At 40.3% G+C, this 279,285-nt stretch overlaps 6 protein-coding genes across 13 annotated transcripts; 4 read left to right on the top strand and 2 right to left on the bottom strand.

Moving 5' to 3' along the window:
- Positions 1 to 68,721: 68,721 nt before the first annotated feature.
- Positions 68,722 to 85,207, top strand: ATF3 (activating transcription factor 3). Its single transcript, XM_081319381.1, has 4 exons — positions 68,722 to 68,934; positions 79,990 to 80,233; positions 82,252 to 82,359; positions 83,951 to 85,207. Exons 2-4 carry the CDS (start codon positions 79,994 to 79,996, stop codon positions 84,146 to 84,148), a joined length of 546 nt encoding a protein of 181 aa, XP_081175507.1. The 5' UTR covers positions 68,722 to 68,934; positions 79,990 to 79,993; the 3' UTR covers positions 84,149 to 85,207.
- Positions 85,208 to 124,833: 39,626 nt separating this feature from the next.
- Positions 124,834 to 143,597, bottom strand: BATF3 (basic leucine zipper ATF-like transcription factor 3). The gene is made up of 3 exons (XM_081320545.1): positions 143,431 to 143,597; positions 137,259 to 137,363; positions 124,834 to 125,251 (listed from the first exon to the last, which is right to left on the bottom strand). Exons 1-3 carry the CDS (start codon positions 143,497 to 143,499, stop codon positions 125,066 to 125,068), a joined length of 360 nt encoding a protein of 119 aa, XP_081176671.1. The 5' UTR covers positions 143,500 to 143,597; the 3' UTR covers positions 124,834 to 125,065.
- Positions 143,598 to 154,660: 11,063 nt separating this feature from the next.
- On the bottom strand, positions 154,661 to 167,600 carry NSL1 (NSL1 component of MIS12 kinetochore complex; the record flags this gene model as incomplete). Its single annotated transcript, XM_081312847.1, has 6 exons — positions 154,661 to 154,936; positions 155,623 to 155,690; positions 160,112 to 160,163; positions 162,217 to 162,347; positions 164,585 to 164,660; positions 167,331 to 167,600. Coding segments are annotated over 6 exons (873 nt in total), but the record flags the coding sequence as incomplete, so codon positions are not given.
- Positions 167,601 to 167,660: 60 nt separating this feature from the next.
- Positions 167,661 to 179,086, top strand: TATDN3 (TatD DNase domain containing 3). Of its 7 annotated transcripts, none has more exons than XM_081315368.1 (11): positions 167,661 to 167,740; positions 168,593 to 168,625; positions 169,786 to 169,859; positions 171,036 to 171,120; positions 172,825 to 172,941; positions 173,411 to 173,473; positions 174,244 to 174,353; positions 175,481 to 175,536; positions 176,487 to 176,599; positions 177,218 to 177,298; positions 178,856 to 179,086. In XM_081315368.1, the coding sequence occupies exons 1-11, from the start codon at positions 167,690 to 167,692 to the stop codon at positions 178,997 to 178,999; spliced, it is 927 nt and encodes a 308-aa protein (XP_081171494.1). In that variant the 5' UTR covers positions 167,661 to 167,689; the 3' UTR covers positions 179,000 to 179,086. The 7 variants fall into 7 exon arrangements, with proteins under 7 accessions (XP_081171494.1, XP_081171498.1, XP_081171497.1 ...); XM_081315367.1 differs by lacking the exon at positions 167,661 to 167,740 and adding an exon at positions 168,055 to 168,309 and having other exon boundaries at positions 177,221 to 177,298; XM_081315366.1 differs by lacking the exon at positions 167,661 to 167,740 and adding an exon at positions 168,055 to 168,309.
- Positions 179,087 to 196,297: 17,211 nt separating this feature from the next.
- FLVCR1 (FLVCR choline and heme transporter 1) lies at positions 196,298 to 210,964 on the top strand. The gene is made up of 10 exons (XM_081314578.1): positions 196,298 to 197,514; positions 198,965 to 199,109; positions 201,254 to 201,394; positions 202,588 to 202,655; positions 203,633 to 203,736; positions 205,090 to 205,200; positions 205,475 to 205,580; positions 206,204 to 206,315; positions 208,320 to 208,387; positions 209,769 to 210,964. Exons 1-10 carry the CDS (start codon positions 196,813 to 196,815, stop codon positions 209,838 to 209,840), a joined length of 1,629 nt encoding a protein of 542 aa, XP_081170704.1. The 5' UTR covers positions 196,298 to 196,812; the 3' UTR covers positions 209,841 to 210,964.
- Positions 210,965 to 227,268: 16,304 nt separating this feature from the next.
- On the top strand, positions 227,269 to 274,280 carry VASH2 (vasohibin 2). Of its 2 annotated transcripts, XM_081314621.1 has the most exons (9): positions 227,269 to 227,355; positions 228,637 to 229,089; positions 237,067 to 237,155; positions 239,815 to 239,871; positions 247,325 to 247,399; positions 257,254 to 257,635; positions 261,659 to 261,774; positions 264,093 to 264,131; positions 271,549 to 274,280. In XM_081314621.1, exons 2-9 carry the CDS (start codon positions 228,814 to 228,816, stop codon positions 271,619 to 271,621), a joined length of 1,107 nt encoding a protein of 368 aa, XP_081170747.1. In that variant the 5' UTR covers positions 227,269 to 227,355; positions 228,637 to 228,813; the 3' UTR covers positions 271,622 to 274,280. The 2 variants fall into 2 exon arrangements, with proteins under 2 accessions (XP_081170747.1, XP_081170748.1); XM_081314622.1 differs by lacking the exon at positions 227,269 to 227,355 and having other exon boundaries at positions 228,438 to 229,089.
- Positions 274,281 to 279,285: the final 5,005 nt, after the last annotated feature.

Here is a 279,285-nt window from a genome sequence, read left to right as displayed (position 1 = left end):
GATCCACATACTGCTGGAGTCTAGCTTGTAGGATTTTAAGCATAACTTTACTAGCATGTGAAATGAGTGCAATGGTGCGATAGTTTGAACATTCTTTGGCACTGCCTTTCTTTGGAATTGGAATGTAAACTGAAGGAACAGGGTCAGGCTGAACCCCTCCAAGACCTGTGGATACCGGCATCTCGCATTGTCCAACATGTTCCATCTCTTTTGATGGGGAGAGAGCTCTTGCCCCACTCAGAAAGGGCCCACAACTTGGGTGTCTAACTGGATTCACGGCTTAACCTGGAAGATCATCTAACTGCCGTGACCAGAGGGGCCTTTGCACAGGTTCGCCTGGTGCGCCAGTTGTGCCCCTTTTTGGACTGAGATGCCCTATGCATGGTCACATACACTCTTGTCACTTCTTGCCTGGATTACTGCAATGCTCTCTACATGGGGCTGCCCTTGAAGTGCACCCGGAGGCTTCAGCTGGTGCAAAATGCAGCCGCGCGGGTGCTTATGGGTGTATCTCGATACTCCCATGTTACACCTCTCCTGCACGAGCTGCATTGGCTTCCGGTTGCCCTCTGGGTGCGATTCAAGGTGCTGGTAATTACCTTTAAAGCCCTACATGGCTTAGGCCCCGGGGTATTTGTGAGACCACCTGCTGCCAGTGTCAACCTCCCATCGCCCAGTTCGCTTCCACAGAGTTGGCCTCCTCAGGGTTTCTTCGGCCAGGCAATGCCAGCTGGCGACCCCCAGGGGGAGAGCCTTCTCTGTGGGCGTGCTGACCCTCTGGAATGAACTGCCTCCGGAGCTGCGGAGGGCCCCTGACCTTCGATCCTTCCGCCATGACCTGAAGACATGGTTGTTCCAACAAGCAGGCCTGGACTGACCATGGTTTTTAATTTGGTTTTTATTGTGTAAATTGTCCCGTATTTCTTATATTCATTGTTTAATTCTTTTTTAATTTTTGTATTTTATGTCTCTTAATTTTTACTGTTGTGAGCCGCCCTGAGTCCTTAGGGAGAAGGGCGGCATATAAATTTAATAAATCCTTAATCCTTTTCCAATCCTGTGGCCACTGTTGAGTTTTTCAAATTTGCTGGCAAATTGAGTGTAGCACTTTTACTGCATCGTCTTTTAAGATTTTGAATAGCTCAGCTGGAATACTCTCACCTCCACTAGCTTTACTGTTGCTCAGCTTTTCTAAGGCCCACTTCACTTCACATTCTAGGATGTCTGGCTCGAGGTCAGTGACCACCTCATTGTGATTATCAGGGACGTTAAGCTCATTCTTGTATAGTTCTTCTGTGTAATTTTGCCACCTCTTCTTAATCTCTTCTGCCTCTGTTAGGTCCCTGCCATTTTGGTCCTTTATCATGCCCATTTTTGCATGAAACTTTCCCTTCATCTCTGTTGTTAAGTGAATCTGGCCTCCTCATTGACTTTGCTTGTCAGAAGGTCACAAAAGGTGATCACATGACCCCCTGAGACACAGCAGTTGTCATAAATATGAGCCAGTTGCCAAGCATCTGAATTTTGACCTCATGATCATGGAGATGCCGCAATAGTTGTAAGTGTAAAAAATGGTCAAAAGTCACTTTTTTCAGTGCCAGTTACTAAATGAACTATTATATGTTGACGACTACCTGTATTCTTCCAGAATAATTGGTAATATGAGGGGCCTGCAATGCAAAACATATTCCAAACTGCCTTACAAAATACATATGTTACAATATTGCATATGGAAACTGCAAGGGGGTGGTGGAATCATCTTTTCAATGATATAAGTACCGTATATACTTGAGTATAAGCCGAATTTTTCAGCCCACTTTTTGGGCTGAAAAACTCCACTTCGGCTTATACTCCAGTCAACAAAAAAATTTTACCGAGGACTTGCGCGCGGCCGAGGCTTCGGTGCTTCCCTCCAGAGGAAGAAGGCGCTGGATGCGGCCGGCTCTGCGGGGAAGGGGGAGCGGCGGCGGGGGCGACGGAAAAGCCGCAAAAACGGTAGGAGAGATGCTGACTGGCGGCGGCCTCGGAGGAGGCGGAGGGGGAGGAGGGAGGGAAGGGTGACCGGGCGGGGGAGGGGGGGGTGAGCCAGAAGGAAAAGGGAAAGTCATCCCGCAGAGCGGTTGCGAAAAGAGGGAGGAGATAAGCCAGCCCGGTACCTGGATCCGCTTCCTGTGTCTCCTCTGCTCTGCCATGATGTCCCCGTTTTGGTCTCCTGGTGACGTGGGGCTGAGCCGGAAAAGGGGGAGGGGGAGACCGAGGGAGGGAGGAAAGAAGAGAGAGAGAGAGACGAGCTAGCGTCAGCCAGCGGTGTCACGCGGGGCAGCAAGCCATTAGGAGCCCTTGGGGAGGCAGCGCAGTCTGGCCGCTGGGCTTGTGTGTGTGTGTGTGTGTCCCATCTGCAAAGCTTCCGAGGAAGGAGAAGCGGGATACTGGTTGGGGGGGGGGAGCGGCAAAAGCGGGGGGGGGAGAGAGAAACGGCTCCGCCTTGATTCCCCCTCCTAAAGCACAGGGGCGCTAGAGAAAGTTTGGAGTTGGGTAAGGAAGCGCAAAATTCAGGAAGAAAAGCGGGGCGGCAGGCAAACGGGAGACCTGTACAAGGGGGAAGGGGAACTCTCTGCTGTGTGTGTGTGTGTGTGTGTGTGTCCCATCTGCAAAGCTGCCGAGGAAGGAGAAGCAGGATACTGGTTGGGGGGGGAGCGGCAAAAGCGGGGGGGGGGAGAGAGAAACGGCTCCGCCTTTGGTTCCCCCTCCTAAAGCACAGGGGCGCTAGAGAAAGTTTGGAGTTGGGTAAGGAAGCGCAAAATTCAGGAAGAAAAGCGGGGCGGCGGGCGAACGGGAGACCTGTACAAGGGGGAAGGGGAACTCTCTGCTGTGTGTGTGTGTGTGTGTGTGTGTGTGTGTGTGTGTGGCCCATCTGCAAAGCTGCCGAGGAAGGAGAAGCAGGATACTGGTTGGGGGGGGAGCGGCAAAAGCGGGGGGGGGAGAGAGAGAAACGGCTCCGCCTTGATTCCCCCTCCTAAAGCACAGGGGCGCTAGAGAAAGTTTGGAGTTGGGTAAGGAAGCGCAAAATTCAGGAAGAAAAGCGGGGCGGCAGGCAAACGGGAGACCTGTACAAGGGGGAAGGGGAACTCTCTGCTTTGTGTGTGTGTGTGTGTGTGTGTGTGTGTGTGTGTGTGTGTGGCCCATCTGCAAAGCTGCCGAGGAAGGAGAAGTGGAGGAGGCAGTGGCGGCGGAGGCGGCCGCAGCACCGGCAGCCTTCCGCTTTTGCCGCTTTTGTGTGTGCGTGTGTGTGTGTCCCATCTGCAAAGCTGCCGGGGAAGGAGACACACAAAGACACACAAAAGCGGCAAAAGCGGAAGGCTGCCGGTGCTGCGGCCGCCTCCGCCGCCGCCACTGCCTCCTCCATTTCTCCTTCCTCGGCAGCTTTGCAGATGGGACACACACACACACACGCACACACAAAAGCGGCAAAAGCGGAAGACTGCCGGTGCTGCGGCCGCCTCCGCCGCCGCCACTGCCTCCTCCACCCAACCAGTATCCCGCTTCTCCTTCCTCGGCAGCTTTGCAGATGGGACACACACACACACACACACACACACACACAGACACACACACAAAGCAGAGAGTTCCCCTTCCCCCTTGTACAGGTCTCCCGTTCGCCCGCCGCCCCGCTTTTCTTCCTGAATTTTGCCCTTCCTTACCCAACTCCAAACTTTCTCTAGCGCCCCTGTGCTTTAGGAGGGGGAACCAAAGGCGGAGCCGTTTCTCTCTCCCCCCCCCCCGCTTTTGCCGCTCCCCCCCAACCAGTATCCTGCTTCTCCTTCCTCGGCAGCTTTGCAGATGGGACACACACACACACACACACGCACACACAAAAGCGGCAAAAGCGGGGGGGGGGGGAGAAAGAAACACCTTGTTCTCTCGTCTCAGCGGAGACTTGTTTCGGGGGATCCAGCCTCTGTCACCCCCTTCTCTCAGCTGGGCAGCTGACAGAAAGGGGCGGCAGAAGCTGCATCCCCCGAAAGAAGTCTTCGCCGAGAAAATGGGCGCTGAGATTTTCTCGGCGAAGACTCACCTTCTCCCGTTCATCACATTCTTCGGTAAAGAGATTCACTCGATCCATGGTTTCAAGGTTGGGGTAGAGAAATCCCGGTTTGTTTCAAGAAACCGGGGTGGTTTATGAGCCTATAGATTTTAGACTTTGCATCTTGTTTTGCTTCCTCGGTTCCCACGAAGCCCGAAATTCTTTTTTCCCCCCTCTGGTTTCTGCCCAACTGTCAACTCGTGGTAAAACAAACAAACAGAAAGCCCCCCCCCCTCTCTCTCTCTCTAACGAATTGAACAGGCACCCAAGCTATCAGGTGATGGCGTTCACGCTTGGGTGTTTGCGCGGATCAGAAACGGAAGGAGAAATTCATTTCTGCTTGCAATTCACTATCTCGGTCATCCCTGAGAGAAGAGAGCTTTTAAAGAAGCAGCTGCAAAATTCGTTCATCCTCATCCTCATCCTCATCCTCTCTCTCTCTCTCTCTCTCTCTCTCTCTCTCTCTCTGTGTGTGTGTGTGTGTGTGTGTGTGGTGTGTTATCTCGAACCAGATGGGATGGCAAAGTCAAATGCAAATGGGGATCTTGCAGATCTTGCCCTGCCTTTCACCCCACGGTTACCTTCTGTTCTTGATGAGCTCATGAGTGCTCAAGGACAAAATAGGGCAGGGCAGAGCCGGCAGTTAAAAATAGGATGCAGATAAAAGGAAAGGTAAGGAGGGGTTCAGGTTGAGAGGAGAGGCTGCATAGCCTTAGTGTAACTCCTGTTTGGGCTGACTGGGTTGCCTCCGATGGGCTCTGACAGTGGAACAGAATGGAATAGAAAATATGGAATGGAATGGAACAGAACGTAGAACAGAACAGAACAGAACAGAACAGAATAGAATAGAATAGAATAGAATAGAATAGAAATATAGAAAGTGAATGGAATAGAATAGAATAGAATAGAATAGAAATATAGAAAGTGAATAGAATAGAATAGAATAGAATAGAATAGAATAGAATAGAATAGAATAGAATAGAAATATAGAAAGTGAATAGAATAGAATAGAATAGAATAGAATAGAATAGAATAGAATAGAATAGAATAGAATAGAAATATAGAAAGTGAATGGAATAGAATAGAATAGAATAGAATAGAAATATAGAAAGTGAATAGAATAGAATAGAATAGAATAGAATAGAAATATAGAAAGTGAATAGAATAGAATAGAATAGAATAGAATAGAATAGAATTATAGAAAGTGAATAGAATAGAATAGAATAGAATAGAAATATAGAAAGTGAATAGAATAGAATAGAATAGAATAGAATAGAATAGAATAGAATAGAATAGAAGAGAAGAGAATAGAATAGAATAGAATAGAATAGAATAGAATAGAATAGAATAGAATAGAATAGAATAGAATAGAATAGAGCTGGAAGGGACCTTGGAGGTCTTCTAGTCTAGCCCCTTGCTCAAGCAGGAGGACCTATACCAGTGGTGGTGAACCTATGGCACGCCTGCCAGAGGTGGCACTCAGAGCCCTCTCTGTTGGCACGTGCGCCACCACCGCTGCCAGCAGCAGGTCCTTGTCGGTTGGTGGACTGGAAGAAAAGGGAGGGGGAAGCATTTTACATGCGTGCATGCGCGCACGGGGCCACGAGCAGGCACATGCTGCAAAGGGGGCGGGGCTAGTGCCTGCGTGATACTCACTAGCCCAGCCCCGTTCTCACGTGGTGCGGTGCCTTGTATCTGCACCCTGCGGCGCGGCGGTTGGCATTTTTGTGCCTTGCGGTACGGTGGCCCATTTTTTGCTCCCCCTTTTTTTCGTGCCAGAGGCGGCACTCAGAGGCGCCTCCCTGTCCCCTCCCCCGAGGGCACCAGAATGCCGATGCTGCCTTGGCACTTTGTGATAAACAAGTGGGTTTTGGCTTGCGGTTTGGGCACTCGGCCTCTAAAAGTTTCGCCACCACTGACCGATACCATCTCAGACAGGTGAATGTCCAGTCTCTTCTTAAAAACCTCCAGTGATGGAGCACTCTTGATTTCTGGTGGCAAGCTGTTCCACTGGGCAGCTGAGAGAAAGGGGCGGCAGAAGCTGCATCCCCCGAAAGAAGTCTTCGCCGAGAAAATGGGCGCTGAGACGCCTCATTCTCTCGCTCAGCGGAGACTTCTTTCGCGAGATCCAGCCTCTGCCGTGCTGCACCGAGAGAACAGCAAGCCGCCCCATTCTCTCGGCAGAGCACTCCACCGCCCCATTCTCTCGGCGGCTTGCCACCCCGTTCTCTCATCTCAGCAGAGACGTCTTTCGGGGGATCCAGCCTCCAGCTGCTGCATTTCCCAGCCTCGGCTTATACTCGAGTCAATAACTTTTACCAGTTTTTTGGGGTAAAATTGGGGGTCTCGGCTTATACTCGAGTCGGCTTATACTCAAGTATATACGGTAAATGGAACCTCTTTTAAGAGAATCAGATTTATTTTTTTCTGCTTACCTTCACAAAAATTGATATTAAAATATGGCACTCCGTCTTCATTATACCTATTAATGAATAGTTGCAGATGACTTTGAACAAGAATCACTTGTTATACTATGCTATGCATACTTAAAAATGCATTGGATTCTGGGCACGTTTCTACCCCAAGTAAAGGCAGGGCTTAGTTGGACCCGAAGTGTTTGAAGCAACAATGAAGCCTCCTTTTTCTCCTTTTTAGAGCATAATTTCTAAAGAGCCATGTTGACAGTTTGGACATGCAGTGTGGTTAAAAACGACATTCATCTGTGCCTTAAATAACTGTCACATGGATCCTCCTTCCTTATTTTAAACACGTTTATGAGCATTAATAGAGTTTGCAATAATTACTTCATTCACAGTGGCTTTTTCCTAACATATTTATAGATTTACCACAGTGCTGTTTTCCCCCCCACTTCTCCAATGGGTTCATTATAACATCTATTATAATCTCCTGCTAAATTACAGGATTTAACGAATGACCCATGGCAAGCATATCCTAAAGCTTAGCCATTGAGACTATCAAAACAAAAGCCATCAGCTCTTCCTGCCTGCCCAAATAACATCTTGCAAGGAAAAGACACTTCTCTTCTGTGGCCCATGCTAACATGTTGGGAGCAAGGATATTTTTCAATATGTTTTCCTATGCTAGTAGTCAGAGTTTTTCCAAAGATGCTAGGATTTTCACCCAATGCTTGTTTCTTGAACTCCAACAGAACTCTTTGTTGATACCCTTGTCTGAAGTGCCTTTGAAATGAATCCTATTTTTATCTACTAGATGGCATCATGCAGTAAGCAGCTGATTTCATTTCTCACAATGTAATCTTCCTGCACGGCATTAAGGGAGTGCTGTTTAGAAGACTACTGATGGCCACTACTTTGATCAGATAGTCCTGAAAATGGATCTGCTCCTGAAGATCCACAGCTATTAGTTTGAAGATCAGTAATGGAGCGGGGAGAGAGGGGAGGGAAGAGCAGCTTCTTCACCTATTAAATTGTTTTATTTGAAATGGAAAGTGTCTAGAACAACGTTGCTCAACCTTGGCAATTTTACTGTGTGTGGCTTTCACCTCCCAGAATCAGATTTGGCTGGAGTAATTCTGGGAGTTGGCTGGAATGTTTTACACATCTTAAAGTTGCTAAGGTTGTGAAATACTGATCTAGAATATGTCCGTGTCCCAGAATGCTTTGCAGTACACAGAGATTTCTACCCAGACATGTTGGGTCACCTCAGCAAATTTCCCAGGCAGAGGCATTTGTAAACCATGTTGGCTTGCTAAGAATCCCTAAATGTTTGAATTCTGTTTTTTAATATGGTATTGAAGTCCCTACTTTGGGGCTCATGTAAAAGTAAAACCAGCCTAGCATTCCTACTTGAGAGAACAGGTCCTTCGTGCAGAAATGTTCTGGACCACAGAACTCACAGTCATACTGAGAAGGCAAAAAAGAAGATCTGCAGCTGAAACATACAAGTGAAATATTGGAGAGAGCCAGGGTTATGTACAGGCATTCCTTCTTGGGGCTGAGTACTGCGTATAGTAGAAAAGACAAAAAGGATAGAAATATGCCAAGCAGTTTCACTACTGCTGATAAAGACTTCGGCCATGTTTATAAAAGTAAGACATGCACTGTTTTTAAATAGAGATCCAATGGATTCAAATAGGAAAGAACAGCTAATAAATGACATTAAAATAAAACAACTCACGTTTGGTGTTGTTTTACTTATGTTTACAGAAAGGTCTTAAAAGATATTAAGAAAGTATCCCAGATTATGTTAGTGGAGGTTTGAGAAGGCAACCTGGAAATCAGACATGTTGGGCACTGCAGCTGCCACAAGCTCCCATTGGCCATACTGACTGGGCTTTGACTGGGCCAAACATCTGGGATGTATGAAGTTGCCTACATTTAGGATAGCCATTTCATGTTGGAATTATAAGTTAAATGGGTATCAAATTCTCAGCTTCTGTTAACCCAGGATAGCGTACAGCATGTCTGAATATAACTTATAATACTGTAGTAATTTTTTAAAAGTTAGTATGTGCAGTACAAGCAAACTAATACAAATTATCCTGTATAAATCAATGTCAACAATATAACAATACTGTATAACCTGAAGTCCAAGGCAACTGCAACACCTTAATCTATGGATCTTCAAGAATGTAGTTCTGGATGTTCTTGTGTTTATGGATGATAAAGAGCATATATAACATAGCAAAAGCAACCCCTTTCTTTCTTGCTCTTCTAACAACACAAAAAACAAACAACAGAGTGCAGAAACGATAAGCATATCTTGCAATACCAATAAGGAATCTCCAGTGTATAATAGTATTGAAATGAAAATCACAGTGAAGTTACGCTGCAAAAAATAAATTAAAATTCAGACACTAAATGCCTATCTGAAAAGTGATGTCCAATAATTTAAACTAAAAGCAACTTAGCTGGAAGTCTCATAATTACATTTGTATAGTTGCCACCCAAGTGTCACTTTAGAGATTTCCATACCTTAGAGAAACAGGCTGCTTTAAGATAGACAGCTCCTACCACTAGTAATTAAAATATTTTCCTCACCAATCGATTAACTATGGAAATGAAAGGGCAGGGCCATTTCCCAATCGAAATCTCATCTTGGTTTTTAGGACTTCCTGCGCAAGGTGAACGACTTATTTAAAGGCCATCTTAAAGATATGTCATTAATCAGAAGATTAAGAAGCCATAATGTGCATTGTTTTCCTGGCCAATGTTCAGTTAGTAAACCCTTGAACTGTACAGAAAGATATACTATCTGTGGGAATCATCTGGTTTGGCCATATTTGTACACAACCTCTTTTCTTTAAGATTTGTCTTCTGACTCTTGAGTGTCTTACCACTTCCTTCATCCAAAGCTGCTCAGTGAGTCGACCAAATTAAGTGAAACAACTTTAACTGAACTAGTCTCTTGATATTCAGTAGACAAGTTTTTGCTTTCAGTCTTTGCAAACTGCTGTGTTTTTAAGTGCCACAAAAAGTAGCTGCATACTGAGGTAACTGGTCAAATTGTCTCCTAATCTTTTATTCCAAACATTCAGAACCATGCCTTGAATGCTGCTCCCAAAAGAAATGAAGAAATGAATCATTTAATATGATGGAAAATATTATTAAGTACACAGGCAATATCATATTAATAGTTGAGTCTTTCCTGGCTTGAAAAAGTCGCACTTCTTTAATAGCACAGATGTTTTTACGAAGACTTCCAGAGGGAAATGCCATAAGATGGTTCATACAGAATCAGCCCAACTCATTTCCGCTTGTTAAGCAGTTGCTTCTCATGGTCCAAAAGTGGCATTCCAAGATCCTGTGCAGATGATGTGGGAGTCTTAATATGCAAGGGAGACCAGGTTGAAGAAAGGTGCCTTAGGAACCTTTAAAAATCAAAGGACACTATGACAAACAAGCTGGACAGCTATATGCATTATAAATTCAGGGTAATAGTATTTACCCACTCCTGTAATGTTATAGTTCTGCAAGATCACTGTTACCTTTGGGCCTTTGAAAATATCTTAAAAGTAACTTTTGCCCTCCAGTCATTTTTTTTTAATGAAGCAAAAGACAAGAGGAACAAGAGGCAAGTGTGAGTAAGCAGAGGCTAAAGGAAGGACAAAGATTGCAGAAGGAAAGGTTGACATCTACTCTTTTATGACACATCTTGTAAGTTCCTTAGTTTTATGCAAGTTTCACAGTACAATCTAAAGGGACAAGGAAAGGCCATGGGTAGACATACATCATGTTAATATACAAAGCTGTCTTACACTGAGCCTGAGATATATGATAGTACTGAGCCCATCTAGTTCTGAATAACACAGTATTTATTTTTTATTTATTTATTTTTGGGACTTATATGCCGCCCTATCTCCCGAAGGACTCAGGGCGGCTAACAACAATAAAAATACAATAATACAAAAGTTAAAAAAAAAGAATTAAACTAGCAGCCCCAATAATAAGTTAAAAACATTTTAAAAATTCCTGTCAGTCCAGGTCAGCCTGATGGAAAAGAAATGTTTTAAGGCCACGGCGAAAGGACCAGAGGTCTGGGGCCATCCGGAGCACAAGGGGGAGTTGGTTCCACAGGGCTGGCGCTCCCAAAGAGAAGGCCCTCCTCCTGGGGGTCGCCAGCCGACATTGTCTAGCCGACGGCACCCTGAGGGGGCCCTCCCTGTGTGAGCACACTGGGTGATGGGAAGTCATTCCTGGCAGCAGACGGTCCTGCAAATATCCTGGGCCTAGGCCATGTAGGGCTTTAAAGGTAAGTAAGGTAAAGGTAAAGGTTCCCCCACACATGTGTGCTAGTCGTTTCCGACTCTAGGGGCCGGTGCTCATCTCCGTTTCAAAGCCGAAGAGCCAGCGCTTGTCCGAGGACATCTCCGTGGTCATGTGGCCGGCATGACTAGACGCCAAAGGCGCACGGAACGCTGTTACCTTCCCACCTGAGTGGTCCCTATTTTTCTACTTGCATTTTTACGTGCTTTCGAACTGCTAAGTTGGCAGAAGCTGGGACGAGTAACAGGTGCTCACTCTGTTACGCGGCACTCGCCTGGAGGGCAACCGGTAACCAATGCAGCTCACGCAGGAGGGGTGGGAGTATTGGGATGCTCACTACCCGCGCGGCCGCATTCTGCACCAGCTGGAGCCTCTGGGTGGTCTTCAAGGGCAGCCCCATGTAGTTGCTCTGCATTTCTATGCTACTTTCCCACACATACTGTCATCTCTGGAAATGTTATTCATTTGTTTCGTTATTGATCCTGATCCCCTCTTGTAGATTGATCTTTAGATTAAAGATAATTTAAATTCTTGACTGCTACTCTAATTTTACCTATTCTGTTCTTTGTTTTTAATTATCATAATTGTATGCTTTTAATATTCAAAACCACTCTGGGGCCTCTGTTGAAATCTAAAAGATGAAGTAACATAATATATATACTAAATCATCTGTTGAACCACAAGAAACCTAAAACCAAAGAACTGTAGCATCCTATTTTCTCCATTGGTCAACTAGATGCCTACATTAACTCTCCTATATGGATAGAATGGCTTCTTGCTAGAGAAAAAGATAAAACATCTGTAACGTTTGAAGATGCTCATTTTTTCCAATAGATGCCAATGTCGGAAAAGCAAATGCCCGTATGCAAGTTCAATCCATGGTCTGGCTAGTAATGGGCAACACTTCAAGGCCTCCTCAGCTGTCACTTTTTTACTCTCAGTGATACACAGTCCTTAAAAACAGAAGGCATTTTCCAATGAAGTAAGGGATAAAGCTAACCTACCCATTTAGGTTTCCCAACAACAGGAATGCAGAGGCATGATGCTTTTGATCCAGAAGTAAAATAGAAGAACACCTTCATGGCTATTAGCCATTGTTGGTTTTCTCAATTTTTGCATATTCCCTTTGAAATCTCTCTTAGCAGCTGTGTCACTGCATCCCTATGGCATTAAATACCTTGGACTGTGTGGAAATAGACATTGTTAATACCAGCATTTCCCACCCACTGACCATGGTGATTGGGAGTTCCAGGAGTTATAATCAAATATATCTTAATGGCACCAAGTGGGGGAATGTTGTTCAAGCCAGGATACTTGTCCTACTGTTGTTTATTTTAATAATCCACCTTTTTTTCAAATGGAGACTCAGGGGATTGGGAGTGGGAGGCACAGTTCTTCAGTGGTTCTCCTCCTATCTCCTGGGACGTTCGCAGTCGGTGTTGGCAGGGGGGCAGAGGTCGACCTCGAGGTCTCTCGTTGGTGGAGTTCCTCAGGGGTCGGTCCTCTCGCCTCTCCTGTTCAACATCTACATGAAACCGCTGGGTGAGATCATTTGTGGTTTTGGAGTTGGGTATCATCAGTATGCTGATGATACCCAGCTTTTCATTTTGACCCCAAACCATCCCAGTGATGCCCTCGACGTGATGTCCCGTTGCCTGGAAGCAGTTCGGGTCTGGATGGGGAGGAACAGACTTCAGCTCAACCCCGACAAGACTGAGTGGCTGTGCATACCGGCATCCCGGGATATTCAGGATATTCCACCTCTTTCCATGGGGGGTGAGCTTTTACCCCCCATAGATAGGGCTCGCAACTTGGGAGTCCTCCTAGATTCGCGGCTTACTTTGGAAGACCATATAGTGGCTGTGACTAGGGGGGCCTTCGCCCAGGTTCACCTGGTGCGCCAGTTGCGGCCCTATCTAGTCCGGGATGCCCTGTGTACGGTCACTCATGCGCTCGTGACCTCTCGTCTGGACTACTGCAACGCTCTCTACATGGGGCTTCCCTTGAAGACCACTCGGAGGCTCCAACTGGTACAGAATGCAGCTGCGAGAGTTGTCTTGGGAGTTTCCCGATACTCCCATGTTACACCTCTGCTCCGCGAGCTGCATTGGCTACCAGTTGTCTTCCGAGTGAGATTCAAGGTTTTGGTAATGGTTTTCAAGGCCCTACTTGGCATGGGTCCGGAGTACCTCGGGGATCACCTGCTGCCGGCGTCAAGTTCCCTCTGCCCTGTGCGTTCCCACAGAGGGCCTCCTCAGGGTGCCACCGGTCAGAGAATGTCTGGTGGCCCCCAGGGGGAGGGCCTTCTCTGTGGGCGCCCCGGACTTATGGAATCAGTTGCCAGTTGAGCTCCGGACGGCGCCTGACCTTCGCTCCTTCCGACGCGATCTGAAGACCTATTTATTTGAACAAGCCGGCCTGGCCTGATGGGGGATGTGTTGGGGTTTTTATTCCGGGTTTTTATACTATTATTTATTGTTTTAGCTCGGGCCTCTATTTAATTCTCTTTTAACTTTTGTACTTTGTATTTTATATGTGCCCTGTTCACCGCCCTGAGTCCTTCGGGAGAAGGGCGGTATACAAATATAATAAACTTAAACTTAAACTTACAACGCCTAATGCCTCTTCAGTGTGCTCTCCTCCCCAGAATATAGGCAAGGGAAGCTCTACTACTAGGAGGCATCCTGGCCTTTAGGGAGATGGCTCAGAACAATCTGTCCAAAGTGTCTTCTGATAAATGGGTATTTTGTGCTTAGACCTGCCCACAATAACATCTATTCTACCCAATCCAGATGTGCTACTACCCCAAAAAGACTGCTGATCCCTGATTTCAGTCATGTTGACCGCGAACGATAATGACACCACCACAACTATACGTACACACATATTATCATTAAGCAATTGATATTGACGTGCACCTCCCACAATCTAGGGCAGAAGCAATTCAGGGAACCGGCAGCGACGGTGTCGGTGTCGGCAGGGCCTCTCCAAGCCCGCCCCTGGACCACGACAACCATCGCAGCCATCCAGGCGGGGCCGGAGGCTCTGCTCTGCCCCGGCCCCCTGACCGGCTCCCGGGCGACGGCGGCAACATCTCTGCCCTGCCCCAGCCCCCCCACCTGTTCGACTCCGGCGGCGTCCCCAAGCGACCAACGGAGGCGCTGCGGACCAGCTGGGTAGCGGAGGCGGCGGCATCGTCAACAGCGGCGACGACGAGTACCCCGCGGGGCCCTAGCCAGTCATCTCCCCACGGGCCCGAACACCGGCGGGGGCAGTGGCGATGGGGCGCCTCTAACCCGCCCCCGAACCGCGGCAACTGCTGCAGCCATCCGGAGTGGGGCCGGTGCCTCCACCCTCGGCTCCCTATTATGCCTCCCTGGGCAACAGCGGCGCCAGGGATGATCAGGAAAGACCTCGCGGATCAAATGGATCAGCTAGGCGGCGGAAGAGACAGCCGCAGCAACCGCCCTGAGCAGGACCGGAGTCGTTGCCCTGCTTCGACCTCCTGGACTGCTCCTGAACAACGGCGGCATCTCCCTGGGATCAAGGAGATGCCGCAGACCGGCTATGCGGACCCGATCGACCACCACCGAGGGGCCTTGACAGCGGCGCTAAACTTCTCCAGGCCCCGGTCAACCAACTCACCGAAAACCCCTCGACGGCAGCACCACGAGATGCGACGTGGCGTTCCCGGCCCGCACCCTAGGTGCCGACGGTATCTCCGTGCCGATCAACACCCCTAAAGGCGCCAGGATGCAGCTGACCGTTGGAGATGACGGCGACTAGACCACCGAGGCCATCAACATCTGGCCTCCACCAGCTCCGAACCCCCCTGCCCTCCCTCGCCCCACAGGACATGATGGGCCTGGGTGCAAGCCACGGTGGCAGAGTGGCCTGTCCTACACCTGCAGCCCCATAGAGGTGAGAGCTCTATGGGGTATGCTTCACCCAGAGTGGGTCCTGGACCACCCCCAGAAGCAGAATCACAAGCCCATCGTGAGAGGATGGGGAGTGGCCTGCTTCTGGGGTTCACCCAACCAAGTGGCAGTGGCTGGGTGACGGTCCAGATACCCACCTACCCGACTAGACCCTCCTTCTAATGCTCCACCCAGGGGACGCCTTCACAATGCTCCCCAATGCACCCTATGCGTCTTCAATACTCTTGCATAGATCTACTCACCCTCAGGAGCTCCCCCCTCTCCTGGGTTCGTCCTGCCTTCAATACATCAAACCTCGATGACGGGCCCGACCATTGAGCCTCTGAGAGATGGCCAGGCAGGGTCAGGGGCCTCCATCACAAGACCAACAAGAGGCCCCTGGTTAAGTTTCTTGTTAAGTTTTTTGTCGGGTTAGGGAGGGGGGCGGGAAAAGAGTATGGCTGCTCGGGGAAGGCAGGCCTTCCGGGTACCATTACGCAGGCCAGGCCTACGACCATTCGCGATGGTGAGAAACGAGGACCAGTCGCCGACAATAACCAATGGCGTACTGACGAACATCCTATTCCCAGGATGGTGGGGAACGGCAGAAGGTGCACAAACAGAGGGCCGTATCGTCACCGGGAGTGTCATCTCCGCTCTGTACAAGCGGTGAGACGCTCCGACCCTCTGTACTTCCCCGGAGGACCCGGGAGCGAAGGTGTGCAGCCTCCTATGCTAAGGCTGGTCTACCTGAATGCCAGGTCCGTAGCTAACAAGGCACACCTTGTTCGTGACCTAGTGGAGAGCGAGCACGTGGACCTGGCTTGCATCACGGAAACCTGGCTGGGCCAAGAGGGTGGTGTCCCTCTGGTTGACCTCTGCCCGCCAGGTTTCCAGGTGCTGCACCAGCCTCGGACCCATGGGAGGGGCGGGGGAGTGGCAGTTATCATCAGGGAATCCCTTAGCCCGCGAGAGATCACCGTCCCTCAGATGGTCGGGTGTGAGTCTCTCCTACTGAGATACGGCCCGGGGGCGCAGTTGGGCCTGCTGCTGGCATACCTACCACCTAATCGTGCAGCGGCAGCCCTGCCCGAGCTACTCGATGCCCTCTCAGGGTTGGTGGTTGAATTCCCAAGACTCATGGTCTTGGGCGACTTTAACCTACCGTCCCTGGGAGGATCGTCCGATCTGGCTCGGGAGTTCATGGCTTCCATGGCAGCCATGGACCTGTCGCAAATAATTTCTGGACCGACTCATGAGAGAGGCCACACCCCAGACTTGGTGTTCTCGTCTGGACGGTGGCGCGATGATATCGGTGGGGGTGCCACGACTGTTATGCCCCTGTCATGGACCGATCATCACCTCGTGCGGCTAGACTTCCCCTTTACCACCCCCCGCCGTGGGTGCGCGGTGCCAACCAGATGGTACCGCCCTAGGCGCCTAATGGACCCTGATAGGTTCCAGGCAGCGCTTGGGGACGCACATGCACTCCCTGCTCACAGCTCGGCGGATGCCTTAGTGGAAGCCTGGGAAAAGGCAGCCACGGAGGCTCTGGACCGAGTTGTACCCTTGCAGCCTCTGACCCGGCGCAGATCCCAGCGAGCCCCATGGTTCACCGCGGAGCTCCGGGAGATGAAGCGTCGGAGACGGGGCCTAGAGAGCCGTTGGAGATCCAGTCGATCCGAATCCGACCGATTGCGATTAAGAATCCTCACCAGGTCTTATCTCGCTGCAATAAGGGTGGCAAAATCCAGCTACTTTTCCACCCTCATCGTGTCCGCAGATAATCGCCCGGCTGCCTTGTTCAGGGTGACTGAACCAAGAGGTGAGGGAGGAACCCTTGCAGGGTCGAGCCGAGGAATTCGGTCAATATCTGCTGGATAAAATTGCTCGGATCCGAACCGGCCTGGACTCCAACTGGGCTGAGCTGGAAGAACAAGGCATGGACAGTCTTGTCGACGTCATCTGGGAGGAATTTGATCCTGTGACTCCTAAGGAAGTGGACAGGATTATGAGGAAGTTGAGCTCCTCCACATGCTTACTGGACCCGTGCCCTTCCTGGCTGGCATATGCAGCTCGAGAGGGGACACGAGGCTGGTTCCTGGCGGTCATCTCCGCTTCTTTGAGTGAGGGTCACTTCCCCACCGCCTTGAAGGAGGCGGTGGTGAGACCTCTCCTCAAGAAGCCCACCTTGGACCCATCCTCACTGAATAACTTTCGTCCAGTCTCCAATCTTCGCTTCCTTGCGAAGGTTGTTGAGAGCGTGGTGGCGCACCAACTCCCTCAGATCCTGGATGAAGCGGTTTATCTAGACCCGTACCAATCGGGCTTCAGGCCGGGCTACAGCACGGAGACGGCATTGGTCGCTCTGATAAATGATCTCTGGAGAGCCCGGGACAGGGGCCATTCCTCTGTCCTAGTCTTATTAGACCTCTCGGCGGCTTTCGATACCATCGACCATGGTATCTTGCTGCGACGCCTCAGGGGACTGGGAGTGGGAGGCACGGTTCTGCGCTGGTTCTCCTCCTTTCTCCAGGGTCGCTCGCAGTCGGTGTTGGCAGGGGGACAGAGGTCGACCCCGAGGCCTCTCGCTTGCGGAGTCCCTCAGGGGTCGGTCCTCTCGCCTCTCCTGTTCAACATCTACATGAAACCGCTGGGCGAGATCATTCGCAGCTTTGGAGTAGGGTACCATCAGTATGCTGATGACACCCAGCTTTTCATCTCAACTCCAAACAACATCAGTGATGCCCTCGACGTGATGTCCAGCTGCCTGAAAGCGGTCCGGGAATGGATGGGGAGGAACAGGCTTCAACTGAACCCGGACAAGACTGAATGGCTGTACGTACCGGCAAGCCAGGATACTCAGAACATCCCATCCCTTAACATCGGGGACAAGTTACTACCCCCTGTTGATAGGGCCCGCAACCTGGGTGTCCTCCTTGACTCGCAGCTCTCCCTGGAAGATCACATAGGAGCTGTGACCAAGGGGGCCTTCTCCCGGGTTCGACTAGTTCGCCAATTACGGCCTTATCTGGACCTGGATGCCTTACGTACAGTCACCCATGCTCTTGTGACCTCTCGCCTAGACTATTGTAACGCTCTCTACATGGGGCTGCCCTTGAGATCCACTCGGAAGCTTCAACTGGTGCAAAGTGCAGCGGCACGGACACTCTTGGGAGCCTCCCGATACTCCCATATCACACCTCTCCTCCGTGCGCTGCACTGGCTTCCGGTTGCCTTCCGTGTGAAGTTCAAGGTGCTAACAATGACATACAAAGCCCTACATGGCATGGGTCCGGACTACCTACGGGAGCACCTTCTGCCAATGTCAGCACCCCACCGTCCTGTGCGCTCCCACAGAGAGGGCCTCCTCAGGGTGCCACCGCTCAAGGAATGTCGGCTGGTGGCCCCCAGGGGGAGGGCATTCTCAGTGGGTGCGCCAGCCCTCTGGAACAGCTTACCAACCGAAATCCGGATGGCCCCCGACCTCCGCACCTTCCGACGCGAATTAAAAACTTACCTGTTCCACCAGTCCGGCCTGGCCTGATAGCTCTAATTGGGGTCCCAGTTTGTATTTTACTATTGTTTTTTTCACTATTGTTCATTCTGTATGCCCACCTTATTCTGTACACCGCCCCGAGTCCCTCGGGAGAAGGGCGGTTTATAAAAACAAATAAATAAATAAATAAATAATAAATAAATAAATAAATAAATAAATAAATAAATAAATAATCTAGGGCAGAAGCTCATTCATGAATAGACATTAAGTGTCAGGGTCTCCGGAGCAGAGTTTTTCCACAGCATTTGGAGTCTGTAACTAGAAATGTTGGGGGCTGAAGCCACACTGTCAGTAGATTACTGTAAAAGACAATTGCATCAGGGATTATTAAACATTAGCTTTCTAAGAAGTATGTCAATGGGAGAAAAGTGCACTTGTGCATTGCTAGCAGCACTGGTGGAACTCTCTGAAAACAAACAAAGACAGAACCATGGCTTAGACCAGGGGTAGGCAACCTCGGCTCTTTTATGACTCATGGACTTCAATTCTGGGAATTGAAGTCCATGAGTCATAAAAGAGCCGAGGTTGCCTACCCCTGGCTTAGACACCGAGCCCTACAAGGACTTCCCCTGTCAATGGCCTAACTCAGGAGATTCTAAGAAAAGGTGTCTTGCTTGACCATCACCTGACAGGACTTTGTCCAAGAGAGAAACTTTGCGTTGCATCACTCTGCTACTAATCCTGTTTCTCCTTCCTCTCTGCTGTAGCATTTTCCAGCACCTTAAAGTGAGTGAGTTCAGCAGCCACCAATTCTGTACAAATGTGAGCCCCTCTTTCTCCAGAAATTGAAGATTTTGTAATCAAAAGAGGTTCCTCTCTCCAGTAGAAATGGTATGATCTCAGAGGGAACTTCAGTCACTCTGTCACATGTACAGCTAAGGCAACTTTATTAGTTGTAAAGCTTTACAAGAAATTGTAAGCAAAAATGAGACTGATGAGCAGGGAGAGTGATGAACAAGCTCTGTGTCATTGCTTAGGCAATTACAAGCTCCTATTACCAGAAGTAAAAATTCTGTTTTCAAACTCTATGCAACAATGAGAGTGTCTCCTACTTATTAATGCCTGCATTCATGTTACAAATAGCAAATGTAAAATAACAAGGCTAACCAACATGCTCTGCATTTTATCAGGGCTATTTATATATAAACTTCATTTCCCCAGAAATCAAAAACACAGTGATTACCTTCAGGCTTTCTCAGATTGCTGAAGACAAAACTCTTTTAATTTAATGAAGTTTCACTGCCAGACCAGAGAAACAGAAGCAAACAGTGGCTGCAGCAACAAAGGTCCCCAGATAGAAGTAAGAAGGGATTCACCCTTTCCCTCCTGTTTTCCAGTAAAAGCTGTTATTGCTCAGTATCAGGGAACAAGTTTTGCCATGTGGGGTATTTGTGTGTGCGTGTGTGTATGTACCCTTGAGTTCATTTTTGACTCCTGGTAAATGTCTTGACCAATCCATGCAGTTTTCTTGGCAAGGTTTTTTGGAAATGGTTTGCCCTTGTCTCCTTTCTAGGGCTGAGAGAGAATGACTGGCTAAAGGTCACCCAGCTGGCTTGGTGCCTTTGAAGAAGTGGAATGGCTGCAAAAATAAATGCAGAGAAGATCATCCCTCTCTTCTTTAAAGAAAGGCAATCAAGATACCCTGTTGGTAGTGAATCTAAGGAACAATTGTTACAGGAACAGCATTCTGGCTCCATTGTCTACTAGACTGCATGTCATTCAGACCTTTTAATCTATCCTGCCTAGCAAAGATTCATGTGTAGAATGCCCTATGACCAATCCATGCCAAAGCTTTATAAACTCAACAATCCTCTAGCCGCGTGTAGCCAAGAATGGAAGCAACTTGATCCAATGAGATCTCAGTGTTCTTTGCTTTTAAAAGACATTTTGAGAATCCTCCCTTTTCAGGATTCACAGGATCAACAATTGTTTTGTATGTCAGACAAATCACAACTTATGCAAAAGCTGTGATTTGTCTGTCAAATATCCCATGAATCCTGGAAAAGGAGGATTCTCAGCATGTCTTCTAAAAGCATATAAACATCACATATCATTGGATGATCCCATTTCATTTCTGCTACAAATTGACATCATTTTCATGTCATCTATTTCCTATGCTATAAACTGAATGCCTTCAGACTGAACTAGTCATAAACAATATATTTTGGACTATAAGAAGACCAGGGAATGTTTTGAGTTAATATCATCTGAATAGTGAGATTCCAGGTCTTTATTTTCATGAAGTCAGAATAAATAGGATCATTTTCTGGGTCAGGAAGATTGTTTATGAATGATCAGATGACTGGATGTAATGGGCAGCTTCAAGGATTCTGGGCCTCCTTGTGCTAGTGATTTTTTATTTGAACTTGGATTTAATATCTTTTCCAACAAAGAAAGTTATTCAACCAAAAATTGCTGTGCATATGCCTCTGCATGGGAATCATATGGTACCTGGTGGGAATATTTTATTTTTATTTATTTTTTATTTTAATTCCATTTATATCCCGCCCTTCTCCGAAGACTCAGGGCGGCTTACAAGCTTAGCAGTATATATACATCTTCTTTGCTTCCTCTGTGTCCTATTAGCATATATGTGTATAAATCAAATCCTGGGGGGAAAAATCACGTCCTCAAAATTTCTAAAGGAAGCAAACTCCATATACCACTGACTCTAGAATTTTCTACCAGATGGATGAAAGAGGATATATAACAATATGATCATGGAATGGTGCTTGGTCATGGGTTCATTTGGCCTAAAGTTTATCCATTTAGCATTTCTAATCTCACAAATTCTTGGAAGGGTGTTTTAGGTTTACACAGTGATTGTTGCTTAGTCTTGCCCATCTTATAGGGCTGACAGTATGGTTCTGCTGATGAATTGTAAAATGCAGATTGGCAACAATATATCTCAGCACTTTATAGACAGGGATGATTTTCCTTGCATCAGGCTCTTAATCTGCTACATACTAATTGAGAAATAAATCCCACAAGACCTCCTGGGATCAGATGCAGGCTACTTCTAATATTCCTATACAGTTATGCTCCAAATAGCACAATTTCTTGAAAGCTGAGGCTGGAAGAATGCTCGATTCTGTATCTGAGATGTTAAAACATTTTATCTCTTATCAACACACTCTATTAGTTTCTTCCAGGAGGATGAATTGTATCGATTAGTTCACATCACACTTGTGACTTGGCAGCAGTATTAGATACCAGCCCATAAAACATCATCTCCTCATGAATCTTTCATTACCAGTGTGGTCTGACAAGCCAGCAGTAATCATTCCATCCTTACTCTTGTGGATGATGCCACTGCAGAGGCTTGTCCTATTGGACTAGAGTGCTCCATCTGCTTACAATATAGATCTTGAGAGCCTTATCAAATTTCCCCCAGGTACAAGAGGCTTACAAAAGAGTCATGTGCTACTTGTTTGGTGAGGACATTGCAGAAATAAACTGAAATCATTTCCAATTAAACAGATGACTTGCAGTACCAAGATGAAATACTGACATCCTTGCTTAGAGCATATTAACTCTTTTACGGAAAGGCTGGGCTTGCATAAATAAGGTGGTTCTTAAAATTACACTTTCCAGTTAATTATTCTGCATAATGAAGTAAAGAAACCTGGATAGCTGTATTGTAATTCAGCTGTATTGCTTTCTGATACATGCTTTTCAAGCAGAATCATTTTATAGACAGATGGATGGGCCTGCAGCTATTACTGAATTTTGAGCATTATTGCTCAGTGTTGATGATGTGGCTCCTGGGAATTGTAGTTCACAATGTTGGGAGATTACTGGTTCTCCATCCTTGATTGAAGTGCAAGAGCTTTCCACTGCTTGGCCTTGATGAGTATATTGAGAAGGAAAGGGAAAGATAATCATAATTTTCTGAGCTCAGGGTTTCAAAGAACTGTCAAACAACTAGTCAGATGCATTAATATCTCTTCAGCAGCATCAACTTGATGATAGAAAATAGCTGATGAAGATTGTACCTGCATGGTATTATTTTTCCAACGTGTGTGAACCAAGATGTGTAGGACCAAGTTAGGTAAGAATAAGGAAATTTGTCTTATATTGCAGTAAAATTATTTCCTTATCCCTTTTTTATCATTTCTCCACTAAAACTTATGGCATCTTCTGGAATCACCCAACCATTGCGTTAAAATAACAATAACAAAGACAGGCCTTATATCACCAGAATAATGGCTGGGTAAAGCTATGAAGACACTATAATTCTCTAAGGTGAAAAAAGGCTTTGTTTGGCAGTTGCTGCCTAGAATTTCTGGCAGTATTGCTTCCTATCCCTCGCTAATAGATCTTTTAACTTGAGATTCAAGAAAATGAAACTGGAACTTTCAGAATGCAAAGCATCCCCCTTTTAGAAAGGAGAAGCCCAACATGATGTGCAAGCACTTTGAATTCCAACCTTTGGCATTATTAGTGCTACATTCTGAAGAACAAGTTGGTCAGAAACCCAATTTTATTATACTTTTTTGTTTACATATTTATTACACAATCTTAGTGATTAGAGCAGGGGTGTCAAACTCAATTTCATTGAGGGCCGCATCAGCATTGCGGTTGCCCTCAAGGGGCCGGGTGGGTGTGGCCTGGGTGGGTGTGGCCTACTGGGTGGGTGTGGCTAGAGTGCGTATGGCCTACTGGGTGGGCGTGGCCAGCTCTACATCATTCGCATCAAGGGTGCCTATGGGGGCCTGGGCAGGAGTGGGACAGATCTGAGGGTCTCTGGCAGAAGGAGGGTCTCTGGGCCAGGGCCAAGGCAGTGGGGGCCGTTCCCTCACTGTTTCCAGGATGGCTTCGTGGGCCACATGAAACCACTTTGCGGGCCGGATCCGGCCCCCGGGCCTTGTGTTTGACATGTCTGGATTAGAGGGACAAGTTCCTGCAGTTACTGGCAAGATTTTCAGAGGTGGCTTGCCATTGTTGTCTTCTTAGGGCTGAGAAAGAATGAGTGGCCCAAAGCCATCCAGTTGGCTACATGTACAAACAGAACTACAACTCAAGGCCTGCCAGTTTTTAGTCTGGTGCATTAAACCACTACACCAAATTGGGTTGAGCCAACATTAAAAACCATAAATTACAATGTGAATTAAAAATAAAACAAGCATATGAAGCAAAACTGACAGGAAAAAAACAGAAAAAACTTGCAAGGGTCAATAAGTACTAAAAATCCTGAAATGCTGGAAAAATAAAAAGTCTTCCATTGACAGCAACAACAACAATGAAAAAAAATACTTAGATATCAATGGAACTTCCTTCTGGGGAAGGAAGAATAAATTCAGCGGAGCCAATAACAGCAGTGGAATGAACAGCTGGTAAATAAATTGCCTCTTTGATAAACCCAGACCAGGAGAAGACTTGAGATTGCCCAGCACTGCACCATGCAGTTATTTCTCATAAGGAATAAAACAAGACAACATTTTGATTGGGAGCCACCAGTTTGTTATAAGATGGTCAGCTATATAAAATGATGAATGAACCTTTATTGTCAAAGTACAACATGTATACATTGAGATTGGCTGAGCCTCCCTTCGTGCCCCCCCAACTCACGGTGAAAACAAACCCACCATCTTGTTACACCATGTGAGCTAATTGCACAACACACCGGCCTCACAAATCAATCATCCATAAAGTTATTTCCCATTCAGCAGCCTGACAGCCCATGGATAGAAACTGTTCTTCAGCCTGTTGGTATGGCTGGCTATACTCCTGTATCTCCTACCGGATGGTAGGAGAATAAAGAGGTACCGACAAGGGTGTGAGTCATCCCTGAGAATTTTCCTCACTCTTCCAAGGCAGCGAGCCCTGGCGATGTCATCCAGTGGTGTCAGGGGACAGCCCACGATGTTTTGTGCTGTGCTCACCACCCTCTGTAATATCTGCCTATCCGCGGCTGTCAGGCCAGCATACCAAACCACAATACGAGAGGATGCTCTCTATAGTAGACCGGCAAAAGAAGGTCATTAGCCTTTGTTCTACCCTGTTCTTCCGCAAGACCCTGAGGAAGTGGAGTCTGTTGGGCCTTTCTGGCCACCTGGCTTGTATTGACTTTCCAGGTAAGATCTTCACAGAGGTAGACTCCCAGGAATTTAAAGGAGGAAACTCTCCCCACACAGCCCCCCCCATGTAAATTGGGGCAGGTTCTTCTCTTTTCCTCCCGAAGTCTAGCACCATCTCCTTTGTCTTGCTGACGTTCAGGTGCAAGTTGTTCTCTAAACACCATAGGGATAGTTTTTGTACCTCCCCCCTTCTACGTTGTTTCATTACTTTTAAATAGAATAATATAATATAATATGAACATGAATATGAAAATAAAATTAAATTAAAAAGACAGCACTTTCTGGTTGGTTTAGAGCTTTAGGATATGAGGTAATCACCATCTTGGTCAAACTTTGGTCAGCACATTTGAAAGGACACTGGATTTGCATACTTCTTTTCTAATGTCTTTTGGAAATTGCTTATTAATTCCTTTTTGGCTATTAGGAACCTCTGGATCAATAGCTTTTACAGCAGCAAGTTACTTTCTTATAATCCTTATCAAAAAGTAAGGTAAGATTAAGGGCTTAATTTTTTTTAATAAACAGCGAAAAGGTGATTAAAACTTTAAGTTTTGAAAATTACAAATGCATTAAGGACCCAGATAAATTTGAAAGAAGATTTTAGAAATAATTATAAAAATCCTTTCAATGGGAAAATGGGTTTTTTAATTCTTAAAAAATGTAATAAGATAAGAATTTAAAAATTGGACAGTAGAGGGAGTTAGAAGAAATTAAAGATTACAATAAAGGAGAAAACTCAAATTCAATTTACAAATGCAAAAAGAAGCCAAATGTTTCACTGCTGGACATATTAAAGGATATTTTGAACACTTGCCCTAGAAGTTAATTTTAAGAGTGTCTGCCTCTATAGATGGGCTATATTTAAAAGAAGTTATGGAAGATGAAATAGTTTAACCTCATAAGATTGAGACCTTAAAAGTGGATTTTAAAATGTCAAGCTAAAAGAATGACATTGGAAAAAACGTCACAGTGGACATACCCTCCCCCCCCAAAAAAAACCTACTGATGTGTTAATAATTAAAAAGGATATACAAATAACAAACCAAGAGAATGACCTGAATAATTTTTCTATATCAGATTTAGAAAAGAGGCTTGTTAAAGCTTTGAAGAATTTTGGGAGAAAGGACAAGGAAAAAATGAAAAGAAATTAAGTTCTAGGATATTATTTGGAAGGACTAAAGATTAAGATTGTTAAAAATAAAAGGAAGGAATATAAAGTTGATTTATTTGAGCAAGATTAAAATAGAGATGCTATTAACTCTGTTAACTCTTAATGGATTTTGCTGGCACCATGATTGAAATAATGAGGTTTTATCAATTTGTTTAGAAATAAGAGATGGGATATGGGAAGAAAAGTCCATTGTATTTTAAAAGGAGGTGATAATTTACTAAAATTGTTTATATTTGTGGTGGAAGGGGAAGCCATTTCTTTATATATTTCTTGTTTGCATTATATTCTTATTTTTTCCTATTCCATTGTTTCTTTTTTGCAGTTTCTATTTTTATCTGTTTATTTTTTAAAGGTTGCATTAGTTTCTATTGTTTTACTTTTTATGTGTGTGCATGTGTGTGTGTGTGTGTGTGTGTGTGTGTGTGTGTATGAATATATAAAAGAAATGTTTTTGTAAATGTGATACCACCACTGAAAAATGTTATTTGTTTTTAGGTGGTTCACAGAAAAGTACTTTGGAAGATGATCTTAGGATCTGCATTGGAATGATAATAATGATAATAATGATAATACATAAATTATAGCATTAATTAAAATAAACATAACATCTAAAACAGTTTATTAAGTTAAATGAAATTATTATTTATAAGCCACCCGACTACCAGCTGCTCTGGGTAGTTATTAAGACACCTTTTTAAATTATCTAACCCAAACCATTTGGAGTTTGGAAATGAAAAAACTACAGGCAGTGCTTTTTACCTATCCATGGCAAAAAACAAAATTTCTGCCTCCTACAGAAGCCAAGTTCATGAAATTATTTTTTTATGCTTTTCAGCATTCATTGTCATCATTTCATACTTGATGTCATGTGGCTAAATTTTTCCTTGTAGATCTACAACAGAAAGACTATCACTGAAACTTATGATTTCATTTTCATCATTTATTAATACACCAGTAACTGCATGCAAGTAGTGTGAGATAGAAGAACTGGTTCTGTTAGGAGGACACAATAATGTGAAGCAAATTTTCACTTTCCACATCTCTATCTCCCAGACTAAACGAGCAAGGTTTCACTTGTAGCAATAAGCACATTAAAATGCAGCATGTTATGCCTGATGTGCCTTCTCTTCTTTCTATAGCAAGTTCTTGGAGAGTGTTAAATCCTGTTTCTGGCTGCTAGTGTATAAATGAGTCCTGAAGACAGGATCACATTACCAATCTACATTTCTGAAATATTTCTGTCTTGTCTGAAGCATCAGATATTTTGACACTAGGTAGGAACAGCACCACAAGGTCATTAGGAAATAGAGGTGTTTCATAAGTAATCAGGCATCCCTTGTGCTTATTAGTGAAATAAAGGTAAAGGTAAAGGTTCCCCCGCACATGCGTGCTAGTTGTTTCCGACTCTAGGGGCCGGTGCTCATCTCCGTTTCAAAGCCGAAGAGCCAGCGCTTGTCCGAGGACGTATCCGTGGTCATGTGGCCAGCATGACTAGACGCCAAAGGCGCATGGAACGCTGTTACCTTCCCACCGTAGTGGTCCCTATTTTCTACTTGCATTTTTACGTGCTTTCGAACTGCTAGGTTGGCAGAAGCTGGGACGAGTAACAGGCGCTCACTCTGTTACGCGGCACTCGGGATTCGACCCGCCAAACTGCCGACCTTCTGATTGACAAGCTCAGCGTCCTAACCCACTGAGCCACCGCGTCCCTATTAGTGAAATATCCTTGGTCTAAATTTTACTTTTCATGTGATGAAAGCACTGCACAGCATTCCAAGGAGAATGAGGTCAGCAACTTTTGCAGACATCACATCTTTTATCTTTGGGCGTGGGATTGATGTATGCAATGCCCTCTAAGAAAATGTATGTGTACGCATAATTTTGTGGCTAAACTGCTTGTGCGAGAATTTCCTCCAATGGTACTGTAAAAAAAAAGACCCCAAAACAAAATGCAACAGCAGAATAACTTTGGAGTTATTGGTTTTGGAGTTGGGTATCATCAATATGCCGATGATATGCCGATGATACCCAACTTTTTATTTCGACCCCAAACCACCCCAGTGATGCCCTCGATGTGATGTCCCGTTGCCTGGAGGCGGTTCGGGCCTGGATGGGGAGGAACAGACTTCAACTCAACCCTGACAGGACTGAGTGGCTGTGCATTCCGGCATCCCGGGACATTCAAAATATTCCATCTCTTCTTATGGGGGGTGAGTCCTTACCCCCCGTGGATAGGGCTCGCAACTTGGGAGTCCTCCTAGATTCACGACTTACTCTGGAAGATCATATAGTGGCCGTGACTAGGGGGGCTTTCGCCCAGGTTCGCCTGGTGCGCCAGTTGCGGCCCTATCTGGACCGGGATGCCCTGTGTACGGTCACTCATGCGCTCGTGACCTCTCGCCTGGACTACTGCAATGCTCTCTACATGGGGCTTCCCTTGAAGACCACTCGGAGGCTCCAACTGGTACAGAATGCGGCCGCGCGAGTTGTGTTGGGGGTCTCCCGATACTCCCATATTACACCTCTGCTCCGTGAGCTGCATTGGCTTCCGGTTGCCTTCCGGGTGAGATTCAAGGTACTGGTAATGACCTACAAAGCCCTACATGGCATGGGTCCGGAATACCTTAGGGAGCACCTGCGGCCGGCATCAACTCCCCTCCGCCCTGTGCGTGCCCACAGAGAGGGCCTCCTCAGGGTGCCTCCGGTCAGGGAATGTCGACTGGTGGCCCCCAGGGGGAGGGCCTTCTCTGTGGGTGCTCCGGCATTATGGAACCAACTGCCGGTTGAGCTCCGGATGGCATCAGACCATCGCTCTTTCCGCCGCGGGCTGAAAACCCACTTATTTGAACTAGCTGGTCTGGCCTGATGGGGGAATATAGGTTTTTAATGGGTTTTTTACTATTTTATTGTTGTTGTATTTTAATTGGGCATTGATTTAATTTCTTTTTAATTTTTGTACTGCTATGTATATATGCCCTGTGAACCGCCCTGAGTCCCTTGGGAGAAGGGCGGTATAGAAATCAAATAAACTTAAACTTAAACTTAAACTTCAGCTTTTGAATCCAGTTCTCTGCAGCAGACTGATACCACTTAAAAGATAGACTTCCCTAATACCCAGTGATTTCTAGTTAGAAACACAATCCCCAGTTGAGGTTACTGGAATTTGGTCTCTTTGCACCTAATGCACAAATCAGAACATCAGAATCAGGAAATCTTTTTCTAAAACTTCAGTGGACAACTTGCAGTTGGCCTAGGGTAAGGCAACCTTGGCTCTTTTATGACTCATGGACTTCAACTCCCAGAATTTCTGAGTATGACTCAGAAATTCTGGGAGTTGAAGTCCATGAGTCATAAAAGAGCCGAGGTTACCTACCCCTGGCCTAGGGTTTGATACAGCCCCAAAACAACCAGAGTCAGAACTGAATAAGCTTTTTGGATGAAAAGCAAAATGTCTTCCAGGAGAAACAAAATCCAGTTGCCTTTTAAAAAAAGCACCTTTGGGACAATCATGACCTGGATGATTGACAATCTCTACAGACACAGTCCCCAAAAAACCACTTTCTGCATTTCCTCCATTCCTTGCACTCCAAACTTACTGGTCTCTCTGCCTTGTTACTCCTCTTCTTGGCTTCTACCCATTCATCTCATTTCTCTTTCCCAATGCTGCCTTGCACAGAAGAGCATTGGTTTTCCTTTCTCTTTGCTGTTTGCCTGCTTTTTAAATCTTTATGTTAGTATTTGTACTGCCACCATACTAAAGGGTTCGCCTTTCATTTTATTTACTTTTTGTTTGTTTACTGTCTTTTTAAAATGTTTTTATCTTGCCTTTATTATATTTATAAATAGCACAAGTCAGCCCATACATGCAATACTTTCACTTCTTATTTTCCGCACAACACCCCTGTGAAGTGAGTTGGGCTGAAAGTGACTGACTGACACAGTCACCCAGTCAACCTTTTTGGCTAAGGCAGGACTAGAACTCATGGTTCCTGGTTTCTAGGCTAGTGCCTTTATTCGTTGGACAAAACTGGCCCTCAACTGACTCTTATTTTCTTAGTGCTGAGAAACAGCCCATAAACAGCCTAGCTTTCTGAACCATTTCATTCCCATTACAACCATTCTTGTCCCATCAAACAAGATGGTGTTTGAGTGAAAGACCGCCCTTTCAATCAGGAAAGAACCATAACTAGAACATAAAACATTTTCTTTGCAGATAGTTGGCTATGAACCACATCCTCTATGGTCCCTTCCATCTCTATGATTTCATTATTCATTTCCCTAAAATAGCCATGATCAACTTTGAACCAATTATCCCTATTTGCAAGAGGGAGAGAACAATGATTATGATGGTGGAGTTGATCCTAACTGTGTTTTCTTCAGTACTATAATGGGGACATTTATAATTAGAATAATTAGCCCAGCTAGTAGCAGCAGTTACCCAACCTTGGCTAGTCTTGGAAATTAAGCAAGGTAAGTATTTGGAATTAGGATTAGCTAGGAAGGTCAAGCGTATAGTGTAAATTAAGAGGTGAAAATGCTGGGATAATTTACTTTCATACATGTGGATATAGCCATGTAAGTCACCAAAAGTCATGTTCACTTGGAAAAAATAGAAAAAAAAACACTTATTCAAACCAACCTACTTTTATTGATAGAGAATTTCTGACCTGTTATTTGTAAACTGTCTACTACTCTTGCATTTTTAACCAACGGATCTTGGTGCTTGGGCCTGGTAGGAGTTGAAATCTAACAAATCCTGTTACCCTAACTGTGTGGCTCTTATGACTCTTGGCTGGAGATGATGGCAGTGGTAAATCAACATAACTGAAGGATGCAAAGTTAGGGAAGAGTGTATTAAGAAAGACAGAACATTTATGACTGGGAGTAGTAATTACTACTAGTACTATTTTTATTTGGGATAAGTTTCTGTCTAAGCATAATACAAGTAAACAATAAAACTATTACACAGGATAGACCTAAATCAACAATATAACAAAATAACATTTGAAATCCAATGTACTTGCATGACCCATGCACAAATTGGGGGAATTAGGTTAAGCAATAGCAAACCTGATTGGAAGAGAATTTGCTTACAATAGAAATTACAAAAGTGGTCATAACTTTGGAGATTGATTAGTCCAAGTGGGACTGGCACCCTTCATCAATATCTTAACTAAAAATGGTACATTGAAATTAGCCAAAAGCTATCTAAGGTGCCTGGGTCAAAAATGATTTTTTAAAAGAGGGTATACAAATGATTTATAAAGTCTTTAGCTACCATTGCGTGAAACATAGCATCTAGTTTAAGATTGGGAATGAGCAATTTTGTTCTCAAACTGCTTAGCAAACTGCTCACAAGAGTATGGTCTCCCAAAATGCAACAGCCCAAAAGACCAACTCACTCTTTAATACAGTTTACTGAACAACTGGCTTTCCAAGGAGGCAATAATATGAAGAAATGATTAGAAAGAAGTACACTATCAGGGTAGAGATGTGAATTTCAACTTCACCTGTGTTGGTTCATCTCCGATCATCTTCACTCCTTGTTTCCCTCCAGCATTTATCCAGGTTTACTTGTAGGCACTTCATCTCCCAGAGCTTCGCAGTAAAGCAAGTGACCATCATGGACAAATACATTTGGAAAGATTGCTTGAGAGCAACCTATTGTGCATCCCAGCTACTCAGGGTTCAACCAGGCTTCCAACAGAGATTAAAATACTGAGATCACACATAATCCTGGGATATGGTATGGTATGGTATGGTACGGTATGATTTAATATATTGTGAAAACTCGGCTCTGAGTTTGTAAGCTCAGGTAAATATGACAAATTTAACAGCCACTGTTAAGCATAATGGTTTATAATAATGAGTGAACCAGGCCATAATAAAATTTATTTACCAGAGCCTTTTTTAATACTGGTTAACAAAAGGAACTGTTGAAGAGGCAAGTTAGTGATCAACTTAAGAAGTATCTTCTTAGATTCTAGCTTCTCTAGAACAATACACGTGGCTCAGGTAATCTTCCCCATCTTCTTTAATTAATCTGCAGATAAAATTATTCTAGGGAAAAATTTGGGGAAAACACCTTCTGCAGCAATTACTAATAACTCCTCAGCTTCTTCCTAGTTTGCAAATCACAGTTCGAAGGAATTTGTTTCATATTTACTTAGCTTGCGTATTTACAAAGAGACAAAGCAGAGAAAAAGGCAAAAACACTCACATGTGTCTTTTTACCATAAATAAAATGCTTTTGTAGCTAACTATTTTTAGTAAGTCCTTATAAATAATCCAATCTGGATGTTCATAAGTTCTTTATTATAGCTTTGATTGCTGATCACAGTATTAAAAGGAAACAACACAGAAATAATTGAGTGCCACTTTTGGACAAATGCTGAGTCATTGCTCTTTTTCACTATGTCACATAGAGTTCTTTGTGTTTCTCTAACTACAAAAAGCAGGAACTTGAGTAGTCAACAGTCATGCTCAACAGGCAGGCAATTAGATGATCTAAGCATCTCTCTTATCATATGGGTCACATGGATTTGTGGTCATGATTTGAGGGAAACTTCTAAGTGTAGAAAACATTGTTTCTACCATCATTATGAAGTGGGTACAAACATTAAAGATTTTTTGAGTGTTGTTTTTTTTAAAGTTGGTTGGAAATAAGAGTAATGATGGCAAAAATGAGTAATTGTGTTTTTTGTCAGTTTAGCTGAAGCAACACAATTAATACAATATTAAATTCACTTCAGTTTTAAGACATAATCTTTGTAATAGTTGTATAACTACTACAAGAGGGAAATTCACAAAAATCAAGCTTGCTGCTCTGCTCCCTTCCTGCTGCCATCAGTACCCCCTAAAAGTCTCTACAGAGGATTACTCATCTAATCCAAAGTGTTTTCTCCCATCTCAGCTGCATCTTCTCCAAAGAAACCATGTATTTATTTATTAAATTTATTTGCCTATTTTGTATTCAATGAGTCTGAGCAACTTATAGCATGTAATACCCAAAGACACTGAGCACTGACTAGTGGCTCTATATAGTTGGAAGCCAATGTAAAATACAATAATTTAAAGTGTTATATTATCTCAGCCTGTTCGATATAAACATGTAATGTCTTCTGCATTAGGCTGCCTTTGAAGAGCATCCAGAATTTTCACTGGATGTTCAGCAGACAATGCACCTCTGCTCCATAGGCTACATCAGTTGCTAGTCTGCTTCCAGATTCAATCCCAGGTTCTATAAGGGGGCAGGGTTATTTGAAGGACTCTCTCTTGCCAGGTAACATCTACCTGGCAAGAGGGTAGGCATAAAGATCTGGCAGAAAGGACCTGTTATAGATCTCGTTGATTAAGAAATGTCATCTGATAGGTAAGTGGAAGGTCTTTTCTGCCACAGTGCCCACCTGAACATCATCCTCCCAAATCTTAGATTGGACCTTTTGAAAGACTCTAAAGACACAGATGTGTCAATGGGTATGGGGATCTGATTATGGTTTGGAGTCTGCTAGTTTTACTGATTGAACCATGACTTGTACTTGCTTGTTTTTTATGTTTTTTGAGTTTAATTAGGTTTTTCATTTTTAGGAGTTATTGCATTTTACTGGTTTCCTATATCTTATTTATTTGGTTGTGTTATTTAGATATTTTTAAATATGTGAGCTGCCCTGGTCTTATAACAGAATAACAGAATGACAGAGTTGGAAGAGACGTGGAAGTCTTCTAGTCCAACCTCCTGCTCAGGCAGAAAGCCTATACCATTTCAGACAAATGGCTGTCCAGTCTCTTCTTAAAAATTTCCAGTGTTGGAGCATCAGGGCTTTTTTTCTCATAGAACGCTCAGAACTGAGTTCTGGCACCTTTTTTGGATGGAACCTTGTAGGGTAGGCAAGGTGGGTTGTATGACATGTGTGAGTTCCGGCACCTTTTTCTTTTACAAAAAAAGCACTGTGGAGTATTCACAGCTTCTGGAGGCAGGTTGTTCCACTGGTTGTTCTAACTGTCAGGAAGTTTCTCCTTAGTTCTAGGTTGCTTCTCTCCTTGACTAGTTTCCATCCGTTGCTTCTTGTCCTGCCTTCAGGCACTTTGGAGAATAGCTTGGCTCCCTCTTCTTTGTGGCAGCCCCTGAGAAATTGGAACACTGCTATCATGTCCCCCCTCGTCCTTCTCTTCATTAAACTAGACATACCCAATTCCAGCAGCCGTTCCTTATATGTTTTAGCCTCTATTTCCCTAATCATCTTTGTTGCTCTTCTCTGCACTCTTTCTAGAGTCTCAACATCTTTTTTACATTGTGGTGAACAAAACTAGATGCAGTATTCCAAGTGTGGCCTTACCAAGGCATTGTTAAGTGGTATTAACACTTCATATATTTGAGATGGTCAGATATGCAAATCAAATGAATAAATAAATGATTCAACAAATGATGATTTGATATATTGTGTGACCAGAAGGTATAGAATGTCAATGGTTCACTACAAAATTAAAAAGCTCAATTAAATCTTAGGTTCCCAATCAAGATGATAACTACCTTAAGTCTGGCCTTCAGGTGAAGTTCTCATGAATGAAAAAGTCCATATATCAGTCAATATATTTCTACTACTTTATTATTAGGTAATATTACCTTGCTTTAATTGTCACCTTTCCCTGTATAATTACTCTTTCAGCTAGTCCAAACTCCATTCTGTATTCTCAAAATGATAGGGTTCCTTACTATTATCCTTTTCTTACTGACAGGTTTGAGAATGAAGGAAACAGATCTTTCCAATCTAAGCTCTAGCAAAGGAAAAAAATCTTGTCAGTCCTGTAAGTGTATATGCCCATCACTCTTGACATTTCTACCGGTAATAGCATTAAGAAGTCTATTGACTCTCTGTGCATATACCTATAATTCTGAAAAAAGACAAGGAAAAGGTTTTTCTTCATTCAGAGTAAACATAGCTACAATTTTTCGTATCTAAACAAGCCTATCCACTCACAAAAAATATAGGAAACTGGAATGTATTTATCACATCAGCTTTCTTTATTACCATTACTATAAAAAACTACAACAGAGAAGTTTTAAAAGCAGCCAATTTTCTCCTGTAATACATGGGAACAAGTAGTAAGTAAAATTTGTGACAGATGTAGTATGAAACCACTGGCCAATTTCTAGTGCTTTTAGCTTCCTTCGCTAAGGAATTCTAGAGAAAATGGCTCACTCATAGACTGGTGTCAAATTCTGATTGTGATACTACATTCTTCTCCATAAGGTCTACAGGGTGTTCCTGCTTTGAGGTTCATCTCCAGCAGGCTGAGAGATTTTGCAACCTTGATGAAAATAATTTTACCTTAAACTTACTACAGGATTCTGAAAAATTGTTAAGCCATCTATTCCATAATTCATTTAATGTTACAATTGGCTATGTTCTCTCTCTTGCCCACATATATGATATCAATCTGTATTTCATAATAAAATACACGCCTGAAAAATTATGAAGATATTATCCAACCTTTGACACCCCCCCTCTCCAAGTTCCATTTATCTTCCACTGTTATGTCCGATATAACATACTCAGTCCCAAACTCTGATATGATACAGTCGCTGGGAATTGATCATTTGTGGCCCCACAAGACATGCAGACTCTCCTAATGTCCCATATTACTCTTTCTAATATTACACTACCAGCTTCCTTTCAGCAATGATTCTTGGGCTGAAGTGCATCTTTTCCTACCTATGGAGCTAAGGTGGTTTCTGTACACTCACAGATTATCTGGAGTGGAAAAAATCATTTGCAAATTCTAAATTAATATTCAGCTTTAACTTCTGATAGCTGAGCATGTAGAAATCCAGCCTCCAGATTTTGGAAATTAAGAAATGAGTAGGTCACGTGAAAAGACCCAGAGACTGCTTTTGCTCAGTTCTGTTTTTCCTATCAAATTGAGAAATAAAACTAAATTTAGAAAAATCACGGGTACTCCAACTGTTCATTCTATTTATATAACCAGGAACAGGAAGAGGATAATTATATTAAAAAGAAGTTGTCCAGTCTTAGAAATGTGGAAAAAAGCTTATTCCATGGTGATATAAAAAAATAGTGGTTATACTCACACAACATGCTAAGCTATGATATGATTAATGATGACTTATTGATTTAAAGTATTGATTTATTTCAGCAATTTATAGAGCTACCCATGTCAAAGCAGTGACTCTGTAGAATGTACAAAGATTAAAAACACCCCAGCAATAAAAACAATGATTGAATGAATACAAATGGTTATGCTAGCACAATATTCCAAACCATAAACTATGGTGGATATATATAGCATTTTGGTTATTTCAAGAGTGAATTTTGGAAAAAAATGAACAGGAGAGAAAAGGTAAAATAAACTAGAGTGATAATAGGATGGCTGCAGAAGAAGAAAAATCCTGCATGTAGACCAGTTAAAATTTGAGAGGAATAAGTAGTAAATAGGCATAAACATAGTGTAGAAGGTACAACAATTATTAATGGATTGAACTTTTGAAAAGGATGAGAAAGGATGCTTAGTATAATAGCAAAATCAAGAACTATATGAAAAAATGATGAAATAAAGTATAATGGATAGAAAAAGACGGTAGCAATTAGTGTGGTTAGAAAGTTGAAGGAATAGATAACTACAAGTAAAAAAAATGTAGTGATTTTGATGAAAATTAAATAAATGTTTGGAAGTGGGTAAAGAGGTCTACATTAAGAGTTTCCATCACAGTGAATGGAATTAAAAATAAAAGTTTTTTTAAAAAAATTCCATTTATATCCCGCCCTTCTCCGAAGACTCAGGGCGGCTTACAAGCTTAGCAGTATGAAATTAATTGAAGCAATTCTAAAGTAAGAAGGAATATTTTAGAGAGTTTTATCAATACAATGGTATCTTAAGTTGAACTGAGTTGAAGTAGCATTTGAGTTGAAACAAATGCTACAAATTAAAGTTATGTAAGAAATTGCTATGAATGTTAAAAAAACAAGCAGGCTGCAGATGTAGACAATGGTTAGACACTGGATGGGATTGCTTACTGACTGGCTATGTGACTTTTTTAACATGTATGTTGGGACTACATCTATGCTTGATGATTGGAAGCATGCCATAATTATTTCTCTACAAAAAGAAAAACATAGCAAAAGTGAATGTGGTGGGGAACAATTTATAAAAACTACAAAATATTAGGGAAAATTCTAATCAAAAAAATATGAGAAATCACAATAAGCAACATTTGAAATGTTCACTGTAGTTTTTCTCAGGCAAAGGATGTGCTTCAAAAAGATTTTACTCTTCAGAAAGTCACGGAGGTATGTATGATTGCAAGAAAAGAAAGTTTATTGTGTGCTTAATAGTTTAAATCTATGAAAAAGTAAATAGGCTTGAATTCTGGAATGTTTTGTATGAATATGCAGTTGATGGTTGTTTCTACTCTACTTAATTATACTGAAGTGAGAGTTTGATATGTCAGGGAAATATAAAAATATATTCAATGCAGAATTTAAGAAACGCATGTAGTAAAGCAAAAATAGATGAGATCTAGAATGAATGGATGCTGAATAAATATCAATTAAATACAAAAATGAGTGATCAGTATGAAAGACTGACTGGTCATATAGACACAACAAATGAGAATCAACTTGCAAAACACATATGCAAAGGAAGACTGAATACTAATATAATAATAATAATAATAATAATAATAATAATAATGATGATGATGATGATGATGATGATGATGATGTTGAAAGGGACCTTGGAGGTCATCTACTCCAACCCTCTGCTCAGGCAGGAAACCCTATACCATTTCAGACAAATGGCTGTCCAGTCTCTTCTTGAAAACTTCCAGTGTTGGAGCATTCACAGCTTCCGGAGGTAGGTTGTTCCACTGATTAATTATTTTAATTGTCAGGAAAAAAATTCTTAGCTCTAGGCTGCTTCTCTCTTTGGTTAGTTTCCATCCATTGCTTCTTGTCCTGCCTTCAAGTTCTTTGGAGAATAGCTTGACTCCCTCTTCTTTGTGGCAACGCTTGAGGTATTGGAACACTGCTATCTTGTCACCCCTCATCCTTCTCTTCATTAAACTAGACATACCCAATTCCAGCAACCATTCCTTATATGTTTTAGCCTCCAGTCCCCTGATCATCTTCGTTGCTCTTCTCTGTACTCTTTCTAAAGTCTCAACATCTTTTTTACATCGTGGTGACCAAAACTGGATCCAGTATTCCAAGTGTGGCCTTACCAAGGCATTGTAAAGTGGTATTAACATTTCATGTGATCTTGATTCTATCCCTCTGTTAATGCAGCCCAGCACTTTGTTGGCTTCTTTTGGCAACTGCAGCACACTGCTGGCTCATATTTAAGTGGTTGTCCACTAGGACTCTGAGATCCCTCTCACAGTTAGTACTATTGAGCAAGGTACCACCTACTATATCTGTGTATTTGGTTTTTCTTGGCTAAATGTAGAACCTTACTTTTTTCACCATTTTGTTAGATAGTGTGCAATGTTAAAGTCTGTCAAGATCCTTCTGTATCTTAAGCCTATCTTCTGGAGTGTTGGCTATTCCTGCCAGCTTAGTGTCACCTGCAAATTTGATGAGTTCCCCATCTATCCCCTCATCCAAATCATTGATGATGTTGAAGAGCACTGGGCCCACAACAGAGCCCTGGGGCACCCCACTACACACTTGCCTCCATGTAGATGCAGTTCCATTGAGGACCACACGCTGAGTACGGCCGGTCAGCCAGCTATGAATCTATCTGGTGGTGATGCTGTCTAACCCACATTTTTCTCTTATCAAGTAGTAGGTTGTGGTCTTCTTAACAAATGTCTTACTGAAGTCGAAGCAAATTATATCCACAGCATTCCTCTGGTCCACTAATTTTGTCACCTGGTCAAAGAATACAATAAGATTTGTCTGGCATGACCTGTTTTTGACAAACCCATGTTGGCTTTTGGTAATGACTTTGTTTGCCTCTAGGTGTTCGCTGATTCGTTGCTTATCTTTTCCAAGATCTTCCCAGGTATTGAAGTCAGGCTAATAGGTCTGTAGTTTCCCGGATCCATTTTTTTCCTTTTTTGAAGATGGGAACTACATTAGCTCTTTTCCAGTCCTCTGGTAGTTCCCCAGTGCTCCAGGATCTTTGAAAAATATAGTTCAGTGGTTCTGAGATCACATCTGCCAGTTCCTTCAGAATCTTGTGGTGTAGTCCATCTGGTCCTGGTGATTTGAACTCATCTAGGATGGACAGGTGCTCACTTACCATTTTCTTGCCTATCTTAACTTGTGTTTCTAATCTGTTTGTTACAGTACTGTTTTTGATAGGTTGGACTGTTTTTTCTCTTTGTGTGTAAATATGGATGCAAAAAATGAGTTGAGTAGTTCTGCTTTCTCCTGTTGCTTGTCACCTTCTTGCCACTTTCTCCCACTAGTGGACCAATCATTTCCTTAACTTTTTTTCTTGTTTTTTACATGTTGAAAGCAGCCTTTTTTTGTTATTTTTGACTGTTGTTGCAAGCCTTACTTCATTTTGAGCCTTAGCTTTCTTCACTTCACCTTTGCAGGCGGGGGCTATTTGCTGATATTCTGCCTTAGTTATGTGCCCTTCTTTCCACTTTTTGTCTTTCAATTAATCAGAGAATTCTTTATGCAGCCATGCTGGTTTCTTTTGAGAGCTGTTTTTCTTCTTCGTTGCTATTGTGCTAGACTGGGCTTTTATAATCTCACTTTTCAAAATTTCCCAAGCTTCTTGAGTTGTTTTCCCTTTGAAGATTCTCATCCATTGAATCCTTCCCAAGCTCTCTCTAAGTTTGTTGAAATTAGCTCTCTTAAAGTCCAAGACTCTAGTTTGACTGTGTTCTATTGCTTGTGCTTACATAATGTTGAATTCCAATATTGCATGGTCACTCCCCAAGGTTCCTGTGGTTTCAACATCTTCTATCATAAACTGAATAAACTGATACAAAGGTAAGACTAAGACAACTGTGGTTGAATGGAGCTAATGAACATGAACTTTAAAAGACAGAAGGGAAAAGTTTTAAAAACCAAAAGCTAATGTTTTAACAGCTATATGGACATGTGAAAACAAAGACAATTTGAAAAAACTGTATGAAGAAACATTTTGAATGACAACAGCATAAAGTAATTTTCCTTTTATACTTGTGTGGTAGGCTTTTACAGCTGGTGTCAAACAAGCAGCGATGAATTTTCATGCTAAATAACCATGGTCTAGTTTTCTGGTGTCCTGATGTTTCACTGACAATTGTAGCATCTTCAGAGGCAGAGTGAGCTACTTTGTAGTGAACTTCTGGGACCTTCTATTTGAACTTGGCAAACTGCTCTCTGATTGGATAATGTCACAGGAGTCCAAGAAAACTGATTCTAGGTCAGGAAAAAGTTGTAAAACTGGGCACAACTCACCTAACAACTGCATCACTTAGCAACAGAAATTCCAGTCTCAATTGTGTGATCGTAAGACGACCTGTAACTAAGACATACAGTATACTGAAAGTCAACACACATGAGTCACTATCTATATAAAAGTTCCATCATCCTCCCAGAAGTGAAGCATTATGAAAACTCCGAGTGACTGTTCCAGATGCATCTATGACATTACAAGATTATCAGATGACTTCAGACACCTTGATAATGCTCTATAAGCTAATGCTAGTAAGATCAAGTGAGCAATAAATTTAACAGCAATAAACACACTGTACATCCTATTTTCCAAATAGGAAAAGTTTTTCTTTCCTATATTGAGAAAGTTATACATCATATTGGAAAATTATTACAGGAATAAGGCAAATCTAACTTAAAAGCATTCTACAAGCCAACAAAGATTTAACATATCTGATCACTCAAGGATGGCAGATCATCAGGGGTTTACCACATCCCCTGCAGTTATGTAGAGGTATGTACTGGAACCACAAAACTATTAAGCACCAGTACACTGAGATATTATCAAGATCCATAAACATTCCAATAGCTTCAATAGGAAGGAGGAAAGTTTGGAAATCAATTAAACATGGATCCTAGCCTTATGCCACATCAAGACTAAACAGCCCTCAGCTAATCACAATGCAAAGAATTGGTAATAATTTGGCTTAAAAACTGGCTAAGGAGGAACAGGTTCTCTTGGATTGCTCCAAAATAGATCTGTCATAAGTCTGAATTGATTGATTACATGCCACCAAGTTATTGTCAATTTTTAGCACCAGCACAGATAGACTTTCTCCATGTGAATCTGTCCCTCTTTTGGTCCTTCAGCATGTCCAACAGCGCACTTATCGCTATTGTAACTATATCTATTCATCTTCTCAGAGCTTTTCCAGAGAGCTAGGTCTTTGCATAATGGGTCTAAAGTAGGATAAGTAGAGTCTGGTCATTTGTGCCCAGTAAGACTTCTGGGTTGATCTGTTTGGTGATCCATTTGTTTGGGGTTTTTTTTATCAGTCCATGGTATTCTCAGAAGTCTTCTCCAACAGCAAAATTCAAAAGTTATTTATGTAAATACTCCATTTACATAAAGAACCAATCAGCAGCCTCATTCAAGGAAAGGCAAATCAGGAATCAATTTTTTTTGGAAGTTCTTCAGAGTAGAACACATCAGAAATCTATATAGATGAGAAACCAGCTTTCTTGGAATCCCGTTATATGGGCCAACCAGAGCATCTCACCAGATGTAAATACAAGAACCTAGTCAGTTGCCAGTGAAGTACACTGCAAAGCAGCTCACTCTGCCCTCAAGGTGCCACCAGGACATCCAAAACCATGGCTATTCAGCCTGAAAGTTCATTACTGATTAATTTTCCTTTTGTTCTTACTCTATGCTGTTATTATTTTGGGCTGGTATTACTCCTTTTCATAATACCAACAACATACTTTCCCTTTGGGATTGAACAAAAGGGAATCAGTTGATGCCTGTGACTGTACTATCACCAATTAAAAGTAATTCATATCTATTCATAAAATTAAAGGTTACCATTTACAACAACTGCCTTGATAAAAAAAAATTGCAGTAGCCAGATTCATTTTATAACCTTACACTAAGGTAAACAGTAGCTTCATTTCACAAGGCTTCTAGAAATTTAAATAGTTTGTTAAATTGCCAGGTAATTCCATTGCACAATGACCCTTCACAGTAGCTGCGTTACTTCAGAAGTGTTACAAAAATAAAACTGCAGCACTCAAGGATTACTACACCCAGAACTGTAGAAAACCTTTCAATACCTGCTCCTCTCTTAACCACTCCATTTATAATCAGCAGGAGGGCAAAGCTTTTACATGTAGACCTCAACTTACAACCACAGTTGTTCCCAAAATTTCTATTATTAAATGAGACATTTGTTAAGTGAGTTTTGCTCCATTTTACAATCTTTCTTGCCACAATTGTTAAGTGAATCACTGCAGTTAATAAATTAGTAACTTGGTTGTTAAGTGAATCTGGCTTCCCCTTTGACTTTGCTTGTCAAAAGGTTGCAAAAGGTGATCACATGATCTCGGGACACAGCAATGATCGTAACCATTCACTATATGAACCAGTTGCCAAGCATTTGAATCTTGATCACATGATCATGGGGATGCTGGACAGGTCATAACTGTGAAAAACGGTCATAAGTCACTTTTTTCAGTGCCACTGTAGCTTTCAACGGTCACAAAATGAACTGTTGTAAGTTGAGGACTACCTGTATTCAAATATTATAATTTACACCGAAAAGGAAACAACTAAGTCTCTGAATGGATCCTTGGGTATGATATATCATGGGACTCTAGAACACTGTTTCTCAAACTTGGCAACTTTAAGATGTGTGGACTTCAAACTCCCAGAATCCCCCACTCAGCTCTGCTGAGTTGCCAAGTTTGAGAAACATAACCCACAGCTACTCTTAGGTGAGCAGCCTATGCCTGGAAAAACGGCACAGCTGCTGTTAAGTCACCTCCGTCCCAACCTCGTCGTTCAGAGCACCAAAAATCCGGACGACCACTTATACCAGGGATCTTCAAACTCGGCCCTTTTATGACTCCTGGACTTCAACTCCCAGAATTCCTCAGCCAGCTATGCTGGCTGAGGAATTCTGGGAGTTGAAGTCCACGAGTCATAAAAGGGCCGAGTTTGAAGATCCCTGACTTATACGTCTAGACTCCGTCGATTCGGGATCCATTTGCTGCCACCTAACGGTTATCCGGATTCTTGCACCGCACATTTGCTGGCTCCACGCTCAAAAGACATCCCAAGGGGGCCAGCCAGCCAGGCCAACCGTGGGGCGAGGCCGAAACCCGGTCGCCACCCGCCTACCGTTTGCCTGACGTCATTCTTCAGCCTTCTCGGAGGCTATAAATAGTCACAGAGATAATGCGCCTTTGGAGTAGGCTTCCGCGGTCACTGATGAGTCACCCCCTCAAGAAGGAGAAACGGATCGTGGCCCCGCCCCGTATGAATCATCGCTTTGCAGCGATCTGCTCGCTGTGAGCCGAAGATGGAAAAAGCCGATAAGTGAAAGAAGTGTGTTACTTTCCTTGCTGCCTGCATTGAAGCCCGACCGACCTTCTCAAATGTTCTTGTTCCACGTCGTTATTCTTTTGTTTCACGTCGGTACCCTGCTCGCCATCCGGGCTGAAAGGGACGAGATCATCGACTTCCCGGTTTGCCAGTGACGTATCTATGGGGGCCGGAGGAAGCCTGGGACGTTGATTGGAGTAGCCGAAGTCTTAAAGAGGCAGCAGATGAGACCCCCCCCCCCCAGTGGAAAAAGCCATGAACGTTGGAACTTCTTAACAGATGGCGGCTGCAAAGTTTTTAAATTTTTAAATAAATGGTAGCTAAGCAAAAAATCTCGATCCCAAAACGTTTCGCAAACCCTGAGATAGCCTATTTATTTACCCAAATGCTTGTATTCTGTGCGGTCGGGAAAGAAGAAAAACACCTGTAATGGTTTACAAACGATTGTTACTCCCATTGATCAGTTATTGGTGAAAGTACATTCTAAGACAGGGGTGTCAAACTCAATTTCATTGAGGGCCGCATCAGCATTGCGGTTGCCCTCAGGGGGCCGGGTGGGTATGGCCAGGGTGGGCGTGGCCTACTGGGTGGGTGTGGCTAGAGTGCGTATAGCCTACTGCAGGGGTCTTCAAACTTGACCCTTTTATGACTTGTAGACTTCAATTCCCAGAATTCCTCAGCCAGGCATGCTGGCTGAGGAATTCTGGGAGTTGAAGTCCACAAGTCATAAAAGGGCCAAGTTTGAAGACCCCGGGCCTACTGGGTGGGCGTGGTCAGCTCTACATCATTCGCATCAAGGGTGCCTATGGGGGCCTGGGCTGGAGTGGGACAGATCTGAGGGTCTCTGGCAGAAGCAGGGTCTCTGGGCCAGGGCCAAGGCAATGGGGGCTGTTCCCTCACTGTTTCCAGGATGTCTTCGTGGGCCACATGAGACCACTTTGTGGCCCGGATCCGGCCCCCGGGCCTTGTGTTTGACATGTCTGTTCTAAGAGATAAAATGACAGAAGCAGGGCTTCTGTTGTATAGTTAGTCCTATAGTCCTTCACTTAGTCCTTCACTATCTACACTGGCCTTAACACTTCTAGGATAAGTGGTCTGGCCATGAAAAAAGTCTACACCTGTTTACTTATACAAGCAAGTCCTATTCACTTCAGTTAGACTTCTAGATAGCAAGCATAGGATTGTAATCTGAAAGATAAACTAGCTCACTCCAATCTGGGAAAATGTATTGGAAGATATATAAGTGGACTTCAAGTCTAGAATTCCCCCAGCCAAAAATTTTAGCAATTGAAGTCTACATATCTTAAAGTTGCCAAGGTTGAAAAACGCCAATATAGGCAGATTTGCAAATTTTGAGGGTAGTGAAGTAATTTAACATTGCTGCCACCTGGGCTGTTAAGAGTAGGAAAAAATGTTATATCAGTAACTGGAAACTCAAGAAGAAATCTCAGTGGCTCATTGGGTTATATTTGCCAGATTTTGTGTTTATCTTCCTCTGACTTAAAGTCCATAATTGTAATGATACTCCTTTGCTGTTGGGCTAGAATGGTAATATATTTCACTTTATGCAGTCTCAATATGCATACTTTTTTTCTGAAATAATGTAATCAATGATATACCTAACTAGTCCTTGTCTTTTCCAGATGTTAGACAACAAGGAAGTATGTTCAAGTAGATATAGAGATGGCAAACACACCTTTGGAAGAACAAAAAAATTACACTGGTATTTGTCAATCTGAAGAAACGGCTAGCTGGGAAATTCTGGGAACTGAAGTCCACACATGTTGAAGTTGCTGAGAATGAGAAACACCTGAATTACACAATTGGATTTTAAAAATGCCATTGTGAACTGTTAGTGAAGCCTCTTGGACTGCTTTGTGTTTCCAATTTGTTATCTTTGGCAAAAAACCTAAACTTGCTATAGTTTAGTTTTAGAGGTTTATGCATGAAATTAATTATCTAGCCCAGTTTAATCTGGCTTAAGGCAGGTTTTTGGATAAGAACAACTCTAGTTGCTCTCTAGCAGATCATTTACACTACTAATTAGACAAAGAGAATTCATATCTGCTGGTTTTGCTAAACTTCTCAGTTGTATTGCTATCCTTACAGGATTTCTGCTTGATGGAAGGGAACTTTGGAGGAGTTTTGGTGACTTGTATTCACTCCTAGAATTCATTTTTAATGTCTGCATGAAACCAGTAGAAAAAGTTACCAAGAGATTTGGAAATTTGTTACCAATATGAAGATGACAAAAAATAATCATATCACCAAGAAAGCTGCTGTTTTGAAATAGTATTTGAAGGCAATAATGTCCAGAAAGAAGTGTAACAAAGGTAATCTAGGATAAAGGGAGAAGCCCGTAGTCAGAAAACAGATGAACTCAAATACAAATGCAATCTGTTTGGGATGAGAGAATACTTTACTTGAAGAATGAAGTTTCAGGTTGATATCTATATATCTGAGATTATAAGAAACTTTGTCTAGTTTAAATAGATACATCAATTGTGTCTATTCTTGATGAAGTCAGACCTGGCTTTGGTGACACAAAGCTTGTAATTGCATCTGAACTACATTACCTGTGTTATGACACTCGTAAAGTCTTAGAAATTAATGACGCAAAGCCCAGATAAAAATGCAGATAGGCGTTATCCAACCGACAAGAACACACTAGTTACAGATTTGTTTTCAGGCACAATTCACTATAGTATTAATGACTTTCAAATTTCTCAAAGCCTGAAGTCCAAGTTATCTTAGGGTCACCTCTCTCCCAAATCAGCTTCCCAGCTCTACCTATGGTAGAGATCCAGATAATATGAATGAGAAGAAGGATCATCTTGTGATTGCATTATAACTGTGGAATCTTCCCCTGGGAAGCTAAGTTGATACCCTCTTTAACAGTGGTGGAGTGCTGAAGGTTGATTGTTATCTAAATCTTTTTCATGTAATTATGCTATTATCTTACTACAATTAAATTGTACGTTACTGTGTTAATGTGAGCCACCATAAATAGTGTGGAATAAAAGCAAGGTAGAATTTATATTTTTATACTAAATAAAATAGTATCCTATTTGCCTCTCATCTAGCCTCATGAAGAGTTCGGGAGAATGCAAATTTTGATTGGCCTGTCCTAATATCAGTTTTGAGACATTTATTTCATTATTTTAAAGATGTTTTAAATTGTAATGCATTTTGAGGAAGTTGTCAATTGAAGTATTGCTTGTACACACAGTAGAAACAGATGCATTTGAAAAGAAAAAAATGCAGTCCAACATTGATGAAATACATCGCTTATAATAACACCCACATTCCATGTTTTTGTTCCAAATATGTATTTGTTATATTGGGTTGTGCATTGTAAACACTCTAGTGTATAATTCTCCTATGGTTTGAAGTCAGATGTCCTGTTTCTGATAGATGAAACCCTTCAAAAGAACTCCAAGGCATTGTTTTCCTTAAAGAATCTTTTATTCAGGATACAAAGTATTGGCACTACATAGTTGAATCCAAAAACTAAATTCTTCTCCCCTGGATACAAAGTAACAAAGTACAATTCCCATCCCCAATAAACAGTCATAAAGCACATTCCCCAATTAGCTTAAAGGGCAGGCTTTCTCCCCAGGTGTCCAGCCCACCAAAACTTTTATCAGCTCTGGACCCAGTTTGTCCTTGGGTTCCCATGGCAGAGTTATTATTATGACTAACTGAGCTCGCATCCCAATCCCCCCTCCCTGCACCAACTAATTCTAGTTGGTGCAGAAAAAGGGAAAAGAGAAAATGGCTGCATTTTCATCTGTTATCAAAGCAAGAACATCCGATGTTAGCAGCATTGACATCCGCCCCCCCTTACAAAAAGGATAAATCCTGTAATGCAAACAAAATCATAAGTTAGGGGTTGTCTCTCAGTTTATTAGGGTGTTTCTTACAGAATTTACTAATGAGTCTGACAGTTTTTACATCACTAGACCTAACCCAGGTGGCCTTTTTATGGGGAGATTGTAAGGTGGAATCCCAAAAAGGTTTCAGCAGGCTACAATGGAACACAAGGTGAATATTTCTTAAGAGTCTGGGAATTATACTGTGATCAGGTTAATGATCCTTACGATAGGGAAGGGTCCTAAGTATTTTGGTCCTAATTTCTTACTAGGTAACTTAAGCCGTAAATATTTTGTGGACAAATAGATCTTTTCCCCAACTTGGAATGATCTTTGAGGAGCTCTCTTTTTATCTGCTTGCTATTTATATGTCTCTGAAACCTTTTTCAAAGCAATTTCCGTGGTTCTCCAGACCTCTTCCCACCCCTTGACCCACGGGTCAAGCATTTGGGAAGTGGAGGGGCCCTGAGGATATTCAGGTATTGGGCTGAACTCTTTCCCTGTGGCCACTTTAAAAGGTGTGAAACAGGTGCTGCTGTGAACAGAGTTATTGTAAGCCACCTCTGCAAAAGGGAGGAGGTCAGTCCAGTTTGTCTGCTGATAATCCACATAGCATCTGAGATACTGCTCCACCATTGAGTTCGCAGACTCAGTTGCCCCATTGGTAGCCAGAGGAAAGGCCAACAACAGTCCTTGAGATGAGCCAATTAGCTTAAAGAACCCCAAAAATTTGGCTGTAAACTGCTCGTGACCTCTCGTCTTGACTACTGCAACGCTCTCTACATGGGGCTACCCTTGAAGACCACTCGGAGGCTCCAACTGGTACAGAATGCAGCCGCGAGAGTTGTGTTGGGAGTTTCCCGACACTCCCATGTCACACCTCTGCTCCGCGAGCTGCATTGGCTTCCAGTTGTCTTCCGGGTGAGATTCAAGGTGTTAGTAATGACCTACAAAGCCCTACATGGCATGGGTCCGGAATACTTTTTGGGGAGCACCTGCGGCCGGCGTCAACTTCCCTCCGCCCAGTACGCTCCCACAGAGAGGGCCTCCTCAGGGTGCCACCGGTCAAAGAATGCCGACTGGTGGCCCCCAGGGGGAGGGCGTTCTCTGTGGGCGCGCCGGATTTATGGAACCATCTTCCGGTCGAGCTCCGGATGGCGCCTGATCTCCGCTCCTTCCGGCGCGATCTTAAAACCTACTTTTTTGAACAAGCTGGCCTGGCCTGATGGGATGGGGTTGGGTTTTATAAATTGATCTTAACTTTTTAATCTGTATTAATTTATTACGGGCATTGCTGTTTAATTATTTTTTAATTTTTGTATCTTGTTTTTTATTATGTATTGCCCTGTTCACCGCCCTGAGTCCTTCGGGAGAAGGGCGGTATACAAATTAAATTAATAAACAAATAAATAAATAATAAGTAGCACCTGATTTATTAATTGCGTGAAAACAGCTGGAGCCCCCTGTAGCCCGAACGGCATGACTTTGAATTGATAGCTTCCCATGGGATAGTTAAAAGCAGTTTTCAACTTGTCTCCTTCTTTTATCTTTACTCGGTAATATGCCTCTCTCATGTCCATTTAGTGAAGACGCTCCCCTTCACCAGGTGGGTTAATAGGTCCTTCAGGAGGTGAAGGGGGTACTTGTTTTCCATGCTTACAGCATTTAACCCTTTATAATCCACGCAGAGACGAATCAACCCATCTTTTTTTCCTTAAATAACACCGGAGCCCCCACCTGACGGTTGGTCCATTCAATAAACCCTCTTGCTAGGTTCTTGTTTACATACTGCTGTAGTTCCTCAATTTCAGGGGGGGTGGGTCATAGCGTATATCCTCAGCCATGGGAGTTTGGCTCCCGGTAACAGTTCAATGGAGCAGTCATTAGGCCGATGGGGAGGCAGGATGTCACATTCCTTTTCACTAAAGACCTCCGATAGGTTCTGGTATTCTCTGGGGATAAGTGGTTCACCTGGTTGAGACATAGCAACTATTTTCACTAGCTCATTAGATGGGCTAAACTCTCTGGTAACATCAGCCGAGTTAAGGGGGGGCTTGGGTCCTATGGGTAATCTCACAGTTTTCATTCCCTTCTCCCACCAGATAAACGGTTTCCATTTGTCTAACCAGGCTCACCCTAGGATCACAGCTTCAGTCATTCTCAGAGCTACCATGAAACGAACAAACTCCTAGTGCTCACCTATTTCTAAGCGTATGGGTTCAGTTAATTGTGTGACTAAAGTTCCTCCCATTAAAGAGCCATTGGCTTGCTCAAACCTCATGGAGTTAGAGAGCAGCCTTGCTCATATGCCCATTTTCAGGACAAGTGGCAAGCTAATAATGCACCAGGAGCATCCTGAGTCCACTAGTACTTTCAGATTTAACTGTGTCCCTGTCTGAGGGACTATGAGCTTGGATTGTATTTTGGCTTCTCTTCTGAAACTGCTCAGGCAAGCTTGTATTTCCACAGACTTGTTAGATTTTGGATGTATGTTTCATTCCTTGTTATCTACATGGCCTTGAGTAAATTATACTTCTAATCTAATTGTATGTAAAACTACTTGCAGCCAGAGGCTGCTGAAGGTGTGTCTTACTTTGTTCTAGGGCTTGCCAGAAACTTGGGAGCATTTGGGGAAAATTTGGAGCAATTAAAGGGCGGTTTGAATTGCCAGCTGACTGCATTGCCTTTGCGCGGTGCCCTGGGTCATCACAGGTAATGGAGTAGGACTAGGAAGACACAGAGTAGGTTCAAAAAGTGTTGAAAAATACTTAGTGAAGGAAGTCTATCAATGTCTACCAATCGTGAAGAATTCAAGGCAAAAAGTTGTTTTCTTAAGATTTATTCTGAATTATCAAGGACATTTAGCTGGTCTGATGGAAAATAGAACAGGAGAATGTTTTCATCTTCCTACTTACCTCCTTTGAGCTAAATTTAACATTATTTAATAATAGGTGGCTGGTAGATTGCCCCTTTTCATCTAATGAAATTATTAATTTTGTAAAGTTCCCTTTTATATGCTGAATTGTCACCTATTTTCTGTCAGTCACACCACATGACTGACATGAATTATGTAACTCAACTTGCACAATAATGTTATTATGCAAGTGATATCACTCCCCCAGCCCTGTGTACAAATTTACACTGCAATGCTGTATATATTGCTTTTATTATTATATATGAATATTTTCATAACTGTGACATTCCCTATCTTCTATTCCTATCAGTGTATATAATTTTTTTAAAGAATGCATAGTTTATTTATTCCATTTTTATTCATCATATTTTGAAAGAATTGAGACAAACATGTTTTTCTTCTTTTTCCATCTCATATTTATCTCAGTACGGTAGTACTATGAGACAGGTCAGATTTAGCTAAGTATCATGACTGTCAAAAATTTGAACTTAGGTTTATTTTTATAAACCAACATTATTCAGTTTTTCACACACTCTCATACAGCTTACAGGTTGTGTTTGACCACCATTTGAGCCCAAAGTTTCTGTTCTTAAGTGAGATAGTTGTTAAGTGATTTTTGCCCCATTTTACAACTTTTCTTGGTACAGTTGTAAAAGTGAATCACTGCAACTGTTAAATTAGTAACATGGTTGTTAAGTCAATCTGACTCCTCCATTGACTTTGCTCACTCAAAGGTCGCCAAAGGGACATTGAAACCATCATAAACATGAGTCAGTTGCCAAGCAGCTGAATTTTGATCAAATGACCATGGGGATGCTGCAACGGTTGTAAGTGTGAAAAATGGTCATAAGTCACTTTTTTCAATGTCACTGTAACTTCGAAAGATCACTAGACATAAGATTGTAAGTTGAGGACTACCGGTACTTTATAAACAACTCTTTTGAACCAATTTTTTAAATCATTCCATTACAATATAATATTCCACTCTGTATTCCATCATTTTTATTTTTAAAATACAGTAAGATTTTTAAATGCTCTTTCGAAAAGAGCCCATTTTTCAAAAAATAAATTAATGGCAGTAAATACTGAAAAACAAACATGACTTAACAATAGAGCAGTAAAGGATCACAGAGAAATATTTATAACTCTAGTGGGTTTCAAGCTACAGATCTTGCCTTTAATAGACTGGAACAAGGGGCACCATTCTGAAATCTAGCCCCTCACTCACTTTAAGGTCGAGATGATGCTGTTGCTTCATATTTAGATCATGGCTAGTGCAGAATTATAGGGTGCCTATTAGTCACCTATTATGTGACTTAGCATTTCCACTCAGTTTAGTAACAACAGTTGGTTCGTTGGGAGCTACAGAGGGCAAAGGAGATTGAGCTTAACAGAAGTCCCAGATAAAGGAGCAGAAGGAGAACACAGCAAGAGTGATAAAAAGTCAGGATAACAGACATGGAGCTTTTAAAGAGATGGATGATTGCCTCACATTCTGAGTTCAGCTGAATGGCTCACCTTTCCATTCTCTCAGGTAAATATAAATCCTACTTAGGCCTGCAATATTATTTTTGAGGATGCCTGTAAAGAGTAAAGGTAAAGGTAAAGGTTCCCCTGCACATGCGTGCTAGTCGTTTCCGACGCTAGGGGCCGGTGCTCATCTCCGTTTCAAAGCCGAAGAGCCAGCGCTTGTCCGAGCACGTCTCCGTGGTCATGTGGCTGGCATGACTAGACGCCAAAGGCGCACGGAACGCTGTTACCTTCCCACCGCAGTGGTCCCTATTTTTCTACTTGCATTTTTATGTGCTTTCGAACTGCTAGATTGGCAGAAGCTGGGACGAGTAACAGGCTCTCACTCTGCTACACGGCACTCAGGATTCGACCCGCCAAACTGCCGACCTTCTGATCTGTAAAGAGTATCCCCCTTTTTTCAGAACTGTACAAACAAATGTAAACCATTATATTTATGTGACAATGTTATTTTCTTTCCTGAAAGTTTAGACCATTCAGAAATTTTGCCCCAGCTATGTTGACAGCAGCAAATTATTTGTAATAATAGTCACCAAAGAAACCTGTGCAGTTGCACTTTTTTTTCCAAGTGTGGTATTCCTTTGCATCAGCCTACAAAATGTTTTGCTTAAAATTTTGTTTCTGAGGATAAGTTGAATTAATTTGGAGGCTAGCTAGGAGCTTTATATTGTTTTATGTACACGATAAGGGGTGAGAGCATACTGTTCAATATATGGCTAAGTATGTTGTAAAAAGCAAAACTCTTTAACTGTCCCTGATTTTAGTGAAAAAGAGTAAGGGTTTACTTAATTATTTACTTGCAACAAAACAGATTTAGAAATATGGATTTTAGCAGGAATGACACCTTTTGGTAATGTTTTATAGAATGTAATTGCTGTTCTTATTTAAACATAAACATGGTTACACTTCTAAACTTTCCTCGTTCAAGAAATATCCCTCTCATAAAATTTGTATCAAATATTGTGTTCATAGGTACAAAGAAAAGTACAGCTCAGATATGAGACCACAATCCTGGAAGATGTTTTATCAATTGGAGCAGGGGTGTCAAACTGCTGGCCTGCGGGCCAGATGCATCACAGCGAAACTGTGCCTACTCCATTGCCAGCAATGGCAAAAAAAACCTCACGATATGTCACAACACGTCACATGATGTTGCGAGTTTGACACCCCTGAATTGGAGTATTTTGTCTCTTCCCCTCAACAAACCTTTTGTAAAATCCCACTAAATTTGCTAATGCCATTGAGGCCAGTGAACAAATTATGGGGTAGGTATTAACCATGACCTGGCAGCAAGTATTTGCATTTAGAGAAAAATATGTATTTTGTTCATTTGAGCAAATAATTTCTTAACCATATCTTTAGCATGGGTAAACTGTGCTACATACATTGGCTCACATGTTAATATCACTGGCCCTAATGTTTTCATGCACAAAGAAGTAAAAGAACAAGTTACTTACATCAGCATACTTGTTAAAAAGTATAAAATACGTATTACTTGTAGAAATAAATAGCAATCCAATAAACCTAAAGCCTGCAAAGAACACTTGAGTAGCCTGCAAAGCTCCTTAGCACGACAACATTAAGATTGTACAAGATAAACTGGCTCAAAATAAGGTCTATGTAGTAGTCCATCTTACTCAAAGTACAGAGTACTTCAAATAAAAAGGTGCTTTGCTTATCAAACAGGTCACTTTTAAATGAATATATTTCCTTGTGAGAAAAGGGGAAGTTTCTTTAGAGACAGGAATTTCTTTATCCATTGTGCATGCCACGAATTTCATTATAACTTGTAATAACTTACTCCAGTTAAGACATGTATGGAATATATACAATAACTAAACAATAAAACATCCTCAGAAAAAAACACCACAGTGACAGTAATCACACCCCAATCCTGCTATCATAAAATATAACAATCATGTAACAATATACAATCTAGCTTCAGAACATAACACTAAGACAACATTCATATATATGAAAATTAAGGAAGTAGAAAAAAAAAGTTGGATACAGTACGTATGCAGGTAGATATCTTTAGCCATTTTTAAAAAATTGGCTTTAAAACTCTTGCTGCTTTCTCATTTTTGAGCAATAATGAAGAGAGCCTTGCTGTAGTGATTGGTAGGGCTATAGATATTTCCTCATAGCCCATTGTTGTTTGTTACAAAACAGTTTTACAAGTTATAAACCTAGAAAAAGAGAGGAAATAGCATACTTGGCCCTCCACAAGAAAAGTACTTAAACTTGAATGCATTGTGTAAAATTTCTAATCCAGAAGTCCATTGTGCCAAGTAAGGATTTATTCTGAGTCAACTTACAAAGGAGAGCACGGTATATGTGACAATTATTGCTGATATCTAGATAAATAGTTGACTATTATCCAGACCAAGGTTAGAGACATCCTCAGTGATTTCAGTGGAGATAGGGCGGCATATAAGTCCCATAATAAATAAAATAAATAAACATACTTAATCCCCTCCTTCTTACTCCGTCCTTGTGCTTAGATTGCTTTAAAAAAAAGTATCCATACTGTCCCTCCATATAGTTCTAATTTGTTTGCTAGAAATAGCTGCCTGCTGGCTTGCCTGTGAAATAATAAACCAATGAGCCTGAATTGCATTAAAATCAACTTTCCTTCTAACTCAGGCTTGTAATTTAACGACTCTCACTATCCAGTAATTCTGTTGCTTACCTCTGATTGGCCCCATCCTTCTGTGGTGCAGAAGTATACACTGCATTCAGAAACTGACCTAGAACTGAAGTCTGATACACAAGAGCTTTCTGTTTCTCAGTGACTCATTTGACATTAACATAATTATGCTATAGCAGTCAAAGTGATTTTCAAACTATGAGTAATGCAAAAATGAGAGAATGTGTATATAGGAGAGTGGGCATATCAGCTGGCTGAAGTAATCACCAGCTGCTGATAGCAGCTGAGGAATGGAAGTCCTGATGTAAAACTATCCATGTCTGAAACTTATATAAAGAACTGAAACTTAGAGTGCAGGCAGTCCCTAGGAATCAGGGGACATCCAAGGCCATTTTATTTTCTCCTAATGATAATGACAACTTGTGAGTTGAGAATTCATTTGTTTACTGCTGTTTTTGTGCTTTCTTTTTCCAAGATCTCAGAGTTAGTTACCATTTCCAATTCTAACTAAACTGAATTGTAGATTTTCTAAAACTTCAAATTTTCCTGGAAATAATAAAATGAAATAAAAAAAACTTCAGTTACTCGGCACTGCTGAAACAGCCATTTTTCCTTAGAGCTTGTAAAATAAAACTCACTTTGCTCTACCCGATTCCTTAAAATTCCTCCTGATTTTATGTCAAGCATAATATGTACTATACTAATAAAGTTAAAGAAAACACAGTTTCTATAATAGTTCTTTGTTTCAACTCTTAATCTTTACAATATGGCCTGGACCTGCATCCTAGTATTTTATCAATATCTATTCTAATATGATAGTCTACAAATAAAACTGACAATGTCACAATAATTAAATTGTATCTAATGGACCACATTTGAAGAAATGGTATGCTCTTATCTATAATTTCAGATAATATCTTATTTAAAATTTGTGGAAGTTATTTTGAAAAAAGAAACTGCTGTTTTTCAGTTCCTTTCTACTATCTTTATTATGGCTGTTAACATATTAGATCTTAATTTGGCATTTCATTTAGGAAAATTGTCAAAAAAGAATTCTTTTTTAAATTTAAAATCTTACATTAACTTTTATACTTTTATGATCAGTGTGATTTTAATTCTACATTAAAAATTTTTCACTCTTCAGTTATAATCATCATATTCATTTTTATAATGATGTTTCATTGACATAGCATTTGATTTTTGTTTTGCTTCTCTGTTCCATTAGGTTTTCATTATATTTTAATTTAGTATAAGTTGGATCCTTGTTATCAGTTCCCAACTTTAGACTGAATTTTTTACCATTTTTTTTCTTTTCTTCAAAAATAATTCCGCCAAAAAGATCTCCAGGGCAATTAAATTTTAAGTTAAAAAAACATTTTCCACCAAATATATCGATTAAAGTAAGGGTTTCAGAGAATTTAAAAGCTTGCTATATTTTAATGATATTTTAATAGACTTAATAAATAATTCTTCATGACTTAGATATTTTTGCTAACAAAGAAATATTATCTGGCTTTTGATTTGTTTCAAAATGTAACATTTCATATTTTCCTGTAATTGTTAGTGAATCTATGGATACCTGCCAACTGAAGGTGGCACAATATCTTTTCATATAAAATTGGTTCAGGTTCATGTATTATGTGTGTCATGCTATAATAATTTGGCTAGATTTTAAGGTCCATAACCCATTTTATTTTCATTGCTTTGGAATGGATAAACCTATATCTTTAGAAATTGATAGCTGTAATTTATATATAAATAATTGAGCTCTTTTTAATAAGAAGCTCTTGATTCATTTCTCACAAATGTCACAAGACTTGGATAGTATAAATTGCATGTTCACATTTGACTAAAGTCTTTTCTTTTTTTCTTTTTTTACATTTTTTTATCAAACCTACCAGTTTCTACGTAGAGTAGATATATTAAAACAGTGGACCAAATATTGTAGTGCGTACAATTTGATTCCTTTTAGTTTTATCTTCATGCTGAAGCTAAAGAAAAAAAGTGTGGCATCATTTTTCAAATATGTAACAATATTTGATCACCATTCTACTTATTATTATAGGATAAATTTAAATATGCATACAACTTGCTTAACATGGAAAATGTTTGAATACAACTTATCCTTTCTCTTATTTGCACTTAGCTGTTTAAAGGTGGAGTAAACCATAAGATAAAAACTATATGAATGTAATTAAATCAAGCAGTATATAGTTTTATAGTTTATAGTTTTATTTAATTTGTATACCGCCCTTCTCCTTGGTAGGGACTCAGGGCGGTTCACAGGGCATATATAAAAAAGACAATACAAAAATTAAAAAAGATTAAACCAATGCCCAGTTAAAAACAGTAATACAATTCTAAAACGACAATTTAAAACCCATAATCCCCCGTCAGGCCAGACCAGCTAATTCAAATAGGTGGGTCTTCAGGCCACGACGGAAAGTTCGGAGATCTGATGCCGTCCGGAGCTCCACCGGCAGTTGGTTCCATAATGCCGGAGCGCCCACAGAGAAGGCTCTCCCCCTGGGGGCCACCAGTCGGCATTCCCTGACTGGCGGCACCCTGAGGAGGCCCTCTCTGTGGGAACGCACAGGGCGGAGGGGAGTTGATGCCGGCAGCAGGTTGATGCCGGCAGCAGGTATAAGAAGGATTGAAAAGAACTCTAATGATATGTGATATGCCAGATAAACAATTGATCATAGTATCAGCATAACAGTAGCTGTGAAATATATGTATAACAGTAGACAGTAAATATTATGATGATCAACTTTTTTTAAAAAAGAATGTGATTAATGTAGCAATGCCAAATGTTTCTGGGAAGGAATAAAATCTATTAACTGAGAAAGGATTTATTTCCAAGTACTGTAAACTTGGATAGGATTATATTGCTAAAGTGACTTGTTGAAATGGATGATGAATGAATGAAAAAGTCAAAAGGACTGGATATAGCAAGATGAAATTCTAAACTGTTTTTTGGTTAATAAACTCGTAATACCATTTTAGTATGCTTCAGATATGCCATTGATATCTTCCTTCATCTGGCAATTCTGGAAGCATAGTTCTAGCAAATATGGAGGATTCCAGTTTGAGGAACTGCAGGCTTACTGCAGTTTAAATCCCTTCCATTTCAAAAACAAGCTGGATTGTTATTTGACTCTAGAGTCTAGGCTAAACATATTAAAGGAGCGGGGGGGGGGGGAAGAGAATTTCTTTTCAACATTCGCATGTAATTTTTTAAATGAGATTATTTCCATCAAATTCTTGATGTAATGTAAATGTTCTCAGTTTAACATATCCACAATATATTACTTTCATTTTTAGAAGAAAAATAGGAAGACCCTTAATTTCATTCTCCAAACATGGTGTTTAAATTCTATATCTGTCAGGGAATTTGACTAAGTTCTTAAATCATTTTCAGTTCTTTTCTCCTTGAAATGCAAGAAATACTTTGAGCCAATCAGTGCTCGTATCTTTTCTTAACGCAGACAAATTTTTATTTACCTATTTTTTGTGGTTTTGAACCAGTATTAATTTTCAGAAGTGGTTTGCCATTGCCTTTTTCTGAGGGCTGAGGGAGAGTGTTTGGAGAGTGTTTACCCAGCTGGCTTTATGCCTAAGATAGGACTGGTATCTATCCTGGTATCTTAACCACTATACCAAACTGACTCAAAAAAAAAAAAAAAAAGAAAAAAAAGTAAGAAAAGCCTGACTCGTAGAGGAATGGAAAGTATTCTGTCTCACTACAATTACCTTACCCCTTCCACACAAAAAGAAATAGCATTTAATGTTAGATGCCCACGTCCATTGTAATATACATATGCCTAAGCATTTTGTTTGAAAAATCAAATAAGAAATTACAATAGTTGGAAGCTATCTAAAGAAATGTAAACAAAAGTCATGAAAGCCTCCATAGTTTCCTACTTATCTTCCCAACATCCTCTATTGCATTTCAAATCTATGAAAACAAATGACCAGCAATTTTGCAACTAGGTGTTTTCCACAATTGCCATGGCTGAGATTACATGTTGCTTCAGCAATTGGGACTCTTCTTTCTTTTTTGCCTGTCAGTGAGTTTTGGTTGCTTATTTTGGCTCTCTCAATGAAAACAAGGATATTTTTAAATGCATATACAAAATTTATGGAACAGAGTTATTGATTAATATTCATGTAACTGAATTGCTGATTAATACGTTTGCAGAGATTTGCCTGTGTAAATTTGTTCCAAGAGTTGTGGGTCTTTCAGCATACAAGTTTTATAAATTATTATTATTATTGTTATTGTTTTGTTGTTGTTATTATTATTATTATTATTAGTTTGAGCATGAGTGTCCCAAAGGTGCTTTTTCAAGAGGTAACTGGACTTTCTTCTTTTTCTTTGAAGTCATTTCGCTTCTCATCCAGGAAGCTTCTTCAGCTCTGACTAGATGGTGGGGAATGGAAGGATTTATATACTTTGCAGACAGCTGGTCAATTGCATTCTTTTAGAGAGTGGTTGAAGCCATTTGGAAGTTTACCTGTGTCTTCAGGGTCACCTGCGTAGTGCAAATGTGTGCAGACCCTTCTTGGTTGCAGGATGTTTTCTGCCCTGTGTCCCTTCACTGTTGAAGACAGGCACAGGCTGTTGGGGATATCCAGTCAGAGCTGAAGACGTTTCTTGGATGAGAAGCAAACCGTCTTCAAAGAAAAACAAGAAAGTCCAGTTGCCTCCTGAAAAAACACTTTTGGGACAACCCTGACCTGGATGACTGAGAATCTCCATAAGCATTTTGAGTATGAGATTTTATCAGTAGTGGTGAGCAAATAAGGAATAAGAGCCACACTTGCATTGAGGGGAAAGGGCAGATATATTCCAAACAATCCGTACAAAGAAGTGACAAATTCTAGGAATGGCAGACTAAATTTGGTGTAGCATAGGGGATTTGCAACTGTTGCTAATGGGAAAATAGGATACTCACAGGTCTGTAGAGCTGCTGCAATTCTAGGAAAATACCAGCTTTCAATAATTTCAAATAACAGCTCTGAAGATAGGCCATAGTATGAAACCAATGAGTCCTGAATCAAATTTCAAAGTGATGCAAAACATCAGTGAGATACTGCAGCAAAAAGGATGGATCCATTCTTGTTCATTCCACCCTCTCAGTTACTAATTGTAGGGGAGGACTGCCTTGACTTTCTGTTCCGTATTGTTCTTTAAACTCTGCAACAGATAATCTAGTGAGATATTCACTGTTGAGTGGTGGGGGGTGGGGAATCTCACAATTAAAATATGACAAGAGGCAAAGAAAAGAGGTGGATTGAGTTTACCTGATTTGAATTTGTATTTGGCAACTTAGTAGTTGGTTTAAATGATAGTTTGGGTGTTGTCATTGAGAAATAGAAGGCTTTTGGAGTTAGAATACTATGACCTGAGTGCTGGACGGCATGGATATTGGTGGCATGATAAATTCAAAATCAAAGTGGATTTTAAAAACTGTTGTTAGAGAAGAATATGGAATGGATACAAACTCAAGTTGTGCCCCAAAACAACTTTGTGGATCTTGGCACAAGAAGCTTTTTATAGATGAGAAACAGGCAAACACAAATGGTTAATTTACCAAGAGGCACTAGAATTTTAAGGCGAGTGTAAAATAAAATCAAGAGAAGAACTTGTGGCAGTTCTTCTGATATATTATCAACAATTCTCTTATTTATAATTAAATAATAAATTTAATTTAAAATAGACTAAGGACTATGTGGTTGTGAACATTGTAAGACTAAGTTTGAAAAAGAATTGTGTACAAATGATGAATATGTAATTGCTAAAACGTATAAACTTTTATTGAAATTCAAAACAGGAATAAGTGAAAGAATATATGACAGTAGGCTACAATGTTTGGTTATAATATACAGATTGAACAATGGGAAAATATGTGGAAAGGATTGAAATTCACACATTATAGACACAAAAGAAATTGTTTATGAAATGAAGTAACATTAGTATGTACCACCAGATACATTATATTCAGATTTATATTGGGAAAGTGAATAACAAGAAGGGACATTTTATGATGTGTGGTGAACATATAAAAAGATGCGATACAAATCATGGAATTGTATTTTTGTACACAATAACTGAAGCAAGATTATTGTATGCACGAAGATAGAAAGTTTCGGCATTACTGTACCCACAATGGAGGAATGGTTGGTGAAGTAGACGGAACTTGCTGAGATGATTAAATGAACCTCCTTGATCAAAGAAAAGACAATTAGCTACATTTATTGCCAACTGGACACTCTTTATAGACTTTGTGTGAAACAGAATTTTTTTTTATGATCTATGGTTTTGATGATTAGACAGGATAGATTATAGAAAGAACAGAGTTCAGTTGTAACCGTATAGAAAAAAGTATAATTGTACTATATAACTGCTGTAAAGAAGACTGGAAGCCATTTTGTGTCATTTTTCTTTTACTCCCTGTGCTGCTTTTGTTATTTCTTGTTCTTACTTTATATCAGTTGGTATTATTTTTTATATTCTTTTTTAAAATATTTAATAAAAAATATAAAAAATGTTCACTGCCCTAAAATAGGAGGCTGACTGGTGTTGGTATGTGGGCTCTAGTTCTTTACAGTATTAAGAATAAGATAGAAAGGATGCTTTTGATGTAGATTTTCTGTCATGGTGTAATTATTTTGCTTCAGATTCTGTTTTGATGCTCCTTTGTTTTCCTAGTACTTTTCTCCTTTTTTTCTCTCTCCTTAAAAAACTCCAACAAATCTGCTAAAATGAGAAAGAACAATATCTGTTTGAAGCATAGCAGCCATCCATCACTTACCATTTCATAAATAAAAACCTATCAATCTTTATTACATACCCCAACTTGTGTAATATTAAACTATATTACCATAGCAGTTCAAAGACCCCTTTCCCCTATATGTAAACCCTTATATGTAAATCTCTCTGTGCTGAACCTTACACAGGAAATTGTATACTAGAATTTCCTTTTTTCCACGAAAGTTTAAATCTGTGCCATCCAATTCTTATTTCTATGAAAACTTATTTAGGAATGTGCATTTGGGTAATCATTTTTGAAAATTAATTCTGCAAAAGAGACAAGAAAAAAATTCTCCTTAGTTTTGTTTTTTCCTGACAACACAATCTTATGCCTGTCTAAAATGGATTTATTTCTTGGCAAATGGATATAGGATTACAAGCCTAATATTCTTAATATATTCATCTTATATCATAAAAGTTCTGAGGACTGCACTAAAAGGTTTTACTATTTGCTGATAACCTCACTACAATACTGAAATCCTCACATTCTATTACAATAAGCATACTAATTGGAATATTTATTTATTTATTTATTATTTGGATTTATATACCGCCCATTTCCCGAAGGACTCAGGGTGGTTTACAGGGCAATTAAAACAATACAATATACAAAGTTAAAATAGAATTAAATTAAATAGCCCCGAAAATTAAAAACTAAAAACCCAAACCCACAGTCCAGGCCGGCAAGCTCGAATAGCCAGGTTTTTAGGTCCCGGCGAAACGAGCGAAGGTCGGGGGCCATCCAGAGTTCCACAGGCAGCTGATTCCAAAGGGCAGGCGCACCCACCGAGAATGCCCTCCCCCTGGGGGCCACCAGCTGGCACTCCCTGACCGGCGGCACCCTGACGAGGCCCTCCCTGTGGGAGCGCACAGGACGATGGGAAGTTGATGCTGGCAGCAGGTACTCCCAAAGATAATCCGGACCCATGCCATTAAGGGCTCTATAGGTCATCACCAACACCTTGAATCTCACCCGGAGGGCAACCAGTAGCCAATGCAGCTCGCGGAGAAGAGGTGTTACATGGGAGTATCAGGAAACCCCCATCACAACTCGCACGGCCGCATTCTACACCAGTTGAAGCCTCCGAGTGGTCTTCAAGGGCAGCCCCATGTAGAGAACATTGCAGTAGTCTATCCGGGAGGTCACGAGTGCATGAGTGACTGTATGTAGGGCGTCTCGGTCCAGGTAGGGCTGCAACTGGCACACCAGGCGAACCTGGGCAAAAGCCCCCCTGGCCACGGCTCCTATATGATCTTCCAAACTGAGCCGTGAGTCCAGGAGGACGCCCAAATTGCGGGCCCTATCTACGGGGAGTAATACCTCACCCCCCATAATTAACAATGGAATAGGCTGGTTAGTCCGAGATGCCGGTATGCACAGCCACTCAGTCTTGGCGAGATTAAGTCGAAGCCTGTTTCTCCCCATCCAGACCCGGACCGCCTCCAGGCAACGGGACATCACGTCGAGGGCATCACTGGGTTGGTTCGGGGTGGAGAGAAAAAGCTGGGTATCATCAGCATACTGATGATACCCCATCCTGAAACCACGAATGATCTCACCCAGCGGCTTCATATAGATGTTGAACAAGAGGGGAGAGAGGACCGACACCTGAGGAACTCCACAAACGAGAGACCTTGGGGCCGACCTCTGCCCTCCTGCTAACACCGACTGTGAACGGCCCAGGAGGTAGGAGAATCACTGTAAAACAGTGCCCCCCACTCCCAACCCTCTGAGACGCCGCAACAAGATACCATGGTCGATGGTATCGAAAGCCGCTGAGAGGTCTAATAGGACTAGGACAGAGGAACAACCCGTCCCGAGCCCACTAGAGATCATTCACCAGCGCGACCAATGCCGTCTCCGTGCTGTACCCGGTCCTGAAACCTGATTGGTACGGGTCCAGGTAATCAGTTTCCTCCAGGAACAAAGGGAGCTGACGTGCCACCATGCTCTCAACAAACTTTGCTACAAAGCGAAGGTTGGAGACAGGATGATAGTTGTTCAAAACAGCTGGATCCAGGATAGGCTTCTTGAGGAGGGGCCTCACCACCGCCTCTTTCAAGCCTGCAGGGAAGCTACCCTCCCTCAAAGAAGCAGTTATTACCGCATGGATCCAGCCTCGTGTCCCCTCCCGAGCTGCATGCACAAGCCAGGAGGGGCACGGGTCCAACAAACACGTGGTGGAACTCAGCCTCCCCATGATCCTGTCCACCTCCTCCGGAGTCACAGGATCAAATTCATCCCAGATAATATTTCCAAGATCGCTCGTCTCCCCCGTCCGACTCTGCCCAGTCGGAGTCCAAACCGGTCCGGATCTGAGCGATTTTATCCGTCAGATGCTGGCTAAACTCCTCGGCCTGCCCCTGCAAGGGCTCCTCCCTCACCTCCTGATTAAGGAGGGAGCGAGTGACCCTAAACAGGGCGGCTGGGCGATTATCCGCGGAAGCGATGAGGACAGCGAAGTAGTTAGAAGTAGTAGTTAGAAGTAGTAGTTAGAATATGATCAAAATCTACTAGATAATAGGTTTCTTGAAACTTTTGAGACTAGAAATAGCCTATTTAATTTGTTGCTTTATCTTGAAACTCAGAAAATCTCTTCCCCTAATTCAAATATAAATAATATGCTATATATATATATATATATAGCATAATAGGTCAATGCATTCCATCTCGTTTTATATTATTTGTATCTTGGTTAACTCCATGTTCATTTTGATTAAACTAGCTGTCTTCCTAGCAAAAAGATGCACAGGATTTGCTTCTGTTAATTCACAGCATGACCATAGGAGAAAGAAATTTTGCAACTTTGTCCAAATATTTCAGTAAGTAAGCAAGTAAATAAATAAAAGCAATTACACTTAAATCTCAGTGACTTAGACATCTATTATTTCAGGATTAGTTAAATTTCTTCTAAGTAATGAATATCAGTACTCTTTTACATAAGGAAATGTGATGCTTGTCATAGCTAGCACATTATCTACTATTCTGAAACTGCATATGAATGTTGATATCACTTGTATTGTGCAGAATCTTGATTCAGCTAGGTAAACACACTTGAGCCACATTACAGGTAGTCCTTGGGTTATGACAGCAATTGGAACTGGAATTTCCATTACTAAGTGAAGTGGTTGAAAAGCATGACGTTGTGTGACTATATCACTTAGGGATGGCAAACCTTCAGTTCAAGTTGCCATCATAAACCCAGGACCATGTGGTTACTAGTGGGTGTTCAGCTGCCACAGGGGTGCCATGGGCAAGTGCGGTGAGTGTGTGGATGCCATGGGGGTGCTGTGGGCAGGTGCTCTAGAGTGTGGATAGGTGCATACATATGGCAGTTGTGGGGAGCTGTTATGGAGCATGTGTAGGTGAAAAAGCAGTAAGAGTCAAAGTGACTTCAGATTTCCTACTGGCTTCCCCACTGTCTTTGCTTGTGGAAGCAGGGAATGTTGGAAATTGCAATCATGTGGTTGTGGAGACTCTGTGATGGCTGCAACTTTATAGATGGCCATAAGTCAGTTGTTCAGTGCCATCTGAGTGGTCAATGGAAATGAGTGAGAATTAAGAAGGCATTCATGGTGGGCTGGACTTAGATCTCATGTGGGCACGCAGGGACATATCACTGATGATGCCTTTGACCCTTCCCTCAGGCTCAGCCTGGTCATCTCCTATACAGTCTTCAGATACCTCTGCATATGTCTATTTAAACTAGCATTCAATCTCTCTTCCGGCTGGCAGAGTACCACCATGGCCTGAAGAAGAGTTTTATTTCATAATCTAAAGCTAGAATCTTTTACTGTGAAACACCAGGGTTTAGTGTTTGGATATCCTGCCCTGACATTTTTTATTGTTATATTATTTTACTTTTAAGAGATTTCAAAATGGTTTTCAAACAGTAAAAATGAACTATAAAAGCAGTAATTAATACACAATGATAATACTAAACCAGTTTAGGAAATGAATCCAAATATTATTTCATTATTATGAATCCAAATATTATATTGGAAGGGGTATATGATACCATTTCCCACATAATCACATTTCAAAACAGTTTACAATACAGTGATTAAAATATAAATATGCAAAAAAACAAAGTAGGATCTCCTCTGATGAGCTTAGTCATTAACTTTGTCTGTACTAGTGAAGTTAACCCATTTAACTGTTCTATCCAAGACAGCACAGCCCTATTTAGAATATAAATTCTCCAGCTCCCATGCCTTAGAACCACACATCCACAAGATTCATCTATTTTCAATTTTAAACAGTCTGCACTAGAGGTTAGAGTCCATTGGCTCTAGGGTTGGTGTAAGAATTTTGTAGCTATGAATTAATCCCTAAACATGTTTTTTTTGTCCTCCCTTCGTTCCCTTTTCCTTTTGTGTTTTTGTATTTGGTGTTTTGTTAAGTACAGCTAGTAATTTCTAATATTTAAGAATTCTTAAGAATTTAAGAAGCTATTTCTTCATACTTTGCTCCAGGAACAAATACAACACAACAGTATATCATGTTATTATTGTCTTACATTCTGATATGCATCTCTGAAGTTGTATATTTTCATATTTGGCTTGTTTTCCCTCAAAGTGATTGTTCTTTTTCTTTCTATACAGCTGGAAGACAACTTTCTATAATTTTTTTTGGGTGGGGGGCAAGAATCTGTTTTTCTAAATCCATCCAAACCCGGAGCAATTGATCATCCTATGGATAGTCAAAGTCTACCATAAGATCAGCACCAAGAGTTGTATAAGTCTGGATGCATGAATATATTGTTTATTGAAAGATATCATAAGATGATTCGGCTAACCAACCTGAAAGATTTAAGTTGATCTGGGATACAGAGATTGACTTTCTCAGTAGTGGCCACCTTCCTCTGGAACAGATTGCTCTCCAAAATTGGGTGTGCCTTTACCCTGTTTTGGAAAATGAGAAAAATAGTCCTCTACTAGGTAGCAGCTACGGGGTTTACAATATTTATAATTTTAAATATTTTGATTATTTATTGGGTTTATGGTTGAATTTTATAATTTTATGAATGCTTGTTCATATCTTGTAAACTGCCTAGAATCTGAATAGGAAGCATATACATTTTGATAAATAAAATACATAAATAATCAAACGTGCTTCTTGAATAATTTCCTTTGAAGAAAATTAGTAATGAGTTTCTGCTCTTTGGAAATTCTAGAGTGTTGTGGAAGTGGTAGTAGATTCCTCAATATTGTTTGTTGTGGGGAACCTGCAACCATGGTTCAGTGGTCCAATTGTATTTTGTTTTCAGAAGGTCCCATGTTCAATTACTTCAATATCCCAGGAAAGGATATTGAAAACTAACAAACTAAATATTGTACACCAGTTCCAATCCTATCATGATTTTTCACATTTTTACACAATTACCAAAGAGCAAGAAGCATGGCAGCCATTTTAAATACAAGGTACAGACAAAGCAATGTTGATTTTATATTCCCGTGTCAAAGGCACAGAATGCCAAAGGTGATAGAGAGGCCTTCCCTATCAATTGATAATGTCTTCTACACTTACAAATGTTATAAATAAGTGATTAGTGTGAAAATGACCTCAGTGAAAACTCAGCTTTTGGATGTAATTCTATAGGGACTTAAGAGAGGTCCTCATAGGAATTAAACGCAAAATTTGATGCAATCTACAGAACCTCTCACTGAAACCAATGAGTCAAAACCAACTTACATTTCTTTCATTTGAAAGGGTCTCCTCTACGTATGATTAATATTTGGAGCCAGCCCTCATGCCTTTAGAGACCTTCAGCTGAGGCCTCTCCGAATTTATCCTCTTGGAAAGGTGCATGGCAAGTCCGAGGCTTCATTTAACTCAGTGGAAGACTAGCTAATGGTATCCACTTTGTAAATAAAATATGGGGTCCTGGGAAAATGCTCTTCTCATTTTTGAAGCGGAGCTACCCAGAAATTCAAGGTGCTGGTGATGACCTAGAAAGCCCTACATGGCTTGGGTCCGGGATATCTGAGGGAACACCTGCTGCCGGCATCAAGTTCCCTTGTCCAGTGCGCTCCCACAGGGAGGGTCTTCTCAGGGTGCCCCCGGTAAGAGATTGCCGGCGGACGACACCCAGGGATAGGGCCTTCTCAGTGGGGGCGCCTGCCCTTTGGAACCAGCTGCCAGTGGAGCTGAGGACTGCCCCCGACCTCCGTTCATTCCGCCGGGACCTCTTCGAGCTCTCTGGCCCAGGCTGAGGATTAATCTATTTTAATTGGGGTTTTATTTATACAGGGAAAAATTTAATCTTTTTTAAACTTGGTTTTTAACTTTTGTATTTTTGGTTTTTAATTACCCTGTAAACCGCCCTGAGTCCTCCGGGAAAGGGCGGTATATAAATGTAATAAATAAATAAATAAATAAATAAATAAATAAATAAATAAATAAATAAATAAATAAATAAATAAATATTTAGTAGTTGGGTGGAAACTTCTTTGAAAGTGTATGAGTGTGGGAGGGGGTGGGTGTCATGTCCACGTGGTATTCAAAACGGGTCGCTCGGATATTCTCAGACGAGAATTTTGTTTTCAGAATTAGTCGGGGCTGGACTAAGACAGGGATAGATATTCATCCAAATGGAGATACTGGCTTTTCTTTTAAGTGTGCGAGGTTTTTGTGGCAATGCGAGGCTGAGAGTCCCGTTACAATTGTGGGACTTTGAACGTACGTTGAAAGGATCCGGCAGCAGTCTTCTCTTTTTCCAGGGCTCAAAGGCAGGTTTAATCGGGGTTTTTTTTTGTTGTTGTTGTTGTTCATAATAAAAGCAGGCAAGACTGAGAGACTGCATTAAAAAGGAGGTACATGGGGAAGAGCATTTTTATATGGTAGGAAAGTCAAATGGGAAAAATCAATGGAAAGAATTTGGTGGTGAGGACGGACAATCGAATCTGGATAAAAAGAGAGATGCGGGAACTTTAAAATTGCATTATTTTAACAATTTGGCCGATCGTAGCTTTAGAGTGGTTATTATACCGCGCACTCCTTTCCGCTCAGTTGTCCCTCTGATTTCAATTTCTGATCTCTGCTGCCGTTTTCTTAGGGCAGAGATGGGGATGCGTGTGTGAGAGACACGTGATAGTTATGCCTGAAAAGCGTGGCTTTGAATGACTCAGGTGTACGATTTGATTACACAACCCAATACGAAAGCCGGCAATCAGAAGAACGTAGATGCCTTGTTAACGGATAAGGGGGTAGAGATGACCAGCAAACTCTCGCGCGCAAATACCCAGCCTGGCGCCGGAGACCTCAAGAGGAAGAAGCCGACGGTCACCCCCAATCTCTTTTTAAGGAGCAAAACGGCAAAAGCATCCTCTCCGGGATTTCCTTTCGGTCGCCTAATTCAGCGTTTCCCAACCTTAGGAACTTGAAGATGCGTGGACTTCAACTCCCAGAATTCCCCAGCCAGCATAGCTGGCTGGGGAATTCTGGGAGTTGAAGTCCACGCATCTTCAAGTTCCTAAGGTTGGGAAACGCTGGCCTAATTGAGGAAAACCGCGACGACCCCCGCCCCTCCGGGCGGTCAACGCCCCCCGCCTCCCCAAATCCTCCGCCGTCCCGCTTGGCGGAGAGATGCCGGCGATCGGCGAGCCCTTGCCGACCCCTCGGCCGCGAAGGGTGTTCTCTCCTGGCCGGCGGCTCCTTAGGCGGCAGAGCGGAGCCTCCCTCTCCCGGGGAGCGGGGAAGGCCTTGCGTCACTCGGAGGCCCCGCCCCCCGCGGCCCTGGCCCCACCCCTTCTGTCCCGCTCTCCCGCTAAGGAGTCTTGGCATGACATCACCTTCGACTGGCGGCCAGGGTAAATAAGAGCGCTGCCCGCTGGCTATATAAAGGGGGTGATGCAACCGCGCGGGGAGCCAGAGGTTCGAGGAGGCGCTCAGAGCCAGGGAGTCGCGGCGGCGCTCGCTGCCAGCCAGGATCGGGGAACGGCGGCACCACCTCTTCTGCTTTGCCTGGAGTCCCGACCACACGCGTTTCCCACTCTCACGATTGCGAGGTCGCGCTCCCTTGTGTTGGCCGTTTCACTTTCGGCGTGGTTCTTCGCTGCGGAGGAGGAAGGCGCGGAGAAGACCTGGAGTAAGCAGGTAGGGAGCGAGCGAGATACCTGGGGAAGAGCGGGGAAAAAAAAGTTCATCGCTCTTTATCCAGCTATTGATTGGATGTGTAAAAAGGGGGGGGGGAGAAAGATGCTGAGAAACTCGCGTCCTTCCATCTCTTTTTGTTCTAGTGATGCGGCGGGTTATTTGGGGTGCTTTAGAGCAGCGTTTCCCAACCTTTAGGAACTTGAAGATGCGTGGACTTCAACTCCCAGAATTCCCCAGCCAGCTATGCTGGCTGGGGAATTCTGGGAGTTGAAGTCCACGCATCTTCAAGTTCCTAAAGGTTGGGAAACGCTGCTTTAGAGAGGACGAAGACGGGAGAAAAGTTCCGATCAAAGCAATTCAAGAGATTTCGCTCTTTTTTTTTTTGGAAAACGGATGAACTGAAGTCAAAACAAACAAACAAACAAATATCAGGCAATTTCTCTTTCCCTTTGAAATCAGACCAACTGAAAGTAAAAGTTCATTCATCCGAGTGAAACTTGGAGCGCTCTTTAATAGGCACGCCTAAGAGAGAAAAACTCCCGTTTCGTTTCCTCGTTCTGGTGCTTTGCTAGTTGCTGTTTTTACAGTTCTGTCGGTCGCAGGGGGGGGTTCTTCCGGGGGGCGGGTGGGGGGGTGTAGGATGAGAAAGAAACCACCTTTCTCCTTACCGCGCGCTCCAGAAGCTACAGGTCCACTTTGACGTGCCGAGATTATCTGTGTAAAAAGAACGCGTAGAAAAAAATTTATTGCGGCTAGTTGTTTAAGACCATTCCCCAACTTGTCATTCCCAACATGTTTTCCGATAGTCCCTCTAGAGTAGACCAAATAATAATCAGGTGACTGTATCATTCGCTCAGTTACGGGAAGCTGCGGGAAGCGGGACGGCAAAATTCAACTTTGTTAGCTGGTGATACCTTCGGTCATCGGTAGGTGGCGAGCTGAGTGGAGGCGAGCACCGCCTCTGCTCTGAGCAGGATGCTCCGGTTTGAACTGTCAGTTTTGTTTTCGTACACGATACTATAATGCGGGGGAAGGTGCTTTTTAGGTGTGTGAAATTGCCTGCCTACTTCTTTCCTGGAAACTTGTGACCTACCATCCAAAGGCAAATGCAAAATTCATAGTCCATAATAAAATATTCCTATGTTTTATATTTAAATTTATGTAAAAGATATTTATATTTTAAATATTCAGATAAAAAAGAAAGTTAACTTTTTCACATCAGAAATTAATCTGGTTTCTTCATTTTTTGATCTCCTTTTCCATTATCGATTAATTGTTCAATTCATTCAGGATATTTGTTGCTTCTTACAAAGCTCTCAAAAGGTACTGGTAATGGTGTTTAAGGCCCTACATGGCAGGGGTCCGGAGTACCTTAGGGAGCACCTGCTGCCGGCATCAACTTCCCTCCGCCCTGTGCGCTCCCACAGAGAGGGCCTCCTCAGGGTGCCACCGATCAGAGAATGTCGATTGGTGGCCCCCAGGGGGAGGTCCTTCTCTGTGGGCGCCCCGGAGCTATGGAATCGGCTGCCGGTTGAGCTCCGGATGGCGCCCAACCTTCGCTCCTTCCGTCGTGATCTGAAGACACTCTTATTTGAACAAGCCGGCCTGGCCTGATGGGGGATGGGTTGGGTTTTTATGGTCATTTTTAATATCTGTATTTACTGTTTTTAGTCGGGCATATGTTTAATTTTCTTTTAACTTTTGTACTTTTTGTATTTTTTATATATCTGCCCTGTTCACCGCCCTGAGTCCTTCGGGAGAAGGGCGGTATATAAATAAAATTATTATTATTATTATTATTATTATTATTAAAAGAGCTACTGTTCTCATCATTCCAGGTTTTTAAGCAGCTCAGTTTGGAATTATAACACTGTAAAGCAGAGGTCCCCAAACTTTTGGGCACCAGGGACCAGTTACATGGAGAGAGGTTTTCCCGTGGACCGGAGGGGGTGTGGTTTTGGGTGCTGCCTGCATCCTGGGGGTGGGGCTTTTGCTTGTTTGTGCAGACCAGTTGCTGACATGCTGTGGCCTGGTACTGGTCCACGGACTGGGGGTTGGGGACCCCTGCTGTAAAGTATAGGTAGTCCTCAACGTATCACCACAATTGAGCCCAACATTTCTGACACTTGACAACTGACTCACATTTAGGACGGTTGCAGTATCCCCAGGTCATGCGATCCCCTTTTGCCACCTTCTGATCAGCAAAGTCAATGGGGAAGCCAGATTAACTTAACATCGGGGTTGCTCCCTTAACAACTGCTGAATTTTGATCACATGAGCACAGGGATGCTGTAACGGTCTTCAGTGTGGAAAAACGGTCATAAGTCACTTTTTTCAGTTGTGTTGTAACTTCAAATGGTCACCAAATGAACTGTTGTAAGTCTAGGACAGGGGTCTGCAACCTTGACAAGTTTAAGACTTGTGGACTTCAGCTCCCAGAATTCCTCAGCCAGCTATGCTTAAAGTTGACAAGCTATGCTGGCTGAGGAATTCTGGGAGTTGAAGTCCACAAGTCTTAAAGTTGTCAAGGTTGCAGACCCCTGGTCTAGGACTACCTGTAATTCAGCCTAGTATATTTACTTCAGAGCAGGCTTTCTGACAGCAGCTATAGGTTGATTTCAGGATTTCAGTGTAGAGATGATGTCCAGGACCTTTGAGAGTTAGATTTTTGTGTCTTCCACACCTATGTTGAGGGGGTGAGGCATTAATAGATCTGATATTGGACATATTGACCAGATATTAAGAATGATAAAGTCCAAGATAAGCAAGGGACCTAAAGTTTGAAAAGATGACACAGATGAATATTAACAGCAGATTGCTTGCTTTTACTGAAGTGATCTTGTAAAAGGATAGAAGGAAAATATCTACATTTTATTTATATGAAGATGAGTCATTAGTAAATCTAGGATTTATTCCAACCTAAGCTTGGAAGTAAGTCTGACTGAATTAAATGGGATTTACTCCTATAGTTAAGTCTGTGTAGCATGGCTGCCCAGAAAGCCAGTGTGGTGAGCTTTCTTGGAACCAAGCCCATGAACTTCATAAGAAGCTTCATAATTAACAAGAAAGTATTTATAACAGTATAATCTTACAGCAAAATCTGTATTATTTATTCAGAAGTAAGAACCAATGTGTTCATTGTCAATGAGTTGACAGCACCTAGGTTTTTCTTCTGTCTTTTCAAAGTATGTATATGCATATACATATAAATAAATATCTAAGTAAAATAATAAATGAAATATCAGGACACATTTATTCAAAATTCGAATTCAGTTCAATAGGGATTATTCCTAAGTAAATAGAATTTCTGACAAATTCATTGAAAAAAATATTATTTTCTTCTTTATTGAAGAAAATGCTATACTTTTGTCCAACTTTCCAACTTAGGCAGGCCTAAATAAGGGCACTAGTGAAAAGTCATCACAGTGACCAGTTTCTGGTATCTTATCAACTGCATTTCATCATCTCAAGAAGTGATAATTTAACTGGTAAAGACCAGTTAAATGTGACCAGATTGCACTGTAAATGTTTTAAAAGGTCAAAATCAGGGTGATTATGAACTTTGATTACTCTTATAACTGTGAAAGTTTAACTTTTGTTTCACAGGTCTTACTGTATCAGGAAAGAGAAGGAAGATATTCAGGGGAAAAGCCAAAGAGAATTTTTTAATTAAGAACAACAATTAGGTTTTGATAAAAACTGGGCATAAAGAATCAGGTCAGGTGGCTATCTTAAAGGTCTGAATGCCAGCCAAGCTAGCTAAAAGTGATCCAGTTTCTGAAGCTTCTGAGAATGCAAAAGAATAAACAGTTTTGTCGGTTATATTAAAAATGAGATTTAAATTGTATTAATTAATATCGATATTCTATTTAATATTAAAATGGAACAGAAATGGGACCTGATAGAAATAACTACTGTAGCAGTGTTTCTCTATCTTAGCAACTTTAAGCAACGTGAGCCTCAACTCCCAGAATTCCCCAGCGTCATGCACACTGCTTAAAGTTTCCAAAGTTAACAAACATTACATTGTAGTGTGGATTGTCGATTTTCCAACTACCAGCCACACCTTTTAAAAAATATTCCATTCCATCTCTTCACCCACTTTTTCACTTCTTGGCCTTCTTCCCTTCCCATGAAGCCAGTCCCTTTCTCACTGGGCTGTTGGGAATTCCCCTTTTCCTTAATATTTTTGTCCTTCTGTAAACCTTGCACTTTACCCAGACTTGTGCTGCCTCCTTCTTGCACATGAGTTACATCATATTGGCTCTGTTGTACACGTTTGGAAAGTGAAGTTGTTTTCATATATATAAAATTGACTTAACTGTAACTCGGTTTCAGAAATGTAATAATTTTTGCATCAGAATCCCTGCGTGCTAGGCTTAGTTGATTGGTCTTTGAGAAAACTCAAGAGTGTCTTTGTTTAACATTGTTAAACGTGTGAGTTAATTGACTCAGATTGAAAGAAACGAGAGATGAAGGATTATCTATTGCTATAGGAGAGAAAACAGCAAAAACAAACATTCCCTATTCTCCCCTTCCCCATAGCACCTAACCTCTGGAATGACATCCTCTCCAACCCTCCCCATTGTTGTTTGTTTTATTGGTAGGATTGTATTGGTTTTTCTGGATGTTTTCCTAGTGGTGTAGGCTGCATTGCTTTAAATTTTATATATTGTGTGCTTCCTAGAGTCATAGTGGATCAGGCAGCCTATCAATTGAATAAATTATTAAGTAATAGCTTAATGACACTGTAAATAAATAAAATAAACAAATAAATTATGAAAATAAATTGTGATGTGGTTGATTCTAAGGCAGTGATATCATAGAACAGGCCCTTTGATGTGCCTAATTCCCAAAACTGATTTCATTTCTTTTATTAGAAGACATAAGGTAATGAAGATAAAGTGAAGACGTTTTGATCTACAGAATTAACAATCCTTGAATCATCTAGGCTTTCCCAATCTGAACTCCTTCATATGTATCTGGGGGTGCAGATAACTAACAATCTGAATTGGTCTCTCCACACATCATCCTTAGTGAAGCGTGCAAACCAGCATCTGCATTTCCTGCGTCAGATGAGGAGAGCACATCTTTCTCCTTCTGACCACTTTTTACAGAGGCACGATTAACAAACTGCATCACTGTCTGGTTTGGGGGCAGCGGTGCCTCAGATACAAAGTCCATACAGAGAGTGGTAAGGACAGCCAAGAAGATCATAGGAAGCTCACTTCCTGGTATTCAGGATGCTGCTTATAAGCGCTAAGTGCTTAGATCTCAAAGAATTGTTAGAGACCCCACACACCTGTTTATGTTGCTCCCCTCTGGGAGGAGGCTTCAAAGTATTTCTAGCAGGACTACCCGATTCTGTAATAGCTTTGTTCCCTATGCCATCCGTCTGGTAATCCGCAAGATTCATTTTTCTCGCCGTACACATGTATACATAATCCAAAGTAGACTCTGTTGTTTCTCTGTGTTATATAATATATATGGGTATATGCATAATTTTGTATTTATTTATTTTTGTCCTATTTATGTAATGCATATTAGAGATGGTGATCCTTTGAGAGCTGTATCCAACAAAATTTCATTTTAATGTACGCCAATTAGTGTACATTCAAAGTGACAAAGTTATTATTCTATATGTTGATCTACAGATTCCATCAACCTTGACCAATATAGGAAGGTGGGCTAATTTCCCCAAAAACTCATCCATTAAATTTTTTATTTAAATGCTCATTGTTAAGTGCTTTTCTCCCATAACCTTGTTTAAAGGGTAGGGGCATTTGGCAAAGATGTTACAGCCTTTTAACATTTCAAAACATAGGTTTGGCATATCAGATATACTAACAATAATTTAAAAGTAAAAGTATGGCATGGCTGTAGATAATTGTTCGATGTATTTGTGTGATTGCAACCACCTTGCACCAACCACCGTAGGCGATATTCAGATTCCTGGTGTAATAAAAGGTACAGGTTGTTTCTAGTTTGGATAGTTCTATAGAGTGAGTCTATGTGACAGTTATTTAAATAAAGGTAGTACCAATGAAGAAACCTAAACCAAAGAAAGCCTGGGAGATGGTTCAAAATGAAGGTTGGAAATGGAATTAAGTACCGTAACTATAGTTCTTGTTTATTTATTCAGTATAAACATTATTGAATAGTATAATGATCTCAGAATAAGAGAATTGGAAGGGAGATCTTGAAGGTTTTCTAGTCTAACCCCTGCTCAAGCAGGAAACGCTATACCGTTTCAGACAAATGATTGTCTAGTCACTTTGATTCCTTATCACAATGTTCTCACCATGTTGATTGCAGAGGCATGCCATTCCCCTTTTCTGAAGCAGAATTGAGACTGTCCTGCTCTGCTGTCCATACAGAATACCTAATAATAGAGTTGGGAGAGATCTTGGAGGTCTCAAGCAGGAGACCCTAAACCATTCTGAACAAATGGCTGTCCATTCTCCAGTGACTGAGCACCCACAACTTCTGAAGGCAAGTCATTCCACTGATTAATTTTTCACACTGTCAGGAAATTTTAGTTCTAGGTTGGTTCTCTCCTTGATTAGTTTCCACTCATTGCTTCTTGACCTTCCAGCATTTGAGAGGTTGCCACAAAGAGAAGGAGGACAACTTATTTTCCAGAGCACCAGAGGGCAGGACAAGAAGTAATGGATGGAAACTAATCAAAGAGAGAAGCAACCTGGGATTAAGGAGAAACTTCCTAACAGTGAGGGCATTAATGAGTGGAACAGCTTGCCTTTAGAAGTTGTGGGGACATCATCATTGGGTGGGTGCTTCATCATTGAAGAAGAGACTGGACAGTCACTTGTCTGAAATAATATAGGGTCTCCTGCTTGAGCAAGGGGTTGGACTAGAAGACTTCCAAGGTCCCTTCCAGCTCTATTCTGATTGATTGACCTGCCTTCAGTTGCTTTGGAGAATAGGTTGACCCCCTCATCTCTGTGGCAGCCCCTTAGATATTGGAACACTGTATCATGTCACCCCTAATGACATCTCTAGGGTGTAATGTACATCATACACCTTTCTTTCCGCCTTCCATGAGAAAGCTTGGGGTTGTAGTAGACATACAAAAAGGTTGTTGTCAATGTGCAGGACTCAATACATCTTGGAAACTTCTTTTCTGATTCAGGAGATGCTTTACCAAATTTGAGATGCAAGAACCTAGTTTGGATTACCTAATAGTGAGGAAAGATCACTGAATTCAATCTGCCATCTGAAGCCCAACTGAGAATGTGGTCAAAGGCAGTGTGGTTGTTGGGATGACGTTACTATCGCTTTGATGTTGTAGTAATTCTCTCAAAAGTGCTGTTGTACTGCCAGCATTCTCAACTGTTTCTCTACCATAAGACTGATTTAATGAGATCCTGGCTAGTCCCCAAATTCTCAAGAAGTAGTGATGAAGCCAACAGTACAGTACAGTAATGGCAATGTAAGGTATGGAACATCAGGAAATGACATTCTTATGAGACACCTATAAATTACAGTTACTTACGAGACGTGTGTGTGTGTGTGTGTGTGTGTGTGTGTGTGTGTGTGTGTATGTACATCCATCCTTAAAGTTACCCGTTCTTTAAAAGTAAAGGTAAAGGTTCCCCCGCACATGCGTGCTAGTCGTTTCCAATTCTAGGGGCCGGTGCTCATCTCCGTTTCAAAGCCGAAGAGCCAACGTTTGTCCGAGGACGTCTCCGTGGTCATGTGGCCGGCATGACTAGACGCCAAAGGCACACGGAATGCTGTTACCTTCCCATCGTAGTGGTCCCTATTTTTCTACTTGCATTTTTACGTGCTTTCGAACTGCTAGGTTGGCAGAAGCTGGGACGAGTAACAGGCGCTCACTCTGCTATGCGGCACTTGGGATTCGACCCGCCAAACTGCTGATCTTCTGATCGACAAGCTCAGCGTCCTAACCCACTGAGCCACCATGTCCCTACCCATTCTTTACCGCAAAGTAAATAAAATAAATATTGTTGTCAGCATCAGTTTTTTTGAACTTTGTAAGGCAGGTTCCTATTCCTACAAAGTTAAAACAGATATGCTTTTTCTACATATCCCATCCAGAATTATATGCTCTTTATGATAAATGAAAGATGCACGTGCATCAACTCTTTTTTTAAACAACTGTGACTAATGCTAGGAGCAATTTATTATTACTGTCTGGGTTGAAACTCTAAATGATAAACCTGAACATTGTAAACCTTCGTTGGCTTGGTATTTTCTGTCTCTTGAAAAGATTTAGGAGTATCAGGATTTTGAGCTGTGACTCATGGTTTAGGGGATTTTTTAGCAAAATTACATAGTTTTCTCAAGATCTATGTAAATTACAATTCCAGGAAATCATCCCTCTGATGATCAAGAGATATGAAACCTTTTGGCTTTCTACTTTCTTGTTTGAGGTTAGGTCTATACACCAAGATATTGTTACACAGAAAATACAAGGGTGCAAAGATTAATATAGACATTCTCTATATATAGTCAAATGCTTACATGTTGCTGTAACAGCTGGCTATGGGTTTCCAGTGCATATATGTCTTTTTCAAATAGCAAAGCATGTGTCTACGTCCATGTTGAGATGGAGTACATATTTAATTGTGTGTGGAGGTGCTTTCCGTGTTAACTACTGATTGTGTGTATTTTGAAGGCCTAGAAACTGTGTGGACATAGTACAAACATTAAAGAAGTAAATAGACTGCAAGTCTATTTTATTTCATAAATAAATTTGGACTTGATTTGAATTTGATCTTTAACATACCATTTTAAATAAAACAATCAATATTGTGTGTTTGTTCATAACTGGACTTGTTAAACAGTCACTTTGCGTACAGTCACTCATGCGCTCGTGACCTCTCGGTTAGACTACTGCAACGCTCTCTACATGGGGCTGCCCTTGAGGACCACTCGGAGGCTCCAACTGGTGCAGAATGCAGCCGCGCGAGTTGTGTTGGGGGTCTCCCGATACTCCCATATTACACCTCTGCTCCGTGAGCTGCATTGGCTTCCGGTTGCCTTCCGGGTGAGATTCAAGGTACTGGTAATGACCTACAAAGCCCTACATGGCATGGGTCCGGAATACCTTAGGGAGCACCTGCGGCCGGCATCAACTTCCCTCCGCCCAGTGCGCTCCCACAGAGAGGGCCTCCTCAGGGTGCCGCTGGTCGGAGAATGCCGTCTGGTGGCCCCCAGGGCGAGGGCGTTCTCTGTGGGTGCTCCTGACCTGTGGAACCGTTTACCGGTTGAGCTCCGGATGGCTCCTGACCTTCGCTCCTTCTGACATGATATAAAAACCTATTTGTTTGAACAAGCCGGCCTGGTCTGATGGGTTTTGGTTTTAATTATTGTTTTAATGTAATTTATTTTTGCATTTGGGCACAAGGGTTTAATTTGTTTCTAATTTTCGTATTTTGGTATTTTGTACTTATGGCCCTGTTCACCGCCCTGAGTCCTTCGGGAGAAGGGCGGTATACAAATCAAATAAATAAATAAATAAACTCTAACCATTACCTGAAATTGTAAAAGATAATGCATAAACTAAATTCTATTTAATAGTTTATTGGATTTGCTTGTGTATATAAACTCTAAAGGCAATAATTGGCTTATCTATTGTGAATTGTAATATTGCTGTGATTATAGTTACTGTGCAAAGTAGATTTCCTTACCTACTTAAGGAATCAAATAATTCGGCTCTTATATGTCCCAAATATATATTTAAAATAAAGAGTAAGGAAGATGGTTGATTTTATTGAAGAAAAAAAACAATGCACTGTCTCCACAGTACAGCTTCACTGAAAAGAACTGCTTCTGAAAATAATTAGAATGGCAAACTAGATGTGAACATTTATATGTGTGAAAGACATACTTTTTAAAAAACAAAACAAAACACCTCAGTTCAAACTTCTTGACTATTTGCTGCAGTGTTTTGCTGTATTTAAAATTCATAGACAACAAAGGTGTAAGATAATTTCATGTGCAGATCCTAAGTATCTAAATAGGAGACAGGAATATTAGTTAGAAATCAGTTGTTTAAATTCAAGTGGTCTTATTACACAAGAACTCATTCAGCCTTACATTTTTCAATGCACAGTATTCCTTGACCAGTACTATTATTAAAAGTTATTTATATTCAGTATTACCATATAGTATGATTGCTACCTGACGGTTTTGTGAAATATGCCCTACATTTCTAGTTGAATTAAATACAGGTAGTCCTCAACTTACAACCACAACTGAGCCCAAAATTTCTGTTGCTAAGCAAGAGAGTTAAGTGAATTTTTCCCCCATTTTACAACCTTTCTTGGCACAGCTGTTAAGTGAATCACAGCAGTTGTTAAATTAGTAACATGGTTGTTAAATGAATCTGGCTTCCTCATTGATTCTGCTTGTCAGTAGGTGATCACATGACCCCAGGACACTGCAACGGTCATAAATATGAACCAATTGCCAAGCATCTAAATTTTGATCGTGGGGTGGCTGCAATGGTCATAAGTGTGAAAAACTATCATAAAGTCACTTTTTTCAGTGCCGATGTCAAATGGTCACTAAATGAACTGTTGTAAGTCGAGGACTACCTGTATGGAAGTGATAATGATGAGGGGGTGGGCAGTGGCTGCCTTGTGGTATAGCATCTCTCTGAGATCTAGGCAGCCCCAACCCTGTTAGCTCTCTAGAAAGCCTTGAAGAGCTGGTTTTTCACTCAGCACTGGGGCTAGGCGATTAAGTGAGCCCAACGTGAATGAATGAGTCTCAGCTTTATTGTAATACAGTTTTACTAGTTTTTTGTTTTTAGATTTTGCATTGTAAGCTGCTCAGAATCACAAGACTGAGATGGGTAGCTATATAAATACAATAAATAAATGCTGTTCTGCACGTGAATATATAATAGTTCTATCAACATCCAGTTATGAGCCAGAATCTCATTATTCAGTGATTGATTTTCTGAATTCTGCATTAACTGAATTAATTATTGTTGTAGCCAATATTTTTTTTTGCTTCATTAAAACTTAGGAAAAATTCATTCTCTTCTCCCTTGTTCCCCTTCAGCAAAATGATGCTCCAACACCTGGGCCAGGTGTCTGCTTCAGAAGTCAGTGCTTCTGCAATTATCCCATGCTTATCTCCTCCAGTATCCTTGGGCTTTGAAGATTTCACAAATCTGACCCCATTGGTGAAAGAAGAATTGAAATTTGCCATCCAGAATAAGTGCCTGTCTCAAAGGATGCCCTCTACCTTGGATACAGTCATGGTTTCTGATAGATCTGGTGAAACATCTCATTTAAAAAGACAGGTATGTTGTTTTTATTTTTAAGCTATGTTCAACTACCACTTTCCAACGTGCTTTAAAGAACAGAGAATGTCTTCCCTCTGCATTAATATTATCATCATTTTTATAATAATTTAATTCAATGTAACAAAGTATAAAATACGAATGAAAATGAAAATAGTTGGAAAATGGGAAAGGGAAAAGGGGAAAAAAAAGAAAAGCATTGACTTTTAACTCTTTTTAGAGTAGTGGAATAAAATATTGCAGCCTCAACTTTTTTACTGCTACATATTTAATATGCACTAGCCATTTCTATAACAACAAACTTATCTAAACAGCAAAAATCAAAATTTCATTTTTTTCTATCTCAAGCACAAAATCCAGAAGCAGTTTCCAAAAAGAAACAAAGTTAGATGTGTTTTCTCTGATTAGAACATTTAATTTAGCCATCTCTGCTACTTCCATGAGTTTTTCCATCCTTTCACCCATTATCATCATTACTGATACATCAGAATGTCTATTATTATAGATAAAGTTATTAGCAACAGTGACTTTCTCTTGAATCAAAATTGATTCCACTTGATTAGATGAAAGTATTGTGCTACTGCCTTCTTCCAGAAGACAAACAGACGCAGGCAGGCAGGCAGATAGATGATAAGTAGGTAGGTAGATTGGTAGATATTGAACTTTAATTTCCCAGTCTAATATACAGCTTTGGGATTCCCTGATGATTTCCCATACAATCACTAATGAGATCTCAGCCTGCTTATGTAGATACCCTATCTAACTATGATGACATCAGAATGATAAAGTTGTAAAGCCACATACTAGAACATAAAGTGCAAAGTTTGTTTCATAATGAATTTTGACCCTTGCTGCCTTTCTGGATACCTATGCCTGTTTAGCTTTCAAGACCAGACAAAGTTGGGTAGGTGCTGCCACCTGGTTAGTCCCTTTGGCATTTGCATTAATGATCTTCATGTGCTTGAATGGGAATGCCTTAATGAAAGACAAGCAACGTTGAAAATGTGATCTGTATCTGCAAGGCATCAGGGAAATATGAAGCTCCTGTAATTGTTACAGGTTTTATACTTATGCAGTGTAATACATTTCATACAATCCTGGGTCATGTGCTTTTCAGAAAGGACTATAAAAGGTTAAGGTAAAGGTTCCCCTGCACATGCATGCTAGTCGTTTCCAACTCTAGGGGCCAGTAGAAGCTGGGACAAGTAACAGGCGCTCACTCTGTTATGCGGCACTCGGGATTCGACCCGCCAAACTGCCGACCTTCTGATCGACAAGCTCAGCGTCCTAACCCACTGAGCCACCGCATCCCTTAGAAAGAACTATATTGCAATGTATTTGACACATTTTGCACATAGAAATTCTTCATTCCCTGGCATCTTTTTTTTTTAAAAAAAGCAGTGAGAACTTTCTTGGCATGAGACTTCAATGGAGAGTTGATAATACTTGACTTCCTATGTTCTTTTTCCATAATTCCAATTATAAAGGAAAGCAAGAGGAGAAGGAAAACTCTTTTGATCTATGATATGAAACGATATTCCATCATGCTCAGAAACATCATTTTTAGTATTCCAGGTTGTGCTCTGGCAGAAAATGGTTTTTGAAGATGAGCCTTATTAGGACTTAAACCTGCTTAGTGAAGAAAATTCAGAATGCACCTACCCTCTTTAGTAGATCAGATAAATCAAAATACAGTTGACATTATTTGGAAACTGTAGGGAAGGTTGTGCTTCAAGGTTGGGCTTACATATTGGAGGTTTTCTGATTTACTGTACATCAACTTTCTGCGTTTCAGTAATCTCCTAAACGTGTCAGCCAATTTCTATTCTGTTTCATACAAAGTAAAATGGCCAAACTAACCAGATAGTCATTTTGCTGACAGACAACAAATCAGGCTTATTGCTATTATAACTTCTATAGGGAACATAAAGAGTTTATCTCTTGCACCACCCCTCCGCCCCGTTTTGGCCTGATACCCCATCCAACCCTAATCTATTTGGATTTTTGGATTCTATTAGTATGCCCCTGAAGAAGATGAAAGGAAAAAACGTCGGAGAGAAAGAAATAAGATTGCAGCAGCAAAATGTCGAAACAAAAAGAAGGAAAAAACGGAATGCCTGCAAAAAGTAAGTTACCTGACACTTTCTAATTAGTATCTGCAAAATATAAACACATCTACATAAGATCAAAAGGTCCTTAAAATATGGATAAAATGACTCTGAAAATTTTCACTGTGCATTGCTGATTAATTATAACATTTGTTAACCTGTTAAAGGTGAAATTATTCTGGCTCATCAGTCTGGAAAGAAAAAGTAAAATCTTAGACTAAAGCTTTAGAAGTGCTTTAGAAGTCCTTAACTAATTAAGTTTTTTAATCTTAATAATAATGGGACATATTTCCCTTAAAATTTAAACTTTTTTCAAGACATTCAAAATGATCAAGCAAACGCTCACTGTACTTGTAGTAGCAGAAAACTTTACAGGAAATTTTTTTCCCAAAGACAAGCCACTACCTCAGAGATTTCATGCTTTAAATACTGAGGTTGTCTGAAATGAAGGCTAAGTTACTCCCAAGTAACTGATCTTTAAAAAGAGCCTTGGTGGAGCAGTGGGCTAATGCCTCCTTAAGTAACACCAGCTGCCTGCAATTAGTGCAGGTTCGCATCCCACCAGGCTCAAGGTTGACTCAGCCTTCCATCCTTCCGAGGTAGGTAAAATGAGGACCCAGATTGTTGGGGGCAATTAAGCTGACTTTGTAATAATGCCGCTTGGGGGGGTGTGAAAGCCCTAACAAGCAGGCATATACATAGAATGAAGGCTACTGCTAAGCTTGTAAGCCGCCCTGAGTCTTCGGAGAAGGGCGGGATATAAATGTAATAAAAAAAAAATGGGAGGCAGATTTCCTTCCTTCCTTCCTTCCTTCCTTCCTTCCTTCCTTCCTTCCTTCCTTCCTTCCTTCCGCCATGTTGGACTGCATCTCTTATACTCCCCAGGCACCAGATTGCAGAAAATAAAGGAAGCAAATGATAATAATAGATAATTTATCTATTATTAATTTTATAACATGCTTCTCCTTTAGATTGCTTCCTTTAGTTGTTTTCCTGGCTCACCTACTATATGGGTTGAGATACAGTGACTGAATTATAAATGAACAGGGGTTTGGACTAAAAGACCCCCAAAGTCCCTTCCCACCGTATTATTCTATGTTCTATATAATAATTATTATGACTTCCACTCCACTCTCTAATATTTGAACCATTGTACCACAAGACAGGAATTAGTTTGGTTGAGTTGGAGCTGCAACTTCAAGAAACAGAAGCTTCTTGAGGGATATTTAGAATTGGAAGAGTAAAAAGATATGTTGTGGAAAATGGTAAGAAGATAGGAAGATATTAGCTTGTAAAAGGGACATGGAAAGAAATGAGAAACCATTTAAACTATATGAAAAATGTACTGGATGGTCTGAACATGGGGAAGTGAATAATTTTAGCTGCAGAATTCTGCATAGAGATCAAAAGATTAAAGCTGATATACAAAGGCAAAGGGATACAAAGAGGAAACCATCATAATCATCTATGTAATCTGGACAGAAAAAGGGTTTCCATAGTATGTTTCCCAGTACATATAGTCATGAGCCCTAAGCTACATATTTTTTTATTTTTCACTTGTATTTTTAAAACTTCCATTTCTATGTTTATATGTTTCTTTTGCTACCAGGAATCAGAAAAACTGGAAACAATCAATGCAGAACTGAAAGCTCAGATTGAAGAGTTGAAAAATGAGAAGCAGCACTTGGTCTACATGCTCAACCTACATAGACCCACCTGTATTGTCCGGGCCCAGAATGGCAGGACCCCAGAGGACGAAAGGAACCTTTTCATTCAGCAGATCAAAGAGGGGACCTTGCAAGGCTAAACAATAATGAGGCAGTGCTCAATATTCTTTAACCATGCTTCTTATCATGAAAAACAACAATAACAACTTGCCATCCCAAGTCAGAAGCCACAGAGAAGAAATTTCATGCGGCCTCCGTTTAGTCAAGGGAAGATGGATCTGACATGACTTTGCTGAGAAGAAAGGACTATGGTAGCTTAGCTTCAGCTTTCCCTAGCAAAGACTCAGTTGGGTGGAAGAGAGCTACAGACTTTGCTCCAGGTCTAACCAGCTGCCACACTTGCTATCCTAGAAGAAATATGGCTCTAGACTTGTAAAACTCCTTCTGGTATGCACTTGCAATGTTTCTGGTAGGGCAGAAGGGTTCTCTCTGATGCACATCTGATGAACTACCAAGCTAAAAGGATTCCACTCACTAGATAAGGAATGTAGGTGGACTGGGTTATGTTTTGTTTGTTTCGTTTTATACTTTCAAAGAAAAAGAGGTTAGCAACTTCGAGATGCAACATTTAACTTGGGCACTGCACTTTGTTAAAAACATGTTTTCATAAAAGCCCTTCTGTGGGTTTTTGATGACTCAAGTTAGAGTTGATTGTAGGAAAATGTGACAAGCTTCAGTGTTTTTCAGAATTGTTCACTGAATTAAGACTCAATATATCAAACTGGAGCATTACCACTCTTGGCTTACTTTGGGAAGGGGGAATGTCCCTTTCAAAACTCAGTTAACGAGTCACATGCAGTATTCAAAAGAATGTTATACAACCATGGTGTAATCACTAAAGATGTAAAATTTTATGTCTTCCTGACTTGTGGTTCATCTTGTCCTTGATCCTCATCTTACAAATGTTTCCTTGGCACAATCTTTTTCAGAACCAGAGAATGCACTTGCTGGCAATTTACAAATATTAATTTATATGTAGACATTAATTAAGTGAAAAATTGTCCACCAATGAAGACTATCCGTTGGACTAGAGATGAAATAGAGATTATCATTAGGAATAGAGATGAAAAAGTACAGTAAAGGTGGGCTTTGTGGTTTGGATTTGCTTTGATGGAATGCTTCACATCGCAAAAGCAATGCTATTCTTTTCATGAGGCAACCTTTTTTATTTGCACATTTTAGTCTTTGAGATCTATTTTCTTTAATGACAGAATTGAAACAGTAGAAATAGATTGCAAAAAGAATACTTTGTCCAAGCATTACTTCTGTTAAACTTCATATGCATGTACAATCCTCAAGCAGCATCATCATCAAAATGTAGATTCTTAGTCTGGACTAGCTTACTTTTCTATCTCACACCAATTTTTACATTCTGCAACAGAAGTATTTAATATGCTTTCAATGATCTGGATATAATGTTATGTCTATTACATTGCTGTGTTCCAAATACATACAAAATAACCAAAATACAAGGAAATGGGCCAAACTCTTATCTCTTTAGAGAAATATTTTTTCTTCCAGGATCCAAAAGGTATTACTTTTTCTGAAGTTTTTGACAATACATCCCAGTGACCTTTGTATATCAATTCATTGACTATACTTTATATGGAGGGCTATTATATAACTGCTAACTTCTAGCAGTCAAATAAATTGGGTTTATTTAACGATGATTCTGTGCGCCTATGTAGTTATATAGGATTACACAGCATATAACCTTCTGTAACTACTGCTGTCTCTGAAAGTATTCACTCAAGATAAATGTTGTGCACTGGATCCAAAAATGAAAAGTGGAAGGAAATATATACAGTAGCCTATACTTCAAATAGCACAGAAGAATATCCCTATAGGCTCCGTCATTAGAGTAACATTTCCTTGCTTTAGTGAAAGTTGAGAAACATGGCCAGAGCAGAGAGAGAGAGAGTCACCCCCCAAAAAAAAGAGGAAAGACCTGGGAATTATCCATGCCCAATTAATCCTCAAGCAGCAGACCAAGCTACTGCATGAAGGAATTAGTTCAAATCCTCTCCATTCCAGTGAGATGCACTGTATTATTACTTACATGCTAAAATGGGTTTCCAAATATGTACTTCTGCATATACATTTGGATATATGCTAGCCAATCTTGTAAGCTCCTTTGCTCTTTTTCTTGTTTGTTTGAGCAAGGGGGGAGTTGATATATTTGTTTTGATGAATCTTGTGGTCATCCTATCTATTCCAGTTTTCACAATTACATTTCTTCTACTTTGGAACAACATCTCAGGATTTGCTTTCATTTTGTTTAATTAATGATCTAGAATCTCATAGACATATGTAGTTGAATTTTTGTAAGTAGAAGATAAGTTTTCACTTATACAAAGACTCCCTGAGTTCAAGGTCCCTCTCAGGTAATAAAAATTACCTTCAGTGCTAGCACAATATAATACTTCCAAAAGCATTTACAGACCCCCCTGTCCATACATTTCAACTCTTTCCAAAATCCATCCAAAAAACAATAAAAAGGTAATTTCTGATGTGGTTTATATATGATATTATATAGAGAGAATTAAGATTTCTCCCTTAAATATTTTTCTATGCGTGTTTGATATCCTATTTAAAATGACGCAGGCGTCATGCTATTGCTGCTGCTGCTGTTGCTTCAAGTTACACAAATGTTAACTAGCATGCCAAATGTTTACTAAGGTGCTGCTAACTTTGTCAAAGATATTACTATTTTAGCCGTGGCTGCTTCTGCACGTTAGTTCATTTGAGTTTGGAGAGAGAGCATGTGTCTCAAGATGGTACAATGGTATATTTTTTTCATCACTTGAGAGAATAGTGGACAGAAAGACTGGATGTAAAATAATCTCTAATCCTATTCTATTTTCAGGACTGTACTCTGATAGCTCTATGTCAGAGAAAATCCACCTGATGTAACTTTCCTGTTTGTAATGACTGTAGATGTTATCATGGTGGAATTTTCCCTCATTATCTAAAGCATATGCAAACCCCTACAAGATCAGATACTGGTCTTCAGGGTGGTTAGGAGATATTTGAATGGGAGAAGTGCATGAATGTATGATCTATTTTTATTTGAACATTTAATAATACAATAAAGATGGCTTGTTTTTTATTAAGTTTATGTTTTGATACTTTAATAATAATAAAGACTAATGTGTGTTTTCTCCTATTTGACTTAATTTGTCTTATTTGAAAGACCAATATTGATGTAGAATGTCTAGATAGTTCTCTTTTCAGTCTCTCCTATTCACTTCATGACCCTTAGCTAGTGCCCATATTAAGCCAACATCATACTTCACTTCCCACTCTCTGCTATTGTCATCATTGTTTACATGGATTTCCGTTGTCTTCACTCATCATGCTATTGTAAGGTATGCTCTGCACCTGGAATAAACTGTCCAATTAGACATCGGTCCAATTAGTTTGAGGATTCTTTAAAGATTTTGTATATATAAGTTCTGTAACTAATACAGTACTAATGGTCATGGTTCTTCCATTATGTGATGAATAGGATCTCCATGATTGGTATTAAATTGATTTCCTTAGAAGTATCATCTTCGATCTAGTGTTATCCAAATCTACTAGGAGTATAATGCCCAGACTAGTCAGCTCATAAGATTTGTAGAATTGAATAATTCAATAGAATTGAATTAATAGAAGTTCAAAATATGTGATAAACCCCAGTTTAGGGAAAAATTCTACATTGTTACATTTTTGGCATTGAACTGGTATCAGTCCAGATATTGGGCTCCTTGGGTTTAAATAATTGCTAGGGAGTCACATGATTCCTCATGCATACCAAGCTATGAACAAATATCTCTTCTATCTATGCTCAATTAATGAGAATAAAGGCAATCCTTTGAGAATCTAATTCAGATCATGAATTAATTAGCAGTCACACTGAGATACTATGTAGGTACTTAGGTGATGGATAGATAGATATTGTTGATATAAATAGAGATAGATAGATAGATAGATAGATAGATAGATAGATGATAGATAGATAGAGAGATAGAGAGATAGAGAGATAGAGAGATAGAGAGATAGATAGATGAGAGAGAGAGAGAGAGAGAATGCCTCCTTCTCAAACTGACCTTCATATTTCCAATGATGGGAATTTAAATAATTTTCCTTGCTTTTTCTCATTAAATTTGAAAGCCCCAAATGTAACTTAATACAGCAGTACACTATTTCCAATTAAAAAATTAAATGTATATGACTTACTCCATTTAAGAGCATATGCTCACTTCCACATCTCCAGTTCTGTTTTTTCAGTGATTTCTCACCATCTTATCTGAAAGTGAATTTTGGACACTTAAACATTTGCAAATACTGTATATTGCAAACCTTCTGTTGACTTAATTGCCTCTTTGAATTTTAGATTCCTTTGTTCATTTCTACTGCATTTTAATCCTTTTGGAGTAATCTATTGGATAACACAAGACAATGGTAAGAGGTCCAGATCCAAAACTGATTGCATCCATATTTTTTTTCTTTTTCTGTTACTTTCTCTCTTGCTTTATCATCCTTCCTTTCTCTGAGCTATCTTCTAGTCTAGTTGATTTGGATTTTTCCTTTTTCCTTTTTGCAATTGCAGGCAAGTCCAGAGGTAGCCTAAGTAGTTTCTCTCCCATGTATTGCTCTTGGCTGTTCCTGAAGACAACTTCAAAGACTCCAGTCTGAGTTGCTGTGCTGTGGCCACAGAGCTGGGTTGGTGCTCACTCGACTATCACAGACTGTGGCTGAGTCTTCTTCTGATTCTTTCCCTTCTCACCTATGCAGGGAAGGCAAATCTCACAGGCTGGCTTCTGTCCAGGGATATCTTCTGGTGCCCATCTTTTTCTTTTAGGGATTGTTCTCACTAATTAAAGATTTAGGGCAGGGGTATGAAACTGGCAGCCCACGGGCCAAATGCATCACATGCAGGCCACACCCATCGTGGCTCCACAAAGGCAAAAAAGTCACGATACATCACACAATGCAATTTTGACGCCTGTGATTTAGGGCAGGTGTGTCAAACTCGCAACGTCACGTGATGTGTCACAACATATTGTGACTTTTTTGCCATTGCCAGCAATGGGGGTGGGCACGGTTTTGCTATGATGGATCCAGCCCACGGGCTGGCAGTTTGACCCCCCTGATTTAGGGGAAAACAAGGAAAGGGCATCTTTGTATTAGTGAGGGAAAGGGATGGGAAAGCAAGGAAACATGCTTCTTGCAGTGTAGACAGAAATTGAAAGGATGTCTGGTGCAAGATCTAAGGAGCTTCTCTTGGGGACGGGGGAGCCACAAGTACAGGGAGTTAATTGCCTTGGAATTTAAATCAACTACACGATAAGAAATGATAGTTAGTGACCAAGGAGAACATAGGACTGCATTATCCTAGGATGAAAATAATTCCACAGGGCAGTGATGAGGAAGGGATTATGTAGAGCCACTCTCATCAGATGGATCAGAGGTGATACTAGTTTAGAAGGAAATATTGCAGATCATTCACTCAGAAGGATTAAGATGTCAGGAGACCAAAATCAGCACTCATGAAACAGAACTTCAAAACTTGGGCGATGTAAATGGCAGAGGAAATGACCTTGAGGGACAGGAGAAAGAGCTACTACCCAAGGCAGTAGTCAGGTAAAAGAAGTAAGAGACCAAAGCAAGAATATAGCATGCAGGTACATCTCAGACAGTCCCTCCCTCATTCTCATAAAGATAAAGGGAAGAAGTGGGAGAAGCACATTCAGACTGGCAAGATTCTGTTGCTACCGTATAGCTTTACAATAAAGTAGTATTGATCTTCATAACATTGGTTTCCTAGTCTGGTCTACCTTGAAGGCGACAGGTGGGGGTGCATTTGAAATGGACTGGGAGAGGGTACAAGATGACATCATACCGGTATGTTCCTGCTCTCAAGAAATGATGGGTGGACCATACTGGCAATAGGGCAAGCAGAAAATGTAGATCTTCCCTTTCTTTCACTTTCTCTAGTCTCCACACATCTACTGAACTTTCAGTAGATCCCAATATATCTTCTGCCAATTACAGCAGGTATGTTGAAAAATAGAGCAGGTATCCTCTAATTCATAGGAGTATGTCTAGGTACAAAAATCAATCCTCTCTTGAAAGATATTTCTGCCTCTAGAGGGCTCAGTTTGGGTTACTAAATCACTCAGTAATGTTAACAAAGTTACCCGTAGCAGCTTCCTATATAAGATAAATTATTCTGAGTTTATTTGGGGGATGGCAGCAGTGAGACAATTTTATTTCTCTGACTCATGGTATTAAAAATCCAGATTTATAAATAGCATGAGCTGCTCCCCAGCCTGTGATTTGATGGATGTCAGTATAACTGAAAGTTCAATATCTATAAATTAAGATAAAATAGTGCTATATTTTTGTTCGTAATTCCCCAAAGACAAGTCATTCTTTGTAATCCAAGCAAAATTATTGTCTGAGACATTAAACTGCAAATCATGAAGGTTTTAATAGGTAGAGCTGTTAAAGCTGCATGACGTATTCACTCAAGAAGTTTAAACATTCAAAGGGAAATAAAAGCCCCTAGTGATGGATGCCAATTGTTTTCAGAATAATGAAAAACAAGATGGCTTCAGAGTGACTTCTAGATCTGGCAAAATCTTTGCAAAGCACCCCCAAAGCTATACAGTATTTTAAAGCTATACAGTATTCTGAAATCAGAATGAGAGCTAAAAATGTAAAAGGGGAAGGCAGATTTTGCTGCCATGCCCTTTGCTGAGACAGAAAATCTCTCAGGTCCCATTTATGGCTTCTGGTCCAAGGAGCTTAAATTTTAAGAGCATCTAAACCTCTACCGAGGTTTTCCTCCAGGTTTGGAAAGGCTGGTGGCTGGGGCATCTCTAGGAAGAAATGTACATGACATGTAAAAAAGGATGGCTTTAGATGGCCTTAATTGTGTATTTACAACTATCATCTTAACTTCTTTCTCCTGTAACTTCTCCTCCCCTGTCGATGCTCTTGACTAGTTGGTGTTGTAGATAGCATGCTTACTTTTTCACTGTTAAAAAGATGGATACTGCAATAAATGTCAATTTTTTTTATTATCAATCACATCTCATTGCAAGCTCCAGTGGAGTTATAAATGTGGCATTGGAAGGAGGAAATTGGTGGTAGTGGAAATTGGTATCCACTCAGTCTTGAGCATTGCTTTCTGATCATACTAGCCTATTGGATTCTGCTATATATGCCAAGCTTTATTTTCATGCTTAAGGTCCATTTTGTATATTTTCTTATTGGAAGGAGAAAGTCTATTTTTAATTATTCTGATTGTCACCTTCAATAAAATCAGGGCTGTTTTTAGTTTTCATAAAGAATTGGGCACATAAAGTAGGAACCTTAGAAATGTTGATCGGGCAGCTTCGATGGGGCCAGATGGTGATAGTTACAGAACTGTGTGTCATAGAGTAGGTAGCTCACTAACTTAGAATAGAATAGAATATCTTTACTGTCATTTATTTATTTATTATTTATTTATTAATTTAATTTGTATACCGCCCTTCTCCCTAGGGACTCAGGGCGGTGAACAGGGCAATACATAAAAACTAGATACAAAAATTAAAATTATTAAAACATGATTAAACAATGCCCATAAATTAATACAAATTTAAAATTAAAGTCATTTATAAAAATCCCACCCCGTCCCATCAGGCCAGGCCAGCTTGTTTAAAGAGATAAGTTTTAAGATCGCGCCGGAAGGAGCGGAGATCGGGCGCCATCCGGAGCTCAACCGGAAGATGGTTCCATAAATCCGGTGCACCCACAGAGAACGCTCTCCCCCTGGGGGCCACCAGTCGGCATTCTTTGACCGGTGGCACCCTGAGGAGGCCCTCTCTGTGGGAGCGTACTGGGCGGAGGGAAGTTGACGCCGGCTGCAGGTGCTCCCCAAGGTATTCTGGACCCATGCCATGAAGGGCTTTGTAGGTCATTACCAACACCTTGAACCTCATCCGGAAGACAACTGGTAACCAATGCAGCTTGCGGAGTAAAGGTGTGACATGGGAGTATCGGGAGACTCCCAGTACAACTCTCGCGGCTGCATTCTGTACCAGTTGGAGCCTCCGAGTGGTCTTCAAGGGTAGCCCCATGTAGAGAGCGTTGCAGTAATCAAGACGAGAGGTCACGAGCGCATGAGTGACCGTACGCAAGGCATCCCGGTCTAGATAGGGCCGCAACTGGCGCACCAGGCGAACCTGGGCGAAGGCCCCCCTAGTCACAGCTACTATATGGTCTTCTAGGGAGAGCTGTGAATCTAGGAGGACTCCCAAGTTGCGAGCCCTATCTACAGGAGGTAATAACTCACCCCCCATAGTGAGGGGTGGGATATCCTGAATATCCCGAGATGCCGGTACGCACAGCCACTCAGTCTTGTCAGGGTTGAGTCGAAGCCTGTTCCTCCCCATCCAGACCCGGACCGCCTCCAGGCATCAGGACATCGCGTCGAGGGCATCACTGGGGTGGTTTGGGGTCGAAATGAAAAGTTGGGTATCATCAGCATACTGATGATACCCAACTCCAAAACCACGAATGATCTCACCCAGCGGTTTCATGTAGATGTTGAACAGGAGAGGCGAGAGGACCGACCCCTGAGGAACTCCACAAGCGAGAGGCCTCGCGGTCGACCTCTGCCCCCCTGCCAACACCGACTGCGAGCGTCCCAGGAGATAGGAGGAGAACCACTGAAGAACCGTGCCTCCCACTCCCAATCCCCTGAGACGCCGCAGCAGGATACCATGGTCGATGGTATCGAAAGCCGCTGAGAGGTCTAATAGGACTAGAACAGAGGAATATCCCCTGTCCCGGGCCCTCCAGAGATCATTCACCAGCGCGACCAATGCCGTCTCCGTGCTGTACCCGGGCCTGAAGCCCGATTGGTACGGGTCTAGATAATCTGCTTCATCCAGGACCAGAGGGAGCTGATGCGCCACCACACTCTCAACAACCTTCGCAAGAAAGCGAAGGTTGGAGACCGGACGAAAGTTATTCAAAACAGCCGGGTCCAAGGCAGGCTTCTTGAGGAGAGGTCTCACCACCGCCTCTTTCAAGGCGGCGGGAAAACTACCCTCACTCAGAGAGGCAGATATAACCGCCTGGAACCAGCCTCGTGTCCCCTCCCGGGCTGCATAAACCAGCCAGGAAGGGCACGGGTCCAATAAACATGTGGTGGAGCTCAGCCTCCCCATGATCCTGTCCACTTCCTCCGGAGTCACAGGATCGAACTCCTCCCAGGTGACATTGACAAGACCGCTCATGTCCTGATCGTCCGATACTGCCCAGTCGGAGTCCAAACCGGTCCGAATCCGAGCGATTTTGTCCAACAGATGTTGACTAAATTCCTCGGCACGCCCCTGCAAGGGTTCCCCACTCACCTCCTGATTAAGGAGGGAGCGGGTCACCCTAAACAGGGCGGCCGGGCGATTATCTGCGGACGCGATGAGGGCAGCGAAGTAGTTAGATCTCGCTACCCTCATCGCTGCGAGATAAGACCTAATATGGGTTCTTAGTCGCAATCGGTCGGATTCAGATCGGCTGGACCTCCAAACGCTCTGTAGGCCCCGTCTCCGACGCTTCATCTCCCGGAGCTCCGCGGAGAACCATGGAGCCCATTGGGATCTGCGCCGGGTCAGGGGCCGCAAGGGTACAACTCGGTCAAGTGCCTCCGCGGCCGTCCTTTCCCAGGCTTCCACTAAGGCATCTCACAATGAAATTAAGTGCTGTCCACACACAAGAGAAAACCACAAGTAAAAACATACATTATATACACACATCCTTCACATTCTATTCACCATTACGCTGCCCACTACTTAGCTCTGAAGATTTCTGTCAAAGCCATGACATGCTTATGGTTGTGAGTAGAGAATCAGAGGATGTTCCTTGTCACAAAATCTTGTAAAAATACAGCTTTTAACTGATGTCAAGGCTTGAACTGGAGTTTTAATGTTGATAATTTCCAGGAGTGAGAGATCTCTTATTGCTTGAGGTATAATTTCCACCATTTTCTTTTTAAAAAAAGTTTAGTTGTGCACCTTTTTATTAGTGACTGGATAAATGGCGAATCTTTGCACCAGTAGATTTATTAAACACACACACATCATACACTAGAGAAATAGTTAACTCCTAGAAAGGAAAATTGTAACTTAAAAAAAACCTGTCGGGTTTCAGTTCTATAATATTCTACAGTATACAAATAAAATTAATAAATAATAAATAAATAATAAATGTTAAGTAGATATTATAACCACAATTTTCTTAAAGGTTGTTATGGAAGACATTGAGACCAATGTCTCAATGAGACAAGAAACAAATGTTTACTTAAAAGTTGTTGTACCTGCACAGACAGGTATGTGTATTTTAATGCTCTGTGTGTGTGTGTGTGTGTGTGTGCTTATGAAGTGCAGTAGGCATAGCAGACAATAATTGTTTAGTGGGAGAGGCCGATAGTTTGCAGTACGAACCAAATACCTTTGCAAACTGTTGTCAAAGTATCTCTGTACAAAAAGCATTTCTTACACTGGTTTGCAGTGAAACTGACATGAGCCCAGGAGCAGCGTAAGTGTGCAGTGCGAATTGAGTTTCTGTTATAAAACCTGAAACATCTATTTGCATAGCTCATTCATTAATAGATAACCACTAGAGGACAGTATGAATCAAAATATGTTCCCTAGTGCTATACTACTTGAAATCTTTTCATGTAATTATGTTTGCATCATTCAAAGAGTGCAAGCCACAAAAAAGACGACTATATACAGGTAGTCCTTGACTTACAACAGTTCTTTTAGTGACTGTTCAAAGTTGCGACACTGAAAATGTGAGTTACAACCATTTTTCACACCTATGACGATTGTACCATCTCCATAATCATGTGATCAAAATTCAGATGATTGGCATCTGATTCATATTTATGTCATGTGATTCCCCTTTTGTGATCTTCTGTCAAGCAAAGTCAAGGGGAAGCCAGATTCACTTAACAACAGTGTCACGAATTAACAACTGTAGTGACTCACTTAACAACTTTGGCAAGAAAGTGTAATGTATTGGGATTTTACTTGAAGTGTTTCACGTGTCTGTTTGCTGCTATAAGGTTGCTCAATTGGTGTGTCTGTGTAATGGTCACTGACTAGCCAGACTTGCTGTCTCCAAGAAGATCATTGGTTGATTTGGGGCGGGAATCGGTTCCTTTAAACCTATTGGCTGCCACCTAGTGGCCAACTGTATAAGTAGCTGCACAGAAGCCTCTGTTTCAGTTCTGTTCCTGTTTGCCTCAATAAAGCAATGTTCCTGTTTGCAACTTCTCGTCTCGCTTACTACCTCCCAAGAACTCACTACACAACACTGGCAATGAGGATGGGAAACTGCTTCTTCGGAAGAGCTGAAAGTCACTAGGGGGTGAGGCCAGCGCCCCCTAGTGGCAGGGACCATGTTTCCCCCCCCTCGGTTGGCCTAGCAAGCCATGCTAGCAACACCACCCTGCGGACCAGTTCCAGGGTCTACAAAAGAAGCAGGACGAGGCAACATGAGGCATGAGCTGCCAAGACTTTCCACCCATGGCGAAAGTTGGAAAGCTCGAGGAATTTGATGTCACGCACCCAGAGAGATGGTCATCCTACATTTCAAGAGTAGAGAACTACCTCCATGCCAACCAAGTCACCGAAGTTGGCCTGATGGCCGCAACACTTCTCTGTGTCTGCGGATCTGCAACGTTTGACATCGCAGAGAACTTAGTTGCACCAGTGCAGCTGGAGTCTGTTACTTACGCAGACCTGAAGAAACAGCTTGATGACCATTTCCAGCCAAAGCTGTCAGTGATAGCGTGGAGGCATGCCTTTGAACAACGAGTTCAACAACCCGGTGAGACGGCCACTGAATTCATCGCGGCGTTGAGACAAGTTTCGTGCTTGTGCCAATTTTTGGACTTGGAAGAAAGACTTCGAGACCGACTCGTCTGTGGACTAAGGAGCAGAGAGCTGCAACAAAATTTTTTCGCAAAAGAAACTCTCTCACTCCAGGAAGCCCTAAAAGAAGTCATGACGGACAAAGCCACCAGCAGAGCCATGAAGGTGTTGTGGCCTGCCAAAAGCACTCCTCACAAGGAAGCCGTCTACCACGAGGACGCCGAGCATTCCGAAGATGTCGACTCCAACCATTAAGTCGACAAGATCCAACGGCACCACGACAAGGAACTGAAGCCCCCTTACAAGGCAGTTCCCTTCCTTCAGTGTTTGGGCTGTGTCGGCTGCCACTAATGAGCGGACTGCCAGTTCTGGACAGCCATGTGTCGGGTCTGTGGGAAAACTGGCCACATCGCAGCAGTCTGTAGAGGTTGCTAGAGGTACCGCCAATAGGATGATCCGATCAGGAGAGGTACTGGGGCGCCAGGGCAGCATAGAGTAGAGTTCTGCTCCAGTCGTCAGAGTGTTTGCCGCACTGGAGCTTGCCGCCCCCTTAAGCCAAAACTTTGGCTTCAAGTTGAGCTGCAAGGTGTTCCTTGCAGGATGGAACTGGACACCGGGTCAGCTGTATCCATTATTTCCCTGGAGACCCTCTGGTTTGTGTGCAACCGCAGCAAGAGATGAGCCAAGCTTAGGCCATCTGACATCATTCTCACTGACTTCCAGAATTCCCAAGTAGCCGTCAAAGGCGAGGCCACCTTGGCTGTCAAATTCAAGGGGTTTTCGGGGGCCCTAGATGTGATTGTGGTGGAGGACCAGAGAATGAGCTTAATAGAGCTTGATTGGTTTGATCCACTGGGCACTCAAGTAACCAGGATCCAAGATGCGAACTTGGCGTCAGTATGCAAGGAATTCGCAGATGTTTTCAACAAAAGCCTGGGAGAGTACAAGGACCCTCCGATAGCCTTTAAGCTTGATCCTGCCATAACACTTATTAGGATCAAGCCCCGTAGAGTGCCATTTGCACTAAAACACAAAATTGATGAAAAGCTGGACAAGCTAGTCAGTCAGGGGGTACTACAGCCAGTAGATGGGGTTGAATGGGAAACCCCAATTGTCATGCCACTTAAGGCCAACAGGGAAGTCAGGATTTGCGCTGTTTACAAGTGCACCATTAACTGGGCACTACAGCAGCACACGTACCTGGTGCCAGTCGTTAGTCTTGGCATCGCTGCAAGGGGGTACCGTGTTTGCTAAGTTAGACTTGGCACAGGCCTATCAGCAGTTACCTGTGGATGTGGCCACAGCAGCTGCACAAAACAATTGTGACACACAGGGGGGCTTTTAAAGTTAAAAGCCTCCAATTCGGAGTTAGCGTAGCCCCAGGAATCTTCCAGGGAGTTATGGAGCGTACGCTCAAGGGCATTCCAGGGGTTTGCCCCTATTTTGACGATGTGCTCATCACTGGTGAATCCACTGAGGTGCTTGCAAGGAGGCTCAAAGCCATACTTCAATGGTTCTGCACAGCAGGACTCAAATTGAAAAGGGACAAGTGTAAAATTGGGGTCCCTTCCACTGAGTTCCTGGGGTTCCGTATTGATGCTGAAGGCATCCATCCTGCAGAATCCAAGCTGAAGGCAATTCAGCTGGCACCAAGTCCCAGGTCAAAAGGAGAGCTTCAGGCATTCCTGGGTCTCCTAAATTTTTACCATGTGTTCGTTCCTAACAAGGCCACAGTGGCAGAGCCATTACACCGGCTCTTAGACAAAAACTCCCCATGGAAGTGGACCAAGGTTCACGAAAATAGTTTTAAGGCAGTAAAATCACTACTGTCCTCCAATTCAGTGCTTACACACTTTAATGAAACATTGCCTGTATGCATTGCATGTGATGCATCCCCTTATGGGGTGGGCGCTGTTCTAAGCCATTTGTCAAGTGATGGGACTCAAGTCCCCATTGCCAATTATTCAAGAAGATTGTCCTCAGCTGAGTGCAATTACGCTCAGATTGACAAAGAGGTCTTGGCCATTGTGGCTGGGGTAAAGAAATTCCATGATTACTTGTATGGCAGGAAATTCTCGGTCTTCACTGATCACAAGCCACTGTTGGGGTTATTTACTACAGATAGGAAAATGCCTCAAATACTGTCCCCTAGAATGTTAAGATGGTCCATTTTTATGTCAGCCTACAGCTACAGGATGGTTCACAAACCCAGCAAAGACATGGGCCATGCAGATAGCCTTAGCAGGTTACCATTGCCACAGGTAGAGCCAGATCTGTCTCCAGCAGCTTGCATCTTGTCAATTCAGGATTTGCCTGAGTTTCCCCCATGCTAGGGATGTGGCTGCAGAAACTGCTGCAGACAAAGTTTTAAGTAGAGTTTTGTCATGGATTCACACCGGGTGGCTTGAAAATAGCACTGGACCTGAGTTCCACAGCTATTTCACACGTAGACAAAAGCTTTCAGCTCAAAAAGGCTGCATCTTATGGGGGAGCAGGGTTATTGTCCCCAGTTCATTAAGGCACCGTGTGCTTCAGTCTCTGCATGAGGGCCATCCGGGCATAGTCCAAATGAAGGCATTGGCACAGAGCTACCTATGGTGGCCAGGGTTAGATAAGGCTATCGAAGCCCACGTACATGGGTGTTACACGTGTCAAAAGTCCAGACCAGAGATGCCACAGGCCCCTGTTCACTGGTAGAAGGAGATTCATACAACGTGGTCAAGGATTCACATTGACTTCGCTGGGCCCTTTCAGGGACAGCTGTTTTTGATAGTGGTTGACAGCCACTCTAAATGGTTGGAAGTAATTCCTATATCTACTATGACTACTGCTAGGACCATCCAAGTGCTTAGAAAGCTTTTTGCTACACACGGGCTGCCGTATGTCGTAGTCTTGGACAACGGGGCCCAGTTCACAGTGGCAGAATTTCAAGCCTTCTTGAGGACTAACCTCATAAGGCATGCAACATTGGCTCCCTTTCACCCCTCGAGTAATGGGCATGCCAATCGTATGGTGCGTACGACAAAGGAGTCACTCAAGCGCATAGTGACCAGGGATTGGCACCATAGGCTGGCTGATTTTTTGCTTTGCCAGCACAGTATGCCTTGCACAGCAATGGGCAAGAGCCCAGCAGAGTTTCGCTGGGGGAGAAGTCTTATCACGAAGCTGGACAGGTTGCATCCTGACTGGGTAGCAGCAGATACCACACGCCCAAAGACTCCAAGTGGGTTGCACGTAGGTGATGGGGTGTGGGCCCAGAACAATGGGCATGGGAACTTGTGGGTGCCGGGTAAAATTGTCAAAATTTTGGGACCTCTTTCTTACAAGGTGGCTATGGATGGGGGGCGAGTTGTTCACCACCATATTGATCAGCTGCGGAAGTGTTTTGCAGAATGGCCACAAAGCGAGGACCTCACAATGGGTCTGCAACTAGAGCTGGTAACTGGCAGCCTAACAGAGCAGTTCACATACTCTGAGGACTCAGTCAGTCAGTACAACGGGGAGGTGGTCGTAGATGGACTCAGTCCAGGAGTGCAACATGGGTCTCCTGATGGGGAAAGTCAACCTGAACAAGGCAGTAGCCTTGCTGACACAGCTACCTCATTGGACTTTGGTTTGGGCCGACCAGGAATGGCCGGCCAAAGGAACTCGAGTCAATCCAAGTCACGTGAACTTAAGAGTCCTGGTCTACGGAGCAGGCAAGCTGCTAGACCGGGAGTTGCCTGGATCCCCCAGGCGTTCTGAATGGTCGCGTAGACCATCACAATATTTACAAGATTATATTCTTAAATAATGTATGCACATTCTAGGGGGGAGGGGTGTAATGTATTGGGATTTTACTTGAACTGTTTCACGTGTCTGTTTGAATGCTGCTTTAAGGTTGCTCAATTGGTGTGTCTGTGTAACGGTCACTGTCTCCAAGAAGATCATTGGTTGATTTGGGGCAGGAATGGGTTCCTTTAAACCTATTGGCCGCCGCCTAGTGGCCAACCGTATAAGTAGCTGCGCAGAAGCCTCTGTTTCAGTTCTGTTCCTGTTTGCCTCAATAAAGCAACGTTTCTGTTTGCAACCTCTTGTCTCGCTTACTGCCTCCCAAGAACTCACTACACAACAGAAAGGTTGTAAAATGGGGCAAAATTCACTTAACAAATGTCTTGGTTGGTTCGTGTTGCCATCATGTCACATAATGCTTACTATATAAACAAGACAAATAAATTCCCAGCCTTGGAAAAATATATATTCTACATCAACCTTCCCCAATCTTGAACCTCCCAAATATATTTGTGTACAACTCCCAGAATTCTCAAGTGTAATAGAAATTCTTGGAATTGTATTATCTTTATCTTTATCTTTATCTTTATCTTTATCTTTATCTTTATCTTTATCTTTATCTTTATCTTTATCTTTATCTTTATCTTTATCTTTATCTTTATCTATCTTTATCTTTATCTTTATTAGACTTATATACCACCCTTCTCCTGTAGGACTCAGGGCGGTTCACAAGGTTTTTAAAATAACAATACAACAATTACAAAAATTAAGAACAGTTAAAATGATTACATTTAAACCTTGAATAAATATAAAAATATAAAACCCCAATTATAACCCATGTAGAGAGTTCTGGACTGGTTGAGGAAGGCTGATCTACATTTTGACTGGTAAATCAATAGGGAAACTTAATGCCATTTATTTCCATTACACAAGTCCTACAATGCTTAACCCAATGTCTGTCCAAATGGCTTGTATGATATCTATATGTTAAAACAATACTCAAGATAATTTGAACATCCTGGATCTATTCTCTTTTAAGCAATCTTGAAAAATCCAGACTTACATCTGGTTATGATAGTTAGCATTTTCATTTACAGGAGAACCTATAAAAGTCCTGAAATGCCAACTCATGGTTGAGGAAACCACATGATATTATGATATGCATGACATTTGCAATGACAATGAATGGTAATAATGCGCATCATGTTTACAATAAGAGTGAATAGAATTATTAAGTTTATCTATAAACTGAACATTACAATTGATGTCAGGAACTATGAATGATGGAAAATTAGGTCTTTCATTTTTATTTATTTTTTTGGCCATACATGTTTACCCTGGGCGAAAGGTAGTTGATCATCCTTGGAATGCATTATGTTAAACTGAGCATTTGGTTTCCCAGTGAAAAAAATAAATCTTATCTGAATTCAGTATTTTCCCAAATCACTTATCTTGCTTAACTACGTTAAACTAAAAATATTGTTATATACAGTGTAACTGAAAGTTAACATTTTACAACATAATGACATTGGTTATATCATAAACAGTCTTTTATAATGAAATCCAGTACTTTTCCTGGAGGTGCTTTTTCGAGAGGCAACTGGACTTTCTGGTTTTTCTTTGAAGACTTTTCGCTTCTTATCCAAAAAGCTTCTTAAGCACCTTTGGGACAACCATGACCTGGATGATTGAGAACCTCCATAGACCAGGGGTCTTCAAAGTTGGCCCTTTTATGATTGTGGACTTCAACTCCCAGAATTCCTCAGCCAGTGTGCCTGATTGCTACCTAAGCTTGTGGAATGTCCCTGGGGGGTCATATGGTTTAAGGCCTCATTCGATGTATGTCAGAACTTGTCTAGACATGGAAGCTGAGCAATTAGGGAATTGTTAATACTTTGGTGGGAGACCACTAGAAAATTCCAGGCTATAGGCTTACTTCAGCAAGATAATTTTTTCCTTCATATTTAAGAGAGAGAATGATAATAGCCTAATTTAAGGAAATCCAGCCAGTTAGTGCTGTTGTTTTTCTCCCCTTGTAACATCTGTTGACAGATGTGATATCTGGCATCTCCAGCCTGCCAATATGAATTAGTCTATTTGCATGTGATGAGAGACATTAGATGAATTCAAGGATCTGATTAAAATAGGCAGGACCACAAAGGTTCTATTTTTCCCCTTTTTACTCAGTTTGCAGAAACAGAAAGAAGTTTTATGACAGGCATTTTCACTTTCACTTTTACAACTTCAGCTTTGCTAATTATTGTGCATTTTTTCTGTGTCCAGTTTGCTCCTCTTCTCTACTTAATCATAGAGTAACAAAGCAACTTGTTCTTTATCAATTACAATATCAACCTAATATACACTTTTTAAAAAAAATCTATGGCAATTATTACTGGAACTAATCCTGTTTTAGCATCTGTGTTACAAAATGAATTAGAAATTTACCATTCATTTAACTCTGCATAGCTGACAAGAAGCCATGGGTTGCCTGCCAGATAGATAGACCTACTTATCTTTGACCATGGTAGAAGATTCTCTTATAACACTTTTTCTCTACAACAAATTTCTTCTAGTTCATGCCTTCAAATGCGCTCACCCTGCATCCCATAAATCCTTATTAGTGTAAGTTGCTCACTGGATTTCAGATTTATCATCCAACCTAGAAATTACTTACAAATCAACAGACAATAGCCCAACAACCATTGGTACTGCCTAATCTATGTTAGTTATTACAGCATCTTAGCCTACTACCCAGATTTCTTTATTACACAGCTTCTACTTCCCACAATCTTTTCTGATGACATTTCGACTTCTAGTCTGACACAGATAGAAATCCCTCTGAACCTCCTTCTTCTCCTATAAAAATCTCACAAAAGTTCCCATGAAAATCTAAACTATTCCCTACTCTTTACCTTCTGATCAGCTAAGTGAGTGCAAACTGTATTGTTTCAGTGTCTGCATGGATGTACAAAAAGTCAGCAAGACTCTGTGAAGGAAATCAAGCTCACCACATTGCCTCTTCATTTGACTTCTGCTTCAATGAGGTATTGCCTCCTTTATGGCAAGACAATAAGCAGTTGCTGCTGTAGACAGCTGATCTGAGAATAACTTCAGATAAGCCATAAAGATAGGGCAAGTTTTATGAAGCGTGGTCCAATGTGTCTACAGAGAAAATAGGTAGGTAAATATGGACTGATACAAACTCTTGCCATATTTTTTTTAATTTATATTTTTATCTCTTTTATTATTTTTATAAATAACTGAAGGCAGCAAACATAATAATCCTTGGAGCTCCTAAAAAAGCTAGCGTAGTAATCAAGGAGTTAGAACTAATATACAGAGAGCTCCAACTATATATGAATGCTTAGGTAATTTTGATTTCATTCTGAAAGTGCTTACACTTTCCTCAAAAGATCAGACACATATTTGAGGGTATTCTGCCACTAAAGATTTAGATTTGAGACTATTAACATTTAATACTTTTGCACTTTCCCTTGCTTGCTTTGTTTGGTTATTATTGTTTTGCTTTACTTAAACACCAGTACTTACTGAGGCATGGCCCAGAAAGCTGAATAAGGTTAATAGACCCACTGAAAATTTTAGATGCCCTGAGTATGTGCATATCTCAGAGCTTGTAATCAGTTCCAGGACCAAGCTCTCCCCAGTATGACCACCTGACTTTCTCCTGCTCACCAGCAGCTGCACAAATATAAATGCAAAATGTGCATTCCTGTATGAGTGTCAGAAACCATTGCTGATCTACTGTCTCAGGGATCTTTCAGGAGATTCCAATTTTCCTTTTGCCCATTTTTGTTCTAGAAGTTTATGTAGCTAGAAATACATTCCACAAAATATCTGAGAATCTTTCTGTTATGTACTGGGCTCTTGTGTTACACCACGTGGGTTGCTGGAGCAGCTAACGGCTCTCCAGCAACCCAGACTAACTGTCTCCTGTCCTGCAATTAGCTAGCCCCAGGCGGCAATGGTTGGTTCAAACCTATTGGCTGCTGCCTAAGGGCTAGACTATATATTGTGGCTGGTTGCAGCCCTTGCTTTAGTACAGTTCCAGCAAGAAATAAAAGTATGAGTTATCCTGTACTCAGCCTTGCGTCGTCATTCCTGCACCCAAGAACCCACTATTTAACAGTTTCTATTTCAGTATCTCAAGATGCATGTAGAGGACAACGAATACTTACCTGGAAAAGAACTTTCTTCATCATCTCAGAGAAACAGCCACTGAAATATAATTCTAAGAAGTCCAAATTATCATTTTTATCTGTATTGTGGTATACTAAGGAAATTTGTGGTTGCACATTTACCACTACTATTAAACATGTTTATGGCCCATAGTTCATCTATTACTAAATGAAAATTACAGGTAAAAAAAGTTCTATTTTGGAGATATTTAGTGCTGAATAGTACGCATTGATGTATGTGTGTGTGTGTGAGTGTGCAGAAGGTATTTACTGAACAATTGAACAACAAAATTTTATTTCAAAATTCTATTTTGCAATAGTCAGGCTTATTAATGATGGGAGAACTTGAAGCAGAATCCCAAGTCACTGGGGAAAATTCTATCTGTGATGGTTTCCTGACTGTAATTAGTAACGTTCTGGAGAAACCCAGTTGCCTAATCTGAATATTCAGAAAGTTCTAACAACATGACAATTTTACATTTAAGAAAAGTTCCACTTTTCATTTATGGATATTTCATTGCAGTTCTGTCAGATTGTCAGCACACAGTGGTTTTAGGGGTAACAGTAGTAACAAAAACAATACTAAAATATTAATCCTACCAAGAGTAAACTTTTAAATTTTTTATGAAGAATGTTTATGAACGACACTTACAAGAATTAAGAGCATTTTGCATAATTAAGTAAATGCTTAGAATAGCACTTATACACACACACATAGATGTAAAACATTCACACCCACACATATATCTTCACACGATCATACCGTAGTTTATAACTAAATAAATGGCTGCATTGTAAAATTCTGGAATGGCTAATAGGTTTTGGAAATAATAGTATCACAATGTCGGATCAAAACTTAGTTTTTCCATCCGTTGTGTCAGCATGTATATTTGCATCATGCCATCAAATCTGAATATTCAATTTGGGCCATTAATTAATTTGAAATATTATCAATCAATTATATTATTTCAATTATATTTAATTTAATAATTGGCCTTTATCATATTCAGAGGTCCAGAAAAGGAAATACAAGTGCACACCTAACTTGGAACTTTTATGACATAATAATGACAAGCAGCTTAGATCAATAAATAATACAATAATAATACAATATTGAATAACAAAATAACAGAGTTGGAAGGGACCTTGGAGTTCTTTTAGCCCTATCTTCCGCTCAAGCAGGAAACCCTCGACCATGTCAGACAAATAGTTGTCCAGCCTCTTCTTAAAAACCTCCATTGTTTGAGCACCCACAACTTGGGAGGCAAGTCGTTCATCATTATCATGGTGGAGCAGTGGGCTAATGCCTCCTTAAGTAACACCAGCTGCCTGCAATTAGTGCAGGTTCGCGTCCCACCAGGCTCAAGCTTGACTCAGCCTTCCATCCTTCCAAGGTAGGTAAAATGAGGACCCAGATTGTTGGGGGCAATAAGCTGACTTTGTAATAATGCCGCTTGGGGGGGCCCAAAAGCCCTAATAAGCAGGCATATACATAGAATGAAGGCTACTGCTAAGCTTGTAAGCCGCCCTGAGTCTTCGGAGAAGGGCGGGATATAAATGGGATTAAAATAAAAATAAAAATAAAAATACCACGAATTTAGGGTGATTGGAAAATTTTGAGGTACTGAGGGGGGGGTTTAAAGTACATTATCAGTTAATATTTTAATTTTAAAATTATTTTGGTGCCTACTTTAGGGTTAAATTTAATCTTTATTAAAATTTTCAATTCCCTTTTTTTGTTTTTAATTTTTGTTAGGCAAGTTGGAACTGGTTAATCCTTGGATGAGAGACAATTGGGAAATAATAGGAAGTTAACAAGAAAACAAAGAAGACAGCGGATACCATTTCCATATTGTTGCCAAGAATGTGGTTACTGAAGTCACCAAGAGTTAAGGTTGACTTGAAGGAGACGTTATATTTTTTTAGCAGCCTTGGATGCAGTATTTTCCAGAACAACAGGGCAGGCTATAGAGATACTGGATAAAGTATTGTGTAATGTTGCTCTTAATAAGTAGATGTTCTAAACCTAACTATGGCTACTTAATCCTGTTTAGCTATCCTCTCAACAAATCCCATTCCTTTGAGCCAAGAGTATATTTTTACTCTAGGTTTTAAATCAACAGTTTAGTTTAACTTTGTCCACTAGGTTTGGGAACACAGACCCAGATCTTGGACAATACTGAAAAGCAATGGAGGAGCGGCCACTGGAAAGATACCTCAGAACCCTCAGTAGTATCTCCATTTACACAGATCCCAAATGATTTGTTGCCAGTTTCAGTAGCTAAAATGGCTTGATATGAAGCTACCTTTGACTCAGCTTTTTGTGGTTGTTAGCTTAGTTTCTGTGGCAGACTGCCAACCGTGAACAGAAAAAAAGAGTAGTGAATTGGGAAACTCACTTTTTTTAAGGCTTTTCACAAGGTTTGTCATTCACAAACCACTATTTTGCATTCCCGAGCTATTTTTTAGGGTTGCTGTTGGACTACAGCAGGGGTGTCAAACTCAATTTCATTGAGGGCCGCATCAGCATTGCAGTTGCCCTCAGGGGGCTGGGTGGATATGGCCTGAGTGGGTGTGGCCCAATGGGTGGGCGTGGCTAGAGTGCGTATGGCCTACTGGGTGGGCATGGCCAGCTCTACATCATTCGCATCAAGGGTGCCTATGGGGGCCCGGGCAGGAGTGGGACAGATCTGAGGGTCTCTGGCAGAAGGAGGGTCTCTGGGCCAGGGCCAAAGCAGTGGGGGCCGTTCCCTCACTGTTTCCAGGATGGCTTCACGGGCCGTATGAAACCACTTCGCGGGCCGGAACTGGCCCCCGGGCCTTGTGTTTGACATGTCTGGACTACAGTATGTCAAGAACAACTCTCAAGTTGTCAGTAGGAGTCAGTCATAAAGCACAAATTTCCCGATTTTACACACCAGAACCTCTTTCCTGGGAGGACTCAAGACACACCTCAACAACCCAATTCTTTAAGAATCTTTATTGCCATAAAGGCAAACTAAGCAGTTATCTTCCTGCTGCCAATGTAAAGACACAAGTGCTTGTTATTCCCAGGGTGGTTCAAATCCATAGCTTTGTCTACACATGCACACACACACACACACACACGCACACACATACACATTTTCATTCAATAACTGGCTCCTTGTTCTCATTTCACACTTACCAAAAACTATTCTAGGAGGAGAAAATGATTGACAAGGGGGCAGCCTGACATTTTGCTGGATGAAACAAATCCTACAAGGTATTCTCCTTCAACTATCCAACTAAGTTATTTTTTAAAAAAAAGCATTGCTGCATTTTTTTTCTTCCTCTCCTATAATACTGCCTGTAGCTAGTTGATTCACCCTATGCATGGAAGGGCTGATGGACGTATTTCTGGCACAATGCTTCCATAGTATAATGCTGCATTTTGGCTTCTGGGGAAAGGGTGATTAAACAAAAGGTTTAAACAAAAGTTTTTAAAAAACTGGCCTGGTGCGCCCGTTGCGGCCCTATCTGGACCGAGATGCCCTACGTACAGTCAGTCATGCGCTCGTGACCTCTCGAATAGACTACTGCAATGCTCTCTACATGGGGCTGCCCTTGAGGACCATTCGGAGGCTTCAGCTGGTGCAGAATGTGGCCGTGCGAGTTGTGATGGGGGTCTCCCGATACTCCCATGTAACGCCTCTTCTCCGCGAGCTGCATTGGCTCCCAGTTGTCCTCCGGGTGAGATTCAAGGTGCTGGTGATGACCTATAAAGCCCTAAATGGCATGGGTCCGGATTATTTACGGGAGCACCTGCTGCCGACGTCAATTTACCATCACCCTTTGCGCTCCCACAGAGAGGGTCTCCTCAGGGTGCTGTCGGTCAGGGAGTGCCGGCTGGTGGCCCCCAGGGGGAGAGCATTCTTTGTGGGCGCGCCTGCTGCCTGTGGAGCTCCGGATGGCTCCCAACCTTCGCTCTTTTTGCCGTGACCTGAAAACCTAGTTATTCGAGCTTGCTGGCCTGGACTGAGGGATTGGGTTTTTAAATTTTATAATTTAATTTATTTTGTTTGGGGCTAAATTTAATTTAATCTATTTTTAACTTTTGTATGTTATATTTTAATTGCCCTGTACACTGCCCTGAGTCCCTTGGGAGAAGGGCGGTATATAAATCAAATAAATAAATAAATAAATAAATAAATAAATAAATAAATAAATAAATAAATAAATAAATAAATAAATAAATGTATGTCAGGGCAGTGGCCATGTAAAGTCCTGACTTTTTTTTTACATGGATCATGTCCTTTACTCTCTCTTCAAATGTCTTTGTTCACATCTTATTATTCAGTACATACACTCATAAGTACTCAAATGTGTTCATTTGCTGCCAATGCTTCCAAGTAGGTTAACCATTAAACACCCTAAGAAGGGAGAACATGATGAAAGAAAGTCAGGCAGTATTGAGGAGCAATGGAATATTATTATTCATTATATTTTTTTAACACTGAATTGCACCTTGAACTGAAAACAGTTAATAATGAAGAGTTAATCTAGATATATGCTTAAGGTTGATAGGACCTACGTGGTATGCTGAGCAGGGGCTAAATGGTAGCCAGAAACTTTAAGAACTAATGAAAAGGAAAGCAGAGATATTGATTTCTAAATTTACCTTGACTTGGAGATTTTTTTAAATAGATGACTCTATTCAAAACCTGAAATAATATGTTTGGTCATCATTGCAAAGCTTCAATGATTAGGCCAGGTTGGGGTACCACGCTTGCTGGCAATGGATCCTAATATTACGCATAACATGAGAATGCCTTTAAAAATTCTTGTAGATAAGCAATAAAGACATAAAAGATACTATGTGAGACCAAAAGTTAATAAAGACTGAGCAAGGAGCCTAGCTAGCTGCTTTTGATCAAGAGAGGGAGAAGGAAAAACAAAAATATTTAGGGAGGGGGCAGAATGATATAGCAGATATCCTGAATATTCTGATTTCTGGGTAATGCAGAATTTTTTAGAGATGCTGAGTTCTAAAGCAAAGCATGCTAACTCCATTCATTCACAGTTTTCATACCTAGCAAGTACAGCATACAGTAATATAAACTGAAACTCTAGTGTAAAGTTTAAGTATCTATCTGAGCCACTTCTACTAAACAGAAAGCAAAATAATGTTAAACTTTCTACTCATTTCGTCTCTTCAGTTGATAATACAATTACTTTGAACGTTACAAAACCTCCTTTTAAAAAAAAGTCCAGCTGAAAACTTTCATAATTGAAATGAACCAAGAAGTTTTCTACACAAATCTTTTAAATTTTGGGTCTCTCCCCTACATTGACAATGAATTTGATTTGAAGATGAAGGGATGAAATCATGAAATAGATATTCTGCTCCATTTCACTGAAGAGTCACATTTTCTATAAAAAGAGCTGGGGATAGAAGACAGGGAACAACGAGAGATTATCCATTTGTCAGAATGAATGCTGGGAGAGGCCTGAAAAATAATATGAATTTTCCTTCTCATGACTGGACAAAGGGACAAACTTAAAGACCTTTGAAGGAAGGCTAGATTAATTAATAGAGGATAGCCAACAGAATAAAATATTTGTAGCTCAGGGTTTAACTATAAGGTCCTTGGTGATCTCTGAGCTTGGTTGGTTTTTTTTGCAGACATTTCATTATCAAAGTAGGTAATATCATTAGTGCTCTTAGAGAATGGAATTTGCTCTTATTTTATATTCCAGTGGCTTGCCTTGTCAGTGGTTACTAAGACCACTCCTACCAATACCGAGATTGCAAGCCTGTAGAATATAAAATGAGACCAAATCCCGTTCCCTACTAGCTCTGATGATGTTACCTACTTTGGCAATGAGTCATCTGCACATTTATTGACAATACTTTCGGTTGTCAAATGCAAAGCATCTGTCCTTGTTTTTGATTTTCCAAAGGCTTTGGTTTGGTCTTTGTGGAAGGAGAAGGTCATTGGCATGATTAATTATCACCTTGTTATATTCTTATGAAAAGGAATAGCAAATTATATTTGGTTGTTGGCAGCTACATTCAATGATAGCCAAATGAAATATTCATATTTGGAGATAGCGTACCAATTTCTGGGGGATTCCAGTTATATTTGACTTGTGCGTTTCCCAGAAATACCTTGCTGAAATGTTACATCTGTTGCAATCCTCTACATGTCTATATGTAATTACTCCCAGATGAGCAGGTAAATGCCTCCAAGCGAAGTCATAAATCTGCAGTCCCAAAAATGTGTGGTGCCCAAAATTTCCTTGGCTCCGTTTATTGTGACTGAAAAGAGGTTTTTAATTTAATTTATTTTGTGACAGCTAGATTGTGGCAAAATGAGACACTTGACTTACAACAGTTCATTTAGTGACCATTTTAAATTACAACAGCACTGAAAAAAGTGATTTATGACCATTTTTCACACTTATGGCTATTGCGGTATCCCAATGGCCATGTGATCACTTTTTGCAACCTTCAGACAAGCAAAGTCAATGGGGAAGACAGATTCATTTAACATCTATGTTACTAACTTAACAACTTCAGTAATTCACTTAGCAATTGTGGCAAGAAAGGTCGTAAAAAATGGGGCAAAAATTCACTTAACAAATGTCTCACTTAACAGCAGAAATTTGGGGGTCAATTGTCGTAAGTTGAGGTCTACCTATACCATTGGTGGGCAAGAGAAAATTTTATTTGGGGGGGATTCTTATTCTGAAACTTCACTTTCTTAATACTAGCTCTGTAGTTGCTACTTTCTGTACTCTTATTTTGTCACCGGTCCCTTCTTCCATCTCCCTTACAAGTCTTCTTTCATTTTCAGATCTTCCCCAAGTCTGTATAATCACATTGGCTTCTTCTGCTTTGGAATTGTTTGGAGTTGTGTTTTTTAATATGTTCTACTGTTCATCTTATATCTAAACTCAGAATTCACCACGTTTCGGATATGTATGTATGTATGAATAAAGAAGAGGGTAGCACTGCTAGAAATGAGAGAGAAGGTCCAACCTCTTCTCTTCTGCTGATTTATTGTTCACACCCTTTTCTACCTATTGGCTGACCTCCACATTTACTAAGTCTAAAGTAACTTTAATGAATAACATAGCTGTGTTTATTTAATATGCTGTGCTCAAACAAAGATATTTTATCTTAATGTCATATGATCCACCCAAAAAACCTTTTAAAAAGGCTGGATTTCCAGATTGTACTAAACTAGAAACTATGCAAATTCATTTTCACCAGGTCTAGTATGTTGCATGAACTAAGAAATAGGTCCCTTGTGCCGCAGGTCTTCAAATCTTCTTGCATCTTCTACTTCTTATCATTACCAATGCCTTATATGCATAGCATTTGAATAAGGCTTTTTGGCCTTCTGTTTTCTGGGATTACCCATGAATCTATAGCTTAGTTAGATTGGGATTTTATTAATTTTACTGGTTTTATACACATATGACCCAATGAGCCATTAACAGAGTCAGATCTTACTAGTTCTCTCATATTTCCCAAAAGTGTCCAACCACTTTATTCAGGATTTATAGAATGACCTGATCAATCTTTTTGTTTCAAGGTATGTGAGAAAAAAATAAATGAAATTGTAAAAATGTTGTTTCTTCATCACTGTGCTTTACTTATTTTCATTTATTGTTATTCCCAATATTGGGAATCAATACTGGGAATACATATAATAGTTTGTCTTCCATTCTCCTCATAATAAGCTGGTGAGTTTTAAGATCACACCAACATTATAGACAGGTGGGAATTTAAACCTAGGTTCCAGTAATAGCAATAAGAATGGCACTTAGACTTATATACTGCTTCGCAGTGCTTTACAGCCCTCTCTAAGAAGTTTACAGAGTCAGCATATTGTCCCCAACAATCTGGATCCTCATTTTACCAACCTCGGAAGGATGGAAGGCTGAGTCAACTTTGAGCCTGGTGAGATTCAAACTGCCAAATTGCAGGCAGCCAGCAGGCAGCAGGAGTAGCCCACAGTACTGCATTCTAACCACTAGACCACTAGTTCAATTCAGTTATTCTTTGTAGGAGAGGTATAAGGAAAGAGGGAGGACAATTTTAAAGAAGTAACATTCTCATTTAAATTATCAGAAGGAAGAGACAACATTGCCTCAGCCTCAAATCCATCCTCTTCTGAGGGCAATATGGAATAAAAGCAGCAGAACTTAGGATAATGTAGCCTGGAATGAGGAACTGTTCAGTTCAGGTATTACTGAATTTAATCAATACTGGTTTTTGCAGGGATTAATAAGGTAAAGATTTCCAGCTAGGAAATCAACAATTTCTGAAAAACAGTTTTCCACCTCAGGAAAGATCCTATCTCCATGAAGTTAGTTATCATTGTTTTGTCTTTTACACATAGTATTACGCTCATGGGTCTCTGACTAATTCCCCAAATTTTAATATGTTTATGAAGATTGTCAGTCATCCAGGTCCCAAACATGCTTTTTCAAGAGGCAACTGGACCTTGTTTGTTGAGGCCACTTGAAGGTTTATCCGTTCACAACTCAAGTTCTTTTGGCAGTTACAAGATGATTCCACACCCATTTGCACTATTCAGGTGACCCTCAGGGCACAGATAAACCTCCAAGTGGCCTCAACAACTCTCAGAAAGAGTGCTAATAACCAGATGATTGCAAGGAATATAAATCTTTCTACCCTCCAGCATTCAGTCATAACTGAAGAAGCTTCTTGGATGAGAAGCAAAACATCTTCAAGAAAAAAACATCCAGTTGCATTTTGAAAAAGCACCTTTGGGCCAAACTTTAATAGCTTTCCTGATAGGTTAATACCTACCCAGCCAAACTATTGTCCACGATGGCTGAGAATTTCAGATTTTGATTCCAATGTGTCTGGAGAGCATCAAGTTGGGGAAAACATATCTATAAGAAACTGCAAGTGTCCCATGGGATGGTGTGTTTTCTTCTCTCCTTCCTCTTTTTTTCTCACAAATTTCCCCTTCTTTCTCCCTTTCAGCATGTATGCTGGTTGAGAAACATTTCTACTGAAATGTAATACTTACTGAAAGTTGAATGTCAGAGTCAATCATGGGTGGATTACATTTGCTGTAATGCCAATAAATTTATTTATTTATTTATTATTTAAACTTGTATACCGCCCTATTCCCGTAGGACTTAGGGCGGTTTACAGGGAAAAATTAAAAATACATACATACAAAGTTAAAATTGATTAAAACTAAAATTAAATTAAGTCCCTGAATTTAAACTAAAACCCCATTAATAAATAATTAAAACCCCTCAGTCTGGGCCAGACAGCTCAAAAAGCCAAGTTTTCAAATCCCTGCAAAATGATACTTGGGAGTGGGAAGAGTTGCATAAGACAAAGACTTCTTCAGCTCTCTTAATGGTGGTGAAACACTCAGGAAACAATATATCTATAAATAACCTTGCTAGTATCAGACTTCTGCCATAACATACTAGTCAATTACTATTGATAACAGCAGCACATAAAAAAAATTAGGATCTTCATTATTCTGATTGGCCCTCTCCTACACACCACAGAATTTACCATTTTAAAAACAGGAAATGCATGCTCTTCATCTAAAAATGAAATTGGCATCCTATACTCCCCTTTCAGAAATTGGCAGTGTATTTCTAGGGTAGAAGTTGAGCACTCTCTTTTAAGGAGAATTACATAGTTTTCCCCAACCAGATGTTCTCCAGATGAGCGGCTCTCCAGAGCTGGACAATATGTTTTATTCAGGCTTTAGTTTGAGGGAATATTCAGCTTCTTTGAAAGATAACTTTGAACTTTTTCACAGAGTGGTGTGAGCAACAGAATGAAGAAATTGCATCATTCATCATATATGAGGTCACAGGTTTTCTCCAATAGATTTGTCTGAAACTGAAACAACCACACTTTGATTAGCTCCTATAACTGTGATGAGAGAAAAGGACAAGATTTTAGTGATAGAAAATAAACACCACTTCAGTGAAAGATGGAAAACCATGGTGCCCTTGTACAGTAAAACACCACTTAAAGGGAACCGGTTGAATTATTGTATCTTCTTTTCAGGAATCCTTGAAACCATAGTTTGGAAAAAAAAGAGATAGAATGTCTCTTGCCATCTCATAAATTCTCAAGGTTCTTTTATAGAAACCACAACAATTAGAATAGTATTAAAGCAGGAAAAGTATTACACAATGTATAGAAATAGGGCTCTACTGAATACTTCTAACTTCTCTGGAAATAAGAGCAAGAATCATATGAAATTCTCCTTTATGAAGCAATTCCGCTTCCATTATCAGGTCCCTGAAATAGGGAAAATATATATCTCACAAAGTCACAACTGTTATACCTATGATAATGAGGATTTAGGTTTTGCCAAAAAGGGGAACATCATGACTTTTATTCAAAGAATTTACTGGGTTCTTATTCATGCAAGAGGATACTCACATTTTAGTTCCTAAGTACACATTTTGGTTTGGATATTAGAACACTTACAGGTAATAGCTTTATCAGATTTCTGTAAATGGTATTTGGTGGATATTGGGGTCAGATTTACTGAAGTTTGATTTTACTGGACAGTATGACAGCGAGCGAAAGTAGAAGTATGAAAGAAAATCCCAGACTTTTTAGCTACGTTTAACTGATTCGGTATAAATGGGTATGTTTTCTTTCTCTGTCACTTGCTACCAATGGAAATAGATCAATATTTCAATATTTCTCTTGATAATACTAGGTAACCTATCTCTATTCAGATACTTTGGATTGCTATTTCTACACTCTGAACCACTAGCTATCTTCCTTGGGACCTATGGATCGCTTCCCAGCACATACAGGAAAGTATTAAAGATGTGATTGTTTTCCTAGGCTTTTTGGGCAAGGTGTGTGTGTGTGTGTGTGCTTTAAATTGCTTTTTGTTTTTTTTGTTACTTGTAAACTGTCCAGAATTGTCATCAGGCAGCCTCTAAATTGTACAAATAAAGTACAATCAAAGCCAAAGAACACAGCTTGAAACAAGAAATTTCAATTCAATTCAATTATTTAAACTTGTATACCGCCCTATTCCCGTAGGACTCAGGGCGGTTTACAGGGAAAAATTAAAAATACATAACATACAAAGTTAAAATCGATTAAAACTAAGATTAAATTAAGTCCCTGAATTTAAACTAAAACCCCATTAATAAATAATTAAAACCCCTCAGTCTGGGCCAGACAGCTCAAAAAACCAGGTTTTCAAGTCCCTGCGAAATGAGCGAAGGTCGAGGGCAGTCCTAAGCTCCGTGGGAAGTTGGTTCCAAAGGGCCGGCGCGCCCACAGAGAACGCCCTTCCCCTGGGAATAACCCGGAATGATCAGAATATAAAATGAACAGCTGGCTTACCATCAGCCAGTGAATCAGTGAAGTATAAACCAATGGATTTCGGCAGGAGTGTCTTGAGAAAAGTTTAAACACTATTTAACAGTAACAGGGAACACAAGTTCCTTGTTACTACGGCATTGTAAAGCCAGAAGCAATGTCTCCTGTCTCTGCAATTAGTGAAAGCAAGTCCAGCCTTCTTCATGCCAGCCCTGGCTTCCCAGTGGTGTTAATTTCAGGCTGTAGAAAGCCACATTCAACTTTAGCAGTTGCTAAGAAAGCCTTACCAGCTTGAAGAGGACATTTCTCTGCTAAGACAACATTTTTACAACATATTTACTAGGAGGTTAAGCACCAACTGAATAGAATTAGACTTATGCCTTGATAAATCATGCATAATAATTGCACTACTAGTTTTCCTGATATAAACATTGTATAGAAGTCCTGCATTATGGGTGCAGATGTATATCAAAAGCGAAGTCTATCAAGGATGATAAATTAAGGGCATGAATGATGAAGAATATTCAGGACCCCACAATACTTCAAAAGGGGGGAAAAAACTGCAGATACTCAACAATGAAAATACAATTAACTTTAAAATTTGGACTATAAGAAAATGGAAACTTGCTAGACCGGTTTTAAAGTGGATTTTTAAGGGTTTAAAGTGTATTATTATTATTATTATTATTATTATTATTATTATTATTATTATTATTATTATTATTATTATTGTTGTTGTTGTTGTTGTTGTTGTTGTTGTTGTTGTTGTTGTATCTTAAAAGCCCACTTTAAACCCTTAAAAACCCACTTTAAAAACAGTCTATTACATGAATAGCAAGCAAAAGGAGATGTGTGCAGGAAAATATGTTATATGGTATTAAGAAAAAAAGGAAAAATTATTTGGAATAGCACTGCCAAGAAAAAAATTCAAGTTGAAGACAATTAACTATAAAAGCACAAAAACAAAGATGCGAAAATGAGAAGAATTTTCAGCTGCAACCTTATTTCCAAAAAAGCGTGTTATGCATCTTGGAAATCTGGAAAGAAATTAGAATGTGGACTGTGGCTGTTAAATCAAGCAGTTAGGTTTAGGTAAATGGGAGCTGTACTTCCACCATACACCCAGACTTACTCCGGATACCCAAGCCATTAGGAGAAGCATGTAAGGAGAATAGAATTGAAATGGTCTCTTTGTCAATTATTTTTGTATTTGACTCTTTTATTTCATTCATTCAATCAATCAATCAATCAATCAATCTGTATAACTGCTAATGTCACATTTGTGACTCTGAATTGGTCATACAATTAAATCCAACCAATAAATAAAATAAAAAATCAGTAAAAACACAATAGACCCCTTTGCTCCCCCACTAAACTCTTCAAATGTAACTATACTTGGAGGAATGCAGGTTTGTGTACTTAAGTTTTGCTTCAACTTAATAGTGGTGTTATTCTTTTCATGACCTGTTGTTCTTTCATATATTTTGTGGCACATCTTGCATACTAACTATTCCCTGACAACTTTGATCCAATGTGTTTAGACACCAGGGCTGCATAGAAAATATTAGAACATAAAACAAGCAACCTTTTAACAGTGGAATAAACTGCCATGGAAAGTGACCAGTTTTCCTTCATGAGGAGTTTTTTAAGCAAACTCAGGATGCTGAATTAAAACCTCCCATGCCACACGATTTTCACTTCCCAATTATCAGTTTCAAACCAACTTGCAGTTGTTCTCACACTGCTGACCTTGAGAAGTCAGAAAACAGCAAAGAAAACCATTCTTTCACAAGCTGTGCCCTCTGGTGCTGTGGGTCCTGCTGCCAAAAACAATTGGTCAAGTCCACTCCACAGAATAGAGAAACGAAAACAACTGCTACTAACCACCATTCATGTCCTTACTTTCTGTTGGGTACATTTGTTTGGTCATGTGAAAAGTATCTTGTCAGAATTGCTGCAAAATTGGCCAGCCACCATCCCAAGAAGAGGACCCAGGACCTGCAAAGGAATGTGAGATGCAGCTTCTTCTCAGAAGAATTGGGCAGCCATGGGCTTCGTAGAGTTACAGCATTTAAAAGGGTCTTCAAAGAAAATACTAGCTTTGTTGTAACTTCCACTCCCTTGTGGTGCAGCTGGAAATATATGGAAGTTGATAATCACTGCAGAGAATCATACATTGAAGCACTGGAAGATATGCCTTCCAAACCTTATATGCTGCATAATATACTAAAACCTAAAAACAATCTTAAAGCTATATCCAAAAATGCACTAATCAGGTTTTCACAAAAATTGAGGTGTTTGTCACCAAAGAAAATGGAAGAAAGAAAAACAGAGAGGGAATCAGAGTGCTGGGAAACAGAAGTTGTCCCTGTAGTCTTTGACTACAGATTGTCATTCCTATATTCTTTTGGTTCTGAGCCGTTGTCCCCATTCCCTATGATGGCCAGCAAATTATCTATTATTATAAAGGCCATATATCTACATGATTAAACATGAACCAAAGTTAAAATATTTCATATTTTAGTGAGTTAATAAAAGCCCAGTCTAGCACAATACCAACAAAGAAGAAAAATAACAGCTCTCAAAAGAAACCAGCATGGCTGCATAAAGAACTCTCTGATAAACTGAAAGATAAAAAGGACAAGTATAAAAAGTGGAAAGAGGGGCAAATAACTAAGGCAGAATATTAGCAAATAGCCCGAGCCTGCAAAGATGAAGTGAGGAAAGCTAAGGCTCAAAATGAACTAAGGCTTGCGACCAAGGTCAAAAATAACAACAACAAAAACTTCTTTCAACATGTAAAAAACAAGAAAAAAGTTAAGAAAATGATTGGTCCATTAGTGGGGGAAAGTGGCAAGAAGTTGACAAGCAACAGGGAGAAAGCAGAACTACTCAACTCATTTTTTGCATCAGTCTTTACACAAAGGGAAAAAACAGTCCAACCTATCAAAAACAGTACCATAAAAAACAGATTAGAAACACAAGTTAAGATAGGCAAGAAAATGGTAAGTGAGCACGTGTCCAGCCTAGACGACTTCAAATCACCAGGACCAGATGGATTACATCCCAAGGTTCTCAAGGAACTGGCAGATGTGACCTCAGAACCACAGAACTATATTTTTCAAAGATCCTGGAGCACTGGGGAATTACCAGAGGACTGGAAGAGAGCTGATGTAGTTCCCATCTTCAAAAAAAGGGGAAAAATAGATCCAGGAAACTACAGACCTATCAGCCTGACCTCAATACTTGGGAAGATTCTGGAAAAGATAATCAAACAATTAATCAGCAAACTCCTAGAGGCAAACAAAGTCATTACTAAAAGCCAACATGGGTTTGTCAAAAACAGATCATGCCAGACAAATCTTATTGCATACTTTGACCAAATTAGTGGACCAGAGGAATGCTGTGGATATAATTTATTTGGATTTCAGTAAGGCATTTGATAAAGTAGATCACAACCTACTACTTGATAAGATAGAAAAATGTGGGCTAGATAGCATCACCACCAAATGGATTCGTAGATGGCTGACTGGCCGTACTCAGAGTGTGGTCCTCAATGGAACTGCATCTACATGGAGAGAAGTGTGTAGTGGGGTGCCCCAGGGCTCTATTCTAGGCCCAGTGCTCTTCAACATCTTCATCAATAATTTGGATGAGGGGATAGATGGGGAACTCATCAAATTTGCAGACAATACCAAGCTGTTAGGAATAGCCAACACTCCAGAAGATAGGCTTAAGATACAGGAGGATCTGGACAGATTTTATCACGGCACTGGTTTGTCTGACCAAGGATTACGCGGAGACAGCAGGTTCAGCTGTTCGGTTTATTTGGGAACACCAAGGCAAAAACAGTGGGGTTACAACTCCCTTATATAGTCCACTGAATGTTGGTTCCGCCAATCATTGGACCCGCAGCTTCCCGCTTGTCGGCAGGGCCAATCGTCTGCGTTGGTTCTTGACAGCGAGGGACCGCGTGTGGAGCTGTCAAAAGCTGCGCCTGCGTGTTGGCTGCCGGCAATTTGACAGCTGTCAAATTGCCGCGTGCTGAACTGTCAAACGGAAGTTTACCTCACGAACTGATTTCCACTTGCTGTAATACAACTGTTTCATGGGTTAATAATAATTGAACACTTATAATAATAACAGATAATACATATCACCCCTTACCCCTCCCCTGAACTGGTACCGTTCGTCACTCTTTGTTGTTGTGCTTTGCCCCCCCACTCGAAGTCTTGTAAATATGCTGGCGGTTGTCTCTTCCGGCCGGAGCGTCTAGGAGTCTCGACGTTCTCCTCTTCCCCTTCCCCCGGTGCTGGATTGCAGAATGTGGGGATTTGACGGGTACCGGATTGCATTTGTGGATTGGTGTGGGGCGGGGTGGGTGGAGGATTGTTTTGGGGCAGACGTGTCCGTAATTGATCTAAATGTCTGCGGATGAGTTCGTTGTGGCGAGTTTGTACAGTATAAGAAAGTGGCCCTGTTTGATCGATTATGGTACCTTGCAACCATTTAGGACCTGCTGAATAATTACGGGCCCAAACTGTTTGTCCAATTGCAAATGTTCTAGATGGGAGGGGATGTTCCGTTTCGAAGTTGCTCCTGTCCGGGTGCATCCTGTCAAGACGAGTGGTTAGTCTTCTTCCCCAACGTAGCTCCGCCGGCGATTTTCCGGTGGTGGTACATGGTGTGGAGTGTTGGGCGAGAAGGTACTGGGAGAGTCTTCGGTGCCAGTCGCCTTGAACGATTTTTCTGAGGGCGTTTTTAGTGGTTCTTACCATGACTTCAGCCATCCCGTTAGAGGAGGGGTGGAAGGGCGATGATGTTACGTGTTTAATAGAGTTGCCCCTCGTGAATATCTGGAATTCGCGGGATGTAAATTGTGGTCCATTGTCAGTGACAAGTGTGTCAGGGAGACCGTGTGTTGCAAAAAACCCTCTTAGAGCTAGGATAGTATTATGGGAGGTGGTGCTATGGATTGGGGCAATTTCTAGCCATTTTGAATAACTATCGACTGCTATGAGAAATGTTTGACCTTGGAATGGTCCCGCAAAATCCAGGTGGACCCTAGACCACGGGTTCTTAGTTACCTCCCACCTGTGTGGTGTGTTTTGCGGTGGGGCTGCCCTTGTTAGCTGGCAAGGGTAGCAACCCGCGACGTACTGTTCGATGTTGGAATCAAGGTCCGGCCACCACACATAGCTTCTAGCTAAGGCTTTCATTTTTACGATCCCCGGATGGCCCTCGTGCAATGTTGTTAATGTCTTTTCCCTGTGCTTTTGGGGAACTACCACCCTGTTTCCCCATAGGAGGCAGCCTAAATGTGCAGATAGCTCATGACGCCTAACATAGTAAGGTTTGAATTCCTCCCCGGGGCATGAGTTTGGCCAACCTGCAGAGACCCATTGGTAAATTCTGCTGCAAACTCTGTCCACGGCTGTGGCAGTGGAAATGTCCTTAGCTGTCAGCGGTGCGTCAGGCAATTCTGAGATTGCCAGGATCCGCCCTGCTGGGGCAGGGTCAGGGTCAGATTCAGGCAGGGGAAGTCTGCTGAGCCCGTCAGCGTGTCCTAATTCCTTGCCCGGTTTGTGGACTAATTTGAAGGAATACGCTGATAAGAATGTTGACCAGCGTAATGTTCTGGGCGAGAGTATTTGTGGGGTTAGCTTGTCCCACGTGAATATGCCCAGGAGGGGTTTGTGATCTGTGAATATGGTGAAAGTTCTACCGTATAGGTAGTCGTGAAACTTTTTAACCCCCGCAACGATGGCAAGCGCCTCCCTATCGATTTGGGCGTAATTTCTTTCTGCTTTAGTTAGGGTCCTAGAATAGAATGCTATGGGTTTTTGTTCTCCTGAGTCTGACAGATGACTTAGTACTGCCCCGATGCCATAAGGTGAAGCATCGCAGGCAATGCAGAGGGGGAGGTCCTCTCTGAATAGTGTTACTGTGGAACTGAGGCATAGGGCATTTTTGAGCTTTTTGAAACTGGCATCGTGTTCAGCTGTCCAGAGCCACGGGCGACCCTTATCTAGGAGGCGGTGCAGGGGTTCGGCTAGGGTTGCTTTGTGTGGTAAAAATGCATGATAAAAATTTAAAAGACCTAAGAACGCTTGCAATTCTTGTTTATTTTTTGGTGCCGGGGCAGATTTGATGGCTTTTAGTTTAGCATCGGTGGGGTGTATCCCTTTGGCATCGATTTTATAGCCTAAAAATTCAGTTGAAGGGACTCCAATTTGGCATTTTTGTTTATGCAATTTAAGACCAGCTGTTCTGAATCTAGTCAGGACAGCTGACAAGCGCTCTGCTAAGTTTTCTTCGTTTTCACCCGCGATTAGGACATCATCGAAATAGGGGCATACCCCAGGAATTCCCTTTAAGGTTTTTTCCATTATTTCTTGAAAAATTCCTGGGGCAGCCGAAATGCCAAATTGCAAGCGTTTGACTTTAAAAGCCCCGCGGTGGGTTACTATCGTTTGCGCATCTGCGGTTTCAGGAGTTACTGGAAGCTGCAAATACGCTTGCGCCAAATCCAATTTGGCAAACATGGCGCCGGACCTGATCGACGAGAGGACGTCCTTCACTGCGGGAATCGGGTAAGCATGAGCATTTAATGCCCTATTTACTGTCGCTTTATAGTCCGCGCATATGCGGATTTGGCCATTAGGCTTAATGGGAGTAACTATAGGGGTTTCCCAGGTCCCTCCCTCGGTGGGTTCTAGGACTCCTATTTTGACGAGGCGGTCCAGCTCGTCCTCAATTTTTTGTTTGAGGGCGAACGGGACCCTTCGAGCTCGGATTCTGACGGGAGGTATGTCTGGTTTTAACTTAAGGTTGATGGGGGGGCCCGTGTAAGTGCCAAGGGAACCGTCAAAGACGTCTGCAAATTGTTTGCAGACGTCTTCGAGGGTTGCGGCCTGTACCCTGTTGATGCCTGTTAGTTGGATTCCCAGTACCCTGAACCAGTCTAGGCCGATTAGGTTTGCCCTGTTTTCTTGTGTTACTAGGACCTTGAGAGGCCCACGGAATTTTTTGAATTCCACTAGGATTTCTGCCTGGCCCTTCAGGGGTATTGGGGACTTCTGGTAATCTGCTAGGTTCACCTGGGGTGGTTTTAAGGGAATCTGCCTGTTGTTAAACCGGCAAATTTCCTTGAAGGTCTGCCCTGATATGAGGGTGACAGCTGAGCCTGAGTCCACCTCTAGTTCACAAGGTACCCCTTGCAGTTTGGCTTTGATTTTTACCTTAGGGGTTAACTTGAGGTTTCCCCCCCCCTGTTTTGTTAATAGCTAGTTCTAAGTAGTTTGGGGGTCTGAACTTACTCTTGCCTCGGGGTGTCATACCTGGGGCTGTAGTTTCCACTTCGTGTAGCTCCCCCCGGTTGCGGCTCCTGCATGCGGTTTTGATGTGCCCCATTCTTCCGCAGTTGTGGCACCGGGCGTTTCTAAACCTGCAGGAGGACCTGATGTGGTTTCCCCCGCAGCTGGCGCATGTTACTCGGGGGTCTCGGTTGGAATTCTTGGGTCTTGCTGCTTCCTTGTTGTCGGTTTTTCGGGTTTGGAGTTTTTCGAAGCGGCGGTGGATTGCGTCCACATCGGTGAGATCTTCTATTTCGTCGTGGTCTCTGGGGACTGTCTCCCCGTTGGTAGTGGCCCTGGTTTGGTTTTGTTGAGCCCTGGTGTTGTCTTCCGCGTGTGTGTCTTCGTATGCCTGAATCTCTCTAGTGACTTCCGCTAGATTCAGGGCCGGTTTTGCCATTATTTTCTTTTGGAGGTGCTCATCTCGGAGGCCGATGACCAATTGATCCCTTATCCGGTCCTCCAGGTCCGGAAAACGGCACCATCTGGCGGCCTGTCTTACCCCTGATATGAAGTCTGCAGCCGTCTCCCCGGGTTTTTGGCGACGCCTCGCGAACTGGACCCTCCAGTAGATTTCGGAGTGGGTCGGCATGTAGTGTTTGCTAAGTTTTTCTGTCAGCTCCGCGTAGGTTACCTGCGCGACCGGTTCTGGGCTACACAGACCGACAGCCACATCGTACACTGCGGTTCCGCTGAGGTACAAAAGTGCCGCCGCTTTAGCTCGGTCGTCTGTTATCTTGCTAACTAGCAGGTAACCTTCAATTTGGCCAAGGTGCGATTCCCAACGCTCGGGAAAACGAGTATCGAACTCACGAATTTGACCGAACGCTGCCATACTGTCTCGGTTCTCCTTCGGCTTGCTTGTGGTGGAAGTTACAACTTCCAGTGACTTAGCTCAGAGCCTCCAGAAGGAACCCTTCCTAAGCTCAGTGACTTCAGCTAGCAAGCCGATCCCACCTTCGTCGCCAGTGGTTTGTCTGACCAAGGATTACGCGGAGACAGCAGGTTCAGCTGTTCGGTTTATTTGGGAACACCAAGGCAAAAACAGTGGGGTTACAACTCCCTTATATAGTCCACTGAATGTTGGTTCCGCCAATCATTGGACCCGCAGCTTCCCGCTTGTCGGCAGGGCCAATCGTCTGCGTTGGTTCTTGACAGCGAGGGACCGCGTGTGGAGCTGTCAAAAGCTGCGCCTGCGTGTTGGCTGCCGGCAATTTGACAGCTGTCAAATTGCCGCGTGCTGAACTGTCAAACGGAAGTTTACCTCACGAACTGATTTCCACTTGCTGTAATACAACTGTTTCATGGGTTAATAATAATTGAACACTTATAATAATAACAGATAATACATATCAGGCACTATCTAACAAAATGAAATACAATGGTGAAAAAAGCTTCTACATTTAGCCAAGAAAAACAAAATGTACAGGTATAGTATAGGTAGTATCTTGCTCAATAGTAATAATTGTGAGAGGGATCTCGGAGTCCTAGTGGACAATCACTTAAATATAAACCAGGAGTGTGCTGCAGTTGCCAAAAAAGCCAACACAGTGCTAGGCTGCATTAACAGAGGGATAGAATCAAGATCACGTGAAGTATTAATACTACTTTACAATGCCTTGGTAAGGCCACACTTGGAATACTGCATCCAGTTTTGGTCACCACAATGTAAAAAAGATGTTGAGACTCTAGAAAGGGTACAGAGAAGAGCAACAAACATGATTAGGGGACTGGAGGCTAAAACATATAAGGAACGGCTGCTGGAATTGGGTATGTGTAGTTTAATGAAGAGAAGGATGAGGGGTGACATGACAGCAGTGCTCCAATATCTCAGGGATTGCCACAAAGAAGAGGGAGTCAAGCTATTCTCCAAAGCACCTGAAAGCAGGACAAGAAGCAACGGATGGAAACTAGTCAAGGACAGAAGCAACCTAGAACTAAGGAGAAACTTCCTGACAGTTAGAACAATTAACCAGTGGAACAACCTGCCTCCAGAAGTGGTGAATGCTCCAACACTGGAAGTTTTTAAGAAGAGACTGGACAGCCATTTCTCTGAAATGGTATAGGGTTTCCTGCCTAAGCAGGGGGTGGGACTAGATGACCTCCAAGATCCCTTCCAACTTTATTATTATTATATTCTAGCAAATCCAGCATACACATTTTTCTATTCCATGCTGAGTATGGAATGCATAGTGGAAACAGGCAGAAGATACCCTGCTCAGTTGAAAATTACTCTCATAAGGCTGCAGTCCAGGGCTTTTAAACAGCAACATTAATTCTTGATGGTTCCAGGACTCCAAGGTAACACTAGATGTAGCACAGGCTGCTCTAAGAATGCGTGTGGTCATACAACATGATGGCTAAAATGATGATAGTGAAGAGTCTTGAAATCTTCTCATTCTTTCAGGTTTCTCAGGAGGGAGACTTATCTTGGCAAGGGACCAAGGATGGCTTCATGTCTGGGAATCAACCCAAAGTTTAAGGCGCAGTGTAACAAGGGACAGATTTTTTCATGGTTCCTCAACACTTCACTCAGATGTTTCACTTCATCTGTCAGCTTTCCAATCTCCCGTTTTAGAGAATTATGCTCTTGTTCAAGGCACTCATATTCCTGAAATAATTGATAAAAATAAAAAGATCATGCATGCAAGCAAGAATCCATGATTATTTGTTGTTTTTGCTACACTATTCTTCATGAAGTGCTTAAATTCTCAAAAAGAAGTTTAAAAATAACCAAAAAGACAATTAAAAATGATACAATTATCTGAAAAATATAGTTACTTTGAAAAGTACATAACTCCTAATTTATTTTCTTCCCAGTCTGGCTTTTAGTGCATTTCAATTTTACCTACCTGAGGTATAGTTTATCTATATTGTTCTATTTAAAATATTTCTATAGCAAATAACCAGTAAGCTAATACCTAAGTGGCAGTGTAGTGTCAAATCAAATCAAGTAAATCATACAGTGGATATTTTTTCCAAAACAACCATTACTCTTAACATAATTTGTTTAATAAATATTAATAAAATCAACAGAAGTCCCATATCAGAAGACCCTAGCCAAGACAAACATCTTATATCTGTGGAACCATGTGGTTGGACAATCCAAAGGGGAGGAGCCTACTTGGAAAAGTCCTTTATTGGTCAGTATCTAGAGCAGGGGTGTCAAACTGCCGGCCCATGGGCTGGACACGTGATCCCAAAACTGCGCCCACCCCATTGCTGGCAATGGAGAAAAAGCTCCGATACGTTGCACATCACGTGACATCGCACGTTTGACATGTCTGATCTAGAGAATGAGCTACCATAAAGGAAATCTCGAGTCATTATCTTTAACATCCAAGAAAGGGAAAAGCTTTGGTTGTTCTTTTCAAATGCACTTATATTTTATCAGTGTAAACAAGGGGTACAAAATATGAGATTTCTGATCACATATTGCTTGTTGTAAAAGTTGCCATCCCATTGCAATTTTTAATTCAACAATAGTGGAAATCACAAAATATATGGATACCAATTTTACAGATAATTAAACTAACTTGGTTTTAATTACATTTGAACCTAAATTACATTAAATCAGCTCAAGTTTTGCTTTTGTTTTGTTCTCTATATTTGGAGGGGGCTCTTGGCCATTGGTTTAAAATTTTTATTTATTTGTTTCTGAAATTTAAATGCCATCCAGTTCACTCACAGAGTGATCTGGATGTTATACAATTCAAAACATGAAGAACTAAAAACCATACAGAAATACAATAAATCAATAAAAGAGCCAGATAAAAACAAGACTAAAATTAGTTAAAAGTTAAAAGGGGAGGGTAGGGTTGTTAAGCTGTCAATCACTCCTTGGGTTTAGTGCTGTTTCATGAACCTCATGTGAGTTGACTGAGCCAGGTCTTCAGACATTTTGAAAGGCCAGGAGAGTCAGCCCTCTTCCTGAATCCCACCAGTTGAAAGTCTTTAACTGACAGGGTCCAGAACACACCTTCCCTACCTGAGCAGGTGAGACAAACTGATGTGATGGGGGTGAGACAATTAATCAAATAATGTGGGCCCATGGAAAAAAAATGCTTGTTTCCAGATGTAAACCACGAAAGGCAATTTTTAGAATTGAGAACGGGCATTAAATATGATAATAAATAAAACCTCCATATTTAGAGGCATTATGCTGTAGCTTTAAATACACACACACACACACACACACACAGGGGACTGGAGGCTAAAACATATAGGGAACGGTTGCTGGAATTGGGTATGTGTAGTTTAATAAAGAGAAGAACTAGGGGCGACATGATAGCAGTGTTCCAATATCTCAGGGGCTGTCACAAAGAAGAGGGAGTCAAACTATTCTCCAAAGCACCTGAAAGCAGGACAAGAAGCAACGGATGGAAACTAGTCAAGGAGAGAAGCAACCTAGAACTAAGGAGAAACTTCCTGACAGTTAGAACAATTAACCAGTGGAACAACCTGCCTCCAGAAGTGGTGAATGCTCCAACACTGGAAGTTTTTAAGAAGAGACTGGACAGCCATTTGTCTGAAATGGTATAGGGTTTCCTGCCTTAGCAGGGGGTTGGACTAGATGACCTCCAAGGTCCCTTCCAACTTATTATTATTATTATTATTATTATTATTATTATTATTATTATTATTATTATTATTATTATTATTATTATGTGTACTTTAAAAATTCCAAACATGCACATACAAATGCATATTCTTAGAAATTGGGGGTACTGAGGAAGTAGGACAGCAGAGTCACAAAGTAAGGGGGCAGAAATGTAGCTTTGATATTTTGGAATGGTGTCAGGGGGCTGCAAGAAAGCCAATCAGACATTATAGGCCATGCCTGGAAACCTGGTCATCCCGGTCTGTAGTTTTAAACCTACAGTGATCCATAGGTGCCTGAATTTGCTCAATCTCCTCATCCATAAAGAGTGGATTAAAAATCGCAATGAAAGGATCTGTGTGCCAGGATAAATCAAAGGGACTCTCCTTTAGAAACCCTAAAAAAAGGACCAGATGACCCAATGACCCTCAGAGCTCCTCGAATGAGTTCAGTTCTCAGTTCTCTTGCATGGGCTCAGTTCTCTTGGCACTTCTAAACTTCTAAAAAAAAAAGAGAAGTTACTTTTACAAACGTCAAATTTCCCCGTGCTTGTCTGATCTCAATTTCAACCAAAGCATGAATGAGAAGTTATTTTTGAGTTTCAGTAAAAGAAAAGAAACCAAGTGGGACTCAGAAAAAAATTGCTTTACAAGGCAACTGTACATCAAATGGCTAGTTTCACCCTTGATTTGAATGTGGCTAAAACAGAAATGCATCAATGTCCTTACCTCAAAAAGAATACAAAACAAAAGCCATAGCTGCTCAGCCACCATGACCAATATATTCATTAACTGCCTTACTGCACACATGAAGTCCAAGAACGGATGGATAATGTGCTTTCTTCCATGGAAAGGACATGTTGGACTCTGGTCCTCCACCCTTATTCATCATTTTACTCAGGTATATTCATAATTGCTCATATGAAAGCTTTGAAGCATTGATAACAATCTCAGTCTTGGCCAATACGCTTGCTATTCTACACTTAAACTCTGTTCTTTAGAAGTCAGCTTATAAGCATCAATTGTTCAATTGGAAAGGAGAACATGAGAAAAAAATGTTGCAATGATTAAACATGCAAGAAAGGGGGAAAAGACTCTTTTTAAAAAAAATCACAATAATATTATAAATTGCTTCCCCTGCCCAGTTGTCTATCAGTTAGAACAAGACTGTTTGGAAGAGATTTCTGGGCATAATAGGGCATAATAGAATAAGATTCTAATATCCTAATTCTATTTGCAAGCTATCCGAAAAATGCCAGGCTGTTTTGGAGCAAACAAAACCCAGATAGGTTCCAGACGGCGCTTGGATTTATTCCTTCCTCCCTTTCCCACAGCCCGGTCGAGACCTTAGTTGATGCCTGGCAATGGGCGGCTTCGGAGGCTCTCGACCGTGTTGTGCCTTTGCGGCCTCTGACCCGGCGCAGATCCCGGCTTGCTCCTTGGTTCTCCATGGACCTGCGGGAGATGAAGCGCCGGAGAAGGGGCCTAGAGAGCATTTGGAGGTCCACTCGGTCCGAGTCTGACCGGACACAGTTAAGATCCTTTTCTAGATCTTACCTTGTGGCAATGGAGGTGGCGAAGCGTGCTCACTTCGCCACCCTCATTGCATCCACAGATGGCCGCCCTGTTTAGGGTGACCCGTTCCCTTTTAAATCAGGGGACAGGAGAGGACCCCTTGCAGGGATGGGCCGAGGAGTTTAGTGAGTATCTGGTGGATAAAATCGCTCAGATTCGGGCTGGCTTGGACTCCGACTGGGCAGTATCTGACGAGGGGGAAACGATGGGCTTGGCCGATAATATCTGGGAGGAGTTTGATCCTGTGACTCCGGACGAAGTGGACAGGATCATGGGGAAATTAAGTGCCGCCACGTGTTTGTTGGACCCGTGTCCCTCCTGGCTGGTTTATGCGGCCCGGGAGGTTACACGAGGCTGGCTCCTGGCAGTTATAAATGCTTCCTTGAGTGAGGGGTGCTTCCCTGCCGCCTTGAAGGAGGCGGTGGTAAGGCCCCTCCTCAAGAAACCTGCCTTGGATCCAGCTATTTTAAACAACTTTCGTCCTGTCTCCAACCTTCGCTTTCTTGTGAAGGTTGTTGAGAGCGTGGTGGCACGGCAGCTCCCTTTGGTCCTGGAGGAAACTGAGTATCTTGATCCATACCAATCGGGTTTCAGGCCCGGGTACAGCACGGAGGCGGCATTGGTCGCACTGGTGGATGATCTGTGGCGGGCCCGTGACAGGGGTTATTCCTCTGTCCTGGTCCTTTTAGATCTCTCAGCGGCTTTTGATACCATCGACCATGGTATCTTGCTGCGACGTCTTGCGGGGTTGGGAGTGGGAGGCACCGTTTTACGGTGGTTCTCCTCCTCCGCCGCTCGCAGATGGTGTTGACAGGAGGGCAGAGGTCAACCCCTAGGCCCCTTAATTGTGGGGTGCCTCAGGGGTCGGTGCTCTCGCCCCTCCTGTTCAACATCTATATGAAGCCACTGGGTGAGATCATCCGTGGTTTTGGGGTGAGGTATCATCAATATGCCGATGATACCCAGCTTTTTATCTCCACCCCGAACCAAGCCAGTGATGCCCTCGACGTGATGTCCCGTTGCCTGGAAGCGGTACGGATTTGGATGGGGAAGAACAGGCTCCAGCTCAACCCGGCCAAGACTGAGTGGCTTTACGTACCGGCATCTCGACTCGTCCAAGAGGTTCCATCTTTGGTTATGGAAGGAGAGGTGTTGCCTCCCGTTGATAGGGCACGCAATTTAGGCGTCCTCCTGGACTCACGACTCAGTTTTGAAGATCATATTGGAGTCGTGGCCAGGGGGGCATTTGCCCAGGTTCGCCTTGTGCGCCAGTTGCGCCCCTATCTGGACCGAGATGCCCTACGTACGGTCACTCATGCACTCGTTACCTCTCGGATAGATTACTGCAATGCTCTCTACATGGGGCTGCCCTTGAAGACCACCCGGAGGCTTCAACTGGTGCAGAATGCAGCCGCGTGGGTAGTGATGGGAGCATCCCGATACTCCCATATTACACCCCTCCTGCGTGAGCTGCATTGGCTACCAGTTGTCTTCCGGGCGAGATTTAAGGTGCTGGTACTTACCTTTAAAGCCCTACATGGCTTAGGCCCAGGATATTTGCAGGACCGTCTGCTGCCAGGAACGACTTCCCATCACCTCACACAGAGAGGGCCTCCTCAGGGTGCCGTCGGCTAGACAATGTCGGCTGGCGACCCCCAGGAGGAGGGCCTTCTCTGTGGGAGTGCCAGCCCTGTGGAACCAACTCCCCCTTGAGCTCCGGATGGCCCCAGACCTCTGGTCCTTTCGCCGTGGCCTTAAAACATTTCTTTTCCATCAGGCTGACCTGGACTGACAGGAATTTTTAAAATCTTTTTAACTTATTATTGGGGCTGCTAGTTTAATTCTTTTTTTTAACTTTTGTATTATTGTATTTTTATTGTTGTTAGCTGCTCTGAGTCCTTTGGGAGATAGGGCGGCATATAAGTCCCAAAAATAAATAAATAATAAATAAATACTGTGTTATTCAGAACTATGTCGGCTGGCGACCCCCAGGGGGAGGGCCTTCTCTGTGGGAGCACCAGCCCTTTGGAACCAGCTTCCCCTTGAGCTTCGGATGGCCCCGGACCTCCGGTCCTTTCGCCGCGACCTCAAAACTTTTCTCTTCCATCAGGCTGACCTGGATTGATGATGGGTTTTTAAATACGTTTTAATTTTAACTGTAGTTAATTTATTTTGGGGCTGATATTTAATTCGTTTTTTAATTTTTGTATTGTTGTTTTTATTGTTGTAAGCCACCCTGAGTCCCTTGGGAGATAGGGCAGCATATAAGTCCCAAAAATAAATAAAATAATAAATAAATAAAACACTAAACTGTATGAAGAAGAGGATAAAAAGGCACTCATTCAGGGACATTCCATATCCATGTGCCCTGAGTTGACAACAGACTTCAACACACTGATGGCAAGATAGGGTCTCACCCAGACATCTTCCTTGCTGGACTGCCAAAATGGTCTGCTAACTGTTTGCTGAGGAAAATGTGTATTAGATCAGAGGTCCCCAACCTTTTTGCTACCAGGGACTATGGAGAAAGGTTTTTCCACAGACTGGAGGGGGCGTGGTTTCCTATGCTGTCTGCATCCCACGGATGGGGCTTTGCTTGTTTGCGTAGATCAGTTGCTGGAATGCTGCAGCCCGGTACTGGTCCATGGAACAGGGGTTGGGTACCCCTGTAGTAGATTACATAGTTCTGAAGATATATATCTATATCTATCTATATATACATGTGTGTTTGTGTGTGCTTATATCTATATCTCTATATCTATCTATCTATCTATCTATCTATCTATCTATCTATCTATCTATCATCTATCTATCTATCTTTCTATCTATAGGGATGCGGTGGCTCAATGGGTTAGGATTCTGAGCTTGTCGATCAGATGGTCGGCAGTTTGGCGGGTCAAATCCCGAGTGCCGCATAACAGAATGAGCGCCTGTTATTCGTCCCAGCTTCTGCCAACCTAGCAGTTCAAAATCACGTAAAAATGCAAGTAGAAAAATAGGGACCACTACGGTGGGAAGGTAACAGTGCTCCATGCGCCTTTGCGTCTAATCATGCCGGCCACATGACCACGGAGACGTCCTCAGACAAGCGCTGGCTCTTCGGCTTTGAAACGGAGATGAGCACCGGCCCCTAGAGTTGGAAACGACCGGCATGCATGTGCGGGGGAATCTTTACCTTTACACACACACACACACGTGTATAAATAATAATAATAATAATAATAATAATAATAATAATAATAATAATAATAATAATAATAATAATAATAATAATAATAATAATAATAATAATAAAGTTGGAAGGGACCTTGGAGGTCATCTAGTCCAACCCCCTGCTCAGGCAGGAAACCTTATACCATTTCAGGCAAATGGCTGTCAAGTCTCTTCTTAAAAACCTCCAGTGTTGGAGCATTCACCACCTCTGGAGGCAGGTTGTTCCACTGGTTAATTGTTCTAACCGTCAGGAAGTTTCTCCTTAGTTCTAGGTTGCTTCTCTCCTTGACTAGTTTCCATCCGTTGCTTCTTGTCCTGCTTTCAGGTGCTTTGGAGAATAGCTTGACTCCCTCTTCTTTGTGGTAGCCCCTGAGATATTGGAACACTGCTATCATGTCACCCCTCACCCTTCTCTTCATTAAACTACACATACCCAATTCCAGCAACCGTTCCCTATATGTTTTAGCCTCCAGCCCCCTAATCATCTTTGTTGCTCTTCTCTGTACCCTTTCTAGAGTCTCGACATCTTTTTTACATCGTGGTGACCAAAACTGGATGCAGTATTCCAGGTGTGGCCTTACCAAAGCATTGTAAAGTGGTATTAGTACTTCACTTGATCTTGATTCTATCCCTCTGTTAATTCAGCCTAGCACTGTGTTGGCTTTTTTGGCAGCTGCAGCACGCTGCTGGATCATATTGAAGTGATTGTCTACTAAGACTCCGAGATCCCTCTCACAGTTACTACTATTGAGCAAGGTACCACCTATACTATACCAATGCATTTGATTTTTCCTGCCTAAATGTAGAATCTTACTTTTTTCACAATTGAATTTCATTTTGTTAGATAGTGCCCAGTGTTCGAGTCTGTCCAGATCCTCCTGTATCTTAAGCCTATCTTCTGGAGTATTGGCTATTCCTGCCAGCTTGGTGTCGTCTGCAAATTTGATGAGTTCCCCATCTATCCCCTCATCCAAATCATTAATGAAGATATTGAAGAGCACTGGGCCCAGAACAGAGCCCTGGGGCACCCCACTACACACTTCCTTCCATGTAGATGCGGTTCCATTGAGGACCACACGCTGAGTACGGCCTGTCAGCCAGCTACGAATCCATCTGGTGGTAATGCTATCTAACCCACATTTTTCTATCTTATCAAGTAGTAGGTTGTGATCTACTTTATCGAATGCCTTACTGAAGTCCAAGTAAATTATGTCTACAGCATTCCTCTGGTCCACTAGTTTTGTCACTTGGTCAAAGAATGTAATAAGATTTGTCTGGCATGATCTGTTTTTGACAAACCCATGTTGACTTTTAGTGATGACTTTGTTTGCATCAAGTTGTTCGCTGATTCGTTGTTTGATTATCTTTTCCAGAATCTTCCCAGGTATTGAGGTCAGGCTGATAGGTCTGTAGTTTCATTCAATGGATCCATTTTTTCCCTTTTTTGAAGTTGGGAACTACATCAGCTCTCTTCCAGTCCTCTGGTAGTTCCCCAGTGCTCCAGGATCTTTGAAAAATATAGTTCAGTGCTTCTGAGATCACGTCTGCTAGTTCCTTGAGAACCTTGGCATGTAATCCATCTGGTCCTGGTGATTTGAACTCGTTTAGGCTGGACAGGTGCTCACTTACCATTTTCTTGCCTATCTTAACTTGCGTTTCTATTCTGTTTTTTATGGCACTGGTTTGGGTAGGTTGGACTGTTTTTTCCCTTTGTGTAAAGACAGATGCAAAAAACGAATTAAATAGTTCTGCTTTCTCCCTATTGCTTGTCACCTTCTTGCTACTTTCCCCCACTAATGGACCAATCATTTCCTTAACTTTTTTCTTGTTTTTTATATGTTGAAAGAAGCATTTTTTGTTATTTTTGACTTTGGTTGCAAGCCTTAGTTCATTTTGAGCCTTAGCTTTCCTCACTTCATCTTTGCAGGCACGGGCTATTTGCTGATATTCTGACTTAGTTATGTGCCCCTCTTTCCAATTCTTATGCTTGTCCTTTTTATCTTTCAATTTATCAGAGAGTTCTTTATGCAGCCATGCTGGTTTCTTTTGAGAGCTGTTATTTTTCTTCTTTGTTGGTATTGTACTAGACTGGGCCTTTATTATCTCACTTTTCAAAATTTCCCAAGCTTCTTGAGTTGTTTTCCCCTTTAGGATTCTCATCCATGGAATTCTTCCCATGGTCTCTCTAAGTTTATTGAAATTAGCTCTTTTAAAATCCAGGACTCTAGTTTGGCTGTGTTCTATTGCTTGTGCCTCCAGAATGTTGAATTCCAATATTGCATGATCACTTCCCCCCAAGGTTCCTGTGGCTTCAACACCTTCTATCATTTCATCTCTGTTTGTGAGAATTAAATCCAATATGGCTAATCCCCTAGTTCCCTTCTCTACTTTTTGGGAGAGAAAGTTGTCTGCTAGGTTTGTCAGGAATCTGTTTGATCTTCCACTTGGTGCAGAGTTTGTCTCCCAGTTGATATCAGGGTAATTAAAGTCCCCCATTACTATTGTGATGTGCTTCTTACATACCTTAGTTAGCTGACTAGCAAAAAGTTCATCTATTTCTTCTGCTTGGTTGGGTGGCCTATAGTATACACCTATGGCAATGTCATTTTTCCCCCCTTTTATATTGACCCAAATGCTTTCAAGTTTACAGTTTTCATCATATAGACACACACATATATATACAGGCACACATGTGTATGTATATGTCTATATACATACAATATGTGTATGTATGTATATATGTGTGTGTTGGGATTGCTGTATAGCTGTGCGATCTTGATCCTGGCTCAATGGTATACTCCATGAGTATTCACATTGTCTGCGCCATTCCTCTTCCCAACTCCTGAGGGCTTGGTATGCAGGCAGGAGGTCTATATGACGGTTAATTGAGGAGCGATCTGAGAACCAGGCCTCTTTGAACAATCGGCCACCCTTGGTGTTATCACTGGCAATCACCTCGGCCCCTGCCAAATCAAAGGTGTGATTGTATGTAGCCATGTGTGCTCATACCTGCGAATGCCGTTCTTGTCTTTTAACCACAAGTTCGTGTTCATGTACCCTAGTCCCCAACCGCTTTGCCGTCTCCCCAATATAATTACAATGGCAGTTCTCACATGTCATCTTATATACAATTGAGGACTTCTCTTCATTGGGGAGCGGATCCTTTGGGCGCATGACACGGGCATGCAGGGTGTGATCAGGTTTATGGGTTACACTGACTTTGTAGGGGGTCATTATGCATGCCGTGGCTTCAGATACACCATGGATGTAGGGTAGTGTTATCCATGCCATCGGCGTGCCTTCATGTTGGTTCTGGACAGGTTCACGTGGTTCGGTGCATCGCCTAATGAAATTTAGTGGATAGCCATTACTTCTGCAGACGCAATAGAGATGGCACCTTTCTTCCTTCTTCGCCTTATACGTGCCGCAGTGCGTATCCACACGTTTAAAAAGCATTCTAATACAGCTAACTTTGTGGGTCATGGGATGGTTGCTTTTGTAATGGAGAATCCTGTCCGTATAAGTAGGATTATGGTAGACGGATGTGTGAAGGGAATCATCTGGTTGGCGGTTAACCAACACATCCAGGAAGGCCAGAGCTCCATTGGCTTCTTCCTCCACCGTAAAGCAGATATCGGGGTAGATGGAATTAAGCTCACCCATAAGCCTATCCTTGTCCTGTCTCTTGACAACCACAAACGTGTCGTCCACGTATCTCACCCAAAATTTGGGTCGACACGTGGACATCACCTGAGTCTCCAATTCCTGCAGGACAGCCTCTGCAATGACTCCGGAGATCAGGGACCCCATAGGGGTACCCTTCACCTGTTCATAGATGCTACCTTGAAATGTAAAAAACGTTTTGAGGCATAGGGCCATGAGTTATAAGAAATCTTCATTATCAAGTGAGTCCTGGTGCCGTCCCGCTCCATGTTGTTGTAAGCAGTCTCTAATTACCACAATTGCTAGATTCTGCTGGATTGAAGTGAATAGGGAGGTGACATCATAGGATACCATGACTTCATCCTCCTCTATACTAAAGGATCTAATTCTATCTAGGAATTCACTTGAAGAGCTTACCGTGGTCTTATTGTTTGTCACCAGGTATCTTAGTCTACCATATAACCACTTGGCCAACCCTGAAGTTGGGGTTCCCCTAAATGACACAATGGGCCGTAGGGGTCCCAAGAGCTTCTGGCATGAGGACACGTGCGATGACAAGGGCATCAATCGCGATCGGAAGAGCAAACAGCGATCTCCCATTGACAGCGAGCATCCTGATGACACTGGCAGTTCTCCAATGAAAGCTCGATTTTATTAAAACTGCTTTGGTTTTTTACCTTGTCCCAGTGTTTTGTGTGTGTGGTGTGTGTGTGTGTGTGTGTGTGTGTGTGTATGTATATGTATATGTATATATATATAATATAATAAATGTTTCCCCTGTCCAATCATGTCTGACTCTAGTGGGTGGTTCTCATCTCCATTTCTTAGTCGAGAAAAAGAGAAAGTAAAGAGAGAAAATAACTCAACCCTGATTCAGAGCATGATAAATCTGTCACTTCCCCAAATTGACAATGCAGGTAAATCCAGAGAAATCTGTACTTTTTCATGAGCTATACCCTGTGAAATTCAGTGTCTTGGGCATTCGTGACAGTCAATAGCTCAAGCATCATGAAAAAAGTGTTAATGGGGAAACAACATCTAAGTATGGATGCTTTCTGGTTAGAAACAGTGTATTGCCTATAACAGCATGTTATATGCAACCTGTGGGAAATGGTGACTTCCTTTGTAGTCTTTGCCTAAGCATCCATCTAGCTTAGCCTTTCCCAGACTTGGGTAACCAGATGTTGGTGTAGGCCCTAAGACTCAATCCATCTAGAGAATGCTGACTTGGAAATATTTCTTTTAAAGCTAAAATGTTATCACACAAACTTAGATATCTAAGTAAATAGGGTTTCGTCCATAAAAGCTTATTAAACGAAGAGGATCTGCATGAAGGTTAAAAAAAAATCTAGATGCCAACTGAAGCCCCATATCATTTTTTATGTGTCTTGCATATATAAGACACATTAAAAAGGTGGAGCTTTGAACACACATACTCCTCCTCTCACTGTGGATGCCCCTAATTAAGGAACTAACACTCTCTTAATTCTTAAGGTGACCCACGACTTATTTTGCATTTGAGAATGATACTAATTGTTGATCTTGAAAAATGCCAATGCACCAGTCACCTCATGGAGTTTATCTGCTTTCTGAGTTTGTTTCTTTCGGCTTCTCTGGGCAGCGACTCTGTTCTTCTCTCTCCGTCTTACTCGTCTTTCATCATCATCATGACTCTGGTCAATAAAATCAGAATATGGTTGTTTAGTTAACAACTTCCCTTTTTTCCAAAACAATCCTTCAGCATCCAGAAAATCAAGGAAGCTATACTTTGACAAACACACCATTGATAATCTTGTGAGTCCTGATCACATTTTCCAAGAGTGGCTGATATTTATATTTTCTTTACCCTGAGTGGTAAAGAAATGTACACATAGTCTGGTTACTATATTGATGTAAACTAAAGACTGGTTGCAAGAACCCTTGTGGCTGTATCTGGTTCACATAGTATTCTGAGTGAAAGATAGCTAACTAACTCTGTTCTCCTGCCCAATGACAGCTTGCAAGAGTTCCTAGGAAGAGGATTTGTGTGAGCCAGAGTTTGCTTTCTTTTCCCTGGGGTGTTTGAATGGTTATTTTAAAAAAATAAAATGGAAGGAAGGCAATCAGGTCATAAAGGTTTGGAATGTGTTTTTTTCCCTGTTGTTTTATTTTATTTTTCACAGTTCCTTTAATATACCACAAACTAACCAATGAAATATAAACATTTTTTCAAGTATTTAACATTTGTTATATCAGTAATGCTGTAGGTATTATTATATCGCCATATATAAATATATACACGTAGGTTTGGGTGCTGCTCGTCCATTTCCCCTTTCACTGTATCCACCCTCCTTCTCTCTCTTCCCTCTTCTCTACTTTATTTCTCCTTTTCTCCTTTGTTTCCTACTTCCTTCTTCTTCCTCTCCTCTTTCCCTCACCACTCCCCTCCCGTTTCTCCCCACTTCTCCTCTTTCCCTCCAACCTTCCTACTTCCTTCCCCCTCCTCTACTCTCTTCCCTCTCTCCTCTCCTTTCTTCCCTCCCATTCCTCTTCCGATACAATTCCGGGGTGATGTCCGAGCAGCTCCTCTCTTTGGATTTTCAATGTCTACATTAGGTATGATAATATCCTTATCTCCTCACTTCCATCTAAATTAGTGTTAGCTGTCTTTTAAGCATATTCTCTTTTTTACCCACTCGTAAAATTTTCCCCAAATTTCATAATACTCTAACAATGATGATTAAAGATAAGACAGTGTCAATCTATTCATTTCTGCGCATTCCATTATTTTCCTGATCACCTCTTCTTCTGGAGGAGCTTTCAGTGCCTTCCAGTTTTGTGCACAAACACAATCCTAGCTGCCGTGGTTATATGAATAATCAAATATGTGTTCTCTTTACTATATTTCTCTGGTAAAATACCCAACAGGAATATTTCTGGTCTTAATTCTATACGACGTTGTATCATCTTTTCTATCCATGATTTAATTATGTTCCAATAGGTTTTAGCTTCTGTACACGTCCACCACATATGATAGAAAGAGCCTGGTATTTGATGGCATTTAAGGTTTGGAATGTGTTAATCACATGTGGATCTTAGCTTTCCTCCAAGAAAGATAGCAAATACGCACAAAGTCTTTTATTTTATCCTCTTGTGAGGTCAGGTAAGGCTGGGCTACGTTTTTAGTGCTGCAATAATATAGAAGGCATAATCAACTCAGTTAAAGACCCAATGGCTTGCATTTGCCCAATTTATTGATGTTATGCAGCTTAGCTTTGTGAAGTGAGTCTTTTTATTTAGAAACAAGCTACCGTAATTCATTTGAGGTTAAGAGTGTCATGTGAATGAAACCAATGCCGGTCTAAACTGTGTTGGTTGTTTGGCAGCTGCAGTGCATTGCTGCCTCATATTTAAGTGATTGTCCACTAGAACTCCAAGATCCCCTCTCTTGGAGTTAGGAAGGAAGTTAGGAAGGAGAAAAGGGCATTTTGCTATCTAATTTCTAAAGAGTGATCCCAGGAGCTTTTGGAGCAACAAATGTTACAGAAAACTGGGCTCAGAAAGAGTTTGACACAATTAAATCTAAAATCATGAATCAAACACAAAATGTCTGGATCATATTTGGGATAGTAGGTCAAACAAACTGCCATATGTAGTGGGGTTTCTGCTCTACTAAGATGGTAAATGTTTTGCATATCCAAAGGAAATCCCCATAAAGTATGTTGAACATTCCCAATGTAACTCATGATTTTGCCCCATTCATATATTCTTTTATATTTCCCTGTTTCTCTTTTCCTTTAAAAAAAAAGCTTTTTTTAGTACGAAAAAGAGTAGACCCATAAACTGATGTTTAGCACATTTCAGTAAAACAAGATCAGTTCAAGAGAGAATACCACTAGTTAGGACAGGGGTGTCAAACTGACAGCCCGTGGGCTGGATGCATCATAGCGAAACCGCGTCCACTCCATTGCCGGCAATGGCAAAAAAATCGTGCTATGTCACGACATTGTGAGTTTGACACCCCTGAGTTAAAAGAATCATTTTAATGTACCCTTGCTTAATAAAATTTTATATTTGTGATCAGTGAGATGGATGGATCAGTGAGATGGATGGATGGATAGATAAGCAAATTCTATATGATACAGTGGTATTTAAAATATACTGAGCTGCATGCAATCCTTGTTTCGGAAGCGGGAATGTGTGTTTAGAATGTAGTTTGATAAAAACTGAAGTTTGAATTAGCTATTACTAATTGCTATATCTGATACACCAATGTTCTTGTTTTTATACTTTTGTTTTGAAGTCAGAGAAATTCTACACAATTCACCTGTTGCCAGTTTACATGTCTGATTTTGGTTCAACAAAATATCATCTTGCCTATATCATATCTGTGCCCTGCAAGAGCAATGCCGCCATTTTTATGTATATTTAAACTGTTTGTGGAATCCAATTCAAAATACTTGGATTTGAGGAACAGACTTGACAAGCATTTTGATTTAAATATGGAAGTAGTATATGAGCTGATATCCACCTCAAGTGCAGTAAGACATCTCAAGTATCAACAAGTCTCCTTGTTATATATGTGTGCGATCTCCTGTGGCATGTTGGCCATCAGAGAGGCTGATAACTGCTTCCTTGCCAGGGTGCTCAGAAATGCCCAAGACCCCAAAGCAAGAAGATATTATAAAGTGACGCTGGAGATAACACACGCAAGAGCCATTGCCTTCCCAAGCATGATAGGTACAAATAGTTGCCAGGTAATAAGTCTTGTAATTTACCAAATATTTAATATATTCAATTGATTAAAAACAGTTTTAAAATTTTCCAAGACAGCAGTGGCTAAGGGTAGGGGGAAATAAAATTCTTCTATGTAAGTTGGAGTTCTTACTCTTATCTTAAGTATCTTAAATGGCCTAACTCAACTTATACTCTGCAATGCTGCGCAGTCTCCCTGCCTCCTGATCTTTAATATTCATGGGGAGACTCTCACCAATATCCTCCTGTTTTATATTAAACAAGTGCAAGAGAGACAAAGAGTTTGGCTAGAACTGAGAGACCATGAGTTCTAATCCTGGCTAAGGTACACAAGGCACACAAATCAACAGTGACTTTGGGCCAGTCACTCCTATTCTTCTTAGGAAGGAGGCAGTGGCAAACCACTTCCAATTTTTTTTGCCAAGGAAACTGCTGACTCAAAAGCAGAACAAAAGTTCAAAAATAATAACTGCACTACCATAAAATGGGAGAGAAAAAATTGGGAAATTCCTTTTGCATAAGAAAACTCTTTGAGAAATTGGATTTCGGCCTGGGATCAGCTACTTGTTACACTCAGATGAGTTTCCATGTCTCCCTGCAGGCACTTCCCAAATCATGAAGACTAGCAGTGAACCATAGCGATGTTACATCCTATATTATCCTGACCCAATTCAGAGTGGACTGTGGCAATATAGAGAGTAAATAAATAATTAAACAAATCCTTAGAGTACTGCCCAGATGGGGATGATGTGCCCTGGAAAGTCTTTCTGTGATAGCATAATCCTGCAGGAAGCTAAGCTGGTGTGAGAAAGGCAAAACTGCAAAGCCACCACTTGACTTCATGGACAAATTGCTATGGGACACTACATAACTGCTATACACAGCTCTGTAGCTGTAAATTTAATCAGTTATGCTTACATCTAACGCCTCAATCTATACTGTACAGCTTATTTATCTTTCATGAGCTGAAATGCCACCTTTAGCTTTTTGTGAGAGTAGGTAGCCTTAAAATCTATTAAGTACATAAGCCAGGGGTCTTCAAACTTGGCCCTTTTATGACCTGTCGACTTCAACTCCCAGAATTCCTCAGCCAGTGTGTCTGGCTGAGGAATTCTGGGAGTTGAAGTCCACAAGTCATAAAAGGGCCAAGTTTCGGAATGGAGAAAATGGATTGAGTTTATCCAGAATAAGTATAGGGTCAAGAAGTTTTATCTAGCATTTGAATAAGTCTTCTTTCGTTTTCTTTTTTCTTTTTTTATTTTGTCTTCTATATATATTTAATAATGCTAAGTTTTGTTTGATCCTATATAAGTTAGAGAGTGATGGATTTTAGAATTTATAGTTGTTAGTATATGGTTGTTTATGATTGCCTTTTTATATATATATACCTTGTATTTAGCTCTGGGAAGTCCGGGGGGGGGGGGGGAGGGGGGTTAGGGGGAGGTGGGGGGGGAGGAGGGAGGGGGGGAGGGGGGGGAAGGGGGGAGGTAGGGAGGGGAGGTAGGGAGGGGGAAGGGGGTTTTTTAAAGGAAAACTGTATTTTTAAAACTTTTCAATAAAAAAAAAAAAAAAAATAAAAGGGCCAAGTTTGAAGACCCCTAACATAAACAATCAAAATATCTGATAAATATTACGATCATTTAAACCTAAGCCTGATGAAGGAAAAGGAAGATGGATCTCTGGTCCTGCTAGATCACTTTATTTCATCTTTGACTTCCTTCTACTAATCTCTCCCACTTTAACTTGCTCACTGCGTGCAAGAACAAAGAACACCCATTTGTTACTGACACTATACTAAGTGTTATAAATGTTATAATTTTTCTGGTTCACCTCCTTCAGTATAAACATTTAGTCTTGCAGTTTCAGTATATTCAACATAGTTAACAAGCTTGTTAGCAACTTGCTACAAATTAGTATATGTGCTTGGTTCCACTACTCCCTTCTTCCAACTGGCCTCTGAAAGACCTCTTACTGAACTCTGGAGATCCCTGTTGGTCAGTGGAGTTGAGTTTTTATCAACTTTTAGTTGGGAATGACGAGAATTTGAATCCAACACACATACAGTGTGCTGGATCGCGTAGACTGGTACAGTTAGTACTAAACTAATTGGACCCATGCTAATAACAGCAGTGATTCAGTGATTCTGTTCTTCGTTGTTCATACAGGGCCTATCTTTTGGGGATGCCACTTGCTGGATGACAGAGTGGGGGAACTGAAGTTTAAGGGTATCAAAACTCTCTGCTGGTTCAGACAAAATCTCTAGTCTGGAACTCCATAGAGGTCTACCAAACAACAGGTGAATAAGATCTGGGCAAGTAGGTTTGGTTCCCCACTCCATCCTATGACAAGTAAGTGAAGGTTAGCCCAGACAAATGTATATACAACAAGATCAATAGCTGATCAAAGATTAATTGTTCAAAGACATCTCCTCCCAATTGCAGAATGATAAACTTATTTCAAGCAGTGGGAAGTTCCATTTTTTTCTCCCTTCTTCTGACTAGAAGTTCCTACCTCCTCCGTTTCTCGAAATAAGGCAAATTCTTGTCATAAGGAGGGGAAGGGAAGGGAAGGGAAAAATGTGGGGCGTGAGGCACGATCCATAATTTTACGCACCACTTTTGTCTCCTTCTGTAGTTTTCGTCTCTCTGCTACCCGAAACTTTTTTTAAAAAATAAAATAAAATAAAATAAAATGAAACGCCTTTCCTTCCGAAGAAAGCGCGCTAGCCCACCAGTCTTTTCGAGGTGCCACCGCTGCCCTTCGATCCCCGCGTGCGAGTGAGCTAGCGAGGTCTGGCGCGTTCACACCACAGCAATGAAAAAAAAAAATCCTGCCCGGCCAACGCTTGAAAGACCCGGCTGGAAGTTGTGCTCTGAAGAGCGCGATTCCAAGGCAACGTCTGAATCGCGGGAGGAAAGTTGCTTGGAGGCGCGCCTTGTCCAAATTTTCTATCCCCTCCTCCCCGGCCCCCCCCCCGACCCCGCGCCCCATCGGGCTTCGATTTACCTGCAGAGTTTCCTCGGAGGAGGAACTTCGTTGCAAAGTGCTTCCCGCAGCGGGAATCCCCTGAGACATCCTGGCCGAAGAGAAAAGAGGAGGTCGGCCGGCCGGCCAGGAGGCCAAAGGACCTTTAAGGTCCCGGCGAAAACAGCGTAGCCACAGCAAGCGCCGGGGACGCGCATGGGGAGGGAATCGCTGCACCAGCCGCCGCCTAAGCGGAAAACCCAAAGAGGGGCATCCCGGAGGCGCGTGCTGCTCTCGGCACTTCCCCGGCACCTGCCCGCCGCCGCCGCCGCGCCTGCTTCCCCAGCTGCTCTTCTCTCCAACCAGCGCTCGGCGGCCGGGAAAACCAGGAGCCGCTGCTTTTCGCCCTGCCCGGCGCCGCCGATCTGCTCAACTCCCAGTTCATGGAAATCACGTGGCGGCCCTTGAAACTTCAGGAGGGAACTGGCGGCGAGACCGGGAGGCGGCCTTCTCCGATAGGGAACTGAAAAGAAAGGGGCTTTTCCCCTCTTCCTCCCCGCTCGCGGGCTGTGGGGTTTCGGGGTGGCTCTAGAGCCGGAATCCGCTCGGCTGACGATCGGGCGAGCCGAAAGCTTTCAGCTGAACGTGTGAATGTGTGTGTGGGGGGGGCTGTTCGTTCTCTCGCCCGTCCTCCTCCCCGTTTAAAAGGGCCACGCTTGTAGGGGTGTCTGACTAAAAGCAGCGTTTCCCAACCTTAGGAACTTGAAGATGCGTGGACTTCAAGTCCCAGAATTCCCCAGCCAGCTATGCTGGCTGGGGAATTCTGGGAGTTGAAGTCCACGCATCTTCAAGTTCATAAGGTTGGGAAACGCTGGACTAAAGAGCGGAACCGGCAGAAAACAGGAGGCGGAAACCGGGAGCAAATCCTGAAAGAGTCGGTAGGAAATCGCCTCCAGCGTTTCCACTGTAAAATTAAAGGGGGGGGGCGTTGTTACACTTGCGCGTGCAAGTGGCAGCGTGGCTGTTGTCGTGCTGTCTGAATCGCACCTTTCCACGAAAAGTCCCACTCAAGGCAGCGTAGTCTGCATTTAAAAGAAGGGCCCGCACAAAATAAACTGCATTATTAAAAAAATGATCTCAGCTAGTAATTTAGCTTAAAACCTTATGCTGAGCTTGTCGATCCGATAGTCGGCAGTTTGGCGGGTCGAATCCCGAGTGCCGTGTAGCAGAGTGAGCGCCTGTTACTCGTCCCAGCTTCTGCCAACCTAGCAGTTTGAAAGCGCGTAAAAATGCAAGTAGAAAAATACGGACCACTATGGTGGGAAGGTAGCAGCGTTCCGTGCACCTTTGGCGTCTAGTCATGCCGTTCACATGACCACAGAGACGTCCTCGGACAAACGCTGGCTCTTTGGCTTTGAAACGGAGATGAGCACCGGCCCCTAGAGTTGGAAACAACTAGCACACATGTGCGGGGGGGGGGGGGGACCTTTACCTTTACCTTTTTTACCTTTACCTTTTTTACCTTTATTTCTGTGGAAAGTTAAACTATAGATTAAACTTCTAAAGTGTAAAATGCACTGGGAAGTGGATAATTTTGATCATTGCTTACCTAATTGGGTGTATCTCCTTTCCTTCAGAAGCTCAAGATGAAGTCCCTATCACTTGCCTTTTCCTCTCAAGTAATCGACAGGATAAAGCTGAGTTGAGAGAGGGTGATTATTCAGCTGTGGAAACCTCGAGCTTTGATCTCTGCAATTTAGTCTATCATTAACCAATACACTGATTTGCATTTTATTAGATGCACAAGCTTGCAGGTGAAATGTCTAATGGACAAAACATGCTTTGAAAGGCATGAAACATGAAAAGGTGACACAAAGGCAAAAAGCGCACATCTATGACTTGCTGCTCAACTACCCTTGGAACTTTCCAAGGTTGCAGAGTTATTGGGCTGCTTGTCAATCAAGCTTAAGAGCTGTTGGATATCTTAGAAGTAGATGAAGGAATTCACATTCTATATAGAAAATTGCCTTGTGCAGTAAGGCTATTAGATGTTTACTTCTGTAATTTATACTGACGTGCAACAACACTGCTGAATTTCAAACAAATTTCTCACAACCCTGATTTAAAGGTATCGAAGACTGAACTGAGGAGCTTTTTGCATGACATGGATATACTGTGAAAAATGTAGTTCAGGTTGAGCTCAACTCCTGATTTCATGGGCCATGTAGTTATTTTGGCAGAAATATGGAAGTGGTTTGTCACTGCCTCCTTCAAAGAAATTTTGACTTTCCAATCCCATCTTACCAGCTCATATGCCTGATTCTATCTAGACACTGTCCTTCCCAAACCAGACTGAGAAAAAAAGAACCACTTCCACATTTAGTTAGTATAACTGAATTTTAAAATGTGTCAACTGTGTTTTGTAAAACACAAAAGGCTTTTGCATTAATCTATAACCTTAAACTAGAAAAGCATGAATATAAAAGACAACTGGTTTTTAAAAGCTAAGCTGCAATGGATTTTGAGAGCGGAAAGGACTATTCTCCATTGTCTTTTGCATAATAGAAATCTAAGTTCTATTCATCATACATTAGCACTGAGATAGACTTTTATAGAACACTTGATAATCATCCCTCCATATTCTTAATATCAAGTACCTTGGAGAGAACCTGCATATCTCAAAGTTCAACATATGGACAAATAAAATTTTACTGGTGAATATTGGTAAGAAGCCATTAAAAACTAAATTCACTTAATAGGATATTGAAGTTTAATTAGTTACTCAATGGAAACCAAATTCTATATTCTATTCTATTCACCATTAAATTTCAGTATTTTGTTGTTGTTGAAGCTCTGTATACTATAACTACGAAGGCTATATGCATATAGGGATTAAGCAACCAGTTTTATTATGTATCCATCTGAAAACCTAAGCTATATTAAGAAAATAACCAGACGCCTTCTGATGCAATGCCAGTTTACAGTCAAGTTAAAAATATAAAGTTGAATGTTGTGACATTTCAAGTGAAGAAATATTTTAAGCCTTAAAAAAAGGACAGACTTCTTCTAAGTCAGCCAAATAGTGGCATAATTAAACAGAATTTTCTTGTATAAGTCATTTAAAAGTCTACTGATTTATCTTTCCTGAGTTTCAAGATGTCATTACCTATCTGCAGTTGGAATTTATAGTGCTCTCCCAATCAGAGGCAACATTACTCATCTCAAAATGATAGATATCCACACAAACACACACACACACACAGAGAGAGATTTCCTTCTTCAAATAGCACTGCCTTGCTTCCTTCCTTCCTTCTCCCAGCTTTGAAATCACTTGTTATACTCTTTACAAAATTTAATATGTACTCCAATATTCTTGCTTTTATAAAAACTAAAACAGAAAGTCATCCATCAATGTACAATTAATCTTTTACATTTTTCTGAATCTTACAAACTGCAATGCTCCAAAGTATAGTCATCTGAAAGTGTTTACATTTAAAAAAATCCAACACCATAGCTATAAAAAGAACGACCTCTGAAATACAATACAGTATATAACCTCATTCTTAGACAATTCAGTGACAATTATTTGCCAGTATGTTTAGGACAGCAGAATGATTGATACAAAGAGAACTTGATTTTAGAACTCAAAACTTTTATTTTTAAGGTAGGCTAACTATTGTAACACATGAATCATAAAAGATCATTCCTAGATTTAAACAGATAAATTTAGTTATTTAAGGGAAACAGCATGTTTATTGCTTTACAAATAGAAAATTGCCTTTCAGAATTAATAGAAGTTAATAGAAGATTCAGATTTTAAAATTAATGCACACGTAGTGGGGAAGTCCATCAGTTAAGAAATAATAGCGACTCACAGTCTCATTTTCAAAGAATCTGAATATTTAGGAGAATTAACTAATTCTATTCATAGTTTTATTATTGCCTCCTAATTTCAGGAAAATTAGCAAAAAAATGGAACAGCATTTAAAACAGCAAGAGGTTCTGAATGATACAGTTAAAAAATACTAAAATCATCTTCATTTTTGTGTACATAGTAACAGAACTAAATCAATTTAGAAATAGAGGTGGTGGGTCTCATTCGAGATGATAAGTCTGCAAATAGACAGAAGGTTGAACAACTGGCCCTGAGGTGCAGCTGGAACAGTCTGGAGCTGAACACGCTTAAAACTGTAGAGATTTCCTATTCTACCACCTCTTACTATGTTAGACAACACAGTGTCAACCATAGAGTTCTTCAAGTTTTTGGGTTCTATAATCTCACAGGATTTGAAATGGATGCCTAACATTAGAACCATCGTTAAAAAGACACAACAAAGAATGTTCTTCCAGCATCAAGACAGAAACTTCAGACTGCCCAAGGCGTTGCTGATACAGTTCTACAGAGGAACTATTAAGTCTGTCATTTGTATTTTTATAACGGTCTGGTTTTGGTACAGCAGTTTTAGAACTGCAAAAAAATATCATAACCAGCTTGCCTTCCATTAGGACCTATATGAAAGCCCTAATAAGCAGGCATATACATAGAATGAAGGCTACTGCTAAGCTTGTAAGCCGCCCTGAGTCTTCGGAGAAGGGCGGGATATAAATGGAATTAAAATAAATAAAAAAAATTAAATATACTGCACAGGTCAGAAAGAGGGCTGAGAAAATATTTACAGACCCCTCACATCTTGGACTTAAATGTTTCAACTCCTTCTCTTGAGACACCTCTATAGAGCATTGCATGTCAAAACAACTAGAGTTTTTTCTTTGTGCCATCACTCTACTGAACACCTAATTCCTACAGTACTGCCTTATGTCTATTTAACCATGTAGCATGGCTGTATTACTTTTAGCCTTCTGTTCCACTACCTTGTTATTCTGATTAGCATTACTTTGATATTATGATTATTATTACTTTGTTGTTTTGCATGTACTCTGAGAGCTTATGCACTGGAGACAAATTCCTTGTGTGTCTATCACATTTGGCCAATAAATTCTATTCTATTCTATTCTATTCTATTCTATTCTATTCTATTCTATTCTATTCTATTCTATTCTATTCTATTCTATTCTATTCTAATTGAAAAGAATAAATCATCAGAGGTTTTTTAAAAATAAAAGCAATATATTTGCTACTTGTATTTTTGCCATTTTCTTTCCTTCAAAATGTTTTTCTTCAAGAAATAATGAATTCTTGAGGTTGTTCTTTTCATTTATTTGGATCAACTGAGTGTTCTTTTTACCCTTTTTAATATTAATTTTATTTGAAACATTAAAATATAAACTCAAAAAAAGGAAAAAAAGTAATACAAACACAAAACAAAACTTGGTAAGTCTACACCAGGGGCAGCTGACTCAGGAATTCTGGGAGTTGAAGTCCATGAGTCATAAAAGAGCCAAGGTTGCCTACCCCTGGTCTACACAAAAAATGTGCATAAAAACAGACATTACCTAAATTGTCCCCCCATTAATACTGATAAATATATTTCAAAGATTATACCTTCTCCCCCCTTCCGAAGTAGGCACACAATTTATACATTTCTACAACAGTTCACCCAAACCACTTGGCCTGACATCTATTTATTATATGGGAACATAGTTAACAGGTAAAACCAACAGATAAATTAAACTTCAAAACCCTCAAGTCTACCAGAAAGTCCACAACAGCTTCTGATCTACCATAAATCACCACAATCATTGTCTCTGGTCTGCCAGGATCAAATATCCTCAATTGATTCTTAATAAGGCTTTTCTTTAAGATATTAAATGGGATCTTTCCTAAGTTGATTTTATTCCCCAAAGTCATAAGTCTTTGTTGTGTATATCTCCACAGTATTTGCTGTTCAAAAGTCTCCTGCAAGTTGTAATTCAACATCTCTTAATATTTCTTTTCTAATTGAATATAATAAACCATTCTCCAATTTCCATCAATCTTCTTGAGAAAGTCGAGTTCATCCCTGGAAAATTCTATCAACTTTGTCTTTACAATCCATACCTCCTAAGCAACTTGCATTTTCCAAATCAGCTTCATCCTTCAGGTCTACCGGCAGCAAATTACATTCCTATCCATCTGATTGCAACTGCTGTTATTTGCATTTGGTTACCTTCTTCGAGGTGGTTGAAAACCACTGTTAGTTTATCAAGCTTTTTATCCATATATTCAAATTGGGCTTGTAAGTTGAAAAGAATTCTTTTTTCCCAACTTTCCCCAAAAGCTTTGTCTTATCATTTGTATTTTGACTGTTTTGATATAGTCTACGATACTTCAGTAGTTAAACTATTGCAGCTGAACTTTTACAGCCAATCATAAAAAGCTCCTCTCAAAGACAGGAAAAGCATCATGCAAATTAGCCTTGAAAAATGTTGAAAAGAACTTTCCCAGCATAAAAAAGAGAGACTTTCATCAATTTTTTTCAAAAAATTAAAACCGGACCTCTTAAAAAATTATAAAGTATGAAATCCCTATAGTGAAAGTTTCATACAAATGTAAATCAAATCTTTTTCACTACCCAGTCTGCTGTCTCTCATGTTAACTAGTCATTAACATTTAAAAGTAAAAATCAAAAAAGAAAATATCAAAACATTCTGTTAAAACCTAGGCGTTCTTAAGGCAACAGGCAGCTGGAAGGAAAAGATGGAAGCCCAGCCCTCTGACCACTCCCATTGAAAATTGCAACCTTCTAGGCCCTTTTCTCAGGTAAGTCCACAGTCAGCTGAGGGACATTTTGGGCCATTCCTAGTAGCTCCCATTCAAATGCAGGAAGGGTACTACCAAAGAGCCGGCTTTGGCGGTAAAATCACCTGTCTGTCACCAGGGAAAAAACCAAACCCTGCTGATTCAGAAAGCTGTCTTGGGGGCAGGGGTGGTGGTAGATCAACTAAGTGTTGATCCATTGGCTGTTGCAGGAATTGACTGAATGGCTTCTCTCCTGAGCATGACGTGGAAAGCTGAGAGTGAGAGTAAATGACACAAAGTCATCCAGCTGGCTTTAATGGCTAAAATAAGATTAGAATTCACAGTGTCCTGGGTTTCTAGTCTGGTACTGTAAATAAGGTAAAAAAGAAGAGAAAATGGTATAATGTTGATTTAGAAAATTTATAGATCATTTATATTTTAAAATCCAAGGGCTTCCGGTTTGTGATCGCGGCGCCAGTGGGACATGCAACGAAATTGCTCTCTCCGCCGTGTTTTTCTTCCGCTGGGAAACCCTGAAAAGGGTTGTTACCCTGGAGGGGTGACGACCGTGAGGAGGACCCCCGTTTGATCGCAGAAGGGCGGCAGCCCTTCCATTTGATCCGGGGCAGCTCTTCGGACCGACGGAGAAAAGATAGGCCATTAACATGGCCGATAATTAAGCCATTACCAACCAAGGCCAAAATCACCACCAAGCCCAACAAAAGCACCCTGGAGGAATTGGGTGACACCTTACCTTAACTTCTCTCTATCCCAAGCACTTTCTGTAAAAGCTTCTTGAAATTTCTCCTTCCCCCTTTAAAATGGTGGCGTTTGTCTATCTTGGGGAAATAAAGCTTTGAAAAGAACCACTAAAAAGACACCTAAAAAAATAACTAAAACAACAACTAAATAACTGGACTTGCACTTTTTGGATATTTGGGGTCCCAAAAAGTTCCTATTTCTACAGGGACCTATTACCTTATCTACTTGTTAAAAGTTGGAAAAAAAAGAATTAAACTGGATAAAAGCCTAACATGAGTTTGGAAAAAGACTTTACATGCTATCGGGGACATCTCATGTGTGAAGCCTGGTACAGCAAGTGAATATCTTTGACTGAGAGACCTGCTTACAGCCTAGACCTGTCCTTGGTATTATCTAAAAGAGATAAGAAGCTGAAACAGCTGGGCAGTGAAAACAACTCTTAGGAATAGTGGAGGTGAACATTCACTGACTCTTATTAAAAATAGCCTCCACTAAAGGACTATCTGTAACCATCATTGAAATGGAGAAATACCACCAACAAATTTCAGCTAATTATAAGCTCATACTTGAAAAAATCCTTGAAGCCACTAAGGTAATGAAATCCAGACTGAAAGACAAAGGCACCAGCTTAAATTTACAAAATGAAGCCCTGATTCCAACTGAAGAACTTACAATCCAAAAAGCAATAGAAGAGGAAGAAATTTATATCAAGACAGAGGACTTTAAAGAACAACAAGTACAACCTACTGAGAACTTTGACAGCCAAACCCTAACTGTAACTAAAAAACCTACAATCCAAAAAGCAAGAGAAGCAGAAGAAAGCAATACTAAGATGGAGGGTGCTAAAGATCAACAAGTACAGCATACTGAAAACCTAGACAACTGAACAACAATCACAACATTGGACATCTTTTTACTTAAATCAGATGAAACCTGAAGAAGACCAGACTGAACTGAAGACAAATATACCAAACCAAACACTGAGATTCAAACTACTAGGGCAACAATTTAATGATTACAAATGGGCCAGTTCCTCTGGAAAATTGCTAACTAGATGTTCTCCCTTGATTCAAGTAACATGTACAGGAATGGAGATCCACCTGAGAATTTAAAGGCACTGGTATGGAAGCCTGCTTGGCACAAAAAGAAAGCCAGAGTTAGATTTAAAAAGCGGGATCTTTTGATTTATGATAGAAGAGCCTAAAATCTCACTTAATGGGCTAAAGGGAGATTTAAAAAGGTATCAATTGGCTTAATATTTAGGACTTTGATTTATAAGGGAAATGAAAATTAGCTATTAGAATATAGTTTTGAATTATAATACAGAAGATGGACTGAGACAATAAAGGATATTTTATTAGTAAGTGATGAGGTACTAGGATGAGAAATAAAACATGGTTATGAAATAAAATAATAATATATTTAAGTAATATGTGTATTTTAGATATGACAATTGTTATGTAGAGAAATAAAGGAAATTTGGGTTACCCGAAATCTAAATACTATGGATATCAGAGGTTAAATTGGAATACTGTAATTGAAAATTGAAATTAGGTAAAATTTAAAAACAGGACATGGATATGTATAAGTAAAAATATATTGATAAATGTCTTAATTGAATGTGCTATAACAGGAAATGTATTAGCTTGAATGTGATACAGTAAACGTTAAGGGAAATAGGGAATTTTTGATGATGCAACCTGAGACATGTACAAAAGATTTTGTTATTGAACTATTGACTACCCAACCACTGCGCTGCTTTCTAAATATTTGGATGTAAAACTAGAAAATCAATAAAATTTGGTTTTGTTTTTTTTAAAAAAATCCAAATAAAATGAAAAAGCACTTGAAGTTCAGAAACCTGGAGGAACTGAGTTTTTAAAAAAATTAACGGAAAATACTGGTAATTTACAATACAACTTCAGCAATACCAAGTCCAGAATTACTTTTGTATAGCTCTCCTTGAATATATATTGCTTAAGCAAGCCTATTAGACTCTGTCACCTGGCTTGCTTCCTGTATGCAATTCAAACTACAGTCTAATTTGATTTAGCAAAAAGACATCTAAATATTCAAAGATCAACTATTACAAAAAATTCTTTTCACAAGAATAAAAAAACCAACTTCAATTGAAATTACTAGAACTGTATAATTATATAATGGGCAAAGTGATTTTTAAGTAATATATAGATTGGTAATCTTACAATTAAAGGGACGCGGTGGCTCAGTGGGTTAAGACGCTGAGCTTGTCGATCAGAAGGTCGGCAGTTTGGCGGGTCGAATCCCGAGTGCCGCGTAGCAGAGTGAGCGCCTGCTACTCGTCCCAGCTTCTGCCAACCTAGCAGTTCGAAAGCATGTAAAAATGCAAGTAGAAAAATAGGGACCACTACGGTGGGAAGGTAACAGTGTTCCGTGCGCCTTTGGCGTCCAGTCATGCCGGCCACATGACCACGGAGATGTCCTCGGACAAGCACTGGCTCTTCGGCTTTGAAACGGAGATGAGCACCGGCCCCTAGTCGGAAATGACTAGCACGCATGTGCGGGGGAACCTTTACCTTACCTTTAATCTTACAATTACTATATCTTCTTGAGATATAGATTTAAGGCCAACTCAATTAGCCCTTTTAATTTGCATACCATGAAAACCAGCAAAGTAAAACAAAACAATTCATTATTGATAGTTTCTCGGGAGCACAAAACTTGATATTTCTTTGCAACGTGACCATTTACTAAATGATGATGTGAAAGTACATTGTACTTCCCCCAATCAAATTCCCAGAAGACTTGTCATGGCTCAGGGAAAAGGGAATGCAGGAGAGAAAGAGCAATATAGGTAGTCCTTGACTTACAACAATTGAACCCCAAATTCATGTTGCTAAGTGAGACATTTGTTAAGCGAGTTTCGCCCTATATTACAACTTTTCTTGCCACAGTTAAGCGAATCACTGCAAATTTTAGTAACATTAAGTGAATCTGGCTCCCCTGTTTATTTTGCTTGTTGGGTCACAAAAACTTATCATATGACCCTGGGACACGGCAACTGTCATAAACATGAACCAGTTGCCAAGCATCCGAATTTTGATCATGTGACTAAGGGGATGCTGCAACAGTCATAGGTGTGAAAAATGGCCATAACTTTTTTCACTGCCATTGTAACTTTGAACGGTCACTAAACAAACTATTGTAAGTCAAGGACTACCTGTATATTAGCACCAAACAACACTTCTTCCTCATTACTTTTTAGACTATAGTGAGGACACAAACTGCAGCTAAAAATACTTTAATCTTTAACCCCGGCCTATAGCTATAATGAACATATACACATGTTGAGCTAATTTTAAAAGTATGCTGATGTAGAAATCCACAAACAGTTACAGGGAACTAGATACCCCTTAATGTGCATCTAAAGGATTGAGGATTTGCCTCAGAAATTTCAGGAGTTGTTCTTTGAAACTCCATTTACAGATGCTCTGCTTATAGTTCTTTTGAAGTTCCACTTAGCAAGATTCCTTGCTATGGAAATGTACAACTTCATGTATCAAGAGCATTACCTAATGTTTGGAAAGATTACCATTAAAGCATTTATGTTTTCATAAACAAGTCAAAGTCCTTGTAGAAGATCATTCTGCTGTAATATACTGTAGGTAAATTTAGTTTCAAACAAAAATGTTAAAATTTAATATGCTTCAGTATTTTACAGAATAGCTAAAGGGATCCAGTATCAAACTTCATCACTATCAAACAAAATTTGTTTGATTATATGGATTCCAGGAGATCATTAGGATGCTATATAAACTAGAACAAAAAATCAGAAAAACTGAATGGCTGTGTTCATGTATCGTGACTAAGTTTTCTTTGTCGGAGTGGGTAGAGTCTCTGTGGAGAACATGATGATCTCTTCATTTTGAGTACGACAGAATTACTGCTAGCAGTTCGTGAAGGTGTAACTTCCACTTGTGATGTAAGGTTTTTGACATCATTTTTATCCTCTTTTTTAACTTCAGAGTTAAACATGATTTCTTGATGGAGTCTGCATTGTTCCAAAGTTTGTTGTAAAGACAATGCTTTTGAGAAGTCTTCTGCTTTTTCTACAAGGGATGACAGTGACTGGAGATGGCAGGAGAAAAACAAAAACAATTCCAGGTTATTCAAAATGGGCTACTATATCCCAGGAGTACTACAATACCTAAACTGCTTTAATGAAGTTTAGCAATAGTACACTAAACATTAATTCATATGTGCTATGTATTACAAACCTTCCGTAATATCGCTTTGCAATTTCAGTACACATTTAAAAGGACTGAAATTTTGGGAGTTGTAGATTCAAAATATATGTAGATGATACTAAGTACAGCAGACAAATTCTGAATAAATCTATTCAGTTGAAAAATAAGAGACCTCTATTGTCTTTTCTTAAAACAGTTAATGAATCAGGTTTTCACAAGTGTCCTATAATATTGCTTGACAATAAGTTAAAGTTAGGAATTTGTAAATCTATGCATTCCCTGGAAATGGATATTTGGAGAACACCACCAACCACTTACTATCCTGGAAAATACATTTCTGGAAAGACAGACTTTCTAGAACTAATATATCATTGCATTCCAGAGAGCAGTGAAATATTTGGGGACCGGAATGTGTAATTTTTCACAGTTATGTTTCTAGATTATGAATGTTACTAACTTGGACCAGACTTTGTTGTACTTAAAACTGACTATCTTAAGTTAGTTGGAGTTGAGTCATTATGTCAATTAATCAACTAATACAATCTATTTTATCTTTAGAAACCTCACCTTAAATGATTCTCCAGTATGTCTAGACATATTTTTCGTTGAAAGTCTCAGTTCTACCATAGACTGATCTGGAAGAAAAAAGATTCATGTATTCTCTTACAAGATAAACCAAGAAAAACATCAATCTGCTGCATTGTAATGTAAAAGAGGGAGAGAGAGGAAATGATATCGAGATAGTATCATGGGCCATCTACTATTCTAAAGAGGGTATTTTATTCAACATCTAAAAAGAAAAGTTCCAAAATTGTAAAAATACAAATGTTTTGTGGACCATGTTATTTCATTCTGCAATTTACTATCAGTTTATTTTTTGATAAGGAGTCATATACTGTGACATTCAATGCATTAAATATACAATCATTTCTAAAATACATCTGAAACATGCAAAACTAAAAATAAACCCTTTCCCTATCACAGACCAGTATACAACTACTCATCTGATATAGTGAGATTCTAAGAAACTCAGTTAGGGATACTTCATTCAAAATCCATATTCAGCATGCAATTTAATTTACCATTGCTTTAGATTGGTCATATCTCCTTATAATCTAAATCATACAATGTTTCAAAGGGATGACAGAAAAATAGCTAAATAAACTAATCAGAACTCCATGGAAGAAATAAATGATTACAGTGTAAAACAACAGAAAAAACAATAGCAGATTTGTAAATAAATATTGCCTTCCAGGATTTCACAGTCCCTTCCCCCACAAATTTCTAATATGTACAGCTGGGTGGATAATAAAAGCTCTTGTGTATTGCAATTTCATAGTATTTTTTAACAAAGTTAAACAAAGGAGTAAAAATCTTCAAGTTGTTTTTAATTATCCCATTTAGCTTAATATTTAGTTTAAAACCACATTTTAAAAGATTTTCTGATAGAAACTTCTAAAATTAAACTTACACATATATATATTTATACTGTTGTAAACTATTTATCTCCTATTTTTCCAAGGACAAATTTTTCATCACTATTGTATCAAATATCATAAATGCTGATTTCCAGTAAATCAACAGACACGTCTTTTCTTTTTGCAGCTCCTGAACCATAATAATCAGAATTCTGAAAGGGAAATTCCTAGGATTATTTAACCCAAAACTGCATAAACCCTAGATTAATCTATCTGGAAAACACAGTGCTGAATTCTAAACTGTACATCAGTAATAAAGAACAGTAAATAGTAATTGTAATTATAATCTCTATTAAGAGATGATATGAAGTACAGGTAGTCCTTGACTTACGATCGCAAATGAGCAGAGAATTTATGTTGCTAAGTGGGAAATTTTTTTAACTGAGTTTTGTCCCATTTTACGACCTTTTTTGCCACATTTGTTAAGTGAATTACTGTAGTTATTAAATTAGTAACACGGTTATTAAGTGAATCTGGCTTCCCCATTGACTTTGCTTTTCAGAAGTTTGCAAAAGGTGGTCACATGACCCTGGGACACTGCAACCGTCATAAATGTGAACCAGATGTCAAGCATCCAGATGTAAATCACATGACCATGGAGATGCTGCAATTATCATAAGTGTGAAAAATGGTCATAAGTCACTTTTTTCAGTGGTCACTGAATGGTCACTAAATGAACTGTTGTAAGTCAAGGACTACCTGTATGTCCTCATTATAACTGCAAAGCATAATATACATTGAGGTTCTTAATACAATTACATACAAGTCTTGAGGGCACAGTGAACTTTCAAGCTTTCTCTTTATATTTCTTAAAAATCACCCATATGAAATTGTCTACTTCTATACTGCTACTATATGCAATAAATGTATGAGCTAGAGCAGCGTATAGGTCCACCCAAGTCTTCTAAAAACTTCACAATACAATATTTTCCAGGAAGAGGGGAGGAATAATAAAGCAAGTAAATTTCTAAGTTATCTAAGATTTTCCATGTATTTGTGACCTAGGAACAATCTACATGTTAAACAAATACAAAATCACAAAATCAGTTTTGACTAACAAGTAACCTTTCTCAACTCAAACAATTTGGGAAACCACTCTTCAGATAAAGACAAATGGGCACACATTCAAGCAGTGTATCTTGAGCAATGCTCAGCTCTAGGAAGGCAATGGCAAATTACTTCCGAAATCTTGCCAAGAAAACAGTAGGGACTAGTTCAGACAGCCACCAGGAGTCAAAGACATAATCCACTTCCCCCCCCCTGCAATTTTCTTCACCAGCTATACTTGTTTCTTCCTTCTATGGCAGGGGTGTCAAACTCAATTTCATTGAGGGCCACATCAGCATTGCGATTGCCCTCAGGGGGCCGGGTGGGTGTGGCCTACTGGGTGGCCGTGGCTAGAGTGTGTATGGCCTACTGGGTGGGCGTGGCCAGCTCTACATCGTTCACATCAAGGGTGCCTATGGGGGCCTGGGCAGGAGTGGGACAGATCTGAGGGTCTCTGGCAGAAGGAGGGTCTCTGGGCCAGGGCCAAGGCAGTGGGGGCCGTTCCCTCACTGTTTCCAGGATGGCTTCACAGGCCACATGAAACCACTTCGCGGGCCGGATCTGGCCCCCGGGCCTTGTGTTTGACATGTCTGTTCTATGGAATAGTATCTTGCTTATTTTGCAGGAAGACCCTCACTGGGGGTGTGTGTGTGTTTCAGATTTTGAATTCAAAATTTTCATAAGCTGAAAAAACTCACTGCTGTGAGATAAGCAGCCATATCAATTATTCAAAATAAATATATAGACAAATAACCCTATGGCCATACCCAATGCTCACTTTTAGCCCTTTAAACTTTGTTGGTAACTATACGGTGCCCCCTCCAGCCAATATCAACAAAAGCAATTTTTTGCAAATAGTTTTGTGTTAGTAGTACTTTTTGCTTTTTGCAGATACAATTAAAATGTATCTAATAAAAATGTTAAACCTAGAAAAAATATAGTGGAAAGCCTCCAGGACCATGCAGTTCTTTGCATGCTAGCTTTATCGATATTAGGGTGAGGTTTTCTCATATAATGTCTATTTTCACCGTTCTTGTTTCCTTAGTTTCCAGTTTTGCTTTCCCCAGCACCTGTGTGATGCTCCTACTTTTGCTCTTTGAATCTCTTTCCCAAATCTAATTTCTATTTTCCTACTATAACCAGCCATAAGTAAGTGCAATCTAGCTGGGTGACCATGGGCCATTCACTCTTTCTCAGCCCTAGGAAGAAGGAAATGGCAAACCACTTCCAAAATATTGCCCAGAAAACTGCAGAGACTTGTCCAGCTTTTTGCTAGGAGTCAACACTGACTCAGAGGCACATTAAAAAAGGAGTCCAAATATAAAAATAAAAATCTTCACTCTCTTTACATTGCTACCTTTCATATTAGAAAGTCATTGAGCTAAGAACTGTCCTCTTGAACTTTCTAAAACTCTGTGAAAACTAAAAGTATCATAACATTAATAAATTCTTTCTGGATGATTTATGATCAACTTGACTGAACTTGGAAAGTAATTGCCCTTTACTTCTGCACTCCATCTGTAAAATACAGATAATGGGAAGAGTTACAACACACTATATATATTGTAAAATCATTACAAAACAACTGCTTGTAAGTTTTTCTAAAGTCGATTTACCTCATTTGAAAAGAAATTGGATTATTCCCATCAATCTACTCCAATAATCCTTATTTATTTGCCCTGGCAGAATATTACACAATTGTACATCAGAGAAGTATTTAAAAACTTAGATGTTTATACTGCTTCCAAAACATGGGAAATGAAACAAGGAAATGAAAGCTGATAATTCTATCTTTCGTTTCTATTGAACTGTAGTTACTGCACAGGGATAGATGCAAATTCCAGACTGCAAATAAATTCATTCATAATAACTTCAGCGTATTGGTTCATAGTTCATAGTTCCAGTTTCTCACGTGGTCCTTTGAGAAAATTAATTGCCCATTCCCCGGTCTAAGCAGTATGGCCTGGAAAGTGGTAGAATTAAGACCATAAACTTTATATGGCATTCTGTTTTTTTCCTGCAAAGCATTGTACCCAAATTCATAGTTTGTTTTTTTTACCTTAAAGGCATTTTTTTTAGTCAGGGTTCTGTGAGAACTTGAACCTTGGATACATAATGTTAGTGCTCACAGTGATTAGTGGTATTTACACACCCCAACTTAGCTGCTAGCCCAAGACTTTGCTGTACTTTTAACATTAAAAATTATGGATAGTATATAGGCTAAAAGTGAATTTTATTGTGAAGTTTTTCTATTTTTCACAATTGTTACGCAGGGTTTCCAAGACATGAAGATTATTTCAAAGGTTTTTCCAGGGTTAGAAAAGGCTGTCTTATAGACTTTGTAAGATACGCTTTTTTCCCACTAAGAATTCACATCAGATGCATAAAATGTTCCCCCATATTGCCAGATTTTATCTCCTCTCCTCTCTCTCTCTCATTATATCTGTAAGAACAGATAGTTATGGAGTATTTAAAACATATAATTGCTATATTCTATGAAAAGAAATGAAGCACATCATTCAGAAAATTACCTTGAGAAGGTTCAACTTTTATGTCTTGACAGTTCACAACAGGTTGATATCCCTAAGCATACAAAAAAAAATACATTCAAAATCTCTTTCCTTTGTTTGCATTATAAGTCCTGACTGATCATACAGTCACCTTCTGAAGTTGCTGAACTAGGGGTTATTTATGGCAGGTCTTCGTAGTTGCAGCCCCTGCAGTGTCCCCCACGATAATGAGATAACAATTTGGGTGCTTGGGAAATGGCTTGCAATTATGATGTTGCAGCGTCCCACAGCCACAAGATTGTCATTTATGACTTTCACTGCTGGCTTTTGTCAAATAGAATGAATAGGGAAACTGGCAGGAGGTTGTAAATGGCAATCATATGACGACAGGATGCTTTTGATCACTTAGGATTCACATAACAGTGGCAACTGGACTACTGTCATAGTTATAATCACACTGCTTAGTCACAGAGTTCCACTGATAAGAGAGGACTACCTGTATTAATTAGATGAGTTAAATGCTGCTATTACAATATATTTTACATTCTAATCTAAACAATCAAAGTTCTATATTACCTAATTTTACAGCAATTTGGATGACTAATAAAACAGTGCCCCCTACTGCAAGACTTAGGATAAGCTGGATTTCTTATTTAAAAAATACCAACTTCTATAAAAAAATGTATCAGTGATTATAAGTAACTGAACAGCCATCACTGGTTTCCTGAAAATATTTTACAGATATTTTTCTTTTGCTCAAAACCTTTTTTTTTCGCAGTTCTGTATTTTGTAGTTTAATCTTGTTTGAAACAAAATAAATATATATTTTAAGGAAAAGCTGCAAAGCAAGTGTTCTCAAACTCAGACGTATGCAACTTAGTGCCCTGAGAAAGCCAGTAAGACAGAACTGGAATGCGTGTATGCCCCAAAACAAACAGCACATACGCAGAAAGGGGAAAATGCTAGAAGGCACCTATACAATGGCACATATATGTCTTGGCTACAGTTTATAAAAAGAGCAATAATAAGCAGAAGAAAGGTTTTTTTAAAAAAATAATAATTCAGATACTGCAGGACATGCTGCTGCAGAGGACATCACTTGGAGTAGAGTCTGCCAAGTACAGAGATACTGGTCCTGGGACAAGAAGGAAGATCAGGAAGAAAATGCTGGACTGATTTGAAAAAGTGTGGAAAGACCAGGAGGAGACACCGTGATGTATGTTTGGAGATTTAGAAGGAAAATAGTGGAACTATGTGAAATAACGCCTTTTTTTGGTAGCAAAGAGCTGGGGAAAAAAACTCACAGACATTCCGTCTCAATAATTGATAGGGAGGGGAAGAAAAAGTCATAATAGAGTACAAATAAATAGTGAAAGAAAAAGACTTGAGAGGGAGGAGAGTTAACTAGGTTAACATTTATTACTGTATATTCTTATGAACATACTGGTTTGTAAATATTTTCACTTGTGTAATACTAAATCACGCTACTTTATTAGCATAGGAATCACATCCTGCTTACAATCACTCACACCTTTCATATGGATTACTGTAATATGCTCCATATGGGGATGCAAAATGTACTTATGTGCACCCCTTGACTGGGCTATGTTACCCGTCTCCCTGTGGGTTGCTAGAGCATGTGCAGTAGCTGTAATGCTATGGATGGTTGGGATCACCTTGGGTCTGAGTTTTGTGATATGGTTATATATATTTATTGCTTTACATTGTATTTTTGCTACTTTTATATTGTTTTGGACTGATTGTAAACTACCCAGAGTCATGTATTAAAAGGGGTGGCTATATAAAACTGATAAGTGTCCACAATAAAAATCTTTGTAAGTACTGGCTGTATGTGTGTCTATATCATCTCCTATCCTGAACCTCTTTCCAACTAGCATCCTTTCGGAGCTTTAAGTAAGTAAGCATATGCGTTTCCCTGCATCACAATAGTTTATGACAGGTTTTAGTGATCACAATATTACCTCACCTTAGTAATATATTAAACTAGGCTCATAAACTATAATCTGATATTCATGGACATCTGCTATTGTAGTAAACAAAATCATTATCTGATTCTCTCAAAGTAAAGATTTTCATCCAATGACTTAAGAATTCAAATTACTCACCAACAATTTTTGTTGCATTTTAATGCCTTTAACAACATTTATTTGCATTTTTCTAGGATACTGATTACGCTTGGAAGCCACTTTCACAATTAATTCATCAAGCTGATCTTCAAGGAGTTTGATGTCTGTGTCTATTTCACAACAAAAATAGAAATATTTAATATTTGAAAAGTATAGTATGTGGATATATTTTTAACTTCAATTGGCACAGAAAGAATACATGTATCATCATCTTCAGCAAAGATACATGAAAGTATAATGAGAAGGGGAAAGATTTATTACAGTAAAATTTTTATTCATTATTAAAATGAAAATTGTGAAACAAATTTGAATTTATGTTAAATGACAAACTGTACGATAAACCCATAAAAAGCAAACCAACAACAACAAAAAAAAACAAATAATGATTTACTGCAGAAATTATTGCCTAGAAACAGACTAGTTTCTTGACATAAATCAAGAAAAAGAAACAAAGAATCATGTCCAACAAACTGACTGGAACTGTACTCCAAGTAAAAATAAAAATACAGCTACAGGTAATCCTCACTTAATGACCACAATTGGTAATGGAATCTCAGTCACTGAGCAAAGTGGTCGTTAAATGAAACACCCACGTGACTGCTTCATTCAATGACTGCGATGACTGCACTTCCACTTGCAGTTATTAACCTGCCTCCTAGGTTGTTAAACAGATAGAGTGAAAGGACTGCGTTCTGGCAGATGAAATCCATCAGAAGGCAACCCTTTGGCTCTCAAACGTTCCTGCAGCCAGGTATTAAGAAATATAGAATGTTGTGCCAAACTGGCTCTGTAAAATTCATCACTGCTAGTTAAAATAAAATAGCTTTTTTTTAAAAAAAGTCAATAATTCAATTGCAATGAAATTGAAAGGAAATATAATACAACTTTTCCAGAAATGTTCTAACTTTATTCACATCATTTTAAACTAGAGAATCTTATGAATTATAAACTGTCATCCACAAACTATAACAGGCCAACAGATGGCAGTAATAGATCCCTTTAATCTGAGATGACAGGAGAAGAATAGAAATCTTTTTGGCATATAAAGTATATGATCTATTATGTTATGGTCTCCTCACCATAAATGTATCTATAACTAATATTTTTAAACCAAACTAACATTACAAGGAATTGTACTACAACAGGGACTGGGTAAATACAGCAAAATACAGATAGTCCTCGACTTATGACCACAACTGAGCCCAAGATTTCTATTGTTAAGTGAAACATTTGAGTTTTATTTATTATTATTATTATTATTTATTATTTATTTGTTTTATATACCGCCCTTCTCCCGGAGGACTCAGGGCGGTGTACAGAGCAATAAAGTAAGGATACAATAAAGCAATAAAGTAAGAATAATTTTAAACCCCAAATCCATCAGGCCAGGCCGGCTTGTTGGAATAGATAAGTTTTAAGATCACGCCGGAAGGAGCGAAGGTCGGGGGCCATCCGGATTTCAGCTGGTAAGCTGTTCCAAAGGATTGGCGCACCCACCGAGAACGCTCTCCCACTGGGGGTCACCAGCCGACATTCTCTGACCGGTGGCACCCTGAGGAGGCCCTCTCTGTGGGAGCGCACAGGACGGAGGGATGTTGACGCTGGCAGTAGGTGCTCTCGTAGGTAATCTGGACCCACGCCATGTAGGGCTTTGTATGTCATCACTAGCACCTTGAATTTCACCCGGAAGGCAACTGGAAGCCAGTGCAGCTCACGGAGCAGAGGTGTAATATGGGAGTATCGGGAGAACCCCAAAAGAACTCGAGCAGCTGCACTCTGCGCCAGCTGAAGCTTCCGAGTGGTTCTCAAGGGCAGCCCCATGTAAAGAGCGTTGCAGTAGTCAAGACGAGAGGTCACAAGTGCATGGGTGACTGTACGCAAGGCATCCAGGTCCAGATAGGGTCGCAGCTGGCGCACCAGACGAACCTGGGCGAAGGCCCCTCTAGTCACAGCTCCTATTTTACGACCTTTCTTGCCATAGTTGTTAAGTGAATCACTGTAGATGATCAGTTAGTAACCCAGTCGTTAAATGAATCTGGCTTCCCCACTGACTTTGCTTGTCAGGAGGCCGCAAAAGGGGTTCACATGACCTTGGGACACAGCAATGGTAATAAATATGAACCAGCTGCCAAGCATCTGAATTTTGATCACATGATCATGGGAATGCTGCAAAGGTCATAACTGAAAAATGGTCATAAGTCACAGTTTTTGGTGCCACTGTAACGTTGACCAGTCACTAAACGAACTGTTGTAAATCGAGGACTACCTGTAATTATATATAAGATTTTCCAATAGTATTAGTCAAGATTTTGCATATTAACTCTAAGGATGCTTTTAAATAATATACCATTTTGAAGATTTGATGATTCCTGCCATAGCTGCCCATTAACAGTGATATTCTCTTGTACAGCTGTTTCAAAGTTCTGTACAAAATATACAAAAATATAGATATAAATATATAATGTATGAATTCTTAAAAAGATACCAATGCTACATCATTGCCAATGCTACATCACAAAATGGACCAGTAAGGAATGACATCGATAAACAAAACATTGATTAAACAGCATTCTGATAAAGCACATCCATTCAGCAAAACAAGTCCACAATATTTACAAGCACAATGTTCCCATGTTGATAGATAAATTACAAAATAGTTTCCAACATTTGGTGCATTCCAACATTACAGCAGAAAGAAAACCAAGTTCATGGCATCCGGCCCTCTCAATTCCTGGCAAATAGATGGGGAAGAAATGGAGGTAGTGACAGATTTTATTTTCCTGGGCTCCAAGATCACCACAGACAGGGACTGCAGCCAAGAAATTAAAAGTTGCTTGCTTCTGGGGAGGAAAGCCATGGCAAATCTAGACAGCACACTAAAAAGCAGAGACATCACCCTGCCAACAAAAGTGCGTATAGTCAGGGCTATGGTTTTCCCAGTTGCAATGTACGGCTGTGAAAGTTGGACCATAAGAAAAGCTGAGCGCCAAAGAATTGAAGCCTTTGAACTATGGTGCTGGAGAAGACTCCTGCGATTCCCTTGGACTGCAAGGCGATCAATCCTGACTGCTCTTTAGAAGGCCAGATCCTGAAGTTGAAACTCAAATACTTTGGCCACCTAATGAGAAGGAAGGACTCACTGGAGAGGAGCCTAATGCTGAGAAAGGTTGAGGGCAAGAGAAGAAGGGGATGACAGAGAATGAGGTGGCTGGATGGAGTCACTGAAGCAGTAGGCGTGAGCTTAAATGGACTCCAGAAGATGGTAGAGGACAGGAAGGCTTGGAGGAACGTTGTCCATTTTAGCATGATAAACAAGCAGAATGCATAACAATGTACATATAAGAAAGGTCTAACAGGAAAAATACAATTATGGGGAACAAATGCTCATTACAGATACAAGTATTTTCATAAGAAAGACATGTCAAATTCAACTCTATTAATATATAGTCACAAATACCTGAAAAAAACTCTGTGTGTTGTTAAACAGAAAACTCAAGGCAAATTAATGGATGTAATAACTCCACTGCCCTTTCTGAATCAGAGTGGAATGTCCAGTTCAGATTGTACTTCATATATAGAAGGATACTACTAATTTCTGTCAAGGGAATAACTGCAACTTATCTTGTTGTCTACTTTCACAATTAATTATTACCAGTAAAATAAGAGAAAGGAAACTCTGACATGTACTCTAGAGAAAGTACATCCTAACTGGTAGGCAATCTCTAGAACTCAATACTGTAGTGAGAAATTACTTTCTGGATTTCAAAATAGGGTTTTCTTTTTTTAATTTGGGGTGTGTGTGTCTGCATGCAAAGCTAGCAATGGCAGAGGCATTATTAATTTGAAAATCAGTCTTTTCAGATTTTTATGAACTCATTAGATGACCACAATCCAGCCAGTCTTGACTTACAGTATGCAGAGCGTATAAAATTACATTATTTACTATCATAATTACAAAATTTAAACAAACTTACTAAGGAAAGATCACTTAACAGGATTTCCAAGCATAATGTAACAAACACATATCAAACTTTTAGGAAAAAAACCTTGCATGGTAAATACATGTAAATACAGTACACAGCAGCAACTTTTCCTAACAGAATGATCTGCATAGTTTTATCTAATCATTTATTGGCTGTTTTAATGCCAAGGTTTTATTTTAATACTTACAATAAATTTTAAAGTTATTAGTAATTAATTACCAGTCTACCTTAGTTTCTATTGGCTACTTCTGATACAGTTTTTTTTAAAAAAAAATTAAGATCAGTGTCAAAAGTACCAACTTCTACAACAATTTCTGCATTAATTGGGAAATTTCTTCAGGGATGCTCAGCAACCTCCCCCTTGAATCTTTGTTATGTAAATTATATGTTTCTTCTTATGAAAATACTTGTTTCTGTTGCTTCCATATTGTTTTTCAATATTTTTACAACTGATAATTGCTTTTCCTATCTTCACAGAAATCACAAATAAAACGCCTTGGTGTCATACTATATTTAAAAATCAGCAACATTTATGCTGCTTTTATAATTCCTGAGGTTTAAGGGTGAAAAGTGGTTAGGACCGTATCATACAGTACATACCGGTGGGAGAGGGATTGTGAATGCTTATTTTAGAAGTTATACGACAGCTTGTGTGTGCTTCTGACCTCGAAAGATACAAGAATCTGAGATGTCCGTTTTCAGCAATCAATCTTTGAGAACGGTAGAAGAGTTATTTGGGGCCAGTGGTTACTCATCCCCTTACTAAAGACACTCTAGGGCACAGGTAGGCAACCTTGGCTGTTTTATGACTCGTGGACTTCAACTCCCAGAATTCCTGAGCCGGCATGGCTCAGCTTGGAAACCTCTCCCTTTCCCCTCAGCACGGCTGGCTCAGGAATTCTGGGAGTTGAAGTCCACGAGTCATAAAAGAGCCAAAGAATTAAGCCCTATTCAACCAAACAACGCCCCGCAAACAATTCAATATTTATTTAAAGTCTTCCTCTGACAGAAGTAATCTTAATGAGAAGCAATCAGAATAAACCTGCCGCCATCCCTCCTAGCAGCCCAACTCTCACCACGGCCAAGCCATCTCAGTCTGACTCCCCTTACCCAAAGGGCTTCCTCCACAGCCTGTTCCAAGTTCTCGCTGTCAACAGCCTGACCGGCCCCGAGTCTGCGCACGAAAGGTCTGCAATGATCCAGCAACTCGGCCGTCCATCGGCGTGAAAGGCACTGCACTCGGGGCTCCTGACGCGGCAGTGGAGGACAAACTGCCGCATCCCCAGTCAACTGCAGCGCCTCCATTTCGGCTATCATTTCCCGCTCTCTTTCAAAGCCCTCCTTAACTTCCTCCGCAACCCGGAAGTAGAAGTGATCCTCATTTAATGCTTTGCCACCGCGACGGTGAAATCCGGAAATAGGTCCGGGTGGAAACAGCGACTGGGACAACTCTAGTTCTGAGTGCCAGGATGGGAGCGGTGGACTGTCACTGCCATCTCGCGGCGCCCGAATTTCAAAGGGTAAGTGGTTTTGGACTAAGGGGAAAAAATACACCACCAAAATATTTACTAAAACCTCTTATTAAGACATCTTAAACCTTTGCAAAGAATTTGCAAGTTTTCTTCATCGGGAAATACTGTTATTTAAGGATTAGGGAGGAACAAGGTTACTGTTTGATATGGCAATGTCTGCCCGAACTTGCCGTCTGAAATTCATTTATTTATTCAATTTCTATATCCGCCCAGGTCAGTCAATGACTCTGGGCGGCTTACAATTTAAAACGAAAATGATTGTTAGGAGAATCTGAAAATATATATGTTGGTCCTATGGGGGAGGGGTGTAGCGGGGTGGGTGAGAATACGACAGTGATTTCCCCAAAGATTGCAAGCATTTGTGGATCCTCTGGTTATACTATGGTGGCATCTTCCTGACTACTTAAGCATCTCCAATTTAGGACTCATAAGGCTGCAGAAATCTGAATCACGTCTAAATGGATACAGTGAATACAGAAAGCCATAGAAGAATCTGTTCTAACCAAACTATGCCAGCATATCTGGATAAAGACACAGTAGTCAACAATTTGGAAGAGGTCAATCTACATTCCAATACCAAAGAAATAGTTTATTATATTTTCTTTTTTTTCTCCTTTGGGTGTGTTTTTACAATGTTTTTTTTCTTTTTAATGTATTTTTGTATTAAAATTGGTATGTTTTATCTGTTCAGTATAATCCTTAATAAAAATTGTGGGGAGAAAAGAGAAAAGTTAGGCTGTGTTACTCTTTATGGGTAGAATGAAAATCTTGGTCCTTTGCAAATATGCTATGTTTAAACACAATGATTTGTCACCATAATAACATCTTAACCTCTTCCAGGATATTGAACGTGTATTGGAAGATGCAAAAAAGGTTTGTAACATTTTTCCGTTGTTATTTTCCCTTTATCAAAGTGTAAGCATAGTTACATCTGCATTTGTGTTTTGGAACTTAAGCAGATTGACTGTTGAATGTTCAGTTAGACTAAAGTTCAAAACACTGACTGGGTGACATGCAGTTTATTTTAACCACCCTGGTGACTTCAGGCCAGTCATTGTCTCTCTGCCCAATTCAACATGCAAGGTTGTTGTGGGGAAAATTGGAGGAGGAAGGAGTATTGCTATGTTTGCTGCCTTGAGCTGTATATGAAAAAGGATAAAATGTGGATTATTCTTTACAAATAAGACCTCTGTAGTTTGGTACAATGAGTCTGTGAACCTCTGTTTCTCATGCAGTCATTAGATGTTCAATGTACCATAGAAGTATATTTGATTGATTCATATATGCTTTCTTATATGTGGCTTGCTCCCTCTGACAGTACACAGAATTCATATCTGAAAAAAGTTGGCTTAATTTGCAAGTAATCTAGAAAGGACACAGATCTGAATGCTAATATATTCAATGTAAAAATGAAGCCTGATGCTTTTGTTTGTCAAAATAGTAAGATTATATAGGTTCTGAGACAAACAGCCTCAGGAGCCTTTCTTAAAAGTTCTAAAGTTATATTTTATATATTCCAAATATACCGGTATATTATTTGGGATGCAATAAGGTCTCCTGACTTGGATATGAGGTTGGACTAGACTAGAATATCTCCAATGTTCCTTCCAGTCCTTATACTTTTTGGAAAATTGAAAGATGGAGTGCATGGGTGGAAACTGTTGAGGCATGAGACAAATGACCCAAATTGGAACTGGAGCCTAAATTTTATGGTTTAAGGAAGTCTCCAAAAGGAAATATTTTTCCATCTCATCCTTTTTTCAACTATTTTCTTTTCAGCAGAATGAACCTGCAATTCTATGCACAGGTTTTGTGGGACAATCAGAATTGCCATAGAACTAATGTGAGATGCAGAGCTTTCCTTCTGTAAACTTTCTATACACAGGTTACTTTAGATTCAAATCATTGTACCATAATTTAAAACTTACAATTGCATTTAATTTAATATGGGAATATTATTTTTGAATAGATTTACTTTGGAACAGTTTTGTGATTTACTGCTTTAATTCTATGTAATTTATTTCCTATTTCAGTCTAACGTTTTGGCCCTGGTAGTAGTTGCTGAACATTCTGGAGATTTCACAAAAATTATTCAACTTTCAGAAAGGTACTAATGTTTCCAGTCTATACTGGATGAGATGAAAATAGTTACAGTTTAGGATTTAAAGAATTACCCAGTTAGTTACATCCATTTAATGGGATTTTGGAATAAACATCTTCATTTGCACTTTTGTCATTCTTTTTTTTAAATTTCAAAATTAAATTGAACTATGCTGTTCTGTAAATATCTGTGTTCAAAGAAAATGTTACAAACGTATTGAATTTTTGGAGTATTTCTTTGGAGTATTAGATTCACCCACATATCTTACAATGAAATTTTAACAGTCTGATGTAATTTGATATAATGTGCAGGAGAATTTACCAAGAATTCATTTAAGACTAGAGATTAGCACTCAGTTTCACTGAGGGATAAATTGGTTTATTACGGTCCTTGAAGGTGAAGGACAAGCCTTTAAGTAGAGGGAGTGCAACCTCTTTTTATACATTTATGCAAATTGCAATATATATTAAATATTTAATTGGGATATCGCAAAATCTGTGTTAATGAGATCAGAAGGTGGGAAAATGAGAATTAATAACAGTGGCTTTTTTGAGTTGAACAAATGGATCTAAGCCTGTGCCTGTTAACAGGTTATCTTTTTCTAGATGTTATCAAATGCTTGTGCTTTCCAGCACTTCTACTATATCTCAGTAGCTGAGTCAGCGTCCATTTGTATTTTATGGCTCAACAGGGTTTTCTGTTTGGTTAATCTGGCATCATACTTGTTCCTTCATCCATTATTCAGTATATACTGTATGAAACTTGAGATGCCTTCACTCAAGTGTGCTGGAACTGGCTCGCAAGAGCCGCTTGTTAAGTTATCTGGAATTTTGTGTGTTGTTTGAGAGTAGAGCTGAGCCATAATGCCCATTTGTTTTTCAGCTGGCAGTGAGGTATTGTACAGCAGCAGCAATAGAGCCAGCGGAATAAATTCTTAAACATTTATCAGTACACTCCTGCCTAGATTAGTATTATTTCGCACAAAACAAAAAAAGTTGTAGTTGTTTTTAAGTGGTACTCAGACAAGGAATGCATTGAAAATGTAAGAATGAGGAACAGAAAACTGATTCACTTTCTTTTATTTCTTTTATTTGAAGTATTGATTTATTTGACATTAATTTTAGTGATTCAATGTAATGTGCACCTGACTTGTGCCATGCCTTAACAAATGTTTATGTCTAGACATCCAGGATTTATTTTTCCATGCTTGGGCATCCATCCAGTTCAAAGTATTCCAGGTGGATGTGAACGCAGTGTTACTTTAAAGGTGAAATGAAAAAAATTACAATTTTTAAGTTCTATACATTATTAAGTCTACACTGTGTCTTAATTTATTAGATATTTTTCGGTCTTTATTAAATTGTAGTCAGGAGTTCTTTAATCTTACAAGTAAGGAATAAAGTTCAACGAGCAAAAACTTGCCTAAGATCACAGAATAAATCCATTTGAGAATGAGGCAGTTTATTAAAAATCATCAAGATTTCTAAAATCAGTTTGGTTTAATTGAGTCACCATAACAGTGAGATTGATGGCATAAAAATCTAATAAAATAAAATCTAAACACTAGACAAAAAGAAATTCCCTTTTATTATATGGATGTATGAATAAGACATACATATCATAGCTACCATCACAAGAGACTAAACACATAAGAAAATATCTACAGTAGGTACATACATAAAAACACACCATTAAAATGCCCCTTATTGATTTAGTTAGATCAGTTTTATGAGAGACGTTTGCCTAAGTCTTGTTGAGAACATTTATTAATAAAAGTTTAGAATTTCATGTAAATTAAAAAAATAGTTCTAAGACTCTAAGCAACAGGGCACCCTCTCATATCAATATTTTTATAAGGAGAACAAAGGAAGAAGCAATGTTTTCCATTAAAAGTGTAGTATATGAGTACTAAGACATATGGCTTGGTATTGAGATGGGAATGTTCTATAGTGGCCAGGAAGAAGGCTTTGTGAACTTGGTTGATCAGAGAAAAAATCCTCACATATATTTGAAAGTGAAATTCAACCTTTATAAGGCAAGATACACTTTAGCTCCTTGGCTACCTTTTGGTTTCACGCACAATACAGGTAGTCCTTACAACAGTTTATTTAATGACCATTCAGTGTTTTAAAGGCAGTGAAAACAGTGACGTATAACCCTTTTTCACACTTATGGCGGTCACAGCATCCCCATGGTTACGTGATTTACATTCAGATGCTTGACAACTGACTCACGTTTATGATGGTTGCAGTGTCCCAGAGTCATGTGATCCCCTTTTGCGACCTTCTGGCAAGCCACATCAATGGGGAAACCAGATTCACTTAACAACCATGTTACTAATTTAACAGCTGCAATGATTCACTTAACAAATGTGGCCAGAAAAATCATAAAATGGGGCAAAACTCACTTAACAAATTTCTCACTTAACAATATATATTTTAGGCTCAATTGTAGTTGTAAGTTGAGGACTATCTACAAATTTTAATGTAGATTAACATATTCAATATAGCAGTGCTTACAACCTTAGCATCTTTAAGTGTGGACTTCAACTCCCAGAATTCCAGTCAGCATGAAGTTAAGAAACACTGCAGTGTAGTAATGTATATGTTTTGTGCCTATATGCCATAACCTAGATAATGGAATTTTGCCCAAGAATATGCAGAGATAAAAAGCAAAATGTCTATGGTAAGTGAAACAGTGCTATAAACATTAAGTATAAAAACCAGAGTTTTTTTGACAGAAAAGCTGGTGCACATTTAACATCCATCCTGCCTTCCTTAAGAACATAGAAAACATACTGTGTATGTAAGTAGTCCACATGGCCTACTGCAAAGCCCTGTACATGAGACCACCCTTGAAGAGTATATGGAAGCTACAACTGGTGGTCCTGTGAGCAATTTTGGGCGTCCCCATGGTTACTTATGTAACATCTCTGCAACGCGAGCTGCATTGTACACCTGTTTCCTTTCAGGTGCAATTCAAGGTGTTGGTTATTACCATTAAAGCCCTTCATGACATGAGACCAAGTTATCCGAGGAACTGTCTTGTCCCGATTACATTGATTAGTTCCACCTGCTCAAGCAGGCAAGTATGTTATGGATCCTGTCAAAGAATTTTGACTAGCAGGATCCTGGAAGAAAGACTTTTCTGCTATTGTCCCCACCCTTTGGAATATCTTACCCCAAAGGTGAGGCAGCCCCCCCTTCTTCTGGAAGAATATCTTCTGGAAGACTTGGCTCTGCCAACTGGCATAGGAGTCTCAGAGTGATATGAAACTCTGAGGATGGTTGAAGGCTTGAAGGCATCTTATCTCTTTTAACATCTTCATTTTAACCTTCTAATTCTGCTTTTAATCTGTTTTTTAACTATGTTTTTATACAACTGATGTTTTTATTCTAAACTGTCCAGAGTCACTTAGGTGAGATGGGCAGTGTAGAAACTTGAGAGATAGGTAAATAAATAAACAGAAGAGAAATCAAGAGAAACATGAAACTGAGCAGAAGCAAATGTGTACATTTACTTTAATATTCATTTCATTTTGTTAAATCTTTTTGCAGGATCTAGAAGAAGCATTCCCACTCATTGAGCTATATCAGGATCATTTGCTGGCCATTGGAGAGGCAAGTAGAATCATTATATTATTTTATTAGGTCTTTTTCAGATATAATTTTTCCTCTGTCAAAAGCAGTGTGTATCACTTAGAATTAAGCCCTAAAGAGTTGAATGAATTTAGCATCTTGATAAAAGTTTCTAGGACACAACACTGCAATCCAACCTGTGGTGTTTAGATTTAATTTTTGCAGTACACTTATCTGGAATTAAACCCTATTGAGTAAAATGCCCATATAGTATATGTAAGTGGATTTATACAGAATTGTACAGATAGAATGGAAAGTAATATATCAATGTACATTATGTCATGACAAAAACATCCCTGTATGTATAATTGTGTGTGTTTTGGAAAATGTGCATTTGCTGAAATATTTATTGTTTAATCTATGAAAATACATACATATATTTTGAACTGTACAAATATAGAATCATTTAAAATAAATAAAATGTATGTTATATCCCCACTACATATATATGTAGTTGTCATAAATGAGGATATGCATATGTGATGCATAGTATTTACAATATATCTAGGAAATATTTTCAATGTAAATTTGTTTTTCCATGTTGGAAATTACCTTTTGGTCTCACAGAACAGTCATATCTTTTGTTGTAAGCTTCATAAACTATTTACATTTCTGAATAAATGATTAAAGATTGCAAGTGTTTCATAAATAATAATTATTTGATAGATGTAGCTCCTTTTTCACCAGGAGCACATTTCCTCTGTTTTTTCCCCACAATCACAATCCACCTTGTGTTTTTTTTAAATCTCTAGATTGGTTTAGATTTTACTCCCAGATTTGCCAGTAGTGATGAACAGAAGGAAGGGCAACGTCAAGTTTTGATGAAACAAATTCAACTGGCGAAACAACTTGACTTACCTTTGTAGGTTACTTGTTGCAAAAAATATAGCTATTTTTATAATTTAGAGAATTAACTTCTCTTTATGATACTTAATTTCTTTAAATGAACTTATTTTTCTAAAAATCTGATTGCATTTTGCTTAGATCCTGTGGTTATTTCATGTACTGTAATTATAATACAAGGGACGTGGTGGCTCAGTGGGTTAGGACGCTGAGCTTGTCTATCAGAAGGTCGGCAGTTTGGCGGGTCAAATCCCGAGTGCCGCGTAACAGAGTGAGCGCCTGTTACTCGTTCCAGCTTCTGCCAACCTAGCAGTTCGAAAGCACGTAAAAATGCAAGAAGAAAAATAGGGACCACTACGGTGGGAAGGTAACAGCGTTCCGTGCGCCTTTGGCGTCTAGTCATGCCGGCCACATGACCACGGAGACGTCCTTGGACAAGCGCTGGCTCTTCGGCTTTGAAACGGAGATGAGCACTGGCCCCTAGAGTCGGAAACGACTAGCACGCATGTGCGGGGGAACCTTTACCTTTAATTATAATACAACATGTTGCATTATTGTATAATAGTTATATAGTGATTTGAAATGTTTTAAAACATTTTATTATTGTTTTGTACCATCAAATTGTATAATCAACAGTTCAGCAAGACATCATATGGAGATTTTAAAAAAATTCAGGGTGGGAATGATGTTCCATAGGCAAGTGCCGCAGAAAAGAAGGTGCATACATGTTACATGGCATTGTTTCATGGAAGGGACTCTAAGCACACCCTTTCTTGTTACTATGAGTAGTAGTTGCAGAATTCTAGATCTAACAATGAGTGAACTGATAATGCAAGTCACTTGCATGTGAAATGGGTGGCTATACAAACAAGATACATACAAATAAGATGCTATGATAGAGAACAGACTCATCCCCAAATGTTTATTTGTATAAGTGTGATATATTTATTACAACTTTACTATAATAATTACCCTATACTTCAGTCCTAGTACTGTTAATTTAATAGTAAATTAAAATATCTAGCTGAAATCAAAAGCCTAGACATGCTGCAATTTCAGTCATATAGCTGGTGTATCTGACCCTGAAAGTCATGGTAGTTTTGCCAAAATCTCTTGCTGAGTTTTTGTTCTTTTTATTTATTCTAGAAATGTTCATTCCCGCTCAGCTGGAAGGCCAACAATTAACCTCTTAAAGGAACAAGGTATAATTTATTTTACTTGAATGATTTAAGTTTGTTTAGCTTTCTTGTTAAAATATGTGTGCCCCTGATATGGGATCTCATCTCCATGGGGGTCTAAGTCAACTTTTCTTCTCTAGATGTTACATCAAAATTATGAGGAATATGTAACTAAGTAGTTGCTTACTTAACTGCTTTCATTCAAAACTATGCTTTATTATTGGAAGAAGCACAGGCATTTGAAAATCTGGAACAGTTACATTTTAGCAAGATTTGAGTATTGGCAGAATTTGGCAAAATCCAAGGCCCTATTTAGTAGAAGAAACAGGAAGATCCCCAAATCTTGTCACATTTGCCACATTTTGAAATAAATGTGTTTTTAGAGGCTAGTTTGCCATATTTTGATATAATTCATGTAGTATATTATGCAGACTAAAGTGCTAGAGGGGTATGGGTGAGCCGAAAGTCTAAAATTTCGTAACTACCCTAATGAATATGGTACTTATTCTAAAATTAAACATCGCTTCAATGCAGAACACATGATATAAAGTATTTTTTGCAAATGGATCCCCCAAATTGAATACATATTTATTTTTGCCTTTGTATGATTTTTGCAAGAAATTCCTAGACTGTTAGAAACAACTGCATTCTTGAATCACATAAACAGTATGATAGGAACTTATGTGTCTGAATTTCTAGTTTTAATAGCATATCCTTTTGTAAGGAATTTAACAACTTGTGCTTTTGGTTTATTGACATGACAATCAAATTAAGCAATTGTGCAGAAAAATATAGTATGAATATATGAAAAGGGAATACAAGTAATCTCACTCTGCAAGAGGGCATTAATCTGTCTCTCTTGCATTATAATATGGGCTTTGAAACTTTCTTGGTTTGTAGTTGGCTGCTTACGTTACGTTCTGACATAATTCTACTGGTAATGTGACTTCTTTCCCGGCTATTGGGATACTCAGGTGCTGAGAAAGTGTTGCTCCACGCATTTGATGGCAAACCATCTGTAGCAATGGAAGGAGTGAAGGCTGGGTATTTTTTCTCTATCCCTCCTTCAATTACAAGAAGTGAACAGGTAAGGATTAAGGAGCAAAGCCTTGAGCAAAAGTTCTTTATTCATGGCATTGTGTAATACAAACCTAAATACATGTAAACATTTATAAACACACTCCAGGACAGGCTAAAAAAAATGTCTAAATCAATCTTGATTCCTGGCAACTACCTAAACAAGTTCTTAGTTTTCTTGGCAACAATTTTGGAAGTAACTTGCCATTTTTTTCTTCCTAGGGCTGAGAGAGAATGAGTGGCTAAAATTATCCAGCTAGCCCATCTCAAAGGTGGATTAGAACTCATAGTCTGGTCTCTGGCCTGATGTGTTTAACATTTATAGTACATCAAAATAATTGTCAGTTATTAATCAGCTGAAGGATTCATTGCTTAAACAAAAGAAGCAAGGTTTCTCAATGGATCTTGGCCTTTTTCAATTTTTTAAAATTTGAATATACTGAAATAGGGAATAAAAATTGTTTAGGAGTGTATAAGTATATAAAGACAATGTATTCAACATCTGATAAAATGCATATTTCAGTTTATGTGGAAATTGTATAAATTGATTAACAGTCTTTTGTTCGAGTGTTTGCCTTTTCTGCTTAGAAGCTGCAGATGTTAATTCCTTTCTATGATTTCCTTTAAGAAGCAGAAACTTGTGAAACAGCTGCCTCTGGAAAGCATTTGCTTGGAAACTGATTCACCTGCCCTAGGTCCTGAGAAACAGGTCAGGACCCATCAATGATTCTATCTTGTCAGGTTCAGCAATAACACAGTGTAAGAGTAGAATTATATCAGTTTTAAGTCCGTTAAAATGACAAGAGTCTTAAGTGTAAAAGAAAGAGGGAGGTTATCTCAATGAAATAAACTGCAGGTGTTGTTTGCCCAAAACTGGTAGACTGAGTGCTTGAGTATGTCACCTAGGAAATATGGGAATTGTTTCTAGGTTGTGATACTGTCTTTGCACATCTCAAACACTGAGGCTGTACCTTTGCTACTCTGTTACTAGTGTTTGGACTTGGGATATATCCAGGTAGTTTTGTACTTCTTTGCATGTGTGAACATTGTGATAATTGGTGCACAGGATGTGCTTGGCACATTTGCTCAGAAGCAGCAGACTGTTGCAATTTAGTTTTTCCACTCCATGTCTCCTAAGGATTTTGTCTCCTGTGAGACTAGGCTGAAGCTGCCATACCTAAAGATGAAACAGGCAGGTAAGCAAGGTGGACAAAAGCCCAGGAGTCAAAAGATCCCTTAGGGAAGGTAGATAAGAAGGAACTAAGTCATTAAGGAAACAAAAGAAATATGTCACCTGAACCAGAGAAAAGAAATTTAACCTGAGCATGTGGGGAAGCCCTCAAATTTCATCAATAGCAATAACCAGACTTATAAATTAAGAAGGCAAAAGTAGGTATTAGTTTTTCAATCAACAAAGCAAAACAAGCAAGGACTTGGGGAGGTAAAAGGGGTCCTGAAGACTTCCCACTCTTTGAGTCATCTTTGGATCCAGACTTGGTAGCTTCTGTCCCAAGAACCAGTTGTGCCTCAGTGTTCAGTTGAAAGTGGCTTGAGCATACAGTAGCTGTTTTCTAAGCCTTTGTGAGTGTATGACTGAGTGACCATAAGTCATAACTGGGAGCACATGTAACACCCATTATTACTGCCTGTTACCACCTTAGCAGTGAAATTGGTCAAAATGGTGAGTTGGTCACTGGGGTGTGTGTGGGTGTGTGGTTCGGATAATCTGGTCCAGATCCTTGTAGAAAGCTTCTCTGTCTTCACCTGGATTTGTGTGAGTTGATAGCTAGGTGCTGACAGTGGTGACATACAGGGACTTGCTGAGATGAAAGCAGAACTTCATAATCTGTTAATTTATTCCAATTGGTGAGATGTAGTAGAACAGGCAATGTTTAGGGGACCTTTTTTAATCTCCTCCCTCAGGTGAGGGTGTGTAGCACTATTCTAGCAGAGCTTCTCAGATACCTTGGATGCTGCTGGACATCTCTACTGTCTTGGCTACAGAAACAAATGACCCCTGGTCCAAGGGCCATTCCTGTGCAGATTTATGACTACAACTGTCAGTCATCATTTCCACCTGTTCCTTTATCACTCCTGCATTACTCAATGAATTAGGTTTGGACTAAGATTTGCAGATGAGTTGTAAATGAAAAAGAATTGCTCCACAGGAACCTGTTACATAATTTTATAAATGTTTATAAACTTACTTTGTAATTTTCTTTACCATTTTTAAAATGAATTTTATAATCTTATTATTGCATTTCAGGTGAGAAATGAGCCAAAGAATATCTTCATTGCTGCAGAATACATTGCTAAAATAAAAGGAATTTCAGTGGAAGATGTTTTACATGTAACAACACAGAATTCACTGAAGGTTTTTCCTAAGCTGAAAAACTTCCTCAAGACCTAGGTGATGTTCTATAGCATCTGACATTACTTCAGATTATTTAAATATATGTAATTACATAAAATGTATACTATTAAAATATCTTAATAGAAGAGCATATGTGTAGTTCAGAGCTGATCTGTGGAGTCCTTGGTGCTCTCTGAGCTTGGTTGTTTGCAATGTTTTATCACCCAATCAGGGACGCGGTGGCTCAGTGGGTTAGGACGCTGAACTTGTCGATCGGAAGGTCGGCAGTTTGGCGGGTCGAATCCCGAGTGCTGCGTAGCAGAGTGAGCGCCTGTTACTCGTCCCAGCTTCTGCCAACCTAGCAGTTCGAAAGCACGTAAAAATGCAAGTAGAAAAATAGGGACCACTACGGTGGGAAGGTAACAGTGTTCCGTGTGCCTTTGGCATCTAGTCATGCCGGCCACATGACCACGGAGACGTCCTCGGACAAGCGCTGGCTCTTCGGCTTTGAAACGGAGATGAGCACCGGCCCCTAGAGTCGGAAACGACTAGCACGCATGTGCGGGGGAACCTTTACCTTTACCTTTATCACCCAATCATTTAGCATCACTAGTACAAGTGAGTGTGGCTTGCTCCCTGTTTATGCATAGTGGGTTGCCCTGGGGGCATGATGGCTCAGCAATTAAAGATGCTGAGCTTGTTAGCTAGAAAGCTGACAGCATGGGTGCCGCTTGATGGGGTGAGCTCCTGTTACTTTCCCCAACCCCTGCCCTCCTAGCAGTTTGAAAACATGCAAATGCAAGTAAAGGTAAAGGAAATATCTTCAACCATGCTCCCTACCATGGTTAAGAAACAAAAATGAGCACACACAACCCCTAGAGTCGCAAATGACTGGACGGGAAACCTTTACCTTTATCTTTAGGTTGCTCTGCCAATTTTGGTGGGGATGTGGTTTTATCCTTGGTAGTTCCTTGATTAGGGTATTGGTTTCTGCTTGTATGCATGGTGTTAATCCCTGCTTATCTGGATGTTGGCTGCAGGACTGTTCTGGTCTTTTTGTTTCCTTCTTAACTTTTCATTGTGTGTGAATGTGGTTTATCTCTGTGACTAGGGATTCTTCTAGGAATTAATACTTTTCGGATCCAGCTTGGTCTAGGATGCTCAGTTTCCCAGTTGAAACTATGGTTGAGTCTATCCATGTGTTGTCAATTTCATTACACATCAATATACTTTGGTACAGAAGATGCATAATTATCAATAAGACTACTGTAAGTGTGTCACCAGTATATATATATGTGGGAAAAAATGTTGATAGCCTCCCATTATCATGTTATTAGACCCAAGGCTAGGAGATGCATGTTTTATGGAACAGCCTTCTGCAGGAGCTTCAGATTGCTCTGATTATACAGTACAGTACTGCTTTTCTGAAAGTTGTCAAAATGGAGCACTTCCGGAGCACTTTTAATTAACACAGTATCACTGTAGCTGTTAATTGTCATCTGAGTGTTCTTACTCTTAAGTATTCTATAAGAATCTGCCTGATAAATAACAATACTCATGCATCTGACTACATTCAATGTACACAATCTTTAAGAAGCACTAGTGCTTAAGGGAAAGCCAAACAAAACACATTCAGTTTGTCTTTGTGCGACAGATCCTGCTCAGGTGCCCTGCCTTTCATGCCTAATCATGTTTCAGAATACAGATAAACTTTGTGCCATGCATCAATAATGTAGAAATCTAAACATTTAGAGGCACATATTAAACATGTTTTCTTGTCTGATTTTAAACAAGCCTTTGTTATTGTAGTTTCAAAGAGCTTTTTAAGGTTTTGAGGTCCAGTAAGGTTTTGCTTATTTTGGTTGAATCTATTGATCCTCATTTTAAAAGCACACTAATAATCTGGTGGTTATTATAAATGAAGAATGTTTGTATTTCTGCTATTAAGATTTTCTTGGCTTACGTATTGTGCTAACAATTAGGGCACATGCCTTTTGTTTCTCTGCATTCCAAGAAATAATATTTATGGAGATAAAATGTTTTGAGAATGACTGCCTGACATGACATTTTCTTAAACTCAGAGCTATCTTGTTCTCAGGAAATGTTTTTTTGCCTTGTGAAAACTATGGGCCCAACAATGGGAGTTATGTTTTCACAGAACCTAAACCTCAACCTTTCTCCAGGGAACTGTAGTTCTGAAAAGAGACTGCATGGAAGATAACTTTCAGCAGAGCCTTCACCCAATTTGTATCTTAATGTGCACTGCTAATTATGACTGTAGGCTTCAGATACCACAGATGTGAATTCTATCCCTCCATATTTTTTTTACCTTAATTTATCCCTGGAGATGGATCAGTATTTTTAAGGTCACTTTCAGCTTCCAGAACACTGAAGGCACTTGAAGGTAAGATGTAAGTAGCAATGACTGTGCCAGTATCTAGGGATAAAAAAACAGCTATGCTTTCAGTGACAAGTCTCAAATCATTTCATTAAGACTGATATACAAGACTGACATGGTCAGTGTAGAAGCAAGCATTTAGTGCAGGGGTGTCAAACTCAATTTCACTGAGGGCCGCATCAGCATTGCGGTTGCCCTCAAGGGGCTGGGTGGGTATGGCCAGGGTGGGCGTGGCCTACTGGGTGGGCGTAGCTAGAGTGCACATGGCCTACTGGGTGGGCATGGCCAGCTCTACATCGTTCGCATCAAGGGTGCCTATGGGGGCCTGGGCAGGAGTGGGACAGATCTGAGGGTCTCTGGCAGGAGGAGGGTCTCTGGGCCAGGGCCAAGGCAGTGGGGGCCATTCCCTCACTGTTTCCAGGATGGCTTTGCGGGCCACATGAAACCACTTCGCGGGCTGGATCTGGCCCCTGGGCCTTGTGTTTGACATGTCTGATTTAGTGGAATTTATCTGAGAGGCCGGAAACATTCTGCTATCACAATATCAGAAGTTTTTAAATCATTAGAAGGAACTTAATCTTCAAAGGGCTATTTTTGGCTTGAAAGGAATGCGTTTCCCATCCAGAAAAGTCTTTGAACTTGCTTCAATGTAGTTCAAAGGTTTTTCTTGAGGCTAAATGGCTTACATACCTCTAAAAAAATATGAGTGTATTTTTTACTTATAGTGTAAAAAATACAAAAGTATTTTTTATATTACACTGAAATGTATATTAGTCGAATACTAGCTGTGCTCAGCGAGGACAGAGTAAGCTCAAATAATTAGGTTTTTGAAAAAATGTGAACTGGATTGCAGATGTCCTCTGGTGAAAATATTGGGAGGATGGGAGGCAGGAGATGGGGCATTACTCTGCCTCTCTACCTTGTTTTGTTTTAGCCACAGGAATTGGTCAGCCTATAAGTGGAATGCAAGGTCTGAAATTTCTCCTCCCAGAAACTCTTTTGAGTCTTCATACCAACCATAACCCTACTTTGTGGCTTGAGTTAGCAGCCTGATAATTTATTCTGCTCCCTGTGTGTTTTATCACCCATAACTGGGGTTTGAGACACCTGTGCTACTTTCCACCTGATAAAGGACAAATCTGAACTTCTTGTTTAAACTGCTTCTACCCTCTGCTTGTGGCAGCTGGACTTTAAACTAATTTTTTTAAAAAAACTTATCCAGACTGAGACATCTTAGCAAGCTTTCAAGCTACTCAGGACTGAAGGCTATGATGTTCTCCCATTGGACAATTTTCCTGTTGCTCTACCTTCCCATCTTTTTCTACCAGGAAAACAATGACCTTATTGCTGACAGGTCTTAGTGCATGTACATATTTTGTGTGAAATACACACACACCCATGCACAAATGTACAAAACATACATCTATACAGACTAAAATAAAATTTATATAGACATTGTATGCAAGCACAACAACCAGCTTTAAAATTAAAATAAAATCTTGGTAGCTCTTTTGACTTCTAGATCTTTCATCGGTGCTGAAAAAGCACAATTCCCCAAACTTTATGTACCATAGAAGAGAATAAAACTTAGTAGAAATGTGATTTTTTTAAAACAAATGCTACCACTCAGCTTTTTCATTTTACCTCAAGTGAATAGAAAAAATGATGTAAGTGTAAGCAGACTTAAAAAAAAAGTTCAGCTGTCAAAAATTATCCTGTTCAGGCATGATAGGCTGTCTGCAGACAGCCTAGTTGGGAAACTTGGGAAGATTACCATGTGAACAGCTTTGTATAGTGTAACACAATAATACATTAAACTGAGAACTAATCTGTGACTCCAATTTTTTATGTATGTTCCAGTAACTTGGAGAAAACCAGCTTTGTATGATGATACTGTCTAGCCCCATATGATTATTATGGAGAATACTGAGAAAATAATTCTGAAATGAAGGACATTTATTTCAACATACTATGTTTTATTTTGTATAATCCAGGCAAATCTATTTTACAAAATCAACCATAATCTTGTAGCTAAGTTCAGTCTCAAAAATAAATATTTGTGATATGTATGTATACATGCGTATACACACAGACAACACACTTGTTTTTTCAATTAGGTAAAGTGCGCACAACTTCAGTACTCCAGCAGAGAAACTGTTTCTTACAAGACCTCTCATCCAAAAATTGCATTGTCTGAAAGATAAAATAAATACAAAGTGAAAAACAGAACCACCTGGTTATATAACATTTTTATTATCAAATAATAATAATAATAATAATAATAATAATAATAATAATAATAATAATAATAGTAATAATAATAATAATAATAATAAAATTTTTGGCAAAACATTCATTTTTACTGCTGCGATTCTTCCCAATAAAGATAATTGTAATTTTTTCCAACTATCTAACTCTTTTTGTATTTTTAACCATAACAATTCATAATTATTTTTATATAATTTTACATTTGAAGCTGATATACCCACAAATATTTAATCTTTTTTACTATTTCAAATCCCGTTAACTCTTCTAAAACAACCTTTTGTTCTATAGTCATATTTTTAGACAATATTTTAGTTTTTTGCGCATTTATCTTAAATCCAGAAACTTTTCCATATGACAATATTATCTCCATCAAATCTACAACCGAGTAAGTCGGTTGACTTAATGTAATAACCAAGTCATCCGCAAACGCTCTCAATCTATAATCTTGATCTCTTATTTTAATTCCCTTAATTTTATTTGAGTCTCGTATCTTAATAATATTTCCAATGTTAAAACAAACAACAAAGGTGACAACGGACACCCCTGTCTTGTACCCTTTTCAATATTACATGTTTCTGTCACACTACCATTGATTATTATTTGAGCTGTTTGCTTCTGATATATTGCCCTAATAGATTGTAAAAAATTATCCCCCAACTCCATTTTCTCCAGTACCTTAAATAAAAATTGCCAGTCCAATTGATCAAAGGCTTTTTCAGCATCCAAAAAAATCAGCGCTGCAGAGACCTGGTTATTTCTTTCCAAAAATTCCAATAAATCTACAATATGTCTCACATTATTTTTCATTTGTCTACCACTTATAAATCCTGTTTGGTCACTATGAATCATTTGCTGCATTACCTTCATTAATCTATTTGTAAAATTTTTGCAAATATCTTATAATCAGTATTTTATTTTTATTTCAAATGATACCTATACTTAAAAAAGATTCAAATTTGGAGGAATGGCAGAAAGGTATTAATAAATTTGTTTGGGCAGGGAAAAGACCAAGAGTTAAATTTAAGGTAATGCAGGATGTACGTGAACGAGGTGGTCTTAAAATGCCCAATTTTAAATTATATTATGAGGCTGCTGCTTTATCATCTATTAGTGATTGGTTTAATCTAACACAAGGGAGATTATTGAATATTGAGGGTTATGATTTGTTATTTGGTTGGCATGCATATTGTATGACAAGAAGGTGGATAATGTTTTCAAGACACATTTTAAGGTATGCTCTGTTGCGAGTTTGGAAAAAATATCGACATAAGTTAAATTATAAAATACCAATTTGGGCAATACCTAAACATGCAATAGAAAATATAAATGTGGGATTTAAACATGATGTGACTACATATAAAGAAATTCTTAGGATGGAAAGGAATGTGTGGCAATTAAAGCCATAAAATATTTTAAAAGATGGGAAAATAGTACAAACTTGGTTCCAGTATGGGCAGTTACAAGCAAGATGGAAAGAAGATCAGAAAGTCGGTATTTCGATAACTGATGGAAATTTGGTAAAACAAATTAAGAGATCAAGGTCAAGCACATATAAGAAGGATATATAATGTACTGATAGAAATAGACTCAGAAATGGAACTTGTATGATAAAGTGGGCCCAGAATTTTCAGGTTATAACAATGGATACTTGGGAAAAGATATGGGTCAGAAATGTAAAATTTACACAGGCTCAAAATTTAAGAGAGAATTTTTATAAAATGTTTTATAGATGGCATTTAGATCCTAAAAAATTAGCAAGTATGTATCCGAACTGCCAGCTTAAATGTTGGAGGTGTGGTGGTGAAGATGCAACGTATTATCATATATGGTGGACTTGTAAAAAAGTTAAAGCTTTTTGGATTAAAATTTGGTGGAATATGCAGAAGATATTTAAGAAAAAGATAAGGTTTTCTCCACAGTTATTTCTGTTGGGTATTATTACAGATTGTACTGTAATAGATACTAAACTGATGTTGAATTTAATTACGGCAGCAAGACTTTTAGTAGTGCAATATTGGAAGAAGGAGGAACTGCCTACTATAGAAGAGTGGACTTTGAAAGTTTCAAACCTGGCGGAAATGGCAAAGATTTCAGCATATTTGAAAGAACAATCGCAACAGAGATATATTGTGGAATGGAGAAGATGGATCGAGTATATTCAGAATAAATATGGGACTAAAAAGTTTCATTTAGCGTATGAATAAGTATTAGTTTTATATGATGTATTATTAGGTATTCATTACTAGTTAGTTATTTAGTTATGTTTAAGGGGACTTAAAGTGTGATAGAATTTAAGGTGTTTTTTTTAGTTAGCATATTTTAGCTTAAGTTTGTAAAAGTTAATACCCTGTATTCAGCTCTGGGAAGTTGGGGGAGGGGGAGGGAGGGAGTTTATGTTTTTAAAATGTATTTTAAAACTTTTCAATAATAATAATAAATAACAATATAAATAACAATAATAATAATAATAATAATAATAATAATAATAATAATAATAATAATAATAATAATAATAATAATAATAATAATAATAAGAAGAAGAAGAAGAAGAAGAAGAAGAAGAAGAAGAAGAAGAAGAAGAAGAAGAAGAAGAAGAAGAAGAAGAAGTTGGAAGTGATCTTGGAGGTCATCTACTCCAGTGTTTTTCAACCACTGTTCCGCGGCACACTAGTGTGCCGCGAGATGTTGCCTGGTGTGCCGTGGGAAAAATTGAAAAGTAATTATAAAATACTTTCTTTGTGTTTATTTGATTCCTATTCAAGAGAATTACTTTATATATAGTCAATATAGGCACAGAGTTAAATTTTTTAACATTTTCTAATGGTGGAGTGCCTCGTGATTTTTTTCATGAAACAAGTGTGCCTTTGCCCAAAAAAGGTTGAAAAACACTGATCTAGTCCAACCCCCTGCTCAGGCAGGAAACCCTATACCATTTCAGGCAATACAATAATCTTACAGCATGTCATAGTAGTTGAAATGTGTACAAACACAAGTTATACAAGATTTCTGAAACCATCTATTTAGTATTTAGTATTTTATTAAATTTGTATACCGCCCTTCTCCCGAAGGACTCAGGGCGGTGATGTTTCACATCAAAACAATCCAATTCACTCTGCCAGGGAGTGATTTGGTATTAATGGGACAATGTGTGATAAATAACCCACAATGATCTTATAGTGTCTTGTTAGGGTTACTCTTAGGCTATGAAATAACTTTTGAAACACCCTGCATATTTCAATTAGTTCAGAATAAGTCTGCCAGTTAGAATCAATTATATAAAACGACTGCATTTTTATTCGTCTGTTCTGAAAGATGTTGCCAAGGAGCAGAAATAACATGGATTTGCACAGAGCTTACACACTCATATGTATATATGTACATGTGTATGTATGTTAGAGTACACACATCAAGGGTCCTTAGTGCTCTCTGAGCTTGGTTGTTTTCTTGCAGAGATTTCATTACCCAAACTAGGTATCATCATCAGTGCTAGACTGCAATGAAATGTCTGCAAGAAAACAAGCTCAGAGACCATCAAAGACTCCTCATTGCAACCCTGAGTTACAAATATTCTCCTTTATTGGTACACAGACATTATTTATCAAATATATATATAGCCATTCATCTCAGAAGAATACATAGATGCAGATTATTTACTGTTGATTTCATGTCTTTAAATAGAAATATTCTAGTTGGAGAGTTTATTTCCAAGGAATCTGGGTGCTTCTTTTTTCTGCTAACTGGGTGGAGGCTCAATGTTCTCCTTTCTTACTGTTTTTTGAAAAAATAATGATACAGATAATGGCATCACAAAGTACCAAAAATGATACATTGGAATATCTGCAAGAAGTACCATTAGCCTGCCAATAAGAAGTGGCGGGACCAAAAATAGACAAAGCAATAGAAGATGATGCTAAAGTGATCTGAGACTTTAGAATTCAAACAAACACCTGCTATATAATTGCTCAGACTTAGCAATTGTTGATAAGAAAGACAAAAAAGTTTGGATAGTGGAGGTGGCAGTATCTGAAGACAGCAGAAAAGAAGAGAAAGAACTGGAGAAAATCACAAAATACAGTGACGATAGCAAAAGAAAGCAAAGATTAATACCAATAGTAATAGACATCGTGGGTACAATCCCAAAACATCTGGAGCACCACTTCAACACCATTGGCATTAACAAAATTGCAAAAGGCAGGAGTTGTTTTTTTTGTGTGAACTTTACATCTTGGAACAATACACCTTTAGCACCATCAAACAATACATCTGCTTATCCCAGATCCTTGGAAGGACTTGACAGGTGGATAAAAATGCCAAATCCAGCCCAAACATGCAACTAACCTTAATAATACTTCTTTTGATTTTTACCCTATTTTTCCTTTTAAAGTTTTTTTTCCTTCTGCTCAATCATGTCCAATTCTCAGAGGCTGCCTGGACAAATCCTTGCAGTTTTCTTGGCAAGGTTTTTAAAGAAGTGGTTTGCCTATGCCTCCTTCATAGGGCTGAGAGAAATTGACTGGCCATAGGTTACCCAGCTGGCTTCATACCCATGGTGGGATTGGAACTCAGTCTCCCAGTTTACTGCTATACTAAACTAGCTATTACAGTTTTAGAAGCACGCAGAATGTGTAAGCAGTTTCTTCTCCATTTTCTCTACAATGATAGCCTTGTGAGATAAGCTGGTCTTAGAGGGAGTGGCTGTCTAAAGGTCATCTAATGAGACTGCCAGGAGATGTGATCTTGGGTTCCCCAGGTCCTATTCCAGCACCTTAATTACATTGCGCTGAACAACTGTTCAGAGAAAAGAGCAAAGCTTAACTAGAGGACAGTCTTTACTTGCACATTTTCTGGGCTTCTATATTTCACTGAACAGTTTTGAACATGGATTCCTGAAATGCTTAGGTGGTAAGGTTAAATCAAGCCAACAAACTAAATGGATTTCCTGGCTCACAGGATGCTGAACTGAAAGGATCCAGGAGGGTAATTCATAAGTTCCCATATTTAGCATTTATTTCAGGTCAAAATTCTTAAGTCTTTTTAAAAGATATCCTATGCTTCCTCAAAGAGATAAAATGTAACGGGTGCCATTCATATTTTTTTTAATATCCATCTCTGAAAGTAACTGAACAGTAAAAATTATTGCAAGACTATAAAATCACCCTTGAGCACTTGAAAGTGAAAAGCTACTTCAGCAGGATTTCCTCTGATCATAAAAATGAATTGTGTAATTATCAGGCAAGCAAGATAAAATTATGGCTATTATAAAAAAGCACTGGGTTTCTCCATAGTGTTACAAAATAAAATGAATAGGGATAATGTAGTAGCTTATTCTTCTATTATACATTCAACATCAGTATTGGTTTTACAAAAAAGCTGATTAAGCCCAAAGAGTACTCAGTAAAATAGAATACCTGTTTGCTTGATTACAAGATATATTAAGTCATATTGGGTGAGCATTGTAACTGGGCAGCCAATAAATTAAATTAAATTAAAGAAAGAAAGAAAGAGAAAGAAAGAAAGAAAGAAAAAGAAGAGAGCATGATTTTTATTTCCCCATCATTGAATAATATTTTGGAGCACATGCAATAGCAATGATACTAATTCATCGGCAGAATAACATATAATACTGACTCTTAAAAAGCTGAATTGGTTCTTTTCCTATAGTTTTAATGTGTGAAAATCAGTGCAATATAATGTTTAGACCAGGAGAGCCAGGTTCAAGGCCAAATTCAACCATAGACCTCCCTGAATAACTCTGGATCAATCATTAGAGGAGGTGTCAAAGTTTTAAGGCATTCTTGAAAAATGAGGGATTGGGGTCATGGGCCTTAGGAGATAACCAGGGGCAGGTGTGATAGAGAACAGTGCCTGTTAGATCCCATTAAGATGACACTGATATGGACAGACTGCTATGTATCCTTAAATTATAATTATGGCTCAGTGGGTTAGGACGCTGAGCTTGTCGATCAGAAGGTCGGCAGTTTGGCGGGTCGAATCCCAAGTGCCGCGTAACAGAGTGAGTGCCTGTTATTCGTCCCAGCTTCTGCCAACCTAGCAGTTCGAAAGCACATAAAAATGCAAGTAGAAAAATAGGGACCACTACAGTGGGAAGGTAACAGTGTCCTGTGCACCTTTGGCGTCTAGTCATGCCGGCCACATGACCACGGAAATGTCCTCGGACAAGTGCTGGCTCTTTGGCTTTGAAACGGAGATGAGCACCGGCCCCTAGAGTTGGAAACGACTAGCACGCATGTGCGGGGGAAACTTTACCTTTACTTTTTACATCCAAATTTATTTATTACATCATATATACTTCTCTATCCAGAGGACATGTTTTTTGACACATCTGCTGGGGCAAACTGCAGGTAAATGGTCAAGATGCAAGGAGAATTGTTTATTGATTATAAACTTGTATATGCCATTTATGTTGCAAGAACTGCAAGGCAATAACTGGAGAAGATAATTTGCCCTTATTTTCTCCTTTCAACCAGAAAACAATAGAAACATTAATGTATGCTACCAGCATTTGGGGAGGAAGCTTTTAATCATGCAATCAACCTGGAATTTGTTTACAGCTTCATTAGGTTTAACGTCATCTTTAATCTCCCTGTATCCTCACCATTCGTCTGTTGGGAAGAAAAAGGAAGTATAATTTAAAATGTTTTGATTGTTTTTGGAAGGAAAAGGATGTCTATACCTAGAGATCTTAGCCTTTCAGTGAAACAGGGAAAGTGTATGATCTTTAGAAAATGCTTTTCAGAGAGCTGCCTCAAGATACTTAACATACACCTGGGTTTCATTGTATGTACTGTACATATAGGTAATCCTCGCTTACCAACTTCCTTGTTTAGCAGTTGTTCAAAGTTACATTTGGGAAAAAAGGTTTTGCAACCAATCCTCACATTTATGGCCAGCAGTGTTCCCTGGTTACATGACTGATATTTGTGTGCTTCATAACCAGCTTCCAAACAAGCAGAATAAATAGAGAAGTCAGCAGTAAAATTGCAAGTTGTGATCATATAATGTATCAGTTAGCGAACCATGCTGATTTGCTTAACGACCAAAGCAGAAGTGATGTAAGTACGTACATACAAACATACATAAGAACACATACACTCAATACACTAAAATATCTGGACCAATAAAAATTTTCAGTTTGCAGCAATAGATGGACCCACCACAACTGAATTCTTCCTCTTAATTTTAAGAAATTAGAGATGTGTGAAGTTCAATATTTGAAGTGCAATATGTGCACTTACTTTTTTCAGGAAAATGCCTTTTTTCTTTATGATGAGGAGGAGTTGTTTTTATCCAGGATGTCCTGCCACTGTCACACTCCTGTTTTTCTTCTTTGTAGTTCTCTGCTGAAGCCCGATTACTTTGAGGAAAATGCTTTTTCTGGGGCCTGAGCCAAGAAGTTTCACTCCTTCCTTCTAGCAAGCATCCCGATTCCCTCATCTGATTATATTCAAGCAACTGCTTTTTCTCATCTTCAGCCATGATAGTGAAATGTGCTTCTAGTTACTGTGACACAAATTCCTGTTTTTTAAAACAAAACACACATAATGCAAAAAACTCAGGCCTCATTTGCTTAATACTTTTTATCTTTGAAAACAGGCAATACTGATCTGTTCTTATAGAAATGACGCCTGATATATACTCACTAGAAAAGATGATGCAGCTGATCTCTGAGGAGAAAAATATTATTTTCCAATGCGGACAATTCACATACTAATCATCCTGAAATCCACTTCTAACAACATTAGGACACTACAATGGCCCTACTGGATGAGGCCAAAGCTGATTTTAGTCCTGCATATTGTTTTTCATAGTAACCAACTAGATGCCTCCAAGAAGATGAAGATGTAATATCAATATCACCCTCAACTGGTCTTGGATTTTCAAAACCAATAGCCTTTGATAGATCTGTCCTGCATGTATTTATCCAATTTGTTGTTAAAGCCATCTAATGTAACAGATATTACCAAGTATTTTGGTAATTAATTCCTCAGTTAAAGAATGTGCTTTGCCCCACAAAAGCACATTCTTTTTACTGTTTTGAATCTCCCCCTAGTCAGCTTCATTGGATGACCCAATGTCATTGTTATGTGAGAGAGGAAGAAAAGTTCATTTTATTCATCATGCATGGTTTTATACCTCTCAAGAACTTTCTAACTCTGCTGCCTATTTTCCAAGCTAAGTTGTCCCAAATCCTTTCTTGTAGGGAAGAGGTTCATGTGTTTCAGTTGGATGGCTATTTATTTATCAAATATACATGGCCACCTATCTCAGAAACATGACCGCATGGTGTGCAAAAAAAAAATTAAACATTCTTCAAAAACCATTAAAACGTTAGACATAAATAGAAACAAGATCAGGAGATGGTAGTTCTACTTCCCAACATCTAGAAGATTCAGGATACCCATTAATTGAATAGTAGAAGTTTGGTTTTGGAGGATACCACAAAAATATTGTGGGATAGGGTAATATAAAACCCCATGCTGCACTAATCCTCATAAATCAACTATTGAAATTATCTGGTCAGCCAATTCAATTGACTAGAATTGGCCCACATTTCCTCTGCCCTATTTTTTTTAGCACTTTTTCAATTCTACCTACATGTACTTGGTCAGCAAGGTCCCTTTGGAATTCTTCAGGGTAGAGTCACATATAGTTCATCTGCATAGTTTTTACATCTATATACCACTCTTTCACCCCTTGCCCCCAATCTATGGTTATGAATATTTCCTTCATGCAGGTATCCTGATGGCCCTTTTCAAATCTCTTCTTCCTTCTGCACACTCTGATGTGACTTCCCATGTTAAGATCTTTCTCCTTCCTCTTGTGTTCAGTTTTTCCTATTAGTAGATTCTTACCTACACATCCTGTTCATTGGACAGATTTACAGTGCTAGGAATAAGTACAACTGTACTTCTGCAGAACATCAGCCGCAAAGTCCATGTTCCAGTCGGTATTTCTGCTACTTATAAAATCTCTCCAGAGTTCACTTTTCAGGATAATCACCCGAGAGTGATAAATCCTGTAAAGTTCTAAAAGTTCCTTTAGAGGATGTTGGTAATTTAGGGAACATGTACCCTGTTTGGAAAATATTCTGAAGGGTGTATACTACCTCTTTTCCCGTCTTGTCAAATAAAGGCATATTTAGACAGATGCCTGTCAACAATGTAATTAATTTTTTCTTTGAAGATTGTTGAAAAAATTGTGCAAGAATAATCTGATCTGGAATATATATTGTATAGACTACTGCTTTAATTCTAGAGACATTGAGAGTTATGAGATTTTGATTATAAACCTCTTGCCTGGAAATGCAAGTCTTGACCTTTTTCCTGGTCAAGGAATAAATGTGATAATTCTGTTTTTCCCCTCTTGCAAAAGAGAATTCACACCACTGTAATTTTTTACATGAGCAAATTATAATAAAAGCTCTTTAACAGTCTTTCATACTCCAACATATTGAAGGACTATAGGGAAATGATCAGATATTAATTTAAAATGTAATTGATTACATTATAAAGTTTAGAGGGGCATTTTTAATACAATGGGTGCAAACCCCTCATCCTCAACTTCAGAAGTTGTAAGGTATCATTTTATAATATAAATCCAATGGCTTAAAATATTTGTGTAATTTTAAGCTATTTTGTGTCTGAGGTTGCCATCTCTGGAGCTATAGGCTGTTATTTTCCAAAAGTACAAAGGACTTGAAAAGTAAAGAACTAAAAAACATGGCTTCTGCCTAGACATGCCAGAAGTAACTAATGCCCCCTTTAGAGATGGAAGTACTTTCAGACTTGCAAGATTCTGTTAACTTTACAATAAAGGTAGAACTAGTACAACTCATTGTGCTTCTTGTTTGGATACCTTGCAAGGCCAACATCAATCTTGCCAATCTCAAAGTAGCCCTCCCTTTCACTCTCCAGAAAACTAGGAATGCTTTCACCACCCCTCTTCCTTCAGACTTATTTTGTTAACTGATCCCTGTTGGGGGCTCTTCCTCCTGGTCTCTCAAGATCATTATCACATATCCTTGTTACTTATGGTTTTATGGGCAACACTATTGCAGCTTGTTTACTCTAATATTGATAAAAACTACTGATCAACTGTAAGTTAGAAACACTGTAATTACTGGTGCCTCCCCTAGCAACTCATATTAGCATCAAGACTACTAGCCATTACAGTAATAATCCCATCCTTCATGAATCTGTCTACTGTCTTTTTAAAGTATAAGCCAGTGTCTTTTATACACCTGGCAGCACTGCATTTAATAGTTTAACCATTTAAACTATTTACATTATTTAAAGTGTTCAAACTGCTGAAGAACTTTTTATTGGTCCTCATTATCTACAGCTCATACTAACTTCAGCTCATTAACCAGTAATTTAACATATTGTACATTGGCCAAGTCGGTTCCCACTATTTGCATAGTTCTATCCATTGAAATAACATTTTTTTACTTTCAGACTTTTGTTCTTTAACAAGAGGAAGTTTGCTTAGAAGTCTTTGATGAGAGATATTAGCCTTTTGAAATACAAATAAACAGTGATTCCTTGATCTTTCTAATCCACATGCTCACTGACACGTACCTATGCTCTGCAGAACTGTAATTTTTGCTGAAATGAAGTTCTCAAGTTTTAATACCTGTTGAGAAATGGCCACTCTTGACTAAGAACCTTAGAAGATTCCAGAAGTGCTTAGCAACTGGCAATTCAAACCACAGCTAAACCAGTACACAGGGATCTAACTATTTTAATCAATTGTTGGTAAGTTGAATTATACGTTGCACAATAAAGCAAATAACCTACCGTATGTTATCACAAGACAGACAAACTTCAGCAGATAAATGAAATAACATCAGGGAGATCATTTGCAACTAGCCAAGAAATGAATATGTATGTCCTGGCAAAATCTTTATTCAGCCATGTCCCTGTGATATTGCCTTTATCTCATTCTTAGCTCATGATTGAAAAAAACTTGTCAGTTGCTCTGGTTTTAAATAAGTGTCCCCACCAAAAACAAAACAAAACTAGCAGAAACTCACAGCAGATCAGTTTATGGAATATTCTCAACTGAGCTTTGGGGAAGGGGATCAATCCACTCCTATTGGCTGCTTCAGGCACATCCTTTTCCATAAGTAGTGCACCCACTTCTTTACTGCCATACTTATTTTGCTCCAGATAAGGGGAGCTAACAAAACAACCAGCTGTGGCTGCACCCTGTAGCTCCCTACAGTCTGCCAAACAGCATTTGGTTAGGCTGGGGGAGCCACACAAGCAAAGCTTTCCCACTTATCATGCAGGTCCTGCAATACCAATACTGCTAACAATAGGGAAACAGGGAGCTGCTGAGTTTTGAGATAGGCAGCTTTCCTGCCTTATTTTTACCACTTCTGCTCTATCTTTGTACAAGTCCTGTACAAAGTAACAGAGGTGTGAATCAGCATCTATGAAAACTTGCACATAATTGCTTCTCTGTTCTCCATAGTGTTCCTGTTGGTTGGTGATATTTAGAAAGTGGGAGGGCAATATAGCCAAGGAATTTAACCAATGACTTTACTCTATACACAACATACACCCCAGCTGGCAGGAAAGCAGGACTTTGCTATAGTTTTGGGATCAGCAAATCAGACTGGAACTTATATACGTTTTCTGCCATCTCAAGAGCTGATGGCTAGTACTTTAAGGTGACAGTGCAAAAATGCCTTAAAAAGGTAAAGGTAAAGGTTCCCCCGCACATGCGTGCTAGTCGTTTCCGACTCTAGGGGCCGGTGCTCATCTCCGTTTCAAAAATGCCTTAAGTAGTTGCAATTCTTTAACGTTTAACCTAGTAGAGGTGATTGCATACATTAGTGGTGGTCTCTATCAATAGATCATAAGAAATTTGCATTGGGTTAATGGATGGCCAATATGTATGTCTACATATAAACACCGACAGAAGAGACTGTGGGGTTCGTGGTGCTCTCTGAGCTCAGCCAACAAACCCCTCTCCTTAACAGTGACGTTACCTAGCCAGGTAATGAAACGTCTGCAGAAAGCAAGGAAGCTCAGCGAGGTGCAAGAACCCATTCACTATCAATTCCTTCTTACCCCATTGTCTCTACTGAAGGCTATAAAACTGTTTATCGGCTCCTAAAAATGATTCCCAACCCGATGAGCGTTTTCTCAACTGGGTGTGGCTCTCCATCAGTCCTTCCCCAATCCAACTATTTATTTATTTTTTATTTTATTTTATCGAATTTATATACCGCCCATTCCCGATAGAACTACCCTCCTCTTAATTTTCCAGAAGCAGTTTAGGAACCTTTTTAAAAAGAGCAATCCGCCATCGAAATCTCGGAAGGCTGCTACGAATGAGAGGCGCATCTATAGCTACTCCTGCCGCTCTCCCCCCCACCCCAATACCCCACGAGTTCCGTCTGAGGATTAGAAGCACGATGCAGCAATCTGTAAAAGGTGAGTCTCCCAAACCTGGACCAGCTGCCACGCCGATCCTTTCCACGTGGCCGCAGGGCGAACGAGACGCAACCGCTCCCCAACCGCCCCTCCCCCCCTCCGGTTCCTTAACCAGGGCCGGGAAACCAGGGAGCGTTTTGGCGCAGGACCCAGCCCCGCCTCATTTCTCCAGGATTGGCGGAGCCGGCGGTAGCGCAAATACCTCTCCGTCCCCCTCATTGGCTTAGAAACCTTTCCTTGGCCCGTCTCCCGATCAAAGAGGAAACGTAAGTGCGCATGCGGAAGCCGGTACCGCATCTTCGCTGACTCCAGGCGCACGAGCGGAGATTGCGGTTTTTATTCAATCTCTGCCTGGAGTTTCTGGGATGACCGTTGGCGGGCGGGGAGGGGGGGGAGGAGGAGGAGGAGGCCGGGTTGGAGGAAACGAGGCCGGAGCTCAGCCAGTCTCGGTGTTGGAGGCAGAGATGAGAAGTGAGAGCTAAAGGCGAGGCGCGCGGAGGAGAGCGAGCGAAGCATCCCCACGGCGAAGGCCGGGCGGGAAGCGCTTAGCCAGCACCCGAGAAGGCGGGCTGGAAGTGGCCGCGTGCACCCTTGCCTGGGGAGGCGGAAAGAAAGCGGGAGGGGGTGGGGAAAGCGCGCGCGTAGCTGTTCTGCTTCTGGTTAGACGGGGAGATTCCTAGCCGAGGTCCGCCCGACAGGTAGGCTTGGGCTGGCCGAAGGCCTCGAGTCAGGCAGGGAGAATGGGCGGGGAGGGAACGGAGATGGCCGAGCCCGGGGAAAGCAGCGAGGCCAGCGGCGAGGTTGGGGAGGAAGCCACGGTGCCTGCCTTCCAGTGCAATGGATACCTGGCCGGCAGAGAGCCGGCCAACGGCGGCAGCTGCTTGCCTTTGGTAACCGAGAAGGATGCGGAGTTTGGAAGGAGCGCCGCTTCCTTGGCTGATCTCGAGAAGTACCCAGAGGCAGAAGCTATGCTGTCTGACTGTACCGTGGGGGTGAAGCTGACCCCTCGGCTTTCCAAACGCAGGATTGTGGTGCTGGCCGTGTTCAGCTGCTATTCGCTAGTAAATGCTTTCCAGTGGATCCAGTACAGTATATTGACCAGTGTCTTCACTGGCTACTATAATGTTACTTATTCTGAAATTGACTGGCTCTCCATGTCATATATGGTGACATACATTCCTCTCATATTTCCTGCCACTTGGTTTCTGGACACGAGTGGCCTCCGTCTCACTGCCTTGCTGGGATCGGGACTGAATTGCTTGGGGGCCTGGGTTAAATGTGCCAGCGTCCAGCCAAATCTGTATCTGGTCACTCTGCTGGCTCAGATTGTGTGTTCCATAGCCCAAGTCTTCATTTTGGGGTTGCCCTCCCGCATTGCTTCTGTTTGGTTTGGGCCCAAGGAAGTGTCCACTGCTTGTGCTGTAGCTGTTCTGGGCAATCAGGTGAGTGGAAAAAGGAGAAAGTTTGCTGGAAGAGATGCATGAGATAGGGATGTTGACGGATACCTTTGGTGAGAAAAAATAAAGTATATTTGGATTTAAGAAGAAAAAATCTAGCTTCCGTTCTTAATAGATGAGCACTGATCACACACAACTGTGTTGGCATTGATGATTGAAGCAATTAACTGGAATAACCAAGGACATTTACAACTGACTAATTAGCCTTCATATATTTAATTCAAATCCTTGCTAATTAGACCTGTACCTTTTGTATGGTGCTCTGATGTCAGTAAGGCATTATAATCTAAGTTTTCATTCTTCAGTGATAGCCTTCTAATGATTACTGAACTAATAATCTAGAAATAGCATATTTAAAAGAAAATATTTTCTGCCATTTTGATATTTCAATATTCAGAGAATCAGCAGTTAGGAAAACATGATTATAAAAAGTATTGTAACATTTGTGCATTCTAAATATAGTTCTTTAATCCAGAAAAATTACGTCATTTAAATAGAACTATTACTGACTGTTGACTTCCTGATGAGAAAGCAATGTTTTTTTTCCATTTTCTTTGCTTGTGATAGAAACTTTCAGGTTGATAATTACTAATACTGTTACTAAGTATCACCAAATGTGCTGATAGAAATCCAACAGAAAATATATATTTGGATTTCCTTTCATGCAATCCTTTACTGAACACTCCTGAACAACTATAACAGCCATACCATAGGAGTATTAATTCAACTTTTCAAGAACTGGTTATTGGTTAAAAGATAAGGAAGCAGAGAGAATAGACAATTTTCATGTTGAAATGTGCAAATCAGTCTCTGGGATATTTCAATGGGGTGCCTGCTATACTATAATAGAAATGAATAGGAAGGAAGGATAATTATTTTATAACGTGACTGCTGTGTATCATAAAAGGAGTAACTGAAATGATTAGGGATTATTTTTTCTGTTGTATGATACCACAATATTTAAAGCTTTTTTTTCTTAAAGGAAGAGAAAGAAGGTTTGTAAAGAGGTGTAAAACATGTATGAAGGAAAATGTGGGCAATAAAGTTTTCTTCCTCTCAGTGTCAGAACTTTCAGTCATTCATTATAAAACAAAAATGCTAAAGAAAACATGTCATGTAATGTATAATTAGATATGGTGATGGTTGCAAATCTAGGTTGTTTTAAAGAATTAGTTGCGGAGAGTTGATCTGTTCATGTCTTTAATTTTTAATGGTTGCACATACTTCCCACTCCCAGAGGCTTAGGTGTGAGAGTTTAAATAGAAGCTCTTGGGGAGAAACAGTGAATAAGGGCCTTACTGTTTATGATTATGCATTTGAATGCATTTTAGACTGTTGTATGATACAGTGTTGGCTAGATTGGCCCTATCCTAATCTAATAAATTTTCTATATTTTCAGGTATATTGTAACACAATTTTCTTTTTATTTTAATAGCTAGGCACAGCAATTGGCTTTTTACTGCCTCCAGTTTTAGTTCCAAACACATATGATGACCTGGATCTTATGGGACATAATATCAGCATAATGTTCTATGGCACAGCAGCAGTATCTACTTTCCTCTTTTTTTTAACAGTGGTTGGTATGTAAAACATTTCAGTATAATAATAATTTGCAAATTGAAGTTGAGTGATTATGGAGGAAGAAATCAATGGTTAATACCAATAGTAGTAGGAGTCCTTAGAGCAATAACCAAAGGGCTGCTTAGATACATGGACATTTTGAACTTATTAGATCTGGATATCTTGACTTTGCAAAAAACCACTTTACTCAGAACTATATACTCAGATGCTACCTTAACAGCTCTTACATCGTTGCTTAGGGCTTGCATTGTTAAATTTTTATCAGTCTCAGACTGGGAATCGAATTGAAGATTAACCATAATAATACAAAAACTATGTTGATGTATATTATACATAACTTTTTAGTTTATTTTTCCTAGAAATAGCTGTAATTACAAATTATAGCTTACCTGTGAGAAGATAGTAAGGAAACATATAATGGGATGTCTACATTTTAGGTTAAGAGGACTAAGAAGCAAACTGAAGGAAAAGTAAAAGAAGAATTACCAGAATTGTGCTAAAAAACAATGACTAGAAGAAGTTAATATAAACAGGAAAATATTACAGTAACCAAGGAAGGATTGCAAAATCAGAGATCCTATGAATATAAGAAATTGCAACACTTGATAAGGAAGGAGGAAATCTCAAGCAAAAAAAAAAGATTGTACCTGACAGTAATGAAGAAAAAAAACTGGTCCTAGCTGCGGAAAGACAGTAGTTCTATCAGTAGAAATATAGAATAATATAACAACTATGGTGTGCTGTTCCTTTGCCAAGCTTTGGCAAATTGAGGACAATGAAGTGACACGTTATATTCTCAGGTTTCAAATGATCATTAGAATGCATGGTATGTGAGCATCTGACAATCAAAATTGGAAAAATAAATGACTGTTAAATTCTAGTAAGTAAACTTCTTCATAAAAGGTTGCTTGCTGCAGTTTCTGTCTGTCAGGACCCACCCCAAACCACGTCTTAGGAAGACAAAATTCTTGGAGTCAAATCTATTCCAAAAAGAATCTTTACTATGACATGCTTGGTTGTAGGAAAAGAGACAGGACTTAATATTACCCCATGAAGTAAACCCTTATAAAGAGTTCCTGGCTTAACCCCCCTTAACCCCATTTGGTCAGTCCCCCATCCTTTCTCTTGTATCATCCAAAAAGGAACTTAGGACCCTTCATGTTTATTGCTGTCTTCCGTGACAAAAGCCAGATGCTAGCCCCCCCCTTTTGTTTCCCCACTTCAAAAGGCTTCTCCTTTCCTTTGAAATGCCTAATACCGGTTCAATACACATCTATCCTCTTCTCTTCGGGAGATGGCAGAATCCATGGAATAATGTTTGAAACATTCCATTTATGAATATGATATAAATGGATTCTGACACTGTCTTTATTATAAAATCTTTTTTGTCTTAAAAGGGTTAAGTTCTACTTTCAAGGAGGGGAGTAGTTCAGTACTCTTTGTTGCCTTTTTTCTCATACTCAAGATGAAGAGGATGACCATGTGCATGAGAGAGTTTTAGGAACCTTAGTTGGAAAAGGAATCTTTGTGGATAAAGATCCTTTGCTCATTACACAGGAAAAAGTGGAATTAGTTCTGTGATACCTACAGATAGTCCTCGACTTACAACCACAATTGAGCCCAAAATTTCAGTTGCTAATTGAGACAGTTGTTAAGTGAGTTTTGCCCCATTTTATGACTGCTTGTTAAATGAATTGCTGCAGCTCTTAATAATATGGTTATTAAGTGACTCTGGCTTCACTATTGATTTTGCTTGTCAGAAGGTCTCAGTAGGTGATCACATGACCCCAGGACACTGCAACCACCATAAATATGGGTCAGTTGCCAAGCAGACGAAATTTGATCACATGACCATGGGGATGCTGCAACAGTCGTGTGAAAAACTCATCACTTTTTTCAGTGCTGTTGTAACTGGTCATTAAACAAGCTATTGTAAGTCAAGGACTACCTGTACTTCTCCTAACACATCGGCTTTCAGATTTTATAGTGACTGAAGTTCTAGTTATCCCAGTATCTGCCTTTATGGAAACATATGATTATGCTTCCTTATTATATTGATAATTTATTATATATGAAGGTGCATGTAAAACCATTCCATCAAAGAGAAAATGTTATATATTTAATGTTTTTGTTTTCTTCTTAGTGTTTAAGGAAAAACCAAAATATCCTCCAAGTCAGTCTCAGGCTGTTCTCCTGAATCCATCTCCAAAAGATCACTCCTATAGACAATCAATACTCAATTTGTTCAGGAATGTTCCTTTTATTCTTTTATTGATAAGCTATGGTAAGCATTTATTTAACTTACTTAAAGATGTGTGTACTAAATATTGTATTGTTTTTATAACCTGGCTCTCTTCCTGTACTTATTTATTTGCTAAGAGATATTTGTTAAATTGATATGCCATCTACAGTATTTCCCTATTGAGTTATGTAATTACTTTTATAAATTCTTATATAAAATTTAAATTATTAATATTCATGATAGAAACATGAAGATTAAATATGCACATATAGTTCATTCTGTTATTCAACTATTATTCAATGTAAACATGTACACTGCTATACATTCTATTCTGAACTTGTATTAATATTGTTGAACCTTACAATTCTGTGGTATATGTTTCATTGTTCCAAAATAAGATAATGGATTTTGAAATATAATGTCTATAATTACCTAAATATTTCTGGCACTAAAAGACACAAGTAGCAAAATTACTTCCTCTATGATGATTTGTAGCATTTTCCAAGAAACTTCAATAGGTTGTTGTGATTCTGCCATTCATACGGAGACAGCAGTAGCATTTGCAGCTTAGAACATAATGTAAATTCTGAGGTTTGTCCAGATACCTTTGGGCTTTTGCTGGTGAAGGAGCAAGTGGGCCATAAGAATGATCCATAAATGTGCAATGATGGAGATGTATACAGTCCTCTCATATGAAAATGGGGGCTGTCACTATTCTGTAGAATTTGGAATATTGTAGTAGATCTTTTGACAGTCATTCCATGCCTTCTCTCTTTTGACCCTGTGATTCATAGCACCCCAGGCAAAGATTTACAGAGGAGCTGGTGGGTAGTGTGAAACTACAGATAACAAAAGTGTTGGGGCATTAGACTCTTGAGCCTAATGCCATGTAGCCATAAGGCCATTTGAAGCCTACTTTTTTCAGTGATGTTTTTTCACAGATTTTGCCTATGACAAAAATGATAAACGGAATTTAGATTTCACTTCTACTTGTTCACAGCCCTTCCCATAGTTCATTAACTCTTTGGGTACCTCCCTTTCAATGTGCTGTGCAGTGCTTCTATGCCAGCCTTAATGGCAAACAGGAGATGAGCCCATGCAGGGCAAAAAGATATTCTGGCCTCCCAGTTATCATTTCCTTTTCTGGTAACTCAGTCTGCTGAAGGGTAACTTGTTCTTTGTTTTATGAGTTTGGCTTCATTTAATTTCTGTAACAGTGGCAATAATTTTTATAGGAATTATGACTGGGGCCTTTTATTCAATCTCAACTCTACTAAACCAAATGATATTGGCTCACTATAAGGTAAGTTTCTATAGAATTTCTTGTTAAACCAAAATCAGTGCCCTGTTTGTTTAATAATAACAATAACAATAAAAATAATAATAACAATGACAATGACAATAAAAATAATAAAAATTGGAAGGAACCTTGGGGATCATCTAGTCCAACCCCCTGCTTAGGCAAAAACTCTATACCATTTCAGACAAATGGCTGTCTAGTCTCTTCTTAAAAACTTCCAGTGTTGGAGCATTCACAACTTCTGGAGGCAGGTTGTTCCACTGATTAATTGTTCTAACTGTCAGGAAATTTCTTCTTAGTTCTAGGTTGGTTCTCTCTTTGGTTAGTTTCCATCCGTTGCTTCTTGTCCTGCCTTCAGGTGCTTTGGAGAATAGCTTGACTCCCTCTTCTTTGTGGTTTTTTCATTGCCAATTCTGATTTGTACAGTAGTTAGACATATAGGATGTGGGAGATCTGTCATTAGGTAAAAGAATAATAGATTGATACACTATCTGATTATGGATTATTTCATTATCTCAGATAAAAAGAAGGAAGAAATTTGTGAAAGGAACAAAAGATGGGCTTATCAAACAGAATCATAAAAAAATGAGCATTTCATCTTCAGGTCTTTGAAAGTATTATCTAAAAATGCTGCAGTTTTGTAGATTTAGGTTGCATCTTTCCTTATTTTTTTATAAATTCTTGTTTTTATCAAAAATTGGTAATAGAATAATCTTTGTTTAGTATTGTATTTCTTTTACAATTGGAAGACATTCCTATTTACATTGCTTGAAAATGGGCTATAAACTAAGCATAGATAGTGTCCCAAACTACAATATTTCTTTTATTATTGTTCTTTTATTTATTGGTGTTTGCCTACAGAAATGATTGATATACTTTACTAATTTTTTATAGATGGACTTTTTTTAAAAAAAGTGAATTAGTGTGAACTTGCTTATTCATTGCATAATTATGTAATTTCATAATTATATTACATAAAGGGAGAAGAAATAAATGCAGGTAGGATTGGCCTCACACTTGTGGTAGCTGGAATGGTTGGCTCTATTATCTGCGGCTTGTGGCTGGATCATACCAAGACATACAAGTAAGTATATGAATAGGAGTAGCAAATATTTAAATTCATATACAGTAGAGCATAATTCTGTCTTTTGTTAATTAGCTAAGCATGTTTGTGTATGTGCCAGAGAGAATTATGTTTAACTATTTTTTGGGAAGCTTCTGGCTAGAATTCATAGCTCATTTTTTTGTTTTTTGGCAAAGGACCAGAATTTCTTGGTTTAGTTCTAAATGGAATCTCTGATTTTATCAGTGCCAGAATCTTTGTGCAAAAAAGCATGCAACAGGAGAAATGGAAAAGATGAGAGAAAATTGCTTGATAGTCCCATTGATAATGTCAGAGTTATAGACATTTTGCTACATATAATATTTTAAAGCATTTTGTCTTAGATGGCAATGGTCTGCGTGTCCTAAAGTCCATACTACATATCTGTACTGCCTGTGTTTCTCCAGGTTGTTATAGTTTTAAAGTAATAAGCACCTTTTGAGTCTTGAAATCTGAGAAAGCTGTTTTCACAAATTTTAAAATAGATGATAAAGTTAGTTCTCAGGTTACAACTTCAATGACTTTTTAAAGTTATGATGGAGTTAAATGAGGTGTGTGTGATGACCAGTCATGAAAGTAGTGGCATTGCAGTGTTCCTACAATCACACAATTGTGATTTGGATGCTTGTTGTCAGCTGGCTTTCATTTATGATGGTTGCAGTATCCCATCACCATTAGTGAGCTTTCCTGCCTGCTTCCCACAAGCAAGGTCAATGGGGAAACCAGCAGGAGGTCACAAGTTGTTTTGGTAAGTTGCTCCTGCTCCTGCTTTTAGTCCCAGGGTGCCCTTAGGTGGCAGGGCAAGTGATGCCTGCTTAAACTCATGCCAGACTGTAAAATCCCCCTTCCTTACCTGTACTCACACCATGCCTCTATCTCCCATCTGCATTGGAGCTTGTCCATACTCCATACAACTCACTGGCCTGCCAGCCTGCTTGCTAGCTACCTAAAGAAAGGCTTGTTGTGATCAGGACTTGCAATTTCCTGCTGTCTTCCCATTGATTTTGCTTGTTAGAAGCCAGTGAGCAGTTGCAAGCTGTGGTCACATGAGGTCCTTCTTTAACAATCTGCAATCTTCACTCAATGATGGCACAGGGATTGTCAGGATTGCTGTTGCTAAGCAGTGCAATTACACAATGTCATGCTTTAGACCACGTCATAAATGTTTACAATAGAAATTCCAGTCCCAATTACTATTGTAATCCAAGGACTACATCTACTCTGTTAGGTGGCAAAAGAAAGCAGAGACAGATTGCCACTGAAAATGTACATTTTTATTTAAGCTCTGTGTTACGAAATAATAGCAAAAATAATTTGTGATTTTTTTTTCTATAGACAGACTACATTAGTTGTATACATCCTCTCTTTTGTTGGGATGGTCGTATTTACATTCACCTTGAACTGTGGATACCTTATAGTTATATTTGTGACTGCTGGAGTACTTGGGTAAGGATTTTTGCAATAAAATATACTGCAATGCTAATTCAGGAACATTAAATTTATTTTTTGTTATGTGTTTAAACTGGTAACAAACTGCTAACTTTCTAGTGGGATATGTTTCCATCAGAGGTGGACTTTTGTAACTGGATGTTCAAATTATTGGAGTAAGCTAGAAAATCCATTGTAGGTTGCCCTAACAGTAATAAAAACTGAAGAACAATTAATGTTGATATAAATAGTAGGAATTATTACTAATTTGAACTTTGGCTTTTTATGTCAGTTTCTTTATGACAGGTTATCTGCCTCTTGGTTTTGAATTTGCTGTGGAAATTACATATCCGGAGTCAGAAGGCACCTCATCAGGGCTTTTGAATGCTTCAGCACAGGTAATGAGGAACGTTGTACTAGAGTCTTGGAGTTTTGAGCTCAGATAACTATCACATCAGTAATACTGTTTTGATAAATAGATAAGTAGCAAAGATTAAGGAAACTTTTAGGACTTTTAGAAAGCTTTGCAGATCATAGTGATTATACAGAGCTTTCCTAAACCTTACAGCATCTCTATTGAAAATATAGAAAATATACATTGTAAAAATTGCATTACAATAATCTCAGAAAAACTCCTTGTCCTTTGCTGAATTTACATTGGCACTGTGGAACAAATAACTTGTGCAGAAATGTAATCGTGGCTACCCAGTCCATTCTAACTATTTTTTTCTCATATCTCAGTCTATGCTTGGAATCTGAAACAATGCTTTTCTTGAATAAGCTATTTTCCATTGGAATGGCCGGGTAATTCTGGGGTGGGTTTATTTCCCCCCTACAATTAAACAAATTTGCAGGCCATGAGTAGTACATTTTTGAGAACATGCTGTTCTTTTCTGAAAGTAGTGTGTAAACAAAGCCCTACTTATGGGGCATAGTAGGAAATAAAACTAGCAGAGTTCAGGCAACTTGAGCAGAACTGGCAGAGTTAAATTCTGAAATATGTTTTTATAAACAATTACAGATATTTGGGATCATCTTTACATTGATTCAAGGGAAGCTTACAACAGATTACAGTGCTCGTGCTGGAAATATTTTTCTCTTTGTGTGGATGTTTATAGGTATCATTTTAACAGGTAACCACTTAACATTGTCTTATGTTTTTGTTCTTAATAGAAAAATAGTGAATATGAAATCTGTCCAAAGGCTTAAGTCATCTTTGTTTATTTGAAACTGTAAAACTCCTTTTATTACCAAAAACATACCACATATCTTAACAAGAATAAAAACACAATGTAACATAAGAGTAAAACAAATAAAATAATTAAACATTTTAAATACGTCAACAGCAGAGGAACAGCGGTAGGAAACAAGAATGGTTAAACAGGCTGAGGGCTTTTGCCTATTGTTTTGTTTATAGAGCTTCTCTATTCAGATAGTCCTCGACTTACAAGGATTTGTTTAGTGACCCTTCAAAGTTACAATGGCACTAAAATAAGTGACTTATGACAATTTTTCACATGATCATTGCAGCAACCCTGTGGTCACTTGATCAAAATTCAGAAGTTTGGCAACTGGCATGTATTTATGAAGATTGCAATGTCCAGGGGTTATGTGATCACTTTTTGCGATCTTCTGACAGGCAAAGTCAATGGGGAATTCAAATACACTTAATAATCGTGTTACTAACTTGAAGAACCATGTGATTCATTTAAACATTGGTAAGCAAGTCGTAAAATGGGGCAAAATTCACTTAACTGTTTTTCTTGGAAAATTTTGCAATGGAAATTTTGGTCTCAGTTGTGGTCATGTCGGTGACTACCTGTATCTTTGATGAACCTCTGTGTGATCATTTTAACCCGGATTAAAGCCTAAACTGAAAAGTTGATTAGCACGTGGGCCAGTCATAAGATTTTCCTCAATAATTTATGAATAGTATCTAAAAATATCTGTAGCGTAGGTGTAGGATGAGGGTGGAGGTTCGTTCTCTGAGCTTTGTGGGTTGGTTTCCGAACATTTCGTTACCTGCTAGGTAACTTCTTCAGCAGAGTTTAGGGATCCCCTAAAGATGTTATCTAGCCTGGTAACGAAACATTCGGAAACCAACCCACAAGCTCGGAGAACAAACCTCCACCTCACATATGTTATTGTATTGTGATACATTTTAAGAAATATCTAAACTCAGATATTGCTAGGCTCTGAAAAATCATTAAAGGCACAGTTACTCCTAAGCAGTTCCCTTTATTGTTCCTCATCTATAGACAGAAATCTTGCCCAAATAAAGCAACTACTACCTCATTAAAGATAATACTCTGAGAACTTCTAGGGAGGAGCTATTTTGATTGTCTTTCTCCTAACCAAAATGTCTAAACTTCACTGTCTCTTGGTCCTCTGGAATGTAGCTTCTCCCTTCTGGGAATTCAGATTATATTCCACCACAGATATTTGTTGAATCTGTAGGAATCGTAGTGTATCTCAAAGGCAATAAATCAGATTTATTAGTATAATAGAATATAAAAGCCATATTGCTGCATACTTTCAACAAGCTTTGGTCATGATATTACATATCAGATAGATAGCGTTCATTGGAAAGAATAAAGTTATATTGAATAAGAATAAAGCAACTTACTGTAATAATTGCCTTTAAATTGTTTTCTTCTGTGAAGTTAGCAATAATTGATTTTTCACCCAAACTCCAAGAGGATCAAACAGTGGAGGTATCTGGAGTATCTTCTACAAATGAAAAGTTGTGGAATAGAAAGTATTCTCATCATAACATAAATTCCAGAAAATATTTTCATTTAGTTATTCAATCAGTTTGAATATTTCTTATCTGCATTGCATTTGCTTTCATTGCATTGCACTGGCTGCTGTTCAGCCCTCATGTCACTATAGCCATCACCTCCTCTTCCTGATCTCTAGGTTTGCAATTTTGATTAATGTGTTTTAGTATTTATTCATATAACTATTTCTCCATTCAGAAATAGCTGAAAAACATTGCAATAAAGCAAGTATTGGATATTCTGCAGAAGACTGCTGACATTAATGTGTTGGATTCTGTAGCACAATTAATAAAGCAAACTTAAAAAATTCACTACAGTAAATGTATTTAAATTAATATTTAATACTATTTCTTTTAGCTTTAATTAAATCTGATTTGCGAAGGCACAATATAAATTCAGGGATTGTAACTGTGGACATTAAATCTGTAAGTAATCTTTACATTTATTACTTGATTATAGGTTTGTTTCACTGAGTATCATTCTATTTTCAGTACTTTTGAGTAAATTTCAGAAAATATTTTTGTGAAGTTTGCATCTTTTTTATTAGAAGTTTCAGAACCTAATTATTTGCCATTTCTGAAGAATCTTCCAGTTTATCCAATTTTCCCCCCAAATCAGTCTGCAGCATGTGAGGAAGAGGGACCACTGAGAAATTGAAGGAGTGCAAGATAATAGAACTCTATAGAAAGCACTCTCTTCCATCTGAATTGGAACTTAACCAGTATTCCATTTCCTCCTGGAAATTCAGTAGTTGTCATGTTGCATGTTTTATTTATTTATTTATTTATTTATTTTATTTTAATCCCATTTATATCCCGCCCTTCTCTGAAGACTCAGGGCGGCTTACAATCTAAGCACAAATCAATGTGCTTAGCAATAGCCTTCATTCTATGTATATGCCTGCTTATTAGGGCTTTCGCCCCCCCCCCAAGCGGCATTATTAAAATGACATCAACAGTATTGTAATATTTCCTGAAGTTATTTCCTATTCTTTCATGGCTATGTATATATTTAAACTGCAATTACATAATTATTTGTGGGTTATGTCCAATGGGCAAGGGACATAACCCACTAATAATTTCTTACTCCGTTTCTATAATTATTTATATTGGGGTACATAGTTGTCCCCAAAGCCAATAATTATTAGATTGTTTAATTAATGTAGAAAACAGTTGCAAGTAATATGTTTTCAAATTCAGTATGATACATTTATGGAAGGCAAATGTTCATTGGTACATCAAATGAATGTGTATTCATCATTTGTGTATGAATATTAGGTCTAATATGCTAATATTTAAATGGTAAGACATGACTTGGAAATTTCTCAATATAGATGAAAATATGACACATTTGTATTTAATACATATTCCTACCAATTGAACTTTTTACTAATTAATGCTGGTGTGCCTCATGTTCAAAAGGATTTGGACAAAACATAGTACAGTGGAAACTTAGTACTCGACTGCTTTGAAACTTGTCGAACTTGGCACTCAATGCATTTTGACTTGAAAATTTTATCCCAGAATTGTCCTTAGTCTGGTATTTGACGTGCAAGCTAGAATGTGTTGATATCGGTTGCCTCATGACTAATACATTATTCCTTATGGGAAAATTTTGTTTGGTACATGTCATTTTTGGTATTAATTGCACCTCCCCTCCCTGGAGACAATTAACGATGAGTACTAAGGTATCGCTGTATATACTTCCATTCTTCTGAATGCTTCATTGGAATCTAGGGAAAACCCTCTCACTAAATCTGTTTTCTAAATCTTATATGTTCTGAATTGCCTTTTATTTCCTTGACAGATACCCCCTGACAGTCCTGTCGAAGATGAACAAAATAAAACATCAAATAACAAGTCAGAATCAAAAATTTAAAATGGGAAAAAAATACTAGACTCACAATTGGCAGCTTTTATAATAAAAGCAACTTAATGGAGAATCATAAGAACTGTAAGCCTAAAAATTGTGTTGAATGGCAGCAGTTAGCAGTGATTGCACACTGGATAAGGCACAGATTTGTATACACTTAATGAACACATGTTAACTTCAAAATGGTAATTTTCAACAAATGTTTTAAGTTTCAGTGATAAAATTCCCAGGAATCTTCCATTTCTTATTTGGAAGTTGTGGACTTTCATAAAATATATTATGCTGTGATAAATTAGAAACTCTTATCAAAAACTGTGCCACTAGCTTATCCACAGTTGGAATTCTCATATAGAATGTGTGTACTGAGCAGTTTGATTAAATATGTGCTTTAACTTGTGCTTTTATTTGAAATGTTCAAAACTGCCCTTCCTATAGGAGGGCATTGTCTTTAGCACAATAGACAGTATAAGAAATTCATTTTTGAATGTGTTATACTGTACATCCTGGATTTTGCCATTTTTTTGGCTTTGAAAGAATTGTGGCTTCTGAAATTTCTTTGTTTTGAAACACAAATAAGAGAATGGTATAAATCCCTGATTTCCAAGAAGTATTTTATATTCTAAGTTATTGAAGATAAAGGCATTCTGAATTTTTGATCACAAAACTATATATTCATGGTTCCTGCATTTTTTTTTTACATTCTGAAAATGAAAGTACATCTTTTTGTATTATGTGAGTCATAAGAAAGTATTGCCAGGTCATACAAAAGGCAAATGCATGCCATTGTGTTCTTTGCATCAATTTTGTGTATTTGTGAAAAGTAAATGTGGAAAATAATTTCTGGCAAATAAAATATAATAAAATAAGGCAGAGCTCACAATGGATTCCTTATGTTCCTTACGTTTCATTAGTTAGGAATAATTGCTTAACAAAAAGTAGATTTAGATGATGTGGAAAATTGCCAATGCATGTTTTCATCCTATTTATTTGACAGAAGTATAATAATTTTATGTATATATTTAAGAAAAATTACCATATGTTTCTTAAATGTTCTCATCATGTCCTTTGACTTACCTGGAAGTAAATCAAGATAAACCTTTAGATCTTTTTCATGTTTAGAAGAAGGGTGAAAGTGATTTATTTATTTTAATCCCATTTATATCCCGCCCTTCTCCAAAGACTCAGGGCGGCTTACAATCTAAGGACAAATCAATGTCCCGATGTTCTTGTTTTACAAACAAGTAGGCATGGTACTAATAAGAGTTTTCATTTTCACATGAGGAATAAATGTTGCTTGAAGGCTAACATAGTATACATACATCTGTGCCTAATAATTTAAAAGGAAAAGCATGATCAAATCACATTTCTATCCCAGAGGTCAGAAAAAAACGCTAAGCCTATCCTTTTCTTTTTTTCTTTAAAATGTGTAGGATGTAAAAGTACTTAAATTTGATTAGATCACACCAATATTTGCAAAAATCAGTATTGATCAAAATGGCCAACATATGGTAGCATTAGAAATATTTACTGAAATAATTCCATGATGTTTTCTGCATTCTTCTTTAGTGAGACAAAAGGAACAATAATTCCAAACTCCTCAACCAGTGGTGCCCAATCAGTTCTTTGGAGAGAGGTTTTTCCGCAGACCAAAGGGTGCGTGGTTTTGTGTGCTGCCTGCATCCCGTGGATGAGGCTTTGCTTGTTTGTGTGGCCCGGTTTCTAGCATGCTACAGATCCGGACTGGCTTGGACAGGGCGGAATCCAGTGGAGTGGAGAGGGCAGGTCTTGGTCATACCATTTGGGATGAGTTTGACCCTGTGACTCTGGATGATGTGGACAGGATTATGCATAAACTGAGCGCTACAACTTGTTTATTGGACCCATGTCCCTCCTGGCTGGTGTCGGCCGCCGGGGAGGTGACAGGGGGCTGGCTGCAGGCAGTTGTCAACGCTTCATTGATAGAGGGTGTCTTCCCCTCCGCCTTAAAAGAAGCGGTGGTGAGGCCCCTCCTCAAGAAGCCTGCCCTGGACCCGGCCTCGTTGAATAACTTATCTCCTGTTTCCAACCTTGCGTCAGTTCCTGCAATTCCTGGATGAAGCGGACTATCTGGACCCGTACCAGTCCAGTTTCAGGCCCGGGTACAGCACAAAAATGGCATTGGTCGCACTGGTAGATGATCTCTGGCGGGCCTGGGACAGGGGTTGCTCCTCTGTCCTGGTCCTACTTGACCTCTCAGCGGCTTTTGATACCATCGACCATGGTATCTTGCTGCGACGGCTCGAGGGGTTGGGAGTGGGAGGCACTGTTTTACAGTGGTTCTCCTGCCTCTCGGGCCTCTTGCAGTTTGTATTTGCAGGGGGGCAGAGATCTACCCCGAGGCCCCTTTCTTGTGGGGTGCCTCAGGGGTCGGTTCTCTCCCTCCTCCTGTTTAACATCTATATGAAGCTGCTGGGTGAGATCATTTGTGGCTTTGGGGTGAGGTATCACCAATATGCGAATGATACCCAGCTTTTCATCTCCACCCCAAGCCAACCCAGTGATGCCCTTGACATGATGTCCCGGTGTCTGGAGGCAATGCGGGTCTGGATGAGAAGAAACAGGCTCAGGCTTAACCCCTCCTGCTGTGGATACCGGCATCTCGTATTGTCCAACAAGTTCCATCTCTTTTGATGGGGGGGAGGTACTGCCCCCCTCAGAAAGGGCCCGCAACTTGGGTGTCCTCCTGGGTTCACGGCTTAACTTGGAAGATCATCTAACAGCCGTGACCAGGGGGGGCCTTCGCACAGGTTCGCCTAGTGTGCCAGTTGCGCCCCTTTTTGGACCGAGATGCCCTATGCACGGTTTCCCACGCCCTCATCACTTCTCGCCTGGATTGCTGCAATGCTCTCTACATGGGGCTGCCCTTGAAGTGCACCCGGAGGCTTCAACTGGTGCAAAATGCGGCCGCACGGGTGCTTATGGAAGTATCTTGATACTCCCATGTTACACCACTCCTGTGCGAGCTGCATTGGCTTCCGGTTACCCTCTGGGTGCGATTCAAGGTGCTGGTAATAACCTTTAAAACCCTACATGGCTTAGGCCCAGGGTATTTGCGAGACCACCTGCTGCCATTATCAACCTCCCATCGCCCGGTTCGCTCCCACAGAGTTGGCCGCCTCAGAGTGCCGTCAGCCAGGCAATGCTGGCTGGCGACCCCTAGGGGGAGAGCCTTCTCTGTGGGCATGCCAACTCTCTGGAATGAACTGCCTCCGGAGTTGCGGACGGCCCCTGACCTTCAGTCCTTCCGCAGTGACCTGAAGACCTAGTTATTTCAACAAGTGGGTCTGGACTGATTATGGTTTAAATTAGGCTTTTATTGGGTTAAATTGTCATGTATTTATCATATTTTTTAATTTTTGTACTTTATGTTTCTTAATTTTTTATTGTTGTGAGCCGCCCTGAGTCCTTAGGGAGAAGGGCGGCATATAAATTTAATCAATCAATCAATAATAAGTACCTGATTTGTGATTATATTTCCAACATCTATAAGTTTTCTTTCTAAGAAGTTGACATTGTCAATTTATAATTACTTTCCCATAAGTTTTGCCATTTCTGTATCCAAAATTCTTTGCCCATGTTATCATTCTTTTATTTGTTCATTTTCCATTTTCAAATTCAATAAAAAGTTATACATTTTCTTAATTATTTTCTCATCAGCGGCCTCTTGTTAGAGAGGTTTGGGGAGCCCGCCTTCCTCTTTCCCTTGAAAGACAAGCATTCTGGCCAATCGACAAGAAGAGGCAGGCTGAGCGAAAGGGGGGAGGTTTCCGTCTTTTGCGGGCCGTGGTTGTACCTGCCGGGAAGAAAGAGGGACCTGTGGGTTGGTGGTTGCCTTTCTTTTTTTTTTTACCCGCGTAACGATTGGATTGGAGGCATGGTTGGAGGGTCTGTCCTGCCTTTATCCGAAAGGGGTAACCTGACAAGGGAATTACAGTTTTATAAGGCATTCCTGGTTGCATTGACTGCAGAAATCAGTTCCTCTGATTAAAATGGAGTTTACTCCGAAGTGAGCGGACGGAGGATTGTATCTGATGGGGCACAATGGCTTTTCCCGGTGGACACTTGAATAGGGGATTTGCCAGGCGGCTCTCTTCTGGAAGGGATTGTCACTTTCCCCAGCGGTAAGTGCTAGGATGGTTTAGTCTGTAGTAATTCTGGACATATTGAGTTTATTTTATTGTTTGTTTTTTATCCGGAATAAAGGGCAATTTAAACCCCGGATATTCCATTAATCAAGACCAGAGTTTGATGTATTTGTTAGTCCGAGGCTTTAAAAACAGAATTAAAATATTTTTCTCTAATAGCAAGATAAGAAATTGAATGGGTGTAGTCATATACTTGATTGATGGATATAGGATTAGCTAAAGTGGAGAGTGGATGGATGCTTCAATCATAAGATTGGAAAAATAGGGGTAGAGGAGGGGATCAGAGCTCAGACAGTATCTTATCTTGCCTTCGTATCAGGCCTGTAGCACATTCTCTATCCCCAACGACACTACTGTAAATGAAAAAGATTGAACCAAAGCCTTAAGAAACATTAGACAATTGGTGAGCTAAAAACGCTTAAAAGAGAATCATTGAGCAATTGTTTTATGCTGTGTTCTTACTACTGTTGTTGTGCTGCTGCCAGAACTTGCTTTCCAACTAGTGATCAAATAAAAGCCATGATTTCTTCAACTGTTTCTATTGTTGTAATTAACAAAAATATGGGAATCTTGGATACTTGGATTCACATACTGCCTTAAGCCAGTGGGACTTTTTAAATTTTTGTCAGAAGATTGTGAAAATTCAGCCAATTGTCATTTATTGGAAAAAAAAGTGGGACTTAGCCTGCTGTATAAACTTGGTAGCTTTTACAGCTGCTCTTTTATTAGTCAGACCTTCATTATGCTTGTTCCTATGTCATGTCCCATAGTGTATTATATTTTATAGTTAGTTGTAAGCCATCTAGAGTCATTGAGTGAGTTGGGAGGCTATATAAGCTTGTTTAATAAATAATTATTTTCTAGAAAACATGAGTTGAAAATATGCATTTAAACAGAGAATTGTCTTCTGATAGCTGATTACTGAACACACTATGGAACAGACAGCACCTTCACCCACACACAATTTCCATCCATCCCAGCTCAAGGTTGACTCAGCCTTCCATCCTTCCGAGGTAGGTAAAATGAGGACCCAGATTGTTGGGGGCAATTAAGCTGACTTTGTAATAATGCCGTTTGGGGTGTGTGTGAAAGCCCTAATAAGCAGGCATATACATAGAATGAAGGCTACTGCTAAGTTTGTAAAAGCCGCCCTGAGTCTTCGGAGAAGGGCGGGATATAAATGTAATAAAAATAAAAAATAAAATAAAAATAATAATGTCTGATCAAACAAGGTCTGCTCTTTATAAAATCCATAGAGTTTAACATCTTTGTCATATCTCACTTGCCTTTGTAAATATGCCCACGATAGATCAATACCCTGATTTTCCATCTCTTCTTTAGATTTTAAATTCCCTTCAGAGTTTAGAATATCTTTATATGTCCATATTTTCTCAAGACTGACTAAACTTGGATGTACAAATGCTTCCATTGTTGAGAGCCATTCTGAAATTTTCAAGTATATTTTACATTTTATTTTTTCTGTGTTAATAATAATGCATTTCTAATACAGTGGTTTTGAAAATATTTATGAATTTTATTTTTCCCATACCATAAGAAAGCATGTCAACTGAGATGTCATGTCCCTCCAAGTACAACAACCTTTTATTTCTAAGAGTTATCAATTCTTTTACCCATAATAGTACTGATGCTTTATAATATAAAACTCACTCTGGCAAGCGAAAACCTCCATTTTTCTTAGTTTCTTGTAACATTTTCAATTTAATTCTAACTTTCTTTCCTTGCCAAATAAATTTTAAAATTAGAGAATTTAGGTCATCAAAGAATTTTTTCTCCAGTTTTATAGGTATTTTGAAATAAAAATAATATTTTTAGTAATATATTCATTTTCATCGTAGCAATCAATAGTTGCAGGCTTTTCCATTTTTCCAAGTCGTTTTGATTCAGTAATTTTATATAGTTATCTTCTTTTATTGTTGAACATCTTGCTGTCAGGTATATTCCCAAGTATTTAACCTTTTTTTGACCTTTTGTAATTCTATTTTTTCTGTCATTTTTTTTATCTGTAAGATTTTTAACTAAGCTAAGCTTGTAAGCCGCCCTGAGTCTTCGGAGAAGGGCGGGATATAAATGTAATAAAAAAAACTTAAAAAAAACCTATCACTTTGGTTTTTTCCTCTGTTTATCTTCAGTCCTGCTATCTCTCAAACTCTTCTATTTTTTCCTAACAATGTAGGAATCATTGCTAAAGGTTCCTCTAGAATGAATACCAAGTCATCTGCAAATGCTTGCAATTTATAAGTTCCACCTTTTATTTCTAGTCCTTTAATATGTACCAAACAATAAACAAGAATTCTATCAAAATTTTCATAGAAAAATAGCAGAAATGGAATATCAAAACATTTGCCTAGTAGGGGATTTTAATGCAATAGTAGACGGGACATTAGACTATAAAAGTAACAAAACAGGAAAACGAGGAAGAAAAAGACTACCTAAGACTTTTTAAAACATGATAGAGGAAATTGATGTACAAGATACTTGAACAGAAGTTAATCCAGAAAAACTACAGTATACATTTTACTCAATTAGCCATAAATCTTGGTCCAGAATTGACATGACTTGGATGACGCCTGAAGTAAGAACCAATATGGCAGGAGACTGAGATAGAATTAGGCCCTTGGGCAGACCATAATCTCTTAAAAATGACGTGAAAAGGAATTCAAAAACAAAAACAAAAAACTAAGATGGACTTTGAACCAATCCAGATTAAAAGAGAAAAAAATTATAGAATTAGCAGCAAAAAAAATGGAGCTCTTTTTTAAAGAAAATAAAAAAGAAGATACAACACTACAAAATGTACGGGATGCATCCAAAGCATACTTTAGAGAAGGAGTCTCCCAACTCCTGGTCCGTGGACCAGTACCAGGCCATGGCATGCCAACAACCGGTCCTCACAAACAAGTAAAACCCCATCTGTGGGATGCAGGCAGCACACAAAACCACACACCCTCTGGTCTGCGGAAAAAACCTCTCTCCACGGAACTGGTCCCTGGTGCCCAAAAGGTTGGAGACCTCTGCTTTAGAGGTATAGCTATAACATACATGGCGGGGGAAAAACCCAAAAAAAGACAATATATATACTGTTAAGGGAAGAATTTAAAAAACTAGAATTAAAATTACAAATAAATCCACAGAAGAAAATACTAAAAAGACAAATGGAAATAATAAAACATAAATTTAATAGAATCAGAAAAATTAGCGCAGCAAATGAAAAGAGCAAAACAAAACTTTTTTGAAAATGCAAACAAACCAGGAAGATGGCTTGCTTACAAACTTAAAAAACAGGAGAAAAAAAATGATAATAGATGAAAAGGGCTGTTTACAATTTAAAAATGAAGCAATAAAATGATAAGGAATATTATGAGAAACTCTATGATATAAAAGAAATTTCATGAGAGAAAATGATTCAATATATGGAAAAAAATAATTTACCAAAAATTCCAGAAAACTTTAAAACTGTTAAATGAGAAAATAACAATGATGGAACTGACAAGAGGCTATGAGAAAACAAAAAAATGAAGAAAAAAAAACACTTGGACCAGATGGGCTCCGGGCACAGTTGTACAAATGTACATTAAGTGTACTGCTGAAAGATGCATGTAATGAACTTTTTTTGGAGGCTAAACTCCGAAACACATGGATAGAAGCAAATATTACTTTGATACCAAAAGAGGACTCAGACCTGACACAGATAAAAAGTTACAGACTGATGTCATTACTAAATGTGGACTATAAAATTTTTACTTCAATAATAGTGGTGAGACTGAAAAGATTTTTATCTGAATTTATACATCCAGATCAAAATGGATTTCTACAAATAAAAAATAATTTAAGAGTTATAAAGGACATATTGGAATATTATGAAATACATCCAGGGAAACAATTGGCATTAGTATTTCTAGATGCTCAAAAGGCATTTGATAATGTTTCCTGGCAATTTATGACTCAACAACTAAAAACAATGGACTTGGACAGTGGCTCCTGTTTTGAAATGGGAACCTGAAGAATTACTTAAGGAAATGGATAAGATATTTAGAGTTAACTCCTGGATTGCTAGGCAAAAAAGTCTACCTAGAGATGTAGTGATCTATTTTTCCAGGAGATCAACTAGAAATTCTATTATCCAGGCCTTTTATCGGGAAAAATTCCAGATTGCAGGCCAAGATATTATGATCTTAAAGGAGATACCTTCAAAAATTCTTGGAAAGAGGAAAGACTTTGCCTTTTTGTCTGATGAGCTTAAGAAGCGACAAGTCCAGTTCAGATGGGAAATTCCTATTGGGATTGTGGTAAATTATGCAGGGACCAGATACAGACTGGATACAATCTTAAAAGCAAAAGATTTCTACACTAAGGTCCTGAAAGCAGGTTTACCACCATCTCCCCGAATTAAGAGAACAGAAGCTAGACAAGATGATAAACAATTGAGTGAAGAGGCAATGTTACTGCCCCCTGAGGAGATCCAGAAACCGGAGGCCATAGAGCAGAATTTGATATTAAAGGAAGACCCAAAAAAACAGAGGATGACAAGAGCTGCACATAAGCGTATGGAAAAGGAACAAAAACAGAAGTCTGCAACTGGTTCAGCTACACAAGATGCGACTGTTTTAGAGCCCGTGGGAGGAGCACGTCCTAAGAGAGCAACAGCTGATCTTCAGGCCATGTTCCAAAGGCTTATGGTCACCAGAGATGGTGAAGTTCCTGACATGGAATGTTAACGGGCTAAATTCACCACAGAAAAGAAAGAAAGTATTTTTTTATTTGAAACAACATAAAAATGACGTTTGTTTACAAGAGACACATATTGCATTAAGAGATCAAAAATATTTGACTAATTCCCGATTGGGAACATATTTTGCATCTTCTGCTCCGGACAAGAAGGCTGGAGTGGTTATTTACTTAAGAAAAGACTTTTCGGCAAGGTTGTTTGAATCAGATAAGCAAGGGAGATATGTTAGTATTGAATTAATATTACAAGGAAAGAAAGTTCTTCTTATTGGATTATATGCTCCAAATCAACAACAGCAAAAATTTTTTAAATTCTTACACCAAAGGCTAATTGAACTGGATTATAAATCTGTTATTATGATGGGGGATTGGAATGGGGTCTTGGTGCCATCTGAAGACAAGAAGGGGTCTTCTAAAACCCTTTGTAACTCAAAATTGCCTAAAGCCTTTTTTGATCTGAAGGAAGATCTGGAATTAAGAGATGTATGGCGGGAAAGGAATATGAGAGACAGGGATTTTACTTTTTTTTCGGATAGACACAAATCTTTTTCCAGGATTGACTTCATTTTGATTACTACTGACCTTTCCTCCTCGGTTAAGAATGTTAAGATTTTCCCTAGGACAATGTCTGACCATAGTCCTGTTTGGCTGGAGCTCTTTACTGAAGACACTAGTAGGAGATCCTGGAGGCTGAATGAGAACTTATTTACAAATGACTTGTTCTTGCAGAAATGTAGAGAACATATGAAAGAATTTTTTGTCACGAATATGCATAAAAGTACTTCGATGGAAATGGTTTGGGATGCTAGTAAGGCCTATATGAGAGGGGTTTTGATTTATATGAATAATGCTTATAGGCGTAAGCAAGTGCAAAAACGTTTAGATATTGAGGAAGAGATTAAAATTAAAGAGAAAAAGTTTATTTTGAATCCATTGGATAATAATTTAAAGATCTCAATACATTTATTGAAAGAACAATTTAATATGCTATTGGCTGATCAAGTAGCAACTAATTTGCGTTATGCCAAACACAATACTTTCTGTAACGCCAACAAGCCTGGTAGATGGCTGGCTTATCAATTAAGGAAGAAACAGAAATTATGTACTATAGACAAAATAGAATATAAAGGAAAAGAAGTCTACCAACAAAATTTGATTAAGAGGAGTTTCCTAGATTTTTACTCGAAATTATATTCTAAAGAGTATATACAAGCTCTAGATATAGATAAGTATCTACAGGGAGCTCATTTCCCAAGACTTTCACAAGAACAACAACTTGAGATGAATTGCCCAATTACACCAGAAGAAATTTCTTTAGCTATTAAACAGTTGAAATTGGGCAAAACCCCAGGAACAGATGGATTAACAGCAATTTATTATAAAAAGTTGCTGCCTGAAATGATTGAACCCTTAAAGATTTTGTTTAATGAAATTCAGACTGGAGGCGCAGTTCCTCCATCATGGAGGACAGCTTTTGTATCATTGATCCCAAAGGAGGATCAAGATCTTACCCAACCTAAAAATTATAGACCTATATCGCTCTTAAATACAGATTATAAGATCTTTGCGAAAGTATTGGCTAATAGATTAATGCAAGTTTTGAAACAAATGATTCATAGTGACCAATCGGGATTTATATCTGGGAGGTATATGAAAAATAATGTAAGACAAATTGTTAACTTGCTTGAATATTTGGATAAGAACAACCAAGTCTCCGCAGCACTGATATTTTTGGATGCAGAGAAAGCCTTTGACCAATTGAACTGGCAGTTTTTATTAAGAGTTGTTGAGGAGATGAATTTTGGAGAAGGTTTTCTACATGCTATTAAAGCTATATATCAACAACAAACTGCACAAATTATAGTTAATGGGGGACTAACAGAGACTTTTAGAATTGAAAAAGGTACAAGGCAGGGCTGCCCCCTATCACCATTATTGTTTGTTTTAACATTAGAGATTTTACTAATTAAAATTCGAGAGTCCTCTTTGATAAAGGGAATTAAAATAAAACAGAATGATTATAGACTGAGAGCTTTTGCTGATGACTTGGTTGTGACAGTATCCCAACCGCTACAGTCGGTTGTAGACTTGATGGAAATTATAACTCAGTATGGTAAGGTTTCTGGGTTTAAGGTGAACAGTAATAAAACTAAGATATTATCCAAGAATTTATCTACGAGTGAAAGGGATATGTTATCTAACTTAACAGGTTTTGAAATAGTGAAGAAGGTTAAATATCTAGGAGTGCATATTGCAGCCTCAAATGTAAAATTGTATAAGAATAATTATGAAACACTATGGTTGAAGGTACAAAGGGACTTAAATAATTGGAAAAAATTACAATTATCACTACTGGGAAGAATTGCAGTTGTTAAAATGAATGTTCTACCAAAGTTCCTCTTTCTGTTTCAGATGATACCTATTGTTCTGAACCAGCCCTCTTCTCGCACCCCTAATCAAAAGAAGAGTCTGGAAAGCGTCCAAGGCTAAAAGGCTTCTGCCAAGATTTAATTACGCAGTTAACAAAAACACAAGAGCTTGTCTTCTCAAGCGGAAAAAGTTGCTTTCAGCAACCAGCCCCTCCCCAAACACTTCTTTTATAGAGAGCTCAGGGCGTGGTCTCCCTGTGCCTCCTCCCGAGGAGTCCCATAGTCTTTGTTTGTCCCTGCTCGTCTGCCTCCTGCGTCGGGCGTCCTTGAACAGGGCCAGCTGTGGGTCATCATCCTCCGCACTCTTGGGCTCACACAGCTGAGAAGAGGTCCCCGGCTGAGGGCTCTGCAAAGCCTCCAAATCATCATCATCAGCCGGTTCGTTTCCCTCCTCCCCCACATCTGAGTCCTCCGATACATCGGAGCCGGCTGTCGGACCCACAGGCTGGCCCTGAGTCACAACACCTATACTGAAAAAGGATGCCAACCTTGATCAATGGCAGAAGGGTATTAACAAATTTATCTGGGCGGGGAAAAACCCAAGAGTTAAATTCAAGATTTTACAGGATGCCAGGGAAAGAGGGGGACTCAAGGCGCCGAATTTGAAATTGTACTATGATGCGGCTGCTTTGACCTGGGTTAGTGATTGGCTTAATTTAACTAACAAGAGAATACTTCATCTTGAGGGATGGGATTTGGTATATGGATGGCATGCATACTTGCTTTATGATAAGAAGGTAGACAGGGCTTTTAAATCCCATATTCTTAGAAGTGCTTTACTGCGTGTCTGGAAAAAGTACTATAATAAGTTAAATTATAAAATACCGATTTGGGGAATTCCTGGACACGCGATAGAGGGTGTATCTATGGGAGTGAGTATGGATATGGTTTCTTATAAGGAACTACTCAAATTGCAAGGGAATGATTGGCAACTTAAATCAGCAGAGGAGTTAAGACAAGAAAACATAAATTACTCTTGGTTTCAATATACCCAATTGAAAGCTAGGTGGAAGTCAGATCAAAAGGTTGGTATCACAATTACAGATCAAAATTTAGTAAAGCAAATTAGAGATTCAAAATGTGCACATATAAAGAGGATATATAATGCTTTAATTGAATTGGATTCGGAAACGGAATTGGTTAAAGATTGCATGGTAAAATGGGCACAAAATATTCAGGAACCAATCTCGTTGGACACCTGGGAGATAATTTGGGTTAGAAATGTTAAATTTACCCAGGCTCAAAATTTAAGAGAAAATTTTTACAAAATGTTTTATAGATGGCATCTGGATCCCAAGAAGTTGTCCAACATGTATCCTAATCTGCAGTCTAAGTGTTGGAGGTGTGGTAGCTTAGAAGCTACCTATTTCCACATGTGGTGGACTTGTAGAAACATAAAAGCCTTCTGGATTAAAATTTGGTGGAACATTCAAAAGATTTTTAAGAGGAAGATAAAGTTTTCCCCGCAATTGTTCTTACTGGGTATCATTGTAAATTGTGATGTCAAAGAGACTAATCTGATGTTGAATATGATAACGGCAGCACGGTTACTGGTGGGACAATATTGGAAGAAGGACAATCTGCCCACGGTAGAAGAATGGGTGTTTAAAGTTTCTAATCTTGCAGAAATGTCCAAGATTTCTGCTTATTTAAAGGATCACTCACAGGAGAGATATATTTCAGTTTGGAGGAGATGGATAAATTATATTGAAAACAAATATGGGACCAAAAAGTTCCATTTAGCTTATGAGTAGAATTTAGTGGGATATTGTTATTGTTAGTAGTTATGCTAAGAGAGAGTTAAAGCGCAGTACGAATTTGGTTGATTGTATATTGTGTAAATTTTTATTTAGAATATGATTGTTGTAACTATAATCCTGTATTTAGCTCTGGGAAGTGGGGGGGGAAGTGGGAGGGTTGGGGTGGGAGGGATTTGGGGATACATTGTAAAATATTGTAAAAATAAAAAAAAAGTTACAGACTGATATCATTACTAAATGTGGACTATAAAATTTTTACTTCAATAATAGTGGTGAGACTGAAAAGATTTTTATCTGAATTTATACATCCAGATCAAAATGGATTTCTACAAATAAAAAATAATTTAAGAGTTATAAAGGACATATTGGAATATTATGAAATACATCCAGGGAAACAATTGGCATTAGTATTTCTAGATGCTCAAAAGGCATTTGATAATGTTTCCTGGCAATTTATGACTCAACAACTAAAAACAATGGACTTGGACAAAACTTTATAAATATAATTACAGCAATATATCACAAACAAACAGCAAAAATGATTGTAAGTGGAGATTATACAGAGAATTTCAACATAAGAAAAGGAAAAAGACAAGGATGCCCACTATCTCCATCGTTATTTATTTTAACTTTAGAAGTTTTAAATAGAAATATTAGATAAGACTAAGGCTGATAGTTCTCTTTTGTCATTAATTTGATGATTTTTTGTGTAATTTTAATCCCATATTTTTCACTTTATATTGACATTTAAAAAATTGTCTTCCTCTGGATTTATTGCAAGAAATGGCATCTAGGTGATGCTGTGCTGAAATTGGCTTGCAATTGCTTAAAAGTTTTCTTCCCCTTTCTTGTTAGCGATATCTTGCAGGGGTGTCAAACTCAATTTCATTGAGGGCTGCAACAATATTGTGGTTGCCCTCAAGGGGCCGGGTGGATATGGCCAGGGTGGGCATGGCCTACTGGGTGGGCGTGGCTAGAGTGCGTATGGGCTACTGGGTGGGCATGGCCAGCTCTACATCGTTCGCATCAAGGGTGCCTATGGGGGCCTGGGCAGGAGTGGGACAGATCTGAGGGTCTATGGGCCAGGGCCAAGGCAGTGGGGGCCGTTCCCTCACTGTTTCCAGGATGGCTTCGCGGGCCGCATGAAACCACTTCATGGGCCGGATCTGGCCCCCGGGCCTTGTGTTTGACATGTCTGTCTTAGAGCAAGGGTCCTCAACCTTGGCAACTTTAAGACTTGTGGACTTCAACTCCCAGAATTCCTCAGCCAGCAAAGTCCACAAGTCTTAAAGTTGCCAAGGTTGAGGACCCCTGTCTTAGAGTACTAGCAGGAACAGATAAGCAGATAATAGGTCAACAGTTCAACTCAGTTGGTGGTTTCCCGTGGGAAAGACAGTTGGATGACAGTTCAGAATGTTGCCAGCTACTCCATGACCTATGACTTGCTTACCTCTGGAGTAAAAGCAGAACTTAATTTTTTTAATGGGTGCCTTTTTCTGCCCTTTGTGTAATAATATGAATTCCATGTTTATTTATATTTAGCAATATCTTTCCTTTTTTCTTAGCGTGAAACCTCCAGTACAGAGCACATTTGTGCATTTGAGACCATGGTAAATTACAAACACGTAACAGCTGAATGTCTAGTAGTTTATTCCTGCAAGCAAGTTGGTATTTTACTTATAGCTGTATATAACAACACTATGGAAAATTAAGTTTGTTTAGAGATTGGGTTGTACATTTGCTACTAATCAATTTTATCTTCATACACAGATGTCTTCCCTTCCTTAAAGCTGAACATATTATGGGACTGAAACGTAACATAAAAAGATTTTTAGTGAAAATGAACACTAGTTCAAGTTATTTCTGGAATGTTAGGACTTCTGAGCTATAGGTGAAAGGATTAGTGCACTTATATTACCAAAAATATGCCTACTAAAAATGCTGAGCACAACAGGATTTACTTTCAAGGTGCTTTAAAAAGAACAAGTTCTAATGCTACCTCCCCCCCAACTATTCCACCTTTCCTTCTTATGGATTAAGATGGCTAGAAAACAGAAGAAGCAGATGATACACAGTATAACTAAAGTTGTAGCTATCGCATATAATGCTCTCTCTCCTTTCAGCAGTTCCAAGAAGGCACCATACCCATATACACTACTCAGGTAATCCTGAGGACACAGACAAACCCCCAAGTAGCCTCAATGACTCTCTAAAAGAATGCAAGTGATCAGCTGGCTGCAAGGAATATAAATCCTTCCATTCCCTACCATCCAGTCGGACCTGAAGAAGCTTCTTGGATGAGAAACGAAATATCTTCAAAGAAAAACAAAGTCCAGTTGACTCTTGAAAAAGCACCTTTGGGACAACCATGACCCGGATGACTGAGAATCTCCATAGACACACTCTCACACACACTTTCTACACACACATATACTGTGGATATAAAAAGTCCACACACCCTGTTAAAATGCCAGGTTTTTGAGATGTAAAAATAAACCAGACCAAGATAAATCACTTCAGATCCCCCCCACACGCACACCTTTAATATAACATATAAACTATACAATTAAATTGAAGAACAAACTGAAATTGTTTAGGGTGATTGTTATGGAAAGGTGAGATTTCTCTTTATCTTCAGCATTTTAGCAGAATCCTTAGTTTTGCACCAAAATTGACTAATATATGGAACTATTCCTAATTCCCTTCACCGTGACTTTAGTTCCAGCTAAAGAAAAGCAGTCCCAAAGTATAATGCTGTTGCTACCATGCTTCATTGTGGGTATCATGTGCTTTTGGTGATGTGCAGTGCTCTTTTTGCACCAAGCATACTTTTATGGCCCAAAAGTTCAACTTTGGTCTCATCAGACCATAAGACATTTTCCAACATCCCTTTGTCAGACTTGATGTAGGTTTTTACAAAATGTAGCTGGCCTTGGAGGTTCTTCTTTGTAAGAAAAAGCTTCTATCGTGCCACCCTACCCCACAGTCCAGATATATTTCTGCAGCGCCTTTAATGTTGCTGTAGGGCCCCTGGTAGCCTCTCGGACTAGCTTTCTTCTTTTTTCATCAATTGTAAGACCATGCCTTCAATGTCCTTGGAAAACCATGGCTTTTGATGTAAGAGGCAAGTGAGTAAATGTCAGAAAGATCCTACTACTGGTAGAGTAGCTAAACTTGATGTGAGCTTGATTAGACTCACTTTAATTGAGGGCAGGTGTATACTGGCTATTATTTAACATCAGTTTGAACACAGTCATATCCCTATTTATAAGAGGGTATGCACACACTTACCAGTATGCAGCCACATTATTCTAGTATTTTATTTTTCCCCCTTAAAAGATTTCACTTTCTTTTTCAACTCAATTGTACAGCTCATCTTATATTAAAGGTGAAAAACATTTTGAAATAATTTTTCTCGGTCTGATTTTTTTTTACATCTCAAAAAACCCCACAAAACCTGGCATTTTAACAGGGATGTGTTAAAATATCCACTGCATGCAAATCTATGTATATATAAACCATATTTAGAAACTGCTGGTCTCTGAGAGCTACTCCGGAAGCGTACAAGACGTTAAAACAAAAGCTGTATATAAATGCTATATCAGGAGGCATTTGAAACAAGAATACAGTAATTAAAATTAAAAAGGCGGGAAGAATCTTTAAGGCTCTAACGAGCCCCGTGAGAGCCTGCTCCTCTACGGCCCCAAGGGAGTCAGCAGAGCTAGGTCTTCAGGCACTTCCAAAAGGCCGAGAGAGCGCCCCCCCCCGCTTCATCACTGGGGGAAGAATATATACTGAAGGATTCAGATGAATTATCCATAAAAGAATAAAGTGGGATATACAATAGTTTACTTAACTATTGATGTTCGTCATGGGGTGCAACATCATATATAAATTCTTACTTCCTGAGGCGAGCCCCCTGTCCAAGCTCGTATTGGCAGGACTGAGGGGTTTGAGATGCTAACCCAGGGGTAGGCAACCTTGGCTCTTTTATGACTCGTGGACTTCAACTCCCAGAATTCCTGAGCCAGCATGGCTGGCTCAGGAATTCTGGGAGTTGAAGTTCACGAGTCATAAAAGAGCCAAGGTTGCCTACCCCTATGCTAACCGATTAGATTTCCCGGGCTGGCCTTGTTAGCCTGCCGAGCTTCCGACCAATCAGAAGTGTGCAACGCCTCTATGAGCTGCTTCCCGACTCCCTTAAGCCCGCCCCTCTTTGTTGCGGCGCCCAATGGGCACGCTCCGAATGTCGGCAGCTGCCGGGTAACATGGTTACATGTCAGAGAGTAACATTTGATCATGGAACATGGACTAAGGCGAAGGCGTCCGAGTCAGCTGCAGGAGCAGCATCAGCCGCAGCCGCCTGGAGAGGCTCCGGTGCAATGAATCCTCTGGCGATCGGGTTAGACTAGCGGCCGCGCAGCGGGAACGGGAGAATGGGTGGGGTCCTCCTAGCCGAGAGAGCGATGGAGGGGAGAATTTTTTTTCCTTGAGAAAAAGAGAAGGCTTGCAGTGGCTGGGTCAGCCAGACAGACCCCCCCCACACACACACACTTGGCTTCGTTTCACACGCGCGTATTCCAGAACCCAAACCGTCCCGCCTGGAGGTTGTCAAAACGATATCGGAAGCGTGCTTGCGTTTTTTTTTTACAGCAATCCGACCCTGGTTGCTGCACGCCATTGAGCTTTCCAGCTTTCCAGTCTTTTGAACAATAAGGAGTAGGGTGATGAACGTGGGAATGCGCACGGAGCTATTGGAATCTCCCCTCAGGACTCTCTCTGTGTATGTGTATATATATGTGTGTGTGTTTTCCTTTGTGGGTCCCAACCAAAAGCTGAGCCGGGATGTGGCGGCAATGTCCTCTCTGCGTGGCCGATTCGCATTAAGCGAGGCTCCGATCTTCGAAATCTAAGCGCTAGCCCGCAATAGCGAGGCGTCCCGTTCCTTTTGTGAGACATTTCTCAGACTGAAAAGAGAGGCTTTTTGGCTGGCTGCTGTCGCCCCCTGCTGAGAGGCAGCCTGAGGATTGCTGTAGAAGAGCGAGCTCTTCTAGTATCCTTTTGTTTGACAAGTGAATAGAGTAAAATGGGGCTTTGAGAAAGGCCCTTCTATCGCTTGCTGTTTCCAGCTGATAACAGGATACCCGGTGGCTGGGTTCACACCACCCGCTTAATCGGGTCAAAGACCTCAGCTGCAAGTACACAGCGTGCAGCATCCATCCTAAGCTTTGGTTACTATTAACCTTGCTGGGAGTTGGGAGTGGAGTGGCAGCGGGGGGGGGGGGCGCGAGGCTTTCCGTGTTTTGTTTTGCTCGTTTGGTTGTAGATGATTCCTGGTAGCATGCAAACCAAACGAGGTTTATGAGGGAGATGGGTGGTTTTAAAATGTTGGTAAATGAAATAAAAAACACGCTAAGGAGGGAATGTGATCATCCCTGCAAAGTCTCTGAAAATGGATTGTTTTATCTAACCCTGTGTCTTCTCCAACCTGATGCTCTCCATATGTCTTTGATTGCAGTGCTCATCATCCCCAGCCACCCTGGATTGTACCACTACACAGTACTGCCTGGGGATAATAGAAGTTGTAGTTTGGCATGGCTGGAAGGCACTTGGTGGGAAGGTTGAGCTTGGCTGCTTGATGCTGCTGATACCATGTTGTTCTCCACTCCTTGTGTCTTTGTAGATTCTGCTTGTATAAGGAACAAGCTCTCTACCACCTGCTTGGTGGCTGCTAGCAAGCAATTTCATGCCAGCCTCATTCATTCGGCAGGAGCAGGGGGCAGAATGGAGCAGGCTTGCTTGACGGGACACTGACCAGCGTCTGTCTTCTGTCGGACTGCTGGTTCCTTTAGAGCTCACAATGACTGGCTCCGGCTCCAAAGCTGCTCACAATTCCCACCCCAAGGGAGACAAAGGAGGCCGTTCCAGAAGCTCCCACACTCGGACGCTCAGTACTGCCAACAATGGGGGCTCGGAAGAGGAGGATAAAGATGGAGGAGCAGTATTCCTTGTCAACAAGAGCGGTTTTCCAATTGATGGGCAGACCTGGGAGAGAATGTGGGGACATGTGGCGAAGGTCCACCCTTCGGGCAGAGAGATGGTGGAGGCTATAAGGAGTGCTGCTTTCCTTACAAAAGTAAGTTATGGCTTCCCCCCCCACCCTGAGTCTTTGTTTTCTACAACCATCTGGCCGAGGTGCATGAAGGTTTCTTTTCTTGTTTATGTGACTATTTCTACTTTTCTACTTTTTACTACTACTACTTTCCGCAGGGGTAGATGGGGTAGATAGGTATTACTGCTAGAACTTATCTTCCCTGCTTCTTTTTGCAAGAAAAGAATAATAATAATAATAATAATAATAATAATAATAATAATAATAATAATAATAATAATAATAATAATAATAATAATAATAATAATAATAATAATAATAATAATAATAATAATAATAATAATAATAATAATAATAATAACAACAACAACAACAACAACAATAAGTTGGAAGGGACCTTGGAGGTCATCTAGTCCAACCCCCTGCTCAGGCAGGAAACCCTATACCATTTCAGACAAATGGCTGGCCAGTCTCTTCTTAAAAACTTCCAGTGTTGGAGCATTCACCACTTCTGGAGGCAGGTTGTTCTATAATGGTGTATGCTGGGAATTTTATCAGCAATGGGTTAACTTTGGTGAAACTTGGAAAAAGGCAGAAATAGTCAGACCTGGTTGACTTGGGAAGTAGACTGTGAAGTCAAAAATTATCCCAGAGGATAATTGAGGGTGGGGAGAATAGATCACTGCCAAATTATTACTGAGAAAATTATATAAAAGTGTACATGGAGTTTACTGGTAGTGAGCTCAACTGGGCTTGGAGGGGGGAGCTACCTATAGGAATGAGCTAAATAGAAATAAAAAAGTGTCTAGTAACTACTGAAATCTTGTTCTGGATTCTGAAAGCTATTGACATGTTTCAGATTTCTCTGTTCAGCCTCAAAGGTAGAAAGTTGCCTGAAAAATAACTGAGCCCTACTTATTCAAGATTCAGAATCCTTTTATTTGTGGAGGGCTAATTGTCTCTCAGCCTTGGCTGTACTTGCTTTCATAAACCCTTGAGGCATATATGAATATAGTGCAACAGCTGCTCATTTTTTTCCCCTGGAGGAAATATTTGTAGTTGCAACCAAAAGTGCTAACAGTTAATTGTCACCTGGGCATTTCTATACCAAGGGCTTATTTTGAGCAGCTATTCGCGTTTTGAAAATGCGCAGTCTAGTTCCTTATCGCCAGGAACATTTGTGAAAGTTTGCAGCTCTGTGATAAGCAAGATGGAATGAAATCACAAGTGGCACAGCAGCTGAATTTGGCAGGAAAAGCACCACTTTGCTGAGAAGTGTCAAGATGTTGGATTTAACAGGATGGAATTAGAAGCTTATACTAACTTACAAATAGGTGGTTTTCTCACTCTGAACATCTGCATTACTCACCTGTTACACTAGTCACTGCTTCATACCAAGGCAGATTAACTTTGTCTACACCAGGAATGCACAACTTTGGCACTTTAGAATTGGCAAAGCTACAGTTCTCAACATCTCTTGCCATTGGACAAGCGGGCAAGATTAATGGAGATTTGGCTCAGCAGTATTTATCAGTCAACAGGTTCCTTGCCTCTAGAAACTGTTTATTGCTGCTGGATCTTCAAGGTCCTGTGAGTCATCAAGTTGCTTTCAAATAGATTTTCTCCATGACAATCTATTCCTAACCTACTGAGGTCTTTCAGTTTATTTCTTGATTCTCTAGGGAGAACTAAAGTCCTATTGACTGGGGGTGAGGGCAGGCAGAGTGAGGCAGAGTGACAAATGCAGTGTTATGATGCCAGCCCTGCCCGCCTTCTATATATTTCACAATGCCACTCATATTCAAAATGGTGGAGATTATGGCATTACACTGTTTTCATCATTCTGGCAAAAGCAGGGAGAGCCTGTGGATGTTGCTGAGGTTGAACCTACCCTTTCCAGCGCAAGTTAACACCTAACACCTAATTACTGTGCTGTCCCAACTCTGAACATAAAACAAGTACCAAATTGCAGTGTCTCTGGTATATGTCATCAGAAAGAAAAAGTCATTAGTGACATTTTCTAATTAGAGTATTATGGGGCAAGGTTCTTGCAGCTAGGTTTCCCTTTGGCTATGAAGGGATAAGAATCTGGCTTAAGTAAGTGAAAGCTATCCAAGCAGGTGCTGCCTTTATGTGTCATCTCCTTTCCATTTGCCATCCTGATTCTGTATCACGTGACCTGTGACTGGAGAGTTCTGATGATTGATAAAACAGCTGGCAATCAAAGGATGGAAACACTTGCAATGGATACCCTTCAGAGACAGCATCCCTTCCAGCCACCTGTTCTGTCTGTAAGCCCAAATGCTGAAGAAGAGCCTTGGGTGGGGGTTCTTCATTACTTCCTCTTGTGTCTTAGCAGCTATAGGCAAGGACAGCATTGCTGGGAACAGTCTGCTGGATTATGTTTTCTTCCTGTGGCATTGCTCTGGTGATGGGAACCAGACTTGGAAAATCTTGCTGTGTTATAGGAAGCATATATTATACCAGTGGAGAAACTGACAAGTGGCCAAATCAGGATCTTGGCATTTTTGAAAATTCATTTGTCTGGGCAATAGAAGCATGCTTTTCTCTGCTTTACTTGTAGGAGCAAATTAAAGGGAAAATGGGGGACTCAGTTTATGGATGGCATGTCGTCTTTTTCTTTTAACAAAGTCTCTATTGTAAGCAGCAAGTACAAGAACTGTGATAAAGAGATACAGAATGATGTTGCAGCAAACACAACTAATTTTCTAGTTGCAATACATCTGCTACATGGAGATCTCAAGCAAGACAAAGCCATCTTTGTGAGTCGGTGGATCTGACAATAAGGCCTCACAGCATGGTTGCATGACGGTGGGCTTGTTCATAAAATGGATGTCATGTTGGGCACAACCAGTTTCACAATACCAATTTAATGTAAGGCAAACTGGTGGGATTATTTCTTAGCATCCTTGTCAGCTTCGCAGGATACTCTTACCATGCCAGTTTAGCTTGTTGTCTTTCCTAGGTACCTGGGAACAGGCCACAGGACCATTGGGTTCCAGAGACACTCTTGAAAATGAAGATAATAAGATAGGATGGTTTATACTGCTAAGCTTGTAAGCCGCCCTGAGTCTTCGGAGAAGGGTGGGATATAAATGGAATTAAAATAAAATAAATAAATAAATATTATATAATTAATATATTCTAAACCCAATTAACCCCTTCATGGATTACTGCCTTGTCGTGGCGAAGGGGCTTGCGTAATTCAATGAAGCTATGAGCTATGCCGTGCAGGGCCACCCAAGACGGACAGGTCATAGCTGAGAGTTCTGACAAAACGTGATCCACTGGAGAAGGAAATGGCAACCCACTCCAGTATCTTTGCCATGAAAACCCTATGGACAGTACCAAAAGGCAAAACGATATGACGCTGGAAGATGAGCCCCTCAGGTCGGAAGGCGTCCAATATGCTACTGGGGAAGAGCAGAGGGCTAGTACTAGTAGCGCCAGAAAGAATGAAGCGACTGGGCCAAAGCCGAAAGGACGCTCAGCTGTGGATATGTCTGGTGGTGAAAGGAAAGTCCGATGCTGTAAAGATTTTTTCTCCATAGGAACCTGGAATGTAAGATCCATGAATCAAGGAAAGCTGGACGTGGTCAAACAAGAGATGACAAGACTGAACATCGACATCTTAGGTATCAGCGAACTAAAATGGACAGGAATGGGTGAATTTAATTCAGATGACCATCAGGTATACTACTGCGGGCAAGAATCCCTCAGAAGAAATGGAGTAGCCTTCATAGTCAATAAAAGAGTAGGAAAATCAATACTGGGATACAATCCTCAAAATGACAGAATGATCTCAGTTCGAATCCAAGGCAAACCATTCAATATCACAGTAGTCCAAGTCTATGCCCCAACCACCAGTGCTGAAGAGGATGAAATTGACCGGTTCTATGAAGCCCTACAGCACCTTATAGAAGTAACACCAAAAAATGATGTCCTTATCATCATGGGGAATTGGAATGCTAAAGTAGGAAGCCAAAAGATAACTGGAATAACAGGCAAGTTTGGCCTTGGAGTACAAAATGAAGCAGGGCACAGGCTGATAGAATTTTGTCAAGAGAATACGATGGTCATAGCAAACACTCTTTTCCAACAACCCAAGAGACGGCTCTACACATGGACATCACCAGACGGTCAACACAGAAATCAGATTGACTATATGCTCTGCAGCCAAAGATGGAGAAGCTCTATACAGTCGGTAAAAACAAGACCAGGAGCTGACTGTGGCTCAGACCATGAGCTTCTCCTTGCAAAGTTTAGGCTTAAACTGAAGAAAGTAGGGAAAAGCACTAGGCCACTCAGGTATGAATTAAATCATATCCCTGTTGAATATACAGTAGAGGTGACAAATAGATTTAAGGAATTAGATCTGATAGACAGAGTGCCTGAAGAACTATGGACAGAGGTTCGCGACATTGTACAACAGGTAGCAACCAAAACCATCCCAAAGAAAAAGAAATGCAAGAAAGCAAAATGGCTGTCTGAGGAAGCTTTGCAAATAGCTGAGGAAAGGAGGGAAGCGAAAGGCAAGGGAGAAAAACATAGATATGCCCAATTGAATGCAGAATTCCAGAGAATAGCTAGAAGAGATAAGAATGCCTTCTTAAATGAACAGTGCAAAGAAATAGAAGAAAACAATAGAATAGGGAGGACCAGAGATCTTTTCAAGAAAATTGGAGAGATGAAGGGAACGTTTCATGCAAAAATGGGCATGATAAAGGACCAAAATGGCAGGGACCTAACAGAGGCAGAAGAGATTAAGAAGAGGTGGCAAAATTACACAGAAGAACTATACAAGAATGAGCTTAACGTCCCAGATAATCACAATGAGGTGGTCACTGACCTCGAGCCAGACATCCTAGAATGTGAGGTGAAGTGGGCCTTAGAAAAGCTGAGCAACAACAAAGCTAGTGGAGGTGACAGTATTCCAGCTGAGCTATTCAAAATCTTAAAAGACAGTGCAGTAAAAGTGCTACACTCAATTTGCCAGCAAATTTGGAAAACTCAACAGTGGCCACAGGATTGGAAAAGATCAGTTTACATTCCAATTCCAAAGAAAGGCAGTGCCAAAGAATGTTCAAACTATCGCACCATTGCACTCATTTCTCATGCTAGTAAAGTCATGCTTAAAATCCTACAAGCTAGACTTCAGCAGTATGTGGATCGAGAACTACCAGAAGTACAGGCAGGATTTCGAAGAGGCAGAGGAACTAGAGATCAAATTGCCAACATACGCTGGATCATGGAGAAAGCTAGGGAGTTCCAGAAAAACATCTACTTCTGCTTCATTGACTATGCTAAAGCCTTTGATTGTGTGGATCATAACAAACTGTGGCAAGTTCTTAAAGAGATGGGAGTACCAGACCATCTTATTTGTCTCTTGAGAAACCTATATGCGGGTCAAGAAGCAACAGTGAGAACTGGACACGGAACCACTGATTGGTTCAAAATTGGGAAAGGAGTCCGGCAAGGCTGTATACTGTCGCCCTGCCTATTTAACTTATATGCAGAGCACATCATGAGAAAGGCAGGGCTAGATGAATCAAAAGTTGGAATTAAGATTGCCGGAAGAAATATCAACAACCTAAGATACGCAGATGATACCACTCTAATGGCAGAAAGTGAAGAAGAACTAAAGAGCCTCTTGTTGCGGGTGAAGAAGGAGAGTGCAAAACTTGGGTTGAAACTTAACATTAAGAAAACCAAGATCATGGCATCTGGCCCTCTCAATTCCTGGCAAATAGATGGGGAAGAAATGGAGGTAGTGACAGATTTTGTTTTCCTGGGCTCCAAGATCACTGCAGATGGGGACTGTAGCCAAGAAATTAAAAGACGCTTGCTCCTGGGGAGGAAAGCCATGGCAAATCTAGACAGCACACTAAAAAGCAGAGACATCACCCTGTCAACAAAAGTGCGTATAGTCAAGGCTATGGTCTTCCCAGTTGCAATGTATGGCAGTGAAAGTTGGACCATAAGAAAGGCTGAGCGCCAAAGAATTGAGGCCTTTGAACTATGGTGCTGGAGAAGACTCCTGCGAGTCCCTTGGACCGCAAGGCGATCAAACCGGTCAGTCCTAGAGGAGATCAATCCTGACTGCTCTTTAGAAGGCCAGATCCTGAAGCTAAAACTCAAATACTTTGGCCACCTAATGAGAAGGAAGGACTCACTGGAGAAGAGCCTAATGCTGGGAAAGATCGAGGGCAATAGAAGAAGGGGACGACAGAGAATGAGGTGGCTGGATGGAGTCACTGAAGCAGTAGGCGTGAGCTTAAATGGACTCCAGAAGATGGTAGAAGACAGGAAGGCCTGGAGGAATGTTGTCCATAGGGTCGCGATGGGTCGGACACGACTTCGCAGCTAACAACAACAACAACAAACCCAATTAAAGCAAGTGGGGTAGGAGAGATCTGTGGAGAGATCCAATGGCCTCAGTAATTCATTTCAGTATCGGCTCTTCAGTGCTTATCCTAAGTTAGTGAAGATGGTCTGCTTTTGTTCAGGTTTTGTTTGTGTGATACTTTGTTTTTAAATGTATTAAGCTGCATCTAAGTGATTTATTGTGCTTTTTGCTTAATTGGCAACAACTGCTAATTTTTGGCAGACACCTCCCCCCGATATACAGTAGTTGGGGTCTGCAAAAAAGGGACATGGGGGGAATCAGAGAGACACAGGGCAGAACCTATCCACCCTTGAATTAAAAGACTAAGGGAAAATACTGGTCTACTTATAAGCCACGCTGCTGGGATAGTGACTGGCAGTCAGCAAGTACATCTACGTCATTTACATTGATTACTATATGTGACTACTAAAGGAAGAAAGTCACCAGCAACTTTTATCAGTATAAACCAGACTCTCGATATTTGCCTTTCTTGCCCCACCAGCCAAAGTACTTGTATCGCTGTGATGAATATAATACAGCCATCCCAACTTGATAATATCCTAGTATATTTGTACCATTCCCATCACCCTCAGCCAATATGGTCAGTGGTGGACCGTGTATCTAGGAATGATGTGAACTGTACTATAACACATCTGAAGGATCATGACATGTATAGCAACGAGTACTGTACATTGAATAGAAAAAGGCTTGCATTATAGTTACACTGATAGTCGCTGTCTACAGCCCATCATTGAGCCAAAAATACTACTGTATGTTTGAAAATGAGAAATATGAGCAAGTCTTCCTGAAAGCCCTCCTGAACAAAGCCTTGTGCAGTGGGAGAAGAGGATTGGATAATAAGGGACAATGCATACAAGAAGCGGAAACACATTGTAATCACATTTAAAGGAACAGGCTTGTCCAGACAGATAAAACTATTAAGCTTTGTATACCTATATGAAATTATGAGTCTGTACAGATACAATCTTAATTATTGTATTTTGCAGATACGATAATTGTTTCTAAGTTGCTCTTTAAAGATTCACTCTTCATTCTTGCCCGATATTTTTATGCCAAAGAAATTGGACTGCTTGCTTCTGCTTTAGATGCTCAACACACTATTTGTTAATAGACAATGTCCCTTTGTTTCTCTCCTCTTGTCAATTGCTAGCACAGAATTATGACATATGAATCTCAGAAGGAGCTTCTTTCTTTAGTTGGATGAACAGCTGTATGGATATTCTGAGGTTTGGAGCCGGGAGGATGTTGAAAGATGGCAAATAGTCTTCTGTGGGTTATGCCTTAATTTGGCAAAGCTGGCTTGAAACTAAAGAAAGACAAATCCTTAGCAAGTTAGGTCTTTTTTCAGACAATGTTCATGCTGCACATTTGCACACCTACCTGGGAATAAATCCCACTTTGCTCAGTGGGTCTTAATCTGATAAAATACAGGGACAGGATCTCCATTAGCAGAGGTTCATTTTAGCTCTTTCACATTACAGTTCAGCTCTTCTTCTCTATTCAACTAAAACAGTTTTGGCTGTCTCCCTCAAATAATGACCTCTCCCAACTTGTCTCTGTCTCATTTTATGCAGCCTTCTGTGCCGTCGGTGCCAAATTACAAGGCTTCCATGATGATCCCAGACTGGCTTCAGGCAATACAGAATTACATGAAGATGCTGCAGTATCCTTTATTTTTGCTTTTTTTTTTTAAAAAAAAAGAGCTATTAATCTTATTGGTTAAGGAAAATGGGAGAGAGTGGATAATTTAGTAGATAATCAAGAGGAGTTGAGGAATAACAAGGAATGAAAAGTGCTGTTGCTGTATTTTCCAACACTTCTGTAGCTTTATGAGATTACTCAAGTGTGAGATGTTGCCCATAGCCTTTGGAATGCCAAGTGGGTAGCTCTAAAAAGCACATAAGAGATTGTAACTGATGCTGGAGATTGAACAGCTATTAGACTTTTTTTTTGCGATCATGGTACATAAAATGTCAGACCTCAGGCAGGCAATATCTACCTTTGATGAACCCAACCCTTCCTTCAGGAACTTGATAGCAACAGTGCTAAGGACTCAGTACTGCAAGATAAGTTGCCTTATTGCAGACAAGAAAGAATTCTTATGTATAAAGATAATCTGGCTACAACAGAACACACAAGTTAAGCCCTTTATATATACAAAATAAAGCTTTTAAATTTTAAGCTTTGTTCTTCTGTTCTACTCAGTCAATGGACTATACCTATTGTTTTCTCATACTTGAGATTAGAATGCTCCTACTCCCTATCTGGCCTGAACAGAATTGGTTCCAATCTGATCAGCTTGGCTCTTTGAGGTAACAATGCAGCAGCATCAAGGGCAATATATTGTAGCAGTAGAAATAGGTGATATGTAGTCTTATACCAAGGGACGTGGTGGCTCAGTGGGTTAGGATGCTGAGCTTGTCGATCAGAGGGTCGGCAGTTTGGCGGGTCGAATCCCGAGTGCTGCGTAACAGAGTGAGTGCCTGTTACTTGTCCCAGCTTCTGCCAACCTAGCAGTTCGAAAGCACATAAAAATGCAAGTAGAAAAATAGGGACCACTACGGTGGGAAGGTAACAGCGTTCCGTGCGCCTTTGGCCGGCCACATGACCACGGAGACGTCCTTGGACAAGCGCTGGCTCTTCGGCTTTGAAATGGAGATGAGCACGGACCCCTAGAGTTGGAAACGACTAGCACGCATGTGCGGGGGAACCTTTACATTTACCTTTATTCTTATACCATGAGATATGGTTGATGAACCAATTCATGGAAGCCATGGGGATCAATGGCTATTAGCCTTAATGCCAGTGTTTCTGTCTCTGAAGGTCATTGCCTGGAGATTTCCGTGGGCAGTAGATTGGGCACTATGAAAACACGCTGCTGGACTGGATGGGCCAGGGGTCCAATCAGCACGATACTGCTTATATTCGTATGATTACTGCACTGTTACAGTAGTAATATTACAATAATACTTGCAGAAAAGGTTTTAGAATAATGATTAATTGCAAACTAAATATGTCAGCAATGTGATTTGGCTAAGGCAAAGACACTTTTAGGCTGCATAAATACTAGTTTCCAAATCACAGAATGTAATGATTCTACTCTAATTTACTTTCATCAGAACCCTGCTCAAATACCTACTCAAATTCTCAACACCATAATTTAAATAGGATTCTGAGAAGTCGGAACAGATTCAGGAAAAGGCAACAAAGACATGTCAGAAAGCACATTCATGTAGAAAAAGGTCTGTTTGTTCTCATTGCAGAGTGCAAGACACAAAACAGTGGATTTAAGTTATAGGAAGATAGATTTTGAGTATTAGATAAAAATTCTGAACAGTTCAAACCGCAATCTAATTGACTCAGAGAGATTGTAGTACCTACTTCATTGGATATAATCAAGGTGAGGCCTAGCAGCCATCTGGCTGAGATGCTTTGATTTGGATTCCAGCTCTGAGCAGAAAGTTGAACTTAATGGTCTAAATAGCCCCTTACGGTATCCACTTTGGATTTAGACTGGAGACAAATTATGATTTTCAATAATTGTAGCAATTTGGATAGCACTTCCAAAGATGCTGTTAGAAAAGCATCTATATGTGAACAAAGCATTCAGAGACAATCTGAGTAACTCTCAAAAGTTTCATAATGCCTTCTGAAAGGTGAAAGGGTTATTTTTTTTAGTATTTGCAGGAGTAATACTTTGCTTATAACATTATTCTTTGCAAGGGAAGACATTTGGAATGATTTTATAGCCCTAGATTATTCCTTAGGCCCATCAGGAAGAAAGTTATGGCCAAAAGTCTTAAGTCAAGAACCAAGGTGAAAGAAAATTTTGAAACATACCTTATCAAGGAAGACAATACAACTGAAGCAAAGTACTAGCCCCAAACAGTGTGTGTTTGTGTGTGTGCATTCCATGGATAGTTGCATTTAATACTATCTGAGGACCCAGATTGTTGGGGGCAATTAAGCTGACTTTGTAATAATGCCGCTTGGTGTGTGTGTGTGAAAGCCCTAATAAGCAGGCATATACATAGAATGAAGGCTACTGCTAAGCTTGTAAGCCGCCCTGAGTCTTCGGAGAAGGGCGGGATATAAATGGAATTAAAAAAAAAATACTGAAGATTGTGGTATAAAGGTATGGACAAAGAATGAGTTGGTGGTGCCTAGTGACTGCTTCAAGTGAATTAAATTATTTTTCCTAGTTATATTCAATGGTTTGTATTTCTTGAAAAGATTATGACAAATTCATTTGTTTGAATCTTACACATGTACTGTTACTTTCTTCATTTTGCAATCACTTTGTCTTAATAAATGAAATCCAGATATAACCACACGGGAACTCAGTTCTTCGAAATTAGGAAATCAAGACCTCTAAGTGGGTATGTAACATTGTGCAGAAAGAATGATTTTCTAACTGACTTGTGATTTTTACACAGGGGCTTGCAAACCCAATAACTGGCCCCAACAGATAAAATAGTGCAATGCTTGTTGACAGCATGTATCGCAGACTCTTCTTGAATATTTCATCATCTCTCAAATTACACATCCAACCTGTCTCTATTCTTAGTCTTCAATGATGCATCACCATCAAACCACAAAGACAACAGTTTATGCTCCTTTTGTTGCATGCATTGTCTGCGGTTTTCCTTCTAACTGCACAAGAACTAAGGAAGAATCCATCATCTAATATAAACATAGCTAACCCATGGCCATGTGTGGCCCCAGAAAGGGCAGATCCTAAATTTTAGATCCCTTTTTTCATTTAGAGTGGTAGTGGGTGTGAAAGGCTAAGAATGAAATGAATGCCTTAAAACTTGGGAATTCTTAAAAAAACCCTACAAAGTCCCCAAAATGGGGGGAAATGGTTCTGAAAATGTTACTTCTCTCATTCCTCTGGTGATGTAATAATGACACAACATGCTCCTGCGCCTCTATGGCAGGACAGAAGGGAGAACTGCAGCCCTGTGTGAAAAAAGTTTTCCTGTTTGGGGTCTAGAGGAAAACCTAGGTAGCCTTTCTCAACCTTTCAGATGTTTTGACTGTAACTCCTATAAAACTTGGCCATTGTGTTAACTCCTATAATACTTGGCCATCGTGTTAACTCCTATAATACTCGGCCATCGTGTTAACTCCTATAATACTCAACCATCATGTTAACTCCTATAATACTCAACCATCATGTTAACTCCTATAATACTCAACCATCATGTTAACTCCTATAATATTCAGCCATCATGTTAACACAGAAGACCCCATGTACAAGTATCTGTACTAGAGACATAGAAAACCAATTAATATGGAATCCTGCTATTGGCTTGCCTCATTGGCTGTGGTGGTAGCTTCCCAACATCTTTGATAGACTGTTTCTCTCGCTTAGAGCTGTGAAGATGGGACTAGGACAGTGTTTCTCAAACTGGCCAGCATGGCTGGCTTGGGATTTCTGGGAGATGAAGTCCACATATCTTGAAGTTGCCAGGTGGAGAAACACTGGATTAGGATCTTTGTCCACAGTAGGTGTGTATGAGTGTGTGTATTCATTTTGAAAAGAAAGGGAAAAAAAGAAAACAAAGATTATTTGTACAAGCAACATTTGCACAGAAACTTCATGGCTGTCTTCGCTGAAAAATGTACCCATTGTTACTGAATGCTTTGCTTACCCATCTGTGATGAGAAGCATATTAAAGTTTACATGCTGCTTTTTCTATTGACAGTGAAAATGTCCCTGGTACAAACTATCCAACTTGCTCAAAAAGCTTTTTATTATGGTTTGTCGCACAGTCAGTCAGATGTTTAAACTGGATTTGGCATTTTTATTTACCTATCAAGTCATTAGGGTTGGTCACAAAGTCAGCCAGCTGTTTAGACTGGAACTGGCATTTTTATCCACTTACTGCATCTTTCTCAAGGATGTGGGATCAGCAGATGATGTTGTTTGACGTTAAATATATCATTGCAGGATGTACTGTAAAGTTATTCCAAGTAAAGCTGCCTTTTGCAATTGACTGATAGTGATTTTTTTCAGTGCTGATGGTGATCACGTGGTACTCTAGTTGTTTTTTTTGATATTATTAAAAAAACTTTGTAAAGTGCCCTCCCCTCCTTAAAAATCAATCACATAATGAAATTATTTCACACATAATGAAATGACACAAAATGAAATTATTTCTTTTCTTGCAATTTTCATGTGGAAGAACCAGCAACGCTTAATGACATACAACAGAGATAGCTAGTTTCTTTTCAGTCTTTCGATACTGAGCAGGAAGAGTTTAGCTTTCATTTATCCCACAAATGATAAATGTAAAACTAAATAATTCTTAACTTTAACAAGGATGATGTAGGATTATTGTAATTAGGAAAGGATAGAAATTTGCTGAGGTCACATTTGAATGAGAACATACACTCTGAATGTATCCTAAAATATGTCCAAGAGAACTCATGCTACTTGTCTTGCCCGTGGAAATAATTCAAAGGGTTCTGGGTTCCAATACTTGCAGCCTGTAAGATGTTTTTGCAAATGTGGAAGGGTCCTCTTAATGCAGCCCTATATATTTAATAATATAAAGAGCCTTGGTGGAGCAGTGGGCTAATGCCTCCTTAAGTAACACCAGCTGCCTGCAATTAGTGCAGGTTCGCGTCCCACCAGGCTCAAGGTTGACTCAGCCTTCCATCCTTCCGAGGTAGGTAAAATGAGGACCCAGATTGTTGGGGGCAATAAGCTGACTTTGTAATAATGCCGCTTGGGGGGGGGCAAAAGCCCTAATAAGCAGGCATATACATAGAATAAAGGGACGCGGTGGCTCAGTGGGTTAGGATGCTGAGCTTGTCGATCAGAAGGTCGGCAGTTTGGCAGCTCGAATCCCGAGTGCCGCGTAACAGAGTGAGCGCCTGTTACTCGTCCCAGCTTCTGCCAACCTAGCAGTTTGAAAGCATGTAAAAATGCAAGTAGAAAAATAGGGACCACTACGGCGGGAAGGTAACAGCGTTCCATGCGCCTTTGGCGTCTAGTCATGCCGGCCACATGACCACGGAGACGTCCTCGGACAAGCGCTGGCTCTTCGGCTTTGAAACGGAGATGAGCACCGGCCCCTAGAATTGGAAACGACTAGCACGCATGTGCGGGGGAACCTTTACCTTTTATACATAGAATGAAGGCTATTGCTAAGCACATTGATTTGTGCTTTAGATTGTAAGCTGCCCTGAGTCTTCGGAGAAGGGCGGGATATAAATGGGATTAATATATATATATATATATAATGAGAGAGGATAAGATGACCTGATTCTGCCCCCAAGTAGGTTACCACAAAGGTAAAGCAAGAGAAGCATTTATACTTGTATCGGAGGGGAACAAGATGTTAGTTTATTCATTGATTTCTGGGTAGGTTTCTGGTAAGTTTCCATGTACAATTTAAAGTGCTGGACGTAGCTTATAACCCCCTACGTGGCTTAATTCCAGATATCAAGACAATTTCCTCCAAGAAAGAATGGCTCATTTGATATGTTTCTCTTAACAAGGATTGTTAAATATCCCCTTTGCTGAGGTTGCTAGGGAGAGGGCCTAGAAATCAAGTTTCTTAGTGGCAGCTCCTTCCCTTTTTCTCCTTCAGAGATTTACTCAATATTCACCTGATACAATTCAGGAAGGCTGTGAAAATGCTCTTGTTTTATCTATAGAGCCTGCAGGAGAAGAGCAAACTGAGCTGGAAGGTGGGGTTAAATGGGATCTTTGTGTTGCTGAAAGACACCTCTGTGAATTCTGGAAAAGTGTGTGTGTGTATGTATATGTATACATACACACAGAGATATAGATACTACTGTGTTTTCCCGAAAATAAGACCCGGTGTTTTTTTGTTTTTTGTTTACCTCCAAAAGAGGCATTAGCTCTTATTTGGGGGGGGATGTCCCCCACACACCTGTCTTGCCTTACGGCAGCGGCCCACATGGCCACCACCCTACTTCTTCTACAGCTGCTTTCGCCCACTTGCAGCAGGACAGTACTGCTGCCGTGAAGCTTGGCAGGTGAGCAGGGATCTGCCCCTCGCGTCCCGCTTACTGTGCCATAGGCTTCTGTATTCAGGCCTCTCACGCCGCCCCACTTGTTCTGTGGCTGCTTTCGGCTGCGCACGTGCACCAATGCCGCTGCCATGAGACTTGGCAGATTCCCCCCCCCCCCGATCTGCCCCACGTGCCACCTGCTTTCCAGTCCCATCGTATTTCTCTGCCACTGTGGAACTGGATAGCTTGCCGCACCACCGCCCATATGCCCTCACTTCCCCCAAGCATTTCTTCGATTTCTAGCTCCACTGCGTTTCTCTGTCACGTTTTTCCATCGCCGGATGCAGGGAAACAAAAGTTTGTGGAACTAAAAAGGTTCAATCAGACCTTCCAACCTTGCGAGATCTTTTTTTTTTTTTTGTGAGAAGTTGGAAGGTCTGACTGAAGTTATTTTTTTAGTCCCACAAACTTCTTTTGTTTCCCTGCATGCAGTGGCAGAGAAACGCGATGGAGAAATGCAACGGAGCTGGAAATCAGGTTAGCGAAGAAATGCTTGGGGGAAGTGAGGGCATCTGGGCGGTGGTGTGGCAAGCTCTCCAGCTCTGCAGTGGTGGAGAAATGTGGCGGAGCTGGAAAGCAGGTGGCAAGGCAACCCCCCCCCCGCCAAGGGCGCCAGGCACTGAATGGGCCCATCTCTCTCCAGCAGCTGCTCAGGCCTGCTGGAGGGAAGGTCGGCATCTACTGAAACGTGGCAGCATTCTGGCTCTAGTGGGGAAACAGCAGCTGGCATGGGTGCTACAGGCAGGACACCTGCTTGCTTCAGCACCCTCCTCAACCCTTGCGGTTCTGGCTGCCACTTTGGTGGCTATGTGGGCAGAGCTGCGAAGAGGGCCAGGTGGCTGAGAGCGCCAGCAGTCTGGCTCGGAAGTGGAGTGAAAGGGAAGAGGCAGGTGGGTGGGCAGGGTCTTAATTGGGGCTTATTTTTGCGGTAGGGCTTATATTTTTAGAGAAACACGGTAATACGTGTATATATAGACACAACTATATATACAAGGATGCGTTTACACAAACATATATATATGTGTATATATGTATGTATATATATATATATATATATATATATATATATATATATATATATATATATATATATATATATATATATATATATATATATATATATATATATATATATATATATATATATATATATATATATATATATATATATATATATATAAACAACCATCCATCATAAAGAGACAGACATTTCGGCTTCTTCCTTTTTGAAGTTTGTATTTGGAGGTTTGTGTGCGCGCACACACACACACACACACACACACACCAGATCTTTTATTACTGCACATATTTCAGATCACTTGGATGCCATGGTCAGCTCATGTTTTATCTTGAACCATTTGTTTAGTGATCCCAGGCAGAATAGGGAAAGATGTTTGAAAGTAATATATACATTGTTTGGGGGATTTGGCTGGGGCAGCAATTTTTAGCACAGCAGCCTGTGTGTCTGCATTTTTACAGTTGTATTTCTTTAGTGAGAATTGGAATGGTGGCGAGGCTTACAATTTAAAGTGTATCACATGAATAACATCAGAGAGAGAGGAAGCAGAATGGAATAGAAAACCAGCATGTTAACCTTTAACATACGTACTTAACCTTAGCTCATCTAGAATGTATAAAGGTATTTCAAATGAATGTTGGAAATGTATATGTAAAGAAGGGACTTTTTATCATTTATGGTGGACATGTGATAAGACAAAGAAATATTGGAGGAGGATTCTTACATTAATGCAGAAAATTCTTAAAGTGAACGTAAAGATTAAATCAAAAACTTTCCTTCTGGGTATAACAGAAAGAGAACTGGAAAAAAAATTGGTGATGGCTGCAAAATTGCTCTATGCACAAAAGTGGAAGGATGCCTCGATTCCTACCATGGATGAATGGTTACAAAAGCTGATGGAATTAGCAGAGATGGCCAAGTTGACTGTGCTGATAAAAGAAAAGAACACAAGTACTTTTTGATTCCACTTGAAAACCGCTTCTGGACTTTGTGCTCGAGGTGGAAAAAAAATGATGTTATGATTTTGGGTTTTACTGATTAGACTGATTTGCCGATACAGAAATGGTTAGTGCATACTACTACAGAAATGTAAAAAGTTGAGATTTGATTTTAATGTCTGATTTTACTGCAACAGAGAGAGTCGGAAGTCAAGCCCTTTTATTTCTTCCCCTCCCCTTCTTGACACCTTTTTTGTTTTCCCTTTTTCTAGTGTTGTCCCCTACTATTTGCTTTTGTATTTTCACTTTTTATGTTATAAATGAATAAAACTAACCTTAGCTGCAGTAAAGTTATGTGCATGAACAGCTTGAACCAAAAACGTCAAGGAAAACAAGGATTTTAAAGCAATTTTAAAGGAAGGTTAAAAATTAAAGTCTGCACATGCTACATAGTTATGATATCATGTATTTTGAGACTAGTGGTCTCTCTGAAAAAAATGCTAATATATTTGTTGCATTTATTTAAATATATATATATATATATAATATATATTTTGGTAGGCTGTGCTCCTTGACATTAGGTCTTCAAGATACCGAGAAAAATGTTGGCACTATTTTTAATGTTACTATTTCCCTTTTAATTTAGAAAAGGATGCTCCGTATTTATCTGTAGGAGTTTTCATGTACTTCTGAAAAAAAGGGGATCAATAATGAAAGCTTTTTTAATGGAAGGGCATGAACAAGATTAAGAAGCTGCAGCAGCCAAACTAATTTAGTCCTTTTCATAATCTCAGTTCCTTGAATGAAGATATTCTCAGACAAATGTATCCTGTTGCTAGGCAGGTATTTTTTTTCTGGTGAAAAGAGAAAGAAAACCATGCATTAGAAAAAAAATAGGGGAATTGCAAATACTGTAGAAGATAGTGGCTATTTCCAGAATTTTGATAGTGATCTAAACTCTTGGCCAAGTGGTTAACCCAGGGGTAGGCAACCCCGGCTCTTTTATGACTCATGGACTTCAACTCCTAGAATTCCTGAGTCAACTCTGACTCAGGAATTCTGGGAGTTGAAGTCCATGAGTCATAAAAGAGCCGAGGTTGCCTACCCCTGGGTTAACCCAACAAATGGGCATATTCCGATGCACCAACTCCTTTTGCTGCTGCTCCCATGAGGTTTATTTATTTATATATATTTTGTAAGCAGAAATTTCCTATTTGCACAAAATCTGGCAATGAAGAAAAAAGCCAAGAGGCTGATGCATTTGCATAACACCATACTATTTCAGCATGAGGAAGCTGGAAGCTGGTATGATACACTGTACCTGGCCAAGCTGTCAACTAGTTTGACAACTGCATAATAAAAGATTTATCTGGAAGCGTTCTAAGATTTGAGAAGTTACAATAAAGAATGGAGAGAGGAAATGGTCTGAACAGACTTATCCACTGAAAGGCTTCTTTGTGCTGGACCTCATAATTGTAACTTAAATGATTTTAGATTCTGGATTTAAGATTGCATAAATTTTCAGTGGTAAAATATATTATTTAATTTCCTGTAAAAGGTGATAAATTGGCCCTGCTGCCTTTGGAAGCTGTTCTACTCATTCCAATGAACAGGACCCTGGAATGTTGCCCCGAGATCATCTCCTCCTGGAAGAAGGGCAGAACATAGGAAAGGAAGCTTTCTTCCTAAATAAATGGGGAAGGAGAATTCAATTTCCATATGTAAACAAGGCTACAGAATATGAAAACCATTTTCAGACATACCATAATTGGTTTAAACCATGTTATGTTTAACTTTTTTTCCCCTTCCTTTATCACTTTTTAGGCTAATGGAATCAGCAAAAGAAATGACCAGGGAGTCTTTGCCAATCAAATGCCTTGAAGCAGTTATCCTAGGGATGTATCCTTTTGTTTTTAATTTCTTTGTCTGATCTTTTAAAATTAAAGAAGCAATAGAATTGCTAGCTTCCTTGGCTGCTTTGTCAACATCAACATTAGGTGAGTCACTCTTCCCTTCCTTATTAAGCTCAAGGGGTAGCGGGAGAAGAAAGTACATTTGAGATTCCTTTTGCAGGATACTTGATCAAAACAAATAATATTGGACTTAAGTGCTGGGTGTATTGGATAAATAAAAGAAAAAGAAAGGAAAAGGGGAAAAGGTGTTACTTGGGATTCTTCTAGAACAGGGGTGTCAAATTGCCGGCCCCTGGGCCAGATGCGTCATGCGGAAGCCGTGCCCACCCCATTGCCGGCAATGGCAACACCGTCCTGATACGTTGTGCGACGTGACGTCGCGAGTTTGATATGTCTGTTCTAGAACAATTCAAGGAGTGCGATTAACCAAAAAATTTACTTTTGTTCTGAAAAAATTGTCTGCTCAAACTGAAAGCTAGAGAAATCAAATACAGGTAGTCCTCAACTTACAACAGTACATTTAGTGGCCGTTCAAAGTTACAACGGTACTGAAAAAAGTGACTTATTATGACCATTTTTCACACTTATGACTGTTGCAGCATCCACATGGTCACATGGTCAAAATTCAGATGCTTGGTAAGTGGTTCGTGCTTATGACAGTTGCAATGTCCTGGAGTCATGTGATCAGCTTTTCTGACCTTCTGATAAGTAAATGGTGAATCCAGATTCAATTAACAACCATATTACTAAAGTAACAAATGCAATGATTCACTTAACTGTGGCAGGAAAAACTGTAAAATGGGGCCAATTTAATACATTTTTTCACTTAGCAACATAAATTTTGGACACCATTGTGGTCATAACTCAAGGACTACCGTACCTTTATAGATACATTTTCTGAACAACACCAAAGAAGCAAAGTTGAACAAATGCTTAAAATGATTTTGGGTAGGAGTTTTTGCCATATAGTTATGCTTTTAAACAAATATAAAATAAAATTTGGTCTTCCTCAATAGTCAATATCAAGGAAAGTTTTGTATATTATTATTACAAATATGTTTCCAAATTTGGTCACTTCCATATGGGACATTTGTGACAGTTTGGAATCAGCTCCAGATCCATTCTCACTATTTATCAGAGTCAGTGAATGGAGTCAACATATTACTAAATCTGCTGTGGCTTATATGAAACAACAACAAAGCTAAATGAAGATTATCTATAGTCTTCTCCATTATATCATTTCTTTCCTGCATTATATCATTTGAAATTAGCTGATGTGGTGAACAGTTCACAAATGAGATCAGTCTGTTGGCCAAAGGAACAGCTGCTACTTACATTTAGATGCATTTTAAATTCTTTGTGAAGAAAGCAGAGGAAAATATATAAGTTATCTCCTGTGACAAAGACTTGTGGCTTCAATCAGTTTCTGTGCAAAGTTTTTTATGCAAATTATTCAACATTTGAATATGATTTCTTAAATCCTCACCATTAGGGATTCTCTACAAAAAATTGTATGGTGTTGGATTCAAAAAGATTGATGAACCTTTTTTGATATATGTAGGGTTCTGCACGTTCTGCTTATGGCAAATGTGTAAGATGGTATGAAGAGTTTTGTAAAAGCAGTATACATTGTCACCTCAATGTCCTGGCAACTCCAATGGTAATTGTTGTGTAGTAAGTTCGTTGCGCAGGAATGGAGACAAGGCAAGTGAGTTCAGCAATGGTAATGTTTATTTGCTTGCAGGATCTGAACTGAGAACTGGGCTGCAGCCTGCAGCAATTTATAGCCTGGCCCCTAGGCGGCAGCCAATAGGTTTAAAGCAACCCATTGCTGCCTAGGGGCAGCCAATAGCAGCACTGGAGACGGGGACTCTGAGTTGCTGGAGAGCCTAGCTAGCTCCAGCTTACCATGTGGTGTTACAATTGAGCCCAATACATAACACCCCTCCCCTCTTAGAACAGACAACATCATAGCAACAATTAGCAAAACAATACAAGTTACACGATTTAACATCATAGCAACAGTTAGGCAAGTTACACAATTTTAACACCAGAATGAATAGGCTTCCATTATTGTTTCAGTACAGTAACAAGTCAACAGTAATCTGCTAGATAAGTAGGAGGCTTACGTGCCCTTCTGGAACACCTCAGGGTTCCAGTCACTTTCCGGTCTACCAGCTTACCCATCAGGCCAGGCAGACCAGTGTCCCTTAATGCATTTGAGTCAAAAGAATTAGATGCTCTGTGGCTGGCCTCTCCGGGTTGGCCCACCCCAGAGTCAGATTGTTCAGCAGAGTTGGCACAGCGGTTGTTAAAATCTGGTTGTCTTCCTCCGTCAGGGGATCCATGTTGCACTTCTGGACTCCCCTCCTCTATGCCCAATTCTTCATTGCTTATGAAGGAAGAGTCTTGATAGTCCATGTGTGGGCTGGCTTGGCTGCAGGTTTGGGGACTTTGGGAGGGACTTATGACGCAGTCCTCACTTAGTGGCCATCCTGGAAACTGTTTTCTGAGTTGATCAATGTGGCATCTGACAACTTGCCCTCCCTCCAGCCCCACTTCGTAAGAGAGGGGACCAGATGATTTGGTAATTTTACCAGGAACCCACAGATTATTCGCATGTCCATAGTTTCTGGCCCATACCCAATTGCCCACTTGCAGTCCCTGTGGGGGTTTTGGTCGAGAGGCTTCTGCTGCCACTCTTATCTGGATGCAACCTGTCCAGTTTAGTGATCAGTTGCCTCCCCCAACAAAGTTCTGCAGGACTTTTGCCTGTAGCAGTGCAGGGCGTAGAATGCTGGCAAAGTAAAAAATCTGCCAGTCTGCTTCATGCAGCCTTTGTAGGACAGCTCTGTGCCTGCTGGCTAATACCTCTGTAGATTCTCCAGCAATTAGTACATCATCAAAATAAGGGCAAACACCCTGAATGCCTTGAAGTGTGCGTTCCACGATTCCCTGGAAAATGCCTGGAGCAACAATAACCCCAAATTGTAAACGCTTCACTTTGAAAGCCCCCCTGTGACTCATGATCGTCTGAGCTGCGGCTGTGGCCTCATCAACTGGCAATTGCTGATAGGCCTGTGCCAAATCTAACTTTGCGAAAATAGTGCCCCCTTGCAAAGAAGCTAAAATGTGGTTCACTGGGACAGGGTATGCGTGTTGCTTAAGGGCTTTGTTAATAGTAAATTTATAGTCTGCACATATTCTAATTTGTCCGTCGGCCTTGAGTGGTGTGACTATAGGAGTTTCCCACTTCCCACTATCAACTGGTTGTAAAACGTCCTGTTCTACAAGCTTGTCTATTTCTGTGTCAATTTTATGTTTGAGGGTAAAGGGGACCCTTCGAGGCTTAACCCTAATGGGGACCACGCTGGGATCTAGCTTGAATGAAATAGGCGGGCCTGTGTATGTTCCTAGGGCTGAATCAAATACGTCTGCAAAGTCCTCGCAAACTGACGTTAGATTCGCAGCTTGTGTCCAGTTGATACTGGTTACTTGAATGCCTAAAGCATCAAACCAATTGAGTCCTATTAGACTCGTTCTCTGGCCCCCTACTACTATGACATCCAGGTGCCCATAAAACCCTTTAAATTTTACAGCCAAGGTGGCTTCCCCCTTAACTTTGACTTTAGCGTTTTGAAAATCAATTAAAATTATGTTGGAGGGCCTTAGCTTGGCCCATTTTCTACTGCGACAGCACACAAAATTAAATGTGTCCAGGGAAATAATGGAGACAGCTGAGCCTGTGTCCAACTCCATTTTACAGGGGACGCCTTGTAGCTTTACCTGAAGTTTAAATTTTGGTTTGAGGGGGCGTCGGGCCCCGGTGCGACATACACTTCTGCGGCTTTTACTAAACGGTCCCTGGGCCCCGGTACCTCTCCTGGTCGAATCTTCCGACTGGTGTTTCGGTGGCCGGTCCCTCTGGAGAGCTCTGCACACTGCTGCGATGTGGCCGCTTTTGCCGCAGGCTCTGCACATGGCTGACTGGAATCTGCAATCAGCGCATTGGTGGCTGCTGCCACAACCTTTACATCTTGTAAGGAGTCTCTTGTTGCTTGCTGCTGTGGTGCTGTGCATCGGGCTGCTTGTGTAGCTTGTTGACTTCAGAATCTTCTTCCTCTGATGATTTCTCTGAGCATTTGGCGTCCTTGTGGTGGACTGTTTCTTCGCGTTTTGTCGTTTTGGTGGGCTGGACTGTTTGGACTGCACACCCGGCAGCTTCGTCTACCATGACTTCATCCTGGGCTTCAGTGAAGGTTAAATTCAGTCTAGCAAAAAGTCTTTGCTGCAGCATTCGGTTTCATAGGCCGCAGATGAGCCGGTCTCGCAGTCGCTCTTCAACGTCCGGAAATTTACATAGGCGTGTGGCCTGCCTCAAGGCCGCGATGTATTCTGACGCGGTCTCACCGGGCTGCTGCATTCGCTGTTCGAATTTGTAATGCCAAGCAATCACCGACATCTTTGGCTGAAAATGTTCTCCTAGCTTCTTCTTTAGCTCAGCGTAGGAGACTGACTCCAGCGGCGTCGGGGCGAACAGATTTTCGGCCAGGTCGAATGTGGCTGGGCCGCACACACAGAGCAGCGTGACAGCCTTCAGCCCATCTTCTGCGACCTGATTTGCCCGGAGGTAGTTTTCTACCTGGGACAAGTAAGATGGGCATCCCTCCGGACGCTTGATATCGAACTCTTGCAGTCTTCCGACCTTAGGCATTCTTCAGGTCTTCTCGGCTGGTTCCTGCGTCTTCTGATCCTGCTTCTCCGATGCCCAGGGACTGATCCACTGAGCGCGTGGCCGCTAGTGTGTCTGGCTAGCCGACCGTAGGGGGGGGGAAATGCCTTTTCCCTCCAGGCGTGCGCTGCCTCTCCCCTAGTGACTCTCAGCTCCTTCGGATAAGCAGGATCCCACCTTTGTTGCCAGTGTTGTGTAGTGAGTTGGTTGCGCAGGAATGGAGACGAGGCGAGTGAGTTCAGCAATGGTCATGTTTATTTGCTTGCAGGATCTGAACTGAGAACTGGGCTGCAGCCTGCAGCAATTTATAGCTTGGCCCCTAGGCGGCAGCCAATAGGTTTAAAGCAACCCATTGCTGCCTAGGGGCAGCCAATAGCAGCACTGGAGACAGGGAGTCTGAGTTGCTGGAGAGCCGTTAGCTAGCTCCAGCTTACCACATGATGTTACAATTGAGCCCAATACATAACAGTAATCCTGCCTCCTGAGGTAGCATTGGTTTATGCCCAGGGTTCCATGGTTGTATCAGCCTTAGCAAAACTCCAGCAAACTACAAATCACAAGAGGACTACAAAGAGAGTCAGGGCAAGGTGCATTTGGCAATTCTTTATTATCATTACAAAGGCTGGGCTCCCCTGCTAAAGCTTCCTTTTGTATAAAGGCACATAATATAACTGGAAATAATGGGAATCTGATAAAGAAAGCTTAAACATAATGTTTAAAAGACTATTGTCTGTATAGGTGATATGCAACTTTTATAAATTGATACGGAAATGAACCGACGTTTCAGCTTTTAGATTATTCTTCCTTCCTTTGGAAGATTACTGTACTGTGCTTTAAATTACTGAGCTGAAATCAAGTAGCCAAAAAGCCTGTTGGTCAAGGTGACTTTTCATTACTCTGCAAAGGGAGATGAAGACTTAGGCAAAGCATTCAAGAAGGTGGATCAGCTGAAGTCAATGTTCTGTTCCAGAGGTATTGCAGCTTGAATGAAGGAGGTAGGAGCAAGAACTCATTGATGAACTTGGTGTATGCAAAGGGTCATAAAGATGAAATAATTTCAGATATATAAGAAGCCTGATCTTTGAATCATTTCAACTCCTTTGTATTAAAGGCAAAATATGAAGTAGATCAGTTCAGTAGTCCCAGAATTTGATAGACACTAACATAAGGCAAAGCAATCTAGAAGTCCATTGAGTAAAAGAATAATAAGAACAAGCTCTAACATTTAACTTTTACATTGGCAATATATCTTAATGTACATTTAGAGTTCTGCATCTCCTATTTAAAGTGTAAGCTTGCAAGGAGCTACTGTATTTTAATTTCCCAAGAAAATTAATAATGATGTACTGGAAATTTTGAATGAAAGAGAAATAGGGAAATATTAGAAATATTCTTAATCCTTGTCTATGGTATTTCCAAACATTCCATTAGACATGTCTGGAGATTTTCAGTCATCCAGGTCATGGTTGTCCCAAAGGTGCCTTTTCAGGAGGCAACTGGACTTTCTTGTTTTTCTTTGAAGACTTTTAGGTTCTCATCCAAGAAGCTTCTTCAGTTTCATTCCCCACTATCTGGTCAGAGCTGAAAAAGCTTCTTGGATGAGAAGCAAAACGTCTTCAAAGAAAAACAAGAAAGTCCAGTTGCCTCTTGAAAAAGCACTTTTGGGACGATCCTTAATCCTTGAAAACTCTTTCATTTGCTTCCAGTTAAAGTTGCAGCTTTGACCAGAGTCATATCTGGTGGAAGGCTAAGTGACAAATGACGATGCTAGATGGTGATAGATGTTGAAATGGCTTGTCCTGTTAGTGTCTTTGTGGCATGTGATCTTAGTTTTTTTTTAAGGGAGAATGAAGTAGGAGGAACAGGAAAATAACTGCAAATGCTGTAGAAGTCAGAAGCTTATAAGACTGTGAGCAAATACCTTAACTAACTTATCTTAAAACAGCATTTTTATGCCTGCTTGTTATGTTCATCCTTCATGCAAATATTGAACAATACCTTTCCCATTTAAGCAGCATTGGGGCGTTTGAAGAGTGTAGAAAGAAGAATTGCTTGGCTTTTCTTGAAAATGATTGAACAGAAATATTTGGAGATGGACTTCTTAACCTTTCAATTATACAGGACCAATTACTTTGGGGGGAGAAGAGGAATCTTGAGACTGAAGTGTGGAGATTAGGAGAAATAAGTCAGGAATGTCCTTCAAAGCAGAAATAGGGGTTTGATCTATCGGAACAGTGGCTGTATCCTCTTGCTTTTACAATGAATGAAATAATAATGAAGTTTCATGTTTTACCATTGTTTGCATCTTGGGATGAGGAAAATTGTTAAACAGAGGCTGGATGCACCTTTCCTTTTCAGTAAGGGAATTTATAACATCCAGTGAAATGGAAAGAACCATTTGATTGGAAAATTTGCAAAATTTGAATTTCTCATAAAAAGCCATATACAGTGATGACTGCAGGCTGCGTATGTATCCAAACATCACTCTTCTGTCAGATGGAGCATTGTGATACAAACTCTGCCTTCTGGAACATGGATGTGATTTCAATATGAATGACAGGGATGAGGCTTGCATCGCAATACTCTTTTCATCATCTTGCTGATTTAGATATTCACAAAGTCCACAGACACTGCTGGTCTTAGAGGCTGCATCTCAGCTGACTAAGGATTTTACTTAAAACCATTAAATGTAAGACATCACATTTAATGAAGTAACATTTGTTCCACATAGGAAAAATTGCTTTGAAAGACTTTCAAGATTTCTTTTGTTTTTACATTTCCCTATTAGCAGTAAAGAACTTTGTAAAAATCTAAATCATTCTTGTTTCCCAAGTTTGCCAGGCCCACCAGGCTTCAGAATTATATTTTGTAATGATTCATGTCATCAGTTTGTAGCTAAGGGCATTTGCAGAAAGAGGCAAAAACTTCGGTCAATAAAGCTGTAATTCCACATTGAATATCTTACTTAATGGTATTTGGGATCCACTGCCGTTTTCTACTTAGTGATGGCTGCCCTGTAGATCAAGGACAAGATACTGTATTTGTCATGTTCTTGCCAAGATACAAGAAAAAAGTACTTTTGGCTTTCTATGAAGATGCCTCTTTGGGTGTCCCCCTAGGAACCTTTTTTTAGAGAAGAAATGGTAGCAAAGCAGGACAGGTGGATTTATGGTATAATAATATCTTTTAATTTTGATGATCCTATCCTCAAATCTAAGGAAGAACTAGAATCAGGAGGACATGTCTGCCACAGATTTACCTATTTACAAATGAAAGAAAGATTTAAATTAGACAAAAAGAGCTATGGGTTTGACTTTGTTAAAATGAATTAGAAACCCTATTGTGTGGTAGTGATGAACATATCATTGCTAAGGTCTATAAAACATTATTGAATTTGAATTTGGAAAGTGAATATGTAAAGCATTGTATGATTCAGTGGGCAAGGAACTTTGGATATTATGTAAAGCTTGAACAATGAGAGAATATGTGGATGAAAGATTTAAAATTTACATTACAATTTAAAAGAAAATTTTTATAAGATGATGTATCATTGTTATTTAACACTAGATAAGTTATCAAGAATGTATAAAGTAGACATGTGAAACTCGCAACGTCACGTGATGTCGCACAACATATTGGGACTGTTTTGCCATTGCCAGCAATGGGGTGGGTGCGGCTTCAGTGTGATGTGTCCGGCCCATGGGCCGGCATTTTGACATCCGTGGTATAAAGATATTTAAAATGAATGTTGTAAATGCAGGGACTTTTAAAGTCTTTTAAAGAAGGGACTTTTTATCATTTATGGTGGACATGTGATAAAGCAAAGAAATATTGGAATAGGATTCATATTCTAATTCAGAAGATTCTTAAAGTGAATATAAAAATAAAACCAGAAACTTTTATTTTGGGTTTAATGGAAAAAGACTTGGAAATTTTTTTAGAGCTTTGAAGTTATATATATTGATGTCAGCAAGATTACTTTATACACAAAAACTGAAGGATGCTTCAATCCCCATAATGGTTGCAAAAGCTTTTGGAGTTAGCAGAGATGGCTAAATTTACTGTTTTGATAAAAGAAAAAAAAAACACAATTACTTGTTTTTCTACTTGGAAACTGCTTCTGGACTTTGTGCTTGAGGTGGAAAAAAAATGAAACTTTGATTTTGGGTTTTACTGATTAGATAGATCTGTTGTTATAGAAATGGCTAGTTTATACTATTATGTAAAAGTAAAAAGTTGAGGTTTGATGTTACTATCTTATTCAACTGCACCAAAGCCAGTTGGAAGTCAATGCTTTTTCTTTCTTTTTCCCTTCTTTTTTACACTTTTCCCTTTTCCCTCCCCTATTTTTCCTATTGTTTGCTTCTGTATTTTTGTATTTTATATTATAAACTAATAAAAAGGCAATATTTCAAAAGAAATGAAAAGAAGAAAGTACCTTTGGCTTTCTAGATGTGGATGAACTGCATCTCCAGTCAGCATTTCCAATGATATGATTGTAGTGAAGCTATTTCTGGAAGTATACAGGTTTCCCAACTCTACAGTGGAAACAGTCTAGTGATTTTGGATGGGTGCAGCTCCATGGCAGATCGTGGAGACATCACATGCAGAAGATACCAGGATCAGTCTTTGACATATTTAATTAAATGATCTAAGATAATACAGCTAGGGATAGTTTTGCATAAAATTCCCATATGCTAAGTAATATAGAGGCACATTTGGAAATCATTGCTAGAATTTAAATGAAAGTACAAAACATTGTGATGGTCAGAACTGTAATCAGTTCACCAGTAACTGGCTTAATTTGCTGTCCATGTATTATGGGCAGAAGCAGCCTGAAGATCTTGATATTCCATTCATTATTTTTGAACTGGACTTGAGTAGATTTTGCACAAAATATATCTTCAAGGACTTCTTTCTTTTAAGCAAATGGCCACACTACAAAGACCTTTTTATCTGTTCTTGGTTGGACAACAAACAGAGGGTCAGATGGAGGAACAATGAGAATCAGTGGAAAAGAGCATCAAATCAGAGGTAGTGACACTGGAAAACATTTTCTATTATTTTGAATCTTTGCTTTGTTGTTGCCTTGACATGGCCCTTGCCAGATACTTAACCAATGGGCAGCCTTCTGTGGAACGATTCCCAATCAGCTTTAAATCCCACTTCTCAGGGAGCAATTTTCATCATGTGGTGCTTGGAATTTATTTCAATGGCCGATATGGATCACTGGGCATGAGCCGAAGGTCAGAGTTGATGGACAAGCCCTTAATCTACCGAACTCTGAGTGACCTCATCTTTGAATTTGAAGAGTCCTATAAAAAGTACTTACACTCAGTTAAAAAAGTGAAGATTGGATTGTATGTCCCTCATGAGCCTCACAGTTTTCAGCCCATCGAATGGAAGCAGTTGGTGCTTAATATGTCAAAGATGATGCGGACAGAGATAAGGAAGGAGTTGGAGAAATATGCCAGGGACATGAGGATGAAGGTATGTACTGTTTTTGTGACATTTGGAAAGTGGCAGAAGCTTAGTTCTCACAAATAGTTCTCGGTAAGGTGAGCTTAAAGGGACGCGGTGGCTCAGTGGGTTAGGACGCTGAGCTTGTCGATCAGAAGGTCGGCAGTTTGGTGGGTCGAATCCCGAGTGCCGCGTAACAGAGTGAGCGCCTGTTACTCGTCCCAGCTTCTGCCAACCTAGCAGTTCGAAATCATGTAAAAATGCAAGTAGAAAAATAGGGACCACTACGGTGGGAAGGTAACAGCGTTCTGTGTGCCTTTGGTGTCTAGTCATGCTGGCCACATGACCATGGAGACGTCCTCGGACAAGCGTTGGCTCTTCGGCTTTGAAACGGAGATGAGCACTGGCCCCTAGAGTTGGAAACGACTAGCATGCATGTGCGGGGGAACCTTTACCTTTACCTAAGGTGATGAGCTTAGGAAAGTTGTAAATGAGGCAAGTTCCTGTGTCATTTGGCTGATTTCATCTAAGATCAGTGATGGTAAAAATCCAGAATATGGCCTGATGTACTGTATATGGCTACTTTGCTATACTCCCATCCCATCCTGGAGCTGGCAGTACCCTTATTGTATGCCTGGAATAGATCTGTGCTGTTCTGCTGTCCATTCAGCACACACACACAAGGTCCAAAGGAGGTCAGGCAGTTTTCTTTGCTGAAATTCCAGCCCTGACCATTGTCATCCAATATGTAGGGGGGGGGGGGGAAACCCTCCAGCTGGCTCTGCTTACTCCATGCCTTACATTTTTTCTCCACTTCCATTGATTCTCACCTGAAATTCTCTTTTTTTCTTTTTAAGAACACTATTGATTGACCAACTGTAACAGCAAAGGGCTTTTTTTAACCTGTTGGTTGCCCCAGTAAAAGTTGTCCAGATTTATACAACTAGGATGCAGCCAGTAGATAAATACTGCTGAACCGTTGGATTTTGAAACAAGGGTTACCTGTGGGCAACACTTTCAATTGTATGTATATAAGCCCAGCATGGCTTTGTCAGTCTGAAAGCTCCAGCTTTCTGGAGAGAATAATGCCAGATATTTTGACTTTATAACTATTGCTTTCCCATGGAAGTTTGTATGTGTGAGATCTGCAGTAGTCCCTGAGTTTGCTCAATTCTTGTTGAGTTATTTTGAGTTTTCCTTTTTATTCATGCTTGATTTTTGCAATCTTAAGAGTACTGTAAAGCTTTGCTTTGTGGTATTGATGGTGCTTCATAGACTAACTTCATTATTAGTCATTCTTGTGTATGGGTATGTATCTAAATTTAATGCTGGAGAAGATTTCTCTGTATAGGTTGATTTCCTCCAATATTTTTATATCTTTGACAGCAAAGCAGTGGTGTTATTGCTTAGATGTCTTACCCTTTGCAGTATTTAAAAGGTAAAGGTTCCCCCGCACATGCGTGCTAGTCGTTTCCAACTCTAGGGGCCGGTGCTCATCTCCGTTTCAAAGCCGAAGAGCCAGCGCTTGTCCGAGGACGTCTCCGTGGTCATGTGGCCAGCATGACTAGACGCCAAAGGCGCACGGAACGCTGTTACCTTCCCACCGTAGTGGTCCCTATTTTTCTACTTGCATTTTTACATGCGTTCGAACTGCTAGGTTGGCAGAAGCTGGGACGAGTAACAGGCGCTCACTCTGTTACGCGGCACTCGGGATTCGACCCGCCAAACTGCCGACCTTCTGATCGACAAGCTCAGCGTCCTAACCCACTGAGCCACCGCGTCCCTTGCAGTATTTAGGTTTCTTCTAATCTACATGTTTATGCTTAGGGGGATCATGCAGTTCCTTGCATATGTCCACTCTTTTTCTCTGTTTGGGGTCTAATTCCCTACCATGACCCTGTCTTCCAGCCCATAGAATGCAGACTGTAGCAATTGAGAATGACTTAGGTCAGGGGTAGGCAACCTCGGCTCTTTTATGACTCATGGACTTCAACTCCCAGAATTCCTGAATCAGATATGCTGATTCAGGAATTCTGGGAGTTGAAGTCCATGAGTCATAAAAGAGCTGAGGTTGCCTACCCCTGACTTAGGTGATCAGCTGAGCACATTCACCTTCTTTATAGGCAACTTGTAAATCCAGTGGGTTGTGGGATGGCGGATCTATGTCTAGGTGTGGGTCTACTGTATATGTATATTCTCTTCAAGAATATTTGTTTGCCTAAACAAATTATTCCTTAGTAATTCTATATTGATTTAGCACGTGGCTCCCGTAAATATTTTCTTCTGACAGTCAGCTATTCAATGTAAACTTGAACTTGTGGCTTTGACACTTTACCGAATTTTTGCTTGTATCTCTGGGACAATGATACTGCTGCATACAGATTGTAGATTTAAGTAACAGTCTTTCTAATTCATTGAAGATCAACTTTCTCTAATTTTTACACTTCTGTTCCCAAGTACAAGTAGTTCTTCACTTACAATCTTTCATTTAGTGACTATCCAAAGTTACAATGGCACTAAAAAAGTGACTTGGAACCAGTCCTCACACTTACAACTATTGCAGTATTCCCATGGTCATGCGATTAAAATGTGAGTTTTGGGCCACTGGGATGCATTTATTTTATTTATTTTATTTATTTTATTTTAATTCCATTTATATCCCGCCCTTCTCCGAAGACTCAGGGCGGCTTACAAGCTTAGCAGTAGCCTTCATTCTATGTATATGCCTGCTTATTAGGGCTTTCACACACACCCCAAGCGGCATTATTACAAAGTCAGCTTAATTGCCCCCAACAATCTGGGTCCTCATTTTACCTACCTCGGAAGGATGGAAGGCTGAGTCAACCTTGAGCCTGGTGGGATGCGAACCTGCACTAATTGCAGGCAGCTGGTGTTACTGCCAGTTGCAGTGTCCCAGGGGCATGTGACTGCCATTTGCAACAACCTTCCCAGCTGTCTTCTGGCAAGCAATCAGCGGGGAAGCTGAATTTGCTTAACAATCATGTGATTAATTTAACAGCAGCAGTGATTTGCTTAACAACCATGGCAAAAAAGCCATAAAATGGGACACACCTCACTTAAAAACCACAATGCTTAACAACAGAAATTCTGCTTCTGGTTGTGCTCATAAGTCACGGACTACTTATGGAATAATATGGAATAAAAATTATATGAGAAAAATGATTTTTCTAGGAATGATGGATTACTGAGAGGTTATTTTAGGAACAGTTTCCAGGAGAAATATATATTACTGGCATCATTTCCCAACATTTTCAGGAGATAATGAAAAGAAATTCCTGGTGGCTCATAGATACTGGGTTTCTATTCCTTTTTTATTTTATTTTCAGTCAATGCTTTGAACATGAAAGATCTCAGGAACAATCCCCTGATGCTTCAAGCTAGACAGGAAAACAGGCGCAGAAGCCCTAGAGAAGAACTGTAACAAGTTATTGTGGGCCAGAGACGGGCAATGTGGTAACCTCAAATTTTATGCCCACCAATCTGTGTCAATCTGCAGCCAAAAAAGGTCATCAGCATGAGAATGTGGGAGTGTATTTCAGAAAGCAAGCAAACAAAAAAGATTTGAAGGGGAGCTTTCCCTCCAACATATAAACAATTCTGAGCCATCTAGATCAGGGGTAGGCAACCTTGGCTCTTTTATGACTGGCTCAGGAATTCTGGGAGTTGAAGTCCACGAGTCATAAAAGAGCCAAGGTTGCCTTCCCCTGATCTAGACCAACCACTGGACATGATCAAAAGCATGTGTTTTCAACCTTGGCTACTTCAAAATATCTAGAATTCCCCAGCATGCTGGCCAGGAATTCTGGGAATTTAAGTTCAACATGTCTTAAAGCTACTATGGTTGAGAAATCCTGGTCTAAGGATGTTCTCCATGTATCTGTCATAAAACAGTGAAAAACATAATACAAACTCTACATATTTGTATCAGAGAAGTCATTACATATCTTTTATGACATTAAAATATAAAAGCATAGTGAAAGCCAGCTATTATGAATAAACACATCCTGAAATAAGTCATTTTTCTCTTTCAAGATCTTGAAACCTGCAAGTGCCCATTCTCCAGTCAAGCAGAGATCCCGAGGAAAGTCCTTGTCCCCTCGACGAAGACAAGCCAGCCCTCAGAGGCGGACCTGTCGAAGAGACAAATCGTGAGTGTTGCTATTCTGAGTGTATCTGTGACATGATGACACATGGGTAGTATGCTCTAGGACAGGGGTAGGCAACCTAGGCTCTTTTATGACTCGTGAACTTCAACTCCCAGAATTCCTGAGCCAGCTATGCTATGTTGGCTCAGGAATTCTGGGAGTTGAAGTCCACGAGTCATAAAAGAGCCAAGGTTGCCTACCCCTGCTCTAGGACTTCAGAATCTGTGTTTGCGCTAGGAAATATCAGAGTTCTTTGGAAATCTGCATTTTTTAAAATAATCAAGATCAGTAGTGCTGGAACTGCCTTCTTGGAAGAACAATGTGTTTACCATAATTAATTTTATTTCTTTTATTTTTAATTTATCTGCCATGATAGAATTCATACTAGCACATATAGATTTCTCAGATACTTTATGTGTGTATGCACGTATGCTTATTTGTGTATGTATTTCATAGAGATGATAGAGATAGGATAGATGGTTTCTAGATGAAACAGTTTAAGTTATTATAGGGTGCACTTTCTACCAAACCTCCTCTCTATAATCTACAGCTGTGAGAGTGGAAAACTGGGTGGGAGGTAGTTATGTATTTCCTGGAGTGATGTTTGGGCAGTTTGCTGCAGATCAAGAGGGGTTTCTGGCTCTCAGACATTTCTTGCTGCTTCCAGTGTTGAAACGGTGAGTCAGCAAAATGGCTCCATGCACTTAAAAGAAGGCTATATAAACAGGCTGGGGATTATTACAAAGTTTGCTAGTCTATGTAGAAAAGCATCCTTGTGGAAAGAAATTGTTTAAGTTGCCCAGCGAAGACCAAGGGCATCAATGGCCATGGGTTGTTGACAAATGATTGGAGAGGAAATTGAAAACCCTATTGAGGAGGAATGGAATGAAGTAAACTGGATCCCAAACAGCCATGATCTCCCTCTTGTAACGTGAAACTTACATATTCTCTGATGGCAATAAAATGAAGCTACAGGTTGACAAATCTTAAAGCAGAAGATATTAACAAAGTTGGGAGAATAAACAGAATAAGGAAATCAACCTCCTTGGTGTCTGTTGGGAATAAGGAATGGCGAATAGTATCCAGAAGTATCCAGAAGGCTGGCTGATAGAATGCTGATCACAAGTCTTTCCCTGCTCTACAAAACAGGCTGCTGGAGTTATGAAAGACTGGGCCAAGACTAAGATGGACTTTTGTATGAAAGAATTGTGTATTTGGTCCTCGTGCTGAAAACAAGCCACTCATGAGCTCGAGATCTGCATCTCTAATTTTAAGAGCATGCTTTTGCAACTCCCAAGAGCTGTTATTTATACCCATCACTTGCTGATGAGTGTTAGGCTTCCAGTAAAAAAGTTAAATTTATAAACAAAAACTTGGCCATCTTGTTCTAAAATGCACACTTAGTGAGTAGATAAAAATCTGAGAGACCAAGCAAGCTCCAGTGGAAATGGAGTGAATGCTTTGGGTTTTTGGTCAGATTTGCAAGAGCTGCATTTTATTTTTCAGCCCCTTCAACTATAAGAGCCTTGGTGGAGCAGTTGGCTAATGCCTCCTTAAGTAACACCAGCTGCCTGCAATTAGTGCAGGTTCGCATCCCACCAGGCTCAAGGTTGACTCAGCCTTCCATCCTTCCGAGGTAGGTAAAATGAGGACCCAGATTGTTGGGGGCAATTAAGCTGACTTTGTAATAATGCCGCTGGGGTGTGTGTGAAAGCCCTAATAAGCAGGCATATACATAGAATGAAGGCTACTGCTAAGCTTGTAAGCCGCCCTGAGTCTTTGGAGAAGGGCGGGATATAAATGGAATTAAAATAAAATAAATAAAATAAATAAATGTGTAGCTTCAATTTCCAGAATTCCCTGAGCTAGCTAGGGAATTTTGGGAGTTGAAGTCCACAGATCATAAAGTTGATGAGTAGAAAAAGTGGCCTAGAGACCCAGTGATTTCAGAACGAATTATTTAGGAAAGTTATCATCAACCAGGTATCCTCCAGCTAAAATTCCCATTATTCTCAGATAGCATGACCTTTTCCCTGACTGGGGAAGTCCACTTTTAGATTCATCAGCAAACAGATGAATAAGGAAAGTGGTCCTTGAAGACAGAAATGTAGAAATAATGATCAGCCGTAGACTTATTTTTTAATATATTTGCAATGGAAAGTGTAGTTAAATTGCCTAAATAAGTTGACATTCGTGCTGTAATGCTAAGTAATTTTAATGAATCATGCAAAAGAAGGATAACCGAAGAAGAGAATTGTTGAAATGTAGTAGATATTCTAAAGTATATATCTTAGCAGATTTTGCTTTCTCAATCTTTTTAGGCAGAAACTGAGTCCTATTCGGCTATCAGGAGTCTTCAGGTATCAATTGAATATTCTTTCATAGTGATAGTATTCTGAACTTGGGAAATTAGATTAATTATAAGTTAATTGACCACACTTTATTTCTAAATGAAAAATGTCAGATGTGTCTGGAAATTGCAGTGCTGGATTGGATAATACTGATCACAATAATTTCCTTTAAGGATTCTTTTTCTCCCATGAACTCCCCTTTGGACATTATGGGAAATACATGTTTGACTATTACATCTGGCAAATATTTCTTGAGGCATCATCACTGTACTATAGATAAATAGTTATACAGATATCATTGGAATATATTAGGTGAAGGTTTGCATGAAGATTCTTAAATTTCAGCTGGGGTGGGCAAAAGTGTGCCCATGCTGATGGACCTTAGGGCCTGCCAATATTTCTGCAGCCAAACGTTTTCAGGTAAAACCTTTTTTGCAAATAAAAGAATTTAATGGGAACAAGATCTGTTGCAAAGCAAAATGCCATTCCTAGGAATGCCCTAGGATCACATAGATATTCTTTAAAAATGTTAATGGTGAATGGCTATAGTTGGTCCCTTTTGGGAAATGGACCCATCTGTCCAGGAAAAAAAAAGAAAAGACAAGAGTAAACTGGTGTGACAGAGAGCAGAGCAGAGGCTATAAAAAAGGCAGGAAGCAATTTCTGTTGTTTGGCTTCTTAAACATCATTCACCATTGGCAGCCAGTGTTGTCAGTAGACAAGCCCTTGTATGGCAGCCATTTTATGTGAATATCCAGAAGACATTTCCTGAATTCCAAATCTGTCCACCAAACCAAATAGAGTGGCCAGTCTCTGGAATAAAACATCAGTGAAAAGTTAATGACAACATCCACAAGAACTCCATGCAAGTTAATGATAACATCCTCTTGAACGATTGTGAACTATTGTGAAGGCTTTTTATTTGTTCTTTAAACAGCCAAACATTTCTTTAAGCTCCTTCTCTAAATATAATTTGGCATTCACAGCAGCTGCTCAGTTAACTGCAGGTTGCTATTTTACACATGGATTCATAGTGTAACATTCTTGGGAGCCACTTGGTTGGAATTCTCCATGTTTAGTGTCTGGATAATTATAGTTATCAGAGGTTACAAATCTCTGTTCAATCTCCTTTCTGCCTTTTTAGGGGGTATTTTCAGCCTCATGTATCTGGGGGCTGTTTCACAGGTGCTAGGATGACACATATGCCTGGGGGGGTGGGGGATGGTTATCTCTTTGACTAAGATGTCAGCTGAACAAGCAGCCTCTTTTAGAGTGTAACTGCAGCTTCCCTGTTGTTTGGAATTGTCAATTGGCATCTTGAATTTTTCCAAAAGGCTCTGAATAGACCCTCCCTAGTTTCTTAGGATGTAAAGGAAATAAGGGAAGAACTGTACTTTCAGACTTGCATAGTTATGTCAACCTAGCTTTACGATAAAATAAAATTAGCTCATCTGGTTGTGATTCCTATCTTGTTGATTCCAGTGAGGGTTCTGCAGATTGGATCCTTTAATTTTTTAGCACATTATTTGAAAGGAAGAGATTTGAGTTTCTCTATCAGGACTGAATGCCCACAAGGCATTGGCTTAGAGTGTGTAATGGTCTGTGGGAAAGACTGAGGGATTTGGCAAGGAGACACTGCCAAGGGAAAGATCAGATAAGAGACTGTCAGATTAATAGTGGATGGGGTAAGTGGTTCAGAAGGGACCATTTTCTAGTTTGTTGGGCTGTAAAGAAAATGAGGTGGGTGTATGGAAAATGTACTGTACTGTGATTCCTATCTGGTTTACCCCATGAGGCTGATATCAATCTTGCAAGCACACAGTTACAATCCCTTCTCTTCATCTCCTTTAGAAAGTCTTCCTTGATAGTCTCTTTTAGAGAGAGGGATTATTCTACATGGCCTCCTTGATACTGATCTCATTGGAATCAACAAGATAGGAATCACAACCAGATGAGCTAATTTTATTTTATCGTAAAGCTAGGTTGACATAACCATGCAAGTCTGAAAGTACAGTTCTTCCCTTATTTCCTTTACATCCCAAGAAACTAGGGAGGATCTATTCAGAGCCTTTTGCTCTTCCCACTAGCCATTGGTGGGCTGTGCTGTCTCTCGTCCGACTGTTCCCTTAGTAACATCTCTTTGCCCAGTCTCCAAAGGTCTTTCTCACATACTATTACAGAGTATGTGGTTTTCATAATATGGTACTGCTATAATCTGTTAATAGAGATGCAGAACAATGACCCTCTACATATTGCTGATCTATATATGACCCTGGATTTTCATCTCAGCTTAGACAGAGTGATCCAGTTCATCGATGGTTGGAAGCTTCAATGATGTTTCTTTAAACAAATGTCTATTTAAAATTACTTACAAATTATGATTCTTAAAATATGGTGCTAGTTTTGATTAATGTGCTGATGCTGAAGAAGAAAAACATTCTTAAAGCATTGGTTATGTATGTGCTTTGATTTGTAGCACATTGACTAAAAAAATTCTTAAATTGTCTTCTGAACTCAGCAAATTTCAAACAGTTTTTAGGAGACAAAAGGTCTTCCAAAGCCACTGAAAGACTGGTGATTATCATTTTTCAGCTGTAATTCAGAATAAACCCCTTACATGCAATAGGATTATTTTAGTAAAGTAAGTAGAGGGTTGCAACTTATATTCCGGAGCAATTCCTTCACCTTCCTCCTCTGCTTGCTGAAGTAACTTCTGCCAAAGGTGCTTTTACTTGTTGTTTATACATTTTTGATTTGAGCAAGGTGAATGTAGCTGCTGAAGTGGCAGGGTATGAAACAAGCCCTCACTTAGTCTACCCCTGGGCTGCACAGTTGGTCTGGCAAGGACTGAATACGCAACTGGGTATACACAGCTGGGGAAACTTCACCTCCTCCATAGCAAGCTGTGATCATTTTTTTTTCAGCCAGCTATGAGATTCGCTAAGCTTCTCTCAGGCCCAAAGTTCACATTAGATTTCATTTTACTCAAATACAGCATTACAAGCTACTTTCAGAATGCATGGGGTTGTGTGTGTATGCATGTGTAACGAGCACAGGGTATTTGGCACCTCATCCTTGATTGGTTTTGACAGTGAAGTAGGGAAGATCAATCATCCTGAAAACCTCATGTGATCCCCCACCCCCACCCCAGCCCTTTGCCATTCAGATTTGGTAGCCAAACACTGAATTTTGGTGACATAAATCACCAAAATCTAAAATAAGCAAAACAACACTGTTAATGGCAGTTTGATGCATTTTACTTATTTAATTTCTATTTGTTTACTTTCTTGCAGAGCTTATATGCCACTGCACTTGAATTTAACTCTGAGTAGCTTACATATTGGAGTCGTGGCCAGGGGGGCATTTGCCCAGGTTCGCCTGGTGCGCCAGTTGCGCCCCTATCTGGACTGAGATGCCCTACGTACGGTCACTCACACACTTCTTACCTCCCGTATAGATTACTGCAATGCTCTCTACATGGGGCTGCCCTTGAAGACCACCCGGAGGCTCCAGCTGGTGCTAGTGATGGGAGCATCCCGATACTCCCATATTACACCCCTCCTGCGTGAGCTGCATTGGTTATTGGTTGTCCTCCGGGTGAGATTTAAGGTGCTGGTACTTACTTTTAAAGCCCTACATGGCTTAGGCCCGGGATATTTGCAAGACCGTCTGCTGCCGGGAACGATCTCCCATCGCCCAGTACGCTCACACAGAGAGGGCCTCCTCAGGGTGCCGTCGGCTAGAGAATGTCGGCTGGCGACCCCCAGGGGGAGGGCCTTCTCTGTGGGAGCGCTAGCCCTATGGAACCAACTTCCCCTTGAGCTCTGGATGGCCCTGGATCTCCGGTCCTTTCGCCGCAGCCTTAAAACACTTCTTTTCCATCAGGCTGACCTGGATTGACGACAGGGATTTAAAAATGTTTTTTAATTTTTAACTTCAATTTATTCTATTGGGGCTGTTAATTTAATTCTTTTTAACTTTTGTATCGTTGTATTTTATTGTTGTTAGCCGCCCTGAGTCCTACGGGAGATAGGGCGGCATATAAGTCCCAATAATAAATAAATAAATAAATAAATAAATAAATAAATAAATAAATAAATAAATAAATACCCTATTTATGTAAATGTGATTAAAAAGTACACACACTAAATCACAAATAACTATAGAATAGAAACTACGGTGCCAGAGATAAATAACATTCTAGTTTAAACTCCAAGTTACAGAAGGGAGCACCTGGTTTTGGTGGCCTTTCTGAAATCCAGCAGAGGAAGGGTATAATTGCAGAAAGCATTTTTCTGCTGACAGAGTAGCAGTAGCAGCAGGGCAACAGTTTCCAAAGTGTCAGGGAGCTGTCCTTCCTGAATTTTAGATGTTAAAAAAAAGCTGTAAGATGTTACGGCGCAAAAATCCATTAAATAAACTACTTGGGACATATTTTTGGTTTTGGTGCAGATTCTGGCTCTTATTCTGGCTTTACTTCCTGATTTTAAATCAGGCATTTTTTTTTAATATTCTGAGATCCGAGAGTAGTTAAAAATAATAGTAACTTGCAATATCAAGTGTTGCTTCAAAAATCTGACAAATCAAATATCACCACATTTCCCAATTTGTTTTAAAATGATAACTTTGTGAGTGCCAGAACAAAAGGCTTTAAATGGATTTATTGAGACGTTGGATGTCAAATAAGATGTTTTCCCCATTGTGGCGGGAAAAATGCTTAACTGAAGGTAACTAGTAAGCAGTAGCTGATCTTGACAAATTAAGCAGGGTTGGACTTAGTTATTTACTTGACTAGGAGATTACCAGGAAATCTCCAGGTTGCTGCTTTGACTGAAAAATCTGTGAAATATCCAGGAAAAAGCAATACCAAACTACTTCTGTGATATTTTAATAAAATTATAGGGCTGATCCATGAAGCCATCGGGAGATGAATTGAAGATTTTACCAACTCTAAAATCCTTGGGAGGCCTTATCTGGTGCCATTTGCTGAAATTAAAATTACAGTCTGTCCAGTGTAGTGTGGGACTGTCCAAAGAAAATGGCTCAAAGGTCTTTCAGTCATTAAAGCTGTGGTTAAAGCTAGTTGGGAAGGATGAAAGTTATACAGGAAGTCCTTGACTTACAACCATAACTAAACCCAAAATTTCCATGCTGAGCAAAACAGTTAAGTGAGCTTTGCCCCATTTTGTGACCTTACTTACCACAGTTGTTAAATCACTGTTAAGTTAGTTACATGATTGTAAAGTGAATCTGGCTTCCCATTGATTTTGCTTGTCAGAAGGTTGCAGATGATGTTCACATGGCCCCTGGCACTGCAACCATCATAAATATGAGTCAGTTGCCAAGTGTCCAAATTTTGATTATGTGACCATGCGGATGCTGCAACGATTGTAAATGTGGTAAAATGGTCATAAGGCACTTTTTTCAGTGCTGTTGTAACTTCAAATGGTCACTAAATGCATTGTTGTAAGTCAAGGACTATCCATAGTTCAAACCTTCAAATGGTGAAATGTGGTAGTAGTGGAAGCAGTTCATCTTCATTTTGTAAAGCTGCTGAGGCTGATGTCAATAGTCACACAGATCAGTGGAAACTAATTGCTATGTGTTGCGTGAGGGAGGAAAAGATTAAACAAGTCATGGTGAAATTATCTCTTCATGCAGAGTATCTTGTGTTTAAAAATCCAAGCATGATGGATAATCACAGGCTACAAGGATATCTACTTTGAAGCTTAATTTTCGAGTACTTCTTAATTTTCTTAGAGTATTTTTTGAACAGTTTTTATGTGAAAAACAGGATGTCCACGGTGAGAGGCAAGATGGCAGTGAGAATATCCAGTCAAAGTCCTACCCCTTTTTTACACATACATGTGGCATATAATAAACAAGGGCTAGGGCCTCCATTGATTGAGGCCATTATCTTAACTTTTTCACTCCTACCTGGATGCCTCTGAAAGTGGTTACATTGATCTAAACCAGGAGTAGGCAACCTTGGCTCTTTTATGACTCGTGGACCTCAACTTCCAGAATTCCTGAGCCAATAGCTGGCTCAGGAATTCTGGGAGTTGAAGTCCACGAGTCATAAAAGAGCCAAGGTTGTCTACCCCTGGTTTAGACCAATGTTTTTCAAATGTGGCAATTTTAAGATGCTAGTTCTGGCTGGGAAATTCTGGGAGTTGAACTCCACACATCTTTTGGAGTTGGGTATCATCAGCATACTGATGATACCCAGCTTTTCATTTCGACCCCAAACCACCCCAGTGATGCCCTCGACGTAATGTCCCGTTGCCTGGAGGCGGTTCGGGTCGGGATGGGGAGGAACAGACTTCAACTCAACCCCGACAAGACTGAGTGGCTGTGCATACCGGCATCCCGGGATATTCAGAATATTCCACCTCTTTCCATGGGGGGTGAGTTTTTACCCCCCGTAGATAGGGCTCGCAACTTGGGAGTTCTCCTAGATTCGCGGCTTACTCTGGAAGATCATATAGTGGCTGTGACTAAGGGGGCTTTCACCCAGGTTTGCCTGGTGCGCCAGTTGTGGCCCTATCTAGACCGGGATGCCCTGTGTACGGTCACTCATGCGCTCATGACCTCTCGTCTGGATTACTGCAATGCTCTCTACATGGGGCTTCCCTTGAAGACCACTCGGAGGCTCCAGCTGGTACAGAATGCAGCCGCGAGAGTTGTCTTGGGAGTTTCCCGGTACTCCCATGTTACACCTTTGCTCCGCGAGCTGCATTGGCTACCAGTTGTCTTCCGGGTGAGGTTCAAGGTTTTGGTAATGGTTTTTAAGGCCCTACATGGCATGGGTCCGGAGTACCTCGGGGATCACCTGCTGCCGGCGTCAACTTCCCTCTGCCCTGTGTGTTCCCACAGAGAGGGCCTCCTCAGGGTGCCACCGGTCAGAGAATGTCGGCTGGTGGCCCCCAGGGGGAGGGCCTTCTCTGTGGGCGCCCCGGCTTTATGGAATCAGCTGCCGGTTGAGCTCCGGATGGCACCTGACCTTCGCTCCTTCCGACGCGGTCTGAAGACCTACCTATTTGAGCAAGCCGGCCTGGCCTGATGGGGGATGTGCTGGGGTTTTTATTGGGGATTTTTAATATTATTCTACTGTTTTTAGTTCGGGCTCTTATTTAATTCTTTTTTAATTTTTGTATTCTGTATTTTTTATGTGCCCTGTTCACCGCCCTGAGTCCTTCGGGAGAAGGGCGGTATACAAATATAATAAATGAAATGAAATGAAATCTTAAAGTTGTCAAGTTTGAAAAACACTGTTTTAGACTATATGGTTTAGCGAATATTAACATGAATGATGCATTACAGGCAAATCCCTAATATAGATGCAATTGTTGGTAGTGATCCCATTCTGATGTTTCATGTTATTTAGTTCTAAACTTTAAATTTTGTTTCTCTCTCTTGATTTCAGGCCAGCTGTTTTGGACAAAAACGTGGGTGACCTTTCTACGTTGAATGAAGTCGGTTACCAGCTACGCATCTGAGAAAACCAGAGGCCCAACCAGATGGCTTCTGGACTGTTTCTTGCCGCACTTTACCCTGTGATATGTGGGGGCAGGGGTGGGGAGCTGTGACTATTTATTATGAACATGTAAGGTTTTTATTTATGATCTCACCAAGAAAGTAGGAATCCTAGAAGTGACTATGGTGGTATTTTTGTTTTTTTTTATTTTTCAGTTCAGGAAGTGGAATCAAGGAAAAGAGAAATTAGAAATCGTCTTCAGCTGTGATAATACTATTACTCTCCATCAAGTTGAAAATTATGTGTGTGTTGGGGATACTAGTGTGGTTTGATTTTCTTTTGGACGGAAATTACTGTTTCTGTGGTGGCTCTCTTTTCTGTTGGCTTGGAGCATCGTGTGTTGTTGTAGGAATTAGGAAAGACAATGCTGGAAGTATTTTTCTCCATGGTATTTAGAAAGGCTGGGAGGGGGGTGGTAAACTGCAGTCAGAAAAAGACATGGCCTGGCATCAACTTTGCTTGTCTGAGTCCCATTGAAAAGAATGAAGTTTGCAACCCTATGATCCCTTTTAGTGGAGCTTGACAAAACAGAAATTGCTGCCGGACCTCATTTAATGTGACATTCAGCAATAAAATATCAAGTGTTTATGTGATTGGGGTTTCTTTTTATTTCCTTCTTCAAAATATCAACATTACCTCAAGAATCTTTACTACAAATATGCAAAACTAACAGTATTTTGATTTTGTAATGGATTTGTACTGTGTTCCCAGTTTTTTCTGGTAGCAGAGCCCACCCCTTTTGCCTTATGTGCATGTGTACAGTGAAGGAATTTCAAGTATTATGATAAGGAGGTGCCTCTTTAAAAGCACTTAAGTCTTCTGTTTAAGATTGAACAAACTGTGGAAGTTAATTGCCTACCTTAAAAAAAATAATCCGATTCAATAATGATTTCACAAGAAGCAAATAGCCAATCTTTTGCAGTATTTTTTGTCACATATTCCTAACCTCTATGGTCAAAGCACAAATGGTTCTGGTGTGAATCCATGTGGTCTTGTATACAAAACAAGCCCAGAATCTGCCAGTACTAATCCTGTTCTCTGTACGTTACCAGTGCTTCACATGTATAATAGGCATTTTCCATTTTGCTTTGAGAATAGAAAAAGGGGGAAACTTTGAATCATGCTGAAGACTAGAGTTCATTGTTTTGTACAGATGACCAATGTAGTAAGTCAGTTTTGTGTTTAATCCTTTAAAACAATACCAGAATCTTAAGAATACACTATTCTTTGTGTTATGCTGATGTCTTGACATCTTCTATCATGATCAAACATTCCACTTGAAGTTATGGTCAGTGTGCTTGGAGAAAACAACCATCTATAGACCTTGAATTCAAATCAAAATGAATAAATAAATCCATGCCCAAAGGAAAGTATCTTCACAATGCAGCAATGATGTGTTATTTTGGATAAAAGATAAATAAACTAGTTTGTTCACTGGGGATGGGGGAAGCTGCTGGATAACTGTGAAGTGATGCAGATCTAACACTAGTTACCATATCTGGATTGCAAAACCTGGATGGCCACCACATGGCTTCAAATTGATGTTCTTTGATGCCATCTAATGGTCATCTAGAATTCTGTAACCCAGATATAATAATCCTATCTTTACTTATTATAATCATGTAAATAAGTGAAGAGGCAAGAGCAAAGTAGCTCAACACTAGTTTTGTTACATGTATCCCAAAGCAGTTTTAATTTAATGCAACCAGATTCATTCAAAACATATAACTTCCTATCTAGAGCCTAACCATAATATAAGTTACTAGTATACAAGTTAAGAGATCAGAGTGGTATGTGAGTGCATTTCTCAACTAGCAACTCATAGTATCTTCTGGAATCAGCCATTCCTTGTGCCAAAGTAACAGCAATAAGGACAAGTTTTTCTATTATTTCTGTGATGGTTGCTATGAAGACAAAGTGGTGAGCAACTACCATGGAAATAAGTAGGTCTGTGTGAGAATGGTGGGACTTCATATTCATAGACAAAGAAAGCTACATCCAGTGCATGATACTACCCTGCTAAAAGTGAATGGAGGAAAAGAATAGTTTTCATGTAGTAGAAGAGATGGATCTTATATTTCAGCTTTTGAGATTGGGTTCCTGGTAAATTCTAACTTACTGATAACCTAAAGCAATTTCTTAAAGTAAGTTTTTGGAATCAATTGAAGAAAAAAAATGCTAATTTTAAAAATAGCATTTTTAATGCCTATCTATTATGAAACCCCAAATGGTGATTTTGCTTTTTTAAATTGATATTTCTTATATATTTGAACTGTTTGAGGCATAATCCTTTATGGAATTCGCTTGCACCAGTTTTCTCAAGATTAATGGGCATGATGCAGGAAAAATATGACCAGATTTTAGCTATCTTTCCAAACCCTTTTCATCCTTTGTCTGCAGGACTATGGTTTTCCTTCTGTACACATACATTCTAGAGCAACATATACCTATCTTTTTTAAAAATCTTAAAAATTGTGAGTTTGGTGACTAAGCTTGTATTGTCATTACTTTGTCAAATGGGATTCTGTTTCAAATATGAAGCATGCATGATTTTTTTCTTTTCTTATCACATGTATGTTTTGTGCAGCATGAAACTTTAATAAAATGTCTTAGAAGACTTTTTTTAAAAAACAATCTTTGCAAATGTTTTATTTAAGGTAAATATAGCTATAGAGTTTATATAACTGATGCAAAATGATTCAATAGTGTGTGTGTGTGTGTCTGTATGTCTATCAACTAGAGCAGACATGTCAAACACAAGGCCCGGGGGCCATATCCAGCCCGCGAAGTGGTTTCATGTGGCCCACGAAGCCATCCTGGAAACAGTGAGGGAACGGCCCCCACTGCCTTGGCCCTGGCCCAGAGACCCTCCTCCTGCCAGAGACCCTCAGATCTGTCCCACTCCTGCCCAGGCCCCCATAGGCACCCTTGATGCGAATGAGGTAGAGCTGGCCACGCCCACCCAGTAGGCCATACGCACTCTAGCCATGCCCACCCAGTAGGCCACGCCCACCCTGGCCACACCCACCCGGCCCCCTGAGGGCAACCGCAATGCTGATGCGGCCCTCAATGAAATTGAGTTTGACACCCCTGAACTAGAGCTTCATGTGAGGAATTCCATATAGAACGGGTAGTTTACTAGAAGGTACAGAAAAACAAAGTAAATCTATTTTTTCACACTTAGATTCTAATTTTTCTTCACTTATGAAGAAGTGGCTTTGAGGCTTTCCTATCTTCCCCTTCATTCTCAACAAATCCTCTGTGCCCCTCATTTCTTCCTGGAAACTGAGGATTATTCAGAATTAGGGGAGGGAACGTTGCAGATCTAAACAGCACTTTATTTATTTATTTATTTATTTATTTATTTATTTATTAATGGGATTTATATCCCGCCCTATCTCCCGAAGGACTCAGGGCGGCTAACAACAAAACATATAATAAGTACAGAAATTAAGATAAAAATAAAATTAAAATCATCTGTGCAATAAATTAAAATTAAAAATTAAAATAAATTAAAAATTGTAAATATAATTAAAATGCCTGTCAGTCCAGGTCAGCCTGGTGGAATAGGAGTGTTTTGAGGCCGCAGCGAAAGGATTGGAGATTTTGGGCCATCGGAAGCTCAGGGGGGAGCTGATTCCATAGGACTGGCGCTCCCACAGAGAAGGCCCTCCCCCTGGGGGTCGCCAGCCGACATTGCCTAGCTGACGGTACCCTGAGGAGGCCTTCTCTGTGTGAGCGTACTGGGCGATGGGAATTCGTTCCCGGCAGCAGATGGTCCTGCAAGTATCCCGGGCCTAAGCCATGTAGGGCTTTAAAGGTAAGTAAGTAAGGTAAAGGTTCCCCCGCACATGCGTGCTAGTCGTTTCCGACTCTAGGGGCCGGTGCTCATCTCCGTTTCAAAGCCGAAGAGCCAGTGCTTGTCCGAGGACATCTCCGTGGTCATGTGGCCGGCATGACTAGATGCCAAAGGCACACGGAACGCTGTTACCTTCCCACCGTAGTGGTCCCTATTTTTCTACTTGCATTTTTACATGCTTTCGAACTGCTAGGTTGGCAGAAGCTGGGACGAGTAACAGGCGCTCACTCTGCTACGCGGCACTCGGGATTCGACCCGCCAAACTGCCGACCTTCCGATCGACAAGTTCAGCGTCCTAACCCACTGAGCCACCGCGTCCCTTTTTAAAGGTAAGTACCAGCACCTTAAATCTCACCCGGAGGGCAACCGGTAGCCAATGCAGCTCACGCAGGAGGGGTGTAATATGGGAGTATCGGGGTGCTCCCATCACTACCCGTGCAGCTGCACTCTGCACCAGCTGAAGCCTCCGGGTGGTCTTCAAGGGCAGCCCCATGTAGAGAGCATTATAGTAGTCTATACGGGAGGTAACGAGTGCGTGGGTGACTGTCTCGGTCCAGAAAGGGGCGCAATTGGTATATTAGGCGAATCTGGGCAAATGCCCCCCTAGCCACGACTCCAATATGATCTTCAAAACTGAGTCGTGAATCTAGGAGGACGCCCAGATTGCGTGCTCTATCAATGGGAGGTAACATCTCTCCTCCTATAGTCAAAGATGGAACCTCTTGGACTAAACGAGATGACAGTATGTAGAGCCACTCAGTCTTGGCCGTGTTGAGTCGATGCCTGTTCTTTCCCATCCAAATCTGTACCGCTTCCAGGCAACGGGACATCACATCGAGGGCATCACTGGGTTGGTTCGGGGTGGAGATGAATAGCTGGGTATCATCAGCATATTGATGATATTTCACCCCGAAGCCACGGATGATCTCTCCCAGCGGCTTCATATAGATGTTGAACAGGAGGGGCGAGAGCACCGATCCCTGAGGCACTCCACAACTAAGGGGCCTAGGGCTTGACCTCTGCCCCCCTGCTAACACCGTCTGTGAACGGTCCGAGAGGTAGGAGGAGAACCACTGCAGAACGGTGCCTCCCACTCCCAACCCCTCAAGACGACGCAGTAAGATACCGTGGTCGATGGTATCAAAAGCCGCTGAGAGATCTAATAGGACCAGGACAGAGGAATAACCTCTATCTCGGGCCCGCCAGAGATCATTCACCAGTGCGACCAATGCCGTCTCCGTGCTATACCCGGGTATGAAACCCGATTGGTATGGATCCAGATACTCAGCTTCCTCCAGGATCAAAGGGAGCTGTCGTGCCACCACGCTCTCAACGACCTTCGCAAGAAAGCGAAGGTTGGAGACAGGACGGAAGTTGTTTAAAATAGCTGGATCCAATGCAGGTTTCTTAAGGAGGGGCCTTACCACCGCCTCTTTCAAGGCGGCAGGGAAGTACCCTTCACTCAGTGAGGCATTGATAACTGCTAGGAGCCAGCCTCGTGTAACCTCCCGAGATGCATAGACTAGCCAGGAGGGACACGGGTCCAACAAACATGTGGCGGCACTTAGTTTCCCCATGATCTTGTCCACTTCATCCGGAGTCACAGGATCAAACTCTTCCCAAATGTTCTCGGCCAAATTCATCGTTTTCCTCTTGTCAGATACTGCCCAGTCAGAGTCCAGACCAGCCCGAATCTGAGCAATTTTGTCCACCAGATATTTACTAAATTCCTCAGCCTGTCCATGTAGGGGGTCCTCTCCCGTCCCTTGATTTAAAAGGGAGTGGACCACTCTAAATAGGGCGGCCGGGCGGTTATCTGCGGACCACAAGATAAGATCTAGAAAAGGATCTTAACTGTGTTCGGTCAGACTTGGACCGACTGGTTCTCCAAATGCTCTCTAGGCCCCTTCTCTGGTGTTTCATCTCCCGCAGGTCCTTGGAGAACCAAGGAGCGAGTCGGGACTTGCGCCGGGTCAGAGGCCGCAAAGGGACAACGCGGTCGAGAGCCTCCGAAGCAGCCTGTTGCCAGGCATTGACTAAGGACTCGACTGGGCTGTGGGAGAGAGAGGTGGGAATCAGTCCAAGCGCCATCTGGAATTTATCTGGGTCCATCAGGCGCCTGGGGCAGAACCATCTGGTCGGTTCCACCTCCTGACAGCGGGGGGTGACGTGACGGAGGCCCAACTGCAGGAGGTAGTGGTCTGTACATGAAAGGGGTTCCGATGTTGGAGTAACCCCACCCAGTCCATTAAGCCATTGCCCAGAGATAAAAATAAGATCAGGCATGTTTCCTCCCTCCTCCCTCCCAAGAAACATGACCCATCTTTATATAACCTGCAGCTATTTAGACTTTTTTATTTGATGAGGCAAGATCTGACATGTAGGAAGTCACATGCATAGAGGATAGCTCCGTAATTCTTGCAACAACATTGCCTTATCTTTGTTACTTCATTTTCTTCCGCTCAAATAAGAATTAATAATATTCAAAGCTATTTGAAAAGGCTACAGGAAAAGTACTTTATTTGAAATGTATACCTTCCATTCAGGGGACACAGTGGCTCAGTGGGTTAGGACGCTGAGCTTGTAGATCAGAAGATCGGCAGTTTGGCGGGTCGAATCCCGAGTGCCGCGTAACAGAGTGAGCGCCTGTTACTCGTCCCAGCTTCTGCCAACCTAGCAGTTCGAAAGCACGTAAAAATGCAAGAAGAAAAATAGGGACCACTACAGTGGGAAGGTAACAGCGTTCCGTGCGCCTTTGGCGTCTAGTCATGCCGGCCACATGACCACGGAGACGTCCTCGGACAAGCGCTGGCTCTTCGGCTTTGAAACGGAGATGAGCACCGGCCCCTAGAGTCGGAAACGACTAGCACACATGTGCGGGGGAACCTTTACCTTTTTTTTTTATAATCCTATAAAAAGGATCAAGAATTTATAGGACTTTCTCCAGGAAAGTGGGAATATGATTCAACATAAACTCTTACAGTACTACCTTGCTGTTTTAAACACTCTTGAAAGACACACAGGGAACATGGATGGGTCATAAAGTAGCATTTTGCAAAAAATGTTTTTTTGTAAAATAGTAAATCTTAAAATGAGAGCCAGTTTGATATAGTGGTTAAGTCACTAGACTAGAAGAAACGAGGAATCTGTGAATCCTAGCCTCACCTTAGGCAAAAAGCTAACTGGGTGATTTGCGGCTAGTTACTCTTTCTCAGCCTAAGGAGGAGGCAATAGCAAAAAAATATTGCCAAGAAAACTGCAAGAATTAGTCCAGGGAGTCATCAGGCACCAAAACTGAGCTGAAGGCGTGCACACACACACACACACACACGCTTAAAACCCCCAATTTTATGTACTAAAATTAAAACCCCCAATTTTATGTACTAAAATTTTAAAGCTTCCTTCAAAACAAGACTATAATTGCGCTATTGACGTTCCACACCAACATGTTCATAGGATTGCTTCAGCAGTCAAAATAGTCTTTAAAATTCTACCGTAAGGGTAGGGAGTAAAGTGTAGGTTACAACCCAAAACAGTAACAGCACGAGGGTACATTCAATACAAATAGGTTCTGCTGAAAACATGCTGACTTTTATTAGTGAGCTATACAATCCAAAGCATATTTGCATATGTTACATGTGACATATTAAGCCACTAGCAAGCATCTTCCCCCCAAGGTGCTTTCAGGGTGCAGAGCGATAATTATATTAGGATGATTAAACTAATGAATTGCATTTCCATCTGTTCAATCAAATCTCTATAGGGAG

This window comes from Vipera berus (assembly GCF_964194415.1).
Source record: "Vipera berus genome assembly, chromosome: 1".
NCBI classification, from domain to species: domain Eukaryota; kingdom Metazoa; phylum Chordata; class Lepidosauria; order Squamata; family Viperidae; genus Vipera; species Vipera berus.
This window is presented reverse-complemented; position numbering and strand designations above follow the sequence as displayed.

Coding starts and splice junctions, on each gene's coding strand:
- ATF3 (XM_081319381.1), top strand. CDS start 79,994: ATGATGCTCCAACACCTGGGCCAGGTGTCTGCTTCAGAAGTCAGTGCT. Junction 80,234..82,251: donor CATCTCATTTAAAAAGACAG/GTATGTTGTTTT, acceptor GGATTCTATTAG/TATGCCCCTGAAGAAGATGA. Junction 82,360..83,950: donor AAACGGAATGCCTGCAAAAA/GTAAGTTACCTG, acceptor TTTTGCTACCAG/GAATCAGAAAAACTGGAAAC.
- BATF3 (XM_081320545.1), bottom strand. CDS start 143,499: ATGTCTCAGGGGATTCCCGCTGCGGGAAGCACTTTGCAACGAAGTTCC. Junction 137,364..143,430: donor CCTCCGAGGAAACTCTGCAG/GTAAATCGAAGC, acceptor TTTATTGACCAG/AGTCATGATGATGATGAAAG. Junction 125,252..137,258: donor AAGCAGATAAACTCCATGAG/GTGACTGGTGCA, acceptor CAATTATTTCAG/GAATATGAGTGCCTTGAACA.
- FLVCR1 (XM_081314578.1), top strand. CDS start 196,813: ATGGGCGGGGAGGGAACGGAGATGGCCGAGCCCGGGGAAAGCAGCGAG. Junction 197,515..198,964: donor TAGCTGTTCTGGGCAATCAG/GTGAGTGGAAAA, acceptor TTATTTTAATAG/CTAGGCACAGCAATTGGCTT. Junction 208,388..209,768: donor TAACTGTGGACATTAAATCT/GTAAGTAATCTT, acceptor TTTCCTTGACAG/ATACCCCCTGACAGTCCTGT.
- VASH2 (XM_081314621.1), top strand. CDS start 228,814: ATGACTGGCTCCGGCTCCAAAGCTGCTCACAATTCCCACCCCAAGGGA. Junction 237,156..239,814: donor AATTACATGAAGATGCTGCA/GTATCCTTTATT, acceptor AATGAAATCCAG/ATATAACCACACGGGAACTC. Junction 264,132..271,548: donor CGGCTATCAGGAGTCTTCAG/GTATCAATTGAA, acceptor TCTTGATTTCAG/GCCAGCTGTTTTGGACAAAA.
- TATDN3 (XM_081315366.1), top strand. CDS start 168,211: ATGGATACAGTGAATACAGAAAGCCATAGAAGAATCTGTTCTAACCAA. Junction 175,537..176,486: donor TAACCTCTTAAAGGAACAAG/GTATAATTTATT, acceptor TGGGATACTCAG/GTGCTGAGAAAGTGTTGCTC. Junction 177,299..178,855: donor CCCTAGGTCCTGAGAAACAG/GTCAGGACCCAT, acceptor ATTGCATTTCAG/GTGAGAAATGAGCCAAAGAA.